The 208569-nt window shown below is 33.2% G+C and overlaps 2 protein-coding genes across 4 annotated transcripts; one reads left to right on the top strand and one right to left on the bottom strand.

Moving 5' to 3' along the window:
• Window positions 1-12345: 12345 nt before the first annotated feature.
• On the bottom strand, window positions 12346-158674 carry LOC118193676 (protein Fe65 homolog). Of its 3 annotated transcripts, none has more exons than XM_085808374.1 (16): window positions 158606-158674; window positions 151561-151648; window positions 100875-101118; window positions 93161-93391; window positions 87883-88115; window positions 80591-80706; window positions 71186-71301; window positions 70906-70951; window positions 60416-60571; window positions 52803-52930; window positions 40916-41193; window positions 34058-34260; window positions 22428-22498; window positions 22215-22323; window positions 22048-22119; window positions 12346-14473 (listed from the first exon to the last, which is right to left on the bottom strand). In XM_085808374.1, exons 2-16 carry the CDS (start codon window positions 151580-151582, stop codon window positions 14399-14401), a joined length of 2100 nt encoding a protein of 699 aa, XP_085664500.1. In that variant the 5' UTR covers window positions 151583-151648; window positions 158606-158674; the 3' UTR covers window positions 12346-14398. The 3 variants fall into 3 exon arrangements, with proteins under 3 accessions (XP_085664500.1, XP_085664501.1, XP_085664502.1); XM_085808375.1 differs by having other exon boundaries at window positions 158485-158621; XM_085808376.1 differs by lacking the exons at window positions 151561-151648; window positions 158606-158674 and adding an exon at window positions 107745-107861.
• A 374-nt stretch (window positions 158675-159048) lies between these two features.
• On the top strand, window positions 159049-163475 carry wfs1 (wolframin ER transmembrane glycoprotein wfs1). The gene has a single exon (XM_035364799.2). The coding sequence runs from the start codon at window positions 159112-159114 to the stop codon at window positions 161605-161607; it is 2496 nt and encodes an 831-aa protein (XP_035220690.1). The 5' UTR covers window positions 159049-159111; the 3' UTR covers window positions 161608-163475.
• The last annotated feature ends 45094 nt before the right edge of the window (window positions 163476-208569 follow it).

Here is a 208569-nt window from a genome sequence, read left to right on the forward strand (position 1 = left end):
TTTAAAAAAAGCAGCACAATTTAGAATTTTAAACAAAACTTTCAAAAATTCGTTTTTAAATATTTTAGTATTTTTTACTTATTTACACACACACACACACACACACACACACACACACACACACACACACACACACACACACACACACAAAAAAAAAAAAAAAAAAAAAATTGCAAGATAAAATTGCTTGTTTGAAATTTTCTATTAGTTCAGATTTAAAATATTATTTTCTAAAAGCATAGGAAAAGCTGAAAAAATATCCAGCCCTGAAAGCACGCAATAGCTTTATAATTATTTGGAACGTTAATTATGCTTGATAAATATGCTAAATTTTTAAAAATCAATCTCAATTTCAAAAGTAAAAATATGTAGAAATTCTAATTTGTGAAATGAGGCGCTACAACCAGCTTTTTTTGACAATTATACACGCTGCAATAGGCAAGCACTGTTAAATTTCTGCAAGTTGTCCCTACTCCTCCGGATGTCGTCAAGGTGACAGCCGAGAACGCGTCAGACGAGGGAGAAAACCCATTTGGGTTTATTTCTGATAAGGTCCATGCCTGTTACGAAGAATATGTATTACACGTTTTTTGCCTGTTAGTAGTTTGGAACACAAGTGAGTTTTATCGGATATGCACAGTTATAGAAGTATATAAACCAGTGGTGCCAAGAACATATATAAATAAGACACAATAACACGCCGAATAAATACTAATTCAGAAGTCAAACAACAAAAATCAGCGTTATATTCACAAAATTTTCACAGTAATTTTGTGAAAATTTTGTGAATATAACGCTGATTTTTGTTGTTTGACTTCTGAATTAACATATATAAAGCTAAACTTTTACTTTTACACTTTTACTTTTTATTTACACATTTTTCTTTATATTTAACATTAAAACATCAGCATGTTAAAACAGAAGCTGATTCCTTTTTTTCAAAAGTTAATGCAGAGTTACACAAGTTCCTTTATTGTAATATCTACTGACTTTGAATGAAATCTTACAATTCAGAAACACTAAATTTTCATGGCATAAAGTCTACTTAAACCAATATAAGGGCATTTCTAGCCAGTTTATTTCAAATACATACGAAAAAACATTAAACTTTTAAATATTTGCTGTTACAGACATTAAGAAAGGAAAGTATAAATTCTGAAACTAGCAAATGATACTTACGAATGATCCCCCCCCCCAGGTTCTTAGTCTAAAAAAGAGAAAAAGTTGATCTGCCTTTAACTGTTTGAATGCCATTTTGGAATGTCAATCACATTTCTAAATCAAAAATTTTGTCGTCCCTCTACCCTGCTGCCCGATGCGCCGGCCCTGGCTCCAGGTACCGTCGTTTTTCACATTGCAAGAACCATACATTTAAACATGCAAGATTCTTCCTCATTTAAAAATAATACAGGGTGAAATTATTTGGTGGCAACAATTTGAAAAATGATACGCCGTTTACAGTCAATCAACGCAATACATGCTATATTAAATTGTAAGAATCATTTATATTAATAAATTCAATTTTAAGTTTAATATTAGGACTGATTTTTGGACTTTGGTTTAATGGCAATGCTAGTAACAGATTCAATATATGAACAAAATTAAACGCCACGAATGACATATTATGAAAATTGTAAACTGTAAATAATATGCCACGATTTCTCTTAATTTGCAAAGTTCATTCCAAATTAAGCACCAGAATCATCTCTTCTCACTTCTTTGATTTACACTTAAAAAAATATGTCTACTGATAATTCAATCATAATAACGAATTATATAGACATAAATTAATATACAAAATAATTACATAAATATATAATACCAGTATAATAAAAATATTATACTATTTTCAGGCATCTTATAATTTAATTCCTGTAATTGTACTTGTAATTTAATTACTCATCCTTTTAGCGAAGCGAAATCATTAATGTACATTTTTTTAATGAAATGTACCGTTAGTAATGTCAGTTTCTTGTAGTTGTGGTTTTTATTTTATTAAAAGTCATACAGGTTTCTCGAATCATTTCATGTGTATTGAACACTTAATACTCCAGATTAAAAAGTGAATGTTTTATGTATGTCTTATTCAATCAATTTATTTTTTATATCGTATAATAAGTATAATGACTAATAGCTGAGAAAGTAAGTCTCACTCGCTGGAGATAAAAATGTTTTTTCTGTACAACGTTGATATTGCTCGCTTTGAAATCCTTGAGTTTGCTAATCAAAACTTCGCTAAAGTTTTACAAAATATGAAATCGATAATAAAACAAATCCCAAATTTCAAATTTGGGCTACCAGATGCCCATATTCGCAGTAGGATTACGTCGTTCAAAATTTGATGACTCTAGGTACCGTTTTTTTATCACAGTGCGAGAAACATACATATATTTATGCAGATTCATTATTTAATTTCTTTAAATATAATATAGGGCGATAATATTTGGTGGTAACAGTTTGAAAAGTGAAACGGACATTCAGAGTGATTCGACGCAAAGTCATAAAACGAAAACAATAGTCCCTCAGGGACAAAAGCCCCTTTGGACTAAAGAAAAAAAAAAAAAAAAAAAAAAAACTTTCAAATGAATTCGAGAGCCGTCAAAATGGATATTTTCATTGCAATATGGTATTCGGAAGCTTTCGCGATTACAATACTTTCTTTACTTCGTACAAGGGAATAAAAAATTCTCTTTGTACTTTTTACAAGAATAAAGGTTTCGTGTGTTATCTATTCTAGGCTGGTTCATAGAAATTTTCAGTAGTGGTTTTGTTTAAATCTTAATTTTTTTTCTGTATACATTGTAATGTATTTTAACTTTTGGAGATTTTTTTCACTCAAAACATGAAATACTGATCAAAATGTAAACAACATGCGCTGATAAATTGTGACAACGGGGAGGTAAATTCATTGAAAAGTAAAGCACACACTAAACCGAAGAAATCTCTAATATTCTGGGACAAAATTACGTTTTTGCAAATGTTTAAAAGAGCTTTAAGAAATTTATGTTAGGTGAAACTGCATGAAAGTCTAAAAAACAAGGCTCTTCGTAAGATCATAGGGTATAGATGCAATTACAAAAATCTCATTGCCTTGTTTAAAAACCTGTATGCTGTTCATGATAGTTGCATCACCGTGGTATGATGAATGAAATGGAGCTTGGCCCTCGAAGCTTCGTGAAAGAGCCAATATGGCCCACAGGCTGAAACCTTTTGAGACCCCTACTTTAGAGGGTTACCTTTAATAATTTTCAGATAAGAATAAGAGACTAAGGAATACAAAGGAACGTTTTCTATTTTCTGCTGATTCTTATCCCTAAACAGGGGGAAAGCCACGAAGTTACTATTTCATGGTCGAATGATGGAATATTATCTTTTGCAAACACTGAATTTAGCTGTTTCATCAGCTTCCAAGGGCTTTTCTATCGGCGCCATACAGGTAGGGGGCCCTTAAAAACTTAAAAGAAGACTGAATCCCCCTATATATATATATATTTGTAATAATAAAATTCCATAGTTAAGAATACACTTAAAATTCTAACTGTATGTTCTTTTCATTTTTTAATAGAGACGGTCTCTTATTTGAAAGTACGTGGAATTAAATCCACAGCCCCGTAGTCAAGTTGTTTTTCCTGCCTTTTCTACACGTACAGTTATAGAATGTTCTGGAGGTATTTAAAGCGAACTGGATTGGCTGACGTCATTTCTTGGAAGCTCCGCCTTTCCAGAGGCTATAAAATGACTCGCAAAAGAATATCGGGGGCTTTTCTTTAATGTAACGATGCAGTAAACTTCATACAAAAAGTTATTAGTAATTCTTTTTATTTACTCCAGATATCTGATTTTGTAACTGCTATTTCTCCTGAATAATAATAAATGGATCCTGTTTTTTAAACTTATCGTCTGATAATTTAAGCTACGACGACATCTATGATTCTTCACCAATCTATTTGTTCTGGACAAAAGCTGATACATCACACATATATATATATATATATATATCTGATAGAACCTGTCTTTTAAATTTATATATGTAAAGTGTAGTTCAGCAGGCCATTCAAGGGCCCCTATGCGACGGCATTCCTTGCATACCCTTATTTACGCCACTGATAACTAGGCTAAAATGTAAATTAAATTTTTATCTGGGTAATATTGCATGGACAAAATTGTTACCTCATGTTACTGAAGAATGTAATAATACACCACATTCTGTAACCAAATTCCCACCATCTTATTTAATATATAGAAAATTACCTTATGATTCCCTACTTGAAAATCAAGAAGTATATCCACCAATTGAAGAAGCTAGAAAAATTGCCTCAAAAAGTCTGATGATTATCACAATGTGAATAAAGAAAGATATGATGCCCATTTTAAACCCAGTAATTTTAAAATAGGTGATTTAGGGATGTATGAAGAATTTCAATGTCCTAATACCCGTAAATTTTCTCCTCCCTTTTCAGGTGTATACAAAATTTTAAAACAATACTCTGAAGTTACTTTTGAAATACATCCTAATCTCCTAAAAAGAAATCAGAAATTTTTCACTCAACTAGACTCGGACATTTTAATCCAGCTTAAAAATAGCAGAATGCCTGTTTCTGTGCAAAATTATTTATTTTAGTTTTCCGAATTCTGCATCAAAATCCTTCTCGATGATGACATTTTAAAACCTGATAAGACTTTAAAACCTAATTATGATAATTTATTTTTCCTTATCTTGACCTTTCCCGTAGTTTTTCCATTCTAAATTTGTTGTACACGTTCCCCATAGCCCAGGAGACGAGGAGAGGAAAAACTCTAAAACCACATTTTTCTTGAAAATCTGGATTCAATACCAGATTCTCAACCAAAGATGACATTTTTATTCTTTCCATGTAAAAACTCAAGTTTATGTTTTACTCCTTGCATCCTCTCTTTAGGGAGGATACAGGAAGTGATAGCACACGTCTGCGGTCTTCCCAGGAACACTCCTAACAACCCCCAAAAAGTTTATTGTTTTTATTTGTTAGGAGATTCAGCTATGCTTATGGAACTGACTTCGGTTTTCCCTATTTTCTTTACCAGATACTAAATACTTTTATTTTATTTCTGACCATAGCTTAGCCCACATACACACAAACACATACATTTTTACATAATTAAAAAAAAAAAAAAATTTTCCTTTCTTACTTCTTATTGCAGGGCAATATTCAACTACATTTTGCAAAATTTAATTGACTTTAACTTGATTATGTGAGTTATTTGTTTAAACTTTCAGTCTTAATTTTGTATAATGCTGTATTTATATTAATTAATATGAAAGATTTCAGAAAGAAAAGCTTTGACAACTATACAATGCCAAAAACCAGTTACCTTTTTCAAAGGAATGGAGGATTTTTGATGTATTGTACTGAAGCATCCCCCAACCATCAGCAAGCTGGTACGCTGATTTTGTTGAAGATGACATGCCAAGTAATCGTAAAGTATCATTGTTATTAAGTGCATTATGTTTTTGTACTGAATATTTCTACTGTATTAAATAAGTGAAGTATCCACAATAAGAAGACCTTATTCAATTATTCATAAATTGTGTGTTATATCTTCCAATTTTCATGTGGAACGATTTTCGTCAAGAAACTTTGCCAAAATATTTCAAATAACTTTAAAAAAATTATATTTGTGTTAATTTATTATTCAGTTTTATTTAGAAATTACTCGTATATTGCTGTTATAACAATTGTAAAATATATGCCTAAGTATTTCATAATTTGTATGTATGAGAAAGTTCATGAACGATGACGGATAATAGGAAAACTTGCAGGCTATGTCCTTGATGCTTCCTCGTATAATAAACTTTCTCTTACTTCGATAATACACTAATGCTTTTTCTCCTAAAATGCTCACCCAACCTTTCTTTTGAAAGGGGGGATATGTAAGATATAATAAATATGATGGCTGCACTAAGAAATGATTGGCAACCTCAAAATTGCCTATTCTAGATTTTATGTTCTCCCCCTAAGTTCGTCCTTTCTCCCAAATTCAAGATCTTTCCAAATTACATAACACTGCTTGAAAAGGGAACTAAAACCTAAAATTAACCAATTGCAGTTTAGCTGTACATATGCACCTATCTAGCACAAATACTGCTTCGCAAGCAAATACATCATTCCTTTTCTTAACTTCTGCCCTCCATACATCTCTGCGCTGCTATGCTTAATTGTCCCCCTTTGCTCTCCATGTAAATAAAAATGATTGTATTCAGCTATGATCGAAAAGTAGCTTGTCTGCCAAAAAAATTATTTGATATGTGTAAAAATAAAGGTGGTGATTCTTCAAATTCAGTTTTGTTAGCTTAGTCCCCATGCCTTCACCCTCAGCCATGACAAATACCAGAAGCTAAACTACATCGTAAAGTCCCTTCGACTGCCAGAAATTAAAATACTGGGTTCTTCTATGCATTAAAATATCACACACACACATATATAAATTTAAAAAACGCAAAACACTTTTAGGACATTAAAAAAATAATAATTTTAGTCTATGGCTTGCATTTTCAAAAGTCTTTATAACAAATTGCTTTCCAATGTACTTTAAGACTAAATGATAACACCTCTGAAAGGCTTGTTAAACTTGCTGCCATTACCTTAACACAGACCAAACTAAAAGCTAAGAAACAAAATAATTCTTCAGAAGCCTTTTTTTTTTTTTTTTTTTACAAATGTTTGGAGACAGTTGGATGCTTTAGTTTGTCCCCTAATTTTGTCAATTCTTCAAAAAATCATTAATGACTCAAAAATAAATACTAGCAGAAGTATTTTAAACAAATCAGATCAAGTCTTGTAGATGAAATGCCATCACTGCTAGAACTCCTGAAACAGACGGGCATTTTCCTCACTGGAAGCTAAAGCAACTAAAATGCACCATAGCATCCACCAAATAAACACTAAATAAGACATGCACTAAGACAAAATTGAATCATTCTTTCCTAGATATTGAGAATTATAAATTTGTTGAGTGTTTAACATATGGTCTGGAATAAATACAGAGAACAATACCTCTTCTGAAATTCATAACTAGAGTAACACTTGTTAACTGATGATTCTTTGGTTTAAAGAAGTATCTGAAATCAAAGGTCATCAAATGAACAATTAAACTGAAAATTTGCATTTAGTTAAGACATGTTTTGACGCATGGAGTTGAAACCTAGACACTGATCGAAAAAGATAAAGAAATACTTGCAGTCTTTTATAAAAAGATTTTGAGAAGCATTGCTGGAGGTTTTCAATAGATGGCATCTTCAGAAGAACCAGAAATCTATGGGATATATGGGTATCCAGACATCATAAATTTTATCAGCACCCAAAGATTAAGATGAGCTAGTCACCTAATCAGAATGCCCGAAAATACTTCCAAACGAAAATATTCACATACTCGAAAGAGAGTCTGAAACTGAGATGACTAGACTGTCTGTAGAAAGACTTGTCAGAGTCATTAATTGGAATACTAAGGCCAAGAGTAGAACAGCCTGGAATGAAATTCTAAACAAGGCCAGGACCCATAATACGCTATCAACTCGCTGAAGAAAAAAATATTTGCACAACACTAATCTCTTTGACTGCACAACGTACTTTAAGACTTAATGATAATTTCTTTAAATGCGAACCCTTTAAGAGAATTTAATCCTAAACCTTATGTAAAAACTTTTTTGAAGAATCATCACTGAGCCCTACTTAGATGCGAGAGAAAAAAATATGCGGCAACATCTGGCATAATTTGTGACACATAATTACATTTACACATGATTTTACACACACTATGTAATATTTTGTGATTTTTTATTATTATTTTTAACGTTTTCTTGTTAATATACAGTTATTCATATTTTCATTTTGCCCATGAAATATTTCATTAGAATTTGATATTTTGTTCTATAACATAAAGTGAAAACTTTTCATTAAAATTTTCACAGTTCACCACTGAACATTAATTGTTAGTAAATCACATACATTCCCAACCAATATAATTCTTTCATGGGCACCTCACTATTTTATTTTCAGTGATATATGACAAAGTATATCATTAAAGAAAATTATTTTTTCGCTTTCAGCCACTTCAGTATTTTATAATAATCCAAGAAAAGTAAAAAATAAGCTTTATAACCTCTTCCTAATACAAATTAAATGGCATATTATACCTTTTTCAGCTATATTACTTTTTGTTAAAGAGAAATTGTGAAGAACACAGTAAGATTCATTATTAGAAATCTGATGTAGCCAGCCAACAAGCTTTATATAAAGTATTACTTCTGGATGATTGCTCGTAATTAATATCTAATTTGTTTATGAACTTTATGGCCCAATGTTAACTATAAACAGTACTCAATTTTTTATTATTCTATTCTCCCATACAATCGATGATAACTATACTTGTTCATGCTTTAATTTGAAAATATCACATTGATCACAGTAAATTCTCTGGTCATATAGTGTTTTGGATTCAAAATCAATTAGCAGTCAAATTTTTAGAATTCCCAACACAGTGTTAAGTATAGCCATATATTTCTTTTTATATTTGGCATATTATTTATATTTATTATTCCTTTAAAAATAAAACATAGTGATAACATATGTAGGCAACATCATTTTATCTGAAAAAGTGATATGACACAAAAGCGAAATGATTGAGGCTAATAATACAGTCAAAAGTCGTTAATCCGGACTCGTCGGGACTTCGGCGATTACGGATTATCGATTTTTCCGGATTATAGATCATCAGTTTAAATCTGGTAGGATGGCATGCAGAAATTACAAAATTAAAAATATGAAACTGTAATTTATGAAATGAACAATTATGATCTAAAGGGTATCAAAATTTACAAAAAGAAAAAGCTTAATATTTATTTGTTTACTTTATTAAACATTTCTTTCAATGTAAGTTGCTTCGTTTCATGTGATAATACTTTCTCTTTAATTCTATTAAACAGACATAATTTCTTGTTTAGTTACAAAGTTCCGCTGTTCAAGTCCTATAATTTGCTGTGTTGAGAATACCGACTAATTTGTCAATCGAAATGTTTTCGTTTTCAATAACCTCTGGGTCACTTTCTTCACTATCGGAAGCGAATTATAATGACGAGGAACTTGATTTAAATCATATCAAAGACGCCAATACTACACTTAGTAAGGAATTATAAGCCAAATAAAATAAAAACATCTGCCCTGAAGATAAGGATAGTGCTGACAGATCAACTTCCAATCCGCGGCGTGAAATTGATAAACAGATTTCGGATTTCAAAACATACTCTCGCTTTGTAGATACAAATTACATATTAGTAAATATATATCGGAAATTCTATTTGACATAATCGAAAGTTCAAGCTTACTTTTATGAAATTGCTCTAACAGTCTGCAAAAAATAATAAGCCGGATCCAATTCGAAGATTAAGGAACAACGCAATCTGCAACATTAACTGAATTAGATAATTTTAGCTTAGCTTATACCTCCATTACACATTAAACGCGCATGCGCACAAACATATTCGCAGCCGTAAAGGTCTTACGCGCACTCTTAAACGCCTGTGCGCATGCGTGAACGCGACGCATGCGCAGAAAGTTTGTAGCTTTGAGGTCCGGATTATAGATCATTCCTGATTATGGGTGTCCGAATTAACGACTTTTGACTGTATTTAATTGCTTCATAGCAAAAGCTTGCCTTCAGAATGAGTTTATTCTTAATGCATTTAGCATAATTCCAAGAATATATTTCATGCTTATAAAAGTAAAATATTGTTCTCAAGTACATACTTACTTTAAATACCAAATCTGAGAAGTTCTGGATTATCTCACAATATATTTTTTTATGAAAGTCTGTTCAAAGTTTCAAACAAAGAATCCCTTCCAGTTTTATCAATTCTGCCAAATCTAGTAAATGTTGCTTCCGTTAATACTAAAATTGAAAACTTTTGGATTATATTTTAAAATAGTTTTTCATTAAGAACTGTTAATGAGCCTCAAGTAAAGTACCACTTTGAATTGTCCACTGCTATGGGTTTCATGCAAAGTACCACTTCCGGTTGTCCAATTTTACCCAAAATCTAATCAACTCTTGACATGAATGTAGAAAGCTTAAATATGGAAACAGAAATTTTTGAATTTCATATATGAGTTATCATGGATGAAAAAAATTGCAACATATACATGCACATCATTATAATAGTAAAAGCGTGTTGTGATTTGTGTTTATTCACTGAAAATTCACTATCCAATTTTTGGACTGAAAACATTAGCTTACTTATCTATAGAGGTTGGCAGGAGGTAGAAATTGTGAGTGCCCTTTTTCCCCTTTAGCGGATCTGTCATGTTCATGCATGTTTCTTGGGCTCAAAGTACCACTTATAGTTGTTCAGTTTCACCTAAAATCTAATCAACTCTTTATATGAATGTTAAAGCTTAAGTAATGAAAAAAGAAGCTTTTGAAAGTTTCATATAAAGAATTATCATGGACAAAAAACTGTCACACATGTTTGTCAGACTGTCATGGGCACACAGCCATCATTCTAAAAATAGTAAAAGCATGTTTTGGAGACCCTAATTTATGCTTATTCACTGACAACTAACACTAATAAAATTTTTGTTAATGAGATATCTGGGAGCTTAATGATGATTTTTTTTCCTTTTGTTTTATTGGGTTAAGAGAAAGTAAAGAATTTAACTAGTATTATGAATTGGTTATGATACTTTATATAGACCTTATTATATCAAAATACTTTTGTAACCAGTGATAAAAATTTCTGCATTATTTACTACCTTCGTGAAAAGTTTGTTCATCTTTACAGCCTATCAGCAGAATATACTAACAACATGCAACAGAAGCCAAAGTAAACATATACAGTTGACTGTATTGATTTATTATGAATTTTTATGAAGTATGACTGAAGTACATTTGCATGAAATATTGAAGTTGCTTTATTGACCAAGTCTTCATCTTACAGCTTATCAACAAAACATACCTGCAGTATGTATCAGAAGCCATAGTAAATGCTTGGCAGACAAGCAACTATGTACCGGGTGATCTAAAAGCAACAGGAAAACTGGAAATTAATAATGTGAAGAACATAGAGAGCAGCACAATGCAGTTTTTACAGAAATGTATGTGTGTGTGATTATGGCAAAGCCTCGAGGGCTATCTGCCTAAAGGGAGGGATGCCTTTTGTGGAGGACTTTCTAAGGGAAACTGGCTCGTATACATGTTATGGGGAAAACCATGAAAACGCCCATGCAGCCAGCCCCGTTCGCGGGATTCGAACCTATGACCGAGCTACCAGTGTTCAGCGACTTTACCGCTCGGCCGCTGTTGGGCCTTTTACAGAAATGCACAGAATGACATAATAATTTTTTTAATGAAATGTTTTATCACCAGAATTAGTTGCTGGTAACTTTTGGTGATGGGGCTACTTAAAGTTACAATGTACAGATGCTGATGAATGTTTTTGGTTGTATCAAAAGTTAATCTCCATATTGTAACAGCTGAAACTTCTTCGATGCTGTGCAATGTTGTGCCAGCTCAACAGCCAATAAATTGAACATCTGTAATCCTAGCTGCATTGTGAACTGTGCTGTGCCATTGTGTGAACTTATAACACAATTGATGCACTACCTGTTCATGAAAAACATAACTACCCTGTTCATAAAATCTTTCATGGTTAGATAAATGGCCATATCGTTCTGTGCAAATCCTGACCTGCTACTGTTTTTAATTATTGAATGTTTTCTGTTACATATGGATCATCCTGTATATTTCATTATTAATTTTATGAAACATAATAAGATACTGAAGACTGCTTTATCTGTAAACACTATTGTTTCTGAATTTTTAAAAAACTATATGTTATCTTATTTCACACCAAAATGCAATTTACTAGAAGTTGAAATATATATATATATATATATACACACATATAAACTGATTCCACTTTGAATTTGCATGTACTTATTTTCAACATTTAAATTGTTTACAGGAAGACAGCTAAACTTTTTATAAAACTTCAGTTGGTCATTTTATCGTTTAAATGTACATACAAAGTTCATGAAGATTTTAAACTACAAGTACTGAATATTCTTTTATTCTGCACACGTCAACGGCAATTTAATAGCTATGAGAATAAATCTTATTAGTTTCATTTTAGACCTGAAAGCAAGTATGTGATAGAAGAGCGAAATTCTTGTCTCGGAATAATCAATGAAATATAGTGCACATCTTTTTATGACCATTTCCCCTTTAAAAAGCACCTTATAGAAAATCTTAAATACTCTTTAAAACAATTCTTCAGCTACAATAAAATATATTTCACAATTAAGGAACATAAACTTTTGTTAAATAATACAATTTATTAATCAGAAAAGTAAACTAATTTTCAGGTGAACAACTGACATTTACACTAATTATTATCAAATAAGATATTATACATACAATTGATATGCAAATATCGGGAAGTGATAAGATAATTTTGTAGTACTAAAACATACAAATAATGTTGAAATATTTCTTTTTAAATGAAATGTTTTAATAATTTTTTAAAATAAAATATTTTTACTGCTTAAATGTTTTTAAGGCCACATTACCACTTCACATTATTATTAATGCTGACATAAATTGAAACTAATTATTTTCCACATTTTATTCCTTTCTGCCTTATTATGTACCATGTCTGAGTGAGTTAAGGGTAAGTATTAAATATATATTTTAAAGTTTTTCAATGTAATTATTTTATGCACATTACTTTAAAATGATACCTTTCCCAATTCAAATGATTTACACAAAAATGTATTCTGATTTAAAAATCCCAATGTAGACCCCCCCCCAAAAAAAAAGAAACTGAAAAGAAAACAATAATTCATCACCTCATTTTCACATATTAACTGATAATAAAATTCAGCACAACTCTTTCAGTGTTAAGATTAATTTATCAGATTATACTGATTGTGTCTTTTATGTTTGCCAGGATACATATAACATTTCCTGCTAAGATGCACAAGATAGTCAAAATGTCACTAGCTATTAATATGATCATACCAGCATTTTAAAGTTCTGAGATTTTTATTATGATGCATAAAGAATAAGAAATCTCTTTATGATAATGAAATTATTTATAATTTAATATAAAACATTAAATTAGGAAGTTATAATTTATATACATCAATAGCTTTATATATTATTCATATAAAATACATAAAATAGTATACCACAGCATATATTATAATTGTATAAATTAAAAAGTAATAAAAATATATTGCTAATATATTTAGCTGCACAATTTCAGGACGTTTCTAAGTATTTAAAAAGTAAACATCAGATGACATACATATAAAATTAACAATAATATAAATGATACACATGGGGGTAATTTTTTAAAAAATCTTCCATATAATTCATGGAACATAAAAAATAGCTCCAAACATTTAAACAAAATTATCATGAATATTGTTAAATAAGAAAACTATATAAAGTTATTATTATTTCTTGCAAAAAAAAAAAAAAAAAAAATTTAATTTAGCTTTCACGGTTACAAAGCAAACAAGATGTATTGCATCCACATTGCTTCTAAGAAATCCTGTAAATTTTCACTTCTAATAAAAAAAATATTAATTACTGTCAATAAGTCAATACTATAGATATAATAGCCGGAAAATAAATGCCAAAGCAGCCTCAGGATATAATTTTGCCCGCAATAATTTGATATGTATGCATTTTAATTCGTATTTTCAATAGTATGCATTAAAAATTAATGATATAATAATAAAAGAAAATACTTGGTTGGCTATTTATGACGACAAGGAATGTTTGAATGAAAAATAATTAAAATTGGCAGTGGTGATAATGTATGCAAGGTCCCTATAAAAAGTATCTGATTTTGCCTCTAAAACAACAGAATCATCAATAATCAGAATGTCATTTGTAAATTTCATATTTAAAACTCTCCATTTGGTAGAAGGGGGGAATGCAGAATTAATATTTCTGAACTTTGGTCACATAAATAACAAACTAATATTCAAATATATACCACAATTTTTGCTTATTACAATTTTCAAACATGTTAGGAGTGCTAACAGCATAAAAAAATTCACAGGATAAACATATTTTACAATTATTTACATCTTTAAAAAAAGAAGCTCACATATAATGCAGACAATTTATGAATCATCTCACTCATTGCCTATTGTGACAGTAATCTGAAAATGCTTACATTGCTTGCTATGAATGCTAACAGACCTAAAGGCAACATTTAATCTTGAGTCAAACATATTTAATAAAAATTACATAACACTAAACTACAATACTGTACATAAAATATCTACCAAAATAATAGTATGATGTAAATAAATATGGCTGGATAATTCCTCTAGAAACAATACTTTTAACTTCATGTTTCAGCACTCTTGCTCAGTCTAGTTAAAAAAAATGTTCCAAAAACACTTTTTAAAGCAGTCCCTAGACCCTGAAAGATAAAGATTATATATGGATTACAATGCATACAAGTTTAAATTTAGAGAATTATACAATATGTTGGAATTCAGTCTGTTTCCAAGGTAATAATTAACTAACAATGGTATTAAACTCTTCTTTAAAATAATTAATTTGCATGAGATTCAATGCAATGTTCTCATTTTCATTAAGTGGTGATGAAGTCTGCAATAACAGTTGCATAACTGCTTTAAATTCTGCTAAAAAGAGCAAAAATCATATTTATGAAATTTCTCATAGTCTATACATCTTCTGCTTCAGTTATAAAATTCAATTTATTTTAAATAATCAACCATGCTGATAAAATACAATTTTCTGAAATATGTTCGAAATTAAAGATTAATAAAAATAATAAATAAATAAATAACTAGCATTATCTATTTTATGGTTTAAAAAATTTTGTGTAAATACACTGATCCATATACTTTAAGGCAGCACAAATGATAATACAATCTACAAATAAAAGAAAAAGAAAAAATACCTTACCCCCCTCCCCCCCAAAGGAAAAAAAAAAGCTAAAATAAAAAGGTAATAGACTGCAAGGACACTACGTAAACTCCTGCAAGGACACTATGTAAACTCCAGAGAAGAGCTAGAAAATAATATATTTCTAATATATCATTAAACGATAACTACTAATATTCTACTAAATGTCAGGCCCACCAGCGGCTGAGCGATAAAGATGCTGAACACTGGTAGTTCGGTCCGAGGTTCGAATTCCACGAACGGGCTGGCCCACCCGTTCGTGGTTTGTTTTTGTGGTTTTCCCCATGTGTAATGTGTATACGAGCCAGTTTCCCTTAGAAAGTCCTCCACGAAGGCATCCCTCCCTTTAGGCAGATAGCGCTCGTGTGCTTTGCCATAACTAAATAATCCAATTAAATCCAATCCATCTACTAAATGTCAAGTAAGCTTAGGAAACAAAATGCTAAACTTAACTCTTCATTAAAACCAGCTAAATGCAATATTGTGTTAGCATTAATTTCAACATAAATAAAAAACTCTTGTACCATCTTAAGGAATCCAAAGCAATGCACGTGCATACATCAATATATTTAAAATTTTGCTTCTGAAAGCATTTAATTTCTATGCTGAAACTGATATAAATAATAAAACTGTCCTTTTACTGGACCAAGGGTTTTTAACAAAACATCTGACAAATATATCACCTAACATTTAAACCCTGAACACTTTCCCATATGATAAACCATTCTTCAGAAAATAAAAAACTAGCAGAGCTCATTTTTAAAAATAACTAATCTCACCAGAAAGTAATTATTTTATTAAATCTTCATGCAGTCCACTAAAATATTTAATTTTTTCAACAACATAACTGGCTGTTTTACTTTTTTTGAGGTGAAAATTAATTAAGCATGAAAAATTTAATTTGATAGAGACTACTGATATAATTAATTATCTCTTTTTGCCATTGAAAATGACCTTGATCTGAAGGTGGCCTTTTGATAACTACGCTCATAATTGGAAATAACTGTGTATTGTTTTCATGTTGACAATTCATAAAGATCTGAATAACTAAAGCAGATGGGGGGATTAGAAATTTTATTAACATTATGCAATAACCATTTTTAAAAGTGAAGAGGGAAACAGCAGAGCCCATAGCACCGATATCCACATAATCCCACTGCACCAATATCACTAATTTTACTCAAAAGAGGGATGACTATGGTAAATAGTGATAAACATAAACTCACAACTTTTCTGAAGTTGAAAATACACATCAGTTTTAACCTTTGCTTACTGAGCAAAAGCTAAAACTACTGAATAAACTCAACTATGATTTAAAGAATAAATATCAGCTCCCTGCAGAACAGTGTATATGCTCTAACAAAAGCGGGAAGCAAACATGAAAACTACCACAGCATTCTGGTAAAATCGGTTTCAGGCTTCTGAAAATCTGTTTTATAGAATTTTTTTTCAAATGCTGTCAAAAATTATTGTCCTTTTTTTAAAATGTTTCTGAATTGTATCGGGCTGCTGTCACAGACTAATGACAGGCATTTATGCGTACGTCTAGTGTAGAATTAAAAAAAAAAAAGGGGGGGGGGAAGAAACTTCCACAACATTGCCAATTTAAAGATAAAAATTTTACACCAATGCCCAGTAGATTTCAGTACTCTACAGCTCTACTAGCACTAGCACTAGTCACATAATTCTAATGCATAAGTATACAAAATTACAGACTACAAATAAACAATGTAACTAAATACATAAAAACACATTCAATATCAGAAAATTAATTGATACGATATATACAGTAAAATACACACAAAAATAAGAATAAATAAATAAATAAAGACAAAGAAATAAAAAATATCATGCAATAAAACAAAATTAAATTATCATTAATATTCATAGATGCAGTTAAATAATGCTTTTCTCAACAGAAATTCTTCAGATTTACTGAATAAGCTGACAAATAATAGAAGTCTCTCGTATAAAAAATGTAGTCTATTCCAATATGTTTGTTTCGTTATGTGAATATGAATTTCCCACAGACTACTATGAGCTATAGCTGATATGAGAATAATTTTAATGCATTACCAAGGTTGCTCTAAAATTACAAACATCATAAAAAGTTTTGTTTCATTATGTGAATATGAATTTCCCACAGACTACTATGAGCTATAGCTGCTATGAGAATAATTTTAATGCATTACCAAGGTTGCTCTAAAATTACAAACATCATAAAAAGTTTACAAGAATACTATACATATCCCAAATGTCAGGAATTTATTATTCATCAGTTGTAAAAATTTGCAGGTGTACAATCTTAGAGATTTTCAGTTCAGTTCTATGAGTCTTCCCACTCTGTGAATGGAAGAAGGAAACTTAGCTATTCTTGAATATCTTGCCTTTGGTTTCTAGGAGGTCTGAGTTTCAAGTTGTCCCTTATTTTCAGGATGGTTCTGAAATGATGCACAGACTGATTCTGTTTTGTCACTGAGCAGATCTTGCACCCTGTTCACCTCTGCTGGTTAAAATGCCATAGCCTGATTGTGGGCTGGACTTTCAGAAGATCACTGATGACTGAAGTAGAGAAAAACTCTTCGTATTCTTATTTTTATCAGACAAAATTCCCTTTGGACTTCCTTGTATTCTTCTTCAAGAAAGGCCTGGAATTTCTGCATTGGTAATTTTCAATATTTGGAAATATTTTACTAGGCTGTTCCCTAGCTCATATTTTTTGCATCTATGCATCATCTAAAGATAAATAATTTAATTCCAAATACAAAAGAAATTTAGCTCCACATTTAATGTGTTAATAATATGTTGTAATGTTAGCACATGGTTTGCTACACTAGATCCAGTTTGTTATTTTTTATGTGAGGTATATGTACGGTGACCAGACGTCCTTTATTTCAGAGGACAGTCCTTTATTTGAAGGCTCTGTCCTCTAACTTTATTTATTTCCTGAAATAAGCATATTGTCCTTTATTTTGAGAAATTTTTAGTACATTACAAGCCAGCATAGCTGTAAAATTTAACTTTGAAATGAATTGCCTTGAATTTCATGACTTTTTGAAGCGTGAACCGGCACTTTTGCGAAAAATCCATACATCTGGAAAGTATGAGCAATAAATTATTTAATATCCTATATTTACATATTACATTATTTAAAACTTGTTGAACATATTAATGTCTGCTTCTATTGTTTTAATAAACCTTTTGAATTACTAAGTTTTTTGGAGTTTTTTTTATCAGGAGGTGTCCATAAATGATCACAATATTTGGGATAATTTTGACCCTGCCCATCCCCAATCCCCATGTCACAATTTGTCACACCTTGGAAGACCCCAAATTAACATTTGTGACGTCACACGAACGCACAAACCCCCACCCCTAACACAAAATTATTGAGCACGAATTTAAATTACCATAACCCCCCCCTCATGTCACGTTACAAGTGTCCTTTATTTTCTCCGAAAAAATATGGTCACCGTAGGTATATGTGAGATATCTACTCTATTCAATACGATCTGCAGGATGGTAAACCAATGGCATGTGACGAAAAATTTGGGCACATTATCACTGGCAGCATATTGATTGAAAAATAATGCATCTCTTTGAGAATATGCCATAAATTTGATTAATAACATGAAGTTATTAGAGGACTATAGATACTTACTTTCAGCAAAATCATTTGCTGCCTGACCATTTTCTAAAATTATTGTGTACTGAAGAGGATAACAAACTTACTGTGGTATGTGAGGAATTGCAAAATTCATGAAGAACTTTGCACTGAGCACCTCAAAACTTTTTACCGTCGCACAGCTTGTAAATTTAATGAAGATCAAAAACAACACTCTTGAGATACGTGATACAACAGAACGCAGAGTGGGATGAATTCAACAAAGTACATCAAACACCACATGGTTTGTAATATGAAACTTGCTATTAACTACTAGTATTTAAAAAGGGCCAAAGATGCAGTTGCTGGAATTTTATATCCAACACATATTTTCTTCACCATCTCAAATGCTTTTGTTCAGGGCATAAGTTTTACTGTGTGTGATATGAAATACTTCCCATCTCTGAGTGTAGTGCCAAATCTACTTACTTGTGGGGCACATATTAACTTTGCTCTTAACTCTGGGTTCTTCAGTCATATTATCATGCCACCAACCAATATATATGTGTATGACATTTGGCTTCCATCATAATCACAATTCTGAAGCCCAGGAAAATCCCAAATTTTACTTCAACCTGTTACCTAATAAGTTTATTTCTTACCATAGGAATGGTTTTCAACAGAATCCTAAATAACAGACTAACTGAACAACATCTGAAACAACTTGAACTAATTAAAGACTCTCAATTTGGCTTTCGAAAAGGACACTGCACTGCAAACCAAATTTTAAATTTAGTCGAGTTCCTAGCCTATGCATTCACTCAAACATCTGGAGTTGTGGCATGCTTTTTTGATTTTGAGAAAGCATTTGACTGCATTTTGCATGAAGGATTAATTCACAAATTCTGTAACATCCTGCTACTAAACAGCTTTATTAAGTTAATTATTTCTTACCTGAAAAGAAGAACTTTCCAAGTCAGATGTGGAGATTTTCTTTCTGATAAAAAGGTTATTTACAGTGCCCCAGGGGTCAAATTTTAGGCCCAAAATTTTCAATATCTACATTAATGATTTACCTAACCTGCTAAATTCTAAAATACTTAAATATGCAGATGATACCATCATATTCTCAAAATCTATGCACCGTCAACTGGTCATTCACAAACTTCAACTTCACATAAATACTGTTGCTAAATGGTCAACTCTGGCAGATAAAATTCAACACCTCTAAATGCTCAGTCACTCTTTATAAAAGATACAAAAGATGTTAAGAGTCAACACTGAAGTGAAAATTGAAAATGAAATTCTACCAGTTTAAAATTTTTACAAATATTTTGGGATTATTAATGATCAATGCCTAATATTCAAAGAACATGTTACTGCTAGAATAAATAAGGCAAATGCAGCATTTATGGCTATTTATTGCATTACAGGAAGAAAATTTAAATTAAGCATTAGCATGAAAAGAACTCTTTTTAACTTTATTTCGCCTCTATGCATACCCAGCTCAAGCAACTGCTTTGAAAACACAAAGATTAAAGATCAAAGTCTTGCAAGACAAAATACTTAGAGCTGTCGTAAACACTCCGTGGTTTGTTTAAAATTCCTATATATATCAAAAATTAAAGATAAAATGCCTCCATGACAAAATCTTAATCACAGCACATAATTTCTTTCAAAAAATGCAGAATTCTCCTCATCAAGCCATTCAAGTAATTGTAAACTATGATCCAACAGTTGAAAAGAACAATTCCTAGAATGATTCCACAACTCATGCTCGTGGTAGAAAATCTGTACATAAGTAAATAGAAATTTTCATTCTTCTACTTTTATTTCTCCTGACAAAGCATAAAATCTACTTTGAGTTACCTGGTAAAGCAGGTTAAAGAGACTTTACTTAGCAACTATTATTTACTTCATTTATTTAATCATCATTATTCAATGTTTTAGTGTATTTGTAAAAATTACTACCAAAGTTTGAGCGTGAACGTTCGCCATTAGCCACATCACACCACATGACTTTACTTACATTCATTTCCAATTCGTCAACCTGCAACACGTGACTTCAATCCTAAAATTGAATTTTCAGGATTATTTCTCCACTTACGCAATATACGAAAGTGAAAAATTTTCCCATTAGGTGGTTCCTGTCTATCACCAAGAAATCACAAGTTTCAACATTCTGCATACCTATAAGACTGAGTAAATAGTGTATATATGAATTGGAGACTGAATTTCAAGGCTTTAAGACCACAGTGCTTAATTCACTCACTGATAAGAACGTTGTGAATTTATAAACTAAGCTTTCAACTCTTGACTTTGAAAATTAACAGTGTTGCCTCTAGGTGTATGGTGGGATTGCACCATAATTCAACAAAATACAGTGACTGGGCTTGAAGCAATAAACTAAATCAACTAGTAAAAACTCGCAATAGTTGAAGCTAGTAGCAAAGTAATGATCCGTGACATATGGAACTCTGTTATGATGGGGTATGTGATCTCTGTTCATGGAATACTTTCAAAATCATAAATACATTTTATTTGCTATTCTATGGCTTCTGATATTGCAGCCATGCATGCTACTTCGTACACTCAGTTCTGACTACTGTGGGACAGTGAGATATGCCACTTTGCATCTGTTGTTTTTATTCACAAGACTGATCATCAAAGAAAGTTTCAAGTTTATTATCAGAAGTCCCACAGCCCTCCCCTTTAGATCTACCATGATACTGCCTGATAGTTCAGTACCTTACTTCAAGAGAATGAAGAACATTTCCGGTTATAAGATGATAATGCATATGACATACAGAAGATTCCATTCTGAAGATGCTAGGAGTTTTTGATAACAGTATCATACTTACAGACTATGCCCACTGAGATGTTCATATCTAACTAATCTAGACCTCTTTTTCAGAGGGACTTAAAACAATTTGTGAGTGTAAAATAAATAAACTAGCAACAACAAAGTTTGGTAATACACTTAAAAATTTGAACACAAAGCCTGAACGCTAGTAGAAAAGTAAATTCTTTACATGTTAAAAACATAAATTCAATTGAAAAACAAAGAAAAGTACAAATTTGTATAAAACGAAAACTTTGTAGATTCGTTGTTTTATTTAAGTGTTTGTTTCACTTGAACTGTTTTAAAAAGTACTGATGATGCACATGCTAACCTAATAATAAATTAAATTCACTTATCAAAGAAAAATATGTGACAAATGCAAAGAATTTTTGTTAGAAAGTTTAATTGCACATTCAAATAAAAAACGCTGCCAATAAATTTCCTGTCAAGCTGAATTCTCAAAGAATCCAAATTTCGTTTGTTTATATGCAAAAATCAGTGCAGATAACAGACATTCAGAACTATTAAAATCCTGTTGTACTTATTGTATATATATATGTGTGTGTGTATTGCAAAATTTCCATTAATTTCATAAAAACTAAAAACGTATGAATACCTTTTTTTGTGCCTCTGAATTTTTCCGATCAGTATCTTGTCTGTGAGCATCCAAGCATTTCTGATAGCGCAACTAAATAGTTTGAAAAATCATTAAATATCAACACTACTTTTAAAAGAATCCAATAAGAAACATATTTCAAATGATAATCTTAAAAAGAAACATACTTTGCAAGCAGCTTCAATAGTTTTGCATAGAGCACCTGATGAAGGCTCACAGTAGAAAACATGAGCAACAAACTCATCCTGAGCTGTATGCACAATAAATCCACAATTCCTGAAAAAGATCAGAATCTGAACAGTAAAATCTCATTTTCTGATACTGTGGTGGTTATACAAAAAGAGAATATCACAAATTTATAGAAGTGCAAAAATACGTACTTGACATTCTTCCCAATTCCAAGAAAGGATAAAAAACGCACCCGACATTCTGCTAATTGCTTCCCCTCGTCCTAATGCAAGAAAAAATACATAACCTATATTGGAGCTTTTAAAATAATATTTTGCATTTTTTTGTAGTAAATCATTTAAATATACCTCCGTAATGAATATTTAAAGATATCACATCTATGTAACCAGTAACTATAAAAACTCATTTTTTTATAATTAAGAAAAGTACATACGTCATCAGATGCTAAGTACACAAATATTTTAAGATCATCATCATATCAAGTCTAATGTTTTTATTTTTGAAATAAATTAATGCACTAGTGCTTCAGAAGAAAGTCCTAATGTGTTAATTTAAATGGCTTGAAAGAAAATTATTCCCCCCACAAAAGTACATTTGAAATAAACATTTTCCCATAAGCAAATTCATTACAATGTAATTATATTGAATATATAAGAATGACAATATATGACTCAAAAACAGCACTGTATCCTTTATAAGTCTGTATCAACAACAAAACCATAACAAAGATGATACAGTTCACAACATAAAGATTTACAGATTTGCTGTATCACTACATGAAAAAGGACCCTATTTTAATTTACGATAAAATGGCATTTAACTATTTTGTTACTATTTCATTAATAAATAAAATCAAAATTATTTTTCTTTTCCAAAGGCTTTGAAAGAAATCTTGATTTCCAAATTAAAACTAGAATGTGTTTACTTACTTCTCTAAATCACACTGGTCCATCAAACTACATTAACCCTCAGTTGGAGGGGGTGGCGTATGGTACAATTTTAGAGGGGTGGCATATGAAGTATACCAGGGCATTTCTCAAGCCTCTGCTTTATATTTGAAACTATTTAATCTTATACATTATATTAATAAAGTGATTTATCATAGTAAAAAGGATATAAGAAAATGAGTAACAGAAAAAGAAAAGTAGAGATCGAAATTATGAATTTCTAATTAATTCAAAAAATAGAATTGTACTGGAAATGTAATTGTTAGTTATATAGCATATGTTATTTCCTGTATTAAAATTATAAGAACATAAAACAAATTTACAAATTATAAATATTTCGTAAAGAAAAGTTCAGTAAGTATGTTTAAAAAACTGTATATTAGCTGCATATTGAGAAACAAAAAAACTACATGATGTTTTGTTTAGGTCAGATAAAAAATTATCTTTAAAAAAAATATATGTTTCTTCATTTAGCTTCATCCTCTTAGAAGCAGGTTCATCATGACAGGCTTTCTTGTCTAATCTAGTGGTCTCCAAAGTGGGGTATGCAAAATGATACTTGAGGGTACGGCAAAGAAATTGGCTCACAATCACTTGCAAGATCATATGATCAGAATCCAGAAAAGGGATATTTAGAAATGCTTCCATTATTGTGTGATTTGTGTCTGAAGATGAAGTTAATTTTAAACAAATAAAAAGTTTTATATCTACATATTTAAAACATTTGAAGACAGAATTTTGTAACAATTTACCGATCTTCTTACAACTAAAAAAAAGTTTTAAAGGGTCATGAACCCATTTCCCTGAACTGTTAAAATAGATCATCTTTCGATTCCAGCTCAAAAACAATTAACTGACATGAGAGACAGAACAATGTTACAATCTGGATTTAAGGAAAATTTCATCAAAATTGGTGGATGGGGTTGAAAACCAAATATCCAGATTTAATAAGCTCAGCAATGAATGCAATCTTAACATTTTGTTCTACATACGTGTGCGAAGTAGCATTTTCTGCAATGACAACAATTAAAACCAAATACAGGAATAAATTAGAATCAAATCTTCATAGGAATGCAGTAATAGAGGGCACCAAACCAGATTTTTAAGCCATTACTAACAAACACAATCATGTTGTTCACATTGAATTCTAATTCAAAGTTTAATTTAAATGCATATGCATTGTTTAAAATAAATAATTTTATTTTTGGTTCATCCTTTGCTCCATTAAAATATGTTGCAACAATTAAATACAACTTACAAGCAATTTCTTTACTTCCATCAAGAGAGAAGAAGGCAGATTTTTGCAAAATACATCACATGTTTTTGTGGTGAACATTTGCCACCCTCTCTACAAATGGAAGAAACCTTTATTCTAGCACTTTATAATATCTAAAGTAGGAAGCATTTTTGTAAACAGAGAATCAATGTGATCTGCAGCATTCAAGGCAATGCCATGTTCAATAAAAAAAACTGTGTAAGCAAGCACTTGATCCGACTAATTTAAAAATCAGTACATTTTTTAAACAAGATAATGATATTCTGATTTTTATTCAAATTTTCAATACTTTGCTTACTTTTATACTATTTTTATATCAAATATTTTACAGTACCACTTTTCCTACAATCAGAATAAATATATGTTGCAAAATACAAACGAATTTTCCTAATGTGATTTTTTTAACACAAAAACTCATCATTGTAAGCTGGTTCAAATACTAACAATAATCTTCTTCTTACTCATTTATTAAAAATTTTATCAAACTATGCCAATTTATCAACCATGCATAAAGATACTACTTGATACATTTTGGGATCGCCAATCCAGCTCAGGTTTTCATGTTAGTTAGATGAAATTTTGCCATACAGCTAGTAAAAATACATCAAACATGAACTTTAGACATAAAAACAAGAAATTGGGGAGCTATATGCTTTATTTTCATGTAATTTTACTACATCAGTGAAGGTTAGGTTATTTGAATATAGTAAAGCCACAAAGGCTACATGCCTAAGATGAGGGATATTTTTATGGAGTACTTTCTGATGGAAATAGCTTGTATTCCTCTTATACATGGGGAAAACCAACCATGTAGCCAGTCTATTTGCTTAAGATCGAACCCAAACCAGGTTCTTAAACACTTAGTCCCTGGAGAGGCGTTATATTACTGGAAGGTTAATGACACAACAATACAGTTAATATATTTGAAAAAAGAAATGCAGAAGAAATTCATGCATTATCAACTGAGATGCTGCGAAGGTAAAATGATTTTTGAGCTAGTAAAAACAACGATTACTTCCCAAACTTAATCATGCAAAGTGTACAAATGCAGAAATAATGAAATCTTCCCTCTCCATTGGAAAAAATATATTTGTCCAATCATTATGAAGAATGCTCAAAATTGATCATATGGTTATTGTTCATCACTGCAAGATATATTTTGAGTTTAATGAAAAGTTAAATGAAAATATGTGCTAAAAATAGATCAGGTGACAAATCACTGTGATGGAACAATTCTCAGATTTTTATAAAAATAACATAAAGTGTCTTAAAGCATGAAATTATAAAGTTACGGTGTACAATTTCTGCTATTCTTTTTATAAACCACCACCAGAAATCATGATTTTCAAAGCCTTAGTAGCATGTTTAGATGCATGCATATCAATGACTACGAGAATGAAATTTAAGAAATCTGCTTATGCAACAGTTCCTAAAATTTTTAATTCCAAAAGTATATTGCAGTAGGATTCCAGGGGTATTAAAAGGGTTTTTCCATCAAAGTTATTAGCTACAAAATTGAAAAGTAAGAGTAACAAGTGAAATGTTTATTCTAAAGAATCAATTTGAAACAAAAGTTATCTGATGAAAACTATTTCACAAGCATAGCTGCAAACCTAAAAATAAAAAAAACTTGGAGGTTTCTCAAGTGAAAATTAGAAATTTCCAGGAGTTTTTGAACTGCTCAGCAACATCATTTCAAAAGAACTTCAAACTGAGTTAAATTCACTTTCCAATGCAAGATTTAAGTAAATGAACTTTTTATATGATTCTGATGTAAAGTATTATTATAATATAATATTTAATTAAATTTAATCTGCTTGGCTAATTTCATTTCATAAGAATTTTGCAGTTTTAACTGAGAAAACCCTATGTAAGGAAAGAATGGTTTCATTTTTCATATTTACTTTTAAATACAATGAAAATAATAAATCATGTACAAATTACTGTGTAGACAAATTTCATAATGTACCATACATTCATGCAAAACAAAATTAAGTGTGCATATTAAAGCATTAAATATTTACTGAATATTAATACAAAATTCTGAAAAAACTCTACAAATATCTACACACATTAAGGCAATTCAGAACAAATAAAATTTAGTAAGAAAAACTATGCCAAAATTCATTAAGGGTGGAAGAATGGAATTTGTACAGTTTTAATATCATTAACTCAATATTGAAACATTTTCATTAGTAAATGCTAAAATTTCAGAGATTCATTGACCTATCAGCAGAGCAGAAAAGGTGATGAAAAATTGGAGAAGTCGGAAAGGAAGTTAAACTGAACAACCTCAAACAAAAGGAGTACTAGATACTGTAGTGTTTAAAGAAAAACCCAAAATTGTTCATGACACCTGGTTAAGGAAAGACTAAAAAACAAAAGCTTTAATTAAGCTCAAATATTTCAGATTCACAATTCATACATGTTTAACGCAGTAAACCTGTCTAAGTATGGCAAAAATTAAGAACAGTTCATGAACATATAAATTTCACAAATAGATTCTTAGAAAAATTAGATATAATGAAACTTTACAAATGCAAGAACATATTAAGGCAGTATTCAAATTAGCTAAAAAGCTGAATAGGATAGGTAAAGAAAATAAAGTAATTTGATAGCAATTTTAATTTCTTTTTTGCCAAACTGTTACAATACATTAATAACTGCTATAGATGAATACTGTAGACATGATGAAATCAAGCAAGTTCATTATGATTCAATTACTTTAAAAGGTAAGAGTGAGGATAAATCAAAATATAGCATTAAAAGATACTGCACCTTTCATCACAGAAATAACTACTTTAGATGTACATGTTCTTACTTAAAATGCAAGACTAGGTCTTTTTTGAAAGCAGGTGTAAATAAAAGTGACTTGGGAAAACATGCACAAAATCATAAAAGTAACACTAAGTCATACAGTTCATAGTAAATCATAAAGTTTGTGTGTTTGCCAAACAGCAAACACACAAAAAATAGGAAATATGAAATCAAGTTAAGATAAAGACAGCAAAAGTCTTAAGGAAGGTGCTCAAAAGTAGGAATATGGAAGTTCATTTAAATCAAGTTCTAAAACAAGTACATGAATCTAAAGTCTGAGAATGAACTATTGATTCTGGAGCTTCAGCTCATATACAATGTGGCATCAATTGCTTTTCTTAGATAAATTAGGCAATTAAACAGAGAGTAACTCTCGTCTAATGTGCCAAATTAATTTCTTATCACATTGATGAAGACTATTTTGAACTTCAAAATTTAAGTAATCAAATTAGCCAAATAAAATTAGAAAAATGCACTGTACATAAGAAAATTAGACGATAACTTACTTTCTAGTAAATCAAAGATGAATGAAGGTTGTATTATTAGATATTATTAGATCTGATAGCAACAAGTCCAGTATGAAAAAGAATATGTATTCATCTTACAGTAAAGCACTTGTATAAAATAACTGAAAATTCAACAGACAAGAAACTTTTTTTTTTTGCTTATGCGACATCATATTTGAAAACTACATATTTTAAATAGCATCATAAGTTAGGTTACAGAAGTATACATGTGATCAAAACAGGTGAGAAAGATGATCTAGCAGATGACATAAAATTTAGCAAATGCAGTCATAGTTTGACTTGCATCAAAGCCAAATTAACAGAAAAAACATATTCAAAAGCAGCTTCATATATACAAATCCACTAGATTTTAAGCTCTCATGTGTGTGTGAGCCAATGAAAGTTGACAGATTAGGCATCAAAAATATTTTGTAATTCACAACTATTTGTATTATCCTCAAATTAATTTTATTGTTTCAAAGAATTAAGTACAGCATAAATTTAAAAAGTCTGATGCATCTACAACAAACAAATTTAGAAAGAAAAGTATTAAGATATGAAAATTGGTAGTGAATATTGCAACAAATTTACTGAAAAACATATAAAGAAACTAGGTATTTCTCACTAAACTATGGTTCCTTAATCTTCAGCTCAAAACTAGGTAGCAGAAAGAAATTTTGGTTCACTAATAGAAATGACAAAAGCTATGCTATTAAAATCACAATTATAAAGATATTTCTGGGCTAAAGCAGCAGCTATTCCTACCTACAAAAATTATACTCTTCAGATGAAAAACAGCACCCACCAGCGGCCGAGCGGTAAAGTCGCTGAACACTGGTAGTTTGGTCCGAGGTTCGAATCCCGTGAACGGGCTGGCTGCATGGGCATTTTCGTGGTGTATACGAGCCAGTTTCCCTTAGAAAGTCCTCCACGAAGGCATCCCTCCTCTTAGGCAGATAGCCCTCGAGGCTTTGCCATAATTACACACACACACACACACAGCTGAAAACAGCATTTAAGTCACTTAAAGAGTATTTGGCTGTAAAGCATATTTTTATGTAAATGAGCAAAGCTGCACAAATTTGATGATAAAGTAAAAGATGGAATATTTATTGGATATGACTTATGAAATAAGGATATAGGATTTACACAGGTGGAAGGAAAATAACAGTAAGCAGACCAGTTAAATTTTTTGGAAAATATTCCCACACCTGATAGATATGCAAAAACCATTTCTGATAATTCAGAATTAATTAATTTTGATATCTCACAGGAGGGTGAAAAAGAATGAAGGAGCATCCTTTGACAATGTGGCAGAAGATTCAAAGGCAGCAGCAGAACGTAAGGAAGAAAATGAAGAATTTCTAGTAAAATGAATAGAGGTGTTTAACTGGATAGGTTTTCCTATAAAGTAGAAATCAAAGAACCAATACAGACAAAAGTCATTAATCTGGACTCGTCGGGACTTCGGCGATTCCGGATTATCGATTTTTCCGGATTATAGATCATCAGTTTAAATCTATTAAGATGGCATGCGAAATTATAAAATAAAAAATATGAAACCGTAATTTATGAAATAAAGAGCAATTATGATCTAAAGGGTATCAAAATTTACAAAAAAAAAAAAAAAAAAAAAGCTTAATATTTATTTGTTTACTTTATTAAACATTTCTTTCAATGCAAGTTGTTTCGTTTTTTATGTGATAATACATTCTCTTTCATTCTATAAAGAGACATAATTTCTTGTTCAGTTACAAAGTTCCGCTGTTCAAGTCCTATAATTGCTGTGTCGAGAATACCGACTAATTTGTCAATCGAAATTTTTTCGTTTTCAATAACCTCTGTCACTTTCTTCGCTATCGGAAGCGAATTATAATGACGAGGAATTTGATTTAAATCATATCAAAGATGGAGTACATCGAGATGAAATACTACATTTAGTAAGGAATTATAAGCCAAATAAAATAAAAAACATCTGCCCTGAAGATAAGGATAGTGCTGACAGATCAACTTCGAATTCATTGCGTGCCGCGGCGTTAAAGATAAACAAAGTTTAGATAAACAAACGTTAAAGTTTAGATAAACAAAGGGTATGCCTTTATTCATTTTTTGCAGCAATTCCACTTTTTGCTTAATGGACTTCGAAACATACTTTTGCTTTGTATTAATTATAGTAATTATATTAGTAATTATATTTATATATCAGAAATTAGTATATCATATTAGTAAATATATATCAGAAATTCTATTTGACATAATCGAAAGTTCAAGCTTACTTAGAAATAATATAAAATTGCTCTAACAGTCTGCAAAAAATAATAAGCCGAATCCAATTCGAAGATTAAGGAACAACGCAATCTGCAACATTAACTGAATTAGATAATTTTAGCTTAGCTTATACCGTCCATTATACATTAAACACGCATTCGTAAATGTATTTTGCGCACACGCACACGCAAATTCGCAGCCGTAAAGGTCTTACGCGCATGCATCTCAAGACGCATGCACAGAAAGTTTGTAGCTTTGAGGTCCAGATTATAGATCATTCCGGATTATGTGTGTCCGAATTAACGACTTTTGACTGTATAATCTCAAAACAGGGACCCAGAAAGATAGAAATCCTAAACTTGCCAAAAGGAGAACAAGAAGCTTTGATCAAGGCGATAGAAGAAGAAATAAACCTCTAACCATTTGAGTCCGGCGAAGGGTTACTTGTCGTATGCCAAAAATATGCTGCAGTGCGATAACACTTCTCTTGTTTTGTATCGAGAACGCGAAGACGCTGCTGTTGGTTTGTATACTTTACGCAATTATTGAGAGCAGTTGTAGTGATATCAGTAGCAGTTGTTTTATAGGAATTGGAAATTGTTTTCATTTTGTTACCAAGTGTTTGTTATACTGATAATTACAAAAAAAACCCATGTCAAGTTCTGATTCATTTGAAAGTGACTATGTTATGAGAAGTGATAATGAAGAGTATAGTAATGACCTTGAAAAATGATATCATCATTCGTTCTAAGAGATTACGATTTATTAGTGATAGCAGTGATGATGATAGAGTAACTGCAAGTAACTGCTGATAGAGTAACTGCAAGTACCTCCAATGACGATATTATTGATAAGTTTTTACCCGTGGATACAATTTTTTCAAACGAATCGAATACTTTTTCTCAAGTACCTGGACCAAAGCATGTTCCTCCTCCTGATGCGAAACCAACTGAATATTTCAATAATTTTTTTTCAAGTATACTTACCAACAGTACCGGCTTCACATTCTCGATACAAAACAAGAGAAGCGCTATCGCGCTGCGCCGTATTTTAGGCATACGACAAGTGAATCGCGATAGCGCTTTACCGAACTCAAACGGTTAAAAAAAGAATACTTTTCAACTTACAGTAGGAAACAAATGGGCGTTTAAAACCGAATACAATAAAAGTAGTAAGATAATATTCGTAACAAGATTAATTACCAAAGGATTTACAAAAAAATATGGAAAGGATTATGATGAAACCTTTTCTCCAGTAGTGAAACACACCACAGTTAGTTTTCTTAGCATAGGCTACATATAACAATGCAAATGTGCATCAACTAGATGCAAAACAACCTTTATGTGAGTAAAACTAAGCAAAGAAATATATATAGAACAACCAGAAGGATTCATATTTTAGGAAGAAAGGAATAAAGTTTGTAAATTAAAGATGTCCATTTATGGTCTCAAACATGCAGCTAGCAAAAACTGAAAATAAGGTCGAGAATATTGGATTCAATCAGATCGTGACAAAAGAATTAATATGTATGTCAACGATATTTTTGCAAGTTCTACAGAAGAAGCATTAATTCTTCAAGTACTTAACGGCTGAAAAAAAGCTACCAAATGACACCCTTGGGCAAAGTTAAATATTTCTTAAGAATGAAATTAAATCAGAAAGATGATGGCAGCTTTTGTCTCAGAAAAATAAGCAACTTGACAAGTGGAATTTCAGGTTAAATTCAGGAAGCAAGTTTACTAATACATGCATGGAAATGAATTACTACAGTCTATGAAAAAAGAAATCTCCCTTCAAATGATATGTATTCCCATGCCAGTGGATCTCTTTAGTATAAAATTGCCTATTACAAGAGCAGATATTACAGCTTTAACCCATATTCTTAGCAGAAGATGAAACAACCCACATCAAAAGACTGGGATGCAATAAAACAAATAAGCAGCTATTAAAACAAAAGATCTCTCTCAAATCAAATGTAGAATCAAATCTTGTAGTCCTGGGAACAAGATATTCACAGTAATGAACATAAAATCTACCCAGGAAGTGTAATTTTACTGGGTAGCAACTGCTTTTCACAGTCTTCAAGAAAACAAATATGTATCTCATTATCCTTAGCAGAAGCTCAATTTGTTGCTCTACTGGAAGCTGCACAAGTGTTTTTGTGGCTAATGTAAGATTTTGATCTACCTCAAACCTGACAAGTGTGAAAATAATCAGTCAACATTTACTGAATTTGAAAAGTACAATTCACAAACAGAATATACTGATACAAAATTTCATTATACATGCAACTTGCATAACAAAAACACTATACACATATCCTATTTTTCAACAGAACAAATGATTGCAGATATTATGATTACCATATTTCCCCCTTCTTTTTACTAATTTTATCATTGGAAAATCAAGCGGGGGAAAATATACGGACAATTTTATTTCCAAAGGATGTGGTTACAGTAAGAATGCAACAAACGATATTTAGTCATGGATAAACTACACATAACTATCATAATATTATTTCTTTAAAAGAAATCTACATTCCCATAAGAATACACAGTAAAATTAATACACTATCTAATAAAATATCTACATTTATACTTCCTGCAACTTGAATCCTGCCTATTCTTGTTGTGTCTGCTACTTCTTACGTCTCAAATCATCCATAAATAAGTACAGAAGGTGCAACTGACTCTTTACAATTTTTGGTTGAATATCACTTCACGTTTGCTTCGCTGCGATTGGTCGGTTCTTGTAATGGTTCACAAAAGGCCAACAGTCAGAGGGAAAAGGTTCGAAATGACATTCGCAGGTAGTTTGTGAGAGTTTGTTAGTAAGACAAAACAATCACTACATGAATTAATCCACTGCAAAACTTAAAAGGAGCTCACTCTAAATACATTGAGAAAAGGGTAAATTATCTGAATATTTAAGAAAAATTCAGAACCTGGTACTAAATGCTAGGGGAAAAGTATGCAAGGAAATATGATAATCTAATTTCTTTAGTAAAATTTAAAATTTTGCAAGAACCCATTACAATTGGTTTGAGTTTCATTTGCAAAACTAGGGCAATGTTAGTGAAATATGTTATTTTTGTATAATAAAACTCAATGCAAAATTCACCAAAGGTGTATAAAATTGGTGAGCTTAGATGAACTTTTGTGCCATTTCAAACTTTTTCTACAGCAAGCACTAGCTGAACACGTTAAACTGGTAATACATCTAACAGGATTGTTTTACACTATTATATGTAGGTATTTTATAAGCACTTACGTTATTTAATAATTTTCATGGTTTGAGAATGTATTGGGAAACTTGAGAAATAAAGCATTTATTCATGATACTTTTCTGAAATCAGAAATCTTATCATTTAAGCAATGTTAAGCAGGTTTCATATTTGTAAAATTCTTGCAAATAATTTATGTAAAAAAATTTTTTTTGGGGGGGGAGGATACATCTGAGCCATGAGAACAAGAACAGGAAATTGAAATTATAAACTGTCAATCGTATCTAAACATTCTTTAGGTAGTAGGCAAAATTGTGGTCGTCCATTTAAACACCACTGCAGTTCAATTTGATTACAATAGTAAACTAAGGGGGGAAGTGAGGAATAAATAAATGTCAGTTAATATAAGATTTTTTTCAGAATGCCATTTATCAGACAGCACTCTCGATAAGACCATATTATAATTTAACATTATCATTGCAAATTTCTTCAAGTCCTGTTCACATAATCTGCCAGTATGGTAATCAATAAGTCAGAAATAAATTATTACAACTTTTTTCCTAATGATATACATAGTACAAACTTTGACAAATAAACATTATTTAATTACTTCATCCTACGTTTAATGGTAAAAAAAATAATACTATTCAAACAAATCACTCTTAAAATTACTTTAAAGCCTTTATCCTTTTGATACAGCAAAATATGTTAATTCTGAACATTTTCATATGAAAGATTTGACATTTGACACTTTCATATTAAATCCAGTAAAAACATAACTTACTCCAGGTTCTGATATAGTAATTGTAGATGGTGCAACTGCAACATTGACATATTTATACTCTGATTTGGGTACAGAATCAGAAAGTTGGCTAATTGCATCATTTAGCACATCAACCCCAGTAGCTTTTTCAACATTAGCACATCCCAAGTAATGTACTTTGAGAACTTTCTTCGGTTCTTCCATAGGAGTGGGAAAAAACTGACCTACAAATAAATAAAAATTTGCTTTATCACATTATTCATTATACATTACATTACTCATTCTACATTTTGAAATTTGAATAGAACAGTTCATATAAATGACAGATAGAGAATAAAAATGGCTTTGATTTTTGTTAAAAATTCAGGCACTCTAATTTTAAGAGCATTTCCCAATTTGTTGCATGAAACCAGCTGCAACTTTTATTTGCTAACAACAAACTTTGGTTAAACAACAATAATATCAAGGTGTTTCAAAATTTAGACAAATTTTAAGTGTGTCAGGGATATAATAAAAAGAAATGCTTTTTATATGAAAACGTGTTACTGGAAATGCCATCAAACTGTGCTACAGGTACAGAAGGAGTAAAGTAATATAATACAGTGAAATATGTTTAACACAAAAACACTTAAGATGAAATATCAGTATATACACTTAACATGAAATAATATAATGGTCCCTCCAAATTACTACATATTTTCATGCATTTTTTTCTCTCAATACGAAATGAAAATCGTTTAATAAGAAAAGATTTCTTTTCTGGGAATTAACAAAATATGGAAAACACCAGCCACGCAGGGAAGATTTAAGAGGGGTGCGAAATGAAAGGCGTTTTCGCATGTTTAATAGAAAGGAGGCTAACTTGCCTTTGAAATATCCTTGGAATAGCCTGTGAAACGAGCCAATTTTGTTTATTTAAGCTACTTTCACCCTCCACCCCTACAAACACCATACAAAAACATCTCATCTGTCATCAGTTGCCTTTGGAATTCTGTGATGAGTACATTACAGTGTGAGTAAAAATTAGCGAGCTTGGTTCGCCCTTTTTCCCCTGTTTTAGAAGAATTGTTTTATGAGCACAATGGCAAAGAGCTCAGGGGGAAAGCAAACTGCTATTTTACTTAAAATGAAGATGGAGCTTATTAAGGCTGTTGATAGAAAACAAAAGACGAAAACAAAGATTTTGGTATTGCTAACTCATTATTAACAATAATTTAAAAAAAAGAGAGCAAATTATGGAAATGTTTCAACAGAATATGTTTGAGCCAGAGCGAAATAAGATGAGAACGGCCAAGTACAAGGATTACAGCTTTACTTGTTTGGTTCAAACAAGTGAGAATGCTCCCATATCAGAACATTATGTTATATATCAGTATACTGATATGGAAGCATCACAGATTGATCCCCTATCAGTAAATTTAATGCTAAAAAGAAGCAATGAACTTGCTAAACAAATGGGTATTACATTTTCTGCAAATCCAGGATGGTTAGAGCTTTTCAAGAAAAGAAATGGCATAGCACTAAAAAATGTTTGTGGTGAAGCTAACCAAGTTTTACCGACTATGATAGCAAATTTGTTTCAGTCTACATTGCCTTCAATACTTGAAGAATATGAAGTGAAAGATGTTTTCAACATGGACGAAACTGGGTTATTTTATTGCCTGCTTACCCTATATAACTTTTATCGTTTAAAGGGCAATCGTATTCGGGGGGGGGGACTGTCTAAAGAACCAATTATGGTACTGGTAGGATGCAATTTGGATGTATCTGAAAAACTTTCTCCATTTGTTATTGGCAAAAGTTTGAAACCACGGCATTTAAAGAATGTAAGAATATTACTGGTCGAATATACAGCAAACAAAAAAGCATGGATGGTAGTTACGATGTTCAACAATTAGATCATAGCTAGATGAGAGATTCTTATGAGAAAAGCACACGGTTCCAATGGTAATTGTCCAGCTCACCCCAATGTTGTTTTGAAAGCTATAAAGCTTACCTTTTTGCCTCTGAATACAAGTGTTTTGCTGGCTTGTGATCAACGGCTTATACAAAACATGTAATTTTTCTATTGGAAGCAACTGATTCAAAATTATTGACTAACAAAGAATATGAAGATTTCTCAATCAATTAATTAGATGCTTTTCATATGTTGCACTACACATGGAATTCAGTGACTCCAAAGATGACTGAAAATTGTTTTTAATCATGCAGGATTCTCAAAAGTATCAGATTCTTTGGCACCAAAATAAATGGAGAAGAAGGTATTGAAACTGAGCTGACACTTAAAGAAATGTTCGAGAAAGTTTCTGTATTATTGGACTGTCCTACTGTATCATCGGAAGAATTTATTGCAGTAGATCAGGGTTTCTTAAATGTTTTTGAGTCACAACCCCTTTTTATCACTGAGATTTTTTCGTCGACTCCCAGAACCCCATAATATTTAATGAAAATTTTGAGGGACCCCCATAAGCATTGCGCAAATCTGACACACGCATGAGTGAAACTGTCAGTGTTTTCACTTGTACTCTAATAAACTATTGCAGTTTTAGGTTATTAACTTTAACTTCAAATTTTAAGACATAGAACAATGTGAAAATTTTAAATTAGTAATAGACAAAATGACAGTGTCACGTGCAAAGCAAGAAAATGAACGTTTATATTATAAAAAGAATGCGGCAAAAAGTTTTCATTTTTTTCTTTGTCTGTATTGTCTTATCTTCATCTATTTTCAGATACATTATGTAAAAATATTTGGCAATTGTAAAATTATTATAAGTTAAAGAAATATAAAAATTGCTAAAATTTTGCGACATTCTACTGCAGGTCCCGCGACCCCCTTGGGAGTCGCAACCCACAGTTTAAAAAAACCCTGCAGTAGATGATGATTATGTATGTACAGCCCTAATTATGGCACACAAAGACATTTTAGAGTTTGTTAAAAGCGAAAAAAATATTATTGATGCTGATTACGACGACGCAAATGAAACGAATAATGCAGTGCCTATTCGCACGTCATTCGAAATGAGGAGAATCATGAAAAGTATTTGCAGTTATTTAAACGCACATTACAATGGTGAAATGAATAACAAAATAGATTATATCGAACAATTTGATGCTAAAAAAGACAATATAAATAAAAATATGAGATATTTTCCAAAAACTTAATTAATGTTTTGGTTTTCAAAAAAACTTGAAAATTTTGCAATAAACTTCATTAAGTTCTTGTGGATATTTTTGTTTCGTTGATTTTTATTAAATACATGCATATACATATCTATGTAAATCAAATGTACTCTAATAAACCTTATTTTGTTGAATAGGGGTTTTTTTTCTTCTTTTTGCAATATTCTTTAACATGAAAAAATATTTGAGTCCTCTCAATTTCGTGTTAAACGATTTTCACTACACATTCATTATAGATACATATATTTAAAATGTCTGGAAAAAAATGCACAGTTCATAACATCAATACAAGGGTCAGTGGATATAGATTTATTACATTACGGCACAGCACACTAAGGCTATCTACCTATATAGCCTGCTAAAGCTACATACTATGGTATAAAAATTATTTGTTTCTGTGCTCATCTGCCTTTTAAGTGCTTTTCAATCATCATATACAAAGAATCACAAGCCATTACAGGAATTGTATTATTATGAGCAATTGAGCTACTGTTAAAACTATTTAAACAACTTATTCTTTATAGATTATGACAATAAACATGTGCTTTCACAAATATAGGAAACATTTAAAACTATACGTTCATAAAAGTTCCATTAAAAACTAACAACGCAGATATAGTCTTTAAAAATATATGCAGCATTTAAATATCTCCTTAATGGTTGGTCATAGACCTGTGGTTTCAATTTAAAGATCTAAAACTCACAGATGGTCAAGTAGTGACTATTTTGGTCATGTGAGATCACTAATAAAATATATTGAACTTAAAAAGTTTTATGCTGGCCCAGTGTACAAAGATAACATTGAAAAAATGTTTTCTATATTCAAAGCAATTGAAGAAAGAACTACAGTCAAAAGTCGTTAATTCGGACACCCATAATCCGGACCTCAAAGCTACTAACTTTCTACGCATGCGTCGCGTTGACACATGCGCATAGGCGTTTACGCGTACGAGTAAGACCTTTACGGCTGCGAATATGCGTGTGCGCATGCGCATAATACGTTTACGCATGTGCGTTTAATGTATAACGGACGGTATAAGCTAAGCTAAAAGCATCTAATTCAGTTAATGTTGCAGATTGCGTTGTTCCTTAATCTTCGAATTGGATCCCGCTTATTATTTTTTGCAGACTGTTAGAGCAATTTTATAAAAGTAAGCTTGAACTTTCGATTATGTCAAATAGAATTTCCGATATATATTTACTAATATGTAAAGGATCTACAAAGCAAAAGTATGTTTCGAAGTCCATTAAACAGAAAGTGGAATTGCTGCAAAAAATGGATAAAGGCATATCCTTTGATTATCTAATCATTCCAAAATATGTTTATCAATTTCGCGCTGCTCTGCAGGGGGAGGGAAACGACGCCGTGCGCAATGAATTGGAAGTTGATCTGTTAGCACTATCCTTATCTTCAGGGCAGATGTTTTTATTTTATTTGGCTTATAATTCCTTACTAAATGTAGTATTTCATCTCGATGTACTCTGTCTTTGATATGATTTAAATCAAGTTCCCCGTCATTATAATTCGCTTCCGATAGTGAAGAGGTTAGTGAAAATGAAAAAAATTTCGATTCACAAATTAGTCGGTATTCTCGACACAGCAATTATAGGACTTGAACAGCGGAACTTTGTAACTGAACAAGAAATTATGTCTGTTTATAGAATTAAAGAGAAAGAATGATCACATTAAACGAAGCAACTTAAACAACTTACATTGAAAAAAATGTTTAATAAAGTAAACAAATAAATATTAAGCTTTTTCTCTTTGTAAATTTTGATACCCTTTAGATCATAATTGCCCTTTATTTCATAAATTACAGTTTTATATTTTTAATTTTATAATTTCTGCATGCCATCTTACCAGATTTTAACTGATGATCTATAATTCGGAAAAATCGATAATCCGTAATCGCCGAAGTCCCGACGAGTCCAGATTAACGTTTTTTTGACTGTATTAGATTATCATTTTCAGCCAAATTTACCTAGATTATTAATTAAAACTTTTGATAATTATACATAAGTAGAGCTGTATACAGCAATGCATACGATGTTTCTGAATATGAATTTCAAGAAATACATTTATGTATCAGACTTCAAATTACCATTTACTAAACTGCTGAAATTCAAAATTTTGAATTTTAACAAACTTCAGATTTATTTGACTCTTAAACCCATTCAACTACAACTCTGCTTTTTTTTTTTTAATAGTGTAAATCATAAAATTCTGAAAATATCTTCCTGAGTTCATTTTGCAAATTACAAACATATTTTGTTCTAACTGATCTTTAGTCAATCAATCAGAATTAATTTAGATCAATTTGAACATTTTTCACAGAAAAACTGCATAGAAATATAAAGTTTGAGTACTTTTTATTAAAATATTACTGCCAACTTTGAAACATGAAAAACAAGGAGTTTCTTGAGCCAAAACTTTAGTAATATCTAGCTTTAGCTTAGGCTATATTTCACTGTTGTAATTGGCTGACATCTGCTATACACTATTGGTGATGTATCTTCAGATTGGCAACTAAAGACGCTGTAATGTCACTGAAGTTCCGGGATAGAAATAATTAGTTGTCTTTTTAGAATTTACTTAAAAATTTAACAAAGGTTTTCTTGATTAATTATAAAAAAGTACAGCATTATTACAGAAGGGGAAAGACAACAGCTTTTTCGATGCTTGAATGTATCTTACTCTCTTGACATTTCGTAGACAAAAGCACTTATTTCCTTATTCTTACAAGATGAATAACTGGTACATTGCCAAAGGGGGTGTCCTTAATGAGTTAAATTATTACAATTTGCTGGCTTGCCCTAAATGGAACAGGATGCAGTAAAGTATTTTAAAAATTGCTGGATCCTGCCCTCAAGAAAATCATGTCACATGATATGCAACTTTATTTGAAAATGGATAAATTGGTAATGCACTGAGAGAAATTATGACAAATAATTTGCTATATTCATAATCTGTATCTCTAAATAAATAAAGAGAAATCAATTATTTCAAAGTTTTGCCAGAATGAATGCAAGAAGTTTAAGAGGATCTCTGTCAACTTTAATAGTCAACAGGATTTCACAACCAAATAAGATGTTTTTCCTTCATATGTTTAAGATCTACCCCACTGCCCCCAAAAAAACACTAATTCTTATGTCTGAAATACGTTTGGAACTTTGAAATATTACATATTGTTTGATGTAAGGTTTTGATAGTCAAACGGATATCATATAAGATTACTTTCCATAATTTAGACCAAAACTTGTTCTTTCACCCAGTTGGTTTTTCTATCATTAATTAATTTTTTAAATCCTCAGCTACCTGGCATTCAGTCTTGAGCTTTTCAGATATTTAAACTTTTAATGTAATAAAACATATAAATTTTAACTAAATCACACCAATTAAATCCTTTGAAACAACAGATTATCAGATTTAGTTGCACATATTAGCACTTTTTATCTACACAATCTGACTGTAACTACTAAAATAGACACCCAAAATAAAAAATTTGTTCTACCTGACATATTTAATTTGACCTGCAATTTTACAGATCATTAACATGAAAGCAATTCCCCCCTGAAAAGGAGGAATTTTATCAATTATTTAAGCAATCAATTATTTTATCAATTACCTTAAAATAAAATTCTTCTCTATGTTCACTTTTAAAAAAACACTCTTTTTAAATTATTTATTTTTCTTACCTGTATAGGAACCCTGGGATTCTGAGGTTTGAAACTGCTGCTGCTCCATAGGTAGATCTGTTGGTCGCATAGGAACACCTCGTTTTGAGTCGGAAGTTTCTGTTTCTGAACTAGATTCAATCTGTTTCTCCAAATTACGTTGCAGACTTCTTTCAATCATTATTTTTTTACATATGTCCCTTAATGTGTTTGCTATTATTCGTGCCGGGATATCACAGCGAAAGACATGACACATGTGCTTTTTGGTTATTCTGTCACGAGCCACATACGCAAAATCTCTGAAAGTACAGGCAAAAAGTTTTCAACTTTTGACACAAATTTCACTTTTGGAATACAGAAGGAATTACAGTACAAAGTCCGAAAGCCGGACGTCCATTATCCGGAATGATCTAAAATCCAGACCTCAAAGCCACAAAAAATTTTTTTTGTATGCTTTACGCATGCACATTTGATTTTTCTTCCATAATAAAACACATGGAGATTCTCACTTAAAAATTCCAATTCTTAATTTCACTTAGGCACTAAATAAAATACCTCGTTATGGAAAAACAATCATGTATGCATAAATTTGTGAGATTAATATTTTGGCTCCGTAGTTGAGTATCTGCTTGGCATACATCTCAAATCAAACATTCACTTATTTTATATCACTGACGCCCTGGCGAGTCATTATTCATTATATTTTACTTTCATCACCGCATGTTTATCAATACATGACAGCTTCAGTAATAACTCATGCAGTGATGTTTAAACTTTTTTTTATATTAGTAATTGAATAACAAGAGTATGGCAACCTTTTATGCTAACATTACTCTTAGCAATGATTATAGATTTTTAAATGCTCTAAGAAATGTTGACGAGGAAAAATTCAAAAAAATTTCTTTTCATAAGCTAAAAATAGATTTTGTTAATGAAACTCATAGGCCAAAAGATTACACTTAGTGTTATTGTAATTAAGAATAAATGATATGTTATTTATTCACCATAAACCCAGAAGTGGCGGCAGGATATGTCGGCACCGGAGCGCAAAATTTAGGGAACACAAAATTTTTGGAATTTGGGGAAGCACCAAGCGGCAAAATTAAGGTATGAGAAGTTTTTTATGATTTACGGAAAGCACCTGGGATCCAAAGTTTAGGCGCGGTGAAAATTTAGAACTTACAAAGGCACTTTGTAGCAGAATTTAGGACTCGTAGCGACTGCACCAGGCGGTATCTAGCGCCAGCCCTAGGCTTAAGTATATGTGGCCTTAAGTATATGTGGGAGTTTATTTATTCAGGACTCAGGTTAGTTTTAAGCATGTGCAAGAAATAAACGTAGGTATAGTAAATAACTAAACTAATACAATTCTAAATTAATTCAGTGCGCAGTAGGAGCAAGACAATTAGCGAAACAACTTGGCTTTCGTCGTCAATCTTGTGATACACAGCCAATAATGTATAATGGATGATATTAAGCAAGGCTAAAATTATCTTTGCAATTCTGGGGCTGCCTAAGGATCTACAAAGCGAAACCATGTTTCGATGTCCATTTAACAAAAAAGTGGAATTGCTGGAAAAAATGGATAAAGGCATATCATTCTCAAAATTATGCGAGGAGTATGACATTAGAAAGTTGACTGTATGCGACATAAGAAAAAGGAACTTTTTGTGGAAGCAACTTAAACAACTTGCATTGAACGAAAGGTTTAATAAAGTAAACAAACAAATATTAAGCTTTTTTTTTTTTTTTTTTTTTTTTTTTTTTTTTTTTTTTTTTTGTAAATTTTGATACCCTTTATTTCATAAATTACAATTTCCCATTTTTAAATTATATAATTTCTGCATGCTATCTTACCAGATTTAAATTGATGATCTAATATTCGGGATCGCCGAAGTCCCAACGAGTCCGGATTTCGAACTTTGTACTGTATTTAATTATAAAATATTGCAAAAATTTAAACTATTAATAACAATAATCATCCACATGACCCCAATATATTACAAGACATGATATGCACAAAATTAACTAAAAATTAAAGGTATTTTACCTTTCTCTATACACAGAGTAGAAGCATGAAATGAAACAAAAGGTCTGTCATTACAATAAAAAGTAAGCAAAATGCTAAAAATATATTTCTTGTAAAATAATTAAATGTAAAATACATTACAAATATATTTAAAAATGAAAAGTGCACTGGTGACTAAATATCAAAATAATGAAGAGACTGAAAGACAGCTCTGAAAATGAGACTTAAAAATTCTTTTTTATTCAATACCCTCATGATGTATAAAACAATTAAACAGTTTCCATGAGAAAAGTTAAATTACATTTAGATGCCCACTTTTTTAAAACTCATTATGAATGCAATACTTCTGTAGTAACTTGAATAACAAATTAAGCACACAAAAAATTTATTACATTTTCATTAGTTACAAAAATATGCATCATGAAGTCATAAAAGTGATCTAGTTTCATCAGAAAAACTCCATTAAAATTTGACTTCTAAAGAATACCAAATATTTTCAAATACTGAACAATTGAAGTACTCTGTTTTCCCTTTGTTTCATTAGAAAGCAAGCTGAACTACATTCTCTACATGAACAACATAAAACGTAAATACAGTTTTTCTCTTTATGCACTAGTAATTTATGTTATATGCTTGTGTATTTTGTGAAAATTTACATATTTATAGACATAAATCTCAAAATTCTTCACTGATTTGTTTATTTAAGTATTAGGTATTACTTTAAAAATAATGATCCTGGAATACACTGGAACTGGGACAATTTTAATAGCAACAGTGGTAAATAGGTAAATAAAGCAACAGTGGAAAAATGAATACATTCTTAGCATTTATATATATAATTTCTTCATAAAGTTACACAATTAATTCTGATATATCAAATTTAACAATATTATAAATTTTTTGTATTTATGTGATTTGTATGGTAAATATCAAACAACACCTGTATGGTAAATTGAAAAAGAGTGGAATGTGATTTAATATTTCAATTACATGAAAACTACTGGAAAACTGCAATTAACTGTGAACTAAATCAGCTTTGGATATCAGCTTCCCAACAGAATATTTTTCTTTGACCAACTTCTGAAAATTCATTTTTACCAAAAGGAAAATTTTCATTTGGTATTTTAATCAGGCCAAAATGTCAATGATAAACATGATTTACTTCTGCTCATTTTTAAAAATCTGCTAATCACAGTCAGTGCTCTCTAAACTTAAAGATTTCATATTTTACTTCCTTGAGTAAGAAAGAGTCTGATAAAACAAATACAGTCAAAAGTCATTAATTCAGACACCCATAATCCGGACTTCAAAGCTACAAACTTTGACGCATGCGCATAAGACCTTTACGGCTGCGAATATGCATGTGTGCGTGCGCAAAATACGTTTACGAATGCGTGTTTAATGTATAACGGACGGTATAAGCTAAGCTAAAATTATCTAATTCAGTTAATGTTGCAGATTGCGTTGTTCCTTAATCTTCGAATTGGATTCGGCTTATTATTTTTTGCAGACTGTTAGAGCAATTTTATATTATTTCTAAGTAAGCTTGAACTTTTGATTATGTCAAATAGAGTTTCTGATATATATTTACTAATATGTAAAGTATCTACAAAGTGAAAGTATGTTTCGAAGTCCATTAAACAAAAAGTGGAATTGCTGCAAAAAATGGATAAAGACATATCCTTTGTTTATCTAAACCTTAACGTTTGTTTATCTAAACTTTGTTCATCTTTAAGGCCGCGGCACGCAATGAATTGGAAGTTGATCTGTCAGCACTATCCTTATCTTCAGGGCAGATGCTTTTATTTTATTTGGCTTATAATTCCTTACTAAATATAGTATTTCATCTCGATGTACTCCGTCTTTGATATAATTTAAATCAAATTCCTCGTCATTATAATTCGCTTCCGATAGCAAAAAAAGTGACAGAGGTTATTGAAAATGAAAAAATTTCGATTGACAAATTAGTCGGTTTTCTCGACACAGCAATTATAGGACTTGAACAGCGGAACTTTGTAACTGAACAAGAAATTATGTCTGTTTATAGAATTAAAGAGAATGTATTATCACATAAAAAACGAAGCAACTTAAACAACTTACGTTGAAAGAAATGTTTAATAAAGTAAACAAATAAATACTAAGCTTTTTTTTTTTTTTGTAAATTTTGATACCCTTTAGATCACAATTGTTCTATATTTCATAAATTACGGTTTCATATTTTTAACTTTATAATATCTGCATGCCATCTTACCAGATTTAAAGTGATGATCTATAATCCGGAACCGCCGAAGTCCCGATGAGTCCGGATTAACGACTTTTGACTGTATGTTTCTAACAAGAGACATATTTTATTTGATCAAAAAGATGTCAAAGATGCCACTTGAACTGTTTGCAATGCTTAAATGCAAACTTAACCTTAATGAATGAAAATGATCATTTAGATCCCGACAAGAAGTCCATGTTAATTAAATTATACAAGCTGATCCAAAAGTAATAATGAGTTACTCAAAATTTTCATAATTTTTTTCAGTTCAATTTCAGATACAAATCATGTTTCACCCATATTCTGGAAAACAACTGTAGACTTGGGAACTGTTCTCAAATACAGTTACACAGAAACAGGAACTAGAAACAGTAATTTTCTGAGTTTTTCAAAAATAAGTTAATGAGATTTTGATAATCTTCAAATTCTACATCAAACAAAGAAAAAAAAATCCATCTTTATTCAGATGGCTTTATTGATTGATTATAAAAATTACTGCGTTATTACTACTTCCACAATAATAGCTTGTGAATGGGAATGAATTCTTCATTTATTTGAAATTATCATCCAGAAACTCAATAATATAAACATGAAGTCTAGCTTCCCTATACACATGAATATAAAACATTTATTAAACCCATTTTGATTGAAAATTTTAAATCACTATATTAAATTTTAGCATTATACAGAATTTTTAGATGCTTATGATCTTACAGAGGAAGAGATTAGTTAGAAATTAAAATTTGTTTCCTAAAAGATGGGTATTTCAAATTATATAATACAGAATTTGATTCTGAGAAAGAAACAGAGACTATTTAAGTTATCATTGGAATGATTTTGGTGAAATAATAAAGGAATATAAAATACATCCCAGATGGATTAGTTGACGGTAACTTTCATTCTGAACCCTTACTATCATCTGAAATAGTTAATAGCCTCTAATTTAAAAATGATGCATCAAGTTTGAGATTGTAGGCTATGCTTCTGCCCTTTCCAGAGAGAAAAACTTTACATAGTAATTAAAACATTTTCACATAGTAATTCCAAAATATTTTTACACAGTAATTAAAAAGTATTGCAACAATCAAGGAATTAGCATTTTTAAATGAAAAACAAATATTATTAATAATACAGATAAATATAGACAGTCACTCTTTTACATGGCTCTATTTTAATAATGCCTCTATTTTAATAATGCCTCTATTTTAATAATACCTCTATTTTAATAATACAGATAAATATAGGCAGCCACTCTTTTAATGCGTTCAGAAATATCAGATCTCAATAGCTCTTACAACAATATCAGTATCTGAATATACAGGGTTCATATATGCAAGGCTTTTGACGCAACTTCAATTTTTGTCCAACAGTGGGGAACATATTGCATGATCAGGATTGTTGAATAACTGGTATGCCTTAGCCAATGCTCTACATAGAAAAAAGTGCTGTTGAAGCATTCCCGTACACTATAACGTGAAATATGCGGGCACCTTGTTGCACTGAAACCACATGCCGTAACACACATGGAGATAAAAGTATAAAAAGTAACCTGTCAAATTTTCTCGATGAAGTGTGGAACAACTAAATAAGGAAATTAAAGCTGTTTCTAATACAGGTTTCACAACTAGAAAGCCCTAAAGTCTTCCTATATTGCAAGATTTTTACGTCATGAAGAGTGGGGCACCCTATTCTATAAGTCCCTATTCTATTCTTAATACTTTCAGTTACAAAAGAGCTCAAACAATGCTTACTGAAAAGTTATCTAATGATATTTATCTAAATGCCTCTTTTAAATGATGCAGTTAAGCATCAGATCAATGACATGGCTGGTAATGTAGAATATGGGTATAACATTAGAATAAAATATTTTATGCACTTCAGATAGACCAAACAACAGACATTTCACATGATACACAGTTGATTTGTTATGTAACATATGTGTTTAACGATTCCATTCATAAATAATATTTTTTTAAGATTCTGTTTACTCATAAAACTGAAGAACAAATTTTCAAAATCCTAACTGAGTACATGGATAAGCATTAAACTGATTGGAAAATATATAGTTTTTGTTCACTTGGGGCTTGCGTGCAAGCCGGCCGGCACAGTGGCAATATAGCTAAAGTAAGAGTTGTGGCACCTGATGTTACCTGGATCCACTGAGCACATTCACAGGAAAGCCACCTATGTTGAAAACTATTGTTTGATGTTTTGCAAATTGTATTTTTAGTTACTTAGTTGAAAAGTAGCGCAAATGCAAATTGGTTAGGGTTTTAAGCATGCAATTGGAGCTTCAGAGGGTAGTTACTAGAGTTCCAATGATATAGATGTTCCTTTGAGATGTGCTTTGAGGTAGCAGGGTAAAATTTGAGTTTTGGCTGTGGTTGGCAAGTCGCCGTTCTTCAGCCATGATGTTTTAAGGAAAAAATATATGAGTTTGTATCAAGATTACAAATTTGTGATTTCTGTAAGTTCTACTGAAGGTGTTCAACAGCAAATCAACAGAATAGTCTACTAAACATCAACAGAAGATTATACCAAATTTTGTGGTTGGTCAAACCGGAGTGCAGTGCAATTAGTGAGTCAGTGCATTTCAATAGCTTTGTGATTAAAGAATGGAATTTACAACACTTAAAACAAAGAAGCATGTAGCTAAGACTAAGTTAACTAAACTAAAAGAGAAAATTACAGTAAGTGACTGCTGATTACACTTAGAACTTTTTAAATCTAAATTAAGTAATCTAATGAACAGAAATTTCAGATATTTTTAGTAACATTTTTCGTAGATTGTGAAAAGAAAGATATTGATGAACTTATTGAAGAATCAGAAGATGTAGAAGATACTGTTGATGGGTTATTTTTATTGCTAACCAGAGTTAGTGTTAAGAATGTTAAAGATGTTAGTGTGGAGGCTTAATCTTTTGAAATATCAATCATTTGCTAACTTTTCCTATATTTAGTGGTAGCGCTGAAGAATAGCTACCATTTAGTGATTTATTTAAAACAGCGATAAAGAAGAATGACAAATTATCGGGTGCAAAAAGATTGCAATGCTTAAAATGTTCTTTAAAGGGAGATAGATGCATTAAGGATTGTTTAGGCTTTAACCATTTGTGATAGGAATTTTGAAAGCATATGAAATTCACTATATCAAACATTTTCACATAAGAGAAAATTACCTTCATCATTGTTAAAGAAAATCTTATATTCATCAAATTTACAAACTGAAAATCCCAGCCAATTATTTGCTTTCATAGATACCGAAAGAGAATGTTTATTTTCATTTGAGACTTTGGGTTTCAAAGTAGAACAATTCACAGATATATTCTTCTACAAGAGGATGGTGGGAATGAACTTTAAAGCAAGAGGAGATACCAACCCTTAATGACTCATTAAAATTTTTGAAATCTCAAGCTAGATCTCTAGAAGCAGGTAAACAACAAAGTATTAAAAAACAAAATGTGAAAAAGAACCACATTGGCTTCAGTGATTCACGTGCTGTGCACATATTGCAAAGCTAGTCATTCAATACTGAAATGTAATAAATGTTCAGAGTCCTGTTAATTTTGTAAAAAAAATACAATCTGTTTAATTGCTTAGTTTCAAATTATGAAGTTTTGAAGTGTAGAAGTATCCAAAAATGTAGAAAGTGCTTTAAAAATCCCCACGCATTATTACATTTCAAAAGAGTTCAAAATGATGCAGAAACAGGAGTTATGGACAGTTCGAATGAGTTATCGGTGAGGCTAAGCCCTTTGCCTCAAAACAAAATCTAGTTGATCAGCTAAGTCGGGAGAATCTCACGAGTTCTGGTCCAGTCATTAAACCTTGTGTATCAGACTTTGATGTTCAGCATGAGGTTTTATTATGTACGACTGTTAAAGTGCTAGATTCACCTAGTAAATACAAATTATGCAGAGCATTGCTTGATCCTGGCAGCCAAGCAAGTTTGTTTACAGATGAGTGTATAAAGAGATTAAGGTTACTAAGAAGAAATGGAAAGGTTTTTATTTCATTTTTAGGATCATCGGATACAAAGACTAATGGAAATTTGCAAATACGTTTAATTTTGCATTTTCCAGCGGAAGTATCATTTACAACACAAGTATTTCTCGTCAATAGAATTAGTGGAGCACTGCTGCATTTTAAACTGGATAAGAAGTGCACTGAGAAATATAATGATGTTGGTGAATCCAACATTCTACAAGTGTGGACCTGTTGATATATATTGAGGCATAGATATCTCTTTACCACTTCTAAAGGGGAAAACAATTAAATGCAGATAAGGTAACACAGTAGCCTCTTATTCTGAACTAGGATGGATTATTTCATGTAATGTGAATACTTCAACAGAGGTTAAATCCTTATCTATGTGAATACTTCAACAGTGGTTCAACCACTATCTATGTGAATAATATATATGCGGATATAAAGCAGATGCTGTTTCATTTTTGGAAATTGGATGCTGTACCTACATTTGATATGCTTATCAAATTGGAGAGAGCATGTGAGGATTACTTCAAATCCACATTTACAAGAGAGGAAAGTGGTGAATATACATTGAAATTATCCTTTCATTCTTCGCCATCCCAACTTGGGAGATTTGAGACAGTTAGCTATTCGTAGATTCAAGTCTTTACAGAATTTGCTTTTAAAAAGGCTACAGATATATAAACAATATAAGTATTCTACGAGGGAATATCTCGAGCTGAGACATATGGAAAGAGAACCAGAGAGAAAGATTTTTACTGATTCTGAGTATTACATGCCTCATCATCCTGTTTTGAAGGAATCAATTACTACTACAATATTGCTAAATTAAGAGTCATTTTCAATGCTTCAGCCAGAACAATGTTGGAACTTTCATTAACAGGTTGACTGCCACATGCATTTTACGTGGTTTGCCCATGACATCAACTTGAAATTTTTATTATGCACTGTATATTATGTTGAAATATTATCTACAGAAGATAATGTGAGTTATATAATCGTACTTAATGCATTTTTCATGGTGGGGGTCACCAGGCTCTGTAGACCATTATTGTGATTTATAATTTAAATTTTTACTATTTATTGTTCTTCAAACCATTATAGCAACAATGGTACTATTTAAAAATTTATTAGTATCGATATTTACTCTAATTATGCATTTTACTATTGGTCACATTGCCGGTCAACCCACGTGGCACCCACGTCCCTGTAGCCAAGTCAAGTGCCTGTCACTGGTGACCCCCCATGGCAGTCAACGTGTTAAATCAACTTTTGATGGTTGAGTCAAGAGCTGACCAAGAGCCGTTTTCAATTCCTCTATGCCTCAGAACTTATAAGGTTGTAGTATGTATCAAAGTGGAGAAGATGTTTGACAAATTCGAGTTCACCCAGAAGATATCAACTGGCAACAAATAATATAGACGTATCATCTTAGTGAGCACTTGAGTACATTCAGATTAGTAACAGTTACATATGGAACTGCCTGTGCACCATATTTGTCTACTAGAGTAATGAAACAACTTCTATCAATGAATAAACTAGATTCCCTTTGGCATCCAAAATTGTCCTTCACAAATTTTATGTAGATTATTTACTTTCATAAACACAAAGTGAAAAGGAAGCAAAAGTTTTAGTTCAGCAGTTAACTGAAATGATGGAAAGGGATGGATTCTGTTTTAAGGAATAGATTCTGAGTAGTTCAGCTATTTTAAAGAATTTTCCTGAATGCTTATGAGAACCTAGTACTTCTCTGGAATAACTAGTGATAAGAATGTGAAGGTTTTGATATTAACTGGAACCCCTCTAGTAATGCATACAACTTTTCAGAATGCATAAATGACAAGGAGTTTACCAAGAGAATTATTTTATCAGCCACTAAAGTCTTTGATCCAGTGGAACGGTTAGCACCAAAAATATTACAAGAGTTGTGGAGTTTACAGCTCAGTTGGGATAAAGTCATTGACGAGGGAAAGTAAAAGGAAAAAGTGGAAATATTTTTACTTAGAATGACCCTTACTATCAAGCTTTCCAATTCCAAGGTATGCCTTGAGGTTTAGTGCAATAATTATAGGATTTCATGCTTTTTGTAATGCTTCAGAAAAAGATTATTATGCAGTCATCTACCTCAGAAGAATCAGCTCTGACTCTTTGCTCAAGCTTAGCCTTCCGACATAAAAAACCAGAGTTGCTCCTTTAAAAAACCATTCTTTTGCAAGACTAGTTAGGTGCTGTGTTATTTTTAACCAGCCTCTTACATGTAGTGTTATCATGCATACAACTGCTAATTAACAATATTTACATACGAACACAAACAGACTCACGGGTTACATTGGCATGGGTTTTGTCCAAGCCTCACTGTTGGTTACCTTTGATGGAGAATCGGGTTGCAAAGATTCAGGAAGTTGCTCATAGTATTCAGTGGAATTATGTTGCTGGAAAAGAAAATCCTGTAGATATTGGGACCAGATGTTTTACTCCATCAGAATTTTTACAATGTGAGTCAGGGTTGAAGGGACTGCAAAGGTTAAAGCAATCGATAATTCCTGCACAGCAAGATTTAAGTGTAGAACTAGAGAATGGGGTTATGTTAAAGGAAATATAAGAAGAGTTTCATTTCAAATGTTTTTAATTTCAAAGAAGCCGGTTATTTTCCAAGTTTTCATCATGGTCAAAGCTATGTAGAGTGCTAGTGTGGTGTAAAGAATAACTGTAGTAAGCTACATACAGAGCATACAAAGAGTTATTTATCTACTGAAGAAATTCGTGAAGTTACTTTTATGGTTGTTAGGATTGTACAAAGATCTGAATTTTGAGAAGAATTATTTTGCTTAGAATTGGGTAAACCTTTGAAGATGTCAAACAAACTTTTGTCTTTAAATCCTTTCTTAGATTCTGCAGGAATAATGCATGTATGTGGAAGGCTTGGAAATGCTAATATTTCAGATAATCAGAAACATCCTATGATTTTACCTAAGAATCTTAATAATATGCCTTTGATTTTTAAGCAAATATAATTAAGACACAATAACACGCTGAACAAATACTAATTCAGAAGTCAAACAACAAAAACCAACGTTATGTTTTCAAATTTTCACAGGACTAGTTTCGATGGTTTTACCGAACCATCGTCCTCAGATGGTTTTGGTAAAACCATCAAAATGAGTCCTGTGAATATTTGAAAATATAACGCTGATTTTTGTTGTTTGACTTCTGAATTAGTAAGATAAATATAATCAAAAATCCAGTAACCTGGAATTATTTTAAATGAATATAAATTTTCTGCTATTAACTTAATTATTTAATACCAATATTAAATCAAATGAATTAAAATTTTTTTGCATTTTTAAAACATTAACATATTTATAGTATATAATATGTGCTAAAAATTGCTCTTGGATGGAGACAAGAGGAAGATGGTGCACAGAATATTCTTATTTATAAAAGTGGTCCCCACTTGGAAAAGTTTGAGAAATGCTGCACTAAATCATTTGAAAAATTTAGGACAGATCCATTAAATTCCAATTAATCTTATTTTAGTTGAAAAAATATTGTTAAAGAAATACAACCATAAGAAAGCATGATTTAATAGCATTCAGAATACTGAACAAATATGTGAATGAACCAACCTTCCATTGTCACGCCCAACTCCCCATACACGGATTGTATGAATTGGTTGAGTATTAAGAACTGTCAAATCTTGTGTATCCATCAAACGCAAGGAATAGTCATCTAAATCCATAAACAAATCCTTTCCCTGAAAAAAAAAAAAAAAAAAAAAAAAGGTTTCAAATATTACATATCTGAATACGTACAATTATACAACAGTTTACAAATGCTTTAAATAATCCCTCTACGTTAACTGATGGTCAAGAGTTATCTAACAGCATGCTTTACATTAAATGCAAATCTACTAAGAATAATTAAATACAACATTTTAATCAACATTTCATAAATTAATAACTTAATACTTTATTTCAAAATTTTTTAATTTTTGCAATAAACTGCTGTGGAGCATATTATTATAAAGGACGTTCAAACATAGACGGATAAACTTCATTCATTAACTACAATGACTTTATGAATGAAATGACTACAATCCATTTTTCCATGTAATCATCAGTAAATATGGTATAATTTGCTTCAGCACCCAGGAAGTTACAAAATTTCAGAAAAATGTCTTAATACTGCATATTGACCTACTTTTGCACAGCATCAGTAAATTACTCATATTTGAATTTTATCCATATAATACATTTTTAAGTAGACTGAAGAGATGAAAATCTAATGGTAATTCAAACTGATTAACAGTTTGCATTAAAATTGAGACAGAATGACACTTCAATAGTAAAAAATCTAATGGTGAATTGCTATGCTATCCTGTGGTGAACTTCCTGTTCTACCATGTTGATTACAATTAACAGGGTTAAAGAAAAAGAAACCAGGAGAGCTAATGACAAGTTCAAATGTATGCATTTGCCTAATGAGTTACAATAACTTTGCACTTTTTACAAGAATGCAGAATGAAAATTTCTCTTTATATTTGAACATGTACTTTTTCTTATTTAATAAAATTTTCTTAAATCATTGAAACACTGAATAACCAGAATATTACCAAATTAAAAAAGAGAGAGAGAGAGAGAATGGGCATGTCAACAAATGATACTGGAACACAGTGGAATGTTTTAAAACAAAATATAATCTGTATATGTGAGAAAATCTCAGCTTCCCAAAGTGCAATAACTGCAATGGGGAAATGCTGCTTAGGTATTTACAAATGATGTAAATACTTAAATTTGGAGTATTGCTAATTTTGATAATGGATGCACTGTCAGCATATGACAGGTGGGCAATTCTGTAACTCATATGGCAACAAGCCCAAAATCCTTAAGAAGAACAGTAAGATACCAATATATATATTAGAAACCAAACAGAAAACTCAGGTCAACCACATGCTAATAATAAAAATAATGGTAGCATTCAATATGCAGTGTTTAGAGAGGCACAAAGACTGAAAGGATATGCTTGTGTAAATACTAATATTCAGGTTCAATATCAGAGTCTGAAGGAACTTTAACAAGTAGAAGGTAAAGAAGCTACTCAAACAAGCATCTTGGCCATATACTCTTAATAAGTGTACATTCCAAAACACTGAACTTTGCTTGGCACTAACTATCAATATTGGATTTTTCAGAGCAGTGCTGAGTTAATGGTACATGGTCAAATGAATCTTATTTCTTAGTATACCCAGTTGAGGGAAGGACAATGTCCGACATCAACAACATGAAACCTAGAACCATACTCCTGAGTTTATTCAAGACATTTGTTAATCTGCGGTAGGAAAACTTCCCATCAGAACGTCAAGTCCTTTGCATGCCAACAGTTTTTAAATGCTCCATGTCAACAAAAATATGTGGAATGATCATGATGCTTCACACACACCACTCGATATTGAAAATGCAACACCAAGACTGAGTGGCCAGAAAGTGATGAAACGCTGCAAACAGAGAGACATGGCAAAAAAACAATAAGTGATCTTTATTTTGAAATGATATGCATAATACATAGCAAGAACAGCGTTGGCTGAGTAGGTTGTAATACCACATTGGACGGCAATACTAGAAGCAACACGTCTAGACACAGAGTCAAAGAGACTACGAATGGTGTCCTGAGGAATAGCTCTCCCTTCCCTGTCAACCATTTGCTATAGTTCGTCTTCTGAATGCAGCAACGGCAAGGTCTGCAAATGGTGTCCAATCACATCCCAAATATCTTGAATTGGTCAGAAATTAGGAGAAAACAGTGGCCACAGAAGCATCTGTACACCTTGCAGAGTACATTGGCTGATGCGAGCAATGTGTGATTGAGCATTATTCTGCTGATAAAGGGCATTGGGCACTCCCTGAGGGTAGAGAGTGTCATTGGCTGCAGCACGTCATTCACATATTGTTGGACCATCTTGGTGCCCTGAATACGAACTAAAGGGGACTTGGAATCATACGCAGTTGCTCCACAAACCATGATGCTGTGAGGCATTTCACAACTGCTGCTGGACTGGACCTATCTCTATATTGACGCCACACTTGTCCGTGGCGACTATCATTAGAGAAACAGAAGCGTGACTCATCTGAGAACAAAACCCTCTGTCATTATGTCATTGCAGACAATTGCGTCTATGATGGGGGGGGGGTCTATCACAGCCTTCTTAACGGATGCCATGAGTGCAGGCCACTAGACACCAGTCGACGGCAAATTGTTCTGACCGACAGGGGAACATCCAGGGTGTCTTAAACATGCTGCAGAATGGAGGTAGAAGAGGCCTTCAGGAGCACCACTACTTGTCAGCAGATGCTCTGATCCACACCTGCACCCCTTGAATTTGCAACATTTTCTTGTTTCAACCGTCATCACCACAGCCAATGCACTGTAAACGAGTCCAGGTGTAGCCGAGATTTGCCTCATGGAACAAACTGCCCTTCTCAGTCCAATTGCCATGCCCCTTGTAAAGTCATCATCTTCAGGAGCTGCCTCTGTTGACAACAGCCTGGCATTCTCTGATATTACACATATCCTCTGACACAGAAAGAAATTTTCTATGATGATTTTCCTCACAGAAATAATGGCACTAAAATTGAACATTCAGTAGGTTCCTTACCTTATATCGTCTTGAACGTTTGCTGGAGAGCTGTGCATTTCACATCATTTGCATAACTCGGTGACGCACATCTACCCCGAGATTTGGATAATTTTCAAGCAACTTCCTGTTGGTGTTGCATTTTCAATGTCAGATAGTATATACTGAATGCAGTGATTAATTTCAGGACAAGGCATCTTTCTGCAAGGTGGCTAAAATGCCTAAAAATAGCTCTAGAAACATTTCATTTGAATTCCACTCCATGTATTTAGCTGTTCACTATATTACTTAAATTGTTAATCCTTAACTGCCACAGAAAACCTACAAGATTTAGTCCCCAGTGCCAGTTTTATGCACAGATGTGCATAGTCATGCGATGTATTGGTGGGAATGAAAGTTTTGCCGACGTCTAAAAACTGCTTTCACCAAATGAAGAATAAAAGAAAAAATAATAGTATACAATTTAATAGTTAGCATAAAAGTATAATAAAAATTATCCTCAAAATTGGAGTTTCGATCAATTTCTTTTTACACCAGTAAAGCATAATATCAGGTTTCAGCGTTATGCCTTGTAAAATCAGTATACATTAAAAAAAATCTTAATTAGTTGGATTCCATGATTTCGTTCTTTTTTTTCTTCTTGTGTTCATGATTTTGCAATCCTCTTCATCTGACGTAAACAGGATATTCTGAGGTGTCCGATCCTGAAGATGACGGAAAGTAATTATCTACTTTAGTCATCACTGTCAGACATATTCATAAAAAAAGAATGTACTACAAACTGTAAACGAAAACGGAAGACACAGAATAAAAAAATATGTTTTACTCAAACAGAAACACGAGCAATAACCACATAGTCATTACTTTCAACGTTTCAGAAACATTCTTCTCTCCAGTTCATTCCCCCTTCTCTGAAGTAGTATTCTCCTTCGCATACTCTGTCAAGGATGTCATGTTTCATTCCAAGGCTTTGAGAATAATTTTACTGATAGCAGCACAAAGGAAATGATAGTATTTCAAAAGGGCATATATATATATGCCTGGGGCAGTTAACACATTGGCTGAGCAAGGCATATAATACGCCCACGGCAGTTAAGGGGAAAGAGTGTAGTTAGTAAGAAAGCCAAGTATAGCTCACTGACACAGCATTTAGGAATAATCACGATGGGCATAATAAATATATATTACCTGTGCTTTGTCCTTTATTTATTTCTTGTAGATTCAAATTATAATGTGACTGCTAAATGAGATTTGGACAATGATGTTCTCTCACTTCCAGTACATATTATATATCCAAATTTTATGAGTTCCAAATTATTTTAGCGCTACACATTTAGTTAGACATATTGGGAGAAACAAGTTCTCTCTCTCATCTGCTAAAAAACGCCCTTATAGCCATAGTTTTGTTAAGCAACTTTGGTGAGTAATGAAAAGTAAAATATATAATTTGCTACTCAAATAAAATGACCGACATAACTAGAAACTGAAGTTACTGATAATCACTTGGCTATTAATTCATTTATGTTAGTGGAAGTTAAGTGCTCTTTTTTTAATAGAAAGACATCTTCTTAATCTTGCTCTAGTAATCGAAATACAAGAAGTCAAAAAGTGAAAATCTGATTCTGTACAACTAAAGATGATGTCACAAGCAACAACATTAGTATTCAGAGCCAGAGGCTGTACTTTGCTAGGATAACTCATTTTCCTACATTTCCAATATGAAAATTTTCTATCAAAACTATAAATTATGAATATGAATCAGAAAATATGTATTCTGTTTCTGGAGAGTGCTATACAACTATTTCAAACTGATAATACCAGTTTGAAATATTCAGCTTTTTAAGGGTGTTTTGAGCAAATGTTATCATATTGTATCTCCACGAGATGCTATTTCAGTGAAACAAAATATTAGTTCCACTAGGATTACTGTCTAGAGCAAAATTGAAAAGTTACAATGTCTGAAGTCAGTATTTTGTTAGATGATAAGCAATTATTCATATTGCATGAGGCCTGATATATACTTCAGTAGATATCTCTCATCATTTGGTCATTCAATGTATAAAAACAGCAAAATACAAATTGCTACTTTACTCATGCACAAAAATACAGACATCTATATTTTCAGGTCCTTTTTTCTCACACTCTTTACACAGATACAAAATTAGTTTAGAGTTTTACTTTTAGGCACATGTGAGCACTCCTGATACTTTAAACTATGGTAAGTAAAGTGCCCTTTGGTGAGTAGCCAAAAAAAACCTTCAATAAAGGGCAGGTGATGAACCTATTAGTTTGTATTAGACCCTCTTCTGCACAAACTTAAAATTATATGTTATGTCCATGTATAACTCAGTTCTTGTAATAAATTATTGTTACTTGATAAAGGACTCATTTATGATCCTGTTTAACAGGATTCAAAGTGGTGCCCCAAATTATGCATATTTGGAGTTTACTGAAACTTCTATTGCTTATGTAAAATATTTACCTTTTGTTATTTACATGCTCATGAAAACTCTGGCTTATTTTCAGAAACAAGCTGCCTCATACGATGTATCATAAATCTGCACACACACACAAAAAAAAAAAAAAAAAAAGCATGGGACTCATACAACACTAACTGTTTCTGTTTTGAAATAGTATTCATATTAACTATACCGTATATTATCAATTCTAGTAGTATTATAATATTTGAAGTAACGACAAAATTAAGCTTCTTACACATTCAGGCATTTGGTATTTATGCAACGAATCTTTCTTATATATAAGACTTTCAGGAAATAAGCTGCTTATACAATCAGACACTTGGTGTTTGTTGGGCGTCACTTTGCCGGGGTTCGTATTGGTTGGGGTCATAAATGAGTCCTTTATCGGCTAGCAATAATTTATTACAATTACTAAATTATACACGGACATAACATACAATTTTAAGCTTTTACAGAACAGGTATCTGGCACAACTACCAGGTTCATCACCTGGCCTTATTGAAGGTTTTTCTGGCTATTCACCAGAGGGGATCATACTCTCATTGCTAAAGTGAGTCCCCCATTGTTTATAGTATCAGGACCAGTTGCATATATACGAGGGGTGATCCAAAAAAAAGTTTACAAGGCAAATGAAAAAGTATTTATTAACAATAGAAACAAGATACAAATGGGAATCAAGAGACACATCTGGCCTTCACTTTTCCACATAGTCGCCAAACCTGTTTAGGCATTTGTCAGAACATTCAACCAACTTGTTTATCCCGTCTTGGTAGTAATCAGGGCCCTGCTCATTGAGCCATTTCTCGGCAGCTGTTTTCACTGCATCGTCTGAGGTGAACGTGAACCGTGTTCCGGATAAGTATCGCTTCAACGCTGGAAAAATGAAATAGTCACTTGGATCCAAATCGGGGCTCTATGGGGAGTGATTCCAGACCTCCCACTTGAACCTTTCCAGCAATTCCTGAGTCTGGCGAGCTGTATGGGGCCTGGCATTGTCATGCAGAAGAATGATGCCTTTGCACAGTAAGCCTGGCCATTTGCGTCGGATGGCTTTACGCAATTTCGTTAAGGTGGCACAATAACAATCAGCCTTAATGGTATGGCCACGCTCCAAATACTCGATTAGGATAACACCAGTCGTATCCCAGAAAACGGTTGCCGTCACTTTACTGGAAGAGGGTGTGACCTTAAACTTCTTCCTCGTCGGTGATCCAGCATGTTTCCACTCCATCGTGGCTCTTTTGGATGTGGGGGTGAAGTGATGAAGCCATGTTTCATCACTGGTAACGATTCGATGAATGAAGTGTTGGCCGTCTGAATGGTATCACTGAAGAAATGTGAGGCTGCACATCATTCGAGTGGCCTTATGCTCCGCGGACATTTGCAAGTGGAACTCAGCGGGCACAAACTTTGGAATATCGCAACTCATCGGTTACGATACGCTGAATGTTACTATAACTCAGGTCTAACTCTGAGGCAATCTCAAGCACGGTTACTCGTCGATCCCTTTGGATGATTTCTTCAACATGTGCTGTGTTGATATCCATCCTTGAAGAACTTGGACGGCCACTCGCTTCCATATTGCGGTTTTCCACATGCTCCCTGCCCGCTTGATAAGAACGACACCATTTCGCTACCTGTTGTCTACTCATTGCTTTGTACCCGTATACCTCAATGATTTGTCTGTGAATTTTAGATGCGGCCACATTCTTGGCCCATAAGAATCGAATTACGGCTCGCACCTCTATGCGAGACCACTTTTCTAGACGTCGTGCCATTACTGTCGCTCTTAAGTGTTTGTGTACTGACGCTACTTACTCGTAGAACTGCTGTAGGACAACTAGCGCCATCTGTCAACCACCCTGGGTGGAAATATTCGCTCCACAATTATTACGTTTCAAATGCTTCTGCTTGTAAACTTTTTTTTTGGATCAACCTAAGTAATTTTACATAGGCTTAAGGAAGATTCTGTTATACAGAGAAAAAAAAAAAAGATTCATTTATTGATTTTAAACATTATATTAGAATTACTTACATACAACATGTTAAAACCTTAGAAATATATTTCAGAATTGATTTGAAAATATCTCACAACAAACAAGAAAAAAGCTAACTATTTATCACTCACATCACCCCATCTTCCAACAACATCAAGTATATCATTTCTGCCCATAGATAAATCAACTATACATTTGTTAACAGCCTTGCTACTCCTTTCAGGTGTTAAATCAGCCTCTGCAATTTCCACCCAGCCCAAAGATCTGACAGCAAACCGAATGGGTCTCTAAATAAAGAAAGAGTATAAAAAAACAGTAAATGTTAATAAACAATAAAGAAAAAAGATAAAACTTAAGCATTTTCAAAAAGCTATATATCTTAATTTCATAAATTCATATTGGAAGTAAAATCTATATAAAATAGTCGAGACAGGAAAGCTGTTTCACTGATATACAGTCAGACACTAGCATGCATGATTTGTCATGGTAGCCAGAAAACTTAATAATAAATTTCTCATAAATTACAAACTTGCACCACACAATACTGCATGGTACAGATGAAATGCAATGGTCTAACAAAGTAATATTCTATTTTTCCAGCACAATGTGAACTATCAGCAGAGCAACATAATTTTTTTTTAATGACTGTTTATAGTGTTCTGGTATGATTTGGAACAAAATCATTATTTTTACTATGTTATCATCATTTGAAACTTCACATGGCAGTAACATTTTTCTTTAATTACTCTATGATTCCTTGAGAATTAAACTGAAGTGTTACAATGTCAGGTCACATTATGCTATATGGATAAGACAAACACATGAAGGCTATCTATCTAAAGAGGGCTAATTAAAATTTTCTGCATTTGAGCGTTACATGAATACAGCCCACAAGTTTCACCTTCCTAAGGTACGTCTTAGAATACACCACTGGTGGATTAGATGGCAGTATTGTAAAATCAGGAAATCAACTACAATTTAGATCACCAGTAACATGCAATCGTCAGCACAACATTTTGCTTTGCTGGATGTAGATACTTAGGGGGAAATATCTGAGAGAAAGGACTGATTTTTTTTTAACGTCCATGAGTCCCTAGAAAGATTGTCAAGAACAATTAACACAGGGAATTTAAAGCAATAAATGAGTAATCAGTAATTAATAAACAGCAGAGGAATATATAAAAATATTTATAAGTTAAATGAAATCATAAAATAAATCACTTATAAAAAATGACATAATACCAAGGCCAAAAGTAATATTAAATATATAAAATAAAAATATTTAAAAATAATAAATTAAATATTAAAAATATAATTAAAAAAGTATTTATTAAAATGTAAAGGCAAATATTTAAAATAGCACTCTTTAGTGACAGATAAAGTAGCCTTTTTTTAATTGCCTTGGCTTCCAATCCATTTAAACATTCTTGATCAGATGGGCACAGCCCATAAATTTTCTTTCCAAATAGATCATATTTAAAGGAGATTTCTTCCCTGACCATGTTTTCATTCTTTTCCCTTCTCAGGGAAAGTAAAGTATCCAGTTAGTAGCTAGTATCAGTATTAGTTTTATTAAGTTCTCAAACAAAGGTTGAATTAATAACAAAAATTTCTGCAAATATTGTGATTTAGTTAATTAATTTTATATTTCTACTATGCTTAAAATTTCTCTTTTCAGTTGAATTTTAAAACTTAGTTTATGAATCATATGGAAACTTCCCTCTTCTGCTGCTCTGAAAGTAAACCTAGGATACTGGATTAGAAGATATGGGACACAACTGTAGTTTTTAAACGATTATTGTTTTATCAACCTTTTTGTACAATGTAGTTCAATATATAGCTGGTCGGCAATAACTTGCTGAATCAGAACATTTAGCTGGTGAAAACTAAAAATTTAAGTAAGGAGTATCTCACTTAAAAATTCCTCAAGGTGAAGAAATTACAAATAATTTTCCCAAATAAAAATACATGAAATTCTCTACATGAATGAAATTATCAAAGAATGCCATAGTACTGTTACATAACAAGTTACAATGTGCTTCATAATCTGTTAATATTAACAGTATAGCTTCAACGTATACAAAGCATACAACTTAAAATTAACTTTTAAGAACCGAAAGCTGGGCATTCCCATATATATATATATATATATATATAAAACCCTGAAAATATTAAACTGAGTTTTAGGGAAAATACAGCTTATGAAAGCATTATATGTTGATGGTTCATAGCATTCTGTATAAGAGATGTGCTAGAAAATCAACTTTTGAAGTCTGCAGTTCATTCCTTACAATGACTAAACAGATTTTATACTATCATGTCACTAACCATTAAGCAGTATTACACAGTTAAAGAAAAGCAATGAAGGATTACAGCTAACTAATGATAAAGCTATTTAGAACTATGATGGCTATTTCTTTAAGAACCATTAAATGATGAACACATTACTTAATGAATACTGAGCCTATAAAATGTTGCCTAAAGCCACCTCTAACACCCCAGCAGCTGCTGCTTCTAATAGTTGGAGTTAACTTATCATGCTGTGTTCCAAAGAGACAGTTAATGAACAAAATCTCTGATTCAAGCAGTCCAATACAAAATAAGCAAATGGTCTATAGCTATAAAACTATTCCCCAGCATGTTAAGGTATATTCACTCTATCAAGACTGCAGTGACATCCTATGGATTACAAAATATTTTCTCATTCCCTATATTTCCTCTAGTAAATATTAAGAATGAGAAATGAATTATTATTACTTCTTAGCAAAGAATAGGTTTTCTAAAAATAATATTTATAACGTGCTCAAAAAGAGATACTTATAGTTAAAAACATGCTAGAGAAGATAAATTTACATTACAGGGAAGAAAATAATGTTACCAACACCTATAAAAACATGGAATGGACACTCTCCACAGAGTAAAATACTTTATTTTTAAAAGTGGGCTGACTTTCTTCTTTGATATGGAGAAGCATAGCAGGGTTTTTCTTTCCAAATTGTGGATAGTATCATAGTGCAAATGATTTCTTGGTGTGGCATTTTTCCTATGGGGTAAAAGTTCTAGCAGATTGAGAGCAAAAGGATGCAGATGCAAAAGGATATCCTGTCTGGGTTACTATTTCTGATGAAATATCAATTACATACAAAAATAAAACTTTTATTCTTCATATTTATCTAAATCTAAATAGCAGCATTACTCTATATGGTAGATTAACTCATGTAAGTTTGTAACTTTTAAACCAAAAATAAAGTACTGTTGATAGTTATAATGAAAACAACCAACTGTGCTGGTTGTTGTGAAATGTAGCAACCGTTCCATCATAACCAGCACAAAAAGTCTCCAAATGAAGAAAGTAAATCAACTTTGATTATAAATGCCCTTGCTTCTAGGACACAAGGGATTGTTAAACAAATATCAACAGTACTATGATGATTCTTTTAATTGGGCTACTTAATTACAAGCAGAAACCAGTAGTATACATGCATCAAACAAAGGTACATGACAATCCAGTGTTCCAGAATAGTTGTGAAATGCTGGCAGTCACAATCTGTCAAAACAGCCCACAGTAAAATAGCCCTGATAAAATACTCTATGTATAACAATAAATATCTTATTTCTAGTTCAGTTCTAAAAACTACACAAATGTCAACTTTTTTATATCATTTAACAAAATTCACAGCCAACTTTAGTATCTAAAAATAAATAACAATATTTCCCACACTTTATATACATTTTTTAACCCTCTCAGCATTACGACTGGAAAATTCCGTAGAGAAGGCTGCCTTCTATATTCATTACACATGAAAATTTCTGCTAGCTTTTAATGTATCTGATTTCGGTTTGGATGTATATTGGAAGAAAAGGAATCAAGGTACAAAATGAGAGTCATTTTTTTAATTAAAATCAAGAAAATACAGTACAAAGTCTGAAATCCGGACTCGCCGGAACTTTGTTGATTCCAGATTTGGGATTTTTCCGGATATTAGATCATCAATTCAGAAGTCAAACAACAAAAATCAGCGTTATACCTACAAAATTTTCACAGGACTAGTTTCGATGGTTTTACCGAACCATCATCTTCAGCTGCAAAACCGCAAATGAACAAGATAGGAAATAATGATTAGATAAGATAAGAAAGCCTGGACAAGAATAAGCAAGTGGCGCCATCTGTTGGTGAAACCAGAACTAAAACATAATTTCTCTAAAAGCCGAAGGCAAATTTGGATTGGAATTAGGATCGTTAACTAGAACAGAAAGATTTTTATGAATGTGAAATGCCTCTAGAAAATTCAGTTCTCCAATGGAAGATGTTTTTTGAATAATTTTGGCAGCAGAAAAATTGAAAGTGTGATTTTCGGACCAACAATGTTGAGCAACAGAAGACCTCTGTGTTTCCTTTTTCCTAACATATGCCTCATGTTCTTTGACGCGAAATTTTAAGGCTCTCTTAGTTTGGCCAATGTAAATTAAACCACACTGGCAAGGAATCCTATAAATACCCCAGGAATTCATATCCGGAATGGGGTCCTTGAGTATAGAAGTTGGAATTTTATTGATGGGAGAAAAAACAACCCGAAAGTTAAATTTCTGCAAAATATGTGCAACTTTATAGCTAATTGATGGAAAGAAGGGAATGACAACAGAATTTTTATAATCTCCTAAAATAAGTGTGTGGCTTTTAGTGTGTTGAGATGAGAATTTTTTAACTGCTTGATTAATAATGTTGGGTGAAAAGCCCCTGTCAATAGCTATTGCTTTAAAATAATTTAGTTCTTCATCAAGGGCTAGTTTGGAGGAGCAAACTTGAAGAGCACGGAAAACATAGGAATAAACCATTTTATTCCTATGTTAATTAATAAACCATTTTATTCCTATGTTAATTAATAAATCATTTTATTCCTATGTTAATTAATAAATCATTTTATTCCTATGTTTTCCGTGCTCTTCAAGTTTGCTCCTCCAAACTAGCCCTTGATGAAGAACTAAATTATTTAAAAGCAATAGCTATTGACAGGGGCTTTTCACCCAACATTATTAATCAAGCAGTTAAAAAATTCTCATCTCAACACACTAAAAGCCACACACTTATTTTAGGAGATTATAAAAATTCTGTTGTCATTCCCTTCTTTCCATCAATTAGCTATAAAGTTGCACATATTTTGCAGAAATTTAACTTTCGGGTTGTTTTTTCTCCCATCAATAAAATTCCAACTTCTATACTCAAGGACCCCATTCCGGATATGAATTCCTGGGGTATTTATAGGATTCCTTGCCAGTGTGGTTTAATTTACATTGGCCAAACTAAGAGAGCCTTAAAATTTCGCGTCAAAGAACATGAGGCATATGTTAGGAAAAAGGAAACACAGAGGTCTTCTGTTGCTCAACATTGTTGGTCCGAAAATCACACTTTCAATTTTTCTGCTGCCAAAATTATTCAAAAAACATCTTCCATTGGAGAACTGGATTTTCTAGAGGCATTTCACATTCATAAAAATCTTTCTGTTCTAGTTAACGATCCTAATTCCAATCCAATTTGCCTTCGGCTTTTAGAGAAATTATGTTTTAGTTCTGGTTTCGCCAACAGATGGCGCCACTTGCTTATTCTTGTCCAGGCTTTCTTATCTTATCTAATCATTATTTCCTATCTTGTTCATTTGCGGTTTTGCAGCTGAAGATGATGGTTCGGTAAAACCATCGAAACTAGTCCTGTGAAAATTTTGTAGGTATAACGCTGATTTTTGTTGTTTGACTTCTGAATTGGTATTTATTCGGCGTGTTATTGTGTCTTAATTAGATCATCAGTTTAAATCTAGTAAGATGGAACGTAGAAATTATAAAATTAAAAACATGAAATCCTGATTTATGAAATAATGAAGTATTTATGATCTAAAGAGTATCAAAATTAAAAAAAAAAAAAAAAAAAAAAAAAAAAAATTATTAAGTTGCTTCATTTTTTATGCTAATACTTTCTCATTAATTCTGTAGACAGACATAATCTCTTGTTTAGTTACATTGTTGAAATCCTGTAACTGCTGTTTCGAGAATTCTGACTAACTTGTCAATCGAAATTTTCTCGTTTTCAGTAACTTCTCTGTCACTTTCTTCACTATCAGCAGCAGTGGAAGCATTGTCATCACAATGAAAAACTTCTTTTATATCATCTGCATTTATTACCGCTTCCCCACGTTTCTTTACAAAATCTGTTACTTGGAAAATTCCACCTTTGTTTTGCAATATCGGAAAGCCATTAAAATTCACGGCTATCATCATCAAATTTAGCTATCCTTCACTATACATATTTGGCTATGCATCATGAGCTTGGCGACTAACGACAAGTTGTTCCATTAAATTTTATCTTGCTTCTATCGCGCACTGAGACAATTAAGCCTGAACTGTATTAGTTTAGTTATTCATTATACTTACGTTTATTTCTTGCACATGCTTAAGGCTTATCAGAGTTCTGAATAAATAAATTCCCACATATACTTAAGCCTTATTGAGGACCTTGTTATCACAAGTGTCGGACATTTTGATCAATTCCCCAAGGGACGACAAGTACGCAGCTACTGAAGACAGACTAATTTCCATCTCTGCTGAAACCAAAATGCAAAAGGACCAAAAATTATTAAATGAAGTGGAATTGGTGATAGAAAAACTTCACAGCTCTTATGTGAAATGAAGAATTTAGCTTCAGATATAAGGTAGGTGAAACTTAAACTCTCTGGCTTCAAAAATTACCCACGGATTTCTCGAGCATTTTTTTCATCAGCGGCATTAATTTAGCCAAATTGGCAACAATGGCCGATAAAATGTGGAAAATAAAATAAAATCCGTGACACATCAGAATGCCGATGTAACTTGCTCTAGATATTTTAATTATATTACAGGAGCAGGTTTCAAAGTTATTCCTACAAGTTAGCGAACTAAGCTAAAGGCGTCAACAATCCAAATCACGTTCTAGAAGTAATTCTATTAATAAGCGTAGTAGCAGAAATGTGAGTTTATGTTATTATAACTCAAGGTTTGGCAACAAGGCTTTCAGATGCAATAATCCTTGCAACTGGCCTAAAAAAAATCAGTTTTCATCCGCAGGAAAACTAAATCCTTGACTCTCGCGAAGAGACAAGACAGAGGGCCAGGGGTAGTGATGAGTTGTCTCTTTATTTGTGACAAGGAGAACGCCACCCAATTTTTAATCAACTAGTGCTGAAATTTCCATGATTCCACCCACCATTATCAAAAGAAAAAAAAAAAATTGTTGCAAAGCTGGAATTTTTTTCTGCAAATAGAACCAAAATTAAGACTTACGGGCAAAAGTTGCTAAAATTGTATTTCGGACTGAGAAGAGCATTTGACTGGCCTTTTGTCATAGCTGCTGTTAATTAAAAAATGATAGGTATTGACTTTTTATCTCACTTTCTCCTTTCGGTTGACAGCAAAAATGGTAAATTAGTTAATGGCATCACTTTATTACCTTACAATGGTGACCTCTCCTATGGTGTCGTTTGACCAATGGTTCATGCAGTACAGAACCAGTACAAAGTAATCTTCAAACAATTTCCAGATCTTTTGCAGCCAACACTTGTCAATAACAAAATCAAAATTCACAACATTGAACATTTCATTGAAACTAAGGGGGGTACACTCACAACCGAAAAATTAAAAGCAGCAAAAGCCAAATTTATGTTACAACAAGGTCTTTACAGGTCTTCAAAAAGTTGTTGAACTAGTCCTCTACATCTCATCCTAAAGAAATCAGGTGATTGGAGGCCCTGTGGAGATTACAGAGCTCTTAATATCACCACTCCTGATCAATATCCTCTACCATTCCTCACTGACTGTGGCTATATTCTACACAGAAAGATTTTTTTCATTCATTGACTTAATTAGAGCTTATCAACAAATTCCAGTGCACGAAAAGCAACATCCCCATTTTGGACTCTTTGAATTCCAATTCACGCCATTTGGTTTACGCATTGTGGCACAGACATTTCAGCGATTCATGAATATGGTACTATCAGGATTAGACTTTACATTCTGCTGTTTAGATGACATACTAATCGTTTCTCCAGATGACGAGCCGCACCGTAAGAACTCACACACAATCTTTCAAAGGTTAAACGACTATGGTTTATGCATCAATATTGAAAAATGTACTTTTGGCTCTTCAAAACTTAATTATTTGGGGTATGAAATTACAACTGATGGAATAAGAGATTGTCTGGCAGAAGTTGAAGCTATATAAAACATACCCAAACCCACATCAGCTACCAGCTTGCACAGGTTCTTAGGGATGATCAATTTTTATCACCACTTCATCCCAAAGTTTGCAAAGCTTCAATAACCTCTAACCTCACTACTCAGTTTAAGATGAAAATATAGTAAACTACCCCTAACATGAACCAAAGATTCTAGCAATGCCTTCAAAAACCTCATAAATGCACTTTGTCATGCTACTATGCCGGTTCATCCCTGAACTGACGCTGCTATATCTTCCACATACGATGCTTCAGATACAGCTATCGGAGCTGTCATTCATCAGTGACCAGGGAGAGATGTGTCCATTAAGTTTCTTCTCATGCTCCTTACCTGACAGAGAAAATACACCACATATGATCGAGAGTTCTTGTCCATCTACACTGCAATAAAGCATTTTAGGTACATATAATAAAGGGAAGGTCTTCCAACATTTATACGAACCACAAATCTCTCACCTTCGGTTTTCAACAAAATTGAGACAAAGCCTCTCAAAGCCAAGCACGACAACTGAGTAACATTGCTCAATTTTCAACGACTATTCGCTTTACTAACGGGAAAGAAAGCGTTGCAGATGCTCTTTCGAGAATTAATACCATCTCTAATCGATTACACAATTATTCAAGAATTTCAAGATGATGAAGAGTTAACAACTTTAAAAAACAACCAAAGGCTGATAATGGTTTGGATTCCTATTCCAGGTACCGACAAATCGATTTATTGTGATGTCTCCACCAACAGTAACCGTCCATACATTCCCTCAAACTTTCCCCGATAGATATTTTCTTCTATTCATACCCTATCTCATCTAGGGATTAGAAACACAAGAAAATTAATCACAAAAAGATTCATATGGCCAAATCAATAAAGATTGTCAGTTATGGTGTAGGGAATGTATTGAATGCCAATGACCTAAGGATCAAACACATACAAAGTCAGCTCTTATGGACTTCAAGGATCCACCTGAACGTTTTCAACACATAACATTGATACTGTTGGACCTTTGCCTTCATCTCAAGGTTTCAGATACTTACTAACAATGATTGATCATTTTTCAAGATGGGTTGAAACCTTTCTATGGCGGATCAATTAGCAGAAACAGTTGCAAAGGGGATAATCTCAACCTGGATTTCTCGTTTTAAAATTTCACAGTGTATTATGTGTGATCAAGAACGCCAGTTTGAACTTCAATTCTTCTCATCTTTGAGCAAATACTTCGGTTTTCAAAAATCCAGAACAACATACCATCCAGAATAGAACGGATTGATTGAGCGACAGCACAGGATTATAAAAGCAATCTTGAAATGTCATTTACATGGGTAGACACTTTACTTTTGGTTTTTCTCAGATTACACTCTGCACTGAAAAGAAGATATATGATATTCTTCAGCAGAGCTTCTTTACGGAAGTCTTCTCGGTTTACCAGGAGAATTCATCACCACGATCCCTAATGTCACACACTCAGAGTTTGTGCAAAGGCTATAAAGTATTATCCGTAACATGAAACCTTCTGCAACGACTACCTATGGCAATACGACCGTATTCGTTTCCAAAGACTTTTGAATTGCTCACATGTTTTTGTCTACAATAACACGGCCACTTCATCTTTGCAACCAGTTTATCTTGGGCATTATGTAGTCAAACATCGAGCACTAAAGTATTTTGACACTAAAATTAATGGAACTGTCAAAAGAACTTCAATTGATAGACTGAAACCATGTTTAACTATAAAAGACAGTGATGAGCAGAATCTTGAAACCCACAGGCACATGGATCATCCAGATCTGCAGACGCAGTGCGAACCTTAAGGGAAAATCTTGCCGCTGGTCAAGTATAACCATATCAAGCAGTGGAAAGATCGTCAGGTTTCCACCTCATTTAAAGGACTATGTCTCCTAATTGTTTTCACTGGAAAGGGAGTGTGTAGCGTTCTCTACATTTCCTGTTCATCTTATTTTTAATTTCTGTACATTTTAGTTTTTCTAAAGTGGCATCACAAAAAGTCTGTTTGAAAGATAAACATTCATTAGAATTTCATTTTCAAAAAGGCCACTTGATATTTGTTCCAATCCCATTTTCTCGTTGATAAAATTGTTTAAAGAAGTTTGTTCTTTATAGTAAAATTATAATACTTTAGATTTTATGCAATGCACTTCAATATGATAAAAATACCTGGAAAGCTTGAAAAATTTAAATAAAAAAAAAAAAGTACAAAAAGGATGGATAATGCAAATAAAAAAAAGTATTTTTACAAAATTCATATTCAAGTTTGCATGGGATTATTAAAATATATTATAATGAATAAATATAAATTATCAGATGACTTGCATAATAACAGACTTTCCTTGTTTTAAAAAGCACTTACTTTATCAGAAGTTAAACTACAAGAACCATCAGGACAACTCCTCCTCCTAAATAAAAATGAATATTCAAAATTTACTGTATGAAAAGAACATGAGTATAATTTATGAAGTTTTATAGCTTAATCTAAAATGATACCTGCACAGAAGTATTGAGTTTAAAAATGCATACAATACTAAAGGGGGAAAACATGCCAGACAATGAATTAAATTTAAAAAAATGAAGCAAATATTGATGCATATTTAATTATATTATTATTTTATTCTGAAAGTAAATAAACTTACTTATATTTTTCATCAAGTGAATGAACGCTCAAGATGTTATGGGATGTTTCATTTGCAACAGATATTCCACAAGATGCTTTACAGGAATTCAAACAAAATTCGTTTTCAGTCGCTATCTATTTAAAAATACACATTTTAGTACAAAAGGTAAGACGTGAAATAGTTTTAACCCCCTGCCCAACCAAAATCTACATGAAATCATAAATATACAAATGAAATTTTTTCTTAAGAAATAGTTAAGACTGGATTTTTAAATGAAAAATGAAGTCTAAAAAATTCACGCTATTTGTCATATGATTTTCTTTGTTAAAGAGTTATATAAAAAGGAATATATATATTATGTTTTAAATTTTTTCATATAAATATTTTTTCACAAAATGGTACAGTCATTCTTAGAAACAGACTAATTACTACTTTATTTAATCCAAGGGCTTAAAGATTAATTTTCAAACTTACTGCTGTAATTTCATTTTCAAAATATAATTATAACAACATAAAAGTATAAATTGAAAGCTACAAAATTTTTCATACAGAAGGGGATCAGGCTATTTGTCATGCGATTTTCTTTACATTAAACAGCTATATAAAAAAAGATTACATATGTTTTGATTTTTTTTCATACAAATACTTTCCACAAAATTGTGCACTCATCTCTAGAAACAAATTAACTATTAATTTATTTAATCAAAGGGCATCTTTGTACAAAAATTAATTTTCACACTTACTGCTTTTCATTTTATTTACCTGAAGTGTGGAAGCTCATGTTTTTCAGTTATGTTTTGTGAATGTGATTTAGGTGCAGCAGCTCAAAAACTAAGTATGTTGAAAAATCAGGGTAAATCTATTGTAATATGAGCAAAATAGCACAGAAGTCATATACTGCAGTTCAGTAAGTTGCACATGAAAATAAATGTTGAGATACATTTAAATCAACTGTCAACAGTGGGATTAAAAAAATTACATAATAATCATCGAGAGCAAATACTTTGAGAACAGTGTGAAAGAATCCTAATACAGTCAAAAGTCTTTAATCTGGACGTCCATAATCCGGACCTCAAAGCTACAAACTTTCTGCACATGCGTCAATGCATAATGCGTTAATGCGTAAAGGTATTATGTGCATGCATCAATGCATAATATGTTAATGCATGCGCATAATACCTTTACGCATGCACGTTTAATGTATAACGGATGGCATAAGCTACGCTAAAATTATCTAATTATCTATGGGCCCTATTCATGCCATTTTTAACCACAGCGTTAAGTGAGATTTACGGAATCACGAGGTATTCTGATGTCACAAGTAGTTAAACAGCAAGTATTGGTATTCTTATCAAAGCTAGCCTTAAATTTGACCGTTAAATTGACGAAACGGCTGTTAAAGTAAGGACAGGTCTGACCCTTCGTGTTAAATAAACAGATGGTTATAATTCCGGCAATAAACATGGCAGAAGGTTTTGCGTCAGTTTTAGCTGAAGCGTATTTGGATGAAATCAGTCGAATTTCTCTGCGTCGGCAGCAAATTTTCCGTGATCGAAGCAATGCGTTCAATTTACATACAATATAGACAATGGATAATTAATTATCATCAAGGTTAATGAATTCTGGGTCCAGGAGAATGTCATTGGTGAGGTAAGTTCAGCTTCGTATTTTTCCATAGAATGTTAGAAAATTACTCTTCATATTTCTTCAAAATGTGTATTTCTATTTCACTGTCACTTATTGACAATCAGCTGATTTTATAAATACAAAATCAATTGCGGAATGTGCATGTGTTTGTGAAGTAAAATATCGCCAACACTGTTTGTGATGTTTCTTTTATTATCACAAATAGTTTATACTGTTTGTAAAATTGTATCCTACATTTCATGTAAACTTTGTGCTGGGTTATCACAAAGGTTAAAAATGTGATGTGCCTTATTTTTATTAAATTTTACTGTACGACTGGTAATTTAAAGTAGCATTCTATTTTGATTCTAATATATTGTGGCCAAATCTGCTAGTTGGTGCCAGTGTTAAAAACTTGATAGTGTGATCGAAATTATAAATAATTTTGTTTTTTCTTTACAGTAAGATAAATATATTCTGTATTTTTTAGGAATTTTGAAAAGTTAAGTATTAATTTAAATATTCGACAAATTGTTCTGAGCCCATTATCATGCTTTATCTAGTAGAAAATCTTCATGTTGTATTTTTAAGTATACTTACTTTAAATTTATTTAAATGTGTGAACAGGAAATATTTTTTAAGTAGCTTTATAAAATTAATTCTGTTTTTGTATAAAAATTAAAATTTATCAGAAAATTGCATTCTTAAAATTGTGATAAAATTCATTTAATATGTGTAACTGTTACTAAATACTAGTGCTTTAGATTTTAATGTTAAAGTTCATGCATGTTTTTGTTAAATTTGCAAGTACATTTTAAAGAAAATCAATTTGTTCATAAATTTGTCGTGGAAGATTTCGTGTTCAGCTAAATCAAATTTACTTTTGTGTGACCTTAAATATGAGGCACCGATAGTGAATCTGTTTTGGCGTATTCATAATTTTGATTGGAAAATTTAGTGGTACCGTGAAAGAATAATCAACTGATTTTTACCTTATTATTGTAATGACTTGCAGGATTTTTCATAATGTGATGTTGCATATGTTTTACTCTTCTTTGTTATCAAATACATAAAAGAGTATATTCCTAATATGATATTTCTTCTTTTGTAAGAGTGTAATATATCATAATGTGATACTTGGGATGTGTTTTTACAGTACACAACAGTATTTTTTTTTTTTTTGTTGTTGTTGTTGACGTGCTAATAGAACCAGTGTATTTTATTTACTTGTTGCTTTAAAACAGGTTTTAAATCAAGGCTATTTGTTTTTGCCTTCTCAGTATGCACATAAAACTTACTTAAGCTATATTTTTAACAAATTAATGAGATACATGCTTTAGGTTAGCTGCTTTAATAGAAAAAGAACTAAGCTAAAATGATATACCTTGAAACATTCTATTGAAAATAAGAATATTATCTTAGCAGTGTTGGCTAAGATTTATTCAGACCTTTTACTTTCCCCCCCTTCATTTATTTCAATATTTCCATATACATTCATTCAATTAAGAATCCAGTAAAGTAAGATCATTCTATATAAAGCTGTTGATTTATAATAGAAAAAATATCAAATTACTGCTGTATTTTAATAAGATTTTAATATAATGGAATGAATTGCACTACATTAAAAAAAATTCTATTTTTGCATTATTTTCATTATATGTGTTTTGCATATGCTTCTTACAAGAGGCCTTAATCTATAGATCTGTAGCTAAATAATATTTTTATGTTTTTACATATGGAAATTAATTAATAAGAAGAACTGTGATTTAAGCATTGTCCTTGCATTTAAGCATTGGTATAGATTGAATCTTATATAGGTTATTATCATTAACTATTCAGAATAATTATCATTAAATATTCAGATAAGTGTAATATTAACAGCGTATGTATGTTTTTTCCATCATTTAATGCATATAAATTCTTATAAATTTATCAGTATTTTTTCTATGTATTATAAAAAGTAGCTATCAATAACGAATAATTGATTAGTAAATAATATCTGCAAATTCTGTATGTAAAAGTATTATTTTTATTTATTTATGTATGTATTACTTTTTCAATTTCGTTTTACCTAAAGGTGAAAAAATGTTTTTGATGTGGAATTTTTACTCTACCAAATCTGTACAAAAATTTATTTTTTTGCCATCAGAGAACTGAAGTATTTTTTACAGCATTCTGCACTTCAATCTAAAAGCATTAAAGTCAAAAGTCTTTAATCCGGACTCGTCGGGACTTCCGCGATTCCGGATTATCGGTTTTTCGGATTATAGATCATCAGTTTAAATCTGGTAAGATGGCATGCAGAAATTATAAAATTAAAAATATGAAACCGTAATTTATGAAATAAAGAGCAATTATGATCTAAAGGGTATCAAAATTTACAAAGAAAAAAGCTTAATATTTATTTGTTTACTTTATTAAACATATCTTTCGAAATTGCAACCAGAAAACTATTTGATGTGTATTCATGATATTTATAATGACGAGGAAATTGATTTAAATTATATTGGAGTACATCGAGATGAAAAACTACATTTAGTGAGGAACTATAAGCCGAATAAAATAAAAACATCTGCCCTGAAGATGAGGATAGTGCTGATAGATCAACTTCCAGTTCATTGCCCATCGCGACGTCCCCCCCTTCCGCAGAACAGCGTGAAATTGATAAACAGATTTCGGAATGGTTAGAGAAACAAAGGATATGCCTTTATCCATTTTTTGCAGCAATTCCACTTTTTGTTTGATGGACATCGAAACATGCTTTCGCTTTGTAGATCCTTTGGCAGCTCCAGAATCGGAAATTCTTTTTGATATAATCGAAAGTTCAAGCTTACTTTTATAAAATTGCTCTAACAGTCTGCAAAAAATAATAAGCTGGGTCCAATTAGGAGATTAAGGAACAATGCAATCTGCAACATTAGCTGAAATAGATAACTAGATTATTTTAGCTTAGCCTATGCCGTCCGTTATGCATTAAAAGCGCATGCATAAACATATTATGTGCATGCGCATGCCTAAAAGTATTTCGCGCATGCGTAAACGGATTCATTCCGGATTATGGGTGTTCGGATTAACGACTTTTGACTGTATAATTTAAAGGTACATGTCTTGAAACAGTATTTAAAATCATAAAATCTTTAGCTGCCTTTTCTGGAAACACATGCAAAATAACATTTTTAACCAGTTTGCTACAATAATAGATATTAGATTCCATATGAGCAAATTTCAAATAGCATATTTAAAATAAAAAACATGATTTATATGCAGACATGCTATTAAATTTTTTCAGAAGTTTAAACTGTGAACTGGCTAGATATATTAAAGCATCAGCATGCACTTATTTATTTATCATGTAAAAATTTATTTACAATTTCAGAAAATTATCTGTTGATTCAGGAAAGCTTTAGAAATTTAAAAATTACTGAAGTTGTATTCATGCCAATTTGTACCCACAGCTTTAATGGCCTCTAAACATTTTAACATGTAATGTAAATAAAAGTAATATGCTTAACTTAATCAGTACTGAAAGGCCATAGCTGAGAAATTAAGAATTATCATACAAATACAGCACTTCTAATTTTTATATGACACATGAAATTACCTTGAATTCTAAAAGGAAAAAGTTAAATAAATATGAAAATATGATTATAAATCCAGTACAACCTCATAAAAATTTAAGCATACAGCTGCAAGAAATTTATTGTCAAAAAATAGATTTTGAGATGCTTAACTTTATGCATGTATTTAAAAGTAAAAATTGAAAATTCAATAAAGGAATTCAAAAAGAAAGTATTTTTAACTAATATACAAATTTGAAATATAATATATGAGAAAGTTTTAGAAACTTTTAAAATAACTTAAATCATATCAGAAATTTGGCAGTTTAAAAAAATATATATATATAATAAAGAATCTGAACTCCAGAGAAAAGAAAGGGGGCAAAAGCCACACATCTTTATATGAATGCAAAAAATTGCAAGTTTGGATACCCTAGAATGTTAAATAATAAAGTTTTAGCGAACACCGCTAAAGAGCCAAAGATGGCACCCCAAACCTGAATTACAACTCTAAAGCGTGGCTACAACATGAGGCCTACACTAGAAGATGTATGACGAGCAGCCTGTATATCTAGTAGCTGTAATATGATTGGCTTATTTTAACCAGTTTACTTCCCCAACTTCGCTAACTCTCGAACGAAGGTTACTTACCGTAAGGATCCCTCCGACCGTCGTTGTCACGAATGGCAATTCAACCAACAGTCCTTACGGTTACTGGAGTCATAAAATTTAGCGGTCGTCCATTAAGAAAAGATCGTTATTTACGCTCCTTGTCGTGAATAGGGCCATATTTCAGTTAATGTTGCAGATTGCGTTGTTCCTTAATCTTCTAATTGGATCCGACTTATTATTTTTTGCAGACTGTTAGAAGAATTTTATAAAAATTAAGCTTGAACTTTCAATTATGTCAAAAAGAAATTTCCGATTCTGGAGCTACCAAAGGATCTACAAAGCAAAAGCATGTTTCGATGTCTATCAAACAAAAAGTGGAATTGCTGCTAAAAATGGATAAAGGCATACCCTTTGATTCTTTAACCATTCCGAAATATGTTTATCAATTTCATGCTGCTCTGCAAGCGGGGGGATGACGTGGCGTGCAATGAACTGGAAGTTGATCTGTCAGCACTATTCTTATATTCAGGGCAGATGTTTTTATTTTATTCGGCTTATAATTCCTTACTAAATGTAGTATTTCATCTCGATGTACTCCTTTGATATGATTTAAATCAAATTCCTCGTCATTATAAATATCACGAATACACATCAAATAGTTTTCTTATTGCAATTTTCTAATTTCAACTATGCATAACATATGCTTTACACATGCGCGCGTTGAAAGAAATGTTTAATAAAGTAAACAAATAAATATCAAGCTTTTTTCTTTTCTTTTCCTTTTTTTTTTTTTTGTAAATTTTGATACCCTTTAGATCATAATTGCTCTTTATTTCATAAATTATGGTTTCATATTTTTAATTTTATAATTTCTGCATGCCATCTCACCAGATTTAAACTGATGATCTATAATCCGGAATCGCCGAAGTCCCGACAAGTCCGGATTAAAGACTTTTGACTGTATTAGTATTTTATGACTGATTTCAAAATTAGAATACTTAGTAGGAAAAAGTGTATATGATGAAAGAAATGCCAGCTAATTTTTGCTGCATGGATGAAATAGGTGAATCATACTAAATACGTAAACTGAATAAAAATTAATGTTTATGATCATTCACTACAAAAATCCACACAAAAAGCATTTATGGTCACATAATGGTACAAGAATAAGAAACTAAAAAGAATTCCTAAAAATTAATGAAAAACTGTCCATTGAGAATAATGGATAAAAACAAATGGGGGGGGGAGTTTTATTTGAAAGTCAGCCACATATATTATTAATGCTACATGCTTTTCAACAAAATATTTATATACAAACCAATGATGACAATATTCACTTACTCTTTACTTGCATATGTTTGTCTTGAATTACAGATTTTGTGACTTCATTTTAAACATATTTTTAAAATTATTATTATTATTATTATATATTTTTGATAAAATTATATTTAACAAATTACAAATTTTGAATAAGAGAATACAAATGTCGTACAATTTTAATTGTGTTCAGTTTTTTGCTTTCTCAGTTCATTTATTTACACCTTTTAAATATATATGAAGCATTTTTGGAACAATCAAAGTCAATTGCCCTTTTCCTGCCAATAAGTGCAGGTCTATTATATTGAGTATTTAAAATTAAAAAGATTTACATTAATCTACAACCAACACTTTTGACAAACACTAAACAACTAATCCATTATACTAATCATTCTTCAAAAAATAACCAAAAACTTGATCAGTTTAATGAATGATTAAACATAATAATCACAGAATTTACTATTACTTCATATGAGCTAGTTTCTAGTTTTTAGCAGCATTATGCTAATATAGTTGCAAGATTTTCTTACTCCAATGCAACATGCTAGAAATCAAAAACTGGTACTTCCAACATTAGCTATTCTTTTCAATTTATATTAATTATAAATATAAGACTATTACCTTTAACTGAATGAACTGCAATGATGTTTAAGCATCTAGGAGAGCTAGAGTAATCTAATTTGACCAAGATTTTGGTACATTTTGCAGTTCTCACCAATATTAATAGGGTAAATAAAGAATGGGGAATGTTATGCTGTATAATGTCTAAAATTTGCTTGTAAAATAACCACAGTGATCTCTTATCCAGATCCTATATAATTTTTTTTTTTTTGCTGAAAAAGTTTTTTCTTCTTTTTTTTCAGTGTAGAAATAGGTAATATGATATTTAAGAAAAAGTAAATGAGCCATAAATAAAATTTTGTTCCGATAAGCTGATATTTTTAAAACAAAAACATTATTATCCATGTTTATACTGAATCATCAGCTGTTTCTGCCGGCTAATGAATCACATTTCAATTTTTTGGCTCTCGAATCGTTGTGGGGAAGACAACATTTTTCTGTCTTATCTGGCCCTGGACACAACAAGTGAATCTCAAAGATTAATGTTTGTTTCAAGTGGAATATTGCACACACTGATTTCCTTTTCCTTGCACGGAAGAAGGAGAAATAATTAGGTACCACTTAATTTCAGCTCAATAAACTTTCAGACTTTATTCAGCTTATTATTTTGTTCATCTATTACCATTACTGTTATCTTAAAATTTAAGTAAAAGAAAACATCTCCATTTTACTCTAACCTTGAAATTTTACATCCAATAAGCAGCCAATGACCACCACTTAAGAAGCTTACAGAAATGGAAAATACTGGCAGGTTTCATTGCATAAAGGGAAAAATTAAAAAATATTTCTAGGCTGATGAATGCTTTATATGATTACAAGATTATAATTTTAAAGTAAATTCTGAGAATATTAATAACTCATTTTTACCATTTGTAAAATTAAAAATTATTTGACAGAAAATTCTTTTGGCAGACCAACTGGAACAGAATTAATTATAAATTTGAGAACGTTATACTCTAGTAAATCACAAAAGAAAATTGGGGTTCGAATCCTGGAGAAGTGGCTGGCCGCATGGGTATTTTCCTAGTTTTCTTCATCTGTAATGTGTACACAAGTCAGTTTCCCTTAAAAAAACTGCACCACAAAAGCATCCCTTCCCTGTGGCAGATAGCCCTCGAGAGCTTCGCCATAATTAAATAAATGAAACCAAACCACAAAAGACTATTATTCACTATCATTTAAGGGGGAAAATTAATCTCAAATAATTCTAATTTATTTATTAATTGACCCTCTAAGGCAAATTACAAATAATATCAAATAGCCCAAATTTTGAAATTAAATATCTCGCTCTTTTTTTTTTTTTTTTTTTTTTTTTTTTTTTTTTTTTTTTTTGTCAAATGGAAGTCAAATTTGCATTTTTTTTATAATCACTATAAAATTCTTTTGATTTAATTATAAATATTGAGATTGGAAGATCATATTAAAAGTGTTAAATTTCATACTTTTTTATAAAATTTACTTTTTTAGAATCTGAATACGTCAAAACATGAATATTTTCAGCATTAATTTTTTTCTTCAATTTGAAGGTATGTATCTATGACCAATGGTTCTAAAAACACAAGTTGAGTGAAGTCTTTTGCAGACTGTATATTTTAATTATGCACATTTAGAAACTCATCAAAAAAATTCATAAGTATCTGCTACTTAAAAATACAGTTATGTTTAAAAGAAATTCATAAACAAAATTTACCAATTCAAGATCTTTTGACATTCTGCTTGGAGTTTTATTACACCCAACATGTAAAATAGGAGGCTCTCGCTGGATTGTCCCACTGCTGATATGCCAGTAATATGGTCCATTGTCATCTGAAGGAAAAATATAAATAAGCAATAGTTTAGACTAAAATGCATTTTATAACCAACACTATTAAATGTAAATCATTAGAATTTACACTTAAAAGTACAACATACTAAAAAAGTAATTTCTATATAGTATACTCAAAATTATGATAGAAAACTAAAAAAGAAACTGGAAACACTTTAAATTGTAACAGATTACTGATCCATTATACTTGCAGATCCACTCATGACCCCATAAAATCTTAAGTTAAAATAATTTCTCATAAAATTCCTTTTTACTAGTTTCAAATCATATCTCAAAGAATAAATATACTTCAAACACAGAAATTATGATCAGATATTCCTTCAGCCCCCAACATATAAATCCACCGAGGGTTCATGTTAGCTTTGTTAGCAAACTGCTCAATCCTCTTTATCAATAAACTCAAAAAAGTGAATCAGAATTTATAAAAACTGATATTCTGTCTTTTTTTTTAAATCTATGCATTAGTTCTATTCAATAATGAAGATTTATTATTTTGCAACACCAGATATATCTAATTTAAGAGGTAAGCTTATAATAAACATAACAAGCCCTATGTCGCTGTAAAATAGACTTCTGGAGTAGTTAAATCCATAAAACATTGGTAATTCAATCCAAATTCTACTTTCAGAGATCAACCAAGCTGTTTGCAAGAAATTTTATGGTTTTCTTCATGTGTAAATACTAGCAGCTACCGTTAGAAAATTCTCCATTAAAACACACTTTCCCTTATTAGTTCTGATGTTATACATGTTCTTCTTGTTGGCTTGAAAAAATAATAAATGTCCAGTTTTGATATTTGTTATAACATTTCTGTAAAACTTGTCAGCAGATTAAATATAATAATAGAAAAAGCTGATCCTGAACTCTTGATATTTTACGTTGTATAAACTATTTCCTTGAAAGCTTTAGATAATCCAGAGGAAAACAGGACTTATCCCAATGATTCAGGTAAGTGCTGTTTTACTTACTTCCTATCTGAATACTTTCAACACAGAGAAAGTATAATAATATTGCCTTGGGACAGACACAATGTTATTTGGTCTTCTTGCCAGGATACGAGTTATTTTGAAGCAAAATCTTGTATATTTATTTATTAATAGCATTACTATTTAAGTGTTATGAATCAGTTAAAAAGGTTAAGAACATCTCTTAGAAGCACATTTACGTACATAACTAATGGACTTGAGAACAATGCTGATGGAAAAAATAAAAATATTTAAGAGATTGAAATTCCATTTGCCCAGTTAAAAGAAAAATGAAACGAGCTTAATCTTAAGGAAAGGGAACTGAAAGATCTTTATTTTGAAGCAAAATCTTTTATATTTATTACCAGACTTACTATTTAAGTGTTATGGATCGGTTAAAAAAGTTAAGAACACCTTTTAGAAGCACATTTACACACTTAAGCTAATGGACTGGAGAACAATGCTGACGGGTATAATGAGGATGCACTTTTAGTTTTTAGAAACATTTATTTATAATTATAGAATGTATTATATTACAGAGAACTGCAATCCCAGCATAGTTCTAATTTCATATTTCTATCCAAAGTGTTGCCAATTACAAGTCACTAAGTATTAAATGTTGCCATTTACAAACTATTAAATATTACATCTTCCATTTTTTTAAAGAGTTTAGTCGAAATACCTGGCCGGCTTTCTAATCGTTCTCCCACTTCTAGTTATTTGCTCACCGTTCCTTGTTTCCGAGTTAGCAGAGTTTAGTAGTTCATCTTCTAAACTCTGCAATTGAGAATTATCTGGAATCGTATCCTTTTACATATGTTTTCTGTGCATTAACTCCTTGTTCTGTTCCTCTGATATTCTCTTCAACAGCCAAACTGTTTTCTCTAATGTCTTTTCTATTTCTACCCAACACTGATCCACCTGATCTCAGTATATATGATCTAGGCGTCATATATACTTTTTCTACAATTGTTGGTTTCCAGCAATTATCTTTACCCAAACACAATCCCTTTGTTTAGCGATGGTAATGTTTTTGTATGAGGATCATAATATGACTTCTGCTTTGTTCTTTCTTGGTCAATTTTTTCTACTACATTTTTCACAACTTGAGGTTTTAGAAGTTCTTCGGATGAAGGAAGAATCATTCTTGTTCTTCTACTCATAAATTGTTGAGCTGCTGATCCTAACATCTCATTAGTAGGAGTATTTCTATGAGCTAACAATGCTAAATAAGGATCAGCATGATCTGCTTGAGCTTTCTTTAAGAATTTCTTCACCGTTTGTACTGAACGCTCTGCTAATCCATTCAACTGTGGATCGTATGGACTGCTTGATGTATGTTTAAATTGGTATTTCTTTGCAGATTCTGCAAATTCTTTACTTGCGAACTGAGGTTTCACTATCAGATATCACTATCAATGGTATACCGTACCTTGCAAAATGAGATTTCTTCAAATGAGATTTCATGTAACTGATCACTGTTTGACTTCGAGTATCTGGTAACTTGGGAGATTTCAAGAAAGTTGGAATAGTAATCTACAATTAATAAGTATACATCTTTATTAATCTCAAATAAATCTATTGCAACTTTACACCAAGGTAAATCGGGAACTTCATGTGGTACCATAGGCTGTCTTATGTTTTTATTCTGGTATTCATTACATATAGGACATTTTGAAATTTTATCTTCTATCTGCTTGTTCATAAGTGGCCTAATACCTCTTGAAGTGACTGATAAAAGTGGCCCTGTTATACCTATAGCTGAACAGGCTTCCACTCCCAATGAACCGAAGACTGCTGAAGATCGTCTTTCAGGGACTGCTTCTGACAAGGTAGTAAGTACTAGCTCAAAAGATAACTTTTTCTAAGCAGAGAACATTTAATGACTTTTTTCCAGACTGTTCCTGGGAAAAGGTCCAGATATGGAGGATTAATTAAACAAAGAATTAGGGTTTGAGATTCCTTGGTTCAAATCTCAAAAGTGGGAGTATGTTGTGATGTTTCCACCTTGAATTCAGCTTTGCGCATGCATGCACATAATGAAGTTAACTGAAAAGAAAAGATTATGTATGTTTCTCCCGCATGTTTCAGAAGTTATGATGTTATGTATGTTCTTGTTGTTGGCTTGAAAAAATAATAAATGTCCAATTTTGATATTTGCCAATATATTTCTGTAAAACTTGTCTATTGATTAAATATAATAGAAAAATCTGATCCTGAACTCTTGATGTTTTACGTCATTAAACAGTTTCCTCAAATAAGATAATCCAGAAGAAAATAACTGACATATCCCAATGATTCAGGTAAGCACTGTTTTACTTACCTCCTATCTGAATACTTTCACCACACAGAAAGTGCAATAATATTGCCTTTGGGACACAATAGACATGTTTCTCTGATTCATTTTCAACACTTTATGCCCTATTTTTTTGGTGACTTGGTCTCCCACTTCATTGCCTTCAATCACATAGCAGGCTGGTATCCACTGCAGTCTTTCCAACAAACATTAAATATTCTGGGTTTAGTCAGGTACAGTGAATTTTTCCAAAGCTTGGAGAATGAATAATGAGAGTTACTGATTAGCAGACAAAGAATTACAGAGGCAAAAACCTTTTTTGAAACAGCTGACTAAGAATAAATTGCTGAGAAACAAGTTTAACTGTCTCATCTTCTCTACCATTAACTTGTACTAAATAAACCAAGGGAAAAAAAATGAGAAACTATCAGAATAAACTTCAAGCTTCAGCATTTTCTTCAGAAAATATTTTAAAACAATCAGTGTAACCAAGATGAAAGATAGTTTCAGGAAGTAAACGGAGTTGGGTTAAGTAACTGAAGTTTCTAAAGCAACAACCTTTATTTCTTTCTCAAATGAACACTTATCTTTATATGGTACAACAAATCAAGATAACACTGAATAGCATATACAGAGGGTGTTTAGAAAGATTTTGATAAAGAACTTTTTTAAAAAGGAAATGCATTAGAATAAATATTTCTGGCAACAGCTTATTATTTGAAATGAGAAATATCATCTGCTAAATCTAAATTTATTTTTCTTTCAAAATGTTGCATGTACACAAGCTGTGGATTTAAGAATATTTTGTGCTTTCTGAAAAGAAGTATTCCTATTCCAGAATTAAAAAACAGAGAAATGCATAGTATTTAAATTTCTAGAATTCAGAAATATTGAGAAATGATTGTATTAAAATTTCCAAATGCAAGATAAGCAACATTATTAAACGGAAAAGGAAAAACAATCAATCATTTACTCCTGTATGGAAAAAACACTTCAAATGAATACCCGAAAAAGGTACATATTCTTTCTTATGTTTCTAAAGTTAATTGCTGACAACAAGAGAAAATCTACTGCTACAGAAATTGATTGCAACATCTTTAAATACATCTGTAGTAATTATAAATAAAATAATAAACCAAGAACTACAACTGAAAAAGATAAAAAACATAGTGTTCACCAGCTTTTCCTGAGGCATGTGGCTCAATGCAAAACAATTTGTAGAACTCTGTCTGTTTCTGCAAGAGATAAATGGAAATACATCATGACCCTTGCTGACTCGTGAATTTACCTAAATGAATGGAACAACAAAAAAGAAGGGTCTTTTATTCTGAAAAACGAAAAGGAAAAAAAAAGTGTACAAACCCTGGTTCTGTCAATGCAAAGAAAGTTTCAATAAGGGGGTTTATGATTATTGCAGGATTCTCTTACAATGGGAAATTAAAAATAAGAAAAGTGGAAAGAAATGTTAAAATCTACTCAATGTACTATCGAGAGAAAGTTTTACGTCTGATAGTTAAAGAAGAAATTCCATAAAGAAAAAGCAACAGCTGATACTTTGAAAAATACCACTGGATTCCTTGAAAAAATGAAGAGTGACAAAGATATTGCAAATAGACCTTTTCAGCATATTCCTGCGAAGTCCCTTGATGTTTCACCTATGGTCTTTTGAAAGGAGCTCAATCTAAGAGCAAACCCACCACGACTGAAAAGTAGCTGAATAGGAATGGAATTAGATGTGCTTTTTTATTCTTTATAAATTAACTCATCAGTTTGATGTTTAATCTTGAATAATTCTAAATTAATCAGGTAAAATTCCCACCGTTGAAATGGAGATGGAAACACCAATTTGGACTATGCTTGATGCAATAAAAGCTATTGCTGCATTATGGAAATTTGCGTCATCACAACATATACAGAACTATTTTAAGAGCCCAGAGACAGACATTACTCCTGCTGACGAATTAGATGGTAACAACAACATCACTTAACCTGACGAACGGAATATTCTACAATAAGCTGCAAGCCCTGGTGTTAGTTTTGAGGAGTTTGTTAGTATAGATGATGACAGTGCCGAATAAGCTCCAGTGGAATCTGTACAATCAGCTATGACTGAGGTGCAAGAAATGTCATCAGAAGAAAGGGAGAAGGACAGTATGACTCCAACCACTCGCCAGGAAGTGTTGTATACCTTGGACACTTTCAAACCTTTTGCTACAACATTCAAATTGACTGCTAGTTTTACAGAAGCCATGAGTACAGTAGGCTGTGAAGTCACCAAAAATTTTCCTTCCTGTCTGCAACAGCACAATATACGGGAACATTCGGGTATCAGTAAGCATATTTTTTCAAGTTGCAGTACAGTAATTAATGCAGTACTGTAGTGTTTTCTGTTAAGAGATACATCATATAATCTAACATATATGCACCTATTTACTGTAAATAATTAGTATATAGTAAAAATTATTCCAAAAATAAAATTTGAGTACCCAGTTAACATGAACTCTTGATTTTTCGATGCCTTGAGATCCATGTTAACAAGGGTTTACTACATCAAATGACACAATAATATTTAAAAAATATCATAAGTATAGAAAGAACATATCCATGCATTGTTACAATCCTAATATAGCAAAAAAGTACTACAGTCAAAAGTCGTTAATCCGGACTCGTCGGGACTTCGGCGATTGCGGATTATAGATCACCAGTTTAAATCTGATAAGATGGCATGCAGAAATTATAAAATTAAAAATATGAAACTGTAACTTATGAAATAAAGAGCAATTATGATCTAAAGGGTATCAAAATTTACAAAAAAAAAAAACTTAATATTTATTTGTTTACTTTATTAAACATTTCTTTCAATGCACGCATGCGTAAAGCATACATTACGCACAGTCGAAATTAGAAAATTGCAACCAGAAAACTATTTGATGTGTATTCGTGATATTCACAATGACAAGGAATTTGATTTAAATCATATCAAAGATGGAGATTAAACATTTCTTTCAGTGTAAGTTGTTTAAGTTGCTTCGTTTTTTATGTGATAATACATTCTCTTTAAATCTATAAACAGACATAATTTCTTGTTCAGTTACAAAGTTCCGCTGTTCAAGTCCTATAATTGCTGTGTCGAGGAAACCGACTAATTTGTCAATCGAAATTTTTTCGTTTTCAATAACCTCTGTCACTTTCTTTGCTATTGGAAGCGAATTATAATGACGAGGAATTTGATTTAAATCATATCAAAGACGGAGTACATCGAGATGAAATACTACATTTAGTAAGGAATTATAAGCCAAATAAAATAAAAACATCTGCCCTGAAGATAAGGATAGTGCTGACAGATCAACTTCCAGTTCATTGTGCGCTGCGACATCCCCCCCCCCAGCAGAGCAGCATGAAATTGATAAACGGATTTCGGAATGGTTAGAAAAACAAAGGATATGCCTTTATCCATTTTTTTTATGGACATTGAAACATGCTTTCGCTTTGTAGATCCTTTGACAGCTCCAGAATCGGAAATTCTTTATGACATAATTGAAAGTTCAAGCTTACTTTTATAAAATTGCTCTAACAGTTGCAAAATGATAAGTTGCCAAAAATAATAAGCCGGATCTAATTCTAAGATTAAGGAATGACACAATATGCAACATTAACTGAAATAGATAATTAGATAATTTTAGCTTAGCTTATACCGTCCGTTACACATTAAACGCGCATGCGTAAAGGTATTATGCGCATGCGCAAAGGTATTATGCACATGCGTCAACGCATTATGCGTTGAAGCATTCGCAGAAAGTTTGTAGCTGTGAGGTCCAGATTAACGACATTTCACTGTATAATACAACAACACAATTTGATTTTCAGTAGAATCATTAACTAATTTAAATCCTTACCTTCATGTTTTTCCCAACCAGATGGAAGAGAATCACAGTCATTAGCTTCTGAATACAATGTTTTCTCAGAGTTCAAAGTATTACTGAATCTAATAGGAATGCTTAACAGTGACTTCTGATCAAGCACTGGAATGCTTTTCTTGTGTAATACAGAATATGAATTCTGTGAGAAAGATCCTTTTATATGATTTAGTCCATCAGCTTGATTAAAAAATTCTCTATCCTCATAGCATCTAAAAGAAAATGCATGTTAAGCATAATTATTAATTTGGGTCATAACATTTAACCATTTAATAACAGTGCTATTTCTGAATTTCAAATTCAACATCAGATGATTTGGCGACAGAAACCGAATACTTTTTTTATTTACTATACCTCATTTTATTCATTTCTCGACCAAAAGGTTGTGATTCCTTTATAATTAATCCTTAAATCTAATATTATGGGAGAATGCAGATTAACAGAAATAAAAGGTAACAGGTACAGTTCACAATCTTTCTTAGCCCAATAGTTAACACAATAAAATACTGCATGAAAAGGTAAGAAAAATGCCTATGCAGCTTTCAGGCTTTTATTATATCTGAAGATAACACAAGGAATGCTTACAAAATAAACTTGCGTTCAGTCTAATTATTTTAATATTATTCAGGTAAGAATAGCACTAAATGAATGTAGACTATTAAAGATACCATTAATGAAAATATGATTTCAAATGGAACAGAATACAGTAAGTACACTTGATGTGCTTATGTTAAATGTTATGCTGAATCTAGCAAACTGTTAAGCTTTCGTCCCAATTTTGCGATAGAATACACAGGGGTTGTACAAGGGTCTTCCACCCCTCTTCCCCTACCACAACCTCTCGAGACGACTTTCGGCCTGCCGTGTTTTTAGTGTCCCCAAATATTCATGCATTCCCTGGGATTTGAACCTGGACCCACTGTTATGGCAGTGTCACTAAAAACAGCACCAGCCTGGCAGCTCAAGTATATGATAAAGGAATTATTATAGCTATGAAAGAATATTGTCACTGTGAGATGAATAGATAACTATGTAAGGCAGCCCAAATGATGCAGCGAGGTAATGGATTTTCATCTTTGGTGTAATGTAATGTAGGTTATATGAGCATGGCAAAGCATACAAAGGCTATCTGTCTAAATGAAGGATGCCTTCACGGAGCATATTTTAAGGGAATTTGGCTCATTGACCATTGAGATGAATGTTACAGTCTTTATAACATAGATGATACGGATATAAGCAAGGTCAGTACGAGCGTTTTTGGTGTCTGCCTGTGAATTTGAAAATAGGGCCTTTGAAGAATTTTTAGTTTTTACTTTCTTTGCATACTGCAAGAGATTTGAGGGGTCATGGAGGATTCAAGCAATAGAATTCTACTCAAGCTATAATCTATCACTTACATTTTTGTGAGATTTCTTCGAAATGCCAAATTCAACATACATGTAATTTTCATTTGCTAATAATGCAAGATTTTATAGGCTTGTTTTGTGTGTGACACTATCATATTGTTACGAAATGTACAGGCGCGGTAAAATGGCTTTCCTGCAAAGCAGTTTTAGGGTTGCCAGAAAATAGCAAGGAAGCAAGGGTTGCCACATTTGGCGAGAAAATTGGCGATATGCCATGGACGGATGGAGAACCTTCTGGAATGAATTCTTACCGGTTTAGCTCACAATGTTCTCGAACACCAGCCAAAAGCTATATAAACCCTGCTGGTATGCGGAGAGTTAGTATCGAGTTCGTGTCTCGTCTAGCTAGTCAATCCCTGCGATGTCGATTGAGTTGACAGCTGGGTAGCGAGTGCCGAGTGGGTCGTCGAAAGCACCGAAAGAGTCTTGTAGTGTAGTCGCGATTAGTGCATCGTCGAGAGAGCGTGTTGAGCTCCGGGAACAACTGAACAGAAGAGTCAGGAGCTGTGCTCTGTGTGTCGTCGAGTGCATCGCGAGTTGTGGAGAGTCTTGAGTACCTGGAGTTCCGAGAACGACCAAGCAGAGTCAAGAGCTGTACTCTGGTGCTTTGCAGTTAAGCTGTCTCGACCATTCATTACAACCTGATAGTGTGAAGACTGTGTCGCAGATTGTGTCAGCATCTTTATAGTAGTTCTTCGACGACTGTAAAACGTGATTTTGGAGCTGTCCTGATTAATATTGGCTAAGTAAAGTGCGTTTCAATACTTCATCAAGTGTCACCGTTATTCACTCCATATCTACGAACTCCGTATGAACGTAAAGAAAGGAAGAAAATAATGCAACAATTGGTGTCAGAGAAAAAAAAAAAGTAACAATATGTATGATTTCATTTTCTGCATAAAATTTGAGTTTGAAAATAATTATTCTCTGATTGCAGCAACAACAAATAAAATCAGAAGCATTTAAAATTAAATCTTTAGAAAGTATTCAGTTAGTAGGTTAAGGACTCGGAAATTTTAAATTTATCTTTGCTGTAGCTATTGCTTAACGTGTCTTTTTAGTTGTCATTTTTCTACAGACTTTCATTTTCATTTCCTGATTTTTTTTTTTTTTTTTTTTTTATTGAAACTGTTATGTCCTATGTAGAATTTCAACTGCAGCCATAAATTCTTGATTCTTCACTTACTATCTTCATTATTATTATTTCCCCGCTCAGTTTCAAACACATCCCTCACACGAGTATGTGTTCATTCTCTGTTCCAATAAACTGCTTTTTCCCTCCAAGGAATTATAAAATTAGTTTAGATTAAGAAAGAAAGATGATTACAGTGGCTGCATATGTGCTAATTCCATAAATATGTACTAACGACGAGTTCAGACACAACTCCAGAGAAATGAAATCTTGAAGAATTAAAATCTTTCATTCTAAAAGTCGCATTATTCTTTTATTATTTAATTTCAGAGTTTATATACTTATGCTAGTCAGATGTAACTCTGAAAGGCGTGAGATAAAGTCAGTTTTTCTAAAATATTAAAATGATTGTGAATCTCTCAGAACAAAATCTGATTTTAAAATTAGACAGTTGGGAATTTTTTTGTATGACATAATTTGTCTCTCTGTAAAAAAAGTTTTCCTTAAAAGAAAAATTATTTTCTTGTACACGTATGTTTTGAGTGTTAGTTTTTTAAGTGATTATGGCAAAATCTCGAGGGATATCTGCCTAAGGGATGGATGCCTTCGTGGAGGACTTTCTAAGGGCCACCTTGCATGTTACACATGTAAATTGTCCATTATAATTACATTACCATGGCATGATGAACTAACTAGATCTTGGCCCAATTAGAAGTTGTTTGCCCAATTTGTTGGGGTGGTGGGCAATCGGATAGATGGAAATGGGGATGTCAGAAGCTGATGCTGCTAGACGTCTCAATCTCTCTCGCAATGTGGTCTACCAACTATGGAATTAGTTTGAATCCGAATCTGTGTCTAGAAGACATGTTCCAGGCAGACCTAGAGTTACAACACCTGTGGGAGACCATCATTTAGCTCTTTCCACCCGAAGGAGGAGTAACATTACTGTGCCTCAGCTCATGGCAGATCATTTAGTGGCAACAGGAACAAGAATCTCAGCTACTACAGTGTGCAGACACCTGCACAATACAAATCTGTATGCAGGACGACCAGTTGTATGGGTCTCCTTGACCTGAGGACACAGAGGTGCCATTTATATTGGACAAGAGAACACATCTCCTGGACCAGTCTACAATGGGCATCTGTTCTCTTCACAGACAAGTCCAAGTTCACACTGCCGAGTGATTCAAGGTCGTCAGCTGATCTGGAGGGAACAACACACTAGATACAACTAATCCCACATTGTGGAAAAACACAGTTACACAGATGGTGAATAATGGTTTGGGCTGGGATCCCTCTCAGTGGCCACATTGCCCTGTGTGCGTTCCATAGAGGAACTTTGACCGGTGTGAGATATCGAGAGGAGATTCTTGATCAATATGTCTGCCCATATGCAACTGCTATTCATCCTCGATTTCTTCTGATGGACGACAATGCTCAACTGCACCAAACTCGGGTTGCTGAAAAATAGCTTGAGGATCACAGTATGAAGTGGATGAGATGGCCAGACCTAAGTCCTCAAACCCCAGACCTAAGTCCGATAGAGTATATTTGAGACTAACTTGGGAGACAGGTTGCTGCTTTAAGTCCTCCTCCAAGGTCGTTAGATGAGCTTGAACAAGGATTACTCCATATCTGGCCATTGCTTACCATTTCACTGACCAACAACTTAACTGACAGAATGGAACGTCACTGCCGCAAATGTATTGCAGCTAGGGGTGGAAACATTCCTTATTAGAACCCTTTTTGTAATGTTACTACCCCATTTTTCCTCAAAAAACTGTGATATACTGTTTCTCCAAAATTGGATTTCTCTGCCAAGAGTGCAATTTTCTATTGTAATTCACATTTGTGTTGAACTTTAAAAACATTTTATGCCACATTCATTAAAGAACTGAGCATGTCCTATAAATTAATTGTTCCTGTGTTGCTTCATTCTCAAATTAGACACAAAAAACATGATGTTCCTTAACTTTTGGAGGGCAGTATATATGACATTGAAGTATTCGAGGAGAAAAGATAACTTATGAATCTTATCTTGCTTTATGTAGTCAGCATCCACTTTTGGACCGAAAAAAAAGCTCTCTTAAAAACATGATGTTATGGATGGTATGTTTCTGAATGGACCCGCAATAACAATGTCTGCATGGCATTTTCAATTTGTCTTTTTTGCACAGCTGATCCACATACAGATTTTAATGAAGTCACGCTCACCAAGCTCAGCAGAAAATGCAATCTTGACATATGTTTTCATAATACTCTAACAATTTGAAGACGCAGGCCCCTGTTGTTCGAGGGGGGGGTCCAAAGGTGCATAAAGCAAGAACCATTTTGAATAAAATTCACACATTTATTCATTCTTGCAGTTTTTTTAATAAATTATATTAATGGCAATAGTAACGATGTACTATGATCACAAAATTCATGATTACCTTTGATAAGACTTAGGAGCTAACTGACACATGTTAATATAAGTATGCTTCTTTGACTGTGAATAGCACATAACTTCTCCCAAAATAGGGGGGAAATTTGTTAGAAAGTTTGCTTTTGTAGCGGAAAATACATTATTACATACTTTAACACAAAAAAGTATGCAAAGAAACAAATATAATTTACTTGAAAATGTAAAATTAACACAAAATGCAGCATTAAACAATTTATTTATGAAAATGATCTCGCAAATTAATTAATACACGTGATTTTAATAAAAAAGGCTTACTTTTCAAATACATTTGATTCAGAAGAAAGGTTGCCGTCAGAGGAATATGCAGCTTGGCATGCTGCTGGTTTCTTCTGTTTTTGAGAAGCTGATTCAAGACTAATGCAGTATTCTAAGAAACTTGACCTTTTCCCCATATCCTTATTATCATTTGAGTCAAAAATTGAATTACCATTATCAACAGCTTGGAAAAGTTCTGGCTCACTAGGATTTAAACTTTCTGGTTCGTTTCTGAAAAATAACAGCACACACATACACACAAATACTAAAGTAATTTAAAGAGCTCAAGCACATTTAAAAAGCTTAAATAATGACCTAAACAATGCAATAGGATTTTTTTCAAAATTATGATATTTTTAATTTGAAGATTTTTGAAAGGCTAGTTTTAAAAACTTGCTCCTTTTGCCCCCAAGCTTTCTTTTTTAAACTAATAAGTTTATTTTGTTTCAAGATCTCAGATCACCCTATAAGCTGAATTCGGATTTTGTAACTTTGGTTGCTTACTCTGCTTCCACTTCTTTTACTGTTTAACTGAAATCGTATTTTTGCCTTAAATGTATGCACATGCAATGGGCACCTCTTTTTATTTCTTGAGTTTTTTTGTTCATTTTATATACTTTGATGCAACCTACTCTTATTTAAAATTCATTCTTTGAAGTCTACTTCTTACACTGAAAAAACTTCCAATTATGCCAAAAAGATAAAGAACAGGAATTAAGACCAAGAATGTAAATTTAAACCAAGTACATGATCTTTATAAAAAAGCCTATTAATTTTAAATAGAAAAGAAGAATTTTAGCTGTTTTATATCAAAAATTAATATTACAAATAAAAATGAAGATATACATCTAAAATTCAATCAGATTTAAAAACTAACTGTTCAGATTTTCAGACTGACCTAAGAAACTATATATAAATATAAAAACACAAATTGAAGTAAAATACAAAGAAGTTATATGAAGAAAAGAATAATACTCCAGCAGTTTTCTAAATGCAACATCTCCATTAAGTGAAATTTGCAACAGAGTAGGCTTGTATTTATGTATGTGTGTTTACATAAAGGGACTATCATATCTAGCAACGCGAACGGCTATGCAGGACATTTCCAAGAAATCTAGTAGCATTAATTTAAATGGGAGGTTTCCGAAAACTGTGCCGTATAGCTGAGGAAAATATGTCCTGGCTATAAAGAACAATTTGAAACTTTTCCAAAAATGTTTCATTCGCAGCTGTGTTCCGCGTAGAAATCAACCAATCAGACGAAAGTTCTGCTTCTGAAGGATCACGGGTAATTTTCAATATGACGATGGCTGCAACTGTGAGATCCTGAATGGTGGAAACAGCAGCCGATTTAATTCAAGAAATACGGAAAAGGTCGTATATACTCGTATATATTGTTGTTTTCTTGTAGTATAACTGTCTAAGTCATTTTTAAAATGTTTATACATTCATTAAATTTAAAATTGTGGACATTTCAGAGTAGACAGTATTTTATGACGTGATTGGTGATGACGTGCCATTTCTGATGATTTGTTTACAAATTATTCGTTGCCAAAAGTTTGCCAAATTTGTCATATTTTGTGCTGATCGTGTGAAAAGAAATGGTATTCTTATACAATAGAATTTTTTTATTAAATTTAAGGTGAATAATTTTTTTTAAAATCTGTTTGTATATGTGCGACTTTACTTTTCTGCTAATTACTTTTACTACATTTAACATGAAATTGCTTGAACAGCAATTATGTATATTTATTAAAACATAGATTATGTAATAATGAGGATACACATTAAATTTGTATGCTATTATCTTCATGTTATGAATGAAATGCTTTTTACATTATAAACACATCAAGAACTATATTTGTATTATTATGAATGATGAAAAACTTTTGTATATACAATCATTAATATAAATCTTATTCATTACATTAATACTAAGAAACATATACCAATGCCTCTCTATGTGTATGTAAATATATGACTTATTAGATGCGTGCATATATATTATCAATACAAAAATGAACATGGCCAAAAAATTTATTTGAAGTTACTTCTAATTCATATAACGATAATGTAATTGCCAGCAACTGTAGTCATCAGTTCTTTGCACATTATCATGGATATGGAATACACAGTTGAAAAATAATTGAAATGCATTTTATGCAATAATTTAGTCATTAAATTTAGCCCCATTTACACACAAACTTTGCATTTGTAATTTACTTAGCAATTTAAATAAAAAAACTAAGCAAGTAGCCTTTGCGAAATATTTTAACATTTTGGGAATAAAATAAATATTTTTCACTCACCACAAAACATATATCAATAAACGACATTATATTGTGTACATAAAAGTTATTAAATAAATATATGGATACAAATATATTGTTTACAATAATAAAATCATAAATAATGACAAATCACAGACTATATGATGTAAAAGTATTCACAAAAATATACACAACAGATCATTAGAAGAATTGGCGTAAAAAATATACAATTACTTTTAAGTAACAATTAATGCAATAAACACATGCCATTTTGACATGGTATTGAGCCAAAACATTAAAATAACTACAAAATATATTTTACACATACATGGAATTTGAAAGCAAACGTCTCTTTCGTCAATCTGAACAATAACTTATTACTGTTTGGCTTTCAAGTATGTTTACCAAAAGCGAAGGTAACCCAGTTTCGTGGAATGCAGATTTGAGAAATGTTTCTTTCGACATCCTGTTCCGGCAACAAATAGCATACGTGATAGGGATTTAAGTGTGCAATGTACACTGCGAAAAAAAAAAGGGGGGCAGCTCTATATCTCCTGTTCTATTGGGCCGGTTGACAAAATTCAAATTGCGTTTTTCATGTCTCGAAAGTGCGACTTAGGATATATATTAGGTTTATATATAGGATTGTTCTAACATATGTATTTTGACACAAAATAGGACTTTTCTGAAATAAAATACCAATTTTTTCCCCATATTTCGATTCTACAACTCAAATTATACCAAACTACCAAGTTTTGTAAAAATCACGATGATTAGTTTTTAAAAAATTAGCTCTCAAAATTTTAGCTCCTCAATGTGAATTGAGTTTGGTATATATTTATTAATCTCTTTTTTTATTAAAATTATTTGATTTTTCCTTTAACATTATGAAATTCAGGTTCATTCCAAATAAAATTTACCCATTTTTTATGATTTACTTTTAAAATTTGTATTTTTTAATATTTTTTACAAATTTAAAAAAAATTTTGAATTATAAACTATAAAATTTTTAACATCATTTTAAAGTAGACGTATTTCTAAGCATACCTGCAAAAAATTACAGTTTTTTATTCAAAATGTCCGAAGATATGCGTGAATTTATATATTGGCACGTTTTGAAATTTGGCATATTTATTGAAAGCGATAAAATATCAAATGTGGTTTAGACACTTTCATTTGAAAATTATTTGAAATTAAATGAACAATGTGACTTTTTTCCTCTCATGCACAATGTGAAAAGGTAGGAATGAAGTGCCTTTTTTTTCACTCTGGCACAATGGAAGGGAAAGGAAAATAGGTTGCTATATATTTAGAAGTTCGCCAAGTGAATTATTCTTGGCGTAAACTGAAAAAAATTGTGACAAGACAAATTTTTGAATTTTTTCATAAATTTTGCATCAAATTTTAGAAAATTAAATATCTAGCCATAATTTGAGTCATAGAATTGAAATATGGAAAAAAAAATTGGTATGCTATCTCAGGAAAAGTCCGATTTTGTCTCAAAATACCTATGCTAAAACAATGCTATATAAACTTTTTTGCAAAAAATCGAAGCACCTGGAAGGAAGTGGTTATTTTTGATGAAATTGAATATGTGTATAGCTCATACACAGATAATAAAATGATTAAAAAAACCAAGGTCATAGTACCTGTTCATGGCATACAATCACCCATTGAGTGTTCAAATCAGTAGTTGGTCGAACCACCCTAGCGGCAATGAATGCTTGAATTTGTAGAGGCAAGGAGTGGTAGAGGTTCCTAATGTCATCCGGCGACACATTCTGCCAGACATTCATCAGTCGTCACTCCAGATCTGCGATATTTTGTGATGCTCGAATCTGGCGGCCTACCATGTTCCAGACACGCTTGATTGGTGAAGGTTTGGTGACGTTGCTCGCCAAGGAAGAGTATCAACCACACAGAGACAGTCCAGAGATATATGAACGGTACGTGGCCTGTCATTACCCTGTTGGAAAAAGGCCACAGGATGACGTGCCATGAAAGGTAATGCAACCGGCCACAGGATGGTATCAACATATCATTGAGCTCTTAAAGATGTATGGAGGATGACTAAAGATGACCTGCTGTCATAAGAAATAGCATCCCACTCCATCACACCAGGGGTTATGGCTGTATGCCTTTGTGAAACAAGGTTTGATTGGGACTGCTAGCCCCGTCCTCTCCAGACACGAACACGGTGGTTATCTGCTTCAAGAGTGAAGTGGGATGCATGGCTGAACACTATACGATGCCAGTCTGATGGCAGTCATGATGATCGGCTGCGACACCACTCCAGACGTCTCTGCCGATGTTGTGGGGCCAAAGAAAAATGTCTTAAAGGCCTTTGTGAGCGTAGCCCCGCCTCAGACAAGCACCGTGAGATGGCTGAACAGTACCATGGGAGGTACAGCTTCACGCAACCCTACAATGCGATCACGTTCTAAGTCGTTTAGTTGTCTGTAAAGTCTTCGATATCATCATAGTGGCATCTTTAGTTGCTTCTTTATGGAATTACAATGGCAGGAACAAAAAAGATAAATTTTCCGCCTGTTAGTGGTTTTATACTTTGCAAATTGTGCAATAGAAATGAGCGCTATAGTCAAATTCCTGTTCATTTACCTTGAAACTTTGATCATTTGCATGTTCGATCAAGATGTTTTTGCATACCAAATTTCATCATGATCGCAAAAGTCGTTCTTGGTGCTTAGGTTTTTTTGCAAAAGAATGTATAAATCTTATTATATATCAAGTCGTGCTTTCGAGACATGAAAACCATAATTTGAATTTTGTTAATCGGCCTAGTAATACGGGAGATATAGAACTGTCTCCGCCCTTTTTTTTTTTTTTTTTGCTCAGTGTACATATATACAGATACACACATACATACAAAAAATAATCTATATACAGGGTGGCCATTAAAAAAACCTCCCCCGATATAACAACCCCTAGTGATCTATCCACTCAAACATAGACAAGTCGGAAATGAAAGTTCAGATCTTGACTTTTCCGCAGGAATTGTTATTGGTACTCATTACGGAGATAAACAAATAAATTCTGTGTAACTAACATAAAAGGACTGATGAACTACATTCTTACTGCAGAGGGAAGATCTTAAAAAAAACTACAGTAGAGCACCATTTATGTGGCTTTCAAGGGACCATTCACAAATGACATACAAATGAGACAAATGTAGAAATGAAACTTTATGATGAGAAATGCATATATCTGTAAAATTTTCCTACTATTAACCTACTGTTGATACAAGGGTCTTCAAATAAAAGCAAAACTACAGTTGGTTTCAGAAATGGTTTAATGATATTAATAAAATTTAGTATACAAAAGAAAGAAGTAATTCAGATGTAACAGTTGCATTTTGTGATATTATTTTGAGAACTGTCAATTTAATTGCAGAAATTACTTAATTTTTCTCACGTTTATTTTTAACATTGGAAGCAATAACTACATCTCCATTTACTTAGGATATTTTATAACTTTCAACAGAGGCTTTTACCTTAACTCTAGAAGTATTTACTTCTTCCTTACAAAATATAAGAAGTGGTCAATGATTCTTGCTAAACATTTCTCTAAAGATAACACAATGTGTACATATATATTTCAGATTATTTTATTCTTCCAGTATTATGTTGGAATTGCTTCATTTTTTCCGTCCTTTTAGCTATCTTTCCAAGATAATAATAAATATGAACAATATGTTCAACCACACTTACTAGCAAAGAAACTGACCCGTTTTTACTGCTAAATTTAAGAGGTGACAGATGCATTTCATAATTTGCAAATATGAATTTTCTTTCATTTTTTTTTTTTTAATGCTTACAACATCAGTCTTCAAGCCTACAGTTCCTGGTGCATTTCTGGCATGGCAGTAAGTGCTAAGCAATTATCCTGACGAATTGCACTTTCTTTTAAAGTTTAAATAATTAGCTGGGCTATTATTAAAGCCTCTCAAATCTCATCAAAAGTGGGGACAGAAAGTAAACTATACTAAATTTCTGATGACTCTGGAATTTGTTTTTATTTTTTTAAAGGATACAGTTTCAAATCAGTATTATTGCTTCCATCTGTAGAAAGGCAGAATGGAACTGTTTAAATGCAACCAATAACTCAAGTTTTATTTTTCATACACATTTCTTCTACAGTTGCAGCCATTTTTGTCTTTGCACTTGAGAATTTCTTAGCGATTTTACTGCTTGGAAACATTTTTTTTTTGAAAAAAGCTGCAAAATGCAGTGGCAGATTATGCTCCAGTAAAATCGCAGAAAACAGGTATTCTGCATTAATAACTTCTTGGTCCTTTGTTTCCACAGAAAAACTGAATTTTGTTTTTCAGTACAACTCATGTTCTCCTTGTGTATGCACATGCTTAAGAGCATCAACCCTTCCATCATGCGAAATTGAATTGCAATGAAAAATTGCAATGACAAATGATAAAAATTGGAATATTACATTTTTTGATGAAATAATAGCAGGAAAGTCAGGTATGTACGATTTTTGAAAGTACATGAGTGTTTTACTTTTTTCGTAGACATAACTAAGACAAAGATCGCAGTTTCTTAAACTGTTTCTGGGAAGCACATGAAACTTACGCTGCTCACTGGCGAGACAAATGAAATAAACAAACTTAATCTTGCTTTGTGCTCATTGATTACTATGGCGATGACCCACAGTGGTGCTTGATTCTCATTGGAGAAATGGAACATGACATGGTTACATTAACTATATTTTAAGTTAAATGCAAACAAGGTAATTTTTTCAATAATAAAAATTAGATATCAAAATGTATTTTTCATACACTTCTGATTTGCTGTTAAAGACTAAAATTAATTTCAGGGATTTTTACAACACTAACTAACACTATGCAGCCTTTCATAGTCTGAAATAAAATAAACATGTTACCCTTTATTGGATTAAGAGGAAAACATTAACAAAAAACATGAAAATTTAAGGAAACTGCAGCAACGTGCTAGCCTCCTGCAGAGATCTCCTTTAATAGTCATGGGATTTTTTTAAGGTTTGTTGAAAATAGACATAAAAATGCTGAAAGTCAAGAAGTTTTACAAAAAAATAAAATTATTTTAACAATGCACACACAAAAGGAAAAAAAAAGTAAAATTGTAACAAATACAGTATATACAAAGAAACATTTGAAAAAGATTCAAGTACCTCTAAAGCTTGAGTACCTTTGAAACTAAAAAAAAATGCTACCCAAATATTCATTGTTACATTAAATATTTGAATATGACAAATTACACAAGGGCTATTACCCTAAAGAAAAGGATGTTGCATAAAGATAATGAACAGCATTACCCAGCTGAGTAAATAGAAACTATAACAGGATAGAGAGTTTCACATTTCCAAAAAGTTTGGGGTAGCACTTAAAAAAAAAAGTTTTTACAATATTAAATTATATAAACTTATATACTTACAAATTATTTTCTGTGCTTTCAGTAAGCATTGGGGTAGTTTCTAAGTCAACATCAACACCCATAGACACAGGATCCAAGCTTGCATATTTACGACGATTTCGAATTCCGGGCCTACGAGATACTCGGCACGCAATATCTAATCCCTCATAAAGTTCATCAGAATCATCCTGCACCTCAACGTTGCAATTCTCATCTGATGCAGTTAGCTTATAATTTGGATTAGAATAACTGAGGAGGCCATTTTCTAAAAGGGAATATACTGTTATAAAATTTACCTACATAAATATTTATTTTTACACTAATTATTATTAAAGCTAAAAAAGAACCAAAAATAAAGGACATTTTACAAGTGTGTTTACAGATAAACCTAAATATACTACTCACAAAAATTAGAGGGTCATTAAAAATATGCTCACTGATTTAAGTTTTCAACCAGTGTCCAACTGCATAATTATTAAGTTAATTATCTGCAAGTGAATGCAAAAATGGACTACACTGTGCATACGCCAGCACATAATAAATGCAAATTAGTGATTGATAACATGCCGTGCAATAGATAAATGCTTGAATTCAAGTATACAGTGTTATCTAAAATTAATGTGGTTTCTTAAAGTGATTAGTGTTCATTAGTTATGGCTCCAAGGTATTATTTAAAGTAAAAGGCAAAAGTGGCAGTTAATTGATAGATGAATCAGGGAAGTAAATGAAAACTGAGTTTGCCCAAGATTTGATCATACTTTGAAGTGTAATATTAAAGACTTCGGACTACTTTTTCAGCAGCAAATCCGTTAATGCAAGGCCCGGTATGCAGCAGCCAAGAGCAACAACCGCATCTCAATACCATTTTTCTATGTTTTTCAACTACAACAAGGCTGCCACAGGGACACAAATCAGCCATTTTACTGTTGCATGAAGTTGACTTCATGAGGTTGGACTTTAAGTGAAAAAAACCAATGGTCTGTGTCTTGCTCACTTGATCTTCCAAAGGGACTTATTCAAAATAGTGATGTCATCATGTTCATTGGTGCCAAGCGAAATGGTATATGACTATACCATTTACTCTTCAGTCCAGATACAGCTTAAATTATGATTCTCAGCATGTTTCAAATCTGGATGGAGAGAGGAAAATGCAACTTGCCTTCCCTTATTCAAGAAACACTCCCATTTTCATGGAAGCAATTGCATGCTTTAAAACAGAATCATAAAATATAGCTGCATTCCTCTGATGGAGGTTCTGTAACTGGTTAGAAATATGTAGATGAGGTTTTAGAACCCCACACAAGTCTGTTTAGGAATACTTTTAGACCAGACTTTTTACTAATGAAAGGAGAATGCTCCTCCATATCGGGCATCTATACTGTCAGAATTCAGTTAGCTTACTCATCACATTTGAATCTGACTGAGCACACATGGAATGCTTTAAGCTGCACTCCAAATTATAGCATACCAAATGCCTCCTCACATCCTCCAGGATCTAATAAGTGCATTTGTAGAAGAGTAGCATACAATTTCACAAAATCTAATCTAAACTTTGATAAATTCTACGTAATCCAGACGTAAGGTATGTATTTTTGTGAGATGCGGCTGTACACCATGTTTAAAAAAAAAAAAAAAAAAAAAAAAAAGAGAGAGATTTGTTACAAAACAGAGAAGATCATTTTTCTATAATCATAAATTTGACTTGACTAAATTGACAGACTAATTGACTATTTCGAGACTTGACTAATTGACTATTTTGAGATTAATTTCTGTTAGCTAATGCTTTGGCATGAAGCATTTATCTAATTTTTGAAAAAGTTTTATTTCTGTCAATATCCTTTAATTTAACCAGAGTAAAATTAACAACCTGATTCACTTTGTCTTACCTGTACAAAATAAATCATTATAAAGAGCTATAATTATTCCTTAAATTATTTCTAAAGACAGCATCATATAATACTTTAAAGAAGAGCTATAAGAAAGTTCACATAAATATTACAAAACACTCATTGCTGACAATATACATACAGCAAATTAGCAACATATTTGTACCTCTTTTATTCAAGTATCTTTTATTCTTTTATTCAAGTGTACCTCTTTTATTCAAGTTTACACATTTGTCAAATATTCCATAATTAATTAACTTACAAATTAGGTCACATTAAAATCATCAATGCCTTTGCCAGGAATTATCAGCAGGACACATTAAAAATCCTCAATGTCTTTGTCAGGATTTGAATGATGGATTATCCGAATGCTAGTCAGACATACTTTAAGCCAAAACAGCATGCATGGGGAAAGGAAGATGATAATTTCTTATATTCTCCCCCACTTAAAAGATGACTAGAAAAAAAGAGGAACAAGATGCACTCAGCAAAAATTCAGGAAGTGATCCATCACTGTCCATCCTTCTACAGTCTAGAACAACTCCCCCCCGGGGGTCGACGTAGAGAACTCTGCGAAGCTACTGGCTAGGATCTGTACCTAGGCAGTCTCGGCCACGGGGGTATAAAATTTATGAACTTGGTGGTTCTGAAGGCTCTGGGAAAGGTCACTTATTGGCCGGCCTCGGAGTCTGGCACGTCCTAGCGCGGCGTGGTGCTAGTAACCCGTGGGGTTTTCCCCCGGGGTCGCTGGGTAATGTCCCGCTGCGACGGGCTCGCCCGAGCGACTGGCAGGAGCAATTGACGACCGGTGCTGCCTGGTGACGTATCCAGGTGGTGCGCGGCTCTGCTGGAGGGTAATAGTGGAGGTTGAACCTCCACGACGTGCCCGAAGGTAGAGTCGACCTGTAGTGAGTTTTAGTTCTCGGAACAGGGAAGCCGAAACCCATAGTCTAGAACAACTGTAGTGACATTTGAGCTTTTATTGGAACGACGAAATATAATAAATCAACTATGCCCTAATAGTTATTCAAGTACCAACACACAAAATAAAGCATATGCTATACCTAGAGCAAAGAACCAAGATGTAAATCAAGGTCATAATTTTAATTCATGTAACAATAACAGTAGAGGATTAAAGTGCGTTAAATATAACTTTTTTGGACGCAAAGCCGTGGATTGTTCCAAAAAAATCTCCTAAAAATAACTAAAATGCTAAAACTGTAACTGCAGTTACTCAGACTTGTCAGAAAGAGATGCATAAAGCTGTTGATTTAGATGATTCACAAATCGATGCTTTAATAGATACTGGTAGTCAAGAAACATTAATTTGAGAAGACGTCCATAGCAAGATAGGTTCCCATGAACTTAAGCCAGTAAATCTACAGTTAACGAGATTTGGCAATGTAAAAATTAAATCTTTAGGAAGATTTGAAGGTGAATTCGAAATTAATGGTTCTTCAGCCAGATCAAATATTTGTGTTATCACAGAAAACAAAATATTTTTTACAGCTATAATTGGTATAGATAATAGTACAAGGCAAGGACAATTAACTGTAAATGAAAAAGAAATCAAAATTCAAAAACTGCAGCCAGAAAACTACTTCATGCACATTCTTGATATTAATAATGATGAGGATATCAATTTAAATCACATTAAAGGTGAGACACAGGGATGAAATACTGCAATTAGTAATGAATTATAAGTCAATTAAAATAAAAAGTCTGCCCTGACGATGAGACTAGTGTTGACAGATGAACTTCCGGTTCATTGTGTGCTGAGACCCTCCCCCCATAGAGCAACGTGAAATTGATAAACAGATTTCTGAGCGATTAGGTAAATAAATCTTAAAACCAAGCTGTTTCGATTACTCAAGTAATGCTGTGTTAAGCAGAAAAATGTTTGCCTCATACTGACTGTGTGTAGACTTCAGATGCTTGAACAAAACAATAATATGCAATTGCTTTCCACTCCCATTAATTGATGGCATCATTGATAAATTACAGTCAGCCATCGTATATACTACATTAGATTTGAAAAATACATTTTTTCATGTTGAAGTAGATGAAGAAAATAGAAAATAAAAATTTTTTGTAACTCAGAATGGCTAATTTGAATTTTTGAAAGTCCTTTTTGGTCTTGCCAACAGCCCAAGCATTTTCCAAAGATACAGCTACAATGTATTTCGTGATCTTTTAAAGTATAATGCGGTAGTAATCTATATGAATATTCCTTCTAAAAACAAAACTCAAAGAATCCAAAAATTGAAATGCATGTTATAGACTGCATCAAAATTGATTTTATGCATGTAAGTCTATATTTCATAATTACCAACTATATACCAAAACTTTTTAAATACCAAAGAAATTAAACTTTCTTTGGAAGAATTGACAAAAAACATATTAATTGGGTTTGGTTCCGAAATTTTAATCGTATGTATTGGCAAACTAAGCAGTTTAATGATTCGACTGCAGTACAGAAGTCTCATATTTGCTTTTACCCAAAAGAATAATCTTTCCTCTTTCAATCTTCTCTCCTCTTTCTCAAATCTTCTTTTAATCTTCATCAAATTAATTTTCCCTTATGATAACATTTTCACCTATTAACAAAACTATCATTATAGTTTTCTCTTTTATTAATAGAAATAGAGATAACATGCTTTTTTATTAATTTGCTACAGTAAGTTTTATTTGTAACGTATGTTTAATCCCCTTTTTATTTCCTTAAAAAATGCAAACTGTAATCCATGTTAACAAAGTGAGAATTTTTCAACACAGGAGCTGTTATAATATGAGTAAACTGATGGTCATTTCAATCCATCACTGTTGAAAAGTCAAACAATGCTGTAATTACAGATTTCCCTTTATATTTTAGAAATTTAAATGAATGACCAAGCCCCTATCAAAAGGAAGGAATTTACAGCACATAAATAATAGTGTTTCAGTACACAGAGTTAATCGCTTTTCCCCCATGTTTAAAGTTACCAGATGTATTGATTTAATCAGCATTGAATTTTAAAGTCCCAGTCATTAAAAAAAATCTTCAAAATATGAAAAAAATGAGGTAATCATACATGTTTACAATAAGCCCGAACCAAATTTAAGCACATTTTTCTCCACACTATGATTTTGGAACTAGTGACAGTAATATATCAAAAATTAATAAAATGATACTTTTCAACTAAGACTCATCAATCTGGAATTAAATTTTGTACTAGTAACTAAATAAAATAAAAACGACCCCTTCCTTTATTTATTTATTTTAGTTAATACAAATCGAAAAATTTCCTATTTCTTTTTTTTTTTTTTCCAATACAATGTTTTTAAGGAAGCTTTTGGAAGTTTCTAAATTAGATCAATGTGACAACCTTTCTATCACAAAATACTTGTCTTTTCTTCTTCAGACCACACACCACAATCATAATCAACCTTACAGATACCAAACCTGAATTTAAGAACTAGTTTTACTACAATTTTGCAGTTTTAAAATTAAATGTAAAAAAGATATTAAATATTATAGTAAATATTCAGAGCTGCACTCTCACTGTTATTGAGACTATTTTTTTAATGGGGCAAAATTCATAAAAATTATACTTTAGTTTGACAAATAAGACTACTTCCTTCAATATTTTAATATTAATGAATGCACATAATAATTCTTTGATGTAAAATTAAGCGTGACAAAGAAATTCGCAATTACTAAAATATTATTTTGGAATGTTCTTTTTCTCTCCACCACCACTAAGAAATAGAAAAATGTTTTCATTTTATATATAAAAAATTTAGTCATTTTATTTTTCTAATCCAATGAACTGAAACTCTAAATTTCATACTCAAACCAGCATTGAGTTTTCACAAAATGTGATAAATAATAAAACAACTGTTACATGAAACATAATGCAGCAACATAAGTGAATGTAAAGTTCATAAAATTTATAAAGCATGTAACCAAATTTAACAAACGAAATCTGATCGAATAGGATGACTAAAGTTAATTAATATTATTGATGAACCATTACCTTACTGTCACAACCAAACTAGCAAGTTATACGAAAAGGGGATGGAATTATCCAAGTTCAGACACATTATGGGTTAATGTCTTCTCAACATCATAATTTTAATCTCCTTTAACACAAATTTGACTTTGTAAAATAAACAAAATATGTTTTAGCTTATTTAAAACTTCTTTTCAAAATACATATAACCTTTCAAATACAGTGTTAAAAGAAGAGGTAAATAAAAATGCTAGCAAAGATTTTTCATAAAAGTACTCCTATTAGAAAGTTAACTATGTGGCATACCTAAAAATGTATGCTAGAATTAAATACAACTTAAAAATTTGGATGAAAGCCTGCACACATCACATAATTTAATAAAGTTAATATTAAGTTCACAACTGTATATTTGTTTAAGGAAAATACCATAGATTTTAATCTTAAAATCACATCTAACGGTTGCCCATAAATTGCTATGCTCTGACAGTGGCATATAATGAATAAATAATCGGACACATGCCATTTTTATTTAACAAAAAAGAAAAGTTCAGACATAAACAAGTAAAATCGTATGTCAGGTAATTTAATATCAAGTACCTAAAACTACACTTGCTTCAGTTTTGTTGAATAAATTTCTAGAACTTCTTAAAAATCGATGTTTTTAAAAAACAGGCCAAATATTTTCAACTGAAATAAAAATAATAAAACAATACAAGGATTTCAGATGTAACTGAGATTAACATTTAAATCATAGTATTAGCAAAATCATGAGTTTTTATAAATGAAAATGTCTTCAGCTGTACGAACTAAAAAAATCACACAACCGCTTTTAGAGACATATTCAGTTTTCACTGCATCGTACCTATATGTGCAGTGAAAGCACGCGCGGATGAACACGGTCACGAACATCGTTGAATTGCCCTGCACTTATGGATATGATAAAAGCTGAGCTATAAGCAAACATGTAAAGGCATACTTAAACTGTATGTATATCTTAGTCAATTCTAACTTACGGTGCAATACCATCTTCGAATATCAGTAGGAATGAAAACTGATGTTGATAAAATGCTGTGAAAGCACATTGCAAACAAACGAGCAAACCATCCTTACCGTCTTCAGCCACTTGCGCTGCGGGTATGAACCGAGAGGTCACGTGAGAAAAAGGGACCAACCAAACACTTCTTATGACATCACTGGGCGACAGGATCGATAAGCAAGGCGTCAGACTTATTCGAATAGGAAAAAACATACATAAACTACAATACCGTTTATTTACAATAAAATTTTCAAACGCACAGCAACACAACAGCTTTATCGTTACATTTACTTCATCCATAACTTAGTAGATCTCTTAACTACCTAACTGCTTAAGAAAAATTTAAGTTATCAATTTAAATTTAACATCGTTTTAACAATTCAAATACCAAATTTAGCGATGCAAAATTAAAGGGCTGAATTAAATAAAAGAAATTTAAAATTAAAAAAAATTCAGTTTGCGTATATTTTCATAACATTATCAATTGACTAGATCAGTATGGTGGTGAGCTAAATGTTGGTTATTTCTCTAACGGGGATTGATTTCGAATACTGACCAAGATAGGAAAGTATGCGGTTCCTGTCTTTGCTGAAAACAGTACTTAAAATCCGTCTATCCTGAAGGCCTTTCGAAAGGGTGCTGGTACGGAGAGTACGAGACTTTTGGATTCCATTCCTGAGCTCATTTTGAGTAAAATTGGGACATAACTTCAAAACCAGGTAGTTTTATATTTCGCCATTATTGAGTAATCAAATACAATTCATAACACACTCATGAAATTTTTCGGATGTAAATACCTGTTATAAGATATTTCTCCCACCTTCTTACCGTGTCTTCGTGATGTAGTGGTTCTGCGCACTGGGCCGGTATTCCAGAGGTCCGTGATTCGATTCCCGGCGAAGGCGATTGCTCATTTTTCGTCTTGCCTGCTTCTAAAAATATACCTAATGTCTCTACAGTGGCGCCCGAACTAAAAAGGGTTGTGGATGATGACTCTCCACACCCAGGATTTGGCGATTAGGTCCCCTAAAAACCACAGTAGACCTTTAAAAAGGGGAGTATATAAGGTATTTCTCCTGCCTCCTTAGCGTGCCTTCGTGGTTCTGCACGCTGGACCGGTATTCCAGAGGTCCGTGGTTCGATTCCCGGCGAAGGCGTCTGCTCATTTTTCATCTTGTCTGCTTCCAAAAATCCTAATGTCTCTACACTGTGTATAAGTCAACCCCACATGTCGATTCCTCACCCCCCCACACACACTTTTGAGAAAAAGTTTTGGAAAAACAAACTTGTCGCATGAGCGTCGCCGCTACTGTCCATTAAAATTTCACTCAACGATTTAGCGAATTTTTGTTTATTTCCATTTTAGAGCACGAAAAAAAATTTAAAATATACACAAAATTTTCAAAGAATTTTATTTGAATCCTTCAAATTCTGATTCAAAGTCAGAAACGCCAAATAAATCCTGAAATTATTTTTCATATTGGCGAGTCGTCATACATTTCATCACTGGATTCATCACATGTGTCATTATTGTGTATCATCATTACTAGTCACTTGTCAGATGGACTTATCGTCACTTGAACAGACTGCATTACCTTCTGTGTCATCCAAGTTATTGGAAATGCAGTACTTTCTGAATGATTTGATTGTCATTTTAGCTGGAATCCTGTCCGAAAAGCCTTTCATCCACCGTGCAATTAAAGTTATGTTCGGCTTTCTAATGTTACTACCTTTGATTTTAGAAGGTAAATCGGAATGTATCCATTCTGCCCAGTACTTGCGCATATTCACCTTGAACGGCTTATTTACGCTGATATCAAGTGGTTGTAAAATGGACGTCAGTCCTCCTCGGATCATATAAAGTGTTTTTGAACTTTCTGCATTCTTTCTTACCACTTCTGAACGATTTGGTCAAAACATATCCAAAATCAAAAGGGAAAGTTTCCCTAAGAGTGTACCTGTATTTTTGCACCATACCTTTAGAAACCAGTCAGTTGTTAGGATGTCGTCCATCCAAATATTTTCCTGGGCGCAAACAAGAACAAATGACGTATATGCTGTCCTTTTCGGTAACCTTTTTGCTTAAAAATAATCATGAGAGGCAACTTATTGTCATTTGCTAAACAGGTAAGAACTACTGTGAGACGAGTTTTCTCATGGCCAGTCGTTTTTACCTGAATTGTTTTCTCATCCTTTTTACCAACAGCGAAATTTTCAAGGAGATCAAAAGTCATGAGAGTTTCATCCATGTTTCCTACTTGGGATATTTGAAAATTAGTAATTTTTCGTTTTACAATTACATACTTTTGGAAGTTTTTCTCTTCGAGATGATTCGGCAATTTCTGTAAAATGTGGGTACGATGGCGTAAATATTCATAACGATTCACGAATCTCGTGCACCAGTGTTATGATGCATGAAAAGTTATTTACAGGAGCAACTTTTTCATCATTCGCGAGTTTCACGGCGCGCAAACGTATCGCAGTTCGGGTTACGACGTAACCTTGCCGTCTGTTGTCTAGAATCTAGTCACTTAATACTTTTTCCAGATCTGGGGAAGATGCTGATCCATGACGCAAGACCTTTTTTAGATTTAGGGGTTTTCTTTAAAAGAGATACGTTTTTCTTCCAATCACGGGTCATCTCATTCACATCGACTTACGTGATGCAACACAGTTGTTCGTACTTTCCGCAACTGAAGCTACTTTCAACTTTAATTTCGCAGTGTAAGGCATTCACTTTTGTTTACACAATTCATTGCACGGAGTGTGTGGCTCTGAAATGAAGCATTTTCTGTAGATTTCGATAAATCAGACCTTACGAAAAGCAGAAAAATTAAAAAAGCACGTGTACAATCAAGATAAATAAGATGTAATCAATGACTTACACGGTATGGTTACAGACTGAATTGGTTTGTGACGCCAGACCGTGATCAATCAAATGAAAAAGGGGGAGGGGGAAACTAATACCAAAAAATAGGAAGAATAAATAAACAATTTTGCGTTTTAAGTATGAACGATACATTTAATAATCAAGCTTGACGACATGTTGTCGATTGGCGGCTCCTTTTCTTTCGGGGGGGGAGGTCCGCGTATAAATCGAGCCCCTAATTCGAAGTTTCATTTCCCCCTTACAATTTTCGACTCATACGCAGGTACATACGGTACTCATACAGTTTTAAACCTTCCAAACGCATATTTTACAAACATAGCTAAACCCTAAAACTCTCAGCGAAAGCGCATAAAAACTGTTTAAATTGCGAATATTTTTCAAGTGCCTTTAAGATCAGAGAAAACAAAATTAAATTTAGTTAGCTAAAGCAAGTTTTAAAAACGTAAACAATTAAAATGAAGAGTTCAACTTATGGCATGATTTTCCCCATACGTAACGTGAATACGAGCCAGTTGCCTTTAGGAAGCCCTCCACAAAGCAACCATTCTCTTAAGAAGGCAGTCTTACGTGAACTCTGCCATAATCCAAATAGTTCAGTCCAATCAATTTATGATTTAAAACAGCATTTTATTTGAGACATGGACACAGAAAATATCGCGTATAATGGCGAAAAACCGCACCCCTGAGATGGAATTATCAACGGTCCAAGCTTTTATCCACGATTTTAAAGGGATACAACTGTTTTCAGTAGTCTAATTACAATGTCAATTATGTTGAAGACATATGCAACACAAAATAAAATTAATTTCAATCACCCAGGAATCAGATTTTTCTCAGCAACTATCACTTTCCACTCCAGAACTCAAGCTTCATAATTCATAGGTTTATACTTTGAAAAGTAGCCATTTCCAGATTAAGCTTCAAATAACACTAATGCAAGAATGTTCATGATTTCCATTAGAAAAGGAGAAGGCTACAGCTCGGAATATCTTGAATTTTCATAGTTAAAAAGAAATTGTCTAATTAAGTTTCCTGACTGTTTTAACTTGTATATTAATAAATTCACGGCACATTTTGTAATTCTTAATTTATACCAAATAGGACACACACTAATACATGGAAATACTTTTACATTCCATGCGCATATATTTTATAAACATATTAAAAAATAATACTGCTGCATACAACGCTACCTAGAAAACACAGTATGTCAGTGGAATATCAAGACGTTAAAAATGCTTTGTGATCAGAAATAATACAGTAATTTTGTTAACTAAATATAGAGTCTATTTGTTTAGTTTTAGTTTAATATAAACACACATCCTTCAGAAAAAGGCAATTTTTCCTTTAATTTCGCACCCCCCTCTCCACTTGAAAGTTGAAAATGTCTTTAGCGGAGTTTTTCTAAATTTTATGGGCCAGTTTATTTTTCACGCGGTCTGGCATATAATCATTTTCCAGAGCACTGACATTTGGCGAAGGTACTTTTGCTTATCTTGTACTTATACGTGCTTAACATATAAGGTATTTCTCCCGCCTTCTTAGCGAGCCTTCGTGGTGTTGTGGTCTGCACGCTCAGCGTGTAATTGAGAGGTCCGCGGTTCGATTCCCGGCGAAAGAGTTGCTAATTTGTCAGCTTGCCTGCTTCCAATATATATATATAATGTCGCTACAAACATTTTAAAAGCAACAAACGTTCTGAATTTAAATACGTGTTTTTTAATATACTTAAACAATATAATTTAAAACAGCACTCTTTTATAACGCTCGATGATGAACAAGTCTCGTCCCAAAGGTATTTAGGAAAAGCTTTTACAAATGGTGCAACCTAGTTCGTTCGTACCGATTTCTTTTATTTTGCGAATACAGTGGACTTCTTTGGGTAAAACAGACTCCTAATTGACAAAGGTCGTTTGAGTCAGCATATGAAGCACTAGGAGATGCAAACATATCCAGTTGCAGAAGAATTAAACAACCAGAATATTCAACCAGTCAAATAAAAGGCGATTAATAATTTGTTTTAAAGAAATAGGAAACATGCGGCTTCAGAAATGAAACATGTTTACAGACATAAAGCGTACAGTTTACGCGTACTAAGATATAAGATAGACAAAATCATCATGTTTTATATAATAGCTGGATAACGCATATTAATGTGGTGAGAAACTTTTGAATCATCCTGGATATACAGTTGGCATTTATAAATATTCGCAGCATTACTGAATACATTTCATTAGATACACCACCTCAGAAAGAAATCCAAATGTTTTACAATACTATTTATCTCATACAGGGTTGCCACTCAAACAGAAGAATGAGATTACCTGACTTTTCCAAGTGTGCTTTTCCAGTCTATCTACGTAGCGCGCATTGGCTTTGCTGAGAGGTAAATTAATTACGGTACCACTTGAAAACACAAAAATTTGCCAATTCCATATGGCATATATATATATTATGTATATATATTATATATAATTTATTTACTAAAGAAATATTTATTATATTATCCCCTAAGATTAATTTTAGTAGAATTATCTAAAAAGAGTGAATAGACTTGTGCTGTTACTAAAAAAAATGGGCCTATTTCATACAAAAATAATTCTATTTTAATTAAACTTAGGAGATAATATAATCAATTAATCAATACTGTTTAGGAAATAAATTATTATATATATATATATATATAATAATTTATTATATATATATATATATATATATATATATATAATAAAATTCGATAATCAAGAATACACTTACAACTCTAACTGTATGTTCTTTTCATTTTTTAATGGCGACGTTCTCTTATTTGAAAGTACGTGGAATTAAATCCACAGCCCCGTAGTCAAGTTGTTTATTCCGCCTTTTCTACACGTACAGTTATAGAATGTTCTGGAAATATTTAAAGCGAACTGGATTGGCTGATGAGGCTGACGTCATTTCTTGGAAGCTCCGCCTTTCCAGAGGCTATAAAAGGACTCGCAAAAGAATATCGGGGGCTTTTTCTTAAATGTCACGATGCAGTAAACTTCATACAAAAAGTTATTAGTAATTCTTTTTATTTACTCCGGATATCTGATTTTGTAACTGCTATTTCTCGTGAATAATAATAAATGGATCCTGTTTTTTAAACTTATCGTCTGATAATTTAAGTTAAGACTACATTTATGATTCTTCACCAATCTATTTATTCCGGACAAAAGCTGGTACATCACATATATATATATATATATAATCCCCAAAATATTACTATTATAGGAGTTGTTTTTTCCACTGGAGACTGAGATTAGAATCTGCCTAATCCGGATTTAAAAATGTCTTTTTAGCCGCCATTTTGAAGCTAAACGAAAGAAAGAAAAATGTTTAATGATATTTTTAAATAAATTCAGGTATTTTATATTTATTTAGCAGTATACATAAGCAAAAAATATGTGCATTAAATTTCGTGATGGTATGTCATTATACTAATAGAATTACAAAAGTGTGCATAACTTAAGCAACAGGTGTTCTTTTTGCCATAACTCCACGAGAAATCATCTGAGAGACATAAAATTCAGAAATGAGAGACAGCATTTTGTATTTAAATGATGGCGAAAGCATCGTTGCGCAAAAAGTAATACAATGCATACAGTATGGAATCAAACAAAAAAAGGCTTTATTGAACTCGTAGTATGTTATATATGATTGTAAAAGAGGAAGAACAACAAGCAGATGTTCCTTAGTATGGAATATGCCCTTCCCTTACTGCAATGGTTGCTTCGCACCGTCTCTTCATACTCAGCACCAGATTGTCCAACAGATCTTGAGTTAAGAGTGCCCATTCCTAATTCAGCATCCGTTTCAGTTGCTGGGTGTTCCCCGGAGGATGTAATCGTGCCACAAGACGTGTCTCCAAAGCTTTCCACATACGCTCTATGGGATTTAAATCAGGGGAGTACGCTGGCCAATCCATTCGAGTGATATTTTCACTTTCCAATAGCTCCTGAACAGCAGGAGTCCGGTGTGGCCGTGCATTGTCATCCATACAAACGAAGTCTACTCCACTAGCACCTCAGGACAGACGCACGTGCGGAAGGATCACCTCCTGGCAATAGAGATCTCCGGTTACAGAATCACTGTCGAAAACGTGGAGCTCTGTCCCCCCGCTCAGCATAATGCCTCCCCAGACGAAAACTCCAGAACCACCGTAAATGTCTCTTTACAGGGTTACTTTGATGTTACTGGGATGAAACCGTGTCCCGACCTCTCTCCAAATAAACTGGCGTTGAGAATCGCTTGTGGCACTAAAATAACTCTTATCCGTAAAGAGGACACGACCCCATTGATGAGATGTCCAGTTTTTGTATTTATTCCACTACACTAAACGGTGGCGTCGATGGCCAACTTTCAAAGGGATGCAACATTCAGGACGGATGGCGAATAGGCCGCCTTTGTGAAGTCCTTTGCACACAGTAAACCGCGTCACTTGCCGCTCCGTCGTTGTACACAGTTGCTGAGCTATGGCGCTTGCTGACTGGTTTCAGGCTCTTTTCGCCTGCAAGACTATATAGCTACTGCAGTTGTATTCCTGGGGCGCCAACCACTAACCTTTATAACAGCTGTACCTATGGTTTGGAAGGCTTTCCAGGCGCGCAATACGACACTTTTGTTCATTCCGAGCTCTTCAGCTACACTAGTTGCACTACGCCACAGCTCTAGCTTTCCGATTATTCTTCCACGTGAGAAGTCATCCACGCGATTTCCTCCAGCCATAGTTAATGAAAAAACTCACTTGTACTTGCAGCGAATGTCTTTAAATGCGTCTCCGTTATTCCTTTTATTGTAGCCTTGAGTTGAGAGGGCCGACCGCACGCGTTTTGCGCACGCTCACGTCGCCTGTAACGTTTTGTTCCTGACATTTGCATACACATGCCTTTCTACTGAATTGCGTGTTCATTGTACTGATCGCAAGAATCCCTTTTCTGAAATTTCATGGCTATCTGATTAAAATTTACGTTGTTGCTTACGTTTTGCACACCAACGTAGTTTCAGGAGTATGCCAGAGAAAACTGCCTGAAATTTGAAAGTATGATTAGCTAATAATAAATAAATTTAGAAGGAAGATGCCACATTAAATGAAACGAATAATATTATAATTACTTAAATATTAAAAATTGAATTAAAATAATAAACAATATTTTGGAGAGCATAGTTTTATTACATGGTTAGCCTGAATGACTGATAAATATTTTCTTTAATTTGCTGCAAAATGACAAATAAGGCATTTATTAAAATAATAATAAAAAAAAAAAAAAAAAGGTTTAAAAGATTTTGTAAAATCCTAGCATACGGTACGGCTTTGGAACGATTTTGAAAATTGTCGCCAACACCAAAATGACCTGTTTACTGCTCATCATAAACTCGCCAAATCCCGTGCTTACCGTACACCAGGATTACGCCGATTTTGTTTTATACGAAAATGGGAAGTTATTTTTATTTCGTTCAACATGCACTGCACATGCGCAAGCGAGTCTCTCCATTCTCAAGGTTGCTGGAAACTTGGTTTCCCTTTCTAAAAGAAAATCTGATTGGAGCTGCGAAAATTGGCTTTACGCCAGCTGCTCGAACGACGCTCGCGATACATAATTCGCCAAGAAAGTGATCGCTACCAACGGTGGCGCAAAAAATCGCTTTTGGGGGGATCGTTGTATGAAAGGTCCCTGACTTTTGCAGATTTTGACTAAAATAATTAAATTCACAGACTTTTTTGGTCAATTTTCGAATTCCTTGACTTTTTCCGGTTTTCCAGGTAACGTGGCAACCGTGTTCGTATCAACTGTTTGACAATGAAAATTTTCAAAACTGCACTTGGTGACTTCGATTCGGTGCAACTGACAGCCTTCCTCAAGAGGTGTTGCTAATGTGGTAGTACCCAATATTGTCACAATGAAAGATGTTTAAATAAAATATATTACGCTTTTCGGTATAGAATTATCAATTAGTTTATCATTATTTTAATGACGCATCTAAATTATATAATTTTAAATGCATTTATAATATATCCACTCCATGCTTATGTACATCTGTGGCATTACTATAATTAATAACTAATAGGTTATATAACTGTGAAAGAATATTCTATAGCTGAATGAATAATGCACTAAAAGTGATAGTCACGTCCGTGAGACCGTACCAATTTTTAGATTTTTTGAGTTAGATAGTGATATTTTATGCTTAAAGCCCAATGGGTCGGTATAAAGTGGATGGCTGATTCAGAGAATCTAATGTAAAAACGTACAGATAATTCTTGTCACTACATTTTCTTTCCTCCAAAAAATTTTGGCACAATACTTTTAATACTATTGTTTAAATAGTTTTAAATTACTTTGATGGCCAAATTTACTACTTTTATTAACAAATCGGGCCTTTTCGTTTTTCATTGTAGCCTGATCGCCCTCTAGCTTGAAGAATTATGACTTTTATTAACAAATGACTGTTTTTTCCTTTTTACTCTTACTTTTGTGGCCATGTTGAGTAATTTTAGCTGAATTAGCCATTTTCACTTTTAGAAGCAGTTTTTTCTTCAAACAACTTGACTGACGCCATTTTAAAATCTTTCCACGTCTCCCGACCCCCCTTTGAAAATTAGGGACGAGTTACAGCCAACGGACAGTCTAATCGCATTGGCTGTTGCCCAGTGACATTGTTCCCCCTATCTACGTCACACGACGAGTGGGATGGCGATAAAGGACACTGAGGGGATTTGCAACCCCTTTTCAATTTTTTACACGATGGAGAACTCTACATAACCACAGGTCTGTTTTTTCAGTTTCTTTTAGAAAAAAAAAATTTTTCTTGGTCTTAGCAAGACCCACTTCATTTAAATTTAATTTCAGTTTTCTAAATTTTATAAAGGTATAATTCTTTAAGCTTGCAGGTCCAGCCCGTAAGTTATTGTATTTTTGACTAATAGCAGACTGCTATTTATTTTTATTTTTATCTTAATTCTTGTACATCGGAATCGTTTTTACATCTTTTAACACCTTAATGTGTCATTTTGTGCGGACGCGTCGGGAAATTGGAACAGAGAATTGAGACTAATAAATTTTCTAAGACAATTCGTCTATTTAATTAAAATCTGTAACGCAAAAGTTTCAATTGTCTGTTTCGGCGAAACGCGTAATGGAGTTAGCTTGATTCGACGTTCAGCTGGAAATTTCCCTTGAAAAGCCAGGTTGGACTTCGGGTTAAGCTAATTTACCATTTTCCGCTTTATATTTTTATGTGTTTATGTTTGTTTTATGTTTTAACTTGTTCCATCGATTGGTTTTTCTATGTTTTAACTTTACACTTGTCACATCGATAGGAATTTACTGTATTTTTTGCCGTTACTAGTTTCCAAAGACTAGTATTTTACTGTGTGTTTAAAAGATTTTGCGGTAAAATCCTAGTCTACGCTACGGCCTCGGCACAATTTTGAAAATTGCCGCCAATACCAAAATTAGCCGTTTACTGTCAACACCTTCTTAAAAACGCTAACTTCCCAAAGTTGAAAACCAGCCAGTACAAAAATCAAGCAGTTCACAATACAGTGACAAAGTCAAGGGAAAGCCCCGATCTACTCCCAGTGCCTTAGAGTATATACTTTCGTGGATCTTTGGTCCTAAAGTTCAAGAACTTTTGAAAACTAATTTTGAAATTTTTAGTTACATTCCGAGTGCTAACTTCTTAGATAAAGCGAAGTCTAGCCTACAAGCTATCCAGAAACTGATGGAATTTGCAGCAAGGGATTAACTCCTAAGTTATGTCATTATCGTTCACACTAGCTCGACGGGCTTCTGTAGCTGTTAGATGGCATTTTCCACTTCCTTGTACGCTACAACTTATTCTAAATATTCTTTAACTACACTTATTAAGCTCATTAGTTCGGGAGGGAAAGCTATGTCATTTGCACATAATTATAAATTCTCTTTAGTTATTTGTCTTGTAATTTCGAAGTAGCTTATTTTCGATAGGAGGTAGGGTCTACGACCCACGTACCCCGGTGTTACACCACGTTTCGTTGCATACCTTCTTAAACAGAGAGTTGAGTTGTTACTACTCATCATAATGCTGTCAAATCATATGTGTACCGTACATGGAGGTTAGAATTAAAGAATATGTATTGTTAGAACGGAAAGTGTTGTGAGTGGCTCCGTCCCAAAGTAGCGGTAAACAGCTGCGCATGAGCGAAATATCTGTTGCCAAAGCTTGAAGTTCAAAGGTCACATTTATCAAGAGCACATAAAACGAACATTGTTTTAAATTTCTTTAAACATTAAAGGAAAAGAAAATATTTTCCCGCACAAGTAAATTAATTAATGGATTAGTTATTTTGAGATTTTGAGCAAAACAAGTACGAAAATCCGAGTTTAAATGATCGCAAAAGTCAAAGAAGAAACGTTTTGCAAATGAACGTTTCTTCTTAACACCGTACTCCTCCATTTCCTGTACACCTCGCGGAGGGGCAAATTCCCTCCGCTTTCTAGCAACGCAATAGCAAACTGGTTTACATTAGGTAGACATAATGGTTTACATAGACGTTCTTTCGTAAAAATTGAGTACTTGGGGGCTATTCTAGCCACCATGGTACCGCATACTAGGATTAAACCGATTTTGTTTTATACGAGAATGGGAAGGTATTTTTTTAGTTCAACATGCACTGCACATGCGCATGGGAGTCTCTCGATTCTCAAGGTTACTGGAAACTAAAGTTGCTGGAAATAATTTGCCAACAAAGTGATCGTTTCCAACGTTGTCGCAAAACTCCCTCTTTTGGGCGGGGGATCGCCGTATGACATTCCCTGACTTTTTTGGTCAATTTTCGGATTCCCTGACTTTTTCAGGTTTTTGAGGTAGCGCGGCAACCCTGCATATTTTTAATCTTTTGCAAAAATTATTTATAGGTTCATAAAAATATTTAAATGAAATCACTGGTTAACTATTTAATAATAAATATTTTCAATACTACAAAATGAAAACAAATTTTTTGGTACCTTAAATTAAGTTTTACAACTAATAAATTATACTTTTTGCCTTAATTTGCTACGCCATGTAACTTAAAATGACGAAACTTCAAAGAAATCGAACATCTTTGCAAGACAGTGGCAGCCCTAAATTTTAAGCATTTCAAAGAGAAATTTCCGGATTAACGGATTTGTCTGGTTATGGTAAAGCACGTGACAGCAATTAACATTTAGGAGAAAGGGCCTCTGATAGAGAAATTTTACAGCATCATTTGCTAATAAATGCGGGAAATAGTTATTGTGACTTATCTTACTTGTCTAGCAGTAACATCCTATTAGATTCACGAATTTTATCCTGATGAGGAATGCGTCTATCGTTGGTCCTTGCACAACTTATAAGTGGCAATACAACTTTGTCTAGTTCCGTTCCCACTTTGAAGAAAGCCCCACCCCTCTTACCCTACCATTAAGCCACTTGAAAGGACTTTTGGCTCACCATCTAGCATTTTAAGTGTCCCTATGCTGCAAAGACAGCATAGGACAAAGACTGTACACTTACAAACATCCAAGCAAAAAATTTCTCCGAGATTCGAACAGGTCCCAATGATACGGCTGTCAGCAACGCTGACCGCTATATCGATCAGGCCGGCTGAAGAATCCCATGAAATCAGTTGTTTCAAGGAAACAGAGCCAATCACTAATATGATCACCTAATTAAACCTCCAGACATTAGTCAGCCATAGACATTCTGATAGCAAGCTGTCATTACACATTTAATGCACAGAAAGTCAGATTTAGTGATTAACCGTTTATGATGAACTCAAGGTCACCTTTGTCAAGAACTTTTTAGGATGGAAGTGCCCCTTTTATACATGAGGAAAGTCACAAAAACTTATAAGCAACGGTCTTTTTTGCACTGGGGTACGACATGATGATCTTTAACTATTCAATGGTATTCTCTACTCTGTAACCGACAAAGACGGAGCAACCGGTGTGGAGGCCCCGGATCGCAAAATTTTTAGAATTTAGATATCAAAATTTAAGGATGGCATCATTTCTAGAATTTAAAGGAGGCACAAGGCAGCCGAAGTTAAGAGTCGCAATATTTTTAAAATTTAAGGAGGCACTGGATAGAAGAATTTAGGATCTAGAGACTGCACTTGAAACAAAATGTCTAGCGCCAGCTCGGCTAGGGTAAAAAAAACACGAGTGTAAACAGACAGTATAAAAAACACGAGACAGTTTAGAACACACGAGAAATAAGCTTATTTTCTAATGATAGATATAGTTGCATGCGTACGGGTTCCTAATGAATTGAATGCTCACAGAACTGATGATAGGTTGATAAACTTATCCCTCGGGGGGGGGGAGGGGGAACAATTACAGCTAAACACAATGCAATGCAAAACACATCTAAAAGGCGAAGCTATCACGGATAACTCAGTACTCAAAAGTCAGCTTTGAACTAAGGACAGATGCGCTCTCGAGCTCATATAATTTTCCCCCAGCCGCCAAGAAATCTCTAGTACCTTCCACTTCTCGAAACTACTTCAAGGATGACACAGTTAACGTTACATATGACGGCCTGATTACGTTTACATTTAAATATAAATCAATTGCAGTTATACAAGAACCACACGAAAATGTCGCCAAATGGCCATTAAGTTTGGCGACTTCTGGATATTTCTCGCCGAATCTGGCGACAAACATTAGTCGCCAAAATTATCACCAGCTTTGCGATAGCCATTTAACTCAACGATAAATAGATTTGCCCCTGTATTATTATTTTTCTGGTAGAGCATCTTTTTATGTTACCTTATACAAAAAAAATACAAAAAATGTCACATATAATTTCACTAAAATTACTCATTTATATACAAAATTTGTAATACTGTGCCTCTTCCCAAGGCCTGTACAACCCCTGGACAAGAAGCCGTACTTACAACTATGGCAAATCAATATAATACTTAAACAATAATTGAAATAAATGACATAAAACAAATCAAATGCTAAATTAACAAATAAATGCAAGAATTTCCAAATTTATACACAAATATGACCATGGTCTTATGTTTTATTTACATTATATACACTATGGGGGACTACGTATCCTGGCCATAGTAAGGGGCTAACCTATCGTGAAAGACTTGTAGGGATTATTTTAATTTTCTAATACTAGTTATTTTTAATTTTGAAACAATTTCCCCTTTTCTTTATTCTCTTGTTTACCATCTACAGCTCCCTGCCAGAATGAATCTTTAGTACCGTGTTTTATGTAAATGAGGTAGAACTAGTATTTAATGGGAAGTTCAGTCACTTCCGCAGAAGATCTCAGTACAGCATGTTCTGCCTTTGGGCCACGTCGTTGCTTTAAGCTTACCTTACTATGTCTGGCGGTAGTCTTACATGACTTAGTTTTCGACGGTGAGGTTTAATTACACACCAACTCGGTTAGTTATTGTTGTAGAGCTCCAGATAAGTTTAGCATTAAGCTAGTTTCTTATTTTCTATATTAAGTTAAAAGCTCAAGTGGAGGCTTTCCTGTAAGCCCGAGAGGTGCCAACTGTAATATAAATAAAAGGGTATTTAAACTCTTCTTTGGACTTTGTTTTAAGAAGAACAATGAATAGTCTCTATACTCTTCTCCAAAGTTTTAGTTGCAAGGACACATAATTTAACTAGAACTCTATAGACTACACGCTTAGAATTAGATGACTTATGAATTTGAAATACGATGTCGTTCAGCCTGTTTAGGATTGCGTAAAGACCGTACCAAGGGGACTGTAGTTTAGGAGAAAATCCTTTCCATCAAATCAGATTCCATAATCACACCCTGTCACCTTCGTTGAATTGATGTCCTGTAGCTCTCGTGTAGTATCGTCTTTTCATCTTCTCCGTCGACAAGCTAACTCGCTCTCATGCAAAATTGTGCATTATTTCAAACACTGGCTTGAGATCCTGAATGTACACCTCAACCAATGAAGGCACATTTGGAGTAGAACCAAATAACAGATCACAAATCAGATGAAGGTCATGACCGGCAGTCTTGTGGACAGCAATGCGATAGGCCAGCAAGAAAAGAAGAAACTTCTGGCCCAACTCCTGTCGATTTCTGGAAACCGTCAGCAAGAGGCTGTTAAGAATGGTTCGATTAAACCTCTCTACCATGCTATCTGACTGTGGATGGAAAGATATTGTTTGGGTTTTGCCTATTTTGAATACCCTACAGAGTTCTTTAATTACAGCCGAGATAAAATTCCTTTCTTGATCGGAATGCAGCTGAAGAGGCACTCCAAAACCTGCCAATACAATTCTCTATCATTACCTTTGTTACCGTGACAGCCTCTTAATCAATGATAAGATACGCTTCAGGCCACTTTGTAAAGTAGCTAATGACAACAAGGATGAATTTAAATTTGACTGCCATCAGCAGTTCATGGCAGAGGCCCCAGGATATCAAAGATGATGTGTTCAAAAGGCAGCCCTATACTGTAATGTTACAGTCTCAGCTGTGTTTCTTTCGTTTTTTTTAACTCGCACAAGTATAGCATGTCAGCCCTTGCGTTACTCTAGTAAAAGCACTCTTAAACTCAATGCAGTCTTTATTAAACTCTATGCCGTCTTCATTATTCTGAAATGGCTTCTTGTTGGACCCCTATGTAATTATTTAAGGATGGCTGGGATCCGAGATCTTGGAAGTATTAGTAGCCACTGGAACAGCTTTCCAACACCTGATTTGAACTTACAGTACAAGATGCCACTTCATATATGGCGTGGGTACCCAGAGAGCCCAATACTGTTTTGTCGCAGGACTATAGATCGAAATATCCTGCCAGGTAAGTTTCCATTTTGAACACTCCATTCAATCAATTATACGTTTTATGTCTCCGTCTTCCAACAGGTCTTTCCTGACTTCTTCGCGACTCCACGGGTCTGGCTCAGGCGATGTTGAAGCTGTAACTTGATGTGCGACCAGATTAACCAACTCGTATTTCGCTTTGACCCTGCAACAATTTCGGCAACTTTCTGGACAGGGTCTTCTCTATAAGGCATGAGCGTTTCTGTGAGATGGCCTTTTCCGATGACGAATAGTGATGTCATATTTCTGGAGTTTCTGTATCTATCTGGAAAAAGTTCAGAAAAAACACTGGTGGCAAAGATAAAGACAAGCGCTTCGAATTTGCCTGATATATCTTCCTCTACTGGACATGATGAATGCACTCAAGAATATGCTTTACATCTTCATCGTCGCTATCGCAGCTGCACAAAGCAGTTGAAGCAAGTCCAAATTGCTTTAAATAAGTTTTAAAAATACCATCTCCAATCAAAAATCGGGTTAATTTAAAATCTGTTGAAGGTTGATCAACTTTTATCTGAAAAACTGTACGGAAAGAACCTTTTGGTCCACTGTCTTTTTTAGTAACACAAGATATTCTTTGTTCCAAACATAGATGGCATCATTTTTATAAAAATGCTTCCAGTGAGAAACTAGAACACGAAGATTTAACTAAATGTGAAATTTCGTGGCTTGCTCTTCTAGAGCATCAACCCTCTCATTTCCAAAATTTCCAGTCTCCACGAACGTAAGCAAAATGAATGCCGATATCAAGATCTTGCAAGGTCAAAACCTGATAATAATTAACCTGAATTTCAACAACAAGTTTCTCTGTGCCACAGATTTTCTGTATAACTGTAGAAAAAAACAGAATCACTACATATTAAAACATGCATTGATCTCAAACCACTATAAGAAATCACTAACCACAGCAACTCACAGAGCACTTATGATTAATTATGTAATGTTTGAAGTCCCTTACTTGTCGATCTCATAAATAACAAAAGCACTGCCAACCTTATCATTCATATTACTTCCATCTGCAAAACAAATTAATTTGTACTCTTCAAAAATAACAACCAAAAAAAAAAAAAAAAAAAAATCAACGCACCAAAAAGGAGTTGTCTAATGAAGGCAAAAACTGGTGGATAGGAAGATTATGTACAGAATAAAAAATGATTCAAATTTCAGAACAATTGAATGATTTATTTCAGAACTACATAGTTACAAAGTAACGAGCACAATAAGGTGTTGGCCCACCTATAGCCTGGATGCAAGCTGCCACACGATGTGGCATAGACTTATAAAGCTCCCGTGTGGCCTCCTGCGGTATTTCCTGCCAAATTTGCTCCAATTGTCAAATTAGGTCATCAACATTCCCTGGCAGATGCAGTCGCCTTCTCATCGTATCCCAGACATGCTCAATAGGAGAGAGATCTGGCTGGCCAAAGAAGTGTTTGACAAGCTGTAAAACAATTCATAGCAACACGTGCCGTATGTGGTCTAGCATTATCTTGCTGAAAAATAAGGTCAGGATACTGCAAAAGGAACGGTAGCAAAACAGGTCTCAGAATGTCATCAATGTACTGCTGTGATGTAAGTGTGCCTCTAATGACAACCAAAGGGGTCAGGCTATCAAGGGAAATGGCACCTCAGTCCATAACTCCTGTTTGAGGGCCTGCGCGGCACGCAAGTGAAAGCAGGATCGGCATGCTGTTCTACACATCTTCAGACAAGTCTTCGATGATCATCACAACACAGTTGGAAGCAGGATTCATTGCTAAAAACTATAAGTCCTCAGTCAGGATAATTCCAACCTGATCAAGCCAAGCACCACTGTAATCTGGCTCGACAATGCGCAGGCGTGAGTGGCAGGTGGTGTAACGGTAGGTGTAAGCATAGATTTTGCTCAATCAGCCATTTGTGAATGGTCATAGTGGACATTCATGTGCGGGTTGCACGTCTGATGGTTGATAGCGATAAATCAGGCGCTGTGAAAGCTGATCTGACAATCACTCTCTCCTCCCGAACTGTTGTGGCTTTAAGTCGACTGCTACCATTATGACACTGAAATCTGCCACTGTCCACCCATTCTTCCAAGCATCTTTTAATCGTTGCATCGCTTCGACGCATATGACGAGCGATTCTCCGATTTGCACAACCTGCTTCTTTCAATCCAATGATACGACCTCTTTTGAACTCTGGCAGTTGCTTGTAATGAGCTCGAAACCTGCGGTGAGGCATTTTTTCAATCGTTGAAAGATATCCTAAATCGCAATGCAACAGAAATTTTTAACAGTTCAAGAACACCTCCTTATATGCATCTACTGGATGCGCAGTTCCGATGTACTGGAGATAGCACTATTCATTTATTGGACATCAAATTTTAATCATTTGCATATTTCGTCAAACCATTTATGCATAAGAAATTTCAAAGCAATCGGATGATTCCTTTCTTGGTGCATCCCTTTTTTTTTTTTTTTTTTAAGAGTGTAGCATTGGAATAGTTAACAAACGGTACAGGATTCCTGTTAAAAGGCTGTGGCAGAGAAAAAACTGGAAGATTGCCATTGAGAAAAGTTTATGAAGATTGCCTACAAATCCTTTCCTTCATCGCAATATTGTTCAAAATTTCAGCATCTATGAGTGAAAGACCAGCGACAATAAAAGTGCTTCATAACTAATAGTTCTGTATTCACAAAAAATTCTTAAAAGCAAGCTTCTTTGATTTTTCCTTAGAAGCTTGCAGTTTACTTTTTTCAGTAAAGAACCACCACAAATCCTTGATGCACAGGAAATAACCAGCACTATTCCTTGCCTATAGGTCAATTTAAGAATATCTGTTTCTAGGCCTAAGTGTTTTCAGATATTTTAAACAGGCCTGATAATACTTTTTCGCATTTTCCTGAGACATGAGAAATATCCACTGAAGTTTGTTTTCTAAGATAACTCTTAAATACTTCATTCAATTCTTTAGAAAGTCCTTAAAAGTAATAAACTTATTCTGCAATCAGTATTCATCTTTCCATGTACCCTCATAACTCTGTTTTTAAGCAAATTGAATTTCAATTTGTAAAATTTAGACCAGTGAAAAACAGTATCAGGTAAACTGAGATTAAAAAAAAAAGCAAAGAAAACGAAAAAGAAGCAGCTAAATTAAACAAAGAGTCACGACCGTATCAGGAAAAGCCCAAGCCTTCTGGAAGATGTAGAAAAGTTGCATTTTGTGTGAATAATCAAGAAGCAAGAGAAGTGGTATACACAATGTTTAAACGTATAGAATGGCTGCAAATTCGGAAACTAAGGGAGTTGAGGCATTTACTGCAGAGTTACAGAAGCTAAAGGGTTCTGAGTATTAATTGCCACAACAAGTTCATAACTTTGATTATACGGATGTTATTGGAAAAGACGCCAAAGAGGACTTATATTACAACAGGAGAAATGCAATGCCTCATCAGAAAACCATGAAAAACCTTCTCATTCTCTTGCTGTGCGTAAATAATCAGCTCGTGTGTTACTCTAAGAACTCTTAAGCTTTCAAGAAATACAAGGTGCAGAACAGCCAGTAAAATAACATACTAAGCTTGGGCCATTCATATCTTATTCAAAGAGTGGATGAATTGAGGTTTTCATTACTTCAGTAAAGAAATACCTTGGAAAAAGAAATATGCCACTCAAGTCTTATACATTTTTGTTCATGTTACTGCTCATGTTTCCAAGCTTTGATGATGACTTACAGGAATTCATGTTTGTTAAGATTAAATTCGTTTCTCTCAACACCATTACATAATTCTAGCCCATTTTCAACTTCAAAAACTTTACATGAAAGCATGATTCCAGCAAGGCATAGAGGTGACTAAAGGATCAAACAGTATCCTCTGAGAATTTTTGGAAAATACATTTACACATCATGAACAGCCTCAGGTTCATTGATGAAGTCTAGGATAATGTCACTAAGAGAAAATTCCATTCTCCTCAGAAAACATTATGATGTGATAGCATTCTTGGACATGCCATTAGTTTGCCTCAAAGTCAGGAGCATTAACTGAACAAAAGCCAGACCAACTGCCAATGAAATTATGCCATTGGAAAAGACCATGGGACTAGAAGTGAACGAGGATGACATTCAATAAATGGCAGAGGAATACAGCCAAAAGCTAGTGAAGTAATGGATTTGCATCTGGTGAACTACACTCATGTCCATAAATTAAGGATAATTCGGAGTCAAGCGGAAATCGAACTCTAAAATAAATATGTCACCTGTAAAATCACTACACACATCTTCAAGAATCATATGCAAATTTCAAGAAGTAACCAGATGACACCGATGGTACGTCACAATGACGAGAGTGTAAGAGAGTGATATATAAGGAATACAGGCAAAGAAGTAAAATTGTTCGCAGGCGCTTTATAAGCATTTCAGTGCAATAACCGAATAGTTATGACACAAAGGACGCATTTGGATAATTTTTTACGTGGTAGAATTATCGGCCGTCTGGAATGTGGGCGTACCCAACTGGAAGTACCAGACAAACTTGGAATTGCCCAGAGTGTCATCTCCAGGCTTTGGCAACGATTCCAAGATGATGGTAATGTGAGTAGACGTTACAGCACAGGTCGCCCCAGAGTTACAACGCCGAATGAGAACCGGTATTTGGCAGTTACTGCCAAAAGAAACAAGCAGAGCACAGCCTCAGACCTGTCTTGTCAGCTCTCTTCAACCACTGGTACGACAATTTCAAGGCAGACCGTGTACAGACACTTAGGGCAGATTGGTCTATATGCTCCTAGACCTATCAGATGCGTTCCACTTACTGCAACTCACTGTCACCTGAAAAGAAGGCAAACTGCGGTTAGCCTGGAGTAGAGAGCATGCATTGTGGACACCGCAACAGTGGGCTTGTGTGATGTTTTCCGACGAGTCCAGGTTTAGCTTGCAGTCTGATTCTCGCCGGACTTTCATATGGAGAGCTCCAGGTACCCGTTACCACCAAGAAAACATCATTGAACGACACCGTTACGGTGGTGCAGGAGTGCTCGTTTGGGGTGGAATTATTCTGGATTCGAGAACTGACCTGTATGTTCAAATTGGAACCATGACAAGCCAAATCTATCAGGACGTCATTCTGGAACATCATGTACGTTTATTTCGGGGAGCCATGGGCGCACAATTTGTGTTTATGGATGACAACGCCCGTCCTCACCGTGCAAACATCGTAAGCGAATGCCTTCAATCGGAGGATATCACCCGTATGGACTGGCCAGCATTCTCACCGGACTTGAATCCAGTAGAGCACGTGTAGGACATACTTGGCCGACGAGTTGCAGCCCGTCAACCTCCTCCTACATGTCTACCAGAACTTCGGAGAGCATTGCTTTTTGACTGGCGTAATATCCCCCAAGATCGATAATTTGATACTCAGCATGCCTAGGCGTTGTACGGACTGTATTGCATCGTCTGGGAGACATACAATGTATTAACAATCATACCAACCATGTAATATTGGTTTTTTTGTAAATAGGTTTTTTTTTTTTTTTTTTTTTTTTTTTTTTGTAATTTGCTCCAGGGAGAAAAAATCGCTAATTTTTTTAATAATATCAAATATATAGCATCTTGTTTTGCTCTTTACCTTTTGTTTAATAAATAAGCTTTACAAATAAGTCAAATTTGTTTTGCTTCTAACTCTTCCTTTGCCAGATTTTGCATTATCCTTAATTTATGGACATGAGTGTATTTCTAGTCAAGTAAAGGATTTGCATTGCAAGCAAGAATAAAAGGTTAAAGAATCAAGAACAGAGGTTCATCTCAAGAACAGAAGAAAAAAATGAAGCAGTCCCTTATTCAAATAAGATTAGGGATATGTGTATATTGTGCGAAAGAAGCAAAATCTGCTTAGGGAAGCACAACCCAAATAAGTCTTTAGTAGTGCGAGTGACGTGTGTTGAACAGCAATGGAATTTTTCGCAAAATCCTGAAAAGAAGGCAAATGCAATTATCATTGGACAGGTTCCTTTTAAAATTACACAGAGAGAATAGAATCCTGTACGCCAACAGACAACAATGATTCCATTACTTGGATACGATTCCTTTCAAAGGTTGAGTTCTGTTATGTATTTTTACTTTACATTTTTTATTATGTACTTTTATATGAATATTTTCGAGTTCCCATTATTTCTCATAGGGAAATTCGCCTTCATGCATGAATGCTTTAGATCAGGGTTTCTTAAACTTTTTTCAGTCGCGACCCCTTTTTATCACTAAGATTTCTTCGCAATCCCAGGACCCCAATACAAAAATTTTGTGGGACCCAATAAGTATTGCACAAATCCGACACATGCGTGAGTGAAACTGTCAATTTTTTCACTTTCACAATTTTGTAATATACTATTGCAGTTTTAGGTCATTAACTTTAATTTCTAATTTTAAGACAGAACAATGAAAATTTTAAGTAACAGATGAAATGACAGGAAAGCAAGGAAAATGAACGTTTATATTACAAAAAGAATGTGTCGAAACGTTTTCATTCTTTTCTTTGTTTGTATTGTCTTATATTTATCTATTTTCAGATACACTGTGTAAAAATATTCGGTTATTGTAAAATAAGTTAAATATCAAAACTGCTAAAACTTTTGGCGACTCCCTGCTGCAGGTCCCGCTACCCCCAGTTTAACAAACCCTGCTTTAGACAATAAACATGATTTTGGAATTAATTATGCTTGTAAACCAAGGTATCAGTGTATTTGGTCTTTAGTGTTCAATTTTTAAATTTTGACATTTTCATACCGATTCAAGAGATGCAGAGCCTAATATTGTTTTAAACCATTTGTTAAATGTTCAGACTACATGTTCAGTCATGAAATATTCATTTGACAAAAGAATGCTAAATGAAGCTTCTATCCTTATAAAGTAAACAGAAAGTAATCATCTGGAGTTCAGCCAATAAGTCAGATCAAAGAACTAGAGATGAAATTACATGTGCACTCAAACAATGTGGTATTAATGCGTTCTTACTAATCTATCATTTGATATATGAAAAACTGCCAGGAAAGAGAAATTGAATAAACAATAAAAATTCAAAGTGCTTAGAAATAGGGATAAAACTTTTTAATGCAGACATGCTTCTCCTCCGTACAACTAGCTGCCCCCTTTACGGCCTGAACAGATAAAATTGCTTAATAATGCGGATTGGTGGCAATTAAAATTCACAGACATAATCTAATCCTGTTCCTAGGGCAACACGTTAAAATTTCTTAAGCATTATGAAGTAAGACGTACGAAAATTGCAAGCCCATTAACAGCCACGTGACAGTAACTGGTTCATTTGTGTTATTTTTCCATGCCTTATGTCAATAAATGACTGCAATTAGTAAACTATTAAAAATCCCAAAAAGCATTAAAAAGGACAACATACATAATTTACACTGATCTAGCATGCATTTAATTTTTAAGTGCATTTTTTCAGCCTTGGTAAAACTAGCTCACTGTGAAGGCTCCTTAACATAGTACAATAAATTACTGCAATATCAGCAATTTTCTAGTGTGCACAACTTAATAATCAGAAGATGTATGCAGACTGTATTGCATGTTTATGGAATGGCTTGATTTATTTCATTCGTTAATTAACTTATGTAACTAGCACATTTTGTCCAGATTGTACTTTATGTATAACTGGAGTACTGACTACGATAGAAAAAGGCAGGAAATTAATTATAAGATGGGAGATCATATGCTAAAGGTACCACATTTCATTATCATGTATGAGGAAAGAGAAGGTAGCTAAATTGTGTCTACAATTTCAAAGTGCATACCTTATTGATAGAATTCAAGAAATTTAGCTTATTTAAAAGGCAATAGGGAACAGAGAGTGGCAAATGTAGATCAGATTAAGCCATACAACAGAAATAAGATGCAAATATTCAAATGTATTTTACAGGAAGGATAACAAGAAAAGCAGAGCCAACAAGGAACAGTGGCAGGGAACAATTGACTTCCGAAGTACAAACTGCATAGAAAAAGATGGGGAACAAAAAATACAGATGAACAACCAAAGAAAAAGAAGGAAGCAATCAGAATTGAGAAGGGACATGGGGCCAAAAAGAAAGGAATCGAGTGAGTACGAAAATGACCGAAGAAAGTTCAGAGTATGTTAAAGAGTCCAAGAAAAAGTCCTACTGCCTGGACCCAGGTGTCTCAGAGAATTGACACCGAAGGTTCTAAGCTACAAATGGCCAGCTGTGCAACATTCAACAACGTAGATAAGACTGTAGAAATCTGAGTTTGCCTTAAGTGCTGCAGTAAAGCCCAGAGGGAAAGTTGAGGTGAAAGATGTGACCAGCAGACACAGAGTATTCTTCACATACAGGGAAGGAGCCGAGAGTCTAAGTTGGCTCTAAGGGAAGGAAAGCTGCGATGGAGAAGAAGACTCAGCCCTGAAGGAAATTCCAGGTATGACAAACCAGTGTGTATCCCACTTGGCAGGAGTTCATGAATAAACAAATGGAAGACTAACAACAAAATAATAATAATAAAAAAAAAAGATAAGTGGAAATTTAATTTCTCCTTGCTATGATTGAGTTTTACTTTATGTCTAAAATTATAAGAGTTCCTAGTCTATTTTTGAATTTTGCTTCAAGTGAGGTTATTTCAGTTGCTTAAGTAGCAAAAAGATCAGAAGTTAAATTGCAATTATTCATATTCATTCCAATTTAGTTTCGAAACAAGAACTCTATTTTAGTCTGAGAGACAAATGTGAGGAAACTTTCATGAAAATAAGCAGCTTGTGTACGTTGGTGTAAAGTGCAAGCTGAATTTTCTAATTTAATGGATTGTAAATACTTCATTTAATATGGCATGACTTATGTTTGCATTTTAAATGTTAAAAGTAATGTTAAATGTAAGTGTTAAAGTAAATTAACACTTGCACAACTGTAAGAATTAAATTTCTATAATATGAATCATATGCTTAAATGCAAGCCAGCAAATTTTTAAAAAAATTTAAGTTAAAAGCAAGCTCAGTGCATGAGTTTAAAGAAGCTCTAAAGCCAACATTAAAGTTTAAAGCATGCCCTTGTTAGCACAATAGGTGGAATTTTGAAAGTAAGGGGTTTTTGAGGTCTAGTAAGTCCAGATTCTAACAAGTAGACTGTTTGTTAGGTTGTAGAGTTGTGCCACTTATACAAAAGACGCTGTCTTGATATTTACAGGACATTTTTATTGGAGGACAGTGGGGGAGAAATTTTGTGGATAGAATACACAAGTTGAATGAAAGTTCAGATAAAATTAAATTAGTTCAACTTAAATTCCATGTTATTGCAGGAAGCTGGCTATGAGGTATTTAGAATTTAAGTTCTTAATGATGCCGTTAAAGACCTCTATTGCGCATACTTAAACTCTGGCAGAGAAAAATGTAAGGTCTTGCTTAGTCCATTAACTAGTTATTTATGTTAATTAGCTTCCCTATATACTTCACTTCCATTTTCCTGCAATGTAAATTTCTAGCCTGTGTGATATTCAGATGAGGTAGAAAAGAGCTAGTATTTACAGGATGGTTATTTAGACGGTAGTGCATATTCTACCTGCTGAACGTCATGTTGCTAATTTCAATTCTCCTGAGAGTAGTATTCTGCGGCGTTGCATTATTCTTGCCATTAGGCTTGTCGTGTCGGCCTTCAGGCCAGAGGTATAAAGGAATTGGCAAGTTGCTGTTGGAGGATAAGGGTTCGGAAACATACACTTGGAAAAATTTTAAAACAGCGCTAGAGAAAGCCTTCCAGCTGTTAAAGACTGAGCGAAGCTTCAAGCAGAATTGTTTAGTAAGTATCAAACCAATTTCGAGGAGTTAACAGACTTCATCTTGAGGAAGATCCAAATTTTCAATTTACTATATGGAAAAAGGTCGAATAATGAGCATATTAAAGTGATATTGCAACGTCTACTCCTCCAGGACTTTCTTGAAGTCAGAATCCCACAAACATTAGAGAACTTATTTCAATTTCAGCAGTAAAATTTCAGAACAGACGAACCTCTGAAAACGCATGTGCAGGCAACTTTCATCAGTATTTGAGGTTTCCCCCTCAGAAGAAACCTCAAGGTCAGCACAATTCATATAGCCAAACGGGGAAAGCTGAAAAATCAGATAACAGGAAGACGGGTCAGTCTAAGGCATTTGGAAATAAAATGCAGCAGAACCAAGGGGTGGAAAAGAAGAATTTAAACTCATTGTGGTGGCCGAGAAAAGAACACGGTCACTGTCTAGCAAGAAAAATCCCTCGGAAATCAAGTTGAATACGGTAGTCGTACAAAATTTCACCTTGCCAGAAATCCATATTTTATTGAACGATGTCCCTACTACTGCCCTCCTCAATACCGAAGCTCAGTGCTGCTTCTTTTCGCAAGTTTTTAAAAAAAAAAAACATTTTTGTCACTATAGATTGTTTAAAACAACGAAACAAAGGGTAATTGCCGCCTAAGGAAAAGCACTGTATCTGCATGGGGAAAGTGAGGCTGCACGTTCAAATTAAGAATGAGGTCCAGAAAGTTAATTTTTTGGTAGTATGGAATTTGTTAACTTCAGTTATTTTGGAGGTTGATTTCTCACGCGTAGCTAGTGCAAAACTAAATTTCAAGAATTCTACTTTACAGGTGCACATGGACACCGTTTAAGAAGAGGAGGGGGCGACGCCGGAGGTGGATCTCAATCACCTCAAAGAATTCAGTAAAAAGTACAAAGATTGGTAAGAAAATTTTATAAATTATTTGACAAGAAACCCAGTTTCTGTCAAGTGGTCCAGCCCAGTATTGACACTGGTAGTGCTTCTCCACTCCAGTCTAAACCGTATCGGTATGCCCACGTGAAGGAAGACATTCTGGAACAGCATATTAAGAAAATACTCAATAGTAAAATTATAGTGTCAAGTACCAGCCCCTACGCCAGTTCCGTAGTTTTATGCAGAAAGAAATACGGACTACCACTCACAGGTTTGAACTCATGGAGGTTAGCAGAAGCGTAGCTAGGGTTTTCAGCGCCCGGGGACAATTGAAGATTTTGCGCCCCCTTCTGTGTGCCAAGAATGGAAAGCATTTCGTTCTAAAATTTCTTAATTACAATTTGGTGCCCTCCCCCCGATGCTGCTCCTGGGGACAGATGTCCCCCCTTGCCCCACCCTAGCTACGCTACTGGAGGTTCGCAGTGTTGTTTACCACAATTTAATAGCATATCGAAATACCTCCCGATAATTGATGAAATTATGAGAAAAATCCGTTATACTAAGTATATGACTACACTTGACCTGACGTTAGGCTATTTTCAGGTTGCACTGAAACCCGAGGATGTTGAGAAGACAGATTTTATTATGAAATCAGGCATGTATGCCCTTTTGAGAATGCAGTTTGGCTTAATCAGAGCTTCGGCTACATTTCAAAAAGTTATGGACATTGTTTTAAGGACACTCTTAGGAAAAAGTACAATTTACCTAGATGACATTAGCAAAATGACAGATGAACACATTAAACATTTGGAAGAAGTTTTCACATTGTTAAATGAAGCCGGCCTTAAGGTAAATCCGAAGAAGTGCAAGTTTGCTGCCAAGGGAACTTAGCAACTAACAAGCGAACTTAGGTAACTTGGTTTTGAAATCTCGAAAAAAGGTATCGTGACAGATAATTCCAAAATAGTAGTGATTAAGAGTTATCCATCTCCAAACACTGCCAAGAAATTACCTTCCTTTTGGAGCATGTGTTACTATCATAGAGTATTTATCAAGGACTTTGTGAAGATAGTTGACTCTTGCTGGTTCTTAAACACAAAAAAAAACTAGATTCACATAGACAGCTGAGGGGAGCACGGCGTTTGAAGAATTAAAACATGCTCTAATTAACGCTCCAGTTCTTAAATTCCAAGAAGGTGACCAAATTTAGAAATTGCAGCAGATGCATCGGATTATGCAATTGTGCAGTTATTTCCCAAAACATGCAGCTAATGTCTTTTTTTTAGCAAAACATTAACTCAGAGGAATTACAAGGCAATTGAAAGAGAAAACTCTCGCTGTCTTACTAGCGGGTGCAAAAATTTCACATTTATTTCAAATGCCCCGATAACAGTATACTCAGACTATGCTGCAGTTGGTCTCTTGTATTCGGGAAAAAGTCTTTCACTCCGCCTTATACAGTGGACATTAAAACTGCAAGAGTTTAATTTGATTATAAAACATATGCCATATTCTTCATCAGAATGCAAATTAGTTTGTGTGCAGTTAAGTTGAGGGTTTTCAAATTATAGCTTCTAGCAACTGAGTTTTGCTGCAAGTTATTGTTGTCAAAGCACACGACTCTGCTTAAAACTATATTCCAGGTATAGCATTTTCCTAGCTGATGTTTTATAATATGCGCCAGTAAAATTCTGAGTTAGCTTATTTAGTCCATTCTATATGTAGTCTCAGACTATGTTTCTACGTTGAATTTAATTTTTGTTATGTTAATTTAAGTACCTAAAAGTAGTGAAAGTTTTATCTGTAGCATAAGTTGTGCCTCTTCTTTTAAACTTAAATTGACTAAATAGAAAGGTTATTCTAACCTTCTATATTTTGTGACTTGTGTAAGACACAGCGATAATGTGTTATTAGTCTAGTAGGGTTTGCAGGACTTCTAGCTTCCAGTTACAACAGTACCCTACAACAAGGAATATTAAACAGTCTCCCAAATTTAAAATATAGGATAGTCTTCAAAGGACTGGATTACAAATTTTATATTAAAAAAGAAAATGACAGAGACAGAGAAAGAAAATTTGGAAACTAATGGAGAATCACCCCAATTTTGCTATTATCGTATATTTATGCACAAGTTGATTTGCATGTAAACCGAAAAGCTTAGTTGCAAATTTCAACCAAAATTGAGAACTTGTCTATCAGTTGAAATTTTAAATTGCCCATAAGTCCAATTACATACAGTACAAAAAGTCTTTAATCCGGACTTGTCGGGACTTCGATTCCGGATTAGGATTTTTTCCAGATTATAGATCATCAATTTAAATCCGGTAAGATGGCATGCAGAAATTATAAAATTAAAAATATGAAACCATAATTTATGAAATAAAAAGCAATTATGACCTAAAAGGTATCAAAATTTACCAAAAAAAAAAACTTAATATTTATTTGTTTACTTCATTAAACATTTCTTTCAACGTAAATTGTTTAAGTTGCTTCGTGTTATGTGCTAATACTTTCTCTTTAATTCTATAAACAGACATAATTTCTTGTTCAGTTACAAAGTTCTGCTGTTCAAGTCCTGTAATTGCTGTGCCGAGAATACCAACTAACTTGTCAATCGAAAATTTTTTCGTTTTCACTAACCTCTCTGTCACTTTCTTCATGCCTTTATCCATTTTTTGTAGCAATCCCACTTTTTGTTTGATGGACATTGAAACATGCTTTCACTTTGTAGATCCTTTGGCAGCTCCAGAATCGGAAACTCTTTTTGACAAAATCGAAAGTTCAAGCTTACTTTTTATAAAATTGCTCTAACAGTCTGCAAAAAATAATAAGCCGGATCCAATTAGAAGATTAAGGAACAACACAATCTGCAACATTAACTCAACATTAACTGAAATAGATAATTAGATAATTTTTGCCTAGCTTATACCGTCTGTTATACATTAAACATGCATGCTTAAACGTATTATGCGCATGCGTAAAGGTATTATGCGCAAGCGCAGAAAGTTTGTAGCTTTGAGGTCTGGATTGTATAGATCATTCTGGATTATGGACATCCAGATTAAATATTTTGTACTGTATATTGCTGAAGTAAAAAATTGCAAATTATTCATAATCTAACTCCAAACTTTGGACAAGTTGAAAGTAAGTGTCAAACCTCTTGCCTTACGATTTCGGTTGCAAAAGCATGTGTCATGAATACCGATAAGGTTGGTCACATGTCACCATTTCATAGTTTGGCTGTGCATTCAAGTGGAAACAATTCCAGCTTACATCCAAATACTGCACATTTCTCGGGAAGATTTATAGTAACCAACTATATTACTGAACTGCCAAACGTTAAAGCTATATTATTGAATTGCCAAACTGAAAGATACGACTGCTATTTCCTCCAAAGTAATCAAATAGACAGTTCTATTGTTAGAACTTCATCTTTGTGTCCATTTCTGAACTATAATATGCTAAAAAGTTTCTTTGATTAAGTAACGGAACATTATAATTGGTAGTTTTTAAATGTAACTCAATTATTTCAAAAACTCAGGTGAAAGACCAAACTGCACATGTGTATTTTGATATGTAAATGCAAGTGTGAGGTGAAACTAATTTTATTTTGCGAGATGTTTTGATAAATAATTAGTACCAATTTATCATTGAACAAAAAATATTTATTATATTGAATAGAAAATTATCACAGGTTTTATTTTGCATAATTTATCTGCATTGTTAGCCGAACTGCTATTTGCAAAATACAAACACTAGTTATTTGCAAAAAAATTGTTGAATGGCATTGTTTTTCTGATTATCTCAGTTTCTATAACTGCACTCTTAGACTAATTCATTTGAAGTGTTAATTTCTTAACTTAGCTATTACTAAACATACTGCATAATATATTTTCATTTCATCACAGCCTACAGGAAACCAAATCTCGTCTTTTTTTAAATTTATTTATTTATTGTCTTTTATTTAAACTGTTTGTTATGTGGTTTGCACATCGATTTGTCTCTGTGAGAATATTTTTCCAAAATGTATGAACAAATATTATATTCCAAATAACTAATTCTTTTTTTTTCCACTTAACCGACTTGAGTTTAAACCACACATATTCCAGGAAACTCCATGTAGTTCCAGATTTTTTTGTTCATTAATTTTCTTCCTTTCTAAACCCATAGCTCTGATTATTAATGATTACTGTGGTCTTCCTGTCAGTATTATCTTCACTAAACAGTTGCATACAACATTTTCGTGCAATACAACTAAAATATCACTACTGTCATTATCACTATTTAAAATATCTATCAAATCATTTTTTACAATGTTAGCAGAACTTTCACTACCCTCATCAAAGCCTAGTATTCTTTATGAAGACATTTTCAAGGGTATGTAATATTCAAGAAAACATATCTGCACGTCTGAACGTGGCCAGGAAGAGTAGTAAGTGCTTGTCATATGTACCCCAAATGGCATATCATGTTTCTCACACACTGTGTTTACTTTTGGCCCGATCGACTTAATCACATCTCTCACCCATCATAACGCAAGGGTTAACCTTCAGCTTCCATTCAAAAATAGATGTTAGCACTACAGAATGAAAGCACACTTTTGTTGCTAATGGTTTCTCTCCCTCAAGTTACCCAAATTTGGGGGTTCGTACATCATTTAAGTGCTTGGGCAATGGCATGGAAAATTTTACTTTGTTTCTAAGTTGTAGCAAGCATTCTTGAGAATCACAAGTTTTTCCTCCTTACTGTGCTTTTCCCTTTATGAGTAAAATACGGTTCTTCATTTCTGCTGTAGAGTGAAAGATACCTGAACAAAAAAAGAGAAATAAATAAAATAAAATTAAACTAAAAAATAAATACAACTGTTTATGTTTCTAGTTTTAAACTAAACATTATGCCGTTTTCTGAGCAATACGATAAAAGAAAACGAAGATGAAATTGATAAAATGGAGGATGATGACATTCATTGACTTGCCTCAAGTGAAGACTTCAAAAATGCAGAATGCCAGATAAATGAAAAGTTCAGGTGGTTTATCGTATAAAAAATGTAATTCATGGTAGAAAAGCCAAATGAATGAAAGAAAAAGAAATTTTTGATCTAAGACTATAAAAAGTCACCTTACTTGTTATGAGCTTGAATATCAAATGCCTACGTTTAAAATTACATAACACTTAAAAGTATATTTCAGATATAAAAGACAACACATTTCTTGAACCTAAAATATACCATAATTGAAACATCTAATCTGATTATGAAATCCCATAAAAAACTTGAATCGCTTATCACAGTTTTTCACACTGCAGCGCTTCGTTCATACCGTCTCAAATAAAATCACATATTGGGCCCATTGACACCCATTTTCTTGATGCAAAGTTCCCATAACTTTGATCACTATATGCTGTTCCAGAAAAGACAGGGTATAAGACACAAGTAACTTATATCCTACTTTATAAAATTCAAACCAGCAAATTGAGGACTAAAAGGATTTGCATAAAACCAAGGCAAAGATTTTACGATTATGTTGTGATGTCCTGCTTATCCATTATTGGCAATAAATCACATTGTTTGACAACAGTATTCTTCTCCATATAAGCTTTACAATCCTTTTCAAATCTTTTATTTGCTTATTTTTTTGGGGGGAGAGGGATCTAAAATTCTAAAATATTCTGCTTACTTGAGCTTTCTGGTTAGTTGAATGCTGGATAGTCAAGCTTTTACTGTATTCAGTGATTTGATTAATGTATAGTATGATTCAATTAAAAAAATTTTAAGTTATCCTTTAAAAATTTTTTCAATTATTTAGCTTATTATTTTTTAGATATCAAACTAACTTTCAAGCAGACAACTCATAAATATTAATCAATAACAAAATTTATTGAAACTGCATCAAATAAATTTACCAAATGTATAAAATACCAAAAATATCATTCAATTACAGAATTAATTGCAGAGAAATAAAAACTTACAAATTGTGAAACTGTCAACTACGATCTCGTCTTTTTTTTAAATGCAGTTAATAATTTACTTGTGCAGTCGCTAATCAAGTGGCTGGTGCATTTTATTTGGTTAATTTAAATGGCTTACATTCAAGCATCCAAACACTGAACATCCAAATTCATAGTTTAGTTACACATCCCTCTTAAAATGCTAAGTAAGTTTTTTATAAATTATTTAATTATTTAATAAATAGGAAAATTTTATCTTTCAGAATATGCATTCTAATGAATTCAGAAATGCTCATCTGCTTCATGAAATACATTAAAAATCATACATTACAACAAGCGGTAAATATTTATATATTATGAAATAAGTCTATTTTTTGGCAGGCTAAATTTTGTTTCTTGAAAGTGCATATTTGTATTTTTATAGTTAGAAACAACTATGAATGGTAAAATGGAGGCTATGAATAAGGCAAAGAAGTTGTCTATGGTGACGCGTAACTTAACTACTAAGTTGATGAGTAAAATAGATTCTGCATTGTTAGAAAAGGTGAAACCACGGATGAGAAATTAAAAGAATTACTCAAAATGTTACTTGAAAAATCGCAGTTGTCGAAACAATATCATTCTGAGATTGAAAAACTTATAATTACGGAACAGGAGTTGAAAACAGAAGTAATTTCCGCACAGGAATATCAGGAAAGAATTATAAGTTTTAAATGTAAAATTCAGGAAAGAATTATAAGTTTTAAATGTAAAATTCAGGAAAAATTAAGAATAAAACGCATGTAAAGTAGAATCTAGAAATTCTAGTGAGGAAACTATATCTCTGAAGTTGAAAACTTGTGAAGTTAATACTTTAAAATTGCCAAAATTAACGATTACAAAATATTACGGTGATCCTTGTTCTTGGCTTGAATTCTGGAATCAGTTTAGTAATTCCATTCACCAAAACGAAAGTCTCAGTTCGGTTGACAAGTTTTGTTATTTAAAATCGCTTTTGGGAGGTTTAGCTTTAAATGCTATTAGTGGATTAACATTTACTAGTGAAAACTATACGGTGGCTGTTGATATACTAAAAAACCGTTTCGGCAGAGTTGACCTGCTAATTAATGCGCATATGAATAAATTGTTGAGTTTAGAATTTGAAAAATATTCCGGAAGTACGGCTTCTTTAAAGAAGCTTTATGATGATATAGAAATACAAATAAGGATAAATTCTTTAAATGTTACTAGTGGTTCTTATGGACATTTATTATCCCATATTTTGTTAAAGTTAATACTCAAGAATTTAACTCTAGAATTCATCAGGAAAAGAAGTGATAAACAAAATTTCAATGTTAATGAACTACTAACGTTCTTAAAAACGGAAGTGGAATGTAGAGAAACATCAACGATGTTAGCGCGTTCTAAGAATTTTGATGTAAATGAAACATCAATACGAAACAAAAGTTCCCATCAACGTTATCAAAATGAATCTTACATGCATTCTAAAAGAAATGATTACAGTGCGAATAAGCAAGGTCCTTCAGTATTAACTAGTCAAAGCGAAACTCCTAAATACTTTCAAAAATCACATTTTAATCCAAATCGAAAGTTCTCTACCCTGCCTAAGAAAGAGAATCAAAATGTCTGCATATTTTGTTTATCTGCTTGTCATATGAATCATGATTGCGCACTTGATTTAAAGGCTCACCGAAAGGCATTAATGGATCGAGGTTTATGTTTTATTTGCTTTTCGAAAGGGTATCCAAGGCGTTTCTGTGCTCATAAAGATGAAAAATGCAGACTGTGAAATGTCCAAGGTTTACATAATTCGTTAATATGTGACGCCGCATCGAAAGATTTAGAGACGGATACTTCCAATCAGACAAAACAAACGCCAATCCCTGAAGCTTCTCTTTCGCTCTTATGTAATGAAAATAATAACAAAATTAAACCACCGACTTCCATTCTTTTACAGACGTTTTTGGCGACAGTGAGGTGTAAAGGGGGAAACGAAAAGGTATTATGTTGTATGCTAGATTCAGGGTCAACAAAGTCATTCATCTTACGAGAAGTGGTTGATTTACTGGGGTTGAAAATTATTCATAAAGAAGCGCGCTTATTATTTTCACATTTGGATGCAAAGATGCAAAAGAGCGCTTGTATGATATCGTAGAAATCGTATTGCAAAATGTAAGCCATCCCAGTAAAAAGATAAAAATTAACGCAATAGTCATTGATTCTATAACACTAGGGCAAGTAAAAGTACCTTCTTGGTGGAAACGAAAGATAGCGTTTGAGAAGGGAATAGAATTAGCAGATACTGGTACGAGTGATGAAATTCAAGTATTAATAGGTTCAGATTATATTTGGGAAATTTTAGGAGAACGAAACGTGAAGATTTGTAAAAAATTAGTCGCAACAGAAAGCACTTTCAGTTTTGTGATTCAAGGCAAGGTAAACATGCCAGGTGGCATACGACTTGTAAATAAATTGTAAATAAATGTACAGTAAAATATCTTGGTGCAATAGATCAAGGAACAGAACACGCATCAATAACCTTCTGATCATTTGGATACGTACAAATTTGATAGTATCTTATTATTGAGTACTTCCACAAATGACATTGCAAAATGAGAGGAAGAAATTTTTCATATATTTTCAGTATAATTATGCAGTTTAAATACTAGATAAACCACACTCCTAAGTACTGTGTATCTATAAACTGCATAATTACCACTAATTATAAAATGCATGTTTAATTGAATGATCTCAGTTTTGGCCTACATCTACTATTCTAGTTGCAGGCATGCCTGAAAATAAACAACTAACATTGTATCAGTAACTTTTCCTAGTTTTTCTTTAAATACCATGGTTAAATATTGTATTAAATTAGGTATTTTACCTTGCTTCCTAATCAGAATTAAATTAATACTAATAAAAACCATATTTTCATCAGATACTCACCTATATTTTTATTTCTGAAAATTTAGTCTAAAATGGTGGGGGCTTATTTTTGAGTAAATATGGGCACAATGACTAGCAGGTAAAAGTCTGAAATCTGGACTCGTCGGAACTTCGGCAATTCCAGATTTGGAATTTTTCCGGATACTAGATAATCAGTTTAAATCTAGTAAGATGGCATGTAGAAATTATAAAATTAAAAATATGAAATCATGATTTATGAACTAATGAAGTATTTATGTTCTAAAAAATATCAAAATTTACAACAAAAAAAAAAAAAAAAAAAAAGCTTAATATTTATTTGTTTACCTTATTAAACATTTCTTTCAATGTAAGTTGTTTAAGTTGCTTCGCTTTTTGTGATAATACTTTCTTTTTAATTCTGTAGACAGACATAATCTCTTGTTTAGTTACATTGTTGAAGTCTTGTAACTGCTGTTTCGAGAATTCCGAATAACTTGTCAATCGAAATTTTCTCGTTTTCAGTAACTTCTCTGTCACTTTTTTCACTAATAGTAGAGGTATTTTATAGATCTAGAACTATACTACAAATTTGCCATTCATTAATTGATTGATGATTTAGAACCATTGTCATCACAATGAAAAACTTTTTTATATCATCTTCATTTATTACTACTTCTCCGCATTTCTTTACAAAATCTGTTAATTGGAAAATTTCACCTTTATTTTGTGATATCCGAAAATCTTTAAAATTAGTAGCTATCATCATCAAGTTTAGCTAACCTTCGCTATACATATTTGGCTATGCATCATGAGCTTGGTGACTAACGACAACTTGTTCCGTTAAATTTTATCTTGCTTCTATTGTGCAGAGACAATTAAGCCTGAATTGTATTAGTTTAGCTATTCATTATACTTATGCATATTTTTTGCACAAGCTCAAGGCTTTTAGAGTTCTGAATAAATAAATTCCCACAGATACTTAAGCCTTATTGAGGGCCGGCACAAATTGTCATATTTTGATAAACATGCGGTGATGAACGGAAAATACAGTACAAAGTCCGAAATCCGGACATCCATTATCCGGAATGATCTAAAATCTGGACCTCAAAACCACCAACAAAATTTTTCTCATAGACTTTACGCATGTGCACTTGATTTCCCCCTCTGCGCATAATAAAACATCTGGAGAGTCCCGATTCTTAATTTCACTTCGACACTAACTAAAATATCTTGTTATTGAAGAAGCAATCATTTTAGCATAAATTTATATGATCAGTAATTTGGCTCCGTTGCTGCGTATTTGCTTGGCACACATCTCAAACCGAAACATTCCACAGATATATCATTGATCTGACGGCAACCTGGCGAATCATTATTTATTATACTTTCCTTTCACTACCGCATGTTTATCAAAACATGACAACTTGAGTAATGGCTCCTGTAGCGACACCTAAACAATTTTTTTATGTTAGTATTTGAATAATAAAGGAGTGTGGTAACCTTTCATGTTGACATTACGCTTGGCGATGATTACAGATTTCAGTTGCGCCAAAAAATGTTGACGAGGGAAAATTTACGAAAAATTTATTTCCATATGCTAAAAATAGATTTTGTTAATGATACTCATAGACCCGAAGATTACATTTATATCATAAATACTTCATTATTTCATAAATCACGATTTCATATCTTTATTTTTATAATTTCTACATGCCATCTTACTAGATTTAAACTGATGATCTATTATCTAGAAAAATCCTAAATCCGGAATCGGCGAAGTCCTGACGAGTCCAGATTTCGGACTTTGTATAATAAATAATCGCCGGGTTGGCATCAGATCAATGATGTATCTATGTAGAATGTTTCGGTTTGAGATATGTGTCAAGCAGATACGCAGCAACGGAGCCAACTTACTGATTGTACTAATTTATGTTAAAATGATTTTTTCTTTAATAATAAGATATTTTATTTAGTGTCGAAGTGAAATTAATAATCAGGACTCTCCAGATGTTTTATTATTATGCGCGGAGGGGTAATCAAATGTGCATGCACAAAGCCTATGAGAAAAAATGTTGGTGGTTTTGAGGTAGAGATTTTAGATCATTCTGGATAATGGACGTCTGGATTTCGGACTTTGTACCATATATCTTTTCACTGTAAAAGGGAAAGCCTTCATCAATATCTGAAAATAGCCACTAGTGCCATTTTGTCACAAGTAATTAAATGTTTTAAAAATATTCATTATAATCTCTAATTAAGATATTTTTATTTTAGTCAATTTAAGATTATTCTGTAATATTTCGCATTAAAAAATTGTTTTAAAAAATGTCATAGAAAAGGCCACCCAGATGGTATAGTGGCTAGGGGAGCCCGACTGCAATACCAAAGGGCCTGGGCTCAAATCCCAGATATGGCATGGATGTAAAATTGTCTGTGCCTTTATGGAAGGTAACAGTGGCTTAGGAGTACCCAATGCCATTATAGGCAAGTGCCCGCCATTTGAGGGGGAATGTCATAGAAAAGTATGACAATCATTAAATTTAATTTGTAAAACAAACTGCCAAATTTTGGGAAACCCAAGATACATCTTTACTCTTCTTTACAATACTCAAACAAATAATATTATTAATTTAATATACATAAATTATAAAATATGCATACCTTATTTGCAATTAATACAGATACATGCACTTTTTATACATTTTCTTCACATCACTTTCTAGTACAAAAAGCACTCTTACTTAATAGTATTTTTATAACCATTTTAAATTTCACATTTTTGCATTTTAGAGAATCTTTTTGGATTGATTAGCATATACAATTTTTTATGCTCATCCAATTTTTAATATTTTCATAATCTGAAGTAATGTATTAATAACTACTGTACTAGATTTTTCTTGAAATACATTGCTAACCTAATGCAGTTTCCCAAAGATTCAAATGTTTATAACACTGATAAAAACAAACTCTCACATACTAAACAAAAATTACCTTATAATGCAGGATAATTAGAAGGAAAAGTGATATAATTTACTCTTATTGCATGCAGATTTTCGGCAGGTGGTTATTATACTGATGAAGAAAGTGTCAATTTGAATTTGCAAGAATTAAATATTATGCAACTACAGGCTTCATCACTGCCTGGATGCTGTTTTCAGAAAATACATCTGATCATTTTACAGACAATGACAGCAACACGTGGCTTTACTGCTGAATCTTAACTGCTTCAGGAGTTTTCTTTTTACTAAGAGCTAATACAATGCTTGAATTTAAGATAATTAATGTAGTAATGTTTTTCTGCTTTTCAAATTGACATAATATTAAGTGATAGTACATTTTTACTTATACATATCTATGACACTAAAAATTCCCTTACTACTTTTTTCATTATCTAGAATTTTTTTTCAAACATGATTAACATTTAAAAGTGTGTGTGTGTGTGTGAGATTATGACAAAGCCTCGAGGGCTATCTGCCTAAGAGGAGGGATGCCTTCGTGGAGGACTTTCTAAGGGAAACTGGCTCGTATACACGTTACACATGGGGAAAACCACAAAAACGCCCATGCAGCCAGCCCGTTCGCGGGATTCGAACCTCGGACCGAACTACCAGTGTTCAGGGACTTTACCGCTTGGCCGCTGGTGGGCCTGATTAACATTTAAAAAATGATAAAAATCATCAACTATCACATGGCCTTTATTTTATATAATTTTCAGCAGTACATGTTCTGTAAGTCTTTGTACTTTTTTTTAATACACAAAGGCAGTTAAGATATTAAGATGATATACCTATTTGCCCACTCCCTCACCCCTCCCTTTTTTCAAAGCCAAGAGGTGAAGATTACATGATGTACATCATTTATGAGGGAAAGGGTTAAATGAAGAACATAGCAGCCTGAAGTGGATATAGGTATGGATATACTAATATTACTTTATTCTGTATTAAAAAAATAAACTACAATTATTAATTTCAATAATTTTCTTTCCCACAGAAGGTCCCCCCCAAACTTTTTACACTGCTATGATAAAACCAGAAGTTTCTATATCATATACTTAAATGCTGGAAGAGATTATATAAGGGGAAGAAATATATGAGTAAATACAGCATACAAAAACAGTACAAAGTCCGTAATCCGGACTCGTCGGGACATCAGCGATTCAGGATTATAGATCATCAATTTAAATCTGGTAAGATGGCATGCAGAAAGTATACAATTAAAAATATGAAACCGTAATTTATGAAATAAAGAGCAATTATGGGGTAGAGTTGACTTTAAGGTACCCCTTGTATTATCGCGAAGTTGTTGTTTCATTTATCGCCAAGTTGTTGTTTCGTTTTTCGCGAAGTCATTGTATCATTTATGGTAACCTGAGTAGTTGAACATTATGGAAACCCTATTATGACGTAATCGTTTGCATTATTCTGGGAAATTTTGAATCATGGGATCTTTTGCAAAGGCTTTTGTGGTGTGTGTTGCTTAAGAAGTACATTGCTTGTTTCATTGTTTAGAAAGTACAATGGTTGAATGTAGAAGAATTAATTTGAAGTTTTTGTATGATTTGGAACGAAAGAGGAAAAGTGCATTAATTAAGTGAATTAATTGCGTAAAAGAAGGTTTACTTAGTAGCCATAGTCCGGAACTACGTAATATATATTTTGACTTTTATTTTTGTGAATTTTTGTAGCGATGCGGATATACAGATTGCAGTTCAGATAATTTTAGCAAGTTTTTGGATGCTGTTAATGAATTTTGTGTGCCCCAGACTGATGACGAATGAATTTCTAAATAAGGTAAGGGGATTTTTGCTTTGTGTAGCGCTAAAATACATAACAGGTTTTTCCTTTTTTGTGTTATTTTATTGTTTGGTTTATAAAATGTAGCTTATTGAGATTATGTATTTTTTGTTTGCCTCTACTGTAGAATTGGGTGCTCCTTTGACTTTTTAAGTGAAAATATATCGATGTGTACATGGACAAACTCAAGGGAGTGCGTAAAGCATAGTTTGTGCAATTCGGGGATTTTTTTTAAAGTGAAAATAGGTCGATGTGTACATGGATAAAGTGAAGGGAGTGCACAATGCCATTTTTGTGCAATTCGAGGATTTTTTTTAAGTGAAAATAGGTCGATGTGTACATGGATACCGAGTTTATGTCATTTTTTGACTTGTTATTTTGGCTTGCGTAGCAGCAATTTTTAGCGCCAAAATCGCCGCTGCACAGGCCAAAATAACAAATCAAAGCATTGCACAAACCTTGTATCCATGTACCGGCAAAAATTACCAAGTTTCGCCAAGGGGTACCCTAAAATATACTTTTACCCAATTATGATCTAAAGGGTATCAGAATTTACAAAAAAAAAAAAAAAAAAAGGTTAATATTTATTTGTTTACTTTATTAAACATTTCTTTCAATGTAAGTTGTTTAAGTTGCTTCATTTTTTGTGCTAATACTTTCTCTTTAATTCTATAAACAGACATAATTTCTTGTTCAGTTACAAAGTTCCACTGTTCAAGTCCTGTAATTGTTGTGTCGAGAATACCGACTAACTTGTCAATCGAAATTTTTTCATTTTCAATAACATCTCTGTCACTTTCTTCACTATCAGAAGTGCACATGGGTATGCGTAAGTTTGTGGCTTTGAGGTCCAGATTACAGATCATTCCGGATAATGGACGTCCGGATTACGGATTTTATACTGTATTTGATTTAAGACAGCAAAAATTCAAAATTTCTAAAAGTAAGTATCCGGTTGAAATAGTATAAATTGCAAAGGAACAGTTTATGAGAAAATAGGTGTCCAGCAACTGTAGATTATATCAAAAAGTATTTTACACTAATATCAGTAAAAAGTTTCAAATTCAAAGTCACAATGTGATACTTATTCACCAAACCAATAAACAAATGCACCTACTTTCAGAATTCTGTTCGGTTGTAAAATGACATCAGGGCAAAACTGACCAAAATATTTTTTCAAATCAAGAGAAAAATTTCAAGTGTGTGCTGCTCTTGCTAACCAATTTCATAAAAATATTAAAATTTACAAAAAAAATGAAAGAGATAAAACCATAAAACAAGTCCCAGTCAAATTGATACTAACGAATTTTCATTTATTAATTGCCAAGAAGTCACAAAAATAACGCGAACTGACACCTATCAGCATAAAAAGTTAATGCTATGTTTTTTAAATGTCATTGACATCTGCACTTAAAAGCTGCCATAATGTAATGAAAAGGTTACAGTAAAAATACAGAAAATGCTATTTTGTTAAACAGACCATCTTTAAACTTGAATGAGTTGTAGCTTTAGAACTAAAAACTATGACGAAACACAGACTTCAGTTATTCATCAGGATTATAAATCACATAAGTTTAAACTTCAGAATAATACCCATTACAATAATAAAAACTCAAGACACTAATTTAGTTTAAATTAACAAACATATGTCAATTGATAATTAAAGTCTTCTAATGCATGATATCACTATACAGTCAAAAGTCGTTAATCCGGACTCGTCGGGACTTCGGCGCTTCCGGATTATCGATTTTTCCGGATTATAGATCATCAGTTTAAATCTCGTAAGATGGCATGCAGAAATTCTAAAATTAAAAATATGAAACCGTAATTTATGAAATAAAGAACAATTATGATCTAAAGGGTATCAAAATTTACAAAAAAAAAAAAAAAAAAAAAAAAAAAAAGCTTAATATTTATTTGTTTACTTTATTAAACATTTCTTTCAATGTAAGTTGTTTAAGTTGCTTCATTTTATGTGATAATACTTTCTCTTTAATTCTATAAACAGACATAATTTCTTGTTCAGTTACAAAGTCCCGCTGTTCAAGTCCCGTTAATTGCTGTGCCGAGAATACAGACTAACTTGTCAATCGAAATTTTTTCGTTTTCACTAACCTCTCTGTCACATTTTTCATGTCTTTATCCATTTTTTGCAGCAATTCCACTTTTTGTTTGTTGGACATCGAAAAATACTTTCGTTTTGTAGATCCTTTGGAAGTTCCAGCATCGGAAATTTTATTTGACATAATCGAAAGTTCAAGTTTACTTTTATAAAATTGCTCTTACAGTCTGCAAAAAATAATAAGAGGGATCCAATTCGAAGATTAAGGAACAACGCAATCATTAACATTAACTGAAATAGATAATTAGATAATTTTAGCTTACACCGTCCGTTATACATTAAACGTGCAGGCGTAAACGTATTCTGCACTTGCGCACATGCATATGCGCAGTAGTCAAGGTCTTACGCGCACGCGTAAAACTCCTGTGCGCATGTGCCAACGCAGAACATGCGCAGAAAGTTTTTAGCTTTGAGGTCCGGATTATAGATCATTCCGGATTATGGGTGTCCGAATTAACAACTTTTGACTGTAGTTTGTTACCTTAGAATAGGTGCTTTAGGGTTCTCCCATTTCTCACCTTGCCTTGTAAACCCTGGTAATGACAGCTGCAGTAGATGGTCAAATTCCGTGTTTTTTCTCCCTGCTTCATTTCCATTTTAGCCTGTTTTGCTTTGTAAAAGCTCATGAATAAAGGCTTGAACTATAGTCTCAGGTGAGATGGAGGAAATAAGTGATGTGTGGTGATGAAAACATAACAGTAGAAAATGAGGAAGGATGAAAAGACTTTTTGAGCCTATTTTAACCCTCTGAGCGGCCACGGTTTTCGCTAAGAAAGCACAAATTTCCCAAAACTACCATGAGAACATTTTTTTTTATTTTAATGTAAAAAGTCTCTTGGTATTACATATCTGGATTTGTGTAATTTTGATATATTGCCTTAATTTCTTTGACATATTTTAATATGCATGCATATAAACGTTCTTACAGATATCACAAAAAATATTTCAAGCTGTATATATATGGCCTTGCCGCTTAGAGGGTTAAAGTAACAAACTGTAGCAACAGATGTAGAAAACTGTTTGTACAGCATTTCAGCATTTGTAGCTGCGAAATACAAATGAGCTTATTGTTGTTGAATGATTAATGTTCTTGAGTAAAAGCATTTATTAGTCATGAGCTCTCTGAATTAATTATTAAACAATGATCAGTAATAAGAGTTTTTGATATTAGATTATCCGCAAATAATGGAAATAAAAAGAAACTCTAAATCCATGCTTATTCCTCATCATATTTATAGCCCAGATTTAGCATCATCTGATTTTTGGTTATTCATAAAAATGAATGAGAATCTTTGAAGACCGACATTTTTCATATTATACTGAAGTTGTATACAAAAAGCTTAAAAGGCAAACTAACTTTTCCCAAGAAAAGAATGAAATAGCAGATTACACATATATAAAAACATATAACAGTAAATGTTAACAATGCTGCAAAGTACACATGTAAATATTTCAGAGAAATAAATTTCGTTTATTTTAGCACCACTTTTATTATCTTTATTATATCATATACTTGTTTTATATGACTGGAGACTTTATTTACCAATTACCTTTCCTACACCCCTTTTATATAGAATAATTGCAAACTTTTGAATTTTTTACAATGCCATACCTAAGTCAACAGATGAACTCATTTTGAATGACGAAATATTTCCTCATAGAGCATAAATTTTGACCATACATTACACAATTTCAGGATCCTAAAATGAATGAAAAAGTAATTTTTTAATAATGAAACATTTGCATCCAGATGCACAGTACTAAATTTTTAATAGCAATAAATAAAACAAAATACTTCATAGACTATTGTGTCATGATTCATAAATATGATGAATTTAAGGTGATTAGTTCCCGCAGATTCACCTAAGAACTCATTTTTAAGCACTTTTTTACAAAGGGGAAAGCTTTCTTCACAATTTGGTTTTCCTTTTAACTGACCAAGGCAATTAATATTTAAAGCAATTAATTCTATTAAAATAAATTTAGATACCAAACAATACACACAGTGGATGTTTAGAAGGTAAATATTTAATTAATAGTGAAGTTAATAGATCATAAATGACTATGATAGCCATTTGCAGCTTCTGATATACCTCTCTCTCCAAGAAGCCTAAATGCTTATTTTTACTACTACTACAAGGAGTATTTTGACCTTTTTAATGGCATTAAAATGAGCTCCTGGGCTTTATTTAAATACACTAATGATATAACTAATGCTCTTTGTAATTAGACAAGAGATCCTTTTGATGTCATACAACAGATGAAAAAACTGCAACTTAATAATACTGAACATAATATATGGAAAGCATAATTCAGAGATGAAATTTCTTAAAGAAAATAGTAAACATACAGCTAAAGCACATTATAACAATTACATTTGGCACAATGGTACAAAATATAAATCTGATGAACTAGATATATATACAAAAGTGTGCTAAAAATGTGTTTTGGGGCCACAGAAAAGAAATTTTGGAGCTACACGTGGTGCAACAGTTTGTAATTACTGATATTTTTAACTATTAAAATTAAATTTTACTTATGGAAAGCAGGTTGTCCTACATGAATCTGATATTTCTGAAATATTAAATTTCCCATCTTTGAAAAAACTAGATATGTGAATCAAACTAAGTATTAATATATACTTTTTATACAATGCAAGAAAACAAAAAAAAAAGTTATATTTCTAATAACTGGCCACATGGAGAATAGAAATCTTTGATAACGTTTACAAAATTTACAAGCTTGTGCCTTGAAGGCACAAGCAAATACATTTTGTTAATATGTGTCTTAAGTAGTACAATAGCTTGATCAATGATACATGCACATGCTAATATTAAAACATTTCAATATTTCTTTGCACTTTGATTTACTAAATAAATAAAATGTAAAAGTTGAATAAACAGTACATATTTTGATTTATTAAACAATTAAAATATAAAATAAAAAAGTTGAATAAACAATATATATTTTACATTCATAAACAATGCACTTTATTTTGCAAGGATACAAATCAGGAAAAGAATAAGGTTAAAATTTACGGTACCCCTTGGCGAATCGTCTCCTTTTTGATGCCAAGTTTGGCACCATCGGCACCAATTTCAAGATGGTGCTGATCCTTATACTCGCTAAACAGAACCAAAACAAGAAGTTAAAGACTTACACAAACTCAGTGTCCATGTACACATCGACCTATTTTAACCTAACAAAAAATTACACAAACTAGGTACTGCACACTGCCTTAACTTTTTCCATGTATGCATCCAATCTATTTTCACTTAAACAAAATCAGGAAGCTAAAACAAAGTTAAAATTATCATGTTAACCAGAAAAAATTTGCCACTGCCTTAACACACACAGATGAACAAATAACCAAAACTACACAAACAGAAAGTAATAAATAACCAAAAATACATATTTCCTAACATAAAAAACATTAAACAACAAATCTTTTTTAACAAAAATTAACACACAGAGATGAATAAATCAATGAAATGGCAATTTTTTAAGATACCTTTTTGTCAATGTGCATGCATTTCTGATTTCCACCACCATCTCCTCCATCCTCCACGTAAAACAATTCAATTCAATTTTTCGTCGTTTCGACTCATCCGCTGTTAATCGCATCCAAGAAAGCCATAAATAGATTCCCCCCTCTACCTTCTTGCACCACACATATTCGGCCAAATAATAGTCCAAGCTGTTCTTCGTTTTTCTCCTGGCTAAACCACATTTACCTACACACCACATTCCTTCTATTTTACTAATGTCAGCACCTGTATCCGGATCCTTAAATTGCAGACTATGATTTACTGTTAAGTGCCCAAAGTCTTCACCTGAAAGGCAATTGTACGCCTTCCAACAGTCAGAAATTACAATCGTATCCAGAAGAACATACGCATTTATAACACTAAGCAAACTTTCAGACGACCTTTCAGACACCACTTTCATAAAACATTATGCATGTGCACCCAAACATAGCAACTGAAAAAAAGGTTGATCTTTACATTATGGTAACTTGGCGTTTTTTTGGCGAAAATTTGGCGACCAACTCTCCTACAGCAACCCTCTATTTTTTTTTCCCACCGCCATTTTGTCTTCACGAAGTAAAGACATGTTTCTTTTCTTTTTATCTACTGAACACTTCTTCCAACAATCTACTAGCCGAATTACACTTATGCTTGAAATTTTATATAACAAAACTGCTTAATCATGACAAATATTCACTGCAAAATTGGGAAAAAGTGCACAATACCATACTCCTTACGCGTTTTTCAAAATAACACATACACATAAACCATGTACACGCCGACTTATTTTTACTTAAAAAAACATCCCAGAATTGCACAAAAATGGCATTGCGCACACTCTTCACTATATCCATGTACACTGCTTCTTTCTCATAAATTAGAAAAATTTCACGAAAATACATGACAATTTTCTCAATCTTTAAACCCGGTAAAAAGAACATATATGAAATTACCTGATCGCGAAAAAGTATTTACCCTTTCCAAATATGAACATTTCCACATATAAAATAAATAAAATATCCAAAAACTTTTACCTCTAAATCATCTATTACATTATACACGTCACCAACGAATTCATACCGCAAGCATTACCAATACTTAGTATCAAATATTTAAATTATTTCCATGCACGTTTACTTCAACTTAAACGTGTACCAAATTCCTACAAACATAAAATTCACAAAATAACTATCATTTAATTAAAATATCACTAAACCATGTACACGTCGACTTATTTTTACTTAAAAAAAACATCCCAGAATTGCACAAAAATGGCATTGCGCACACTCTTCACTATATCCATGTACACTGCTTTTTTCTCATAAATTAGAAAAATTTCACGAAAATACATGACAATTTTCTCAATCTTTAAACCCGGTAAAAAGAACATATATGAAATTACCTAATCGCGAAAAAGTAATGAACATTTCCACATATAAAATAAATAAAATATCCGAAAACTTTTACCTCTAAATCATCTATTACATTATACACGTCACCAACGAATTCATACCACAACCATTACAAATACTTAGTGTCAGATATTTAAATTATTTCCATGCACGTTTACTTCAACTAAAACGTATACCAAATTCCTACAAACATAAAATTCACAAAATAACTATCATTTAATTAAAATATAATTAAATTCAAAAACACTACTTAAAATATAAATGAGCACATACATTAAATTAATACATACATAAATACCCATTTCGAATTCACTTTAGTTACGGCCATGGGATCCAAAAATTCACGAACACTGTTTCACACAACACAGAATAAAGCCAAATACAAAATTTCCAGATTTTTTCCCGATTTCCCCCCTTTTCCGATTAAAGAACCGTAATTCGTCCATTAATATCACATGACATATCCCATGATCTCTCATTTCCCTCACACAAAATAATGCGTAATCGGAACTGAGTACTGCTCACATTATTACCAAAGTGCCAGGTAGTAACCTTTATCGCCTCCAAAATGTCGCCAAACTACCAGTTACCATATTGTAAAGATCAACCGAAAAAAATGCTAAGAATAAAAAAAAAGGGTCCATACGAAAGGGTTACTATTACAAAAAATATCCAGAATCTCAATTTATGACATTTGGCGATATCTGCGCAATTTTCCCCAAGGATAGTTTCGCCAATATTATCAACATTAGGGTTAACGAAAAACCTATTTCATGCAGCGGGCTTCCAGATTTCAAGAACAACCAATACCACTTGGCGATTTTTTCTCACACAAAGCAAGGGGTACCGTACAGTAAAGATCAACCACGAATAATACAGTCAAAAGTCTTTTCCAGACTTGTCGGGACTTCGGCGATTCTGGATTATAGATCATCAGTTTTAATCTGGTAAGATGGCATGCAGAAATTAAAAATATGAAACCATAATTTATGAAATAAAGAGCAATTTTAATCTAAAGCGTATCAAAATTTACAAAAATTTACAAAAAAAAAAAAGCTTAATATTTATTTGTATACTTTATTACACATTTCTTTGAACGCGCGCATGCGTAAAGCATACATTACGCATGGTCGAAATTAGAAAATTGCAACCAGAAAACTATTTGACGTGTATTCATGATATTTATAATGACGAGGAATTTGATTTAAATCATATCAAAGACAGAGTACATTGAGATGAAATACTACATTTAGTAAGGAATTATAAGTCGAATAAAATAAAAACATCTGCCCTGAAGATAAGGTTAGTGCTGACAGATCAACTTCCTTTTTTATGTTATTTCATTGTTAGATTTAAAATGTTGTTTATTGAGATTATATATTTTTTTGTTCGCTGCTCCTTTGACTTTTTAAGTGAATATAGTGTGGTGTGAACATGGACAAAGTCGAGGGAGTGCGCAATGCCTAGTTTGTGCATTTCTCCGGTTTTTGTTAAGTAAAAATAGGTAGATGTTTACATGGATATTGAGTTTGTGCAATTCGTTGTCTTATTATTTTGGCTTTGTAGCAAAAATCGCCACTACACAAGCCAAAATAATAAGTCAGAGAATTCCACAAACTCGGCATCCATGTGCTGCCAAAAATCGTCAATTTTCACCAAGGGGTGCCCGTAAATATACTTTTACCTTTTATTTTTATAAACAAGGATATAAATTAGCTATTACTGCCATGCGTTTCATTTTGAAAAAAATGATTAAAATTTGGGACCTATCTTTAATAGAACAGCAAGTTATGAATTATTTTCAAGGTAAAAGTTTACAATTAGTTACCCCTCACTTTTTGGCGATTGTTATTTTACACCAAGATCGGCGCCAGGAAGGCCCAATTTCAAGATGTCTACTACACAAAAACAAAATAAGTCAAGAAATTGCACAAACTCAGTGTGCATGTACACATCAATCTATTTTCACTTTAAAAAAAAAAAAAATCAGAGAACTGCACAAAGTTAGCATTGTGCACTGTCCTGACTTCATCCACGTACACATTGATCTATTTTCACTTTAAAAAATTCAGGCAAATGATAACGTCATATGAGGTTAATACAAAGTTACAGTAAGCCTAACGTGACAGCAATGAAAGCTGAAACCAAGTTAAAACCATCATAATAACCAGACATGGGGTTTCATCACTAAAACTGAACCAAATTTGTCGCTGCTCGAAGGGGCACTCAATTCTACATCACAGCCATTTTCAAAAGTTACGGGATCTTACAATAATAAAAAGTATGTATTAATGGACAGATATAGTTGAGCAAATAAAATATATGCAGATATGCAAATAAAAAAGTTGAGAAAGTTACAATTATTACATATATGAAAATGTACAAATAAGAATGCAGTACATGAAGCCTTAGAAGATTAGAAAGATCTGCATTTCATATTAATCTGGATCTCAGTAAATTGCTGTTTCAATCTATGGATACACAACAAGATGATTTTCTTACTTAAATGAGAAATTTTTTGCCTAAGATACAAACAGGAATTTTTATTGGATGAAAAATTAAGAAAACTTTCAGAAATCACAAGTTCACACAGCTTAAGTAGAATTAAAAAATGAACATGTCTGAAATAGTCTGTGGCAAATTTTACAGAAAAAAAAATCTGCATATTCCTATGAAGATTTCTAAAAGGATTACATAACGAAACTTCTTTCACACTAGTAAACCTTAGGCTGAAATATTTCCTTTCCTTCACTTTGATTTTTTTCTTAAAATTCAGGACCTACTGTATACAAGTATGATAAAACATTTCATCATGATACTGCACATATGGAAATGGAATGCAGAAGAAAATGAAGTTTAAATTTAATGGTTGACTGCCAGTACACTTTTATATGAATTAGTGAAAAGATTCAATAAAATTAAAATGATATTATATATTATTTTTCATAAATCTGTTTTTGTGTAAAGTGCAGATAATAACGACTGATTAAATTTCCATACATTTCATGTTTTTATACTGATATATAAATCTGGAAAAAATCTGGTGACCACAAAATGATCATCTGTAATATCATTTGTATGTTGAGTTTTAACTTCACAACTTATTTGGCTCCCTTGAAAGAGGCGGGTGGTGGTTAAAAATAAATGAGGTAAGCTATAACTCATAATTGAATTCAACGTGTGCAACTATAAGGGGGAAAAAATTTCAGTGCCGGGAAAAAGTTTTTATAAGCAGATCAGTGTGATTTTTTTTTAATTACAAATATTAAATACTCATAATAAAGCTGAATAATCGAGAAGAAATACACAGTAAATGTCATATGCATTATCGAAGACAACTATGCAGCACAAATAAAAAACCAAATATAATTCTTTAATAAATAAATGTGCGCGTCAAAAACTTCAGAAAAGCTGCAAGGAGGCATTATGGAATCAATACATTACTGTCTCGTACAGATAAGTACATATAAGCGAACTAACTTTTTTTTTTTCACTAGACTGTAGGATTCATCTGTGATAGTACAAAAATGTAAAGACAATAAATTATTTACAACAGACTCTCTTTCCAATGAGAAGGAAAAAACCTCAAAAACTTACATTTCCATGTACCCAACGTGAACAAAATGATCATAAGTGGGCCTTAAACATAGAGAAAATGGAAAACAAGCTGAATGATTGCATTCAATTATGGAAAAAATACTAATATGTTCACACCTACCGTTTCGAAGAACGCGCACCCCAACCAATGAGCGTACTATTTACCCCAACCACAACAATAATCACAACATTCTCTGTTTACCGCTTCACTTCAGCACGATTATTTTTATGAAAATCTGATTCTATGCAAAGATAAAAAAATATTTTTAATTGAAAAATAATAATGATGATACTTACTTTAAACGGTTTATTATTTTCTCATTAAAAATACGATGGTGCCAAAAACAATGTTTGAAAATTTATTTTAGATTTATAAGTTTTTTGCGTTCTATTTTTTTAATTTTACTGAAACATTTTGCCTCTTAAAAAGCAGGTAACTCTTAATAATATGAATAATTATATGTTAGTTGTCATAAAAGCATATTGTGCAATTGTCAAGCCACATCTCAAAATTAAATGGTGTAATTTTTAGAGAATATGAAATTTGGCAACATTTTTAAGAGCAGACGAGTTTAGTGTTGTCAATGTGCTTTATTTTTAGAGCGCAGCTGTCGTTTCTCTCCTTACATGCCCCTTAAGATTCATTCAGGTTATATTTATTCTTGCTCTGAATTGGTTCATGCAACGAAAAAAAATACACCCCACACGATGCCAGAAAAACGTCACAGTGGTACTATTTCCAGAACATTACTGTTACCTCAGGAAAATCATGGGACTTTTCGATTGAGGCACATATTAGCAGAAGACGGTTGCAAAGAAAGTCAAGTTTCATTGGCAAAGACGTTATTGTATAGCCCTGTGAGTACTGCGGAAGAGCGTAATTTTAATGCTCAGTTAGCGGTTTACTGGTTGCTTCAGGCTGCCAAGAAAGGACAAGAAGAAGCCTGTGAACTTTTGAAAAAGTGTGCTAGTGCCGGAATAGGAGTAAATGCTGCAAACGGTCTAGAAGTCGAAAAGTGCCTGAAATTCAGTTACGAAGACAAAGTATCGAGAAGAGTTGCGTTTGCTGTATTTCACGCAATTATGAGTGATACAGAAGAGCTTATTCCCGAGGATGTTTTCCGTGAAAAGGTTGAACATGTTATTCAATCAGAAAATTGTGAAAAATCAACAAAAACATGTAAAGATGATCCAGTTAGTTGTGCTGAACCAATTATGAAAACAACTGGTGACACTTCTCTCCGAAACCAAGCTCATGTGTCATTCAGTGAAGTTGTTAATTCTGTTCAGTCCTGTTTAGAAGGTAATGTACCTCTTGTGTCTTTGAAACAAGTTGCTCAATACAGTGAGCTTAAGAAATGGCTTCCCACAAAGTACGTATACCTACTGTGGGATATCCTTTTTAAGTCTCTAGGAGATCTGCTTCAGAATCTTTCAAGCTTAGTTTTGTTAGTTTCAGTTTTTTTCCTGGGTGCTTTGTTTGAAATTTATTCTGCTTTCTCCTCTGCAAATGAAATAAGTGCTGTAAATAATGCTAAGATATTTTTTGCAACGCTTTTATGTTTGTTAACAATGCTGTCAAGCACATGTTTTGTTATTTCTGTCAGTTTTGGCAGTGATAATATGAAGAAATGGCTGCATTTGATAAAATTCTTTGAGCCTAATATTAAATCTAATGAAATTGAAAAAAAATATTTAATGAAAACTTCTTTTCCTTTGCTGACATTTCTTGTCATATCTTTAATATATATAATAATATTGCCATTGAATCATACCCCCAAACTATTTAATGACTTAGGAATTTTAAGTCTTATACTTATGTTGCTTGTAGATAGGACAGTTACTGATCAGCGTTATTTTGTGAATATATCTTTGTTTCTAAATGCCTTAGCATGTCTTTTTAAGGTAAATATTTTGCAGAACATGTTTATTAGTTCACTCTCTTTCTTGAATTTTGATATAACTTATGAATTAGGAAAAAATTTTCAGTTGCATATCAGTTTTATATCTTGTTTAGCTTTACCATTTGTTTTGCCATATTTGTATACAAAAATGGCTCTTGGCAGTGAGCGTAAAGGTTGGCATCTTGTACTGCTTCCGCATCTCATGTCTGTTACGTGGATGAATTTGGCCTGCATCCATTTGGTCGACTCTTCCAATGACCTAATTCTTAGTTTATTTACTTGGCTTATTGTCCTAGTTGTGTCTTATTATCTTGGTACCTTTTTGACATTTGTTTTGTATTCATTTATCAAAGCTGTGTGTATCTCAAATTTAATTAGCTTGGAATTTATTCCCTTAATTTTAACTTTTGCAATTTTGTATGCAATTAGTTTACTAATAGTAAAAAAATTAAAAATTTCAAATGATAATAAATTATGGTCTTTAGTTATCTGTTTGATTATTTTGTTGTTATCGTATCGTGCAGCTAAGCCTCAAGCATTGAATCTTGAGAACGATTCAAGTTCAGTTTTGTCTTGGGATAAATATCAAACATATTGTCACCACCATGCTTGGTATCGTACTAATCCTGCGGAAGTCCAGATATCTTGTTTACCTTTGAAAGGCAGAAAAGTATCTGTTGAAGGAACAATTACAGGAATTGATGTAATAGAGGTACACAATTCTGTGCAAGTAATTGCAAACATGTTGCCAAATCCCTTTCATAAATGGTTTGTGTGTCTTCTCGGTAAGAAATATATTCATTGTGATGCTGAAGTGATGACACAGGCTGAAAAAGAACAGTGCAAATTGCATGAAACATTTAATTTTAGTGACTGCCACTTGCATAATTGGAATGAATACAAATATCAAATAATACTAGAAGTATCAACTCGTACTTCTCCAGAAATCATATTATATGCTGATCATGCATGTTCATCTTTCATTCGCAGCCTTAAAGAAGGAGACTCTCTACATGTAATTGGTACATTAGAGTCAAATATTGGTAGTACCTTACCAAAGTTTCATTTAAAAGAAGCATACTGCAGCAGTTGTTACTCAGATGCTGAGTGCAAAACATCTTTTGTTGTGCCGGTGCCAAATTATGATCTCTCGCTGAAAAATGTAGTAGGATTTTATTTATCTCCATTCATTCAGTTTGAACCAAAATTAAATTCCTAAGAAATATTATTTGTGTTCATCATATTTTTTTATACTAGATCAAATTCAGTCTCTTTCATCTGTTTTTATATTTTAAAAAACTCAATGTTTAGATTTCTTGATATATTTTAATGTTTTTATACTTTTTTTAATATATAATGCTTTACTATCAAATGTCATTGTATGCTTCTTAGAGGTTTAGCAAGTTTTGTTCGTAATGTCTTAAGTGTGTAAGTTATTATAAGTGTTAGTGCAATCAGGTTTTATAATAAATTATTATTATTGTGTACGATTAGAAATAAGAGCTCTAATTAAAATTATGTATTTTGACTCTCCAATGGAGTATACCTGAAATGGTTTTGATGGGATCGAACTGAAATTATTGCTTCAGACAAACCTGTTTTTAAGAGAAAAATTAATTTTCTCTACTTTTTCTGTTTTATCAGTTTCTGCTTTGTATAGTCAGTTTTAAGTAGTTTCATTGTAATTTTGGCTTCTGATTATTAATTTTCGATTTTTTACTGTTTATAGTTAAATAAACTTAAATTATTAAATAAAAGTATCTTAAACTTTTAATGGAAGTTTTGAGAAAAATATATAAATTTTTAGTGCATAAAGCTTTCAATATATGTATATGTGTGTATAAAAGTGTTTTTAGTTAAGAATGTTTAGGAAAAAATATATTGGAAAATCTTGCACATGAATGTGTTTATCTTCAAAGAAAATTGTCCCAAAAAAGTGTTTCTTATTATACTTTGAATATTTTAAATCTTGTATACAAAGTTTAAAAAGTTGTAATATCTATAAATTGAATTAAATCAGACTCAAAAAATTAATCTTTTAAGTAAGAAGCTAATTTTATACTTTTCAGTATAAAAATTAGTTTTATAGTTAATATAAATTGTTTGCTAACAATGTTACAAATTTTGATATACATGCTTTATTTTTATAGTTACTAACCACATTTTCATTATAAAATATGTAAATATTTTTCATTATGGTTAAAAAAATTTTTGAAAGAATATCTTATAAAACATTTTTTAACCAGGTAGTTGATATTTATTTTAAAACATAACTTTTGAATATGTAATGTATATTCATCTGATTTAATAATAGTTAGCAATTAATACCTGCCCTGTCTTAAATAATGAAGAATACAATAAATAACTTTGTAACTCTTTCTTTCATATACCAGAAATGAAGTGCCTTTCAGATATTTGATTATATTGCATCTACATGGAAAGAAATAGCATTATTTATATATTATAATGTGTGCTTTGAATCACTTTGAATTTTACTTTCATACCAGTTGTCTTATATTAACCTTATCAAACTCCAGAAAAAGGATATATTTTTCACTATTCCTTAGTTCTTATCTTATAATTTGTGTAGCAGAAGCACATGCTTTGACATTAAAATCAGTTTTTGTTTTATAAGCTTAAATTGAAAAAGAGGTTGTTAAGTTATCCTGATAGGTTTAACCTATGTTAAAAGTTAATATATTTAACTTTAAGAAAGGACATTTTTAAGTTTCTGAAATTTAAATTACTTTGAATTCATTTTGTAAAATTTTTACAATGTTATCTAAGTATTAAAATGCTCTTAATTTTATTAAAAGCATAATTTGCAATGATGCATTTAAAAACTGGAAAACGTCATTTCATTATGCAGGTTTCATGGTTTTCTGGTAACAAATCTGTTACTACAGTTTAGAAATGCTTTCGGTCATGATACTTTTTGGGGGGGGTAGAGAAAATTTCTTAATTATGGATAAAAGGAGCTTTGGAATTTTCTTTTGAAATTTCTCTCTAAATTGTGTGCCTTGATATATTTGTTATACACATTTTGAGTGCAATTCTTTTATGAAAAATAAATTTGTCATTGATTTATTTATTATATTGAGTATTATTTATAATTTAATAAATATAGCTTTATATTCTTGTGAAAATTTAAATATTAGCTATAAATGTGTATGTAGATATTTTTTCATAAAGTGTACTAAAACATTTATTCATGGAGCTTCAGCAGTGGTGTATACAGAGAAAAGCATCACTGATTTCTTTGGCTAACAACATCCAAATGTAATCCTTTTGAATGTAAGAAGCAAGTTTAAATTTTAAAGTTTGTGTATTTAATATTGCTTATAGGAGATGGGGTAGTATTTTTCTGCAAGATATCCTGCTGATTTCATTTGTGTTTTTCCGACTGGTGTTTTCACATTATAGTGTGTAGGAGAAAATTATGTTCATATGGGAAAAAAGGACTAAAGATGAAACCACAGATGTGCCTACATTTTTTTTTGGCTGGACTGGAGATTACGGTCCAATCGCCAAGTGAAGCGAAATCGCGCCAAATCTGGTAACCTCTTGGCTTAAATACGAATCAATACTTTCCGATCATTTATTGCTCATTTACTGCTTATTACAATTTCTTAAATTTCGTGATAAAACGCTTTACTCTATTTTGCTACTGTCTTAAAAATGGTATATGATATTATGAAAACTTTTAATTGTGTATCGTATGAAATACATAGTTGTTAACTTTCACATACTTCAGGTAAAGTGCAGAATCGCCCACTTATTTGTTTGGCGCTTTTTACAAGAGTAAGAAGAATTGGATTTTTGTCAATTTTCTTTGACTTTTTAAGTGAAGATAAGTCGATGTGTACATGGATAAAGTCAAGGGAGTGCGCAATGCCATTTTTGTGCAATTCTGGGATGTTTTTTTAAGTGAATATCGGTCGATGTGTACATGGATACGAAGAATGTGCAATTCTTAAAAACGCACCAAGCAGTGGGTGATTCTGCACTTGTCCCTTTTTCGCCGTTTTTCTTGAAGACCTGTTTTAGATATTTTTGCATGTTTACAGAATTAATTCAAATTCGCAACCATCTAATATGGCGATATGATAAGTTAGCGATTTTCTAAAATGCGCGAAAACAACCGATTTGGCGACTTGACAATTTTTTGAAAACGCGCCAAACTGGACCATAATATCCAGTTTTACCTATTTTTTTCACCTGAGGCAAAGAGGTAAATGCGTATACCAATATGCAATGCAAGGTGCCTGGCCATTTGAAGAAATTATATACTCAGTACAAGATATCTACAGTGAACCCTTTTACATTCAGTAAATGTAACTACTTGGAATAATATAATAGCATAAATATTATAACAGTATTTAATCATAGTTCAGTATATTAAAAATGACGCATATAGTAATTTAACTGTTTTCAATTACAAGGCTTAAAAATCTCCATTAAAGTGTCTAGCTATCCTACTAATTTTTTAAGCATTTTAATACAATTTTTGAAATTAGGTATTTCTGTTAGTTTCTGCAGCATTTATAGTATTTAAATGCTAAGCTGCAGCCTTTAAATGACCTGACCCCAATGGCCTTTGGTCTTTAATTTTCCCCCAATCAAAGACCAAAAATCGGAAGACAATTCGTTTAATTTTTCATATCTCCATTTTTATTGTGAAATCAAATCACCAAATTATGACTCCTATGGCTATACTGTTCTACCCATTTCAGCATCTTCAAGTATATAGGTAATTATTACGTGACGAATATATTATATTAATGGCAGTTATCTTAATATTATTAATAATTATATTATAAATTATATTAATAATATAATTATGTAACATAATTATGGATATAATGCATTTAATTATCGTATTCATAATTATTACCTTACAGACGTATTAAATTGTGTAACTCAATATTTTTGTTTTTCTCCTTAACAGCTTTAACCTTTGTTAGAGCAATTTTAAAAAGGAAATATAAATAACAAAAATAGAATAATGCTAGTAAAAGTACTTCTAGTATTTTACTTTCCTTTCTGATGTACGCACTCACATACAAACAAAAAATATTAAAAAAATTTTGAAATCCATCTTACTGTGGTTTCTTAATACAACTATAAATAAATATATAATTTCAATATTTATGCTCTATATAATTATATAATAAATGTAGTGAATTAAATACATAAAAGTTGTAAATGCATTTTTTTATTTTGGACATAAAATTAAATTGCAAATAAAAAAAAAGAAGGCAAGCATTTTTCTGGCCTTTTATTTTGGTTCGGCGGTTAAAATATTCCCGAATTCAATTTTCCGTGGCTGTAAACTGGTAAATATATCAGTAAATTTGTCAAATGATATTTTCTTTGGTATAATGAATACGTATTGATGCTAAAGAATTTCTGCGCTCTTCCGTCATAGTAGCTTTATTATAATTTTCTAACGTTTTCAAAGCACTTGCGGAAAGTTCACAGTCGCAAGATGTTATCGGCAGTGTAGTGCCTATGTGCAAAAGCACATCAATATTTGGGGAAAAGATTTTATTCAAAACCTTTACAGCCAGGGCTTAATTTCTAAGATTAGAAGTACCGGAGCCCTATGGAAGACTGTCAGCAAAGAGAAACAAGAGTAAATAAATAAATAAAATGACTATTAAACTCATTAATAATTTTTAAATTAGAGTTAATTATTATCAAATTAATTGATAGTTATATAATTAATGTTATAAATTGTTATTTAACCAATAATTATTATATAATTAATTAGTTATAATTTAATTGGTAATTATTAGATAATTTATTATTAATTGTTGAAATAATTCACGATTAAAGTAATTAAATAAAATGCAAAGAGATAAATTGAAATTTAATACGCGGTTTTTAATATAATTTTATTGTTTAAATAAAATTTTCAAGATAAAATTTCTATTGAAATTGTTATTCAGTTACATAAAAGAAGTGCCGCAGCCTTCTTATTCAGGGCTCCTGTGCGTTCCGGCTAGAATTATGATTTATTACTGAAACTAAGAAGCACCGGAGCCGAGACCCGGTGGGCTCCGGCCCAATTTAAGCTCTAATCGTAGGGGGGAAGTTCTTTTATCATCACAAACAAATTAAATATACTTAAATTATAGCTGATGAAAATTCCAGGGCAAAACAGAATGAGGGTATAAGTGGGTGGAAACAAAAAATGAGAGGAATCTTGGTGAGAGAGAACGTTCTCTTTGACCACGGGACTCTGCTGATATAATTATAGCCATAAAGTAGATGTGTGTAAGGGGTGAAATGAGTTCTGAATCTGACTCCTAAGGATGAATGTAAAGTTGCTGGTTACGTTTCCCCCCCCCATTAGTGGATACTGTGGGAAGACGATGAATAGGACGTGCTTCAGCAGTTTATCTTAGTATTTCACTCTTATTGTACTTGCTGTCACTTAACGCATATTTAAGAACACAAATTTTCCTTCCTGCGAGGATAACTAGCTGTAAGCATCGATAACAATACACTAAATACGATGGCATGGCGAGAATTTTACGCGTTCCTAAACAAACTCCCCCCCCCCCTAATTTATTGCTTTTCTTAAAGGGAAAGTTTTTCGCATGTGAGTGAGGGGACTTTAGTTGAACGTCTCATGTTCTCATGAGTTCGTATTTCTAGAGAAATAGAGTATTGCAAGGTCTGCTTGTTGTTAAACTGAAACGTTAGGAATTCTAAATTTTCCCCCTTTAAATTTTAGTTCAGTTTTATAAAGAGAAGTACCGGGGCTCATCTCATTTAGGGCTCCGGTGCGCTCCGGTTAAAATTGTAATTTATCTTAAAAATTGAGAAGCACCGGAGCCGGGCTCTGGTGCAATTTAAGCACTGTTTTAAAGCCAAAACTGGTGTGTCTGGGAACTGATTATACACATAAGCATCTGGTTCGGTTGAGCACACAATGGGCGCTAGGGCTTCAATTATATCGAAAAAGCTTAGATAAAAATGATGGTACGCCTTTATGCCGCATGGCCCATCTTGTCCGGCAAAAGTGTAATATTATTTTTGCCGATCTAAATCATTTGGAGAAGCTCGATCATATGCTTTAATGTAACCAAAATTGCAAATTTTTTAGCCAACGAAACGTAAGACACTATAAGGAACAAATAGACTTGTATTTAAACTTAGCATTTAATAATATTACACAGAAGAGCAAATATATTCATAGCAGCATAAGAAGAATACTGAACACACTGTTTAAAACTTGTCGTTTGGATAGATTCATTTCACAACTTTTATCTCAATGTAAGGTATAATATTTTTAATTTAAAAAAATAATTTGAATTCGAATAAAAATGGATTTCAGGCAATGCTTTATCTACAAGATAAGAGTAACGACTGCTAAGCTACAGAATATGATTTTGTGCTTTTTATGTTCTACTCAGTATCCTGAAGGATTTACAATTTTTCTCTTACCAATCTTCATTTAAGCGATTGATTGGAATTTATTATTTGAATATAAAATTTAATTATTTTATCTTTGTGAAATTTGAATGGATTAAATACTGCGAGTCTTTTTTTTTTTTTTCCAAACGCCAATCTTTTATTGCAGACAATTTTGATTTGCTAAATAAATAGTCACCGTTCTCAGAAATACCGATCACTTTTATAGATAACTAAGGAAGATAGTCACCATAAGAGGAATCCATGTATGTTTTTAAAACTGAAAAATTAAATATATATTTTTCTCTTGATTAATAGTATTCGAATATATGGATATATAGCTGGATACAATAATAATATCTTACAAAAAATGAATCTCTTTCATTAATTTATTTTTATGTCACTGGGATTATCACTAAAGTCTAAAATTATTTTTAAACTTTTATTTTAATTCTGAATTTATTAGCTTATGGATTAGGACTTTATGTAAGCTTCAATTACAATTCAAACACTTTAGATATGCTCGATCACATTTAAAGTTTTTCATAAGTAATAAGACAAATTACATATCGACTCGGTCTTTTTAATTGACAGAAAGCAGCACAAGTTGACTTATTTATTACAGCATTCATTCCTCAGTGTGAAAGAGTTAGAAAGAGGGCTTTTTAACTTTTTCTCCCGTTACTAAATCAATGATTCTCACATTTGTTAGAATTTTTAATACAGCGTAACAGATTAAACAATTAACTTCTTGGATATAGGAGCAAGGAATACGGATAAGTATAAGATATTTTCCTGTTACAGCACTATAAAATCGGTGAAGTTGAGACATTATTAGTAAATTTTAATCACGTCATTCCTTTGCGATTAGTGTTGCTCTTCGATAAAAAAAAACTTCTAATATGAATTAAAATAACTGTCCCCTCATTAATATTATATATTAAAGAAATAATTTTATAATGAAAATTGTTTCTTCTAACTGCGCAACTTGGAAGCATTGACTATCTATATCATAATATCTCTGAATAGTATAGTTAAATAAAATTGGAATTATTGCAAATGAAACCATGGAGGTCAAACTCCGTGAATGAAATTTGTGTTTCGAGTACAATTACTATAACCGCAGGTAATTAATAATTAAACAGTTTAACCACTTATCAAAATTTTCAGTTTAGATAAATACACAATAGCACATACTGCAGGAATTTTCAATGCATTAAAAACTTATTTTATTTATTATAATTATACCTGTTATTATAATAGTTATAATTGTATAATAGTCAGAATTTCCAAATAAGAGGGAAGATTGCTTACTTTTTTCCACACCAGAAATGCTTACGATAGAGTTCACTTCGTTAGAAAATGTACAAGTTTCTGGAATAAAGAAACTTAATTTTTTTAAAACTTTTTTCTAATTTATGATTTCTTTTTTCAGGGCGTCCCATATTAAGTAGTTTATATTAACACTAATTCAGAAGTCAAACAATAAAAATCAGCGTTAATTCACAAAATTTTCACAGGACTAGTTTCGATGGTTTTACCGAACCAGCATCTTCAGCTGCAAAACCGCAAATGAACAAGATAGGAAATAATGTTTAGATAAGATAAGAAAGCCTGGACAAGAATAAGCAAGTGGCGCCATCTGTTGGCGAAACCAGAACTAAAACATAATTTCTCTAAAAGCCGAAGGCAAATTTGGATTGGAATTAGGATCGTTAACTAGAACAGAAAGATTTTTATGAATGTGAAATGCCTCTAGAAAATCCAGTTCTCCAATGGAAGATGTTTCTTGAATAATTTTGGCAGCAGAAAAATTGAAAGTGTGATTTTCGGACCAACAATGTTGAGCAACAGAAGACTTCTGTGTTTCCTTTTTTCTAACATATGCCTCATGTTCTTTGACGCGAAATTTTAAGGCTCTCTTAGTTTGGCCAATGTAAATTAAACCGCACTGGCAAGGAATCCTATAAATACCCCAGGAATTCATATCCGGAATGGGGTCCTTAAGTATAGAAGTTGGAATTTTATTGATGGGATAGTAAACAACCCGGAAGTTAAATTTCTGCAAAATATGTGCAACTTTATAGCTAATTGATGGAAAGAAGGGAATGACAACAGAATTTTTATAATCTCCTAAAATAAGAGTGTGGCTTTTAGTGTGTTGAGATGAGAATTTTTTAACTGCTTGATTAATAATGTTGGGTGGAAAGCCCCTGTCAATAGCTATTGCTTTTAAATAATTTAGTTCTTCATCAAGGGCTAGTTTGGAGGAGCAAACTTGAAGAGCACGGAAAACATAGGAATAAAATGAAGCTAACTTTTGTTTAGTCGGATGACATGATTTAAAGTGTGGTGGAAGGCAAACCGATGAAGGTTTACGGTAAACCGTAGTACTGAAGTTGATGTGTTACGTGTGACCAGAATGTCGAGAAACGGAAGAGAATTGCAAGTCTCAAGTTCAAAAGTGAACTGAATAGCAGGATCAATAGAATTCATTGTTGAAAGAACTTTATTTAAATCATCTTTATTACCTTCAAACAGAGTAAAAGTATCGTCTATGTAGCGGAACCATACCGGGAAGTTTAAAGTTTCAAACAATTTTGATTCATAATAATGCATGTAGATATCAGCCAGGATGGGACTGAGGGGGCTTCCCATGGCTAATCCCTCAGTTTGCTTGTAATATTTATTTTGGAAAACAAAATGTGTTTGTTTCAAACAGAGTTGAGTGAGAGAAATTAGCTCATCAATTTCGATGCAAGAGAAATGAAATTCGCGAAGTCTGGTTTCTAGACATCTTAATGCACCCTCCACTGGGACATTGGTGAATAATGATTTTACATCAAAAGAAACCATGAGTAAATTACTAGGAGAAATGTTTTTAACTTTTTTTACAAACTCTATTGAATTTTTTATGGTGTAAATGTTATTGTCTAATAGAGTTGAAAATCTAGAAACTAAATATTTAGCTAATGGATACGAGGCAGTACCTAAATTTGATACAATAGGGCGGAAAGGAATACCACTTTTATGAATTTTGGGAAGAGCATATAATCTGGCACAATTCGCAACAGATGGGATAAGTGAATGTTTTAAGTTGGCTGAAATGATTTGCGAAGATTTGATCGCAGTTTTTATTTTTGACAAATCCGAAGGTGAAGGATCTTTAGGGATCGGATTATATGGTCCTTCGTTTAAGAGTTTAGTGACACCATCGATGTAAGTGTTCCTATCCATGACGACTATCTGGCCACCTTTGTCGGCCTTTGAAATAATAATATCCGTGTTAGAATGAATTTCACGCAATGTAGCTCTTTCTCTCGCAGTTAGATTTGGTTTCAAAGGTTTATTATTGAATTTCACATTATGAGCGATAAGATGCCTAATCATTTCTTTTTGTGAATCTGAAACTTTACTGAACTTGAAAGCTTTTTCGATAGGAGCTAAAATCTTTGGAATCGAGGGTTTACAGGTTTGTGAGAAGTTAAAATTATATTTTAGAATTCTCTCTTGTTCTTCTGAAAGACTAACATTAGAAATATTAACTATTGGCTTGATGTTTACAATGGGAAGATTTTTTGAACTACTTGAACTGGAAAACTGTAAAAGAAGTTTTTCGAATTTAACTGCAAGGGTGTTTTTATGACGGTTAACTGCATTCTCCGTTCTAGACCAAGACTTTTGTTCAAGGGCAGTGAATTTTGGATATGTTTTAGCGAGTTCCAGATGAAGCTTATAGAGTTCATGTTCAATTTTGGACAATTGTTGACGTGTATCCCTTATCACGGACCGAAGTAAGGCAAGTTTGCAATTTAACAGAATTCTTGAAACACAACTCGAAGGTTTTTGATTAGATTTGATTTGAATAAAATTGGGGATCAATTTTTTACATTTACATTTAAGTAAAAAGTCAAGATGATTCAGGAATTTTTGCCGTTTCAGGCGTAATTTAGTGAAACGATTAACGGATGAAGGCATGATAAACAATGCAGAAAATCAAACTAAATTAACTGAGCAATAATAAAGTACACACAAAATAGCAGAAAAATCCCTCACTGAAATGAATAGAAAACAAAATGTTTGTAAGCAAAATGCATGAAATCAGACAAGCAAAGCATAATATCCAAATGTACAAAACATAAACATAACTTGAAAATTGCAAAAATGTACTCACCGAAACTCCTACAATCACAAAATGTTGGGGCTTTTCACCCAACATTATTAATCAAGCAGTTAAAAAATTCTCATCTCAACACACTAAAAGCCACACTCTTATTTTAGGAGATTATAAAAATTCTGTTGTCATTCCCTTCTTTCCATCAATTAGCTATAAAGTTGCACATATTTTGCAGAAATTTAACTTCCGGGTTGTTTACTATCCCATCAATAAAATTCCAACTTCTATACTTAAGGACCCCATTCCGGATATGAATTCCTGGGGTATTTATAGGATTCCTTGCCAGTGCGGTTTAATTTACATTGGCCAAACTAAGAGAGCCTTAAAATTTCGCGTCAAAGAACATGAGGCATATGTTAGAAAAAAGGAAACACAGAAGTCTTCTGTTGCTCAACATTGTTGGTCCGAAAATCACACTTTCAATTTTTCTGCTGCCAAAATTATTCAAGAAACATCTTCCATTGGAGAACTGGATTTTCTAGAGGCATTTCACATTCATAAAAATCTTTCTGTTCTAGTTAACGATCCTAATTCCAATCCAAATTTGCCTTCGGCTTTTAGAGAAATTATGTTTTAGTTCTGGTTTCGCCAACAGATGGCGCCACTTGCTTATTCTTGTCCAGGCTTTCTTATCTTATCTAAACATTATTTCCTATCTTGTTCATTTGCGGTTTTGCAGCTGAAGATGATGGTTCGGTAAAACCATCGAAACTAGTCCTGTGAAAATTTTGTGAATTAACGCTGATTTTTGTTGTTTGACTTCTGAATCAGTATTTATTCGGCGTGTTATTGTGTCTTAACTTAACACTAGTTAAAGCATTATTTCTATTAACACAACACACAGCAAAATTTGTAGAAAAAACATAATAACTTTTGAAGATGTTAGATCTGATCCGTTACCTTTTACTTTCTCATGATCAAATTTGCAGAATCCCTCATAGTTTATCTCTAAGGACTAATTGGATCTCCTTTTTTATAATGATTCCCGCAATTTAGTAAAATGTCTCGGTTCTAGTCGGCCACACACCTTTGTTCATAAACAGAGGAAGAGAGAAAAGAGTATGTGCCTACATTTTGTGTTATTTTTATGTGTTTAATTTTTTTCTTAGAAACAGAAGCTTTAAAACTGAAAACAAAAAGGGCAGTTTTAAAAATTTTGCAAAAATCGATGTTCTACACTATAGAATTTAAAAATGAATAACTATTATTTTTAAATTTTAGGCCAGAAATCTAAACTATTATATGATGTAAATGAACTAGGAAAAAATGTAGAATATTTTCGCATTCCCGTCCGAGAACAACAATGATACCCTTTAATATTAAAACTGATTTTTTTCTGTTATTTTTGTGTTTTGCATTATGATCAAATAGTAAAATGCACTTTTTTTATAAGCATGTTAGAACTTTAGCGTAGTACATCGATTTTTGCAAAATAAAGCCCATGCCAATAAAATTATTTCTCTCGAAAAGGGATGTTGTTGATTCGCGTTTTCGGCTTGATGTCGACGATATATATGATCGTGCAATTACATAAAATTTTTATCATTATAATTAGTATTTCATATATGTTTTCTATTGTTTGTTTAAAGCATATAGAGGTTTTCTATCCTGTGGGAAGGAATACCATCCTCTTTGTGGAAGGCTTTCTATAGGAAACTGGTTTGTAATTACCTTATACATAATATTATTCGTATTTCGTTCTCCGTCTTATTTGACATTACACGGACTGGTCCCAACTGAAAGGGCCCCCATATCAAGCAGGGGGTAGGTTACCAGTCATAGTTCCCTAAGAGGATAATTTCGGGGTGAATCCAAGCTGAGGTGGCAGACGTTTAAAATTTCTCTATAACTTCCTGGGCGCGCTGGGTCACCACTCCCAGTTGCCAGGTTTCATAGCAGCGGGAAACTTGTACCTCTGGAGATCTGACTGGTCGTTTAAATGCTCCGGCCGGTAGTACGGGGGTCGGACCCTTTTCCCTGTGGGCCAACACACACCAGGTGGAGTACAAAGTTCTTACTTCTCTCCTCACCAGAGAGACTTCCTTCCTCCAGTAGGCCGTCTGGCGGAGTACAAAGTAATTACCTCTTTCCTCACAGGGTCTCTGTCCTCACAAAACATACAGATATATCACAGATCACAGGGTCTCTCTCCTCACAGAAAAAATAATTATCCCTCAACCCCCTCAGTCTTCGCCAGTCCCCCCTCAGTTTGATCGTATGAAACAATCTTCCTTTGGGATTCTGGAACCGTCAGGCTCGTGATTTTATATCCCCCTCCGTGGCCGAGACTGCCTAGGTACAGATCCTTATACATAAGAAAAACCATAAGAGCTCGTTTCCCGGTATTCTAACTTCTGTCAAACTATCACTGTTCAGCAATCTTAATACATTTTGCCCATTAAGGGGCTATTTTTCCATTACATTTAAATTCTTTTGTTTTTTGCTTCCTTTTAATTTGTAATTGACTGATTATTTGTCCCAAACACAGACGCACACAAAGTAAATAAATAAATAAATCTGAAAGCTTTCAGATTTTATATTATATTTTGTGTATTACATTTATGTATTAAATATTATGTTCTTCACGCTTAAACCATAAAATTCAATTCAACAGTAATATTAAAAAATAAATTAAAATTATCTTTATAATTTTCAGTACATAGTCTCGCCCGCTGGAGATAAAAATTGTTTTTTTCGTACAGTGTTGCCGTTGCTTGCTTTGAAATGGTTGTGTTTGTTAATCAGAAATTCGTTAAAGTTTTACAGAACATGAAATAGATAATAAAACAAATTCCAATCTCCAAATTTGGGCTTCAAGATATCCATATTCGAGTGAAGGACTACATTATTCAAAATTTGATGTCTCTAGGTACTGTTGTTTTTCATATTGCGATAAACATACATACATTCATGCAGATTCTTCATTATTTAATTTCTTTAAATATAAGGCAGAGCTCTAATATTTGGTGGCAACAATTTGAAAAGTGAAGTGCCGTTTATAGTGAACCAACGCAAAATGCGAAAACGAAATTAATAGCTTTTCTGGGCAATTTGCGCTTTTAGGCTAATGATAAAGTAAAATGAAATGTTTGGCAGTGAATAAACTATCTGCGTATTTAACAACTACCCTATTAAATCATTTTAAATAACAATAACTTAAATTATTGCTAGATGACTAAGAGAATAAAATTTATTGCATTGAAAACATCGAAGTTGACATGCTCTCTATATTATTTCAGAATTTTTTTTAAATATTTTTGCTATATTTATTATCTTAAATTAAATTCGAAATTAATGTAAAAAACAACCACTCAAAATTTTTTTTACTATGTTTCTGTTTTGTGCTATAGTTAGGTAATATGTAGCAAATCTTAAAATTAAATTTCCCAACTTGATTTTTTTCTTCTTTTTACTTTTTTCTTGTTTTTTCTAATATTTATTTTCTTTTAACCATTATGCTTTTAGATGCTTGGTCCGAAATGAAAGGGCTTTTCCATCTTCAGTGACATTAAGCTGGATAGCTAGAAAGTAGTCCCGGATACGTACGGAGAGATATATATATACGGAGGATTATTCAAAACTGCAAAAGAACAAAAGCTTTATGACTTTAGAGTGTCACATAACCTTCCAAGTACTTTACCGCCGCTTATTTGTTGTGGAAGGATGACTTTTCTTGATCTCAATTCTAATTGGAAAATCGCAGACTTTCCGTTTATTCTTTGTTAATCACATGAATTTTTTGGGAGGCTGGAAAGCAATATTTAAAAAAAAAAAAAAAAAAAAAAACTTAAGTCTTATATATTGAAAATTATTTAGCACTTTTTTTAAGTATAGTTAGTGCTGAAGCGGGAGGGTGCCCTGGGCGCCCAGGGCACCCTCCCGTAAACACCTAAATTCGTAGTGTTTTTCACGAATTTTTTAATCCAGAAGACAGGAAAGTCGTCTACAGAAAAGTGCATGAAAGTTTTTGATCTAACACAGGCATTCTTGATGGAGTCCGTATTGACACACAGGGGGTCGATGAAATTTTAAAGGTAGTAAATCATGTGGTCGAGTGGTCATGTGGTAATCAAGTGGTCGATAGACGAATATGTACCGGCAATTGATCGGCATAATCAAGATACCACTGATTACTACAAAATAATAAAACTGATAATTAATTATTTATTAATAAAAAGCTATATTATATCCTAAGAAGGAAATCATATAAAATAAATATAAGGGAAAAGATGCGCAGAAGTGATTTAATATGTTTTAAAAATTGATAATATACAGGTTATGTCAAAATGAATGCCCCAATTTCATAGGTCTATTACGCGAATTGTAATAAATGTAGTCATTAAAAATGTACATACATGCAGAGGTAATATAAGAAAATTTTGAATAGTTGCCAATGGATGGCGTTGGAAATCTAATAGTGATCAGCGTTTCTGCGAAAACAAAAAGGGCCAAAAAAGAAAGCCTCCGTAATATGGCGATGCAACCGCAAAGTTCCGAACAAAATACGGCCAGACAGCGCCGGATCATAAGACAATCCGTCGGTGGTATGCGAAATTTCAAGAGATAGGCTACATTTGAAAAGGAGAATAAACAAGTCGTCCTTTTGTAAGAGAACGCGTAATTGTGCGTGTTGAAGCCAGCTATGTGAGAAGCCTTCAAAAATCGATATATAAACTGGACGAGAAGTGGAGTAGCCCAGAAAACTGTGGGGAGTTCTTATGTGGAACATCCAAAACCCGAAGATCGGCCACGTCGATTGTCTTTCTGTGAGACACTTCTGACGCGCATGGAGGATGACGAATTTTTGAAAACGTGTCTATGGTCCTTCTTTTTTTTCTGAAACCACTGTGAGGGGTTGAATGTTCCTCGATATGCTCAAATTATGGCTTCTGCCACAGCTACAAGAGGATATGCTTAGCTTTATTCTGCAGCAGGATGATGCACCACCACATTTTATGACTGAAGTGGAGAGCCACCTCAATAACACGTTACCACAACGGTGGATTGGTCGCGTATCTACGGCAGACAAAGTACTCTCCTTGGCCACGACGATCCCCAGATCTCATCCCATGCGATTTTTTTCTTGTGGGGGTTTGTAAAAGATCGCGTGTATGGGCCTCCATCTCCAGCGACCATGACTGATTTGAAAGGCCGTATCAAAACTGCTGTCGCCAGCATCGATAAAGACATGCTGCACAAAGTATGGCAAGGATTACATTTCAGACTTGATGTATACCGTATAACAAAAGGAGCGCATATCGAACATTTGTGAGGAGTGCATTCAAAACTTGCTTATATTATCCTTGCATGTATGTACATTTTTGATGAATACATTTATTACATTTAGCGTAGTGCACCTATGAAACTGGGGCATTTAATTTTGACTTGCCCTGAATTCTTTATATACACACTGTTATGCAATAAATGCAATATTAAAAAGTAAAACGCAGGAAAACATAATCGAAAAATTATGAAAAATGCAAAACTTTCTCAGCAGATAATTTACTATACGCAAGGCACTTAAAAATTTTAAAATAAGAGTTCAATATTCGGTTCGAAACTATTCAAAATTTGATTGTGCCATCATGGCTTATAGAATCGCTGAACTGCGATATTTTGATACAAGAAGAGTTGATTGCACTGAAAAAGGACGTTTAAAGCGCAAGTCATTTTTAAAACACGTGGTAAGCTAAATTTTTTAATTTAAAAGTCATCCGCCAGAAATGTTCCAAAATAAAAATAGCTACTGAACCAACGTCATTGACAAGCTTAAATCAAGTTAATAATGTGCTACCGAAAACAAGAAACATGCTGAATATTTTTGAACGAAGAAATTTAAGAATTAGGTTAAGCAGTTTTATGTCAAATATTAAAAATATTACATCAACTCATAAAGCACAGTAGCCCACCAGCGGCCGAGCGGTAAAGACGCTGAACACTGGTAGTTCGGTCCGAGGTTCAAATCCCGCGAACGGGCTGGCTGCATGGGCGTTTTCGTGGTTTTCCCCCATGTGTAACGTGTATACGAGCCAGTTTCCCTTAGAAAGTCCTCCACGAAGGCATTCCTCCCTTTAGGCAGATAGCCCTCGTGTGCTTTGCCATAACTGAATAATACAATAAAACAATACATAAAGCACGGTAATTACATCAAATAAAAGATTAATAAAGATTAATAAGATAATAAAGATTTTCGTTTCAGAAAACTTGTTTATATTTGTAAAATTAATAATTCGAAAAAAGCGTAATGATAAAATAAAAAATTTTAACAAAACTGAAATAACTGCAACAAATTATACTTTTATGAATAACTAATGCTCAGAAGTATTCAGATTTATTTGCACATTACGAAAACTCCGCTCATTGTCAACGGAATTTGCGATTTCATGCGAAGCACCTAAATAGTCACCATAACTATTTTAAGAATATTTTTTAAATAGAAATGAACGAAAAGGTTAAATATTTTCTTAACGAAGGTGAATATATTGTCGCGTTTTTCTTTTCTGACACCAGTTGTTACGTTATTTTCTTCCTTCACGTTCGTAAGTACGGGGTTCGTGTGGATTTTGAGTGAATAAGGACAACACTTTTTGATGAAGTATCGAAACACACTTTATTTAACCAATATTAATCAGGACAGCTCCAAAGTCACTTTTTACAGTCGTCGAACTGTTATAAACACGCTGACACGTTCAGCGACACAGCCTTCACAATGTCAGGTAATAACGGTGAAGACAGCTTCACTGCAAAGCACCAGAGTACAGCTCCCGACTCTGCTCGGTCGTTCTCGGAACTCCACGTACTCTCGAGACTTTCCACGCTACAACTCACGATGCACTCGACGACACACAGAGCACAGTTCCCGACTCTTCGGTTCAGTCGTTTCCGGAGCTTGAAACACTCTTTCGACGATGCACTAACCGCGATACACCAAGAGACTCTTCGACCCACTCTGCACTAGACTTCGAGACACTCGCTCAATGACTGACTATCAGCTCGCTAGACGAGCCACACACTCGATACTAACTAACTCGCACTCCAGACGAGACACTCTAACTCGCCCTCTCGATGAAGCACACTCTCTGACTGCGGACCAGCAGGGTTTATATAGCTTTCGGCTTGTGTTCGAGAACATTCTGAGCTAAACCGGTAAGAATTCGTTCCAGAAGGTTCTCCATCGGTCCATGGCATATCGCCAGTTTTGTCTCCTAATGTCGCCAAATGGGCGATTTCTCGCCAAACGTGGCAACTCTGTCTTCTTTTGCCATTTTATGGCAACCCTAAAACTGCTTTGCGAGGAAGCCATCTCACCGCGCCTTGACATTTCGTAACAATATAAATTATGAGATAAATATTTTGCATCGAGTTCTTCTAGTAATTGTATTTTAATTTTTAATAATATATTATTATAATTCTTGATAATATTTTAATTACTTGTTGCATTGGAGCTACCAAGACAACAATAATCAGCGTAATTTTATTAATGACGTTTCGCCCAAAAGATTCCTTCCTCCACGCGTATAGTTAAATTAAACCAACAAGTTTTCTGCAAAAATTTCTAGCAATGGCTGGAACTTCTGTCAGGCAGTAGATACACCAGATAATACTTCAAGGTGTAGAGACATTAGGATATTTTTGGAGGCCGGAGAGATGAAAAATTAACAACGCCTTCGCCGGGAATCGAACCACGGACCTCTGGAATACCGGGCCAGCGTGCAGAACCACTACACCACGAAGGACGCTTGGAAAGCGGGAGAAATACCTTATATACTCCCCTTTTTAAAGGGCGACTAGGGTTTTAGGGGACCTAGTCGCCAAATCCTGAGTATGGAGAATCATCATCCACAACCCTTTTTTTTAGTTCGGGCGCCACTGTAGAGACATTAGGATATTTTTGGAGGCCGGAGAGATGAAAAATTAACAACGCCTTCGCCGGGAATCGAACCACGGACCTCTGGAATACCGGGCCAGCGTGCAGAACCACTACACCACGAAGGACGCTTGGAAAGCGGGAGAAATACCTTATAAAGGAAAAGTTGAATTGCTAGATTGTCTACTGTAGACATTTTTAAATAAGGATTCTGAATATTAAGGTTTACTTTCTTTTACTATTGTAAAAAGTAACTCTTTTTAATCGATTTAAGCGACTTATCGCTTAAACTAAGAGAGTAAGTACAGAAACTTTCAAGTGGTACCTACATTTTATTTTAAACTTAATAAGATAAACAAAAGGCGCTCCTGCTGTTTACAAAGTCCGTCAGCACTTATGGCGAGAAAACTCAAAGTTGAAATTCAGAATCTAATTTAATACCAATAACCAAAGGAATACACAGAGTAATTTAGTCGCGAAGTTTGCTCTGAATTCACCGGCGTGAACTTAAACTATCGGCAAGTAACAACCCCGAAGACGGGAATTCTTATTTAAGAATAGCGAATTAGTAACGTGGTTTTACGGCAGAACACGCTTTGTCTGAGCAACTTCAAACTTTCACTTAATACAGGCGAGCTAATTCTGACGGGAAAACGGAAACAGAGAAGTAACAGCAAAGATTCAGAACATAAAGTAACTGTCTAAGCAAATTAAAATAAACCTCACAAGGCAATGAATGAATACTATTCACAATAGAATTTTTATGACAACTATATTTATTTAGGTTAGATTTCAACATTTTTGCTGTATAAAGCACTAAAACTGGCGCTGTTTTGTCATCAGTGCATAAATCTTTGCGCTTGTTAATAACTTAATTTCTCGTTATTTTTGCAATTTAAATTTCTAATACTAGTACTGCAGGGCACTGAATTATTAGATTATGGGTAAAGTAAATTAAGGATAATTGCCTATGAGAAGGTTTGCTTTTGTGGAGGACTTAAGGCCGTTACTCTCCAGAAAAACTGCAAAAACCTTATATAGGCAATCCATTCAACCCGACGGAAAGACCATGGACAGCATTAACAGTGTTTCATGGCTTCAGCCTCCTTTGCGCGTGTCGGCTCTAATGTTAGTCATACGTACAACAGCTGAAGAATTTTTTTCATCTGATAAGGCAATATTGATGTGAAAATGCCGAGTACATGATTCGCTTCATTGGGAGACGACCTAAACCTGATGATTTCGGGAACATAGTACAGTATTTTGTTCTTTAATAATTTTCACTCTCAAATTTTCATTTTTTATTTCTGAGCCGCCTTAACTGACTCATGGATTTACGGACGTTTACAGTGTTTTGGGGCCCTTACCCAAGAGCGGTAAAAGCCTAGTGCCCTAACCATACATAACATATCTTCTTCGTCCAAAGACGTTCCGCCCGAAGATTCCGTCCTCCATCAGTAATTCCCATCGAAGGTCCCCTTTCAACACCTCCTAACAGTAGCTTAGAGAGAGTCATAGCCAAAAGGCGAACGCGCGCTAGTCAGAAACTCTGGCTCTCTCCTGAAGTCAGTGGAACTTCAACTTAAATACCCCTCTGGCTCATTTGCATTAAACGCGATCAAAAAAGTCAAATGCTTTTTGTTTCTTGGTGAAGTGAAATATACCTTTTGTGGCAGTTCTTGGAAATAAGGTTTTCTCTGGAGCTATGCTTTGCTTCTCGTTTCCCTTGACCATTGTTTTAAATTTATAAAATAATTTCTTCTGAAACTCTGTTTAAAACATCTTTAATAATATCATCATTTAAAACAGTACCATCTTCTAGTACAAACCCTTTTTCCGAGAAGTGATTTCTCAGTAATTTGAGACAGTACGCTAAATCAGCAATATCCCATATTTTTGCACTTTCAAAACACGATCTCGAAACTGAAAACAATTAACCGAAATCTGAAATTCTTTTCACAAAGTACTAGATTCTCCTAAGTCAGATCCTATGGCTTTCACTTCTATTCAACTGAGTGAATATGTTTTATTAGTGGAAAAAAAAAGTTCTTTCTTCACTGGTGTGTTAAAAAAAAAAAAAAAAAAAAAAAAAAAAAAGGTTGCGTCTACAGTGAAATGAGACCTCTAACTAAAATAAACTGTACTTTTTGAAAAGGACCGAGAATTCTGTCCAGTTCAGAAGCAGTGATTTGAATATGTATTCATTTCGTCAAACCTGAAAACACATATTTTTCCCGCAGAATTAAAGTGTTCCAACTTTCCTTCATTATACCGAGAACATACTCTGAATTCCTGGACTTACGCGAAAATTTAGCGCACCATCTCTTTAATGTGCTAGCACTAGGTAACGGAATTCCCATTTTTCTTTCCAAGCATCACAGGTTTTAGATGATAGAGCTCCAATAGCAGTGCAACGTGAAATATCTTCTCTAGTATACTTGATTTTTTCCCTCCTTCTTTTCTAGTAATGCGTCTTTGTAAAAACATACTTTAGATTTGCTTTTAATTCTTCAATCTGTGCTTTCCCCCCCCCCTAAATTTGATTATTTGAGATTTTAGTTTTTGAATTTCTGATACATATCTTTTTTCTGGATATCGTTCACATTCTTTGTCGCTGAGCAAACGTTTAAAAAATGTTATTTTCCCCATTTTTCAGTACTTCAGTATAATTCTCTAAGGATATTATTTTGTTTATCCTATTGTAAGGATCTTAAGTTTTACTAACGTTTATTTTATTTTAAATCTTTACTATCACTTCTTATTTTCTACTTCCGGCCAGAATTATAAGCGTGAAGGATTTTATGCAAAGTTTGTCTGGCGAACGCCAAGTACTTAAGTTGTGGCTTTTTGCCAAGCGAAAGAGAGAGGAAGCAGTGAGTTCGAAGCAAGCCGCTTACCTTAGAAGTTACGCAGTTGCTGTTCGCCTTCCAGGCCAGAGGTTTTAATCCTCTTCATAAATTAAATGTATTGTAGTGTTCACAGTCTCTGTGCTACATACGCTTCCTGTTATTATAAGGCCAATCTTCCACGTATATTGTTCTAAAATTAAATTAGAGTTTAGTTTTATTTTGATATCTTTTACGTTAGACCCCGAGTGGAGGGTCATTGTATTCCGAAGTACGGAAGTCATTGTATATAAAGAAAAATAAAGGGTTTTGTATACCCTTCGTCTGTATCCTGTCTACTTACTACAATTAGTGAACATAGCTTTAGTAAGCTCTCTGTTCCTAGTCAGGTCATTGTATGTTTCCGAAGAAGGTTAGAAGGAACATTGAACCTGATAGTGGCGCCCAACGTAGAAGAATAACCATGGCCGAGTTTCAAGAAGAACCTGTGCTGCCTGCAGAAACGGCTCAGAATCCAGAAATGCCAGCTGCCGCCCTGGAAGGATTTGGGTACATCGTCCAGACCATGCGCGCTTCGATGAAACCAGAAGCAACATTTAACGGAAACTCACCGGTAACCAGTGTTTTGGAAAAATTGGATGACCACTTCATGCTCTACCCCGTGCACGAGTTTCAAAAAGTTACCTTAGCTACCAGCGCTTTGAGGGGCCAAGCGCTTAACTGGTTCAAATGTATCGGCAGAAGTCTCTTGGGTCAAGCAGGAAGTCCCACCTATACTTACGAAAATTTCAAGACTGCCCTACTAAAAGCCTTCCCTGTTGTAAGGGATCGTGCGAAATTAGAAACAGAACTTTTCAGTATATATCAACAAAGAATGGAAAACCTCTCGAGCTTTATTTTAAGAAAAATTCACGTTTTCAAGCTCTTGTATGGAAACCGTCCGGATCCTGAAATAATTCAAGTGATTTTGCCGAGGTTACTACCCCAAGTGCAAGACTTTATTGAATTACGAAATCCGACTACACTGGAAAAGTTATTTGAGCTAGCAATCCAGTTTGAAAGTAGAAGAACGGCGGACGTCGAAAGAAGACGCCAATATCAACAGCGAAACCAATTTGGTACGCCAAGACTACAGCAAACTCAAGCACATGGCTACGGAGAAAAAGCGAATCAGTGGGCAAGGAAACCCGAGCATTCAAAAACAGCCGGCGAACGTCGACAGTTCAATAGCAACCCAGGAAAAAAGTCTCAAGGCCAGTGGAGAAAGAAGGAAAGCACGGAAAGGAAAAGTAATTTAAACTAAAACGGATTTCTGCTGACGAGAGGGTGCGGAAATCCGAAGGCCACGAAAACCCCTCCTCCTACAAGTTAAATACAGTAATGGTGAAAAATTTAACTCTTGCGAAGATTGAAGTCTTGGTAAATAATATCCCGGCCACCGCACTCCTGGATACCGGCGCGCAGTGTTCCTGTGTGGCAGAAGTCTTTTTTAGAAAGTATTTTCGCAAATACCGCATATATAATGCGGATAATACGACAATATTAGCGGCGCAAGGAAAAGAATGTAAGTGCGTAGGTAAAGTACCTTTATATATCCGTATCAAGGACGAACAAGTAAAGGTGATGTTTTTTATAGTAAAGAATTTGCAAGCACATTTAATCCTAGGAATAGACTTTCTTTCAGACGCACAAGCTACACTGGATTTTAATGAAGCGTCCCTTAGGCTGACAATGAAACCAGTGCGTGTAGAAAAGGTTGAACCGCCAAGGTTAAATCTTGACCACCTGCCTAATGACGAGCAAGATAGAATCCGACAAGTGGTAAGTGAATTTGCTTCCTTATTTAGTGATATTCCAGGATTTACTCAGGTTACTAACCATAGTATTGACACCGGAGATGCATTGCCGGTTCGTCAAAAACCATACCGGTATGATAAGAATAAGGAAAAAATTATAGAATGGCATATTACCGATATGCTACGTAAAAAGATCATAACGCCCATCTCAAGTAGTTATGCTAGCCCGGTGGTTTTATGTAAGAAAAATAATGATTATCCTTTGGAGCATCCAAAAAGGTGGAGATTCGCTATTGATTACCGTAAATTAAATTCCATAACGAAATATCCGGTATATCCGTTACCGATCATAGAAGAAATTTTAAGGAACATAAAATCAACCAAATTTATGACGACTTTAGACTTAACGAATGGTTATTTTCAAATAGGGGTCAGGCCTGAGGACGTGCCTAAGACTGCTTTTATAGACATTGTGTTAAGACCTGTTCTTGGAAAGTCCACATTTATCTATTTAGATGATATCATTATTACTAGTGATAATCTCGACCAACATATACAGGATTTAAGACAGGTGTTTTCTTTATTAAATGAGGCCGGTCTAAAAGTTAATGTCGAAAAGTGCAAATTTGCAGCCCGGAATTAAAATATTTAGGTTACAAAATATCGCAAAAAGGGATCGAGACAGATGAATCAAAAATAATCGCTGTACAAAAGTATCCGACTCCAAACACGGCAAAGAAGCTCTCTTCTTTTCTAGGACTTTGTTCATATTATAGGTCCTTTATAAAAGATTTTGCGGCTATCGCTGAGCCATTGTTAAAATTAAAAAGGAAAAAGGCAAGATTCTCGTGGACGGCCGAAGCCAATAGTGCTTTCGAAAAATTAAAACAAGCATTAACGCAAGCCCCTGTGTTGAAATTTCCTGAAAAGGATGAAAATTTAGAAATTTCAGCGGATGCTTCGGATTATGCGGTAGGAGCGGTACTTTCGCAAAATCAGCAGCCCGTGGCATTTTTTAGCCGAACTTTAAATCAAACACAAAGAAACTATTCCGCGACCGAGAGAGAGGCACTTGCAGTTCTGTTAGCAGTGCAAAAGTTCCGAGTCTATTTTGGAAAGGCGCCGATAACAGTATATTCTGATCATGCGGCGGTAACTAGATTGTACTCAGGGAAAAATTTATCCCCGAGGTTAATAAGATGGGCACTCAAGCTGCAAGAATATAATCTGGTAATCAAGCATACCCCCGGAAAGGAAAATATCGTAGCAGATGCCCTATCACGAATTAAATTAGACGAACAGGGTAATACCGTAAAAGTTGCAATGCTGACAGCGTGTACAATAAATTCCCGAGAAACTGTAATAACCGAACTGGGTAAGGATCCTGAGTTTGGAAGTATTTATGAGTATTTGAAGGATCCTGAAAATTTTAGCCACCAAGATATTGTGGCGATAAGAAATAGGGCGGCCCATTACGAACTAATAGATGGTCTATTATTTTATACAAAAACTACGAATTCCAACAACGAATTTCGACCTGTTATCCCAGCTAGTCTTAGATTAAATATCCTGCAAGAGCTCCATGACAGCCCTTTAGCTTTTCATGCTGGTATTCGAAAAACTATCCAACGCGTACGCGAGGCAGTCTACTTTCCTGAACTGCAAAAGTTAACAAGGGCGTATGTTCAGTCCTGCCCAACATGTCAAGCAGTTAATTATATTAATTTCCGCCCGGCCGGGTTTCTAAATAGTATTAAATCCGAATTTCCAAATGAAATAATCGGCATCGATTTATTGGGCCCTTTCCCAAAAAGTCAGTTAAACAAAAGTCGCTATCTCCTTGTTATGGTTGATCATTTTAGTAAATGGACCGAAATTGTTCCCTTAAAACGAGCCTCCGCGAAATTAGTTACCGATTCTATTTTAAATAAATATATTTTAAAATACGGGGCGCCCCTAAAAGTTATATCGGATAATGGTCCTCAATTTGTAAGTAATATATTTGAAGACATGTGCAAAAAACTGGGCATACGTCATTTAAAAATGGTCCCGTATCGGCCGCAATCAAATATAGCGGAACGGGTCAACAGAAATATAGTGAAAATTATCCGTAGTTATGTTAAAAATTTTCATAAAAGCTGGGATAACTATGTCAATGAATTTGCTTTCGCCCTTAGGACCGCAAAACATGATACAACGGGAAAAACTCCTGCTGAGTTATTTCTAGGCAGAAAGATTATAACGCCGTTAGATAAATTATTTTATGTGCAACAAAGAGTCCCAGAATTTAAAATGGGTGATATAGAAAAACTAATTAAGGAGGCAAAGAAGAATACTGAAGTAGCACAGAGAAAACAAAAATTGTATTATGACTTGAAACGACGGGGAGTAACTTATAAAGTAGGGGATGAAGTACTAAAAATTAAGCATTCACTTTCTTCAGCACCAGAAGATAAAACTGCCAAATTTTTTCCACCATTTGAAGGACCATATGTCATAGAAAAAATAACTCACGCTGTTGTAGTGTTAAAGGCCAGAAATGGTGAAACTTGTTCCGCAAACATTGATCAAATTAAGCCCTACTTCGATCGTAATAAAATGCAAATCTTTTCAGATCTTTTGCAGGATCCGGCACGGCAGACACCGCAGGTACAAGTTCCAGAGGTGGGAAAACGACAAGTACAAGGGCAAGCCAATGAGAGACAGAAGCAAGTGAAAAGAAAATTGGCCCGCGGAAAAATTGAAGGTAAAAAGAAAAAGAAGCCGTTCCACCCTCCAGAAAACAGAGTTCACGAACACCCCCAGAATGAAGAAGGGAGAAGGACGACGTATGTGAAGAGGACCAGGAGAAATGACGGCAACTATAACCCGGCTTTAAAACGGAAGATCGACTCATCCGACAGAACTCTCCGCAGCAAAAGTCGCCGAACTGCGGAAGGGCCATCAGCGGCGGAGGAAAAAGTACAAGAAAAATTTGAACGGCCAACAACGAGGTCCAAGCAGGATCACGACAGAAGTTTCCCGGTTCCACCAAGACCAGCTGCCTTCAAACGGCCAAGACCACAAGCAGAGGACAAAAGGAAGGTGTTCAAGGGTGGCCGTACTGGTGAAAAACGGAAGCTTCCAGAGGAAAGCACTGAAGGGCGAGCCCGTACAAGAAGGAGGATCAACCAAGCTACTATCTGCTATACCTTTAAAGACTGGGCCCAGAAAAGGATGTCTGAATATTACAAAGATAAGTAAAATTTTATGTTACTTTGCAAACTTAAGTTAATCTTTCATTCTTACTGCAAGTGGCAGATTTCAAGAAGTTTTACCTCATGCGAGGTCTACCTTTATCGCCAAAAGGGCGAGAAATGAGTTGTGACCGATTTTCGTATTATGTTTTTAAATTACTCGTGCGTAAAACTAAAGTTGATGTATAATAGCGTTGTGTAAAGACTTAAATATTGTAAAAAGTTATTGTATAAATTTTATTTAAAACATTCTAGCAAGAAAGAAGTTTTAGTCTGAAAGACTTTTTGAAATGTAGTATTATTTCAATGTAGAAAGAATTGGCACTTGCTTTGAAAAGAATAGAAGTTAACAATGTACTACTAATGTATGTTTTCAAATGTGTTAAATTAACGGCATGTTGATATGTTCTTATATACATGTGAACTGTTATTTTAAATGTTAAAAAATACCGTGATATGGTGAAAGTAATGTTAAAAATTTGTTATTCGTGTGACTGTAAAGATTAAATCATGGCGAATATGTGGTAAAGGTTGAATGATGTAGTTAGGCTCTCTGACGCTACACTTTAGAGTTAGCCACTTTTAGAATAGTACCTCAGGGTTTAGAGTTGAAAGTAGGGTGTGTTAAGAGGTCTCGTTATGTTGAATTTTAACACGTTAGTGTTTTGATTGTAGGAGGAAGTGTGGCACACATAGACAGAAACACATTCGTGTTTGGTGTTCTTTTACAACACATGTCAGAGAGCATGGGGAGAGATAATTAAAATAGTCATGAATGAAATAAGAATGTTAAGAGAAGTATATTCTATATGTTATTTGCAATGTCATTCTGTAACATTTCATTAAACTAGTTTTCCTTCCAGATCTCTGGAAGGAACCAGAATTGAATAAAGCTCCTGTTTAGATGCAGTACAGATGAAAAAAAAAAAAAGATTGTTGTAGATCCTGGGAGCTGCTATTGTAACAAATTTCTTTCTTTTAAATTTTCTAGTTTCTAACGAAGTTATGATTGTAAAAGGTTGGCCTCGCGTTATATTCTAGAGCTAAAAGTTTTCAACAAGGTCGTTTTAGACCTCAGTTTCAAACTAATTAACTCTGGCGGGAAGTATGTAAGGATCTTAAGTTTTACTAACGTTTATTTTATTTTAAATCTTTACTATCACTTCTTATTTTCTACTTCCGGCCAGAATTATAAGCGTGAAAGATTTTATGCAAAGTTTGTCTGGCGAACGCCAAGTATTTAAGTTGTGGCTTTTTGCCAAGCAAAAGAGAGAGGAAGCAGTGAGTTCGAAGCAGGCCGCTTACCTTAGAAGTTACGCAGTTGCTATTTGCCTTCCAGGCCAGAGGTTTTTAATCCTCTTGAAAAATTAAACGTATTGTAGTGTTCACAGTCTCTGTGCTACATACGGTTCCTGTTATTATAAGGCCAATCTTCCACGTATATTGTTCTAAAGTTAAATTAGAGTTTAGTTTTATTTTGATATCTTTTACGTTAGTCCCCGAGTGGAGGGTCATTGTATTCCGAAGTACGGAAGTCATTGTATATAAAGAAAAATAAAGGGTTTTGTATACCCTTCGTCTGTATCCTGTCTACTTACTACAATTAGTGAACATAGCTTTAGTAAGCTCTCTGTTCCTAGTCAGGTCATTGTATGTTTCCGAAGAAGGTTAGAAGGAACATTGAACCTGATACTATTATCAATGCATTCTTGCTTATTTGTACTCTTAGGGGATTCAGGGATATTTCCATTGTCATTTGTGAATTTTTTCTTTTTTCAAAATCATTCACATGTAATTTATTATCGTCATTGTCAATCTCATATTCGGCTTCAAAGTGAATTTTTTTTTTGCCTTACTTTATTTATGTAGCCTTTCAAAAGCACTCCGAATTAGTTTTCTTTCCTCTTGTTTCCGCTTTCTTGGATAATTTCTTTTACTGTACACGGTAAATTTACTTTCGGCATAGCATTGAAATTTTAACAGTTTCTTTTGCGGCAATCTAAGCAAGCTGTATTTCATGTCATCTACATAGTCACTGCATATGAAATGTTTGGTGTAAATTTTTGCGTTCTTCATATTACTAGAATCCTCTCATCGATACCGATGCAGCCTTTCTTCCGTCAGAAGGAAATTCTCCTTTCAGAAAGCATGAAATATAATATACCTCTTTCTTTCTTATTTCTTTAGTTGTTACAGCACGTTGCTACAGCGCAAGAAGCCATATTACACAAACGTTACTTTACAATATATAATTTAAAAGGAAAACTGACTAACACAATATATATGCAATTTTTTTTAATATTTACATTACTAGAAAACGATTACGATATATAATTAAAATTATACTTGAATACCCCCACTCTAGAATATCCTCTCGCAGCAAAATGGAAGTATAGATTTAAATGCGCGAAATCGGAGCTGATGCAACACAGTGGCGTCAGATTACTTTCGGTTAACTCCCCCTATGAGGATCAACCATGGAGGTAGGAAGTTAGATGGAGTGGCCCTAAACCGGTTCTCCATACCCTGCTTTGAAGCACTGGCGATCCCTTCTTTGGTGACCAAAACATTGGGTAATTTACCATTGAGTTCAATGGGTTTTGACACGATCGGATGTAAATATTTTGTAATTACGTTGTAAATATGCATATAAATGTATATATTTTCTTTTTCTACAATACTTCAGAGTTCTAAGTATATAAAAAGGATACATTTTAAACAACATTTCATTCTGAACGGAACTAAATGCTATACTTTTCACAGAACAGTTTGCCAGAATGGTTTAATTTGAAATATTTTCCAAAACTCTTCTTTATTACTTTCTTAAATGCGCATCTCATAGAAATTGCTTTACAATATTTTTTAACAGATTGCTTTCCACTACGAAAAATTCTTGCTTAAATAGTTTTATAACGTATTTGTCAACAGGATGTCAATTTATGTTTACAATTCAATGTTAAGGTTATTATATATTTAGATAATATTTATAATCATTGTAAATTTAGATACATTTAATAATTAGATTTCTTCACAGTAACTTTCACAGTTATTTATGAATGAATAAATCCTTCATTTCAAATACATTTATAAATAATTTAATAAATATTTACGTATTTTGTTAAAGGCAGATACATGCTTTTTGCAAGCACATGCGTAAATACCCATACATATTTCACATTTTTCATTTCCGGCATGTGGAAATCTTTAATTTCTGTGCATTCACTATTTTTTTCGAGTAAAGTAATTTACACTAATTTTAAAAAGTACATGTTACAATAATATGTGGATGTGAAAAAAAAATATTTTATTTAAAACATTTTGGCGTCTGGAACATAAAATAAAAGTACCGAATACTGTATTAAAGGGTATCGAAAAGTTTATACAATTTTAAAGGTGCGGTGAGGTATTTTTCCTTCTTTAAGCATAACTTGTTTGCTAAAATCTATATTTTTATAGTTCAACAGCTTAGAATTTTATGAAACAAATTCATAATCAAAATCGCTATTGTTAGTTATCGAAAAATAACCAAGATGTTGTAAGGGTTATGTCAATTTTATTAACAGTTAAATTTTAAGTTAAAGTTCCTTTCCTGTCAAATTCTTAACTTTAACTTACTACTTCCGGCTAGAACGTAGTTTTGGAATTTGCTGAATATTTAATGAGGAGGAGCGGTATTTAAACCACGAAGTTACTTACTGAGTCAGAGAGAATCAGAGTTTCTGATTTACGCGCGTCTGCCTTTTTAGCCACTCTCTCTCTCAAAGCTGTTATTACGCTCGGCCGTACTCAGGCCCTTGCTAAGCTTCGTAGTAAAATAAGTTAAGGGGCCAACTCAAACTGAACCTTGATAGCTTCGGATATACTTCTTTTAGTTAATCTTAGTTTTAGTTTAATTCTTAGTCTTTTTAGTTCAAGTCCAAATGCGGGCTTTGCTTGTACGCTCCCAGGCGGAGTTTTGTTAAATCTTTTTGGAATAATAAAGGGTTAGTTACCCTTCTATCTTGTTGTTTCTTGTCACCGAACGCAAGCGATTATTCGCTTATCAGTTCTTAGATTCCTCACTTCCAACATTAACTTAGAATTCCAAAGTGAGGTACTCTACAATGTGATTTTTGCGTAAATGTCGCTAAACTATACAAATTGCTATTATCCATCATACTAGGAATGTTTCTTTTATGCGGAAGTGTCCCGTTTTTCGATTTGTATGGAAAAGTCGTGTGTCGAAATACTATCAGAGCGCTCTCAGGCGAGCTTCTGAATGTAAACAAACAAAAAAAAAAAAAAAAAAAACCACCCCATCTGGTGACCGAAGCTTCGGAGCAGTGCTTCACTTCTAATGCCGATTTGGCCACTCCTTTCTTTCTTAACTCCATGGGAACGTCGGTGAGGAGTCACTCAAAGGATGAACCAGCCCTTCTCTTTCTAGGAAGAAGAGAAGAAGGTCTGCTAAAGAAAGAGACTAGAAATATCTTTAACCCTGGGTATTTCCTTCAATTGGCACGTGGAACTCAGGTGGATAGTGGAAGAATTGGGGAAAAGACGCTTTTCTGTAAGTCCTAAGGAGGCAGGAAAATTGAGCGAAAAGATTTAGGCATTAAGCTTACTACTATAGGCGATTAATCATAATTGCTCCAAAGATCCAAAAGTACCCCAACCTCAAACTGAGGCTGACGTCTGCCTAATCATCAGTGGTGTAGCCAGGGGCGTAGCTAGGATGGGGCAAGGAGGGACATCTGTCCCCGGGCGCAGGATTCAGGCGGCGCCAAATTGATGCTACGAAATTTTTTAATGAAATGTTTCCATTTTTGCCACACAGAAAGGGGCGCAAATTCATCAGTTGTCCCCGGGCGCTGGAATCCTAGTTACGCCACTAACTCTGTAAAAACGAGAAATTTTCATATTTTTCAGCCTCCTCTGATGACCGGGCTCCTCCACACGATCGGCGGTCTCCGTTTCATTTGCAGACTTTGATTTACTCTCAGGTTTTTCACCGCGTCTCAGCACATCAGATAGCGTCATCTGCGCCACCAGTTACAAGATTGCTTTTGCTGTTTTCTGCTTTAGAGAAGAAAATGTGGCTTCTTCTTTTCTCAATATCGCTTTCTCCTGCAGTGAAAACTTCTTTATGCTTTTAACACCATACCCATTTTGGACTTCACTCAGGGAACAGTAAAGTACTGCTTAAGTAGTAGAATTCCTGCCTGATCACCATAGTATCAAGGTATCAAGGCGAAAAGACATATAAAACGTTATTTAAACCTATATTAGTTCATATTTTTAATAGCTAGAGGATTAGCTTTTAAAGGTTGCAGTCCGATTATTGGGAATAAAGCAATGGTAATTATTTCGGATGTGTATGCATTTTAAGAAAATTCGGTTCTTTGTTGCAGTATCTACTGAATCATGCAAATAAAAGGAATAGAGATTTCTTTTTTTTTCAGCAGGAGTCTGCGATGAATTTATTAAAATTCTAGCTATCAGAAAAGGGATTCTTAAATTTTATTGAAAAAGTGAGACTCGAGATCAAAGCAATGGAAGTAGTTACAAATTTCGATATTGATTATATACGTGAATCTTAACGACAACTTATCTAATGTGGCAAGAATTCAATTAAAAAATAATTTAGCTATTTATGTAGTGTGTTCGATGAATTTGATTCATAGGTTTAGTGTAAATGGTTTATTCATAGAATTTTTTTTTTCCAATGAAAACATGTATAGTATACACTTCTTTCTTTGTTTCAACGACCAATTATAGCGTTTGAAACCTATCTTACTTAGGACATTCATAGTATCAAGTAATATTTATTGCAATATATTGTTAAAATATCCATGTAAGATGGTTTTTTAAATCATTTTACTTCCATAATATTAAAGTCAAATGAAAGGTCTAATGCATTATCATTTGGCAACGGCGTCAGTTCTTCGTGGATGCGGTTTTATCTCAAACTGTAAACAATACACACTTCCAGGAGTTTTTTCATCGGGGGGGGGGGTAATAAAAATACAAATAAAAAAAAATTAGTTAATCTTTTTAAGCTTTTTGTGTCATTTGTCATGTTTTATAAATACACGTAAACTATTTTTTATATTATATGTATTATTCAATTAAATACAAATTCACGGTGTCAGGATATTTTAAAATAATGTTTTCATAATGAAAGTTATTTAATTGCATGTATTACAGGATGACCATAAAAAAAACTTTCCCGCTATATGAACCTCTAGCAGCCTATCGACTCAACCAATTGAAATGAAATTGCAGATGTTGTTATTTGAAGGTGAAGGTACATGCTCGAGATTGTGATAATTTAAAACAACAGAGTCTCAGGGTTACGGTTACAGGGAAATAATCTCAAAATTTTCGAAAGTCAACACCCACTTTTTTCTGTGCAAATTGATCAGCGCACTGCAAAGTTATAAAAGTCGTTGGAACGATACATGTATGATAAAAAATTTCCAGCATAAAACATTGGATGAGCATTGGAAAGGACCAACGACAAGCATTGTAGAAGACCAATGGATTCTTCCTCGAAGAGGTGACTTCCACAGGTATGAACACGTACTCCATTACAAGTGCTCCATATGCAACAATGTTGCAGAATTACATAATTCCAGAATTGCAGCAGCGAAATTTCGTTAATGACATTGTATGATTGCAAAATGGTATTCCTCCACACGTCGCCACATGTGTTCGGCAAATACTGCAACAACACTTTGGAGATAGAACCCTCTTAATCAATAATTTTTCAATTATAATAAACATAATTTTGCAGTTTTGTGGCCAATGACCCTCCTAGCACATTCTGATGAATTTCTGGTTATGGGACTCTCTGAAATCTAAGGTATACACATTAGACCCACAAGATTTGTCAGAATTGAACGATTCTATTAAAGGTAAAGGTATACAGATTCTTTCCGCAATGTTACGTTTGTCATTGTTGTCAAGTCGTCATTGTAGAGTGCAATATAATAATGATAATAATAGTGATTTCTAAGTATGAATTAGATTTTCTTGGTATGTTAGCATAGTCGAGATTCTATCGCAATTATGCAAAGCCGCCCACACGGTACAGTGATTAATGAAGCTAGCTACCGTACTGATACACCTGTGTTGGAACTCCGGAAAAAGTATGGATATTTGTAAGCGTATAGTGTCTGTGCGGCAATCGGGCATTCAAAATGTACACTAGCCTAAATTCCTTTAGAGTGGTTGTGGGTAAGAGAAAGAGAGGTGGAAGACCCTCAGAACGCGCTCCGTGTACTGTTCTTCTTCAAAACTATAGTCGAGCTTTAACAGTTGGCAAAGCTCAGCGATACCTAATATACCTTCGGGAATATATAAGTGTAGGCCTTCCTTCAACCTGCACCTGTATATGTGCATATTTATGCAAGCTGTTCCTTAAGTTAGTTAAAGATAAAAATTTTAAGACTATTTAAGCAAGATTTATTATTCTATTATTCTTTTCATCTGTAAGGATCAATTGGCAGTATATTCATATACGGAATTTAAGTAACCGAAATGCGATTAAGACCACATACATCGCAGCAGTCTGGTCATTAGACTATATAAAATAAGAAAAAAGATATTGAAACTGAATTCCTCTGAGAAAAATTTCACATCTCTAGTTTTAGTTGGATCTAAGGAATAATTATTTTATTACTTTCTAAGATTTTCCTTTGATGCTGAAGCTTTTAGATACTAGACAGCACTTGTTGCTTTGCTATAATCAAATTCTTAGATACTACTTGAATATGAATTACAGGATATCCAAACTTTTTTTTTCGCTTAAAGATGGTACTTCTTATGTTTAGCTTTATTAAAGTTGGACTAACATCTAGTGCCTTCTACACATATTAAAGTGTACCTCATGCTTATTTTATAGAAAACAAGAGGAGCTAAATATTAAACTGATAAACTTCCCACATTAAGGAGGATTTGACAGAATTTTGATAGGGAATACATTATTTTAATAATTAAATTGGATCAATGTTAAAAAAGAAATGAGTTCAAAATCCTTGAGAATTTTGATGGAGAACATTTAATAATATATGCTTTTTTTTAGGCTAGTAATATTAGAAAAAATGATTTTTGGAAATGAGCCATCTTTTATCTACTTGAAAGTAATGCAGTGTAACAAAAATAGGGTTTCTCTCTCCCCACTGCGCTCGAGATATTTTTTCCCCCTTCTTCTATTTCCTCTAACCGAACCATGGAGGTAGGAAGTTAGTCTTACCCTCCATGTCCTTTCTTACCTCCATGACCCGAACGTTAAAATCTCTAACAGTCTTTGCACTGCGTTACGTAGTTTGCCAAGAATTGTCGCAAAATCAGCTAATAAATATGGAAGGTATTTTAAATGGCTTTTTGAGACTTTTAATACTTTTCGGCATAAATTCTACTCTCGCTAATCCATCAAACATTCGCTGACAGTATGGTGTATTTCGAAACCTTATTGTAATTTTGCTATATGAGAAATGACACTTTTAATTTCTCATGAAAATAATTTCTAATAATATGTTAAGCATTTATAGAAAAATTTGATTAAAATCATTTGCTTCGTTTTCTCTTTCTGCCATATTTTTATCACTGTTAATAATACCTATGGCAGGAATTTTTCATATTATTGGTTGCCGCTTTCAAGCAAATTTATCTAACCCTCTAAAGTTTTACAATTATTCACAGCTTCTATTTGTTTATTATATACACATACATTGTGTCCACCAAAGTCTTTTCCGGCCTTTATTTCCGCAACCGTTAATCGTATACAAATGCTTCCAGTTACAAAGTTGTCTTAAAAAGGTCATATTTAATGCTGATGTTTGTTTATATTCTTAGAAATACTAGTCGTCTTAGGGAAATGGCCGGAAAAAAAAGGGCTCATTGTATTTTTTTTTTTTATTATTATTATTATTAATATTATTATTTATTTTAAACATTCCTTTTGGTTGCAAAACTGAAATAACCTTATTCTCAACAGTAACAAATAAACAAAATAAAAATTAATAAATAATTTAAAGAATTAGTAGATACCATGAATACTAATGAATTTTGGTTTACCTATACCTTATTAATATCCCATAGCTTTCATTGTTTATAAGAGGTGTATTAATGCCAATCAGAAAATTCGTATGAATCCATATAAACTAATAGTTTTGGTTTATCTCAGGGCTCCTTAAACTTTTTTCAGTCGCGACCTCTTTTTATCACTGATATTTTTTCGTGACCCCAGGACTCTATAATATTTACGAAAGTTTTGTGGGACCCCCATACGCATTGCGCAAATCCGACGCACGCGTGAGTGAAACTGTCAATATTTTCACTTGTACTGTAATATGCTATTGCAGTCTTAAGTCATTAATTTCTAGTTCTGATACTAGAAATCTAGAAATACTTCTAGAAAGTTCTGATACTGATGTTGGTTGTATGGGTATTAGTTGACGCCAGTGATTAAAATACACAGAAACCAATAGAAATTCATTAGAAACCAGTAGAATTCTATGCGTACTCAAAAAATCGTTTAATGATTTCTAGGAGCATGTGATGCGAGAGGCTTCGGTGGTGATGCGAAAGGCTTCGGTGGCTTCGAAGTATGCATTTGTTTGCTCGTGTCGCCATCTACTAGCTCCAGTGAGAAGTGTACAGCGTGAGTTTCGCGTACCTTTGAAGATGTAATGCCTTTGGCATACAATCCTCGGTCTGCTTAATTGCCGAGTCGAATTTTCTACCACTAGCGCAAAAGAGCTCCCGTGCGCCAAGTTTAAGAATTCCAACTCTTTCAAATTTGCGAGCGCTGAGTTGCTCTCGGGAACGCTACAAGCATTTTTACTGGGATGCCATTCTTGCGCAGAATTATCAAGCTTGAAAAAAAATTTTTAATTCCTTCGATACTCCATTTTACAGCCAATGTTATTTATACCTCTGCACACTAGTATGTTACTAACAGAGGTCCATAATTCTATTCCTACGCCTCCCTCACACATGTTCAAACGCGTTATTGATTACCTTTATCACACTTCGTCGTTCGCCCACTACTGCGCGTGAGTGTTCTATGACGTCTTTCACTAAACTTTACTGTCATCTCTTGTACGATAATATACTAATTATAAAGATTATTATATTCATTTCCGTACTGTATATTGGTTATTTTTATAGAAAGTGTGTTCCATACTGCTCAGTGTTAATTGATAAATACACTATTTCTCCCCCTCGCATTCTTAATTTTAGGGAATTCCAGCTTAACAACTTTTTATGCGAGGTTCCTTTTCTTAGGTTTATTTCAGTTACTCTAGAAAACAAAGCCAAAGTCGATCTAGAACATTCCAGTTTGCATCAAATTATCAAGACCAGAAGAAGGGAAAACAGGTACCAGCCCAATATGGAACTGCCAACACCCGAATCCTCATGGTGCTGGAGACTCATAAAAAGTTTTGATGTACTTTGAGTTCAATTCTTAAGTTCCACAAAAATTATCATTATAAATGCTCTCATTAAAATTCTCGAAAATTATTGCGATAAATCTAATAATAAAAACGGGTCCACACTTATCAATATGAAAATAATAATGATAATAATAAACTTAGAAAAAATTCAAAATACCGCTGCTGCACCTTGAAGAAAATAATCAGTTTTATCTTTTAGAAACATACCTCTAGCATCATTTTAAAACTAGTATTATGTCTTTATAATTGAAATAAACAGCTTTACTGCAAATAAATAAACAATGTTAGCGGTACACATATAGTTCTTTCAATGGGAAATGAGACATTCTTCTTTAAAATCTTCCCACACATTTTACTTCAATTCCCGAAATCAGATTTTATTGTTCTCTTTTCTGATGAATTTGTGTTTTAAAAAAGTCGTTAAATTTGTGTGTTCCGCTGAATTTGTGCCTCCCACTGTGACTTTAGCATATATTTAAAGTAGAAATTTCAAATAAGAAACTGAATTAAAAGATAAAAACTTATAAGATTTTTAAGTTCTGATTTAAGTCATCATTTTTTAATAACTGATCATAGCATATATCAATAACTGAATAAATTTTAAAAACGGAGACCAAAATTCGAATTCACCTGAAGGTATCTATCAATGTCAGAGAACCAGCATCTGGGCAAGGGTGAGGAAAGTTGAAAGTAGAAAGAGCGCCAAATTAGCTACGAAAATTTAGAAATTCATTTTAAAGAAAGAAATTACGCTTATTAACTTTAATTTTGGAAAACGTCAAGCAGTATCAAAAGAATTTTATTATAAAACAATTAAGCTGAATAAGTGAAGAATTAGTAACATTAATTTCTTCTCAACACTGCTGATGTTTTATAACATATTAATGTTATTTTCTAACGTTAAAATTAATTGGAGCTAATGTATTGTTTGGATTTGGTATTTAAATAGCTTATGTTATTGAATTGTAAATTAAATGGTTTTATTTCCCGCGCAGTGCAGCGCGTGACGAATATTAAAAGAAAGCCAAGCCGGAAAATTAAAAATACAAGAGTGCGTGCATTTAACATTTAATAAATATCTTTTTGATTTCGAGAAAGTTCCAGAAAGTTCTCGCGTGCGATTTAAAAACCTTATAAAAAGGAGGGAAACCTCTCAATTCAGTTAGTTAGTTACTTAGTTTGTTGTTGTTTTAAGAATTTGCTTAGAAAACTGCTCTTGTTGACTGTAGCGAATTCGCGGATTAGCTTTCTTTTAATATTCATCACGCGCTTTTATCATATCTGGGAAGTTAAACGTGAACATCATGTTTGGAAGCGCCGCCTACCATCACACGGCATATGTGGCGGATATTACAGATCGATGCATACTCGGATTGAATTTTTTAAGGAAATACAATTTTTCCTTAAACTTCAAAAACAACAAACTGCTTTCAACATCTGATGACATGACTATCTATCCTCAGAAGGGATCCTCACCTGGAAATGCCGACGCCTTGTCTGAAAGACCCAGCTCGGAAAGCTGCCGAAATCATACTAGGGTCGAAAAGAAACGCAAGAATACCAGCTATTCCCCATCACAGATGCTCTTCAGTCGAGACCTTCGTCAGCCTTGTGACCGCCTGTTTGGTCGCCCTACGGATGCGCCTTCATCGCCTGATCCAAGATGTTCCGGCCCGGTTTGAGGTGATGCACCGTTCTGCACGAAAGCGAGTCAACTTGGCGACGGAGAGGGTGAAGACCAGATACGACACGAGAGCTACTGGAAATAAATTCAAAGAAGGAGTCAAGGTGTGGTGGTGGAGCCCGATTCAACGAAAAGGTCCTAAATTACAGTCACCTTCGGATAGTCCATATACAGTCCTGAACAGACTGAATGACGTCATGGTTCGGATCCGTAAGTCTTCGAACTCTAAACCTAAAGTCGTTCATTACGACAGGTTAGCTCATTACTATGGCCATTGTACGTAATTAAATAATTGTAAATAGTGTTGTAGATGAAACTAATTTGTGCTTGTTTACACTAAGTATTGGGCTGCATGATTTAAACTTACCCACAAAGAATCATGCTGCTGAAATTAATAATTCTGTACTATCCCCCATTTAATTTGAATAGGTCTTATTGCTCTTAGTTCCCGGTAACAATATATTCAAGGTCCACAATGAATATGGATGACGAAGCAACTGCCTAGTTTTTGAAAAACATTTTCCACATAAGAGGCTGTTGGAATAGCATCCGGACGCAAAATAAGGACGTTTAAAAATTAAATATATCATATTTTAAATATTTTGTAAACTTTTTGCGTAAAATTTGCCATGGAACAAGACACATAATTCGATGCTTTGTCTTATTGTATCCATATTTAATTAAGCAGACCTTCGCAGTTGCCTGGTTGATCTACTTTGCAGTTGATTGTGGAACAGTTACTGTCGGTTACTTTAGACTAAAGATACTCATTAGATAAGATAAATGAGACGGCTCGCTTGAAATTGGCAGACAAGAAGTTTCTTTAAAGGCATAAATACACTGCTCCACATTGAAAATTCAACACCAAGAAAGAGTGGTCAGAAAATGATGAAATTTGGAAAAAAGACAGAGACAGCAAGCAGCAATAAGTGATCTTTATTTCAAAATGATAGTCAGGATGCAGAGCGAGAACGGCGTCGGCTCAGTAGGATGTAGAACCACCGTGGACAGCGATGCCCGAAGAAACACGTCTAGGCATAGAGTCAATAAGAGTGCGGATGGTGTCCTGAGAGATGGCTCTCCATTCCCTTTCAACCATTTGCCACAGTTCGTCTTCTCAACGAGGCAGGGGCAGAGTCTGCAAACGGCGTCCAATCACATCCCACACATGTTCGATTGGTGACAGGTCAGCGAGCACTGTGTGGTCGGGCGTTATTCTGCTGAAAAACTGCATTAGGCAGCCCCTGAAGGTAGGGGGTGCCACTGGCCGCAGTACATTATCCAAGTATCGTTGGGCCGTCATAGTGCCCTGAATACGAACTAGAGGCGACTTGGAATCGTAGGCAATAGCGCCCCAAACCATTATGCTACGTTGTCGCGCGGTGAAGCGTTCCACAGTTACTGCCGGATTAGATCTGTCTCCACGTTGACGCCACACACGTATGCGGCGACTGTCACTGGATAAACAGAAGCGGATTAGATCTGTCTCCACGTTGACGCCACACACGTATGCGGCGACTGTCACTGGATAAACAGAAGCGGATTAGATCTGTCTCCACGTCGACGCCACACACGTATGCGGCGACTGTCACTGGATAAACAGAAGCGGGACTCATCTGAGAACACGACGTTTTGCCATTCTGTCATTCACATCGTTCCAGTCCGGCACCATTCTAAACGTTGGCGTCTATGCTTTAGGTTTAGTGGCATTCTTCTTAACGGACGCCGTGAGTGCAGGCCACGTTTAACCAATCGACGGGAAATGGTTTTGGTCGACACGGAAACATCCAGGGTATATTGCACATGCTGCAGAATCGAGGTAAGTGACTTGTGGGACCGCCACAGTTTGTCGGCATCGATCCACGCCATGGACCTTATAAGAAATAGACCAACCCAAATGGCTTTTCTCCCTCTTCTGACGCATTCCCGGCTATCACCTTGATCACATCCGGAGGAGTAGGGGCGACTTGCAGAAACTTACAATGGTTGGCTATTGCAGTGTGTATAATTGTCAAGAAAAAGTTGGTTGTAGCGCCTCATTTCACAAATTAGAATTTTTAGATATTTTTATTTTTGGAACTGAGATTGATTTTTAAAAATTTAGCATATTTATCGAGCATAATTAACGTTCCAAATAATTATAAAGCTGTTGCATGTTTTCAAGCCTGGTTATTTTTTTTTTTAGCTATTAGAAAACAATATTTTGAATCTGAACTAATAGACAATTTCAAATAAAGAATTTTCTCTTATAATTTTTATGCTTTTTATTGGTGTAAATAAGTAAAAAATACTAAAATACCTAAAATTGAATTTTTTAAAGTTTTTGATTAAAATTCTAAGTTGTGTTGTTTTTTTTTTTTTTTTAAGATTATAAGTGAATATTATAGCATATTTTTTATAAAGGAGTTTTATTTCAATTATATTTCACAACACATCATAGTGATAAACACTTTTAACACCTTAATAATTTTTATACATTTATTCTAATGTCAAAATTGTAAACTGTTATAATTAATTGTGCTCACATTTTATAGTGATTATTTTTTTAAATTTATTTCTAGTTCTGCATAAGATTTTTTTATTTACTGGGAATTTAATTTATTTGCCCAAAGGGGCGGTAGTCGAGAAAGGCTATTAGTTTCGAAACGGCATTTTGCTCTGTTTCATTATAAACGTCCGTTTCACTTTGCAAATTGTTGCCATCAAACATTATCGCCTTGTATTATATTTAAAGAAATTTAAAAATAAATAATCTTCATGAATACATGTATGTTTCTCGCATTCTGAAAAAAAAAAAAAAAAACGACGGTATCTAGAGCCATCAAATTTTGAACAACGTAATCCTCCACACGAACAGCCGATTTTGTTTTAATCATTTTCATATTTTGTAAAACTTTAATGAATTTTTGATTAAGAAACTCAACGAGTTTAAAGCGAGGAACGGCAACACTGTACGGAAAATAACATTTTTATCTCCAGCGCGGAAATTCTAAAGATATGCTGTTTTCAAATATTTTGTGATACTGCTGTTGAATTGAATTTTGTGTGGTTTACGTGCGAAGAACATGATATTCAATAAATAGAGGTAACACACAAAGCGTTAAAAAACATCCCTTTGAGCGTAACATAAAATCTGAGTGCTTCCAGATTTTATTTATTTATTTATTTTCATTACACTGAGAAAAGTTTATGCTCTGAATTTGATGAATTATTAAAATAAATAATCATCATTATAATAATCATATGATCAAATAAATTTAATCTTGTAATGTTATAATAATTTTATAAACCTCTCACTGAAATTGCTCATAAAATTAAAAAATATATATATCAGATCTTGTTTAATTTTGCTTTATTTGTTTGAAAGCTTTATGTACTATCCTTCTTATTTAATTTTACTTATGCTCATAAAATTTAAAAATATATATATCAGATCTTGTTTAATTTTGCTTTATTTGTTTCAAAGCTTTATGTACTATCCTTCTTATTTAATTTTACTTTATTTGTACTCAAAAGTAAGGTTATAAATTTTGTGTTTAGATTTTTTACTGTTTTACCAAAGTAAAAGTACGCGTACAAGAATTACGCGTGAAAAGAATGCGCAAAATGCAGTAAAAAGTGCTTTAAAGAGATATATTAAGTCTTATTTGAAAAAACTGTGACTTTCATAATTTCATCACTTATACAACGTATCACATTTAATAATGAAAAAAAATTATGTGATACAAACACCATAGGTTTCAGTGTTAAAGTAAACCAGATCGTCCCTACTCTTTCTTGCGGACATGTGGGTGACGCGCACCCTGCCCATTGGGTTAGTCTATCTCTTATAAAGGTTCATGATAACAGATATGTGTTACTTATTCTCATGCGTGCTAAGTAACCACTCTCTCTGCTATGTTGAGTTTCTTATAGGTTATGGGTCCAGGTTAAGAAATGAGGATAAATAACCTGATGAGTAGTTAAGTTAGTTTGTTTATTTAATTCTATGAGTTAATTTTAGTTTCTCTTATAAGGTCCATGACAGTCATCCACCTTGTGCTCAGGCGTCAGCCCTGTTTACATAAGTGCCTTGCGAACACGTAAAGTCATTGAGAGAAACACATTTATGCAGACAGACGACCTTTTACACTACTGCATTGGATTTGCGCTTACGGAAGTTTTCTGGTCAATTACATTTATTGCCACCAGATGTCTCTGTATTTAACTTATGGTATTTAACTCTGTAGTTACCTTTAAAATATTTAAAATTCGATTTTATTAGAAATTTGTATTTCTGTGTATGAAATGTGAAGTAAAGCATGTTAGCAATTTTTAGATAAGTAAGATTATAATGTACATTATAAACATCTCTAATTGCATAGAAGCTAAAGTAATTTTTAAAAATTTCCTTGCATTTATAGAAGTCTTAAATATTTATGAAAAATAATATAACTAAAACGTACTGTCAATGCAAAAGAAATAAAAAAGTTTAAATACATTTAAAAATAGCTGGTACACTAAAAATACACAGCAATTGTAAAGAAATGTTCACAATATCTACACAAAATTTGTTATGATTGTATACAACTAACTGCCATGCGAGATTTTATATTTTAAAAATATGCCTTAATTTTGAGAGAAAACAGATAGCATATAAAATTTTGTCATCAATTTCTTCAGTGTCATAGCTAGATAATGTATTGGAAATCTCGTTTGTTTTAGAATGTACTACGTGCAGTTATATTTTATGCATACTCCATAAAATATTTTAAATTTATACATCTTAAATTCATATCTCATTTTATAGAAGTTATAAAGATATATTTATTTGGGGGGGGGTCAAGCTCCTTAAATTCACATCGCTATTTTTGAATTGCTGAATGAAGTAGGGGTTCCCATCTTGCAGAGACATAGATCTCATATGAAGCTTTCATGAAAAAGGCACAAAACATTTGTTTTAGATAGATCTAACCTTCCTGCTGTCGCCTTGACTTTGAATCTCCTATCATTTAATATTTCTTTTTACACAGATGCAATATTTTCTGATGTCAATGCTACCAAAGGTCGACTTTCACAAAAATCATAGTCTACGAATTTTGGACCCCCATGCTGAATTGTTTTACTCTATCACAGAATATGAAGGAGACTACTACATACTATACACATGATCCAAACGATGTTTCAGTTCTAATCATAAACTGAATCACAGAATAATGAGCAATTTAAAACATTTTAGAACAAATTTAGCACATTATTATTTTAATTGGCAAGATGTACACAGGGGCATGCTTTTACCTTTTTGCCTCAGGAGGAAAAATATATAGGCACAGCTTTAAGAGATGCCATCGAAAACATTATCATGGAGAATGCCCAGCTTATGGAAAACAGTGCTCCAAATGTGATATATATGATTTTTCTTCATGCTGTAAATATTGTGATGTGCAAGAGATGTCATGCAGTGCTAATCAAGATCAGAATAATTAATTTTTTTTTTGTGACCTCTGCTTTCCCCAGCTTAAAAAATACTGGGGAAAGAGTTCCAACAAATGAGTGGAAAAAGCTGTTTATGTTGCTAGTAAAGCAGTTAAGGTACAGGAAAATTTGATGGGATGTGCTGTATTAAAATTAAGAAAACTATTCACCCACTTAGGCATGTACCAATCAGTTTGCATCCTAAACTGGAAAAGAAATTGAAACAGGTGGGAGAGCAAGGGATTCTCTAAAGTTAAAAGTCCTACAGGGTGGGTTAATTACCTTATGATAGTGAAAAAGACTGATGATTCTCTTGGACTTTGTTTAGACTCACAAGATATTAACAAGGCAATTAAAAGAGACCATGTCTTAATACACAAAACTGAGCAACTTCTTTGTAATTTATGTAATAAAACTGTTCGTACTGCCTCTGATCTTAAAGGTTAATTTTTCAGATTGAACTGGATAAACAAAAAGCAGTGATTTGTGAACATTTAGCGCTCTATTTAGTTGCTACAATTTTTTTGCAGCTCCCAAAGGAATTATCATGTGCACCTAAAATTTTATAAAATAAAAAAAAAAAAAAAAAAAAATAAATAAATAAATAGCAGCATTCTAGGGGGTTTGTTTATTTTAATGACCTTTTAATACTTAGGAAAACAGATAAAGAACATGACAAGACTTTAGCTCAAGTAATTAAGAGCTAAAGAACTAAATATGAAATTCAACCAGAACAAAATTCAGGACTTTTGTAAGTATTTGATGCTACAGGAATGAAACCTGATACTGATTATGTAAAAGCCATCACTGAAATGTCACAGCCGAATAATAAAAATGAATTACAAAGAATAATAGGCATGAATAGTTATTTGAAGCAATTTATACCTCTCGCATCAACTGTACCAGCTCCTTTAGGGGGACTTCTGAAGAAAAACGTAGCATGGCAATGGTAACCTGTACATTCAATATCTTTTGAAACTTTGAAAAATAACACAGAAAAAAATATATGTCTACTGTAGATTTATTGTCATAATCATTAAATTCCTAAACCCATTAATAGTGACCCCAAAATGACAAAAACTGTGTGCAGTTTAACTGAACATTTTCAGACGAGTGTAAATAAAAACACTAAATTATTACAAATTTTGGCTTGAGGGATGGCCTTCATGTAAGAAAAATTTACCCACTGAATTCCAGAAATTTAAATTTTGAAATGATTTACATGTTCAAGGATCCTGGTAATTTTTAAAAAAAGTGATAGAGCCAATGAATTTTAAGAACTGAAATGCTGAAGTTGCTTCATGTAACGTACCTTGGATCAGAGAAAAAGCCAGAATAAAGAAAGTGTTGTTTGGGCCTGGTAGCAATAAAGACAATGAAAACATGATTACAAGGAGTAAAATCTGCAAGAGGTTTAGGCCTAAAAATGTAATCTTGGTGAATGAGGTCTTCAGTTCTGCAGTGAAGTCCACCTTTTACAAATGATGGTTAATGCTCCTACCCATTCTCCAAACTTTGAATGACTTTTGAAAGAATATGAGTTTATTCATGTTAAGTTCCTTCTCACAACCCTAGAACAGGCTTTACACTTAAGTACAATTTCAGTGATGCTTCGAGGTGACCAAAGGAGCACACATCATTTTCAGAAAGTTTTTGGGGAAAATATCCTTTCTATGTTACGAACAGCCTCAAGATCATCCATACAACCTGAGATGCAATCACTAACAGAACTCTCAATTCTGCTTACAGATGACTGTAGTGTGATTGTATTTTTTGGAGATGATTTTAAGGGGCTACTATAAACAGGAGCCACTAATTATCCATGAAATATTGTGCTTGGGGAAGACCATGAGACTTGAGCTCAAACATGACATTCATGAGCAGCTGACTACTGATAAACTAAATGGATCTGCAATTATAAACAGCAAAATGTTATGAAAGAGATCTCATCCAAGGAGGGGGAAAAGGCAATATAGCTGCTCAAAATAAGACTAGACATATTTGTAACATATGGAAAAGAGTGCAAAATTTTGTTAAAAAAAAAAAAAAAAAAAAAAAAAAAAAAAACTCTATCTACCGACCACACAATGACACATTTCCTGAAAAGGAGGCAAAAGCAACTTTCATTAGATAGATTCCTTGCTAAAACTGCATCCCCCCCAAAAAAAGATTTTACTATGCCAGTCGCAGTTATCCTGTAAACTATGAATCTTAAAGGTAAAATACTACTTATTTTGTATATTTTTTTAATAATCCTTTTCATCTTTCACATGAGTACCGTAATTTCCCGAAGAAACGCCACAACACTTACGTGTTTAAAACTTAAATTTTCAGTGGGTGCAGTGGCGCTTAGGTGCACTTAAAAAAATATTTCCTAAGATATAATTTGTACATAGTTTGAGGGACATTGGTGCTGTTCCCACACAAAAGACCACTCACTTGCTTTCTGAAAACTTCATTTGTTTACAATCTTTCCCTTGAATGGACCTTTGTGTCTTATTCACCCTAAATGGGATCTCTGAACAATAACATTTTCTCTTTCAAATCAGCATTCTCATCAGTTTGAATAGTCTCTCTTCTCTATCATTTGATGAATTCTCCCCTCCCCTTTCCACTATAAAGTAGTACCTTTTTTTTGTCAAATGTGGACACGATTCCACTTGCATTGCAATAAAGAACTCCGATGTATTCCCCCTTCAGCACATATCGATTCTTCTTGGCATTCTACCAGACACAGATCCCATGTTTTGATACAAATAATTAGACAAATTTTAAATAAGAAGGAAGTGGGAATTTTTTTAAATGGCACTGAACCTATACTGCTGGTATTAAGCTTAATGTAATTTCCCGTGCTGAACAAATTGGAAATAAAGCAGCAGCTCAAGAGTTTGAAAAAAACAAGAGATGCATTCGATGCTCGAGAACTGAAAAAAAAACTTACAAATGTGCTACAACAGAAACAAGACAAAAGAAGTGGTACTGTAAGTTGGCTAAAGACAACCTTGCAAACTGGATAAAGGAGCAATAAGGAAAAAGAATGGCAATTTTAACAGTAAAAATTTGTTTACAAGCAAAATTTATGATGAAACAAATGAACATAAAAAAGACTTCAAAGGAGGGCCTTGCTGTGGTGTAGCAGATTTATGAACAGAAAAAAATTTCTGTGCATATTAGAACAAGTCGGGTAACAATTACCAATGGACTGGCAGGATAAAAAAAGCATCTTTTCTAAAATGTGTGACATATTACCGACAAAC

Source organism: Stegodyphus dumicola, chromosome X1 (genome assembly GCF_044657685.1).
Source record: "Stegodyphus dumicola isolate Sdum_Otavi_A_Nest chromosome X1, ASM4465768v1".
NCBI classification, from domain to species: domain Eukaryota; kingdom Metazoa; phylum Arthropoda; class Arachnida; order Araneae; family Eresidae; genus Stegodyphus; species Stegodyphus dumicola.

What these genes read in the sequence shown, in the direction of transcription:
- LOC118193676 (XM_085808374.1), bottom strand. Translation starts at nt 151,582, where the DNA reads ATGAGTTCATCTGTTGACTTAG. An exon ending in GAGTTCATCTGTTGACTTAG is followed by an intron (nt 101,119 to 151,560) that starts GTATGGCATTGT and finishes ATTCCCTTTTAG; the next exon opens with AAAATGGCCTCCTCAGTTAT. An exon ending in ATCCCAGGGTTCCTATACAG is followed by an intron (nt 34,261 to 40,915) that starts GTAAGAAAAATA and finishes ATTTATTTGTAG; the next exon opens with GTCAGTTTTTTCCCACTCCT.
- wfs1 (XM_035364799.2), top strand. Translation starts at nt 159,112, where the DNA reads ATGCCCCTTAAGATTCATTCAGGTTATATTTATTCTTGCTCTGAATTG.